The 254,054-nt window shown below is 39.2% G+C and overlaps 21 protein-coding genes, 3 long non-coding RNA genes and 2 pseudogenes across 31 annotated transcripts; 9 read left to right on the top strand and 17 right to left on the bottom strand.

Moving 5' to 3' along the window:
* Positions 1 to 7,495: 7,495 nt before the first annotated feature.
* LOC131323042 (transcription factor MYB101-like) lies at positions 7,496 to 11,563 on the bottom strand. Its single transcript, XM_058354655.1, has 3 exons — positions 10,841 to 11,563; positions 8,946 to 9,621; positions 7,496 to 8,118 (listed from the first exon to the last, which is right to left on the bottom strand). The coding sequence occupies exons 1-3, from the start codon at positions 11,198 to 11,200 to the stop codon at positions 7,826 to 7,828; spliced, it is 1,329 nt and encodes a 442-aa protein (XP_058210638.1). The 5' UTR covers positions 11,201 to 11,563; the 3' UTR covers positions 7,496 to 7,825.
* A 6,836-nt stretch (positions 11,564 to 18,399) lies between these two features.
* Positions 18,400 to 20,384, bottom strand: LOC131323041 (membrane metalloprotease ARASP, chloroplastic-like). The gene has a single exon (XM_058354653.1). It carries the CDS (start codon positions 20,187 to 20,189, stop codon positions 18,861 to 18,863), a length of 1,329 nt encoding a protein of 442 aa, XP_058210636.1. The 5' UTR covers positions 20,190 to 20,384; the 3' UTR covers positions 18,400 to 18,860.
* Positions 20,385 to 31,586: 11,202 nt separating this feature from the next.
* LOC131323040 (uncharacterized) lies at positions 31,587 to 33,844 on the bottom strand. The gene is made up of 3 exons (XR_009199060.1): positions 33,543 to 33,844; positions 33,287 to 33,390; positions 31,587 to 31,960 (listed from the first exon to the last, which is right to left on the bottom strand). It is a non-coding gene; the product is annotated as an uncharacterized LOC131323040 (long non-coding RNA).
* A 53-nt stretch (positions 33,845 to 33,897) lies between these two features.
* LOC131323624 (uncharacterized) lies at positions 33,898 to 36,484 on the top strand. Its single transcript, XM_058355476.1, has 3 exons — positions 33,898 to 33,911; positions 35,136 to 35,231; positions 35,779 to 36,484. Exons 1-3 carry the CDS (start codon positions 33,898 to 33,900, stop codon positions 36,482 to 36,484), a joined length of 816 nt encoding a protein of 271 aa, XP_058211459.1.
* A 944-nt stretch (positions 36,485 to 37,428) lies between these two features.
* On the top strand, positions 37,429 to 39,182 carry LOC131323623 (glycine-rich cell wall structural protein-like). Its single transcript, XM_058355475.1, has one exon. It carries the CDS (start codon positions 37,429 to 37,431, stop codon positions 38,719 to 38,721), a length of 1,293 nt encoding a protein of 430 aa, XP_058211458.1. The 3' UTR covers positions 38,722 to 39,182.
* A 267-nt stretch (positions 39,183 to 39,449) lies between these two features.
* On the bottom strand, positions 39,450 to 44,282 carry LOC131323039 (dihydrolipoyllysine-residue succinyltransferase component of 2-oxoglutarate dehydrogenase complex 1, mitochondrial-like; annotated as a pseudogene).
* A 4,434-nt stretch (positions 44,283 to 48,716) lies between these two features.
* Positions 48,717 to 53,734, top strand: LOC131323036 (uncharacterized). The gene is made up of 2 exons (XM_058354652.1): positions 48,717 to 49,142; positions 52,138 to 53,734. The coding sequence occupies exons 1-2, from the start codon at positions 48,854 to 48,856 to the stop codon at positions 52,719 to 52,721; spliced, it is 873 nt and encodes a 290-aa protein (XP_058210635.1). The 5' UTR covers positions 48,717 to 48,853; the 3' UTR covers positions 52,722 to 53,734.
* Positions 49,149 to 50,342, top strand: LOC131323038 (uncharacterized). The gene is made up of 2 exons (XR_009199059.1): positions 49,149 to 50,099; positions 50,145 to 50,342. It is a non-coding gene; the product is annotated as an uncharacterized LOC131323038 (long non-coding RNA).
* A 6,366-nt stretch (positions 53,735 to 60,100) lies between the features above and the next one.
* On the top strand, positions 60,101 to 66,009 carry LOC131323035 (S-type anion channel SLAH1-like). The gene is made up of 3 exons (XM_058354651.1): positions 60,101 to 60,820; positions 61,086 to 61,410; positions 65,566 to 66,009. The coding sequence occupies exons 1-3, from the start codon at positions 60,129 to 60,131 to the stop codon at positions 65,812 to 65,814; spliced, it is 1,266 nt and encodes a 421-aa protein (XP_058210634.1). The 5' UTR covers positions 60,101 to 60,128; the 3' UTR covers positions 65,815 to 66,009.
* A 2,728-nt stretch (positions 66,010 to 68,737) lies between these two features.
* LOC131323034 (probable WRKY transcription factor 31) lies at positions 68,738 to 75,137 on the bottom strand. Of its 2 annotated transcripts, XM_058354649.1 has the most exons (5): positions 74,536 to 75,137; positions 74,324 to 74,422; positions 72,455 to 72,961; positions 72,250 to 72,363; positions 68,738 to 69,747 (listed from the first exon to the last, which is right to left on the bottom strand). In XM_058354649.1, exons 1-5 carry the CDS (start codon positions 74,929 to 74,931, stop codon positions 69,130 to 69,132), a joined length of 1,734 nt encoding a protein of 577 aa, XP_058210632.1. In that variant the 5' UTR covers positions 74,932 to 75,137; the 3' UTR covers positions 68,738 to 69,129. The 2 variants fall into 2 exon arrangements, with proteins under 2 accessions (XP_058210632.1, XP_058210633.1); XM_058354650.1 differs by lacking the exon at positions 74,324 to 74,422 and having other exon boundaries at positions 74,536 to 75,102.
* A 17,862-nt stretch (positions 75,138 to 92,999) lies between these two features.
* On the bottom strand, positions 93,000 to 99,129 carry LOC131323033 (fatty acid hydroperoxide lyase, chloroplastic). The gene is made up of 3 exons (XM_058354648.1): positions 98,314 to 99,129; positions 94,692 to 95,354; positions 93,000 to 93,565 (listed from the first exon to the last, which is right to left on the bottom strand). Exons 1-3 carry the CDS (start codon positions 98,758 to 98,760, stop codon positions 93,191 to 93,193), a joined length of 1,485 nt encoding a protein of 494 aa, XP_058210631.1. The 5' UTR covers positions 98,761 to 99,129; the 3' UTR covers positions 93,000 to 93,190.
* Positions 99,130 to 104,001: 4,872 nt separating this feature from the next.
* On the bottom strand, positions 104,002 to 110,993 carry LOC131323032 (condensin complex subunit 2). Of its 2 annotated transcripts, none has more exons than XM_058354647.1 (13): positions 110,433 to 110,993; positions 110,217 to 110,318; positions 108,916 to 109,033; positions 108,638 to 108,711; positions 108,507 to 108,567; positions 108,228 to 108,428; positions 107,852 to 108,141; positions 107,159 to 107,306; positions 106,808 to 107,061; positions 106,675 to 106,705; positions 106,043 to 106,179; positions 105,680 to 105,790; positions 104,002 to 104,537 (listed from the first exon to the last, which is right to left on the bottom strand). In XM_058354647.1, the coding sequence occupies exons 1-13, from the start codon at positions 110,697 to 110,699 to the stop codon at positions 104,316 to 104,318; spliced, it is 2,016 nt and encodes a 671-aa protein (XP_058210630.1). In that variant the 5' UTR covers positions 110,700 to 110,993; the 3' UTR covers positions 104,002 to 104,315. The 2 variants fall into 2 exon arrangements, with proteins under 2 accessions (XP_058210630.1, XP_058210629.1); XM_058354646.1 differs by having other exon boundaries at positions 106,043 to 106,182; positions 110,433 to 110,992.
* Positions 110,994 to 112,185: 1,192 nt separating this feature from the next.
* On the bottom strand, positions 112,186 to 116,728 carry LOC131323030 (uncharacterized). The gene is made up of 3 exons (XM_058354645.1): positions 116,316 to 116,728; positions 113,609 to 114,901; positions 112,186 to 112,805 (listed from the first exon to the last, which is right to left on the bottom strand). The coding sequence occupies exons 1-3, from the start codon at positions 116,496 to 116,498 to the stop codon at positions 112,578 to 112,580; spliced, it is 1,704 nt and encodes a 567-aa protein (XP_058210628.1). The 5' UTR covers positions 116,499 to 116,728; the 3' UTR covers positions 112,186 to 112,577.
* A 647-nt stretch (positions 116,729 to 117,375) lies between these two features.
* Positions 117,376 to 126,191, bottom strand: LOC131323023 (lysM domain receptor-like kinase 3). 3 transcript variants are annotated; one of them, XM_058354641.1, is made up of 12 exons: positions 125,454 to 126,191; positions 121,984 to 122,017; positions 121,862 to 121,866; positions 121,563 to 121,727; positions 121,123 to 121,253; positions 119,449 to 119,538; positions 118,898 to 118,991; positions 118,663 to 118,814; positions 118,489 to 118,571; positions 118,177 to 118,318; positions 117,888 to 117,986; positions 117,376 to 117,787 (listed from the first exon to the last, which is right to left on the bottom strand). In XM_058354641.1, the coding sequence occupies exons 1-12, from the start codon at positions 126,103 to 126,105 to the stop codon at positions 117,545 to 117,547; spliced, it is 1,890 nt and encodes a 629-aa protein (XP_058210624.1). In that variant the 5' UTR covers positions 126,106 to 126,191; the 3' UTR covers positions 117,376 to 117,544. The 3 variants fall into 3 exon arrangements, with proteins under 3 accessions (XP_058210624.1, XP_058210623.1, XP_058210622.1); XM_058354640.1 differs by lacking the exons at positions 121,862 to 121,866; positions 121,984 to 122,017 and having other exon boundaries at positions 121,563 to 121,724; XM_058354639.1 differs by lacking the exons at positions 121,862 to 121,866; positions 121,984 to 122,017 and having other exon boundaries at positions 118,489 to 118,575; positions 118,664 to 118,814; positions 121,563 to 121,724.
* An 8,006-nt stretch (positions 126,192 to 134,197) lies between these two features.
* On the bottom strand, positions 134,198 to 156,130 carry LOC131323027 (lysM domain receptor-like kinase 3). The gene is made up of 12 exons (XM_058354644.1): positions 155,258 to 156,130; positions 140,995 to 141,028; positions 140,873 to 140,877; positions 140,590 to 140,745; positions 139,773 to 139,933; positions 138,250 to 138,339; positions 135,611 to 135,704; positions 135,376 to 135,527; positions 135,193 to 135,284; positions 134,922 to 135,060; positions 134,743 to 134,841; positions 134,198 to 134,650 (listed from the first exon to the last, which is right to left on the bottom strand). The coding sequence occupies exons 1-12, from the start codon at positions 155,907 to 155,909 to the stop codon at positions 134,486 to 134,488; spliced, it is 1,839 nt and encodes a 612-aa protein (XP_058210627.1). The 5' UTR covers positions 155,910 to 156,130; the 3' UTR covers positions 134,198 to 134,485.
* On the top strand, positions 135,914 to 137,966 carry LOC131323025 (uncharacterized). Of its 2 annotated transcripts, none has more exons than XR_009199055.1 (2): positions 135,914 to 136,305; positions 137,639 to 137,966. XR_009199055.1 is itself a non-coding variant. In XM_058354642.1 (2 exons), the coding sequence occupies exons 1-2, from the start codon at positions 136,021 to 136,023 to the stop codon at positions 137,426 to 137,428; spliced, it is 630 nt and encodes a 209-aa protein (XP_058210625.1). In that variant the 5' UTR covers positions 136,006 to 136,020. The 2 variants fall into 2 exon arrangements, 1 of the variants encoding a protein (XP_058210625.1); XM_058354642.1 differs by lacking the exon at positions 137,639 to 137,966 and adding an exon at positions 137,084 to 137,428 and having other exon boundaries at positions 136,006 to 136,305.
* A 2,308-nt stretch (positions 156,131 to 158,438) lies between the features above and the next one.
* On the bottom strand, positions 158,439 to 159,189 carry LOC131323622 (chitin elicitor receptor kinase 1-like). The gene has a single exon (XM_058355474.1). The coding sequence runs from the start codon at positions 158,877 to 158,879 to the stop codon at positions 158,439 to 158,441; it is 441 nt and encodes a 146-aa protein (XP_058211457.1). The 5' UTR covers positions 158,880 to 159,189.
* A 1,600-nt stretch (positions 159,190 to 160,789) lies between these two features.
* LOC131323028 (lysM domain receptor-like kinase 3) lies at positions 160,790 to 168,492 on the bottom strand (annotated as a pseudogene).
* Positions 168,493 to 169,002: 510 nt separating this feature from the next.
* On the top strand, positions 169,003 to 170,845 carry LOC131323621 (uncharacterized mitochondrial protein AtMg00810-like). Its single transcript, XM_058355473.1, has 4 exons — positions 169,003 to 169,062; positions 169,682 to 170,234; positions 170,279 to 170,442; positions 170,534 to 170,845. Exons 1-4 carry the CDS (start codon positions 169,003 to 169,005, stop codon positions 170,843 to 170,845), a joined length of 1,089 nt encoding a protein of 362 aa, XP_058211456.1.
* A 34-nt stretch (positions 170,846 to 170,879) lies between these two features.
* On the bottom strand, positions 170,880 to 172,225 carry LOC131323620 (lysM domain receptor-like kinase 3). The gene is made up of 3 exons (XM_058355472.1): positions 171,560 to 172,225; positions 171,312 to 171,412; positions 170,880 to 170,952 (listed from the first exon to the last, which is right to left on the bottom strand). Exons 1-3 carry the CDS (start codon positions 172,223 to 172,225, stop codon positions 170,880 to 170,882), a joined length of 840 nt encoding a protein of 279 aa, XP_058211455.1.
* A 3,810-nt stretch (positions 172,226 to 176,035) lies between these two features.
* Positions 176,036 to 178,668, top strand: LOC131323029 (uncharacterized). Its single transcript, XR_009199057.1, has 2 exons — positions 176,036 to 176,144; positions 178,030 to 178,668. It is a non-coding gene; the product is annotated as an uncharacterized LOC131323029 (long non-coding RNA).
* Positions 178,669 to 179,549: 881 nt separating this feature from the next.
* LOC131323026 (lysM domain receptor-like kinase 3) lies at positions 179,550 to 208,693 on the bottom strand. The gene is made up of 12 exons (XM_058354643.1): positions 207,968 to 208,693; positions 183,389 to 183,422; positions 183,266 to 183,270; positions 182,974 to 183,135; positions 182,149 to 182,348; positions 181,369 to 181,458; positions 180,789 to 180,882; positions 180,554 to 180,705; positions 180,371 to 180,462; positions 180,100 to 180,238; positions 179,921 to 180,019; positions 179,550 to 179,825 (listed from the first exon to the last, which is right to left on the bottom strand). The coding sequence occupies exons 1-12, from the start codon at positions 208,584 to 208,586 to the stop codon at positions 179,661 to 179,663; spliced, it is 1,851 nt and encodes a 616-aa protein (XP_058210626.1). The 5' UTR covers positions 208,587 to 208,693; the 3' UTR covers positions 179,550 to 179,660.
* A 16,778-nt stretch (positions 208,694 to 225,471) lies between these two features.
* Positions 225,472 to 231,282, bottom strand: LOC131323022 (serine/threonine protein phosphatase 2A 59 kDa regulatory subunit B' gamma isoform-like). 2 transcript variants are annotated; one of them, XM_058354638.1, is made up of 3 exons: positions 230,993 to 231,282; positions 229,375 to 230,868; positions 225,472 to 226,290 (listed from the first exon to the last, which is right to left on the bottom strand). In XM_058354638.1, exons 2-3 carry the CDS (start codon positions 230,590 to 230,592, stop codon positions 225,901 to 225,903), a joined length of 1,608 nt encoding a protein of 535 aa, XP_058210621.1. In that variant the 5' UTR covers positions 230,593 to 230,868; positions 230,993 to 231,282; the 3' UTR covers positions 225,472 to 225,900. The 2 variants fall into 2 exon arrangements, with proteins under 2 accessions (XP_058210621.1, XP_058210620.1); XM_058354637.1 differs by having other exon boundaries at positions 229,375 to 230,685.
* Positions 231,283 to 234,133: 2,851 nt separating this feature from the next.
* Positions 234,134 to 240,513, bottom strand: LOC131323021 (chromatin remodeling protein EBS-like). Its single transcript, XM_058354636.1, has 5 exons — positions 240,109 to 240,513; positions 238,954 to 239,296; positions 238,783 to 238,851; positions 235,173 to 235,311; positions 234,134 to 234,546 (listed from the first exon to the last, which is right to left on the bottom strand). Exons 1-5 carry the CDS (start codon positions 240,179 to 240,181, stop codon positions 234,520 to 234,522), a joined length of 651 nt encoding a protein of 216 aa, XP_058210619.1. The 5' UTR covers positions 240,182 to 240,513; the 3' UTR covers positions 234,134 to 234,519.
* Positions 240,514 to 243,285: 2,772 nt separating this feature from the next.
* Positions 243,286 to 245,798, top strand: LOC131323020 (uncharacterized). 2 transcript variants are annotated; one of them, XM_058354634.1, is made up of 3 exons: positions 243,286 to 243,439; positions 245,086 to 245,296; positions 245,395 to 245,798. In XM_058354634.1, exons 2-3 carry the CDS (start codon positions 245,105 to 245,107, stop codon positions 245,527 to 245,529), a joined length of 327 nt encoding a protein of 108 aa, XP_058210617.1. In that variant the 5' UTR covers positions 243,286 to 243,439; positions 245,086 to 245,104; the 3' UTR covers positions 245,530 to 245,798. The 2 variants fall into 2 exon arrangements, with proteins under 2 accessions (XP_058210617.1, XP_058210618.1); XM_058354635.1 differs by having other exon boundaries at positions 243,335 to 243,439; positions 245,098 to 245,296.
* Positions 245,799 to 246,189: 391 nt separating this feature from the next.
* On the bottom strand, positions 246,190 to 250,154 carry LOC131323019 (endoglucanase 11). Its single transcript, XM_058354632.1, has 5 exons — positions 249,743 to 250,154; positions 249,416 to 249,628; positions 249,104 to 249,304; positions 248,493 to 248,753; positions 246,190 to 247,013 (listed from the first exon to the last, which is right to left on the bottom strand). Exons 1-5 carry the CDS (start codon positions 249,983 to 249,985, stop codon positions 246,357 to 246,359), a joined length of 1,575 nt encoding a protein of 524 aa, XP_058210615.1. The 5' UTR covers positions 249,986 to 250,154; the 3' UTR covers positions 246,190 to 246,356.
* Between the last annotated feature and the right edge of the window lie 3,900 nt (positions 250,155 to 254,054).

Here is a 254,054-nt window from a genome sequence, read left to right as displayed (position 1 = left end):
AAACCTGCACCCGAACACAAGAGCAAAACTCACCACCGACACCCACACCTGAAGCCCAAAAGAAACAAGCCAAAAGGGAAAAGACCTAAACCCAGCAAAAAACCAAACACGGAAAACCACGGATAAAAATTCCAAAGAAAGGGAGGTATCGTCCTCATGGTCGACATCATCCTCCAAATCAAACTCATTCTCCAAATCATCAAACCCATCAATTCTTTCTGCTAGATCGGCCTCGTGCATTTCAACAAGAGTCTTTAGCATAAAATTTCTCCCCACTTTAAAATGATTGCCCAACCTAGCACCAACATCCATCATCTCTCGAGCTTCCTTAAAAAGGTGAGAATTTCGGTTCCTGATGTCACCAGAAGATAAAGAGGAAGCTGTAACAACCAGGATTTTTGCCCTATTTTTTTTCGAATAAAGAAATTATTATTTTTAATCAAATAGTCTATAGTAATTGATTAATTATTTAAAAGTGTAATTAGATTAAACTACAACCTAGATTAATTTTTGGTGATTAAAATTAGTTTAGCTTATACATTATTAATTAGCTTGTAACTATATATAAGTGTGTCTATATATCTGTAAAATAGATATTAGTAACCATCTCACAATATATGGGATTTGGATACGCATCCCTCACCTATCTCTCCCTCTATCTCTATCTTTTCACTTATCCACTCCCTTTCAAACTCTTTCTAAACTATCTCTCTCTCTCCTCTCGCATTCCACCACTTTCATATTTATCCTCAAAACCCCACTCCTCTCTCACAATACAACACTCCTAGTCCACTGCAAAAACGGAAACAAGAAAAGAGGGATCACACCATTTCGTTTTTCGTCCATATCACGTACCTCTGTTCATGGCCTTTTTCTTCCTTGTTGATGTCATTTTTAGGCTTGAGTTTCTTCAGGAATGTTGTAGAGCGGGTCGAGAGCTTCGATTTAAACCCAAGAATCGCCCAAAACGGTCAAGAATTGATAGAGTTATCGCCATTCAAAGTTTGGTAAAATTCTCGGATTCTGATTCCAGGCAGATTCAGCGACCCTTCTAAACTTTCATTTTTCTCCTACTTAGATTGGTTTTCGGGCTTAGACTTCTTCAAGAAAGTTTTAGAGCGTTTCAAGATCTTCGCGTTAGACACAAAAATCATCCAAAACGGCAGATCTTTGGTCAAGTTAGTCCAGCCCTAAGTTGCTGCTAGAATACCGATCTTTCGCCGCCAAACGAAACCCACCGTACTCCACCAAATCGTTTTGTCCGGATTAAAGGTAGTATAATCGCTACTCTATTTCCTCCTAAGTATATTAATGTACTAAGATACTAGTTTTTATGGTAAGAATCGCAAAGAATCGAAATTGGAATCGAATGAACGAAACCCAAGTTTTCCGAAAACTAACTGTTCACTGTTCATAGGCGTGGTTACTATTCACAATTTTGATACTGTTCATACGCGTTGGCTTTTTAAAAAATGACACCTAAATTACAGCTTTTCCCTTTGTCTATTTAAGGTACTTCGATAACATATTAAAATTAGCCCCTGAAATTTATTAAGATTATGTTTCAACCCTAATTGTTAATAATATATTTTGGACAGTAATATCCTAGATTAGTCAATGTACTCATTTTTAATCAAATGAGTTATGAAAGCTACTAAATTACTATTTTACCTAGTTTGGAAAACCAAGTAAATAAGATTTGCCAATGTATAAAATTGCACCTTTAGATTTTTATACTGTAAGTTAGATTTTTATACTGTAAGTTACTGTAATGGATTCAAATTATGTGGCTCAATAATTATACTTGAGACCTAAAAGGGTACCCTAGTACATTATCAAAGCTAAGCCTACGAAATTGCTAATGGCACATTTGAAATTAATAAAAACTATAACTAATTTACTTGTTCAACAAACCTTAAGGGCATTGACCCAATCATAAAACTCTATGTGTTTTACTTACTCGCACCATAACAATTGTCATGCTTGGTTTTATATTGAAATGTATTTTGTTTATTGATAATGCTATTATGGATTTCTTATTGTTGTACTTGCTAGATTGGATTTGGATTCCTGGGTGGTTTCGAGTAGTGAACTCATAGACGTGGATAAGTAAATGATAAAATGGTAAAGTTGATTGAGGATGTTGGGTGTCGGTAAAGGATCCTGGTACGGTAAAATACCTTTAGTTGAGTTGGGGAACGGTAAAGGAACCCGAGTACAGTAAAGTACTCAGAGTGTGTGGAGGACGGTAAAGGACTCCGGGTACATGATTTGGGATACGGTAAAGGATCCTAAATACGGTACAGTACCTAATGTGTGTGTGGAAGATGGTAAAAGACTCCGGATACAGTATTTTGGAAAACGGTAAAGGATCCCTGGATACGGTACAATACCCAGTGTATAGATTAAGGGTATGGTAAAGTACCTAGTGTGTAAAGTTGGGAGACGGTAAAGGATTTTGGCAATAAGATATTGCGACCCCTAATGCTGAGTTGTCATGGTGAGCTGTTCTTTTATTATGGTTGTTGGCGAATCCAGACTGAGTACATAATTTGGTAGTATTCGCTTAAAACCCTGGTATAGGAAAAATAAATGGAGAGTTATTCCATGGGACGGTCAAAGTTGGTGGATGTGGGAGGAAAGAATCTCGTGGAGAGAATCCTAATATTTCATGTAAGTTAATGGATAGTAAAGAAAAAGACGATGTGCTATTATTTTATACCATCTGTATATTATCAATTGTTATATTGTTGAATTGCTAATTGTAGAGTAAGGGTTGGTAGGGTTAGAATTATTCTACTGAGTGAATTATCACTCACGGATACGTTTATATCTTGGTAAATCGATTGCTTTGGTGATCAATTTGCCAGAGGATGCAGGATATCAAGAGACCAAAGAACAGGATCCTCTACAAGTTAATCAGTACTAAGGTGAGGACCTCCCAGCTGAAGAAGGGGAGTTTGTCGAGTTTTGGATATGCCCTTAGAAGCTCTGTTAATTTGAAATACTGTTATTTGAATTTTCAAAGATGTTATCACATTAGTTAAATTTTGTTTTATTTTTGGGATTGTAAGACAATTAAGAAATTTTGACGTTAGTATTTGAGATTTTCGCTGCTAAACTCTGTTTAATAAAATTTCATTTCTTAAATCGGTCTTATGAATTATTAAATCCATTAAAACGGATTTAATTAACGTGTCTGAAAATCAAGGCGTTACAGAAGCAAGGATCATCTTATTTCTACGACTAACTTTGTCGGTCTTAATCCCAAACTCCGCAAGAAATTTCTTCTTCTTAATCTTCCTTTTCGATCTTCTCAACCTCCTTTCCAGTTTACTCTTCCCCATAAAAGTTAAACTTTTCCTTGAAAGAGTTTCTTTAAAATCTAGACCGTCCAAATACATCCGGACGGTCAGAATTACGCACACAACCAACACAACAATTGTGCAAGTAGCATTTTTGTTCCAATTTATGAATAGCTTTAGCGGCTGATCTCTCGTCAAAAAAGAGCTACATACTCCCCTGCTCTGCTGATCACCCACACGGCTTCCAGTAAAAGAAAACTTGTGCAATTTTAGGTCATTGCATTAATGGGATATATTTTATTGGGATAAGGATCACTATCTCCCTTCCTACGTATTTTATATGTTCACATTCTCTTATTTTCATGATCAATTATTTATGGGCGTCACCTTTTGTCGATGCTATCAACTTTAGAATTCGTGAATTAATGAACAAGGTGACTGGCAAAAGACATGTGACGTCGTCGTATAGTTGTGTCTTTCAATAGGATTGAAAAATATTAGACATTATTTGTGCAAGTTGATTGTGGATGGATCATACGTACGTACCATATGTTCAATGATTGGAAGTGGCTTATCCGATTTGCTTGACGGATCGGATGGTTCAATTGAGACTCACGGATTTCCAACGACCTACATAATTTGATTATTCCCTAAAAAAACATAATTTGATTATCGCTCGGGTACTCCGCTTCTTCTAATTAAGGATGTTCTTAGAGTTGTAAAATGCGAACTTTTGATCTCAGCCGTTAGATTGTGTTTTCAATGATTCAGATCCGCGAACGATTTCTTTTTTTGATCAGCGAAAAATTTATTAATCACTGAATTCGAAAATTACAAAGATTAAAAGGACAAAGGCACAAGAAAATTAAAATTACTTAATCTCCATAGGTACCCGAGACCCAAGTGCTGGTCAAATACCAACAAAACCCTAAATACCCTCAAATCCGAAATGCCACGGACGATTTCTTACCGGTAAGGAAATCGTCCGCGGATCCGAACCATTGAAAACACAATCCAACAACTGAGATCAAAAGTCTGCAGGTTACATATATGCGTGCACCCTTAGTAGAAAGGGGCTGATCGCTCGGGTATATACTTTGGGCTCATGTATTGGCTAAATATTAACAAAATCCAGATTGATTGAATCCTAGTCCGTAATCTCGTCTATTTGTTTTAGAAAAGTACTATCAACAAGATCATCAATATACTGCATGCATCAAAGATTGAAAGAGAGGTATAGATAGTCCATACGTAAAATCTTGTCATTTTGACTTTCAAAAAAAATCGTATTTTTCATAATTCTTTTTGGAAGTTTTTTTGCACTGTTTTAAAGTACTCATTGAAATCTTTTGAATGATACAAAACAAAGTTAAAAATTAATTCCAAAAGTATTATTTTTGATGTTAAAGATATACGATCTTTCGTACGGAGCATTTAAATTGGGACAGTGGAAGTATCTCTCTTACCTCTTCATTTTCTAATTTCGAAAGACAAGAGATAACACGTATCTTTATTTGAGAGAGAGAGAGAGAGAGAGAGAGAGAGTGCATGATGTGTCTACAGCGGCTTAAAATGGGGAGTATTTCATTACTCATGCATTCTTCGTGATCCCTCAAAAAGCTCTTTACGCAAGTGCAAGGCTTTCTCAATGGGGCTTGAAATTAATTGGAAAATTTCTTTTAATAACCTTTTTTAGTAAGCTAGCAAGCTTATACAAAACTAACGATAGATCCCTCAGGTTTTGTTTCAAACAATCTCAATTTTTTTATTTTATTTTATCGACAACAAGATTTTTATTAAGAAACTCGACAACTTGTCATGTGCCGATCAAGTGTATGCAATACATTGATAACCTCAGTTCTAATGGTAGTCAAATGTTTCCTCTATTAGGACAACATGCTATCAACCATTTGGATTTGAAGCCAATTCTTCCTAATTTTTGTATAGCAGAACGTAGTCAAACGAAGAGATCAAGAGACAGCGAGAATCTGGAGACAATGGAGGACCGTATGTGTAAACAATAAGCACAAAACTATTTACCAAAAAAATAATAATAATAATAAGCACAAAAGACTAGGTTGCGTATTCGCAGACGATCACGAAGCCACAATATACTGATACATGAAAAACTTCTGATTGTGATACGTAGTTTGAGCAATTTTCTAGTTTAAAGGGGTTAGATGTGAGAAATAAATATAAAAACTATTGCACTACAGGGCTCATTTGGCTTTAAAAGTGGAATAGTATTTTTTTTTATCTTTATTCAAAAAAAAATATCATTTGTTAGTTTTGTGTCAAACTTTTGTGACTTATTGATTCTTCTCAGTGAGAAGAATCGGAAAAGTAAAAAATTTTGATCGAAACTCATAATTTTTTTCAAAAAGGCAAGAATAAGTATAAAAAAAAAAAAAACTGACTTATTGACTTATTTTTGTCTTTATTCAAAAAATTATGAGTTTCAATTCTAATTTTTTACTTTTCCGTTTCCTCTCGTCGAGATAAATCAATAAGTTACAAAAGTTTGACGTAAAACAAACAAATGTAAAATAAATTTGAATAAAGACAAAAAAATAAGTTACTGAACTTTTTAATCCAAACTAAGCCGTAAATTTACTTGACTCCTTCATCCACAATCCCCTCCCAGATTGTCCTCGGGATCCTATATTTATTGAGGGCTATGAAGAGAGAGAGAGAGAGAGAGAGATTCTACTTGGACCTATTTATGTTTAAGAGTAACTTGACAAAAAAAATGGATCCATAATCACTTTGAATAAGTAAAATAAATTTTTATTTTTTGAATTAAAGATGATATATTATAAAAAAATAACTTGTATTATAAATTAAAAGAATAATCTGTATTATACAGCGAAAAATATGTATTTAAAAAATAGAAACCTTATCGAAACCCCAACCAATTAAATAAAGAGAAACCAGCGTCTACTTTGTCTTTTTCTTTTCATTGTCTAGTTTTCCCTTCACAAAGGAGACCCAAACAGAAGTAATTTTAGGCTATATATTCAAGGATCTTGAATTTTTTTCGTCATAGGAAAAAGAGAGAGAGAAAATACAGTAAAGACTATAAGTTGGAAGAAAACAAATTTAAAATGTACTACTACTATAAGGAAACGTGAAGCATGTTTGGTTTTCGAAAAACAGCCCAATTTATGACAAAATTCCTCTATCACCCCAAATCACTTTTATAGGGAAAGTATGGAGAAATGTTTTATTTAGGAAAAGAAGGTATGTGTAAGGTAAGGACTTATATCTGCAGATAACAGAAAACGTAAGTTTTCAGAACTGAAAAATAAAGGCAAACCCTAAAATGGACAACAACATTGTCTCATTGTAATCGAAGATGGCTATTTTTAGACGCCCCACAATTTCCTGGAAAGACAACCAACGAAAACCTCAAAATTAAATTCCGCCGCCGCTATTCTTAGCGAGATTCCGGAAAAAAGTAGGGTTCAGGCCAATCGGGTAACTCATGCCAATCTTTTCAAAATAGGTTACTATGTATGTGATGCAATCAAATTCCGACAAGTAATTATTTCTAACGCGGTATGCGCTAAATCGTACACGAGAATTTCGCGTACATGACTTGCCGTGTTAATTTTTCGTCCGACAAATGATTTATAGCCACTGTAGCCGATAAATTGTACACTGTAATTTATCGTACAAAAAATGCAATTGGCTATTTTTAAGAACTGCTACAGTGACCGTGTGAGATTACAAATGTATATTTTAGCCACAAACATGGTTACCCAGGGACTAAACTGACAACATATTATACCTGCTGTAAGTTTGACTTTTCCTTTATGGGTCAACATTGGTCATCCAAATGAAACCAAGTCCAACCATCTAAAATTTATTGAGGAATGTAACCACTATCTTTGAAGACAATTTTTTTTCCAAAAAAAAAAAAAGAGTAACATCTGTTAAGCAAAAAAAAAAAAATTTAAATATATATACAGAAAACTTCAAGTGAGAGATCCCGCACATTTTTGCGTCCGAACTTCTAATCTTAACCGTTGGATCTTGCACCTCAGTGGTCGTCGAACGAGATCCAACGATTGAGATTAGGAGTTTGCACGCAAGAACGTGCAGGATATCTCACTAGAAGCGGACTGTATATTTAAAATAACTTAAGAGAAGCAAAAAAAACCACAAAAGTAATCATGCATACTCTTTACAAAACATTAATATTGAACCCAAACAATTGCGGCAACTGCAAAGAGTTCCATCATCTAAAACACAAGTTTGGCATATCCCTTAGACGAGCAGATCATAGTACAACTTAAGAGAACTACGAAAACCTAATATGATTAACTGGAACCTAGCTATATGACCATAACTATAACTATAGAATCGTGAGCACACGTACGTAAAAGTGCACAACGTGCTTCAAATTCATTTGATTTGTCGCAGACGCTATACGAAACTACACGAATTGAGAGTCACGGAGTGCGCTTTTTGTGTCACAGGTGTTTTTTGCCAATACACTTTCTATTAGACCGAGGTTCTCAACATATGTCGGGCATGTTGTTCCAACAAGACGGCCCTAGAGTACTCCACTTAGGGTTTGATGTTTCCAAGGTGGTCACAAAAGGAGACGGAAAATCGTCCGTTGGCGGCGTATCGAATCCTGAATCTGCGACGTCGTTGGTTTTTGACGATTCCCCATTTGAACTCTTGGCATTTGCTGCTTCGTGATACCAATCCGGGACAGGCACAGTTAAGGGGAAGTTGTTGAGCAGGCTAGACAAATCATCATCCATGGGATTCATATCTTCCAACGGGTCCTTTGCCTTCATCCCTATATGTGAGTAGAAATTAATTGCAGGTATATTATTAATTTGTTACAAATAGCAACATTATATAGAAAATGTACAAAATTAAACAAGTGGGATATTACACAAAATCTCATTTCAATTCATTAATTCAAGCTATGGATACTTTAAATGGCGTTCAAGCGACAGTAAATTCGTAAATCAATTACGCAAAACAAAAAGAGGTACGTGTGACATTAAATTAATATTCGTTGCTGAATCGGATTGAAGTAACCAAGCAATGGGTCCACCTGATGGATTGAGCCAAAGCAATTCCGGGGAAGATTATCTGTATCGTACAACTTGGATCGATCATGTTAAAGCATTTAATCCAAAATTCATTCATGAAAATGAGTAAATAAAGTTTGAAATTGCTTGTTCAATCATTGCTTATTACCCCGATAATAAGCAATAATTACCATATTTACATAATTAAATAAGACATAGGATCTATAGAAACAATGAAATTCATAAACAAAAGAGCAATGCTGCCAACACAATTTTAAAACACGACTCCGAACGCAACTGTGTGCATCTGGAGCCTTTCGATGCACATATGTCTACATGCAATCGAACGGCTCTGAACGCAGTTGTTTTAGTTGTGTTTTAAAGTGTGGTTGTAGACTTTTTGTAAATAGAAATGGGAGTTGCGCTTCATTAATTATAACTATGCAGCAAAATTCAACCAGGCATCGATCAGAAATTTGGAGGATCACAATTAAATACGATTCTAGATTTAATTGCTGTGTAAGAAATTAAGACACCATAAATAAATATAGTTTTTGGAAGTATAGAAAATGAGCAAAAGACTCACCAACGGATGAATGAGCAGAACTTGAATCAGATTCACTTATACCCTTGCATTTCCCACTATTCATTGATATTTCCACCTTCATTTTTTCTGCTTCCACCAAAGCTTTAGACTCCTCTAGTAGAGCATCAAGCAAGCCACTATTTCCCATTTCAGGTGCAATATCACAATATTCATCAACTTCAAATGGTGGTCCATTCATGTAAGAATCACCAACACCACCGTCGCCGCCAGTGGACCCCGAAGAATCCGGTGTAACCGCCCCAAGTGCCGGTGGTTGGATTGAAGGGAGCCCGGTTTTCGCGGTGGGGACTAAACCAAGTGGGCTATATTGAAAGGTGTCAATATAAATTGTTGAGGGTGACGTAGAAAACCGCGAAACATGGGATTTCGATGGGAAATTCTCATGGAAAAAATTGTATTGATCGTTGGGATCGGAGAGAAATGAAGAACTTGATCGGGGTTGGAAAGGGTTTGCCAATTTTGATTGGGGGAATCGATCGAAGAGGGCGAGGGAGGGGTTAAATTTGTAATTTGATGAAGAGTTGGGGTATGTTGGTTGGGGTTGATCAAATTGTATGGGGATGTCGTCGGGGTAAACTGGTAATCCGGCGCGTTGGAGTCTTTTTACTCTGGTGTTCCAATAGTTCTTTATCTCATTGTCTGTTCTACCAGGAAGCTATGAACACAAAAACGTAAAACTTATTCGTGAATGTGACAAAGATAGATCAGAGAAGAAAATAAAGAAGTAAAAAGACAAATGAAGAGGTATATGCCAAAAAAGAAGCAGCAGGAGAAGGAAGTTGAGAACATGAGAGAGAGAGAGAGAGAGAGAGAGAGAGAGAGAGAGAGAGAGAGAGAGAGAGAGAGAGAGAGAATTTGGAAACATCTACAGGTATAAACAAATCCAAATCATGGTTGCAGAGCTCAACCAAAGACTAAGAAGAATTGACCCATTCAACTCAAGAAACCTAGTGGAGAACAAAAATGTTGGCCAAATACTTTGATTGAAAATCATGTTCATAATTCGATTGCAACAAAATCATCATAAGAATGCTTCAAAGGGCGTTAAAACATGATTATTATTATTATTATTTATGTATAAAATAACGTTCATCCTTCACAAATTTATAGAATCTGGTGTCCATCAGATTAACTGCGGGTGATCTCAAAATTACAATAATATTCCTAATGAGCCTTGTTTCTCAAACAAAAATAACCTCATTCAAGAGCCCACCCAAGAATCTGAAATCTTTCATTGACAAGGGAAATAAAAAAGCCTTCAACCAAAAGGAACGGGAAATTAAAAAGAAAAACATTTTACTAATACTTAGATTTTTTCAAAGGAAGAGAGAGAGAGAAGTAGAGGATGCACGGGCCAAGCCATCTGTCTCTATGTCTTGGTGTATTTTCAGCCATTAAATTCACTTCTCAAGAATTGAGATTCATCGTTTCAAAAAAAACAGAAAAGGAATTGAGATTCATGTGTTCTGGAGAATTTCATGAACCTATGACTGAAAATTTACACCAAAATTTTGGTACAGAAGACCTGGCCTTGAAGTGGAAGATCTATGAGGTGATGAAAATATGAGAGAGAGAGAGAGAGAGAGAGAGAGAGAGAGAGAGAGAGAGAATGCATGGTCCAGGTCATCTGTCTCTTTGTCTTGGTGTCTTTTCAGCTATTAAATTCACTTCTCAAGAATTGAGATTCATGTGTCTGGCATGTCACATGAACCTATGGCTGAAAATTTACATCAAGATTTTGGTACAGAAGACCTGGCCTTGAAGTGGAAGATGTATAAGGTGATGAAAATGAGAGAGAGAGAGAGAGAGAGAGAGAGAGAGAGAGAGAGAGAGAGAGGGAGAGAGGGAGAGGGAGGGAGGGAGGGAGAGAGAACCTGGGAGGCCATGCGAGCCCATTTGTTACCAAGCTTAGCATGGAGCTGAATGATGAGCCTTTCCTCCTCAGGAGAAAATGAACCCTTCTTCAGATTAGGCCTCAAATGGTTAGCCCACCTCAGCCTGCAACTTTTTCCACATCTCAACAGCCCAGAATTCCTCTGGACCGAGTTCCAGTTCCCTTCACCGTGCTTCCTCACGTACTCCATCAAGATCGCATCCTCCGCCGCCGTCCACGGCCCCTTCTTCGCCGCCCCCTCCTCCAACCCACTGCGACCACCACCGTTGACCCTCGATCCACTCCCCGCACCCGATACCATTTTCCTTCTGTGTTCTTGATTCAAATGTTGGTTATGCATTAAAAAAAAGAAGAAGAAGATAATTTGTGTGTTTGCGTTGTTTTCTTTTTTGTTTTGTTTGTGTTACTCGTTTTCGAAAGAGAGAAACAATGGTCTGCTAGTTTTTTTAGCGGCTATGAGAATGAGAAAATGAAATCAAGTTTCTCTTCTCTCCTCTAGTGAGAGAGAGGAAGGGGTTGAAGAGAGAGGTGAGTGAGACAAAGGAGGGGTATGGTTTGCAGTCACCTATTTTGTTTTTGCTTGAAAAATGAAGAAAAGTGGGGGAGAAAGTGGAGAGAAGGAGAGGAATTGAAGGGAGAGAGAGAAAGAGACACAGAGAGGAGGAGAGAGAGAGAGATGGAACTGGGGGCCAAAGTAGGGGATGGGGGGCTTGATAAAGTTGAGAGAGGATTGGGAGTATTTATAGGTGTGACCTTGTATTTCGCTCCGAATTGCATGCTTATTATTTCTCTTTTTTTTTTTAGCCTTTTTTTACCATTTAGACGTCGCGGCTAATTTACATGTACATCGACTAATTTTTAAGAAATTAATCTCACCGTCTACTCTCTCTTTTTTTTATCGGCTTCTCACCACCTACGTACAGGAGACTCAATTAAAACCAGAGCAATTGTCAATGGGGTAATTGAATTTAATGATTTTACTTTAGTTTCAAATATAAAAATGTCTAGTTAAGAAATATATACACCCATAGAGTGCTGACAAAAAAGGGTGAAATTAGCATCTGTCGAAACAATGGTTCGAAATGGGGCCCTTTTTACAAATTATGTAAAATTAGTAATTAGGAGATGTACAAATTGAGATTCTATTGTGGAATCCATTTTGTGAGATGAGACGGATATACAATTTTCATTTCACATAATGCCCTTTGTTCACATTACATTATTACAATGTATTAAGTGCAATCTCTCTCTCATGGGAGGACCAATTTCACCGGCTGCTTGTAAAGTCTCAATTAAAATCAGAACAAATTTCTGTATGGACTAGTCAAGTGACAATTGAATTTAATGAATTTTCTTTAGTTTAAAATATAAAAATGTCTAGTAAAAAATATATGCACCTATAGTGCTTACAAAAAGCGATGAAATTAGCATTTGTCGAAATAATGGTTCGAAATGTGCCGTTCAAAAAAAATGGTTCGAAATGTGACCCTTTTTAGATGTACAAAATTGAGATTCCATATTGTGGGATGCACCTGTTGTTGAGATGAGGCGGATATACAATCCCGTTTCTGGCCCCTAATGACCTTTGTGGAAACTTTATATTGATTTCAAAATTAATTGATAATGAGTAAAGAAATTCCAAATATTATTAAGTGATCACACATGTATTAATTTTACTATAAAGTAATGTGAGACTATATTTCCTTAACAACTATTACATTGTATTAAGTGCCATCTCTCTTTTCTTGAGGGAGAAAATGACCAATAAGATATTAATAATAACCAAGGCTAGCCCAAGGCATTTGGGTGCCCAAGGCTTATTCTAAGAATGATGCCCTAAACGCTTGACAATTTTTACAAAAAAAAAAAGTCAGAGAAAGCCAAAACTATAGTATTAAATCCCCTTGACTAATACATATACATATATATATATATACACACACACACACACGGGGCGGTTCAGTGGATAACCAATTAAACACTTAAAAAAATACCTCAAATCTCAATCTTATAATTCCCGATCAAATTTTTATGATCCGAACCGTTCAATATGTGCAAAATGTAATTTTAAGGGTGCCTGTGAGAAATAAGCAAAAAATATGACCAAAAAATGCTTGTTTTGAGCAGTTTTTAATTGAACCATTCATCAAATCTAAGCTAAAAACTGCTCAGATCAAGTCTTTCCCTTCTTTTTTTTTTGCTTATTTTTTGGGATACTCTTAAAATCATGTTTTGATCATATTGAGCAGCTCGGATCATTAAAATTTGATCGGAAACTATGAAGTATTTTTTTAGATGTATAATTAGTTGTCCTCGGAACTGCCCATATATATATATATATATATATATATATATCAAAATTTGAAATTTCCTATCAAAATAATTTTAATTTTAATTCCGATACGTGTTGCCTATGTGTTGCTTTCACATGCAATCACTTTGCGAGCAAATGGAACAGGTGGAGTAGAAGACTTTATAGGTGAGCACTTTGCCAATTGAGCCTTTGCTCTATTGATATGAGACAAACAAGTTACAAAACAAATCCTTCTGCCTATAGTCCCACATCGCTAGTTGAAGGAAACAATGAAGGCAAATAATCTTTTATAAGTAGAAAGTCCTACTACCTCAGTACCAATGCTTAAAAGACTGGGCCTTGCTTCTGAAACTTGGACTAAGCATTTCCTAAATAGAGTCCTACACAAGCCAAATACTAAAAAAATTGGGATGCCCCAAAATATTGGGCATCTCAGAGATGCCCGAGGCCCAAGCCTCGTGGGCCTTGTGCCTTGGCCGGCTCTGATAATAGCATAAATTACAGTACAGTTTAACCCCAAGGGGTTTGGCAAGTGGTCTTGGTTGTCCTGGAACTTAAGTGTTTGCTTCATTCTAAGGTCTCAAGTTCGTTTCTTATTATCAACAATTCTTAGGGCCACCTTACCCCCACTCGTAAGCGTGTGAAATGACTGTGGGAGAAGCACACAAGAACATCATGCATTACCAAACAAAAAATATTACATTACAGAAACATTTTTTATTTTTTTGAAATGGCAAAAAGATAGATTCATTAACTCATAACACGGTGTACAAAGAGCTAATAGGGTTTTAGATACACCGGTTTGACTATCCAAGACTCTCATCTCCTAACCATGTGGAGGAACTGATTTAGGTCTAACAGGCGAAGCCCAAACCAAGAGAAAAAAACACCTAAAAGCCTAATGTTGGTAAGGAACCAACAAAAAACACCAAAATGGGCGAAACCCAGACCAAAACCAAACCCTAACCCTAGCAACCTGACCAAACGCACCTTCGACCACTGCCGCCGCCGCCCATGCCGCACCTGCAAAAAACCAGCAACCACTGACAGCCGCAGATCATCCATGAACACAACTGCCCAAAAATAGCCTCCAACCACCACCATCTGCCGCCACCATCACCGCCTGGAGAAGCCCAGACGATAACACACGCATGCTCCAAACCACCAAAACATAACAAGGCTAGGGTTAGCGAAAACCAGATCTGAAGCAAGAAGAGGACCGCAGTCGAACGCAACGCCGAAAACCCACGCCGTTTGGCAAGGATGGTCAAAACTATTACTCCCTCCGTCATTTTTTAAGTGTCCTGCTTCGTAACTCCAACTTATTAAAAATACATCATCATTATACCTTTCATATCAACTTTTTCCTCCACTTTCTCTACTTACCCATCATCATTACACTTTTACTCGCTAACTTTTCAAAATGGAATCTACTTTTAGGGGCAAAATAGACAATGCACAAACTTTTACCTACTAACTTTACAAAATGGACACTTATTAAGGGACAGTCCAAAATGAAATACTGAACTCTAAATAAGAGACGGAGGGAGTACAATTACGGAAACAATATATATTCACGGTAAGAAACTAGTATTACAATTACAAGGGACTCCGATTGTTTTGTTTGCTACATAATGTGAAAAAATTGAGTGTCCAATTCTCAAAATCTAGGACAAATTGTTGTCTCTATCTCGAATGACATTTTGAATTTGGCATTGTTGGAGACAAATAAACTTAATGCCGTCACCAACCATCGAATCAGAATAAACACAAAAGCAGTGGTACTGCAACAAGTATCTCAAGGTAAAAAAGAATTAATAGGGTGCTAAATGTTGCATTAATCCACCTTCTTAAGTAGAATGCACTTCCTCTTCTTCTTCTTTTTTCCCTTTTACATGGCAAGTTCTGAATTAGAAAACCCTTCTACGTGGACTTTTCAGTTTAATAGCTAGTGAGTTTTGATCAATGTATCACTGCCCGGAAAATATTTTTTCAGTTCTATCAAATAAAAAAATAAATGGAGATTATAAAAAAAAAAAAACAGTAGAGTACTGGAATAAAATCGTAATGGTATGCGGGGGTGCTTCTTTCTTTCTTTTTGTTGTGGTCCCACGAGTCAAAATATTTACTCCGCCTTTGCAGGGGTCGTAAATTTGGTAACAACAGTGTCGCATTAACGCATCGTAAGTACGTATTACTCCCAATTAGTATAAGAATACCGGAGAGTTCCCAACATCGAATGATGCTCTTCGTGATTTTGATTCCATCTCTTAAATTCGTGGAGTTGTTAGGGGATTATGAGGATTTAAATGAGGAATTATAGCATTTGTCTCTAGATTGCGTAATATTATGACACGTGCTTCGTCTTTATTGCTGAAAAATACACATTGAACGGCTCCGATCGTTTGCTAGGACTCTAAAAACAAAAGGTGTCAAAATAGGTGTTAGCATTATTTGATTTAGCTAGACCAGGAAGTCTTAAGCATGTAATCTAAAGTTCTGTCAAAAAGTTGGAACTCCTCAAAATGTTGGACTCCTATTGATTCATTATAGACATTGTGTGTACACAGTACACACTACACAAAAGGGAAATATTTGTACTTGCTAGTTAAATTTTTGACACAAACAATAGATGGCCGTACTCTACTTCAAAATTGCAAAACAAATTGTTTCGTGAATCAAATTGTCCCAGTTTTTTACATCAAACTAACGTAATTCTTTTTTAAGCAAATGCCGCTTTTGGATATTCCCGCCCCTCTGAGAAAGATTCTTTCGGCTTTCTCTCTTCGGCCTGGTATTTCTTCTTGTTGGCCTATGAAGGGAGTCCCGGTTGGCTAGTCTGACCATTCATTACCGTTCGTGGGCCCGTTTCTGTACTTTAAGCGAGATCTCGTACTTGTCAAAATCACTCAAATCACTCCTCCGTTGTTGTTCCCGTCGGCTTTCCTGATTCTGGTCTTCGAAGCCTTGTGTTCGCTCTCATCCCTTCAATCAGGAATTAGCGTTCGACCTTCTCTCCGGTGCCTCTTTGTAGGAGGAATGGCGCTCCAATGAGACTTTAGGTTTTGATATCAGAAGTAAACTAAAAATATGCAGAACAGAGTCTTAGCTGCTGATGATTGCATAACCACTTTGGTCGATCCTATTTCGGTCCTACTAATATATTTGCTTCCACAGAGTCATTTAGAAGTGCATAGAGGGCCAAAATAGACAATGTAGGTCGTGTCTTTTGGGATGTTTTTCCATTTCGGGGACATCAAACAATGTCAAGTGAACAACAAAGTAACCGCATTCGATTTCGAAGTAGGAGGAGTGGTGAGGGCCCTGAGGGCTTGTTTATTTGTCCGGCGAAATAAACGGAATGGAGATAGAGATAATGAGGATACAGAATTTTTGGTATATATAGCCAATCATATGAATGGGTGGAGGAAATGTAATTGCGTTTCGTTGGAAAACGGCCGTTGACATGCGCTATTCGCATGCATTTCCAACTTTGCATCGTGCCAACCAAAAAGCCCGAACCGAACCGATACTAGAAGAGCTTCAACACCAGCATATGATCCTAGTCCCTCTACACAACACACGATCTTCATGCAACAGTGATACCTGACTTGCAGTAATACGTAAACATCGGATGAAAATACAAGAGACAAGCTGAAAACCGAAATACATTTAAGGACTTTTGGACGAAGCTCAAATCAATCACACCGAACCGAGTGACTTCGATACCTTACGGTTTAGTTTGGCTACTTAGAATTGTCAGTTGTTTTTTGGTTCATAGAACTAAGAAACAGATACAAGCAATTGATTCGGTGCGAAATTGTCCTATTAACCGACCAATCGGACCCTTTACATCCCTACTGTCTCAGAACTGTCCATATTTACAGAAACTATAAAATTGACAAATCCATCTGCCAAATACTAAAACGTAAAAATGAAAATCAACGAATTAGGGGGAGGATTATAGAGACAAGTATTAGTAACAGCAGAGCTTCTCTCCGAGAAAGATTATCAGTAATAAACAGAAAAGAAAAGCTACCATTTGAAGACTTCCAACTTCTTGAATTCAACTAATCTGAATATCCTAGAGTAACAGGGGAATGCAATTCAACATATATCCACATGAATTCCCCTAGAATGGAAGCCGTAATCATGGTAACATTAACGAAATCGTAAACAAGGATATTATACGGAAAAAATGAGGATGTCAAGTGTTGGAGGACGGCAATTAAGACTAAGGAGGAGCCAAAGAAAATCTGACACAAGCTTTCTTTCTACATCGAACAAATCACCAGAAGCTATAGTGGCAACAGGACCTGAAACTTTGCTTGCTGATTCAAGAGAAGTCGGTTTCCACCTCGTAAACATTAGATGGCCTACAAATTGTCTAACTTTTGAGAGCTTAAAATTTGGCAATAATAGAACTCAAATTCGGCCTAAACCGTTGAGATTCTCATCCCGGATAATTCCAGTTTCAAAATCCTGCATGCCAGCAATTTTGAACCACACACCTTTCTTTTCAGATTTTTCTTTATGGCATCAACAACCTCAGAAGCATAATTAGGCCCTGTTTGTGGTAATTGAATCCCACTTAAAGATGCAAAATCCTGGTCAAAGACTCGAAATAGCCAGGAGTCTTCCAACAAGAAAAATAGTAACTAATAGAACTGAGTAATTTTGGAGTTTCGTGTAAAAGCCAATGTTCCCTACATTTCCTACAATCCAACATGGAAAACAAAAGAGGCTATCCTGGGAAAGACTTGATTCCAGCTTGGTATATTCGGAGATGCATATGAGGACCACTAAGGACCTAACTTTTTTGTTTCGCATGATTTTCCAAAATCATCTATTAACTTCTGTACAGATTATTGTAATGCCAGAATCTAGCCAACTATTAGAAGAGCTTCAAAATTGGCGACCACCCAAGCAAAGGACCAAACAGTTATGGTTATACCGATGATACATATGCAACAAAGTAGGGGGCATAGACATTAGTTGCAATACCATCAAACAATAAGCTGAAAAATACAATAAACACTGCGGTAAAAATATATATTCAGAAATCATTTACAACTACCACGATGTTGGTGTATAGGTGTCCACAAATAAGAAATCATCTGGGAGAAAGATTTAGTCTTTCAATCATATAATGTCACAATAGTTGCACAATTAATAAAAATGATAATTTCATCGTCAAGTACTGAAGTATTACAAAAACAAAAAGGTTATACCACACAATATGTATTGACGGAGAAAAAGTAACTTCCCAGTGCCTTTCGATGATACAAAACTGAGAAAAGCCATCATCAGAAGACTTGATTTGTTGAATTCAACTATTCTAAATAACCACGTGCAACAAAGGAATTCAACTTATATCAGCATAAATTCCCAGAGGCTGGACAAAAATCCCTAAACATGCAGCCTTAACCAATATCTTAGACATGGAGGTATATATGAAACTGAGGAAGTCAATGTTGGATGAAACAGATTAAGAAAAAGGAGGCAGATATAACATGCCACAAATTTTCTTTGTAGTAGCACCAAATCACTCCAAGCAACCATTACCAAGGTGAACTTGGTTTCGTCTCCTTTATAGAACATGACCACCATCGTCTGAGTCGAATTTCAAATTCATTCCTCACAAAGTTCTTCCAAAACTCAAATTGTGTTCAAACTTACCCACCAATCACAACATATCTTTGATAAAATCAAGGTTAAGTGTGTCGCGGATAATAAGAAACACCCCAATAATTAGAACAAGCGTGATCCCCGATGACATTATTTGCTGCTCTAATTCTAAAGGGAGTTTTCTCCCACCTCTAGCTGCCTCAATGAGGATCAAAGCCAAAGTTCCACCGTCTAAAGCAGGCAAAGGAAGGATGTTTAGTACTGCAAGGTTAATATTGAGCAGAGCTGCAAATTGGTAAAGTCCATCAATGTTCGACTTCGCAACTTCAGCACCAACAGCTATAATGGCAATAGGACCTGAAAATTTGTCTGCTGAATCCCCAAAATTGACAAAAATCTGTTTCAAGCCGTCGACAACCTCAGATGACAAACCCCAAAACTCCCGTCCAGAGTAGTTCACAGCTTCTAAAAGATTGCTTGGTCTAGCCATGGAGAGCTTAACATTTGGTGATAATTGAACTCCAATTTGACCCAAACCCTCCGAATTCTCATCTGGGGTAACTCCAATTTCAAAGTTCTCATCTCCTCTAGCAACTTTGAGCAACACGTTTCTCCTGGGACTTTTCTTAATGACATTAACAACCTCAGAAACCGGATTAGGCCCTTTTTTGGGTAACTGAATCCCATTAACCGCCATAATTACGTCGCCAGGGAGCAACCCATCTCGGGAAGCAGCCGAAAAGGCTCGAACCTCTGGTACAAGAACTCCAGGAAAGGCCTCTTGAATAGGCAATCCAACAGACAACACTTGGGTTAAGATGATCACATAAGCAAACACAAAGTTGGCAATGACACCAGCAGAAACAACAAGAACCCTATCAAAGATTGGTCTATTCTTAAGCAAATTCACATCATCTGCTGGGATATCACTGTCAGGATCATTATCAGGAAAAGCCACAAACCCACCAAGGGGAATTGCCCTAATTGAGTACTCCACATTATTTGAATTGACTTTAGCTAAAACTGGACCAAACCCAATTGCGAATTTACTTACATGTATGCCTTGGAGATAAGCTGCCAAAAAATGACCACTTTCGTGCACAACAATGATGGCCGTCAACACTGCAGCTGCTTCTAAACCACTAAAATCAAATCCAGAGAACGCCCTAGTCCTAAAACCTTGTCTCTTCCCAAGTGAAACCCGAGTCTTTCCATATAAAAACCGATTCTTGAAATGAAAATTGAGGTGTGACGGAGGAGTGGAAAGGGATTTTGAGAAGTGGGTATTGTAATTTGGAGGAAAATGAGAGATGGGTGATCTTGAATTGATCAATCGGGTGAGAGAGAAAGGAGGACGTTGGGAGGAAGAGGAGAGGTTTATAAGCATGGTCGTTTTCTTGGTTTTGATCTCTTGAGATGAGATTAAGAGGAGAGGGTTTGTTGTAATGAGAGAGGGAATAGATGGAGGAGAGAGAAGAGAAGGGAAAGAGGGATTGGATAATTCATATTTTCTGGTATGTGGAGGGGAATTGAGAGTGGAAATACCTACCGGCTATTTCCACGAGTCTTCTGGGTAGTGTCATTTTATACTAGCATCTCCAACCCTCTCTAAAAGTCTAAAATAGATAATAAATATGACAAAAATGCTAGACACACAACTATTTCCACACAACCGCTGATGTCAGCATGACATCATCTCAAAACGACGTTGTTTTGATAATTATAAAAAAAAAAAAGGTCGCTAAATAGATCAGTCACCCTTCCCCTTTTCACGATCAAAATACATACAAGAGGTGTGAAAGGGGGGCTCCCACCACCACCACCAGCAACCAGCCCAACCCGAATCCCATCGCCGCCCCCTCGCCGGGGACCGCCAGCACCACCGGCCTCTGGGTACCTGGCGCTGTTACCTCCACCACGAAGGTGTTCTCTCTCTCGAGGCCGTTGTTACACTTTCTCCAACAAAATCGAATCGAATGAAACTTGAGAGGTAAAAATCTCGAAGTTAGATTGATCTGAAACGTGTAAATCACTCATTTTTTTCCCTACTAATCTTCTCCATTTTGTGTTTCTTCCTTAGACTTCTTTGATTTTAATACAGATCAGTTTGTCCTAATTTTTCAAAAAAATCCTCTGTTCTGAGATTAGGAGATTAGGGTTGCTCGAAAATTAGGGCTTTTCTAAAATTAGGGCTTTGAAAATCTGGAAAGGAAATGGATGAAGGTATTGTTGTATCCTACCTGATTGGCATTGTTATATCCTACTTTCTTTCCTTAAGTTAGGGCTTTTGTGTATCTAGAACTGTTACATAGCTAGATTTATTTCATTTTATAGGAAAAATCAGTGTGCTCTAACTTTTTAGAATTACTTCATATAATTGTTGGCTATCTGAGAATAGAGATTCATTTTATCCTAACATCCCCATTTGATTCAAGTATTTACAAAGAACCAGGCTAATGGATTTTTGAGTATGCCTAATGCTCTCTGCAACTGTAGAGACCCGTAAATTTCCTTATTTTAATTTTAATATTTTATAAAGGGATAAGTGATGGTTTAGTGTGGAATTTGTGGTTGCGGGTTAATGTGCAAGAGTATGAAAAATGTGAGTGTTAGTGTAATATAGTGCATGTGTGTATATGTGTGTGTGCCAGGAGAGAAAATTCATTTCTCTCCTCCCTCTCCATCTCTCGGTTCTCTCGCCTCTCCCGGCTCTCTTCATCTCTCTCACTCTCTCACCCAAAAACTCACCTCCAAACTCAAAACCCAAAACTACCAACCTCAACTCCATTTTCTACTTGTGTAATCGGGCTCGTATCGCGTTGGATAGAGCTCGGTTCGGTGTGTTTAGCTCGGTTGGGATTCCGGAAGCTAGGGCTTGCTTAATCTCTTTGGTTTCGGCTTGGATACTCGAGGTAGGGAATTCTACCTCTCTTTATATGTTATTTGAGTGTTATTGTACCATCGTTGAGCTTGTATTGATTGTTATCGAGATCGGATCGAAATCTGAAAAATCCTGTCAAAATCGCCGGAAAAACACTCTCCCTACCGGTAGGAACTTCTTGCCTACCGGTAGGATAAGTAAAAACTTTTTCCCTCAACCAGCTCAAACGTACTGCAGCAGCTCAAAAGCTGCTCAACGTATCAAGTTTCTACCGGTAGGACCTTCCTACCTACCGGTAGGTCAAGCTGCTCAAGGTGCTCAACGTATTCATCCACCTACCGGTAGAACTTGTTTGCCTACCGGTAGGCCAAGTACAAAGTCGTTTCGTTCAAAATGTTGGCCCTTCTGATTGCAGTTTCTACCGGTAGGATTTCTTTACCTACCGGTAGGTCAAGTGTCGAATCCTTCTCTTCTACCGGTAGGATTCAAGTACCTACCGGTAGGTGGTTGAGCTGCTACAGTGTCTTTCAGCAGCTTCTCATACGTTCTTCCAAACCACTTTTTGGAGCCTTTCATCGACTCTATTGGGTTCGTTTACGCACCATTTCTAGTGTTTGGAGAATAATACATATTTCATACCTAAAAACGTACCCGATGGACTTGAATGAACTTAATGGGTTAATTATCACAGAAACTAGGATCGACGGATTGACGTTAATGGATTACGGATAAAATGTGATATGTTACCGCATAAAATAAACCGAAAATCGCAGTGAGTAGTTGATGCGTGGGTCATGGGTTTAACTTGAAGTAAAAGGTTAGTAGATTGCTTAAAGGGGAATTAATGACGGTTTACGAACATGTGAAGAACACAATGATATAAAAGATAGCTATTCGATGTAACGTGAAGCACGTATTGTGAATGTTGATATCTTTGAAACCTGAAGCTGAGAATAAAACATGAGAATCAGATGTACGGGGTCTTAAGAACCCGGAATGAGAATCGGATGTACGGGGTCCCGAGAACCCGGAATGAGAATTGGATGTACGGGGTCATGATCACCCGGAATGTAAATTGGGTATACGGGGTCCTAATGCCCGGAATGTCTTTTGATTGATATCATGATGTGACGATGTGAAAGATTTCTTGCGTGCCCATCAAGGATCCATAGGGAACTTCTGAGATACTAAGCGGTTGGAACGTAACCATATGAGGTGGATGTGTGAAGATCGAAAGATGAGTAAAAATGAATTCAAAGGACAAAGATAGGTTAATTGACAAGAGTGAAGTGTTCGTTTACGTTCTAAATTTCTAATATAGTACTTGTGTCTTATCCATGCTCCTTTGTTATCCGAAAGTCCATGTTTCATCGGCATCTTTCATCTCATTTGCATATAGAGTTTGCATAGACTTTTCTACTGGGCTAGTGTAGCTCAAGCCTTATATTATTTTCAGGTGCTAACCCGGAACCATAGCTTGCATTGCTTGGCATGCTTGGAGTGTGGACATTATTTTTTGAAAGTTAACCGAAGGAGTTACCTATTCATCTTTGTAAATTTATTTTGAAAGATGTATTTGTAACTAAAATTGTAATTCTTTTGACTCAGAATATTGTAACCACTAATTTTTTTTTTTTTTTTTTTTTTTTGAACTTCGCTACTTATGATAATTTGGGGCCATCGAGCCAATGTTGTAATATTTTGGAACCTTATGGACTTGGAAGTTTAATTGAGGGAATGGGAACACAGTGACCTTTTGGGTACCGTACGGATATTTGTGAGTATTTTTTTATGAAAATCATTTATAATTATGTTAAAAATTCGAGGACGTGACAACTTGGTATCAGAGCGTCTAGGTTTGAATACTTTGAGACCGTGGGGAGACTTTAGTCTCATGGGTTCAAAATCATAGCAAAATTTTTACATGATATGTGTGCTTGCATTAAGGAGTCAGTACATTGGCATCACATTGCATTTACGATAATGTAGATTGTCAAAGCATGGTTGGCTTGTGTTGGGAAAGTCGGACGTTTAGTCACACGGTGGAGTCGTGGTTGTTATTGTTGATAGTTGTTGTCGTTGATTGTGTTATGTTTTCAATCCTTGTAGCGCGATGCCTCCGAGACGTGAGAATAACCTTGCTAGGGAGATTATAGCGGCACTCGCAGAGTCGAATCTTCTGAACCCAGCACTTAGGGCTAACACGAATGAACGTGCCATGGAAGCAATGAGGGCATTCCATCGTATGAAACCACCAGAGTTTGATGGGGAGAGTAGCGATCCTCTTGTGGCTGACCATTGGCTTGCACAAGTTCGTAAAATCTTTAACGCTCTTAGGATTACTGAAGATGACCTACGAGTGAGTATTGTGGCCATTCAACTTACTGGCGAGGCGAATGAGTGGTGGGAATCGGTTTTAGGAGCAAGAAGAGACGCTAGGAGAATGGCAAGGGCGGTTAATCGAATAAATGAACCTGATGTAGAGAACCTGACTTGGGCTGAGTTTGAAGAACTCTTCGAGAATCAACATTTTCCAGAAACGTATCGCGAGCAACTTAGAGAACAATTTGAGAAACTAGAACAAGGTAATATGGCCGTCTCCGAATATGCTACGAAATTTCAGTCTTTGTCCCGATTTGCGCCAGAATTAGTGGCATCAGAGGAAAGGAAATGTAGGCGTTTTGAGAAGGGATTACACCCATCCATTAAGTTGTTGGTGGTGAGCCAGCGCATTAGAAGGTTTTCTGAGATTGTCGAATGTGCAAGGAGTGTTGAGAATCCAGTGGGTGCGCAAGGAGAATTGAAAGTGTGGGAACCTAAGCAACCGACCGCTAGTGCAAGTTTACCTTCGAGAAGTTCTGGGAGCCAAGGGAGGAAGAGACAACGGGAACCACCTCAATCATTTCACGTTCAGCAGGGTTTTGGACCACTTACTTCATTGGGAAGTCATGGAGTTTCTATCAAACCGCAAATAGTGTGCCATCGGTGTGGTCAGTTAGGTCACTTTCGTGCTCAGTGTTCACAACAACAGAAGACATGTTTCATTTGCGGTGCACCTGATCATCTTGCGAGAAGATGCCCTCAAAAAGTAGGAGAGCATAGTGGGCCTAGTTCAGTGAGACCAGGGCAGAGTCTAGTTCGACATCACTCCCAATTCCAGTCTACTTCGGGTCAAGGGTCACGGGTTGAGCGAGGATTAAGTCTTACCATTTCTCAAACTCTAGAGACACCAGATGTGTGGGGTAATTTCCCCTCTCTCGTTTAATCCTTTGCTAGGATTCTTTCAATTTGGGAACATATCATCTTTCCGTGGTTTGCATCTTTTCTTTGACTTGAATTTGAACACCGAGGATTCCAAGACCATTCTCATTTGTTGAGTAACACCTCCAGATAGTATTAGCCGAGACTATGAGTTGGTTGTTTCAGGTTGTCATTTTGTCTGTGATCTCAGTGTCTTACGTGAGGTGAGGTTTGGTCTTGTCTTGAGAAAAGATTGGTTATGCCAGTGTTGTTTGCTATATGTCGAACGTGTCTTCATCCGAGTTTTTCTTTTACCGCTCTTTTCTCTATGGTTTAGTTGAACCTTGGTTGAAATTGTATATGAGCAAGTTATCCATGAAGTCGTTTGTTCATTAGCTTGAATAGATTTTGACATCTGCATCAATTACCACACGATCCTTTCTAGTGCTACTATGTGCTGTACGAACCCTTGTCATGAAATACCATGTGGTGTACCTACTATTGATTTTGAAGTAACTATTGTTGATATCTTTGAGTACTTCTCGTCTATTATTCTCATTCTACTCCTTATGTTACGATTCATGGTATAAAATCTCGTTAGTCGAATTGGAATTATGTTGCCATGGTTACAAGTTTCTTAGTTTGCAGTTGCTATTCACTTGATCTCTGTTGTTACAACCTCTATCTATCAAAGCTAAGTTAGTAGTGATGTCTTCAACGACATCGCATCCTTTTGTGCTGTCAAATTCAAATCTTGTTGTGATTGTGGCCTCTCTCGGGCGTTTAAAAAAAAAAAAAATCTGATATAGTCCTCAGCCTTGGAGGTACATGGTTTGTTCTATACTGTTTCGTTCTGGCTTATCAAGAGTTATGCACCTTTCGGTATTAGTCTAATTATGGTTGCGCATCTTTTGTTAGTTTTGGCCCTATCTTTCATATTGTGCTCATCATTGGTATCAGGATACTCATTTGCCAAGGCATATGTACTCGTTTCCTAGACTCGTGGACTAGTGGGGCAGATGAAGTTACTTTTCCTAGATTCTTGGGTTTGTTATGAGTTGGTGCATTGAGTTTGTGGCCGCTTTAAAGATTTCCCATCTTCCATATAATACAAATTCATTGGTGCCGTTAGATGCGGACTTGCCATTTTTGCCTACTTTAGCATCACAATTTGTTGTGACTCCTCAACGTTGAAGTTACGAGATTTGAACTTACTTTTGCTTCATATCGGCTTGCTCATTTAGACTTTATCGATTGGTCTAAATTCCGTCATTGCAGCCTCTGGTCTATTTATTGAAAACTGCTACTCTATTCAAGTTCTTGTGTCTTAACACTCACTTATTGGAGACAAATTTTTTTTTGGTGACCTATTTATTGGTTAATATTGATTTATAGTTGTTGTTCGATTCAAATTCACTTGTTGTAGTTGGTCTCTGTGATGTTCAAACTTGTAGCCTTCGTGGTAGTCCCTCGACTTTGAAAGTATAAAACTCATTCTATATTGCTCAATTTCACTCTGTTAGAAGTTTTGCTTATCCTTGGTATTGGACACATTGTCGATCTTGCATCAGTTCGTTTACTTAGTGAGCTGTCCTGTTGCTATGTGTTTGTCCTCAGTATTGAAATCTATCATTTGCAAGAGATTGTTCACCAACTCATTTGGCTTGTAGAGTAATGAGAAGGTTACGATCGGTTATTTCTATGTTCCTCGGTACGTTGAGTTGGTTGTTTAGCGAATTTAAAGATTTCATGTGTTCCTTGGATTCCGGATGCCTCGTCCCCATTCTTTAAGTCCTTGATAAGTGTTGTCTGAGTCTTGAAGCTCACTGTTTCGTTTGAGATAACCGAAGGACGATGTTGACCGTCGTTGATACCCCTTTGTCATTCGAAGTGAGAGGACGTATTTCGTAAAGTATCGCCGCATTGAGGTTAGTTTCATTGAGGCAGAAAAAGGAGGAGCTTTTATCGTTTGAAGAATACGTTATGTATCGGATACGGTGCGTGTCTTTCGGATACCCAGGCGACAACCGACGAAATCCAGTTGGAAGAGGCGATTGATCACCGCCCATTCCAGATGGAAGTCTCGGGAAGTCAATTGGACTATCGGGTATTCTTGATGCATTTTAATACATAGGTATTGAAGAAGTATGAAACGAATCCGTTGCATGTGTTAGAGAGGTCCGAAGTTGAGTTAAAAGCCGACGTGTCCTAAGGTGAGAATCCGACACGTATCCTAGATTTGTGTAGCCAAGTTTTGAGAGGCAATACGATACGATTAATATGAGTTTACATGGGGAAAGGGGGACGAAGTTCGAAGGAGATATCCACCTTCGTTTTAGTTGATTGATGTGAGTATGACATAGCACTTTCATGATTATTGAACCATTGTATATGTAAGTTGTTGTGATTTTGCGTATCAATATGATACTTGGTAGCGTTGGACCTGGTTTGGCAAATTTCGGGACGAAATTTCTTTAAGGAGGGTAGAATGTAGAGACCCGTAAATTTCCTTATTTTAATTTTAATATTTTATAAAGGGATAAGTGATGGTTTAGTGTGGAATTTGTGGTTGCGGGTTAATGTGCAAGAGTATGAAAAATGTGAGTGTTAGTGTAATATAGTGCATGTGTGTATATGTGTGTGTGCCAGGAGAGAAAATTCATTTCTCTCCTCCCTCTCCATCTCTCGGTTCTCTCGCCTCTCCCGGCTCTCTTCATCTCTCTCACTCTCTCACCCAAAAACTCACCTCCAAACTCAAAACCCAAAACTACCAACCTCAACTCCATTTTCTACTTGTGTAATCGGGCTCGTATCGCGTTGGATAGAGCTCGGTTCGGTGTGTTTAGCTCGGTTGGGATTCCGGAAGCTAGGGCTTGCTTAATCTCTTTGGTTTCGGCTTGGATACTCGAGGTAGGGAATTCTACCTCTCTTTATATGTTATTTGAGTGTTATTGTACCATCGTTGAGCTTGTATTGATTGTTATCGAGATCGGATCGAAATCTGAAAAATCCTGTCAAAATCGCCGGAAAAACACTCTCCCTACCGGTAGGAACTTCTTGCCTACCGGTAGGATAAGTAAAAACTTTTTCCCTCAACCAGCTCAAACGTACTGCAGCAGCTCAAAAGCTGCTCAACGTATCAAGTTTCTACCGGTAGGACCTTCCTACCTACCGGTAGGTCAAGCTGCTCAAGGTGCTCAACGTATTCATCCACCTACCGGTAGAACTTGTTTGCCTACCGGTAGGCCAAGTACAAAGTCGTTTCGTTCAAAATGTTGGCCCTTCTGATTGCAGTTTCTACCGGTAGGATTTCTTTACCTACCGGTAGGTCAAGTGTCGAATCCTTCTCTTCTACCGGTAGGATTCAAGTACCTACCGGTAGGTGGTTGAGCTGCTACAGTGTCTTTCAGCAGCTTCTCATACGTTCTTCCAAACCACTTTTTGGAGCCTTTCATCGACTCTATTGGGTTCGTTTACGCACCATTTCTAGTGTTTGGAGAATAATACATATTTCATACCTAAAAACGTACCCGATGGACTTGAATGAACTTAATGGGTTAATTATCACAGAAACTAGGATCGACGGATTGACGTTAATGGATTACGGATAAAATGTGATATGTTACCGCATAAAATAAACCGAAAATCGCAGTGAGTAGTTGATGCGTGGGTCATGGGTTTAACTTGAAGTAAAAGGTTAGTAGATTGCTTAAAGGGGAATTAATGACGGTTTACGAACATGTGAAGAACACAATGATATAAAAGATAGCTATTCGATGTAACGTGAAGCACGTATTGTGAATGTTGATATCTTTGAAACCTGAAGCTGAGAATAAAACATGAGAATCAGATGTACGGGGTCTTAAGAACCCGGAATGAGAATCGGATGTACGGGGTCCCGAGAACCCGGAATGAGAATTGGATGTACGGGGTCATGATCACCCGGAATGTAAATTGGGTATACGGGGTCCTAATGCCCGGAATGTCTTTTGATTGATATCATGATGTGACGATGTGAAAGATTTCTTGCGTGCCCATCAAGGATCCATAGGGAACTTCTGAGATACTAAGCGGTTGGAACGTAACCATATGAGGTGGATGTGTGAAGATCGAAAGATGAGTAAAAATGAATTCAAAGGACAAAGATAGGTTAATTGACAAGAGTGAAGTGTTCGTTTACGTTCTAAATTTCTAATATAGTACTTGTGTCTTATCCATGCTCCTTTGTTATCCGAAAGTCCATGTTTCATCGGCATCTTTCATCTCATTTGCATATAGAGTTTGCATAGACTTTTCTACTGGGCTAGTGTAGCTCAAGCCTTATATTATTTTCAGGTGCTAACCCGGAACCATAGCTTGCATTGCTTGGCATGCAAGAGTGTGGACATTATTTTTTGAAAGTTAACCGAAGGAGTTACCTATTCATCTTTGTAAATTTATTTTGAAAGATGTATTTGTAACTAAAATTGTAATTCTTTTGACTCAGAATATTGTAACCACTAATTTTTTTTTTTTTTTTTTTTTTTGAACTTCGCTACTTATGATAATTTGGGGCCATCGAGCCAATGTTGTAATATTTTGGAACCTTATGGACTTGGAAGTTTAATTGAGGGAATGGGAACACAGTGACCTTTTGGGTACCGTACGGATATTTGTGAGTATTTTTTTATGAAAATCATTTATAATTATGTTAAAAATTCGAGGACGTGACAGCAACCAAATTGACTTAGTTGCTTTTATTGCTTGCATCTTTTTTTAGTAGAAAGTCTAGATTCTCATGCTTCTTTGACAAAATAGGGAACCTTTTTTAGGAAGAAAGCCAAGGCTCATGTTCTCATACTTGTTTCATAAAATGAGGAAGGAAGATGTTGTTTGGTGGAATCAATTGTAGTTGCATACGTACAAACCATGTGGTGGAATGAACCTTTGTCATCCTATGTACATTTCTAAAAATAGTCTATTTTGGGTTCAATGTGCCACTGCAGTGCTGCAAATTGTTTCTTATAAGTTGATCATTGGTTTAGAGTTGACAGAAAACAAGTTATTATATTCAGGACTATGCGTGCATATTAGTCCAATTTTTATTAGATAATATACTTAGGCAACTTTTCAAGTGCATAAGGACGTTGATAAAATCTCCTTCTTTTTAGACTCCTCTTGGACACTCATATCCAAAATCTACGTTCCAAACATGTATTGATCGAAGCGATGGGTACAAAAAACCTCGTGCAGGTTGTTGTATGACCTGCTTGTGCAGGTTTGTAAGCAAAATGCATGTGTTAGTAACGATCGTGTGGCCTGTGCCTCGCTTAAGCATTTCTTTGTATTCTTGCAGATACTCTTTTCAGCATAGCAAAACATGTGCCGCTGTGTTGTCAATGGTGACAAAATTAGGCAGTACCACCACTGGCAGCAATGTATACTCTGCTTGCCAAATCAGCTACAGCTCCATCATCAGATTCCATCAACATTATTGACCTTCCCTCAACAGCAGAGAAGGTATTTATACTCCACAACCAAGCTTCCCTCAACAGTAGAGAAGGTATTTATACTCCACAACCAAGCACATTTCTTTTATACATCAAAACATAAACCCAAATTCTGCCATTAATTTACACATTCCTGACTACATTGCAACTCCATCATAGGTACAACTCATAAATGTCAAGGGCATAGCAAGAGTCACTAATTTCAATTAGCGGTTCCACTACTTATCTTGCTCAATCTACAACAAAGCATAAATGCATACAAAAATTTAGAGCTTTGGTGCAATTACTGTGCACGCCGAGTTCCAGCACCAGCAAGGTAAAAAAAAACACGACACATGCCGTTGAACTTTCTACAATGACAAGAAAAAGACGATAGGAAACTTGGACACTGAAAAAGCTCGAGGAGAAAGAACAGCTAGTGCTTATAGCCAACAAAGAAACTTGGCAGTTCAACCAATTCAAGATGCCACATGCCGTTGAAAGAGATCACATGCCGTTGAAAGAGATTGAAGCTATTCAAGTGAATCAAAGGCCAAGAAAATGATAAATTGTTGTAATTTGAAATATGTAAACATGTATTTTGTTGGAATATCAAGTTTTAGTTTTGCAAAATCTTACTTCGATTGTAGCCTATTTTGTGTGACTATGTTGTTTTACGGTTTTTATTGGGAATGAATAATTTGGCAATGAATTTTGGCTATGAATGTGGCTTCAGCTGAATGGTGATTTAGAATAAGAAATGTCTGGGGTGGGCTTGTGCTTAATCTCATGTTGTTTCTATTGTTGTTATTGTTGTATTGATTGAGACGCGAGACGTCCGGTTAGGACCAAACAACAGGGAGGACCATGCCGAAATTTTTCAAGAACCAAATACAGTGGAATGATAATGCTGAATAGAATCTCATGTTCAATAATATCATGATCTCAACATTAAACAAGATAACCCATTGTGAACAACTAAAGTGGCACAATTTTATGAACAAAAGTAGAATGCGTCTCATTAAAAAAGTCAACAAGAAACAAAAATCTCCACACTATCTACCTCATGAAAGGTCATTACAAGGACACAAAAAGGGACACAGGACACAAAAGGGGACACGGGACACAAAATGGGATACAGGGCATAGGACATGATATAAAACAATACAAGCAAGGGAACTACTCTTCTAAATTATCCAGTGCAGTCATCATTTGCGTATAACTTTGTTGTCCTCTGCATCCTTGCCATTGAGTTTCCAGCACACTTGCGTATAACTTCATCATTTGCGTACAAAACTTAGTACATATTGATATTCCAAACTACAACAAATTAATCGTTTTCCTTGGCCTTTGATTCACTTGAATAGCTTCAATCTCTTTACTGCCTTTTCGAGTTTCCACTAGTCTTTGCAAAGCTATTGGTCCCATAGCTAACTTTCGCAGCAGCTAAGCTATCCTTTAAAGTTGCATAATCAGATGATTTCTTTTCCCATCCTCTAGATTTAACAAATGGCTCTCTCCATTGGCCATGCCATATTTTTACTCCGCTCGAACTCCACCAACGAACATCTACAGTAATGAAAAGAATAACATTACAAAGTTAAGCATTATGCGACCAACTTAAATTGGAGACAGAGTAGCAAGCCATTGAAAATAAAAGATGGTCAACAGATTCATCTAAAGATGGTCAAGCCATTAACTAAGTCTCAATTTTGAACAAGGTTATAAGTGTTTATGTTGGATTGTGTTCATATTCAGATTGGTGGACTGTTTTGGTGGTGTGTCCAGTGTGTATCCTACAAGAATCCCCAAGCTTCGTGAATTATCATATGGAACTATGGAATGCTGGGTCCTGGAAGCAATGATCAGTCCGTCCATCCATTTGAGAAGGGAAGAAGGTATCCTATAGTCAAAGCAGCTGCTGCTGCTCATTCTCTGCTGTTGTTCAGTCAGTCCAACTCAGTGTGTTGTTGAGCCATGGCAATCTCGTTAGTCATGTTCGTTGTTGGACCATGTGTGGACTGCTAGGGTAACGACCCTAGCCCGTCCCTAGAGGTTAAGCCATAACAAAACGCCGGTGGAACTCCCACCAAGGCCATATCAAGTAACAATTACCTCATAAGCAACAAAAACATGATTATAAGATGCTAATAAGCCTATCTTTAATGAACATAAGGTCCTAGAGTGAAAGATATGAAGTTAGACAACCAATCTCAAGAAATAATTTCAGAATCTGCAATTTCATCAACTTCAACTTAAAATCTGACTTTGCACAGAAATAACTAGGTACGAACTCCACATACTTTTTAAGGTCTATGAATCTAGTTTCAAAATCAGAAAACGGTTCGTAATTTCATTGTTTGAGCTAAAAATTATGGTCGTTTCCCCAACATGTGTCGGTGCAGACTGCACAGTTTCGAAAATGAGTGATGCTAGGTTAAGAATTTCTATAGAGCTCAATACTTCGAACTTGATCCTGAAAGTTTTACCGTAGATAGAAGACTCATAGAGGAACTCTCAGTAAAATTCTCAGAAATTTAAGAACTTTCGAACTATCTCAATAAAATTTCCCAAATCAAACAAACATGAATTTTCCAATTCTGCAGAATTTTAAACCAAGTAATTTCTGTTCTAAACTACTTAAACTACACAAAATCCAAACATTCAGTAGGGTTTTCATGAGTTCTTCAACTCCCTAACAAAAAGCCAACTAATTCCAATTAAACTTGAAATCAATCTGTTAAAGCAGCAAGGAATATGAATTTCACACTAAGAACTTGGAATTCATACCTACTTGAATTTCGATCAGCAAAGCTAGGCTATTTCCTTCTAGAATTTTGATCAGCAAACCAAGTATTAGTGTAACAAGATGCCAAAACATATACAATTATTTACCTACCGCTGCCGCTGCCGTTGCTTGAGGCACAACTTCTCTGAATTTGCCATGCCAAGCACCTTTGATCGGGTCTGAGCCTTGAATCTGTGGGTGGCAACTTCTCCTGCATAAAGTTACATTGGGAGTCAAATAGAATTTCAAGGATTGACTTTGAACACCCACCGAAATGTTTTTTTTTTTTTTTCAATAAACTCAATTTAGGTTTTTTCCCAGCAACTCAGCAAATAGTTCAAGGAGAGAGAGAGAGAGAGAGACCTTCGTGGTGGGGTAACGTCAGACTGCCCAGAAGCAGATTGTGGTGGTGGTCGCCGGCGGTGGGTAGCGCTGCCCTCGTCTACAGTGACCAGGAGAATCAGCCCGAGATAGGGAGAGGGGATATGAGAACAGAAGACTTGGGGTTGGGTACCGGTGGTGGAGGTGCAAAGCGTGGTCACCGGTGGAGGTGGAAGCGTCGTTGCCGGTGATGGCGGTGGTGGGAGCAACCCTTCGTCGATTCTCTTCTCATCGTGAATGTGGGGATGGAAGGAAAAGGGCGTTCGTTTCAGAAGCTGGGTTTTTTTTTTTTTAAATCAAAACGAGGCCGTTTTGATGACGTCAACACGTTGTGCAAATGGTTGTGTGTCTGTACGTTGTGTGTCTAGCATTTTTTGTAAATATGACATATTTGAGGGATATTTTATAATTTATTTTTACTTTGTGTGCTTTATGAGAGAATGTAGAAAGGATCCACCATATTTTTTAAAGATTTTGTCTCAAAAATAAGAGTAGGGTAAAGAGTGGAGTACGATGGATCCCTCTCATATTCTCTTATAAAGTGCAAAAAGTGAAAATAAATTACAAAATCTCCTTCCAATATGTTACATTCATTTTCTATTTTGGATTTTTTGAGATGGGTTGGAGATGCTGTTCTCTAACCACACTCCAAATCTCTACATTGAAGGGGAGATTTTGTACTTCGGTCTTGCTAACATTTGCCTAGTAGGCGAACGACAATATGCTAATAATTCCAAACAAGTTTGTATATCCATAAATATCTCATGGATTTTAATATATTTTCACAATTATCAATACATTTTTTTTTCGTATATCAATGCTTCTCTTATTGTCCAGCTTTAGGGCCGATGATTAGCATTTTTCTTTGTAATTTATCTTATCTTTTGTTCAACTTCTTGTTCTTTACAAAGAATCTTAAAGGAATTCATCGTCGTTTTCAAATTTACTTTGGGGTCTTCATTGTTTGGGACCCAATCTCCATTTTGGAGCCCAAATTAAAAGTGATATATTATGAGAGAATGACATATCTCGTAAAGTATGAAATAAATACTTAAAAAATAAGAACTTTAACAGAATGGAGCTTAAATCTTAAAAAAAAATTACAACAATTTGTTCCAAAATTCTCCTATAAAATCTAAAAAGTTGAAGAAAATGTGGGAGTAAATTTCAAAATTTCTCCTCAATATAGAGATTTAAAACATGTTTGGAGATGCTATCTAGGGACTTTTTTTTTTCAAAACGACGAAGGCGTTTTTTATTTATAGTTATTTAAATCTTCAACTTTGAAGGTTTGATTTGAAAATAAAAGGCCCATTATTACTTTGAAGTGCTTTCACTTTTCTTGTTTTTTCATTTGGCCCAAAAAAGGGGGAAATATTACCAAGTCTAGATCAGCCCATGAGCCCATGTCACAAACGCCCAACTTCTAAAATGGATTCCGAAGAAGGTCCAAATAAATGCAGCACAGAACCATGAACCAGTGACATATGTCTTGGTTTCTTTGTTTTTGTGATTGTATGTCAATCTGAAGGGTCATAAGGCTCAGTTTAGTTTGATTTAGTTTATGTTCTGAAGGGCCAAATGTAACTTTGCACCCTCCGGTGAACTTCATTTGGAGGTAGGAACACCACCTAGTGTGGTTGGTTCTTTACTCTCCCTCTTTAGGGAGAGGTTCTAAGTTCGAGAATTCTCATGGAGGCGGTGCTCAAGTTCTGTGGTAACCACGAGTAACTAACTCCAAACAGGGGCTGTTGCCTCCCCCCACCCCCCAGCCCCGGCCCCTGCCCCTGCTCTCCGAGCGTCCGAGTTTTAAAATTTTATTTTGTATACACGTGATTTTGAATATTATTGATAATTATGCGTGTATAGTTACTTATAATCTTAATAATTTTGGTTCAAATTGATAATAAACCGGTTATTTTACATTCTCATTTCTCAATTTCTTTCATAAAAAAAAAATAACCACGTGATACTTGAAGTAGCCTAAGAATCATTTTAATATACAAATGTAATTAATTAAAAAGCAAAAACCTTATGATATAATTAAACATACGTTCCGATAAAAAATATATGTCTACTAAACCGGCCCCTCGGGGTTAACCCCTGGCTCCGCTACTGACTCCAAACTTCCTATCGTCTGACAAAAACAAAAAACTTCATTTGGAGCTGGATTCAAATTTAAGCGTAATCAGATTAACAATTGGGATTTGCAATTTAGGGGAAGGTTGCGCTTACGGGCGAGTCAACAACTGGAGGAGATGAAGCAACGACTGCAGGGAGTGACCTTAGATCCATCAAAACCGGATTCCCTTCTGTGGATTTGGTCTGTAGACAAAAAGTTCTCCACCAAATCAGTGTATAGGCAATGGGAACTTCAGACTCAATCAAGTAATAGTGTTTTGGGTTCTCTGTGGAGGAATTTGAGCCCCCCAAAGGTGGAAATCTTCTCTTGGTTGGCCGTTCAAGGAAGAATTGCAACAAGGTCAGTGCTATTTCATAGGAACTTGATTACTGAAATCCAACAGGCATTGTGTCCCCTCTGTTCCGATGTTGTTGAGACCCCCCTTCATTTACTCCTGCATTGTCGAATTTCGTGGGAAGTTTGGTCTAGTATTCTGGAATGGTGGAAAATACAGTGGGTTTGCCCATCCTCTCTAGCTGAACTTGCATCGTGGTGGTTTGAGAACGAGTTTCGAAACTTGGAAAAAAGTATTTGGGAGGTATGTTTTTTTGCAATTCTCTGGTCTATCTGGATTGTGAGGAATAGATATGTTTTCAACAATGTTTCAACTCAAGCATGGGAAGTAGCGGATCTAATCAAAACTAGAGTGGCCATGTGGATAAAGGCCAAGTTTGATATTAAGGTTTATACAGTGGAGGATTTCAAAGAATATCTGGAAGGGATTCGGAAAGTGAAGTTGTAGCGTAATCTTTAGGCGTATTGTCTATCCAACCTTGGTTGGATAGTTTGTTGCACCTTTCATCTAATTTTCTTCCCCTCGATGTATCCTTTTCGAGTTCAATAAAATGATTCGTTTGCCGAGCAAAAAAAAAAAAAAGATTACACTAGAAATTATAGTGTGCAAGGCGCACCGGAACAACAAGCATTTCTATTTTTGTCGTGCCAGTGGATACTTAGGTTAAGTTTTCACTATTTTTTTTTTTAATTTTTTTCACACTAACAGCAATAGTCACTATTTTTTTTTTATTGTTTTCACACTAACGGCAATAGTCAGGTTGTACCGACTAAATAGTTTTAGTTGACAGGTTGTTCCAACTAAATAGTTTTAGTTGATATATATGAGTAAAATGACTTGTCTAGAAATCCGTAAAAACACAAAATTTTTAGTCAATTTAGTACGTCTAATCAAATAGGCGAAACTCACGTTTAATACACGTGTTGACAGAAGGCCATGCATGGGCCCACTAGTTACACTTGTACCTTTACTAGTTCTCTTTGTTTGTCCTCTAAAGTAACACTAAATAAGTCAGACTCAGAAACATTTTCAAACGCAGAATTGTTTGATAGCAAACAGCGATCCCCCATGAAATGAGGAACGTGATAGTCAACATCGATCTTCATATCCATTTTTGATCGGTGGTCGATCCAGTGGTCTGTACACATTGACTTACATCTCACATACAAATGAAAAAAGATCAGCTCTTACTTTGACTCTCACACCAATTTAATTCCCCAGCCATTGCCCCAACGGTTTGAACTCGTCACTTTACCATGTACTTAGCACCCACAGTATTAATGGCTACGTAGTGGATAGTATAATTTAGGTACTGGGTGAAGCCTATAAAAGGAGAGCTCTTTTGGTGGAAAACAGCAAGCTGATTGAACTGGGGAAGGGTTTAATTAGCAATGGGTGTGTCTCAAAAATGGGTGTGTGTTATTCTCCTTTCCTTGAGCACTGTTTTACATTTGAGTACACTCACTCTTGGGAATGATGGTTGTGGATTTGGTCGAAAGGGTTGTGGAGGTGGTCGCGGTGGCTGGGGAAGAAAAAATGGTGGTGAAGGAGCTGGAGGAGGGGGTGGTGGAAGTGGAGCTGGGGGCGTTGTAGGTGCTGGCGGGGGAGGTGTAGGAGCTGGGGGAGGTGTAGGTGCTGGGGGCGCTGGCGGAGGTGTAGGTACTGGCGCTGGAGGTGTAGGTGCCGGGGGAGCTGGAGGAGGTGTAAGTGCTAGTGGGGGAGGTGTAGGTGCTGAGGGAGCTGGAGGAGGTGTAAGTGCTGGGGGCGTTGGGAAAGGTGTAGGCGCTGGAGGAGGTGTAAGTGCAGGCGGGGGAGGTGTAAGTTCTGGAGGTGCTGGGGGAGGTGTAGGAGCTGGGGGCGTTGGGGAAGGTGTAGGTGCTGGCGGGGGAGGAGGTGGTGCAAGTGGTCAAGGAGGTGGCAGCGGCAGCATTGGGGGAGGCGTAGGTGGTGGTGCAGGAGTAGGTGGGGGAGGCGGTGGTGGAGGTGGTCAAGGAGGTGGCATTGCGGGTGGTTCAGGTTATGGTGAAGGATTTGGAGCTGGTGGAGGTGTAGGTGGCAGTGCAGGAGGAGGTGTGGGTGTTGGTGGTGGCGGTGGCGGTGGAGGTGGTCAAGGCGGTGGTTCAGGTCATGGGGGAGGATTTGGAGCTGGGGGAGGTGTAGGTGGCGGTGCAGGAGGCATTGGTGCTGGTTGGGGAGGAGGAGGCGGTCAAGGAGGCAGCGGCGGGGTCGGGGGTGGCTCAGGTCATGGTGCAGGGTTTGGAGCTGGTGGAGGTGTAGGTGGCGGTGCAGGAGGCGTTGGCATTGGTGGTGGAGGTGGAGGAGGTCAAGGAGGTGGCGGCGGGATTGGGGGTGGTTCAGGTCAGGGTGGAGGATTTGGAGCTGGTGGAGGTGTAGGTGGTGGTGCAGGAGGCGTTGGCGCTGGTGGGGGAGGAGGAGGCGGTCAAGGAGGCAGTGGCGGAATTGGGGGTGGTTCAGGTCAAGGTGCAGGATTTGGAGCTGGTGGAGGTTTAGGTAGCGGTGCAGGAGGAGGCGTGGGTGTCGGCGGTCAAGGAGGCGGCGGCAGCATTGGCATTGGTGGAGGAGTTGGAATTGGCATAGGAGTTGGAGTTGGCATTGGAGCTGGTGGTGCTGGTGCAGGGCATGGATCCGGTAGTGGCTCCGGTACTGGTGATGGCGGACATTAAAGTCATACATGCGATTGTTTAATGACTCCTTCACGTAGTTGCAAGTGCTTTTGAATTTGTACAATACCTAAAAGAGTCCTGTAACCTGCGTAGCTTACATTTCGGAAAGTTACTGTAACACACCGTTAGTCCCCAAGGAAAGGGTTTACAGGTTCGTCAGATATCATGCTTAATCATTTTAATGAAAAATCACCTTGCTTAATTTCCCTTCAGTTTCTCGATCAGGTTCTCGAAATCCGATCTTCTAATCGCAGTCCCTTACGTCCTTAATTTTCTGCTGCGGAATTACATCAAATAGCTAGCATCATCTAAATTTGCCTCTAACCTTGGTCTTTCCGAGTGTCCAATGAGAAATGAAATTAGAAATGCACATATTGATCTATGAATAATAAAACACACCACTAAACTTCACATCATATAATCGCCGTCCCTCCTTTTTTATTTTCCTACCCAGCTAAAGAAAAGAATGAAAAATAACTTCATTTTAAGTCATACGATCTTATCCTTTGTATCCTCAAATTCGCTATCCTAGGGTACAAAAATAGGCTAACCGGCATTATCTGTTTCGTCTATATTTTTCGTGTTTATGATATAATTCAACTAGTCCCTTGTTCTTCCCCTCATGAACTAGAAATCTTTAGAATAAGCAAAACAAAGGAAAATCATGTCATAACTGAAGCTCAATCCCATGAAATAGTCAATTTCAATATCCTCGAACGTTATCAGCTACAACTAGAAAAAGAAAACTAAAAAGAGGAGAGGAGGGATAGATACGATTCTACCTACAGATTCAGATGAGGGGTTTCCTTCATGCGTCAATGAGAAGCCTACGAGGGTCCTCCACCACATCCTTGATGCGACGTAAGAAGAAAACTGCTTCCCTTCCGTCAATCAACCTGTGATCTTATGTTAACGCCGTGTACATCATCGGCCTTGGTACAATATTTCCCTCAACAACCATTGGACGGTTTACTATCGAGTGCATGCCCAAAATAGCAGACTGCCAGATAAAATTTTGAAACAATAAATCAAAACATTCAAGGAATTCGATGGTGAGGAAGAGCATACAATTCTAGTCAATTATGTTTGTGAACTAAGGTGCTTCTCACTTGCATATGCTCACAGGCATCACAAACATCTATGCCATAATCTAAAACAATCAGAGAAAAAAAATCTAAAACAATCAGAGAAATATGTAACAGGAAATATTGCCAGAGGAAGATCACGACTAGGTTACCAACATGGTACTATATACCAAACAAGGGGCGAACAGTGTGGTAGTAAGAGCTATACCTGTGGCGGGTTGATGATCGGGGTACTCAAAAGGCTTCCATAGACACCGCCATTAGATATTGTGAATGTACCTCCTTTTCAATCTCAGCGAAGTTCTTTTTATCAGCATCGCGGATAACTGGCACAACAAGGCCCTGATAGAGCAGAAGGAATTAAGAGCCAAAAGTTACTGCTTTGGTGCAAAAAACAGAGTTAGTAATCCTGCCCAATGGGGTTTAGACTTCCTGTGGGCAAGGCATCTGAATTAACCAAGTAACAACACCAAGCGTCAGAACTAACCTCCACCCACTACCAGAGAGAGAGAGAGAGAGAGAGAGAGAGAGATCCTATGAATGACATTAAACCATATATCCCGTAACTCAATCACCAGTCATATGTGCTCAAATATTCTGGTGCATTCCATTCAATTACTCGATAGGGGATCTTACTACTGGAACAATGCCATAAAATTACATATTTCAGCTTATAATCCTCTATCATCATCCACTAAAAAAATTGGCTGACGAAATTCTGGATCCATATATATGAGAGATATGAAGAATCAATCCATGCAGGAATGGAAGCAGGATTTCGTAAACACGAGGGGCTGAACTATGAACAACAAGATTTTAAAATTTCAAAACGCAAATTCTAGGTGTTCTTAAAAAAAAACAACTAATTTTAATATTAAAATTTGAAAAAAAAAATCCCTAAACGACGCGGGGCCATGGTCCCCATACGCCCATATGGGCATCCGTCTTTGAATCCATGGAATGAAACACACCTTCGGAGTGCCAACAGCAATGCTTATATCAATATACTCTCTGTATATAATGTCATCCCCGTCAATTACAGCATTGACAATTGGTTGATTCTGAAGCCCACTGACAGCAGCCTTAAACAACATTGAGAAAAAGAAATGAAATCAACGTTCTGGCAAACACTATACCTGTCAAACAATGTACTAGCAAGCGAATTACATGAAGCATCAAACAGTACATTACTTTCACAAATCCTGACATAAATCCCAACTTAACTCCATGCTTTTCAGCAAAGGCATCTTTATAATCAGACCGGAGTTTCATTAAGTTTGTCCTGCATTAGGCAGCATATCAATAGCTGTAACTGCATAACAGTAGGAAGGTAGGATGCAGGTTACACTTATGCTTACGGCCAGGGGAAAACCAGGAATTTCACCGTGGGAGTATGGTAAAACAAGTCAGATTTGAGGGGCCAAGCCGCTAAGCACAACTCCTAAGCTTTTGAAGGGGTCGAAGGGCCAATATCTTTTATAAGTAGCAGAAAATATATTGCCTATTTAGCAGAAAATATATGGCCTATTTATAGCAAACCTTTGTTCGCCCCCTGCTTATGGCTAGAATTCCTTTACTTACGTAGTCTTTTTTTTTCTTTTGTATAATTTCAGAAATGTCCATTTAAAAGTTACAGTGCAGTTTTAAATCAGTAAGTCAAAACATTCTACCATGTACCAAGTAAAATAACACAAAAGTGATATTGTTGTGGGCCTTGTGGCTAGCATCTCCTCAATTAATGACCAGTAAAATGTTTGACTAGCAAAAAATAAGTAAGAAACAGGTCGAAATTAAGCAGATTGGCTGCCCGGGTGAAAATGATTCATAATACGCATTTAAGCTTACATATTGATCTCATTGAATGTGGCTAACATCACGTATGTATTCTGGGCATCTTTCAAGCGTTGTGCAATCGTTTTCCTCAGTCTCGTCATCGGAACCTACAATTATAACCACATTGCATCAATCTTTAGTTCAGTATTCACTTGTCACTAAGAAGCAAAGTAAACTTACTTTGCATACCAATTACCAAGTGGAAATCCAAGACACTTACTCGTCTCTCCCTGTCCCTGGGAGGAAGCTGCGGTTCTGAAGCAGTGGGTATGGGAGCAGGAGGATTAGGCAGTTTGTCTTCCTGCTTTCTGAGGCTAATTTCCGCCTTAGGGATTTGCTTTGCTCCTTCTCTCGTGGAGGTGGAGGTGGAGGAGGGGACTCTTCTGCCGGAGAAGTATGTTTTGCATCTTCACCACCTTCACCAGATTTTGAAATAAAAGCAATCTTCGTACCTGGTTCAACAGTATCACCCTCCTTGGCTACGAACTAACAGTAAAGAACGGTTAGAGCATAGGGAGTCCCAGTATTATCGATTATCAACACACACACACACACCGAGAGAGAGAGAAAGAGAGAGAGTGGTATCTCAATAGCCACTTGACAAATATTGACATATTGTACCTCTTTTATGATGCCAGCTTCAGGACTAGCCACATCAATCGTCACCTAAATGGTAAAGAGAGGTTAAGAGATCAATTAGGTTCTGTTTGAGAAGAAAATTTGCAACGCTCAAGACACGTACGAGTAAGAGAATCTACTGTGTCAGTTTCAATTTGAGCAATAGGCTCATCGACATGAACTCTGTCACCAGGTTCTGTCCTTGTACAAATGAACAAGGTTCCAGAACTCAAATAACTTGTTTTGCATTTTCATTTGACCACATATAAGTAGAATGAAAATCTATTAACGTATGAGATCAAAAGAAGATGGTCACTAGACAACGTACTCTTCAAGAATTTCACCAAAGTGCCATCAGAAATTGATTGACCCATATAAGGGACAACAGTTTCGACAAGGTCGCCTACAACACGTGAGAAAATAGATGAGAAAACACAATGTCAGGAAATGAGAAACATAAAGTGGTGAATTTTCTAGCATACAAGCATCTAGAAAGAGGAGAGATACGAGGTTTTACGCGTAAATACACCAAAACCATGGTCACTTGGGCAAGCATAGAGGTATAGTACCATGATCAGAAGAAAAGGACCTGCTCCCAATTTTGAAGGAGAACTCAGCTTGAAATGCGATTTCCCTGCAGGAAAAAAGGAAGGCAAGAAGGTTCAAAGATTATTCATATGATAGATTAACCACTGCATATGTCCTAAAAGACTTCATTCATATTTCTTTGTTTGCACAGGCAGTTGTTTCTCCGACACTATGCAAATATACAACTTTGCCTAGTGGGCAAATCTCAAAGCCGAAAATCTACTTAGTTTAAGCTGCAGGTTGCAGAAAAGTTCCTTCAACGATCAGATATATTAGGCAACCTAAGTTGACACAGTATTTAGATGATAAGCTTCCTAAGAAGCAAAAAATAGAGGGCACTGGCCATTATAATCAAGTTTGCAAAATTATCAGCAGAAAGATGCAAACCTTTTTAGCATTGGATAATCTTGACCACCTACAGCAGAAATGAGGGAAAACTAAAATTTTAGAATCAAGAAAAGAAGCAGACCGCACATGTAGAATCTTTTCTGTCAATCATCCATCCCACAAAAAAAAAAACATTCTATAACCTTACCCCTAAATATGTGGTAACTGAAGCACTGGACACATTTGAATGCTTTCCCCTGGAATGAATTCTGTCAACCAACACCAATGTGAAAACATAATTGACATCCATATGCTCTGGCAAGTGTTCCACCCTAAACCGTTCTCAGTACATAGAGAAAGTGCTCCAGCATGAGTGGGCCTTATGAGAACTCGTCACTTTCATTGTTTATTGTCTATGATTAGGCATGATAGCCATATGGTTTTGGATTGCCCAGGTATGAGTGACTTTGACCAAGCCCAAACCGAGTTCCGTTTGGGTTGGCAAAATTACTCTATCCAAGCCCTAAAGGGTAAATTTTGTTGGCCTAGTCAGATTCTCCAATGGCACCACTCAAGTTGCACCCCTACGCTAAAGGAAAATAAGAATACGGTCAATGTTAGGATTGGTGATTTAACACAGCCTATTGATGAGACAACCAAATAGCTAAGACATCCAGAGGCACCAAATAGGAAATGAATAGCTTCCAAACTGTAGAAGTACATAAGCAGGTAGTTTCAGCAATCAGTACCTCTTTTACTGCTGTTGTGTAGCATCTTGCCGCTGACGCTGGACACCGATATCTCTGCACTGGCCGTCCAACTACCTGATACAACCACATCATGGGCTTGGCAGAAAACAATGACTAGATAAACAAAGTATTCTAGACAATGTAACCACCTATGCTTGAATTGAAAACTAAATTATGCTGGCATGAAACTTGGAATCTCTTCCGTTCAAATTTTGCCACCTTATACTCCCTCTCTCTATTTCCAAAGCTAGAATGACCTCCATTGTTGCATTGCTTGGTTCTTAACGAACAAATAAGAATGATTCCTAGTTTAGCTCTTTAATGGACTAAAAAAGGAGCTTAAAAAGGAGCATTTTTGGAAACCAAAGCAGTATAATGTCAACTATGTGAAGCAGACAACTTCAAGAGATAGAACTGTATGGTAACAAATTCATGCAAAATGATAAGAATTAATCCAGGTTTGGGGTTTTGGATCTTACTGAGCAAGAAAAGCCCCTGGAAGCAACTTTACACCGAATAATACCCCACACCATGCCTCCCACAGTGATCAGATCAACTCAACTTCAATACACATATCCAGAGATACCAAATCATTATTGATCTATACTTTCGCAATAGACTTTTATCTCCAAATAACAGCAGCATAATAAATGTTGAACGAAGTCAAATCAATGTCCTCTGTTTGGTTGCTGAGTCAATAATGAAAAATTTAAGGAAGCTCGGGTGCTCGAATGATAACCCAATTTTCGTAGTACCAACACAGGACTATACATGTAGATGCATATACCACACAAGACACATATCAATGGTGTACAGATCCATCATTTATACATTTCGGGAAATAAACAGGTAATCTTTATGCCCATCTCCTATGAAGTACATGTAAGAGCACAGCCACGGGTACCTGTGCTGGGGTAGAGTTTCGGGTACACGTGCGATACAAACGAAAACTAGAACAAAATAGTGTACGGTATGCCTAAAATACATCATTGAACTATGTTTTGAAACTTGGAGAAAAGCATAATATTTGCAACAATTAGAAAACTTAATGTAGGAATTAGCATCATGTGTATCAAGTGGGACTACGGTTTTGAAGTAGCCATGTTTCACAGCCTCTTCCCCCACCGGATGAACACGGCCCCAATCAGCTCTTTAAATTAAAGTAATAATTCCGCTCATAATTTTCCGAATCTTTTCACAAAAACCAGTTAAAAAAATCCCAATCAGCTCCTTAAACTATTGCGAACAAATTCCAGAACTTATACACGAAAACGCTTTATTGCTTCATCTGATACGAGCTTTTTAAAATAACTAAAACGATATTAAGGACCTCACATAAATTTTCTGCTTTAGGCGTCAACGCTAGCACCCTCTCTGGCTGATGAAAAAAATGTATGAACCGTATACTATTCATTCTCTCATAATACATCACCTTCACCTCTAATTCATAAAATAAGTTCTTACTTATTTCCCTTTAACGGAATGGGGCCCAACTCCTTTTCGCGTAACAACCAAAAACAGAAGCTTGATCTTACTGCATCAAACCAAAGTTGATACTCTCTCAGAGAATCTCCAGTCTTGACCCATTTTAAGACTCAAATTTAAAAATGGGGCAAAAATGACAGAAATCTCTCTCCAATCTTTGACCCAAACCTTTCCCCATTTTGGGTTTTACCCATTTTTTTGCCCAAATCTGAGACAACTTTTGTCTTGACCCATTTCTCCAACGACTTGTTAGAAAGAGAGAAAGAGAGAGATGTGTAAAATTTGGATTTGATGGTTGGAGATGTGTCTACCCAAAATGGGTTTTTACCCAAAATTTGACTCAAATTTGAGAAAAAATATGGGGAAGGCTGGAGATGCTCTCATAAGCTCAAAAAATCTCCAATTATCTTTCTTTCTTTGTTTTCCTAGCAAACCAAATGTAGTGCAAATGAAGTTGAACTTAACTGAAGCAGAGAGATCATCCTGCCTACACATGGATAGAGAAAGTATACATGAGAATATATTGCACTATATCGAACGTCGCTGCGTACCTTGAGGTTTAATACAAGGATAAATTACGGGCCAATCTAACTAATTGGTCTATATTCCTAAAAACTTCAGCTCAATTTGAAAATGCACCATCAAGAAGAGAAAAGGTCCATACTTTTCTATCTAGACTTTGCAAGTAAATAAAAATGGGTCATGCTCCTTAATAGAAATTCAGGGACAATTTTTTGGACTGGCCTAGAATTTATCCAAGAATTGATCAAGCTCTTACCGATATCCGACTAAACTAATATTTTATCGGGACCTTTAAAAATATATTTTAAATAAGTTGTGCGGCTCCGATCAATTGTGTAGAATTCTGAGATAAGTTCTTCTTTTTTCTAACAGCACTCCCTTTCTCTCAGGTGAAACAAGAAAAATGACACGGTCCTTAAGACCCGTTTGTTAAATTTTGTGATTCGGATTTTTGTGTCCAAATAGATAAATTCATATAAATTTTTGCGGTTGGTCTTAAAAAATAATCTATAGCGGAATGTAAAATAATATGCACGTCTTCTTTTTTTTTTTCATAATTATATTGGGAGTATCTTGCTACACAAGTTGAGCAATTACGTATTATTTTGGAAAATAGGTAAAGCACACTTTCTTAAGGGCTAAGAGTGACAGGTAATCTTCAAATCTTCTGTTTAGGAAATTTAAAGGAACCAAAATTAATCTTATTAGAGAGTAGATAGAAACACATTTCTCGGTTAACAGGTCAACACAAAAAGTTACAGTAAATTGTTATCCGTGTCCTAGACAAGTTACAAGAGTTTAATCCGTATTTCTTTCGTTTTAATTTTGAGCTGGCTGATCGTGTCACATTCGTTTTCATGTCAAAAATTAATCATTCCAAACTCTCTAACTTTGTGTCACGCTAATGGTGGTGTTCGTAATTCCCAACCTAACCCCAACATAAACGTTAGTGTATTTCTTCTACTATTACGAGTGTAATTCAACGTGCTTCGCACGCTGTTGTGTTCTCATTGGCATAACTACTAATTGTTCATGTATGTAAGATAGTTCAAATTAATATATTGTTATGGAAATAAAGAAGTCGTAAGAGTAAGTAATTGAATGAAAAGTCATTTTTACAACAACAAAAAAGAAGAAGATAGTATTTTATAAGCAATACAAAAGGAGTTCTAGTACAAAAAAAATAACATATAGAACACTATTTTGGAGTACCAAAATATTTTTAATTTTGTAGACTCAAATAATTAATTAAGACTATTGTAATTTCATAGATCATGCAAGTAATTTAATCCAACATATGCATTAAAACTGAAAAAAGTCACAAATAGCTCAACCTTGTTAAAAAAAAGGATTACTATAAGGAACGGTATTTCTGATTTCATCAGAACAAATTAAATATTGCATAAACATAGATCAAAGAAATATCTTTGGATTAAAATATAAATTCCTTCTCAAACAATAGCAACAATAATTAAGATAAAGTCATGAATTAGATTCTAAAACTGTGCAAATAATGAGGCTTTTTCGTCAGTGTGTTTTGAAAAATAACTGTAAAACCTTGCCGCATGAGAGCCTTTCTCCAAAAATATCGAACAAAATTAGAGCTCGATTTGCTAAGAGTACACAACAAACTATCGAGCCTTGATGTTGAAAAAAACAGAACCATAAAAGTAAAACAATTAGAAAACCCTTGAAAGAAGAGACCACTCAAAATACTTATGATTTGAAGAAGTTCTAACAAAATCATAGTCTAGGGTTATGAAATCTAAGAGAATCTGACCACATAGTTGCTTTTTTCTTCGTGTGTAAGAATTTACGATTGAGAAATTAATGTGTATATCTTCATCTGAATTATAGAGGGATCGACGAGAGACAGATCGGGGGAGATCTAGGAGAGAGAGAGAGAGAGAGAGAGAGAGAGAGAGAGAGAGAGAGAGATTTCTTTCTAATGGTTAGATTGAGAAGATGTATAAATCTTTTTCTTCTTGACAAAGCAAAGAGGGACCTAAAATATCTAAAATACCCATGAAATGCATTTTCTTCTTGACTAGGCAAAAGGGGACCTAAAATACCATTGAAAAGTCTTTTCTTTTTTACTAAGCAAAGGATAACCTTAAATACTCTCGAAAAAACCTTTTCTTCTTGACTAAGCAAAGTAGGACTTAAAATATTCCTAAAAAGTCAATTCATCTTGACTAAACAAAGAAGGACCCAAAATATCTAAAATATCCTCAAAAAGCCTTTTTTTCTTGACTAAGCAAAATATGACCTAAAATAATCTCAACTCAGGACATCCAAAAAAATTTTGAAAGACGAAATCTACAAGGGTAATTTTATCTTTTAATATGGTAGCTTGGCTTGCCTTAAATTAGGAAAAAGAAAGATTTTTTTTTTTGTACCTTTAAAAAACAATATCCCTTCAATTAGGGAAAAGAATGATTTTTTTTTTACCTATAAAAAATAATATCCCTTAAATTAGGGGAAATAAAGAACCTCATTTTCTTTTTGTTAAAGCAAAAATCCTAACATTGAAATACCTAAAATATACTCATATTTTAACTCCACCATTGCAAAACTACAAGGACAAATTGGTAATTTCATATTGTGGTTTGGCTAGTCATCCTACATTCTTTTAGATCTTTCAAACAAGACAAAATGACGATCATATTCTTCAATTCAAATTACAAAAGTAATCCTACAATGGGCAATTTCGTATTTTCATGACATACCTTGGCTTACCGTTCCACTTCCTTTATTACAATCCTATATCTTCTATTATTACAATTGTATTAATAACCTCCTCCAGTGAGTTCATGTAATTTACCCAACGAAGGTATTGAAAAAACCATCCTAAAGAGGATTCCTAATTTCTCCACTCTCTTCTGCTGAACAAATTGGCATACGGGTTCTTTGTTTTCCGATTCCATGATTCAAGTTACTATTCAACTGCTGTCTACCCTTGTACTCATCGAGCTACTCATAGAGATAGCACTGGCTCTGAGCCTCGTTTTCGAAACCCCTCTTCAGAAGCTTGCGATTGCGACTCTGGATAGGCTGAATCAAGGGAGCCGCCGCCTTGTTATATTGACAACCGTCGAGGGGATTTTGCTCGCAATACTGATCACGGTCCGTGACTTTTTGATCCGTGGCGATTCGGTTGATCCGCTGGGCCAATTTCTCGTCGCGGATAAGGCGCTACGAGCGTCTCTTTTGGGTAAATTCGACTATTTCAGCACTGAGACTAATGTGTTCTAGACTTAGAGGGTGAGTTTCCCGACGGGGCGAACGGGCTAATGGGGCTTATTTCCCTTTGTATTTTGTGAAAAGCAAAATAAGCCCATTTAGTCCTGTAGGGAAGCTCAGCCTTAGCTGTATTTGTTTCGTTTCGAAATGCTGCTTCTTTTGCTGTGTTAGTTTTGTGATTCAATTCTTGTTCTTTTCTTGTGTAACGAGAAAAGTGATGACATTAGTTTGAAAATTAGGATGTTGTGAACCCCAAGGTTGGCCTGGTGGTGAAGGCCTGAGACTTGGGTTTGTTTTCTCCTAAAATCTCAGGTTCAAAACAGGTGCTATCAACTCATTTGGGGTCAGCCCATATAGAGCTTTGCTCTAGCTTTAATTGGGACCCCCGCAATTGAGTGGTAGGATTGGTCCCCAAGATAAGTCGAGGTGCACGAAAGCTGACCCGGACACCTGAATATCCCTAAAAGGAAGAAGATGAAATCTCTAAAGTGATGCTAGGAGTAATAATTTCGCTTTACTAGATAACTTCAATCCCACAGCAAAACCAACCAAAGAACGAGACACCAAAGTTACGTGGAAAACCCCAAAATCGGTTAAAAACCACGAGAATGAATCATGCACTAAAACAAATGTACGATTACAAATATTCTTACTAAATGAATGCGTATCCTCTCCATGAGTCCTAAGAACTATTTGCCGAATCCACGTTCATCCTACCCTTGATGATCGCCGAATTCCAAATCCTCATGCCTTCCAAAATCCTTTCGAACTCCATGAAAGAATGTCGCACAGATGTTGTTGAAGTAGGAACAAGAAAAGAGCCTCTCGAAGATGAACTTTTAGCACCCAGTATTCATGAATCTTCAAGATAGAATCAACCATTGCCCTCAATGGTATTCTGATATAACAAGAATGGCTCACGACTGCTGTATCAAAAGGTATCTTCTTTGACCTGACAGTTGGGTATATATAGCAGCAGGCTTAAGCTTGTTGTCAAGCCAGCTTCTTAACAGATTCGTTGGCTGGATCCAGGCTTGATTGTGGCTTGAGCCTACATACTGGAAACTCAACTGAATGCCCACATCTTCGGAATACTCTTGACTAACACTAACACTCATACACTCATTGATTCCATTCCACTCCTAAAACAGACACTCTAAAAGAAAGAAAATGAGACGATTGCAACTCGATAAAATGGGGATACATGGAAATGTGTTATTTGGTCATGAACGTGCCAACCAAGAGAGAGCTCGGCCTATGGAGCTTCTAAAGAAAATTAGGATGTTGTGGATGTAGTAATTGGTGATCCGGAGAAGAGTACCGTCTCGGTGAGAGAAGTCTAAGAAGTTAAATATTATAATCAAAAGCAATAAAAAAAAAAAAAAGCAGTTCACTAAGGATGGTAAAAGTACCAAACAACTTATATTTTTTTCTCTCTTTAGTGTAGTCTTATGAATTTTTTTCAATTTTGGTATGTATTCTTATGATTTTCTGATTCCTTTGAGACAAATGATTAATCTCAAAAATTACAACGAACAGATAAACAAATAATAAGAAAAGTGAAAATCTACGGGACCAAAAATTTAAATTTAGGGAGAATGCGGCCTTCATCTCTCGCATTAGAGAAACGGTTGTGTTTGGCTTGTAGTGGGGACTGGGAAAGACTTCACTTTTCATGGGTATCCGTTATGAGAATTGGGGCTTACCCAATCGTCCATGGAATTGGTCTCTAGCTTCTCCCTTTCCATTTGATTTTATTGCTTTATGTTCATTATTGGATAACAATATGGTTAGAAATTCTTTATTTTTTCACCCCAATTGCGATTTTGGAAGCCCCTACCATACTCTACCTTGGTAGTTTCCAGTTCCACTGCCTGTCCAAGGTTGAGCCCTGGACGACAGAGCGCATCGTCAATTGAAAGGTCCTCACATTGGACTTAGTGGGAAAGGTAGGTGAACTCCATCCCTTCCATCAAATTTGTGCCAAAGCACTGGGAATTTCTTCATCGACCCAGGGTTAACCAAATCCTTTATAATGCAAATGCACAATAGTTAATACACCTATTGTTTTTTACTGAAGTTTGATGAACTTTTTGAAAGTGTAAGGATTGAAGTGAGTGTTCTTTCATGAAGAAATGGTTGAAGGAGGATTTGACCATTGGGGGAAAAGTTGGGAAGTTTTTGAAAAGTTTTGATTAGAAAATAAGAGTTTTTTTTTTTTTTTTAATAGGAGTGAGGAATGGAATGCATCATATCAAATCAAGCTTTTATTACCAATATACTATATTCTACTCATTAGAAAAGAACTGTAAGTATTGGAGATGGCCTTAGAAGTTTATGTATCTCGGTTTTCTTGTGATTTTTTGAGAGGTTTCGTAGTTCACACGCTTGTATTTTTCTCTAGTGAAGTGCTTCAGACTTTTGATCCATGCTTATGTCTTCAAATCGAGTTGTTCATGTAATGGACCGTTTCATCACATTTTGTGAATCCTGTAGAAATTAGCTAGCTAGAAGTTAGTGCTAGTCATTGATCAGTGTCCATGGATCATCTAACATGGCGATTATAGCTTCATCCGGTAGGCTTGAAGTCTTTGCTGATTTGTGTAAACTCAGGTAATTGAGGTATGCTGCGTAGTTAGCTGTGGGATGAGAATTGGTGTACTTCCATTTATAGGGCTTCTGCTTCCATTTCCCATCTGCAGACCTTGACACATGTTCTCAAAGAAAGTATCTATTGTTTGTATCCCAGAGTTATTTATCCTTTGTTCGGTTTCCATCTTTGAAAAATATTTTTGATGTAATGAGTGGAGAGATAGATAGAGAAAATTATTGAGAAACGTGCATAGAGAAAAATGAATTTCTCAAAGATGGGAACCAATCAAAACATTTATATTCTTTGCCTGTTATCCAATCACTCCTTAACTGGAACTCTCTGATATTAGTTGGTTATGGTTTTTCACATTCAGGATTCTTGCCATGCCTTTCAATGATGAGAGACAAACTTCACCAGCTTGTAAGGGAGCACAGTTCACTCAATCAGATGATCATATCCGAAAAGAAGCAGCTAGCAGAAAGGAAACATCAAAATGCCGAGAGTCTCAAAGCCTTGGAGAAAGGGATTGCTCCATTAAAGACGATGATAAAAAATTTAGAATTTGAATATGAGAGAAAAGCAAAGCATGCCAATACTGCAAAAGCTAAGGAGATGGCCCTAATAAAGCAAACAGAAGAATTTGAACTGGAATATGACCGTTTGCTTGAGTATAATGAAATCCTCCGAAACCAGTTGCAGTCAATCGATGAGAGTTCGCTGATGGGAAATCCTAAAAGAGGATGGTCTAGCTTGAAGTCCAACTTATTGGGTGAAGGACTCATTCAGCTTCCGTGGGGAACGCAGAACTCCATTAAGAACAGTGGCGAATTGGGCCCGGAGATTGATGTGCAAACAAGTAATCAGAGTGCTCAGTACCTCTGTTCTGGTTGCCATCATGCAGGATCATTGCCTAGACACCGGAGGCCAATTTATCAGCAAATGAGCTTTACACTTTGAGAAGGATTCGTACATAGGATGCATGCGGTTACAGTAACATGTACAGCCCATTAGGAAAAAGAAACAACAGGAGACGGAGATTGATGTGCAAACAAGTAAGCAGAGTGCTCAGTACCTCTGTTCTGGTTGCCATCATGCAGGATCATTGCCTAGACACCGGAGGCAAATTTATCAGCAAATAAGCTTTACACTTTGAGAAGGATTCGTATATAGGATGCATGCGGTTACAGTAACATGTACAGCCCATTAGGAAAAAGAAACAACAGGAGACGGAGATTGATGTGCAAACAAGTAATCAGAGTGCTCAGTACCTCTGTTCTGGTTGCCATCATGCAGGATCATTGCCTAGACACCGGAGGCCAATTTATCAGCAATTGAGCTTTACACTTTGAGAAGGATTCGTATATGGGATGCATGCGGTTACAGTAACATGTACAGCCCATTTGGAAAAAGAAACGACAGGAGAACTAAGTAATTTGTTTGGATAGCTAAAAGAGGTGAGAAATTGTGATGAAGGATGAGAATTGAAGAAAAAAAATGTGGATTTTCATTGGTGAGATTTGTTGAGAAATCACTCCTCTCTCTCTCTCTCTCTCTCTCTCTCTCTCTCTCTCTCTCTCTCTCTCTTCGAAGAGCCTATAAAGGAAAATGGAAGGAAGAGCTCGTGCGAGGGACTTCGGTAGGGCCTTTTGATCGTTACTGTATTACCCCTTCAAGATTTGAAACAACCTAAAACATGATTTTCATTGTTCAGGATTTCTGGAAATATGGGGTGGGATATGTTCACAACCGTGACACCAGAAAAGGACTAGGAGAGTGGATTTCCAGAAGAGGGGTGGCACCACTCTTGCCAACTTTTTCACATTTTCTCCACACACATGGGGAGAGGTCTAAATTTTGACATGGACATTGTTTGGGCGAAGCACACTAATGTTCCCACAACTTTTCGCGGTATTTGCTCATTGCTCCTTAGAGATTCGATATCATCAATTCAAGAGTTGCACTTTCATTTCCTTCTTGACGTGGTCCCCAATGTCAATTGTGGTGAATATCGTACAAAGGAGCTCATTTTCGATCTCGAGAGACCAAAAGTGGAACTTAGATAAAATATAGGGTCTGCTATCGTAATTCATTACTTGTCTTTCTTGGCCCAGAGCTATTGTGACTCATGGTATTGTGGTTCACAATCTTGTCTAGGCCCTTCAATCGACCGGGTTCGATCTAAATCGATAGATATGAATTCGATATAGCTCAAATCCGATCCGAGGTAAATCAAGAAAGCCTAAGAGTCTCGCAAGCACGATTATGTACCATTAATTAGATACGAAAGCTTAAAACACTGTTGTGCGGCGTGAGGATCGCTAAGGATTCTCTGTCTTGATGCATGCAGCATTATGGAGTACCATTTTAATGCATTGCCAACTCGTGATATATATAGTAGGATTCTGAGAAAATAAGTAAAAAAATTCGAACCTGTTTGTACCCAAAAATAACCATTAAATTAAGTGGGACCACTTTTCAAATGCTCGACAAAATGGAGCAATTTTGTTTCATTTCTGAGCCAATAAAATATGTGGGAAGTGCCGAAGTGGATCTTGAGCATTATGTGCATGGGAAATTAAGAATCATGGGGCACATGGCAATTGGTCCTAACTTTTTCTCGATCTCAAGTTAGGCAAATCATACGTGGTAAGGCCTAATGTTACTTCGGCAGTATAATAAGCAAGGAGGAAGACCGAGGAGAGGTCCCCGACCACACAACTCAATCACTAGTTTATTTTTCAATTGGCGTTTGTGTCCGTTCGATGCATGGAATAAAAAAATTCACAGTAATTTATTTATTTTTGATCCCGTGTATTAAACCAGCACAATGCTAGTTCATAAAAAAAAATATTTATTACAGTCACATGTTCAATGCAAAACTAGCATTGATCACATTTTCCGTTGTACCAAAAAAAAAAAATAAACTAGCACTGGTCTCATTCTATCCACTGAAAGACATGTGTGGTGGAAAATGAATTTGAGGTACCACATGACGGTGCTCCAGTGCATCGGGCAGACACAAACGTTAATTGATAAAAAGACAATTTAATATTTTTTTTCGGTCCTATGTTCGACAGTGCTCCAATGCATCGGGCAGACACAAACGTTAATTGATAAAAAGACAGTTTAGTATTTTTTTTCGGTCCTATGTTCGATGCACCCTAGCATTGATCTTATTTTATACATTCACACCCCGCGCAATTTTTTCGATCACAAGTCCAAGGCGTTGTTTCGCTTTTTCAAAGGGAAAACAGAACCATACACATGGGTCCTTGGATTCATCAGAATTGGATTTCCTCGATAAGAATGGATAAGTTCATCAGCATAAAAGAACATATAAGAGTGAAAAAACACAAATTCCAAATCGAAAACGTGCGGTTCCGAATTCATTTGGAAAAAAAATGCACATAAATATTTTCCGATGGAGGATCCAGTTCCATCCCTAATTAGTACTGCATGAAAATTGAAATCTCTCTCCTTTTTTAGTCCGGAATTTTTGCTATATATATGTCTTTAACACACGAGACTGCAATGTGTCCCATCTCTCTCTATGTTGTCTCTCCTGTTTCAAGAGCCGTGAATAAATTATTCATTCAAAAATATTTTGGATGATCCGGATTAAAACAATCTATTACCACTAATAGATAATCTTCCAAAACACTTTTGAATGGTCGAAATTGAGCTCCATAATAATTTATTCACGGATACATGAATAAGTTATTCTCCTGTTTCGAATTCCTCTCTACCTCACGATCAGAGGACGAGAGAGAGGGTATCAAAAAAGGGAAGGATCAGTTCTCATGAGAAATATTGAAGCATGCCCTACTAGGCCCCTGGGGCCAGGGAATCAATCAAGTTTTACAACGTATGGCTACTAGTGCAAACGGATGGTTTACACTTCATTTCACACTCACGTTTTGTGCGGTTGGCTGGCTACTATTTCTTTCCCCCTTTTTACATGTATCAAGTTGTGCTTTTGTTGAATGGTACAGATCGAGAGCACGCCGAATTTACCATTTACTCAGTTCTTATCGGGGACGGGTCTAGAATTTTGACTTTTAGTATTCAAGCTCTTATAAGAGTTTTCGTATTTAGGGTGAAACCCGATATACATAATTTCATAATTATCTTAAAATACCATATGATGAATTATGAATTTTCTATCCTGGCGATTGGTTAACGGATGACCAAAAAGTTCCATGGCCTCAAAGAACGCTACTCCCTCCGTCCCTTTATTATAGTTCAGTATTTTATTTTGGGTTGTCCCTTAATAAGTGTCCATTTGGTAAAGTTAGTGGGTAAAAGTTGGTACATTGTCTATTTTGTCCTTAAAAGTAAATTTCATTTTGAAAAGTTAGGGAGTAAAAAGTGTAATGATGATGGGTAAGTAGGAAAAGTGGAGGAAAAAGTTGATGTGAAAGGTATAATGACGATGTTTTTTTAATAAATTGGAGTTACGAAGTAGGATATTTAAAAAGGGGCGGAGGGAGTATAAAAGAAGAGAGAAGAAGAAAACAGGGCTCAAATCTAGTACAAAATCGATCTCAACGATCAAGAAGTTAGCCGACTGATAAGTTGAGTCGTAATAAGCTCTTCATAAAACGTAGGTCATCTGTATGAATTTTACATATTTAGAGCTTGCTGCCCGTGAAGTAGGGCTGCAAACGAACCGAGCCGCTCGTGACTCGGCTCGCTAACGGCTCGTTCGAGCTCGGTTTATCAAGCAAATGAACGAGCTCGAGCCAACATTTTCAGCTCGTTTCATAAACGAGCCGAGCTCGAGCCACTTGATGCTCGGCTCGTTGAGCTCGCGAGCTGCCATATACAGTACATACATATACCAAACGAGCCATTCGAGCCGAGCTCGAGCTTACATATACCAATACCCATACATGTACCGAACGAACCATTCGATCCGAGCCGAGTTCGAGCCCACATATTTCAGCTCGATTCGAGCTCGAGCCGAGCTCGAGCTGAGGAAAACTAAGGCGAGCCGAGCTCGAGCAAGGCAAAATTCGGCTCGACTCGGCTCGTTTGCAGCCCTACCGTGAAGCTACTCTGAAACTACATCCAAATTACTCAACATGAATGTACAAATACTTGACTACAAAAAATAATGAAGAAAAATAAGATTCATATAGGCTTTTCTTGATAACTTAATAGCCTTGGTGTTCGCCATGTCGTCTTGATCTGAAATTTAGGTGTTTGCTCCATCTTAAAATGTCAGGTTCGATTTTTCTTACCAATAATTCTTGGAGCCACCTCACCCCCACACTTCACATGTGAGCGTGTGATATGGCTCTAGAAAGGGCTGTAAAAATTAGTCCGAGTTATTCGCAAACTGACTCAGAACACCTTTCATTATTTAAAAAAAAAAACTTAAATAGCCTACCAATAACTTTGTACGCATGCTTGTTACAAAAGGTTTATACTATATATGAGGTGACATATTAATGTCAACGAAGTTAATTATATAGTCTTGTTTTGTTCATAAAAGCCAAGAAGAACAGAGCTAATGGATCCCCTGGCCCCCACGTTATGTACAAACTTAGCTGTAAGGAGCAGTAAACAATTGTTGCCGATATGGGGGGAAAAAAACCACGATAAACGAAAAAATTACTCAGTGATCTTGAGGCACTAACACATATCTAATATCTTTATACATCACATATATTTATATGGTACTTGGTAATAAGTGAATAGACCTCTCGAAAATATGAGATGGATGATGATGTTAGACGAGAAATTATTTAGTATTCTTGGAGCACCACGTGGCGATGTCCCAAACCTCTCCCCGGCCACCACACATTATTGTGGAATCCTTACACTTAGTTTTGAGTCTTATAGAAATGTGTGGTTGAGGAAAAGCTTGGGCAACCATGTGGCAGTTTCCTAGAGGCATTGAATTATTTTCGATGTTGGACACGACTCCGTTTGTTTTGGATTTTAAAGGAGGTTTTTGAAAGTAATGAATGGAGAAAAATAGATAACGAAAATTTATTAAAAACTATATCCAGAGTCTCTCAAACGAACAAAGCCGTCCCGGTATTCTCAAACCACTCAATAAATACTCGCAGTAAACAACTAAAAACCCGAAGTCCAAAAAGGCAGACTGGCCGTACCAGCCGCCTTTTTATCCCACGTAAACTTCGAAAAGCTCCTCCGTCCCAAACTTAAAAAAGTGCTTCATGAGATGAGAGAGATTATGCATTGTCTCATAAAAGATTTTTGAAGTTTATTTTTATAAGAAAAGTGGGATGAAAAAAGAAATCCATGGACGTGATAATTAGGAGCAATACTACATACTTTATGTGCAGAAATTCGAATATAAATGCTTTGAAAACTGTCTGAAGCATGTGAATCTTCGTTCTATTGTGAGGTTCACGTGAATCAAGCGGTTAATTTAGTGGTGCACAGCTAGCAATATTTTGGTTGTAAATTTGATTTTCCCTTTTCAACCATCTTAACAGTCAAGCTCATATCCAATAGAAAATAAGTCAAATATTACCACTGGCCATGACAGTGTTGCAGAATAAGATTTTAAGCAATCGACCTATTGGCCATGTGTTTTGAAGTACAACATGACAGAAAGCGAAGCCCTTGTTATTTCTTTAATAAGTCAAATGATTTATTTTTTTTGTTTTTATTTAAATTTTTTTCGTATTTATTAATTTTTTTTTTGTAGATTATTGATTCTTTTTTACGAGAGAAATTTAAAAAATTACAATCGAAACCTAAATTTTTTGAATAAAGACAAAAATAAGTCAATAAGACAATTTTTTCGTCTTTATTCAAAATAATTTGAATTTTGATCATAATTTTATATTTTTTAGATTCCTCTTGCCATGATGAAACAATAATTCACAAAAGTTAACAAAAAAACTAATAAATGCAAAAAAAAATTGAATAAGAACAAGAAAATAAGTCATTTAATTTATTTAGGCGAACAACTAACAATGTCAACATAGTAGATGCTTTGCCGATCAAAAAAAACCCTTGTAGATGCTTTGCTAGCTACATCCTGTTGATATATAGGTAATTGGGAGATGAAAACGAGTATAGGGCGCAGTGATGTTTGCACTTTCGTTTTTATCGTCGGTATTCTCTTTCTCGTCTATATATATATTCATGTAAATTTACAGTAATATTCTTTCATTTGATTCATTGTTTCGCACGCTTAAGGTGTAGTACGTAGTGATCATATTATACATTCACATGATAAAGAACAAATTTAAATAGCTCTGAAGAAAAAAATATGCATGAAAGTTAATATGCGATTTTCGTTGGGAAAAACGATATGTAGTAGTATTATTGGTGTCTTTTAAATTTACTCTGCCCGTCCTTAATTACATATGCTCACTTTTGACTTTGAAATAGTATCTCAAAATATTTGTCCATTCTGACAAGTTTTTTTTTTCTCGGCAATTTTTTTATTTATTAATCTTTGCAAATGATACAAAGACTACCTGAGACTCAAAGAGAAACGTTGGCAAGAAACCAACAAACAAAAAGAAACTCCTTAGACACGGCCACACCAACAAAAAAAAAAAAAAAACAACAGTCATCACACAGATGAGACCAAAAAAACTACGAACGAAACCAACCACCCAGCCGAGTGCCCCGCCCGGTTCACTGGGCTGTTGGCCCGGGATCCACCACAGGTAGGGTTTGAGAGCCGTGTGGAGAGCCTGATGCCCCATTTAGTGAGTTTCGTAAGCGGGATCCATCCTCCCCCTACAGCAAAAAAGGAGACGAAACACCGAAAAACGTACAGCAACAAACAACCACAGTAAAAATAAACTACCTCTGACCACCAAAAACCCAGCAAGGCAAAAGCAGCCTTGTGACAAGTTAACGAACCAAATTTTGTGCGATTCTCATTCTACTCCTCAATTAAAGTGAAAAAACTAAAAGCTGAAATGGACAATTTATTACTCCTACAAATTTAAATCTTTACAAGTGTAGTGATTGTGTCTTTTTAGAAGGTGTAATTAGATTCTTCGACAAACAAATTGGGATGAAAAAGAGCATCAAGTACGACAATGTTAATTTTGAAGAAAATTAGTAAGTGCTTCGAGAGCATCGCCAGGTATGTGATGTTTTAACGTCCTTCTCACCACATATCTGTGTACGTCTCACAATGCAATATGTAACTCACACGTTTAATTAAAAAAAAAGGCTCTAGTGTCACGTGGTGATGCTTACTAAGTAACTACTCATATATAATTTGGATGAAAATGAGAGAAACCGTAATAATATTTAGGTCAAATCTAATAAATTAAACAGAGGGCTTCCTTATATATATACATGCTGTATATCACATAGTATTCACATTTCCTCGCAAACTACTACTGCTGCTACACAATGCCTCACCATTCCAATGCAAACTACCGAGTCACGGACTCCACCGGGTCTATCCACTCTGAAATCGAGCTCGTAATCGACTCACCAACGAACTCACCCACCCGGAACCACTACTACTACAGAATGCATCACAAAAACAATGCAAACCACCGAGTCACGGACTCGGTCGGGTCGAGCCACCCCGAAATCGACCTCGTAATCGACTCACCCAACCCGAACCACACCACTCCAACCAAGGCTCTAATCATCATCCCTTTCATAGCCAGGTTCCACGCCGGTTACTTCCGCATAAGCCTCTCGTTGTGCAGCCAGGCTCTGCTCTGGAAGACCCTCCGCGAACCCCCGGCCGCCTCGCCCGACCCCGCTGCCCTCCACCGCCTCTTCCGCACGCTCCTCCCGGGCCCGGCCTTCACCGTCCTCTGGTCCCTCTCTCTCCTCACCCTCCTCACCCTCTCCTCCCTCTACGCCCTCCGCTGCCTCTCCCACTTCCACCTCGTCCGGAACGAGTTCAAGCACCACGTGGGCGTCAACTACATGTTCGCCCCGTGGATCTCCTGGCTCCTCCTTCTCCAGTCCTCGCCCTTCATCTCCCCAACTTCAACTTACTATCTCACCCTCTGGTGGCTCTTCGTTGTTCCCATAGTGGCCCTCGACGTCAAGATATACGGCGCGTGGTTCACCAAGGGGAAGAGGTTTGGAATGCTTTCTGCTCGTTGTCATGCCGTCTTTGTTCTTTTTTCCCTTTCAATAACACTTCGGTGACCATTTTTTAGTACCATGTTTTGAGTACTATGTGATGTGATGAGTCATTAATATATTGGTGAAATATGTCTCGTTTGCTCTACCAATATTTTGGTTTACATGATACTCAAAATGGTCACTATAGCATTGGTCTTTCCCTTTAGTCTTCGTATATTTCATTCAAAAATTAATAAAATTTCTTTCTTCGTTGTAAAGGTTCTTGTCGGCCGTGGCCAACCCGACAAGTCAGCTGTCAGTGATCGGGAACCTGGTGGGGGCGTGGGCAGGGGCGCGGATGGGGTGGAGGGAAAGCGCGGTGTGCTTGTTCTCGCTGGGGATGGCGCATTACCTGGTGCTGTTCGTCACGCTGTACCAGAGGTTGCCCGGGGGGAACGGGATAACGGGGATGCTGAGGCCGGTTTTTTTCTTGTTTTTCGCGGCGCCGAGCGTGGCTAGCTTGGCTTGCGAAGCAATTTGGGGCTCGTTTGATTATTCTTCCAAGATGTTCTTCTTTCTGTCGCTCTTTCTGTTCTTGTCCCTGGTAAGTACTTTCATCAATAGGGTTTTAGAAATGCTAGTTTTTTTCTTTTTTGCCTTGGAGCTGACAATGCTTCGAACTCAACTTGAAAACATAATTCTGAACACAACTACGTTCAAAGAGGGATTTTTCAATGCTGAGCGGATATATTCCACGTGGTACCCGCTCGGCGCATCTCAGTCGTCCGATACACTTTTAGACGGCTCGGATTGAAACTATCTTTCTCCTCTCACTCCAACACTTTCTCTTTCTAAATCTGAGCCATTCATACACGCAATGGATGGCACGGATGCATGAGCGGGCACCACGTGGTACCCGCTCGGCACTGGAATTTTTTCACCTTCAAAACCGTTCATTCGATGCATGTGGCCCGTATATATCGAATCCACACACAATTGTGTTGTCTGAAAGATGTGTTAGTGGACTTTTTGTTTATGTTTTAGTACATTCATTAGGAAAGGAATAAGAAAAGAGAAGTTGCATGCAGTGAATGAGTGAACCTAAAACATTTTCAACTAGTTGTGGAAGGGAGCTTCCATTTACAGTACCGCAACCTGTAATCTACAAAATTAGTATATGAATTTGAACGGTCATTCCATTGATAGCTAATCGATTTTCACTCACAAATGCTTTAGCATGATATTAAACTGGGTTTTGGAAACTTTTTGACAAGACTATCTTGAGTGATTGTCCCTTTATTTGAGCTTTAAGTCCGTCTTATTTTTTCGTAAAACTTATGTTATGGATCTCCACGTGCAATTCTGCAGCTAGTACACATTGCAAGGAGTGACAGAGTTTGTATCGTTCATTATTACCTTCCGAACTCGAATACGATTTGGATACTCTCTTCACACATTGTCAATCATTCTATTAATCGGCGACACCAGCTTGTAAGACAATGTCGTGTCGAATGATGTCACAGTTACAGTCAAGCGATGTTAATTTGTTTAGTTGTACTAATGGTGAAAGAAAATATGATCTCATTGATGAATGATCTTGCCGGGGGTTTAATAATGCTGTATCTTATAGTATTATACATGGCATGCATTTGTCCTAGGATTACTTGTACAAGGTTTGATTTCTTCTATTCAGGGGGGGAAAAAAAAACCTCTGTACAAGGTCAAGAATCCTGGGTCTAATTATCACGAATCCTGGGTCTATTTTCTTATTAAATCCATCGAAATAGGGAAGATCCGTTATTATAATCGCCGAAATAACCTCTCGATTTTCTTGGTTGTCCTTTAGGAAGACTAAAAAGCTTTTTTATAACTTAGTCGTCCGGATCGGCTTACGCGCACCTCGATCAATCCTGGTAACCCGATTCCTCCGCCCACTTATATGAAGTCCAATTAAAGCCAGAGCAACTATTTTGTACGGACTAACCCCAAAAGAGTTGGTAACAACGGAGAGGTTTGCAACCTGAAACCTTACGAGACGACAAACTCCTAAATTCCAGGCCTGGACCGCCAGGCCCACCTCTCTCGGATTAGGAAGACCGTAAAAGTCGTCGTTTCTTAAGATGGATAGAGAGTGAAATGTGACGGGGTTTTACCTATTTAGTAGAAGTATCCAAATTGTCGACCTCATTCAAGAGGTTTTTGCGACCGTAGAAATCATATATATTCTTGATAGTGAAATATGGAAAGAGTTCAGTACTGGGGATTGCACGGCCGCACAACGGTGGAAGTAGTTCAGTACTGGTCCACTTGAAACCTTCACTGATGTCAACTCATCCACTACGAGAAAGTAGAAACCAAACATTTCTTTTCATCCACTCAACATTCAATGATTTTCCCATTGCTCTCAACTTCACTGTTTCGGATGGTCCAGAAGAGTTTTTTTGAAATACGGATCATCGATTGTCGAGACGGACGGTGAATAGTTTTTCTCCATTTTTTTTAGTGTGGATATCATCAGTGATTCTAAAAGTTTTTGCTAGGGGTGAGATTGAAAATTGAACCTGCGTTTTGGATTAACATATATGCTTTTAACTTTATGATCACCTGCTTTCATTCCATCAAAGTTTTGAGCTAAAACTATCCATCTACTAAATGAATTTGAAAAAAAAAAGTTCACTAAAAGCAGCAAAAAAAAATAAAACAAATTAGGGCAAGTAAATAGAGTGTCAAGGGCGGCCTTATGCGTATATCGATCGATTTAGATTAAGGCTGGGATAAAGTCTTGAGGGCACCGATCCGTAAGAATTAATAGCACAAATGAGGTTTCAAACTTAAAAAAGAAAGCAAATTTCCAAAGTCCCAAGACTTTTTTTTTTTTGAACGGCGAAAAAGAGATAATATATTAAAAAAAGAAGACTTACACCACGGCAATCAAAAGCTAATCAAGCTCTAAGGATTGATAAGAAATCAATCCGAACAATGCCCAAACGAGCCACCCCAAAAGGAACCAAAGAAGCCACACCAAAACCACAGGAATACACCCCCGCTCACCCACAAACAAAGACACCCTCACCCCCCACTCAGGACAAAACACCTCTTTACCCAAAAACCAAAACACACCCCACCAAGGCCCTACCCCAAGAAGCACATAAATCGAAAACTAGGTCTGTCCTGCCACTTTGTCAGCTCTATCCAAGTCTTCAGCTACCGTATCTGCAACTTTGCTTATGACTTCATCCTCCTCACCATCATACCCCAATCCCATAATCTTGTTGCAGGTCCAAATTGCTTGTGCATCGTCCAGAATTATTCTGTTTCTGTTAATAACTCCATCTGAAGAGATAGATGCAGAGAGTGCTAGGGCTGCAACGGCAGACCTATACACCGCACACTTTGGTTTGTTATTTCTACTCTTGTTATTGAAGGAGTTGACCCTTGTAAATCCCAGAATATCATCAATTGTCTTCCTCTTCTTCTTCCCTTTTACCCTATTTATGGCAGCTTTGATTGGTGCAGAAAGAGGTTCATTTTCAGTTCGGCTTGCTTCAATATGATGTTCAGGAATAATTTCATCCTCATCATTTTTCCTTCTTAAATTTCAATAATAACTGGATTTTCCTTAACTGAATCATCCACCCAACTGTCTTGATTATCAACCAAATTACTTAGGCATGCTCTTGGAATCTGAATGCAAATATTCAGCCTTACAAAAGTTCGAGGGTCCAAATTGATATTGAGTGTTGTGTTGTTTGCTGCTAGCTCTCTCATACTATCCATGACCTTTCCACTTCCCCAAGCTGATGCCTCAACCCCCGAAGAAGAATTAGCTGCCTCATCATTACATCCTTGCAAGTTTACATTTATTGGCTGTAATGCTCTCTCTTTTGTCCCAATAGCCTTTTCAGCTTCCACATTAGTTTCTGTCACCTCCTCTGCAATTTTCATCTCATTTTCCACCTCAGCTTTGTCTACATCGAAGTCAAGCGTGACCACCAGATTTTGCACTTGGGGTTGGGAAATTGAATTTTTTATACATAATGTACTAGTCTCCCTTAAAATGTATCGATATATTTGTCTCTTTCTTTATTCCATTCCTGTAGAACTAGCTAGAACATTTTAGAAAAATCACTAAAATTTGGAAGGTTGGACTTTCTAGAAATATATATATTTCATACGTAAGAGATTCAGTTATATTATATGTGTGTATATGCATAGATAAAATTGTGCATGCATCTATTTTGTAGATTTTTTTTTAAGAGAGAGAAAGAGAGAAAGAGACCTAGGGAGGAGGTGTGAATATGGAAAAAAGATTATTCTATGCCCCTGAAGCACTACCACATGTCTCTCACCAATTTATATTCATAATTTAACAAATAACAGTAAGTATTATTGTCAAATGTCTCCCAACAATTTTGTTATCTGATTATAGCACCTAATACTTTGAAGATTCATAATCTACGTTTCATACATTCATCAAATAATTGCAGATTTTTTATTATAATATATTTTTTTAAATTGAGAATCTACAATCAAGAATCTATAATCCAACAAGATAATCATCACCAAACACCCTTTTAACCCCCCAAAACCACAATTCTCAGCACCATGCAACTTGAGGTAGCGCTTCATTCACAAGTAGATATGGAATGCAAAAGGCATGCACTACATTAATTAGTTTTATACAATTAGATATTGATTCTTAATTTGTTCATTCTCTATTTCGTGATTTTCGTAACAATATCACGAAATTAATTGCCAGGTTTCGAGGCCAATGCTATTCAAGAAATCAATGAAGAAGTTCAACGTGGCTTGGTGGGCTTACTCATTCCCTTTGACAGTTCTAGCCATTGCTTCAACAGAGTATGCACAGAAGACGAAAAGCACCATAGCTCACGTGCTCATGCTCGTGTTATCCCTGCTTTCAGTCCTGGTTTCTCTTGTTCTGATGGTTTTCACTGGGCTGAACACTAATATGCTCTTGCCAATTCACGATCCCTATTCTAGTTAGCCCTAGCGGTGCACCTCGCGGTGTGATCAAGTATATCTGCCTCTTGTGCTGGTTGGGTTTGGCTTCTCGCCAGCCTTCATTCCTTAATTTGCGTTTTGGACGGCGCGTGATTGTCCAAGGTTTCCTGCCAACCTGGTTGGGATGTTTGTCCTTGGTTGTGATGCCGTACATTTTATCCTCCACTTAGTTTTTATATCTATATCATTCAAAGATCAATAAAATGATCATCTCTTGTTTTTAAAAAGAAAAAAAAAGAACAAGAAAACAATAGGGGATTATCAATTTCATATTCATATGTGGCACTCTTAGCAAACTCAATGAGTGGAGCAAGATAAACGATTTGAATCACATTATATAGTTGGTTTAGGGTGGATTCCATCAATAAAAGACAACATCCTAGTGTGCCCCCAACTCATAGCAGAACCCTGTGTGTCTCATCAAAAATCGAAGGCATCGATTGTGTTAGAATAATGAAAATATTTTGATTGATTATAGTTGATAGAATCGATTGTAATTGATTATGATTAAGGATTTGATTATCTTTCCATAGTATAGGATTTGATTTTGTTTCTATATTTTATGATTTCACTATTGTATAAATACAAGATCCTATGTACATGTTATTATCGAATTCAAAAAAAAAAAATTTCTTTTCTTATATTTAACAATATATGAATGTGCTCAACACTAGCTCTTCGACACCACACATTCTCGAACACCGTTCGATGGAGCGAATTTGACACTTGTTTACAAGGTTCTAAGCGGTTCTACAAAGCAAGTGGGTTTGGAGAGTTGATTGGATGGGAACGTGGGCGAGTCGCCTGTCCAACTGGCCGGTCCTATCCAAGTTTTAGAGCATCGGTCCAAAGTCTCCCCTTGGATATATTCAACATCAGGGAAAAGAAAAAAATTTCTTTGCGGAGGTGCTGTAAAACAAGTGTTTACGGTACTCAATCGTGGGTCAAGGACTCAAGATGTTAATGAAATTTTTTCGGGAAAGAATTAATTGTGATCAGTCATAATTGAAAATGAATCTCAGCTATTAATTGTGCAAATAGACGATTGAGATTGCGCCACTCTGTGAACTGTTCACAGCGCCTCCGTGAAAGAGACTATCACCAGGGAAAAAGAAACTGGAAATCTAGGTTTGGCATTCGTCTTTCGTTACCAGAACTTTTGGTTATTACTTATACCTTATCCACTTCAAGAAAAAATGCTACCGGCCGCTTTCACCTTTTTTCTGAATGGCGAAACAAGTACTCTCTCTGTCCCTTTTTAGAGTTCAGTATTTTATTTTGAACTGTCCCTTTTATAATTATCCATTTTGTAAAGTTAATAGGTAAAAGTTGATGAATTTTCCATTTTGCCCCTAAAAGTAGATTCCATTTTGAAAAGTTAGTAAGTAAAAATGTAATGATGATATTTCCATAAAGGGTAAGGAGGAAAAGTAGAGGTAAAATTGATATGAAATGTGTAATGATGATGTCTTTTTAATAAGTTGAAATTACGAAGCAGAACACTTAAAAATGGACGAAGAGAGTAATAATTTTTTAATGCGAAAGCAACGACCAAAATTAAGGAGCAAAGACAAGAAGTGCTCATCCGAGACCCAAGCCCTTGATTGACAAGTTGCCAACCAAAGAGACACCCCAAGAGACTAAAGGCTCTGTTCGGCTAAATAAGCCAACTGGCTTTTTTTTTGTCCTTATTTAATTTTTTTTGTATTTTTTAGTTTTTCATAAATTTTTTGGGGATTATTGCATCGTCATGATGAGAGGAATCTAAAAAGTAAAAAATTATGATCGAAATCCAATTTTTTTTAATAAAGATGAAAAAATTGGCTTATTGGCTTATTTTTATCTTTATTCAAAAAAATTAGGTTTCGCTCGTAATTTTTTACTTTTTAGATTCCTCTTGTCATAACTATGCAATAATCTCCAAAAAATTAACAAAAAACTAACAAATATGAAAAAAATTTAAATAATGATAAAAAAAAAAGCAATTAACTTTTTTAGCCGAACGGGGCCTGAGCAGCACCTAAGAGGCCTAAATGCTCATATAAACAATAAAAGCAAATGGGCAAAGCCAAAACACCAAAGAAGGCGGCATCACCTTATAGCTTATTGGAGAATTAAACACGCAAGATAAGTGTCACTTGTTTGAGAGGAGATAAAAAGAAAAACTTCTCGTTTCGGCAGATTGCTGGCATTCTCACACACTATTTCCAAGCACAAAGGATTTACAGAGTGGGCCAAAAGGCAAAGGCGAAAATCAAATAATGAGACAAGCATTATGGCCATTTGTTTCAAGAAGCAAAGGCCCTAAATATCTAACGTTCACTTTGAGAAGGTTTTGTTGACCAGCTCTCTCTTGACTCCCATGCGATGCAAAATCGGAGTTTAAGATCACCATCTACAAGTAACTTCAAGAAAAAGCATATGTTTGAACCCTTCGGCTCGTGTCTATGAAGTTTAAAAAAAAAATAATGCAGTGTCACTAGACTTTCCTGTTTTCCTTCGCCCGTTTTCTAGGTTTGTCCCCGTGCAGAGAAAGATGTTAAGGACAAACATCACAAAACCTGTGATTATATTTGTACAAAAACACAACTTTAATCCCTCCGCCTACAAAGAAATATTGATGATGTTTTAAAAAAAGAAAAATGCTCATTAAAGTTCTGCAACAAAATTGCACAATAACTTTTTCTATTAATCCCTCACTAGATTATCGGGAAAAAAAGGGAATGAGTATTATATTGACTAACAAATTCTATTTCTTTATTGAAAAAGCGAAACACTGTAGGAAAAAAAAAAAAAACAAAGACTTGAAGACTAATCGATTGACCAAAAAATAGAACGAACATGTACATTTCACTTCATTTCCACCCCCAAATAAGGAAGAAGAAAAGAAAGAACGATCGATGAAATGAAAAGAACGAACGTGTTCAATTCGATAATTTGGGTTGTTGACTTTTCAATCATCCACAAAATAAAAATAAAAAAAGAAAGAATGTGATAATCGTAGCCGCATGATTTTATCAAGTTTTTCCTTGAAAAATCGACACTTTTTTCAAATTTATATTTTAATATATGTTGCATTCTTTACAGACAAACCTCTTTCATCATGCGGCTATAGAATCAATTTTGTTTTTTCAAGCTAACTTATTCTACAAAATAAACAATCGATGAAACTATAGAAATCGGACTCTTACTGGGCCCGCCGCGACAAATCTGGTCGGTCCAGTCCACAAATCCTGGACAAAAAAACACAGCCCAAAAATAAAAAACCTCCCAAGAAAAACTTGCAAGTGTTTGCCTTTTATTTGCTGTCATTGCTATTGTTGTTACCACTTGAAAAGCTGCCGCCATTATTGCCGTTACCGTTGTTGCCGTTATTATTCGGTTGCCCGCCCCCAATCAAAGAACCAATCGCCGCCGCCAGCGCCGCCGTGAAGTTCGGATCCGCCGTGAGCGCATTCACCGTCTCAGCCAACGAGTTCTGCTGTTGCACCGCGTCATGCGACATCTGGAGCCCCGAAAACTTGGACTGGTTACTATGAATCGCTTGCCCAAACAATTGCGGCAAAAGGGCCGCCGCGTTCGGGTTTGGAAACGGGAGCTGGAACTGGGCTGGAGGCCTCTGGAATTGTAGTGGGTTGTTCGGGTTTTGGGTGAGGTCTAAGGTGACGGTGGGGAACGGGGCAGAGGCGGAGATGGTGGCCATGGTGGGGGGGCAGGGGAGGAGGGATGGTCTGGGGAGGAAATTGGGGTGGTGGTGGATGAGGCCGTCAGAGCTCGGCATGGAGCCGGAGAGAAGCATTCGGGCGGCGGAGGAGGTGGTGGAGGCCATCGCCATGGCGGCGGGAGGGAGGGGGTGGTTGTGGTTGCCTTCGTAGGTGGTGGTTAGGATGCTTCTGTCTTCGGCACATCTTTGGACCTGGTGAAATTAACAAGTGAGAATATTTGGATTAGAACAAGAAAATTTTAGATCAAATCGAATAATAATAGTCATCTAGCTAGTCTTTCCGTTCAGTTATCAGGTATGTTGTATGGGAAATACATTTTCGGAAAAGTAAAGGTAAAGAAGAAAGAAATTTTTCTTTCCAATGTGTTCTCTAGCAAAGAAATTTTGCAGAAAAATTAAAATTGCTTCTTTTTAGGAGGATTTATTTTGCGACAAAATGGTTTTGAGTGGAGGAGTTGAATTTATAAATTTCATAATTTTCTTGATAATTCAACACACAGAAATTAACTAAAATGTTGATTTTTTTATTTTTTTTATATCGTTTCACATGCATCCTTTCTGTGCAGCTGAATGGAGTATTAAAGGGAATGATTTGGATTAGATCCTTTTTGTCTTCTGCTCGTTGTTTTCACACGTAGGTCAAGGGATTCTTATTAATAAACGGGATGTAAGCAACTTGCTTTTCAAAATTCACCAAAAGAGATGTTAAACTTACGATAACAAAATTAATCAAAAGATGAAATTTACTTATATCGAAGATGAATATATTTGAAGTTTCACCTTCTTTTTTTTTTTTTAAAAATGAACTTTCTTTTTTGGTTGAAAAGCAAATTAGGTTAGTACAAATTAAACAGACGTACACTTGAACTAATTTTGTTCATAGAAAATGGTATTGGAAATGCTCCGGCTAGAATTGGGCATTTCCAAAGCCATTTTTAATTACATCCCCTATACCCAGTTGTGTCACAATAATGGCTTATTCGGGCACCTCTGACCTTTGAAAAAAAACAATTATGATGAAAAAATAACAGAAGGCCACATCAATGTCATAACTAATCACCATAGACTTCACACCTAAGTTTTGAGCCCACTTCAATTTGACTATTGGTTTTCTTCACTTTCTAGTGACTTCCAAAGTTCAATTTATAATCGCACAACTTAAGAGTCATAATCAAGACCAATTAGGCAAGTAATTATGCCATGTAACCGCGCATTCAATTCAATTATTAAGTACTTTAGAAACATGGCTCAATCATGCCACACAAAATGTGCAAGAAGTCGTATGCTCAAGTACCACTGAATAATTTCTAGATTTTAAGGGGCACCCATGAATAGATCTACAAGGGTTCAAAATTGAGAAATTTTATTACTCTTGCTCTTATATATTTTGCTCTAAAAATCTCAAAAGTAATGATTGAATCTTTCATTTTATGTACCTTTCACTCTATGGTTGGAGTGTTTCCCGGACCAAACTCTTGACATTTCGGAGCCCTAACGCAAACTTCGAACTGGTGGCCGTAGCATTTTCCTTTGGTCTTGAATGCCGGGTACTAAAGAACTTTTTCATTTAGGCTTGTCAATCAAGGATTTGAGTTTCGGATTGCGCACAAGATTATTCTTAGCTTAACTTAGGGATATGATATCATTCTTTTTGTTCCTGTTAGTCTCTGTAACAATTTCAAAGATTAATAAAAATAAATTGCCGTTCAAGAAAAAACCAAAATATATAGTTGGGGTCCTAATTTTCACATTTTTTCAAAGATTAATAAAAATAAATCGCCGTTCAAGAAAAAACCAAAATAGTTGGGGTCCTAATTTTCACATTTTTTCAAAGATTAATAAAAATAAATCGCCGTTGAAGAAAAAACCAAAATAGTTGGGGTCCAAATTTTCACATTTTTTAGTCGTCAGGCTGTTTGCCTTTTGAGCATTTTTATAAGAGAAAGTCATTAATAGAACCAACCAGCTCATTCTAAAATCCAGTCAAGGTCAATGGTAGAAGATACTTTAGAAAACTCGTCTAAAATTCGGTGCTTACTTTAATTAATAAACTTTTGTAGAAATCAGAAATTATAAACTTTCTTGGTTAGTAATGCATGTCAAAGCCTAGTATTATTAGCTTGTAATTGTGATTGATTAAAAAAAGAAAGCTACCCAATTGTGATTGATAAGATGCCCTAACTAAGGTTGAGTTCCGCTAAGGATTTTTTGGAATTTCTGGGCTTTTTTCGTTTGTCCTTTAAATTTTTTTCGCGTTTGTTTGTTTTGAGACAAACTTTTGTGGATTATTGATTCGGCTCGACAAGAAGAATCGAAAAAAGTTCTTTTTTATACTTTTACCCTATTATTTTTTGTAGTATCCAAGATAAGACCCAAAAGTCGGTCTTTTAGGTTTTATCCTGAATATTTTTAAAAATATTTGGGTAAAAGATATTATTAATTGTTTACTTTTTCGATTCTTTTCGTCGAGACGAATCAATGATCCAAAAAAATTTGTTGCGAACTATCAAATGCAAAAAAAAAAAAGAATAAGAACAAAACGGAAAAAGCTCAAAAATCCCGAAAAAATCCTTACCAGAACTTAACCTAAGTAAGATTATTTTTGAATCTGTCCCTGCTAGTACCATGTTATTGGCCATTAAACATTCAAAAAGAAAGAAAAAAAAAAACCCACTTAAAATGAAAGACACCTACTTGCTTTCGAACTGGGCAGGCGGCAGCCATGGTGCACCGGTAATAAGCACGAGGACACGGGTTTCCTTTCGCCATTTTTTGCCCGTACTTCCGCCATTGGCATCCATCACTAATCTACCAATCCAAAAAAATTAATCCAATGAATAAAAACAAATATATTTTTACTAAGTACCAAAAAAAATGCTAATTCTATCAAATCATGTACCATGGGAGCCTCGGACCGCGCTCGAACCGAGACCCGGGCTTTCCTCATGGTAGCCTCCGTGGCCTGATCAACATTTTTGGTAGGGTTCAATCTAGCAAACTTGTTCGACCCATCCTCCGGGCTGTCCTCCCTCGCATGATCATCACACAACTCCTTCGCCGCAGCATTATTAACCGGCAGCGGCGATCGCAACCGCTCCTCCTCCGAGGGAGACAACGCCGGCTCGTTCGCGTTGGCGGCGGAGGCGAGCCCGAGGTCCATGAACTGTCTAGGAACCACTTGCCCTCCGCTAAAACCACCGTGTAATATGTTGTTGTTTTCCTCTGAATTTCCATTTGCGGAATTGTTTTCGGGTTTTTGATCGCGGTTTCGGTGATTTTGATGCTGCGTCAGTGTAATCAGGTGCATCTGGAGAGTACTGTAATTGCTGGTGACTTGATTGAGCGCGTCTCTCAGCCGTTGATTCTCCACGTTCATTCTCTCCAGCTCCGCTTGCACCACAGCCAGCTAAAACCAGTAAACATGAGTCAAAACCGCAATAGTATATAGTTGTACGTACACTACCACATATACTGATATATATATACAACAACAAAGTAATCACCAGCCAACATGAGAATGGGCGGAGGAGTACCGGAGACATGTCTAACAGTTAGAATATATGCACACTGTAACTGTCTCGTAAACTTTTACCGCTAATAGTGACCCTCTATGCTACGAATAATGCCATGTACACTTCTAACGATCATTCACCGACTACTCATCTCTTACATATGTGTTGGCCCCACACATATGTAAGACATGAGTAGTTGGTAGATGTGTACGTACATAGACTTATTGGCTATGCTATACCTCCAAAAATCAAATAAATCATGTTATGTCATGGAACCATAGCTCCAAATCAAAGTGGAAATATACACACCGAGGTGTTTCCCAAGTAGTGCTGGTAGATATCCAAACCTTGGGAGTACTGCTCAAGGTCTGAGGTTCGATTCTCTACCGGGTGAATACCTTGAAGTAAGTAGAGGACTGTAACTAGTATTGAGGCGCTAGCTTCTCCAGAGATTTGAGTTGTACAATCGGATTCATTTAGTGACCTGACTGTAAGGCTGGTCCTCCGTTAAAAAAAAAAGAGGTCGAAATATTGAGGACATTCCTAGAGATCCCATGTGTACGTAACTGATTCGGGTTCGATCTCTTACGGATTACACGGACCAAGCACATGTTCTAATCATGTAAAGTAGCACTTCAAAATCATATATTAAAATGGGGTATCCAATTATGGTATCCAAACGCGGCAACTACAGGATGATTACTCCTTACATATATAGGCTTGTTTGTTTGTTGGGATTTAAGCATCGAATTGGATCATATATTTAAGAAAGATCAATGGAATAACATGTATACTTATTGAATTATTTTCCGATCATCATTAAATATATGTCGGATATATATAAATTTAACAAAAGTATTGAACTAATGTACAATAATATATAAATTTGGAAGTATATGTGTATACATACACTATTAATAGAGTGCAAAAATCATACTCCCTCTGTCCCAAAAAGTCAGTCCACTATAAAAAAAATATGTAATTTTTAAATAAAAAATAAATACTTTTGCAAATTTAAAATTTTTTGACACCAAATTAAAAAAAAAGAAACTCGTTTAGCTCTTTAATTTGTTATCAAGGAATTTTAAAAATTATGAATGAAATTAACTACTATATTTTTTTAATTCAAAAATTATACGTCCTTTAGTAATTGATTAACTTTTCGGGACGGAGGTAGTATATATATGTGTGTCCATACGCTTAATACATCTAGTTATAACTGACCAACCCGATATAGAATCACATATTGTAATTACCTCGGCCTTAGCTCGTTTATCATCGGAGTTTCGGGACTTTCCATCATCCGCCGTGGATTGACAAGTACTGGTGTTAGCAGTCAGAAGCCGCAGTCCGGTCTATTCATATAACATTCAACATACATACGTACAAAATTCAATAAATTCAAACCCACAAAAAATCAAATAAAGTGAACTAGCGAGATAGAGAAAAATTCAAGTGGGTGGATTACATTCACGTTGACATCCAAGCCCTTCTTATCCGAACCACCGGCAACGGCGGCAGCCACATCGTTGCGGCCGCCTTGTTTATTGTCGGCGAAGAAATCCATCTCTCCGATGACCCTTCGTTTGTCACCGGAGGGTGGAGGATCAACGTCCTCATCATCTTCATCACCATCGTGGGAGGTGCAGTTTAGGTTGACTGGGAATTGAATAGTATTTGGCACTTGTTGTGTAGTTTCCATGGGTTCAAGCTTCAGCTTCGGGTGGTGGTGGTTGAGGCGGCGGTTGCTGTTGTTGTTGTGGTGGTGGTGGTGGTCGTCGGGAAATGAATTGATCACAGTTGGGTGATGAAGGAAGCATCCGATCCGATCTGTATCAATGGAGAGTCCACTTCCTTTGGCCATAAATCAAGAGATGTTATAGAGAGAGAGAGAGAGAGAGAGAGAGATTGTAGAGAGAGAGAGAGGGGTGCAATGGACTCGGAGATAAAAAAGGGAGACTGAGAATTTGAGAAGGAAGACCAAAAATACAAGTAATGAAAGGGGTGGTTTTAGAGTTGGTTTGAAGAGAAAGTGAAGAGATTTGATTTTTTTTTTTTTGTGAAGAGAGAGAGAGTTGTGGCCAAGTCCCCTTCTAGTTTTATGTCCTTTAATTGTGGTCAAGTAGCTTGCTAGGACTTGGCTTGCCAACTTAATTAAACTATAACTTCTAGCCCTAAAAGTCAAAAAAAACAAACATTAATTACGTGTGAAGAGCCTCTACACGTAATTATGCGAACTGATTTAAACGCAATTGTGTCACGAACCGTTCAATGTGCGATATACGTGAGCCTTACGAAATAGAGAGGAGTTCAAATGTATCGAACGATTCCAGACACATCTTTGTTCATATTTTTGCACGTAAATATTTGATCATTATACGTACCTACAATATATATACAAATCAAATTCCACAGAATATGTGATTTTCCTACATAATTAAGTATTGCAATAAAATTTTATCAGTAAATAGTGTAACAACTTTAATTTCGTTTTCTATATCTTAGGGGAGTAGTTGGGGGTCAGAGATCTAAACTCCTAGACCCAATGAGCCAGTCAACAGACCCCGACTACTGCGACAGGCCATGGAATCTATTTTCTTCTTCGAGTTATAACAATGAATTCAAGAAAATAACATAATTAATATATATATATATATATATATATATATATATATATATATATATAAGTGTGTTAGTCCGGATCTCCTAAGGGATCCCGCACAGCCTTACCGTGCGAGACTCCCCTTTTTCGATCAAATTACGACGATCCGAGCCGCTCAAATTTATCAGAACTTGATTTTAAGGATACCAATTAGAAATCAGCAAAAAAAATGATCGGGAAAGGCTTGATCTGAACAGTTTTTTATTGAATGGTTCAGTAAAAAACTGCTCGGATCAAGCCCTTCCCAATCAATTTTTTTTGCTGATTTCTCGCAAATACTCTTAAAATCACGTTCTGAACACATTGAACGGCTCAAATCGTCAAAATTCGATCGGGAAAGGGAAGTCCCACAAGGTAAGGTCGTGCGGGATCCCTCATTAGATCCTAAGTGTGTGTGTGTGTGTGTGTGTGTGTATATATATAAAATAAGGACCACCTTAACTTAATAAAATAAGGACCTCCCTTTTCCGATAGAATTTCGATAATCCAAGCCGCTCAACATGTTCAGAACATGATTTTAAGGGTACCCGCGAGAAATCAGCAAAAAAAAATGACCGAAAAGGCTTCATCCGAGCAGTTTTTGTTTATATTTTATCAAACGGTTCAAATAAAAACTGCTCAGATGAAGCCCTTCCCGGTCATTTTTTTTGCTAATTTCACACGGGTACTCTTAAAATCACGTTCTAAACACATTGAGCGGCTCGGATCATTGAAATTCGAACTGAAAATGGGAGAAATGGAGAGGTCCTTATTTTAACTAAAATAAGGACCTCCTCATTTGAAAATGACTGTATATATATATATATATATATATATATATATAAACACACACACCATGACCTTCTTACTTCTTCAAATCTCGCTTTGCATACTTGTGTGAACTTATTTTTATGAGAAAGGAGGAGGATGTGTGCATGGATACTACTATATATGGCACTATAAAAAGTTACACCTTCCCTCTTTTTTCAACAAGGAGGAGGATGGGCAAGGCCGGCGTAAACTTTGGGGCCTAAAACGGAATTCGAAGGGTCCCTAATTTTAATTTTGGGAAAATGACGGTCCAAGCTGTGCTTTTATAATTAATACTCGCCAAAAATATTTTCAGCATTAACAAATGTTCTCAGCATGTCCTTGGCAAGTTATAATTATCAGAACACATCTTTGGCCGTCATTTTCCCTTTAATTTTGGGCTTATATGTTGGATACTCCATCCGTCCCTATTTAAATGTCCACTATTTCATTTTGGGCTGTCCAAAAATAAGTGTCCATTTTTGAAAAGTTAATTGGTAAAGTGGAGGATAATTTTGGAAAGTGAATGTAAAGTTGATGTGGAAAGTATAAAGCGGAGGATAATTTTGAAAAGTGGAGGTAAAAAATGATGTAAAAAGTGTATTGGAGAGAAAAGTGTAAAATATAGGTGAAAGTTGACTCTCAAAACTGTGTGTTTATCAAACTAAGATATTTAAAAAGGGACGAATGGAGTACTAAAAAATGGTTAGGACCCTATCGTTTACAATTTCTAAGGAGGCTAAGGCCACCTCTAGCCCAGGACCAACTTTGAAGATGGGGTGAGAAATTACTTGAAAGTTAGAACTCTTAAAACAGCGTTACATGGAGATATCTGAGCCTCGCTAAGACGTAACACAAAGTGGACATAGAAAGGGTATTGACATCTCACCTCAAGTGGAAGGGGTGTCGACCATTACATTTAAAAAAAAAATGAGGTTTGCAAATTAGCCTATGAGTAAAAGTATAGGAGTGCAAATGATAATTAACCCTTGCAAATCAAACTAAGGAGAACCAAGAAGATTTATGCTAGACTTAGGGGAGGAAAAAAAATAATAGAAAGGAAATTGAGTGTTGGTGGACTAAAGCTAGAGCTAACCTAGGGCCTTGACAAAAGTGATGCTAAAGCTAAAAACGGCACCAGCCTAGAGTTGGCCTGGCCAAGTGGCGGAGATCAACTTCCACTAATTACTCCTAAAGATTCAATGCCCGTGGAACGGATGTTATTTGATTTTGATTTGGAATATGATTCCGCAACAAAATAAGTATAGAGGGACCATTGTTTAAGTGGTATTCTAAAAACAACCACTTTGCGTATATTGTCAAAAGTTAAGTCTATCTTCAATTCTTCCCTACTCATACCCCCAATAGTTGCGGACTATATGAATTTTTCTATTGTTGTTGTCGTCGTTGTTGTTGTAATGCTAGTAGAACATACATTATTCGTTGTAACGAAACCAATCACGTATAATTTGATATGTTTTTCGTCATAGACCTCACAAAAATACGCGATTACGGATAGCATTATGAAATAAAGTATCCATGCCCCGTGATTGTCCAGTAATTTTCGAGTAATAATTTTCCGGTCGACCGTGGGGATTTTGGAGTGGGGAAATTTTGGTCATGGAATTGATTGCGTCCAGCTTTTGTCAAAGATTGACAAAGACGCGTTGCAAAAAATTCACCGCCCCAATTGGCCCGGCACTTCCTCCCCGTGACCCACTGACCCTATGTAGCCCCTTTTTGGTAAAATTCCTAGCACAGTCCATCTAGGCCTTTTCGATGCGAACAAATTGGAAAGGTCTTTCTTTAGTCAACGAATTTCATTGGACTTCCCGGCCCACCCGGGTGACGGTTTGCGGGTCCCATAACCAGTACGACCTGGCCATGTCCGACCCCACGCTTCGCATCATTGGTGACCCGAGAAGTTTTTGGGTGTAAATTAGGTAGTACGTGGCAGTGTTCAGCGCGCATTCGAACCGTCTAAACATGTTTTGGATGACTTGCTCTCCTACTCAACCGACTACTCTTTCTCAGCCACTAAATCCTGGCTATCCAAAATACGTTTGGACGACTCGGATGCACGATCGGGTATCATGTGGACTATACCCTATTTGCACCAAAAGCGCTCTAGCTACTAGACCAACTCAGTATTGTTTTTTAAATAAACCTAAATTAGTTAATTGGTTAAGAATCCAATATCGACTGTTAGATTTTTTGAACGATTCCAACCTAAAATCAATTGACATTCAATATGTGGAGTAACATTTAGATTTTATTAACCAAATTTGGGTGGCTTAGATGAGCGAATGCAATATTTCGGGAGTGAAAGGATTGCATTTTGTTCAACTAAAAGAAAAACACTGAGTTGAAAAACAAATGAAACTATTATAAGCGTGTTGACGATTGAGTACTACAGTGAGCTAAAGCAAAAGTAATGTTGGAAACAGAAAAAAAGGTTCCAACAATTAGGGACCCAAGAAAAAAAGTTCCAACAATTAGGGACCCAAAGAAAAAGTATATCGACAATAAGTACGTAGCGCCTACAAATTAAAGATTTGGTGCAAAAGTTTATCAAAAGCTTTATTTAATATCGGTGCCTAGCGTTGCAAGTGCTTTTTAAGCTACTTAACCTAACTTAATTGTAAATATGGACCGTGTCATTAAAAATGAACTTAGACCGTCCACTGTTGTTTAGTGGACAGTTTCGTATTTTCATTTCATGTATTCTATCTTTTCTGTTGTATGAAAGGAATAGAAGAAGAACAAAATCAAAGTAACACATAAACGAGCTTTGAAAATTTTGCTTTCGTTCGCTGACAAAATTTTGACGACTCGGATTAAATGAGAACACAACTCTAATTTATATTCTTGTTGTGAAGTAGTATACAAATAGCTAAACATATAGGTGTGTGAAAAGTTGTATGGTCTCTGTGCTACTCCAATTAAGTTATCCGCCGCAATATAGGACGATAGTTGGCGCGTCTTTCTGAGGCAAAGAATACTCCACAAGATAACCTCGAATAACTACATTTACAGATGTGAATACAATAAACATATGCATATGAATGTATATTTACTTCTGGTTAGTGTTGTGCAGTGACATGCTGCGCACTTTCGAGCAGTCGAATCGTGCATCCGACGGTTCAAGTATCATTTCGACAATGAACGGTTGGACAAACCGATGGCTCGGAGGTGCGCAGCACGGTGCTGCGCACACGACTGCATAGCTCAATCTCCCAATTCGTACTATTCACACCAAATTTAATTGCAAGTAGAAATCTTATACATAATCTAGTTCAAGCTGCGAGTATGCTGACCTTTAGATACCCCTGCATTACCAAAAAAACTCAACGTTATTTACATAGAAAACATATGAAACGTGGACACGTTATTAGATACTCGTGTACATGGCCGTCATTTTTAATTACAATCGATCGCTCGTTCAACGGTGGATAAAAAAAAAAGACAAAATGCGTTGAAATTAGATGACCTCTCCGCATTCAATTACTATCATGTATGCTGTAAGTTTTTTGGCGAACAAGATCAACCCAGTTATGTATGCTGTAAATTGTAATTAACCACGGAAAAGTAAATATTGTTGGACATGATGTCCTTATAAGTTTTCATTCTTTTCTCACTAATTTTAACTAGTTATATATACATAAACCCTTCCAAACAAAAGAAAAACTTCCAACTCTACTCTCACTCCATTTTCTTCTGTTTTTTAATTTCTCCCTTTCTTTCATTTTTTTAATTTCCTTTGACAAATGAAATATACATCCAAACGTTAGCCTTAGAATAAGACAGCTTAGCTGGTTGGTGGAGTTCAGTCCTTCACAAGACTACTTATGTATATTACTGAACACATTCATCCCCGCAATGGAAACGATCATACACGAATTAAATAATAAGTAGAGTATGTAATTGTGTTGAAGAAGACTGGAATACTTATGACGTTAAATTAAATAAAGTAGAGTATTAAAAAATACTATAGTAGAGTATTTAGACTGATCAGAATGGACCGAACGATGAAGCCCATGGACACAAGTGGTGGTGGTCCCGGCCGCCCTTATGTATTTAAAAAAATCTCTTCCCGTGCCAGTAAATTTTTTTTTTTATCAACAAAAATTAATAGCTAGAGTTATAACGCTCGCATGCGTATTACTCAAGAAATTTTGAGTTTGAATAGAAAAGAGATGGCATGCCACATCTCTTGTCACCAACCAATGTACATTACGTCAATCGTCCCAAGTTAAAATCTTGACTCCATGGACCCTTTGAACACTTAATTTATCAATCTATCTCTAGCTCTGCTAAGTGCTCTCATGTTTAAGTGTTGTAACCAATTACTATCGAGGACATATGAGACGAAAATTAGACGTGACAATGCTCTGAACAGTACCCTTCTTAATTGGTCAGCTAAAGAAAAACCAGTTAAGACTTAACAGGAAAGAGTGGAACTGCATGCAGACCCTTCAACTGAGGACTTCTTAGTTTAGTCGTCACGTACTGTTAGGGAACAGCCAACCCCTTGGCCTTGGGATTGGCTCAGGCTCAATGGTCAAAGCCCGCCAGGAATTAAGTCTTTGGTCTCTCTTATGGTCTGAGGTTCAAAACTTTGAATGTGTTATCAATTTTTTTGGGCCCCCAATTTTATTGAACCATCCTTGAGTGGGTGGTGATGTTGGACCTCCAAAATTAGTCGATTTACGCGAAAACTGACCCGGACACCGAGTATTCAGAAACAATAAAAGCCGTCGGAGAAGATGAGGTGCCTACGTGCATGTCTCAAAACTGAAGTATCTGCAGCATTGTTTTCAACACACGCATTAATTTTTTATTTGGTACTGTATATATACTACTATATACAACACAATAGAATAATAGACAATCAATTTTTCTTCCCCCGAAGTTCAAACGGGTTTCTCTATCTCAAGGTTCAAAAGTCACTATGGTGACCATTTATTAAACCAATTACAGCTGCACGAAGGCAAATAAAAAAGGGCAACGAAAGTCGCACCAGTTCCGCCATAGACGTAACATAATATGTAATGCCTTTTGTAGCACTTGAGAGTCACGCGCCGGCAGGAATGGACTCAGAAATGTAGACTAGTAAGGACACCTTGTTAATCATAATGACAAAAATTTAGTTTTTTAGTCAACCACAGTAAAATCATATAAAATTAAGGTATTCATCATTAGTTACAATAATTTATAGCACATACTTTCAGTTATATTAGGTAAAAATGAGCACAAAATTTTTCAAGTTAGTTTTAAATGAACATTGACAAATTTTAGAATGATCGAGCTAGTTCTATTAATGACTTTATTTTAAAAAATTTCTCCCAGGCAATTCAATATAAAAAAAATCAAGAAATAATAACTCCAAATAGACAAACAGCTCGTAAAGAAACAAGTATAAATGCATATGATGAAATTCGAGCATAAAACTAATGATATATGTGTATTTTCAAGATATATGCAAGTGTGTGTATGTTTATATAGTAGCACACTTTTATAATTACGCTAATATATACAAAATTATTTTAGTCTCGAGTGGGGGTACGTGCATGCCCCTGCGTGTCCCCCACCTAAATTCGTCCCTGCACACCGGTTAGGAGAGAGTTTTATATACATGATCTAATGGCTTAATATAATTTGCTAAATGCACCGGCATATTTAATCCTTATACATATAGTCGCATTATATTCAATAACCAGCCACCTAGGTCAGTTTGTACACCATCGAGTCATCGAGGAGCCATATTCCCTTTCAAAGGAAATCAGTCAAACACGCTCATTTATTTTTATAGTTATTGCTGATCACTTGCGGAATTGTTATATAGTTATCAATATATAAAATAAAATACTATAAGTTATATGGCCTTTATTATTATTTATGTTCGAACAATGCAATAGACATTAATTTCTGCTTATCAAATACGGAGTAGTATATGTTGGCCTTGTTGCCGATAGCTAGCTAGTGAGAAAACAGGTTAAACCCATCCTTCATTGTCAACCTAACTGCAAACGTATTCCCAGTTTTCTTCCTGAATCTTTCTTCTTCTTTTTTTTGTTTTTTGTTTTTTTTTTTTTTCTTTTGTAGATCAAAGGGTACTTTAGTCTTGAGTCATCACCAAACATGTGTTGGGAAGTCCATGTCCAATTAATGTTTTCTAGTATCTTCTTCTTCTTCTTCAATTTAGAGAAATAAGCATGATGGATTTTCACATAGCTTCACCGCAAAAAGACCTCTATTTGCAAGCCTGCAAGTTGTACACTCTTACTTTCAAAGTTGAATATGTGTTTGAAGTTTGAAACGAAACTAGATCGGTGTTGGTTTTCTGTACCTAGATATGGGTCTCTCATAATCTCATTTGCAATAGGATTAATCCGGTTGGTTGGTAAGTTTGATCCCCCAAAATTTACCGAAGTTCGAGTATTGAGGTCATGCCGTAAGAAAGTAGTTTTTTGTGAATTCTCTAATTTCGGCAGAAACGACTTGTCTTTAACCGGACTAGAGAGAGAATTAGTACTTGAGATGCGTGTAATTAAGCTGACCCAGACGATACTTGCGATACTAAATAGTAGTAGTAGTTTATGGAGTTTATAAAAGTAACATGGTCCAGGTTTACGTGCACTAAAAAGTCTTATATGTACCAAACACATGAAATTTGTGACACCGTGCTAGCTAGCTAGCTAGTAAGTATAGATAGGTCCCCGATAGTCATCAATTTACGCATTACAACACGGATATGCACGTCTGCCTTTGTTTTTAGGGAATTCAAGGGGTTTTCATTAACAATTTTATGGTTATTTGATTTGATTATTTTGATCAAGCCGAGCACCTTAATTATTTTAAAATTCGCAATAATAATGTACAAATAGGCTTAGCAAAAAAAAAAAATTGTACAAACAGAAAAGCTATACGGAAAAATAATACGAAATATGATGGATTTTTAGTCTCACTATTTCAATCCAAAAAGATGCAAAAAAAGGGGGGCCTAATCTTTCAAAAATATCTCTGGCTCTAGATACCACATCATATGCATAAATATTCAATACTATGAAAATCTGAAACAACAAATTTTCCACGTAATAGTATTTTTTACGATTTTCTTGTGCGATTTTTTTTGTTTTGTTTTGTTTTAATGTAATACCCAATTAATCCAGAATGGAAGCGCACTTTATTGACCTTTAATATGTTCAGTGTTTTTTTTTTTTTTGGGGGGGGGGGGGATAAATCAGGTTATTCAGCGATTTCTAGTAAGGATTAATTTGTAGGACTGATCTTCAATTAAATACGTGAATAAAAATTAGATGTACGTGTACAAGTCTTCTTTTTAGGCGGTTAATTGGCGTGTTGCAAACCCATGAATGAATTTTAAAAGTTGGATATTTCACCAGCTAACTACTTTAACCTTTTGCTTGAGACTTCTCTTTCAGTTCTCTATCTATCTTTCTGCTTTCATACTGTAATCAAGCGCAGCATGCATCCTCCTGAAACATGTGACTCAATATCTCTCTACCTTCATACATTTTCCTTCTACTTTTTGAAATAACAAGGCATATGGGCCCGCTTAGGGTCGTCTCAATTGATTATATATGAATCGCTAAAGTAACAAGCATATAAAAATCTCTAGTGGCTTCGATAGTTTTCGTCGGTAGGAGAAAATGGAACCTGCTTTGCTCGGGGAATGAGCCGCTGATTGTCTTTATGCTTCCACTCAACCGAACCCTTCGAGTTCTCCACACGCGTGAGCGCACGCACGTGTTACTTGCCGTGGTAAACCTCCATAATACTCTAGAGCTACTAGAAAAATTTAACATTAATGGATGTTTGACAAAATTTAAAAATTAAAGGAGCGGGGCATTGGAGATTGATATGAGTTTCAGGAGGCTGGACCGAACTCGAAAAGTTCGTTCGGTGTCTAATTTCTCACATGCTCTTTTCCTACACGTTCTGCGGCCATTTGCCTTCACATTAGCTAGTTCGAGACTTCGAGTTCACCATACAACTTTATAGAGAGAGAGAGAGAGAGTCCACCTTTAGAAAAGGACAAATCTAGAGTGTCTTACTACTATAGAATTATTAACTATCAGACGCGACGTAGAGGTTTTTCGGCTCTCTGATATCGTTACACCTCGGTATACCGCTGCTACCGAAAATTCAAACCCTTATCGGCCGAATCCCGATACGTATCGCGTTGTCTCCGATTTGTTTGCTTGCTTTACAGACGCCGCGGGCCAGTTCACGTGCTCTAAAGCCAAAGTAAATTTAAAAAATTCACGACCGCTACGCCCGATTCCAGCTATGTATCATTCAATACTCCCGATACCATTACGGCTACATACCGAAACCCTTTATAAGAGGTTCAGTAGGATGGCAAGTGATATCCGGCTTTTAGCGCCACGTTTGAAGCCGTACTATATATCTCTAAAACCCGTTTGGAAGCCGGATTATTTTCATATTATGTTCATAGACTTGGCATTTTATTAATTTATTGAGCACGTTACTGATCAAACGAAATAATAATTAGATACTATTAGTTCACGGAAAATACTGAAACATCATGATAAAGACATTAAAGCCATCAAATGGTATGGAAAGGAGACTGGAGTTGACAAGCTAGGCTGGAATAAAAACAAATTAGGGCGTGGAAAAGATGTGCATGGCTAGATAGCTCTGCGGCCAGGTTTTACACTCCACAGCTCAGGATTTGTTTATTTTTTCTGATTCTGCTAAGTATTAGGATAAGGCACGCACGTATGAGAGGATGTGGATCGATCGTGACAGCGCAAGGCGAATTACTAACTTTCAGCCGCCAACAAGTTGTAATTAACTTCCAAACAAAGACTAAATCAATGAAAAATGGACACCAGAGTTTATACTCTCAATAATATGGTTCCCCGCCGGCAGAGTCGCCCTTTGAGCTAAGGCTGAAGAGGCTATGAATTTGGAAATCTGGTAGACAGCCCGCACTATAGGGATTTAGGGCGGTCGATCCGGCCGTCCATTTTGACACCGACAACTTGAATTTAATCCGAACAATGAACAGCTCGGATCTATAAGAACTTAAATTATCTAAGTTCATTTAGATCCGAGTCGTCCTTTGCCAAAATGAACTGCCGGATTGACCGCTCTACAGTATCCCCTTGTCGGCATCTCGCCTTAGGCTCCCCAAAAGAATTGAAGTTAGGGGCTCAAACTAATTTGAGGACGCAAATGTGTAAGCTCAAAAAATAATAATAATAATTCCATATCCAATATATATAAGTCCAAAAAGAAAAATGAGGGTTCTTTTCGAAATTCGTCATTAGGGCTCTCAGATGTCATGACCAGTCCTCGATCTTCACAACTTAAAGGAGATGTTGAATGACTATGTAGAAGGAACTGAACATGTTTATTACAAGCTCTGACATTATGTTAAAAAAGTGAATTGTAAATAACCTTTGGTTTCATTGACGTGTATAAATCATAACCCTCTACCATACCTTTATACTACAAGTTAGAAGATTTGGTGATTAAGAAATCTAAACAAATGAGGAATGCATTCATAAGAAGGAAATCAAAACTATCTAGAAAACCTGAATAATAGCTCATAATAAACTTGAAATATAATAACAAAGCCTGGAAAACATGGTTAAACTAGTCTAAATGAATTATCAAAATCCACTTTTTTGATTTTTTTTGGATACAAACAGTTGTTTTTAGTTTCATCTCACATGAGGTGAGTCCCGAATGAGCGTATGGTCTCATCTCATGCGAGAGAAGCGTTATAAATAACCAAAAATCAGAAAAATATTCCTTCTTCCAACAAAATGTACTTCTCGAAAATTGTCATTTTAAGAATAAGCTTCAAACATAATTCATCTAACCAAGTTCATAAAATAGTCTAACACAACAAATGTTGCCAAATCTGTGTAATTCAAATTAGTTGCATTCGGGGATAGCATTAGAGATATTAAGAATGTATAATCATACAGGATTCTAACTCGAATTCAATTTTCTGAATGTTCACTCACTCAAAAGTGACACCCTAATCGCACTTATTTTCTTAACTAATCTAGAAAAATAGTAAATTAAGCAAAATAGTTCCAAGATTACATATAACCAAGTAAAGAGTAGAATTTGAAACTCTGTCTACTCAAAAGGCTCTAACAAAAAACCTACAATCTTTAATCTTAGACAGATCATGAAACTCCATATCATCTAAACTAACAGCTCAAGTTGTGTATATGTGTGTGTGTGTGTGTATGTATGTATGTATCTATATATATATATATATATATATATATATATATAGGAATTTTCAAGTGAGGGATCCCTCATTTTGTTAAAATGAAGGACTTTCATTTCCCGATCAAATTTTGAAAATCTGAACCATTCAATGTGTGCAGAACGTAATTTTAAGGGTCCTTGCGAGAAATCAGCAAAAAAAATGACCGGGAAGGGCGTCATCCGAGCAGTTTTTTTTTAACCGTTCAATGAAAACTGCTCGGATGAAGCCCTTCCCGGTCATTTGTTTTGCTGATTTCTAACGGGGACCCTTAAAATCTTGTTCTGTTAACTTTGAGCGGCTCGGATCATCGAAATTCAATCGGGAAGGGGAGTCTCGCATTTTAATAAAATGAATATATATATAGAGAGAGAGAGAGAGAGAGTTCGGTTCCCATAAGGGATCCTACACGGGCTTACCGTGCGAGACTCCCTTTTCCCAATCAAATTGGAACGATCCGAGCTGCTCAAAGTGATTAGAACGTGATTTTAAGGGTACTCGTAAGAAATAAGCAAAAAAAATGATCGGGAAGGGTTTGATCCGAATAGTTTTTTATTGAACGGTTCAGTAAAAAATTACTCGGATCTAGCCCTTCCTGATCATTTTTTTTGCTGATTTCTCGAGGATACCCTTAAAATCACGTTCTGAACATATTGAGCGGTTCGGATCGTCGCAATTTAATCGGAAAAGGGGAGTCCCGCACGGTAAGCCCGTGCGGGATCCCTCATTAGATATAAAGTGTGTGTGTGTGTGTGTGTGTGTGTATATATATATATATATATATATATATATATATATATATATATTAACTGTTAAAGGGTGGGAGAGGTAACCAGCATAACAACCCCTCCTGGGCGTGACCATGGAGGCTCCTTACCCGCTGTGGAATGTTTGGTTGAGCCATAGCTACTGCCCGGAAGAGCAGGCCAACACCATAGCACCACCTAAATACATAGTTGGCAAAGGGCCCTATCCACAAAGTCCAGCACTGAGACGAAGTCTTGCAAACTCAAACCAAGGTCGGTGTATGGAAAGGAAGGGCATTAAGCCACTCACCTTTGCCAACTAGGCTACCACCTTCGGTGGTGCAGCTCAAGTTGTATTGACCAACAATTTTATTCTTTTACCTAGTAGCTAAAAAGAATTTGTCGCAAAGAATTACTATTGGTTGTAAAGAATTACTCCTGACTACGATAAATTACTCTTCTTGGCCGCAAAGAATTACTTCTGGACACGATGAATTACTCTTGGCCGCGAAGAATTTCTTTTGACTGCACACAATTACTCTTGGCCGCCAAGAATGATTTATGGTATTGCAATTCTTAATTTACAGCCAAAAGTAATTCTGTGTGGCCAAAAGTAAAGTAATCATGTGCAGCCAAGAGTAATTCTTTGCGACCAAAGTAATTCTTCACGGCCCAGCCATGAGTAATTCTTTGTGAAATTTTAATCGTAGCCATTGGCTTTAATGGTTGAGATATAGTGTCTTTTTTTGTGACCTCGAAACGCTCCCATATATATATATATATATATATATATATATATGTATTCTTCAAATTAGTACATAATCGGAAAAGTTTTGGTATTTTTCTCTCTCTCTTTTTGAAAACTAACAAAGTCATTAATGTACAGTTCTTAGGAGTAAATAAACTCACACGGCAATTATATAATATGTGCAAAAAGTGTGAGTACTTTACTGAAAGGATGAGAATGAACTTAGACCATTAGATCAGAATAATCATCTATTACAACAACTTGTCTTTTGTTAAGTATGGATGGGTCTTACACCCTTGTACTATGTACTATAAAAATTAAGTTGAATAAGAAAATTAACTTCAATGAGGAAACACAGGCGCGTATATATTTTCGTTGGCTTCCAACTTTCAACCCGATAAAGGCGAAGATGAAACTATGATTTAGAATCAAGATGCAACAAAATCAATACACTTACTGCCGGCCCCAACATATTGCAATGAGTCAAATAACCAAATATATAATTAATCAATTTTTTTCCCTCAATCACGCAACCAACTAAACAATTAACAATCTAAACACATTTTAAAAAATGACAAGGCCCACACACACACACACACACACACACACACATATATATATATATATATATATATATGTAGAGAGAGAGAGAGAGAGAGAGAGAGAGAGAGAGAGAGAGAGCGAGCTAAACGTGTGTATGAGAGAGAAGGTAGTTTTGGATTCAAAATTGGAATCCATTTTAGAATTAACATGTGCGGGAGAGAGAAACAGCTCTAGATCATAGTAATTGATTTTAACTGATAACTGTTAGAAAAGTAGGAAAAATTCAAAAATAAGGAATTAGGATAAGATTAGGAAATATCAATTTTAGTTTTTCTTTCACCCTTCTTTCAAATATTCATGCTTTCCAAATATATTTCTAGTCTTACTACACGTAAATCTCAGCCATAGAAAAAATATGTACAAATCTGAGGGTCCAAAATATGAAAAATTCAAAAACTGTTGCTCCATATTATATAGATTATATTTCCGAATATTGTGCTAAGAATGTCAAAACCATAACATTATGCACACACAATTTAGATTATATTTCAGTCCAAAGTATAATCAACAATTCATAGTCAATCTCCAAGCTCGGGTTCATATATAGTCTTCTTCTGATCATCAGAACTCAAAGTATATAATCAACGGTTCATCATCAGTCAATTCCAGCCTTGGCAGGTGGCAATTTAGATTATATTTGTATAAGCAATAAATGACTAGTTTTAAAAAAAAAATTGACAAATTAGTAACAACTAACAACCGATATGACCCGGCAGCCCAGTGGAGTCCAGTCAAATTTATCAAAATCTTCACAATCTTTGACCGACACTATAAGGCCCATGCATTAAACTGAGCCCAATTCTGTGTAATGCTTGACTAGTTGACTGCATCAACGGTGGAATGGGATGACAGAGGGTCGTTATTTTTTTTTTCAAAAGAAACTCGTCTCGTGTCCACCTCAAATAGTGGGATTACGTCATCCGGGGGAATGATATGCGACATCATTCGATCCTCTCGAGCAACTGTTAGAATTTATTTATTTATGTAGCTCACATGCCACATCAATCATATTTATATTTTATAATATTTATGTTCATAAGTAAAATATGAGTATTAAATTTAAATGAAATATTGCTTAAATAGTTGGTGACTATTCATGAAAAGATTTGGTGACTATTCATGAATGGACATGGTGACTATTCATGAATGGGTTTAGTGAACATTCATCTGTAAAGTTGTAACTATTAACGAATGAAAATTCTAAAATCAGTCCAATAAGCTGACAATAATAAATGTGTGAATGTGTATTAAAGGATATAAAAAAATACACAGAAATATACGTTTTTCTTGTCTTATAGTGTACTTATCGTCAGTCCAGTGGGCTGACAATAGCAACACCGATTAATGAATATGTGTCTATTACTTCTTTGATAGAAGGAAGTATGAAGGGTTGTGTCCTTTGAAAAAGGGTCCCGATCTATCTATACAAAGGCCTGTGATTACCATCAAGTTACAAGTGCAAAAACCATTTATATAGATTAGATTGGAAATCCTATCTATTGCTCTCCGAAATCTATTAGTGAGAGTTTGTGTCGGTGAAGTATATTAGTTCAAGATCGAAACGATTACCGGGTTTCTTAAGACTTAAACCCATGGCAAAAAGTAAGTAATTTTTCGGCTACGTATTTATTTTGATTCTCCCACGTAGGTTTATCAGCAACTCCCATATTGACGGAGGGTCTTTATGCGGGACGGAGAGATAGTGATATGGTAATTGTATTTTCATGGGCTGGCCTTGATGAGGAAAGGCTCCCTTGGGTTTGCTAATAGCCCATTTTGTCGATGAACTAAGCCCTAATCCAGGCCATTTAACCGTTGCACCAAACATGGACGTAGCAGGCCTACCATGAATTATGGGACTCTGATAAGATTTTCATGAAGAGATAGATGACTTACCTGGGCAAGAATGAAAAGAAATTCTTTGTTGAACAAGCATTTCTGTCTTCGTTTCAAAAAAAAAAATGAATGAAAAGAAATTATCTGATGGAGATCTTGTGTAGAGTCTGAGTTTTGCCTAGGTTTTTGGTGTTTTATGTGGGGTTTTTTTGATATTCAGTTGGCGTCTTGCCTTCTTTTAGATCTTGGGTGGCTTAGTGTCGGTGTGCCATTAATCCTTTTAATCTTTGTAATCTTTTATAAAGATTAAATTTTTTTTTTTGCGTAGAAAAAAAGAGAGTAATGATTCTTAGTTTTATAGGTAGACAGGGATTAGTCGAGATGCGCATAAACTGATCTAGACATCCTAAGTTACTCCCTCCATCCACCTTTGTTGATCCATTTTGGGGATTCCAACTTATTAAGGGGCAAAATAATATTGCTTTTTTGTAAGATAAATTCTTATTTTGCCCTTCAATAAAAAAATTGGCTCAAAAGTGAAGTTTTAAATATTGATGTGACTACACAAAAAAAGGAAGGATAAGAAAGGAAACTCGCTCTCTTTTAAACATTGATGTGACTAAATGAAAAATCTCTGTGGGACGAAAAACGTGTTTGTGGACTAATAAACGCGGACGGAGGAAGTAATAAATAAATAAACGCCCACAGTGCAAATTGAATTTGTGCAATTTTGTGGTTGTGGAGTTTTTTTTTTCTTTTTTCCCCTTAGGTTTTTAAGTTTTTTGGTCTTAGTTCGATGTATGGCAAAAGTACTGTTATTAATGTACCAAACTAGGACTCACAGGTTCCGAGCAAGATCTCGGCCGTCCAAACATGTTTGGACGGTTCAGATCTGTTTGGATTTGAGAGGATGTTTTGGTAATTTTACACTAAAAAATTACCTAAATAGATCTGGACCGTCCAAAACATGTTTAGACGGCCGAGATCGTGCTTGGCACCACGTCGCCCGTGCCCACCCGGCACCGAAAAACTTCACGTGGCCCGTGATCGTACATGCATGCATGCCCCATGCTCTACTTATGATTGCAACAATCCAAGGGAAATGGCTCCCACTCTCATCTTCCTCCTGATTTGTCATCCAAAATCAAACTTTTCAATCAAGTTCCAGTTGATTTGTCACAAAGAAGGCTTTGTGTCCACACAGCAGCTAATTATTAGTACTATCTACAAAGACATCTCAAGTTATCCACACATCACATGCATACACACAAAATTTAGGCCTTGTCTACTACCATACGCAGCTCAGCGCACAGAATTTGTGCAAGTTATGGTTGTGGTCCTTGTGAATCGACTTTTTATTTTGGTTTTTAGAGAGAGAGAGAGAGAGTACCATGTGATATTTTTCTACCTAGCTATTATGTAGGTGGTCCGTGATAGTACACTCAGAGATTATGTATTTGTCTATTTATTTTGAGCAAACTGGGGTATTAATGTAAGTCCATCAACTTCTGTGGAGAAGGGGAAATCGGCCGCATTAATTTAACTAGCTTATGACGAACTGAAGAAGCCATGACTGGTTTTCTTGATGGAATCACTATTTTGTGTCCATAAGGTTGTGAACGCGCGCGACAATGATCTCTATTCCAATATTCAAGATTAATTCAGATAAGTTGGTTCGGACACCTAAACTATAAAATAAATAAATAAAATCTACTTCAGTTTGTACTAGTAACGGATAATCGTACAATTATATATATATATATATAGATGTAGATGTGGCTTAAGGAGAAAAGTGGTCCATTCCATTATTGTTTTGATCATTCCAGTGGTCCATTCTTTGGCATTGCAAGTAGTAGAATAAAAACAAAACATCATCGTACCACATTTAATCAAACTGCAAATATGGGACCCGGCTTAAGTCCTAAATGATTTCTCCGTGCCTTACAAATCTTGATACAACAATTCAGGGCTAGCTTAGTCGGTCACAGTATTGCGCAATCTCTATTGAGAGATCAAGGAGTCAAACATTGCGGAAGGTAAGAACTAATCATTAGTGGTAAGGATTAATTATTACTCTTAGTTCCCTTGTGTAGGAGACTAGGAGTGTCGCGTCATTAGTTTATTTCTTCCTCGTATGGGGCTATTTCTTGAATTCTTACATACTTGGATTATGCGCAGATTACATAATTGACATAGTGTCTCATTGTTGCAATTCATTGAACTTAATTCTTCCCCTACTGCTTAACATAAAAAACTGAATCTCAAAACATTTCCCAACTGATCCAAATTGTTAATTATGCTTATCTTTAAACGCCGCCTAATAGCATGAGTTTCATGACTTATTTTGATGATTCAAATCGTTTCTCTTACGATATTTAAGCATTTTGGCACAAAAACAATTCTTGTCTATACATGGGATACATATATAGATCATATCTGCCGCATCCAACTCAAACGAACTCATTTAGCCCTCACAACCGCTGTGATCGCCCCGGACGAGTTGCAGGTGATCGAGTCGTACCTCCGGAACAAGTAAGCCACGAAAAGACAACCAGTGAGGGTAACATAGTCTTTCGCGGGACACTGCTTATTTGACTCGCTGGGTGACCCAGTCTGTGGCCCATTCGACCAGTACAAGTAACTCAGTAACTCCCTTCCTTTCTTCTCCTTCGTGAACCGATCCGATACGAACTCCTCCGGGTTGTCGAACACGTTCGGGTCTCTCATGACCAGCGTTTGGTATCCACAGAGAAGCTCGCCTTTCTTGATTTCGTACACTGAGTCGTGTGAACTCAGTAGGAAGTCCTTCCTTGCTCGACCGTATTGAAGTGGAACCTACCATTAGTGAAGAACATAACAGATTAAAGGGATCGAAAGCACGATGCATCATAACAGAGCATGAGGAGCCCTCATCGTATGACTGGCACTGCACCTTGTTTGTTTTAAGGTCTCAAAATTTCTGAGCACGATTTCCAATAAATTTCTTTATCTATTTTTTTCACTCATTATTCTTAAAATTCAAATCGAACAAAGCCACATCGAAATCAATTGTTTTTGCATAAAGGCGTTTGTTTCGGTGATAGTTTTTTGCTATAAAAATAGGACCAACGCAATAAATCACCCAAGAAAATCATCATTTATATCACCCCACAACAGGACAAGCTGTTATAATCATAGAATTTTAACCCCCAAAAAAAGAAAAGAGAAGTAGTACAGTCGATAAAATCCAGTACATGAAATTGTACATAAAAATAAATGAATTTGTTCATAAAAGCAAATGAACATGTCAGATTCATAGTACTATCAATCTAGACTGTTTCATTTGTTTTCAAGGACGGTATCATGTGCATAGCATTTTTCTTGTTTTCAAGGACAGTATCACGTGCTGGATGGGGGGCCGTGTTAAGGAAATGGATCTTATATTATTTGAGAGGAGTGGAATGAGTATTCACTTAATAACGTTTGGGACATCTCTATTCATTATCAATTGATTTTGAGATAGATATAAAAATTTGAGATAGTATCAAAGCGGGACCCGTTTTATCCCACATTTTAAAAATTTACAATATACACCCACGATGACAGACCAACAAAAAAAAGGCTGTACGATGATAGGACCCAAAAGTGGTCACATGTGATAGACCTCAAATGCGGCTGCACGTGAGGGGAGATATGTGTACTGTGTGTCCATGTGTCCATGGGTATTCAGTTAATAACATCTGGAACTTCTCCACTTATTGCCAATTAATTTTGAAATGGATATAAAGATTTCACGGGCCGGTGGGCATCGTGCATGCATAGCATTCCGCAGAAGAAATTACTTCGCAATATTCCTTTTTTTATAAAAACGTTTTAAAAGGTTTTTTTTTTTTCTCTATTATGCTTTGAAAATTATGACAAATTTCAACTTATGAAAGAAAAAGCAGGTGCAAAAATCATGGCAAAATTATTTAAAGCATACCGGTGGGTTAAGGCGGAGCGTCTCATACACGAACGACTGAACCAGCTCCATATCCTTCACCGAGTCGAAACTCAGAGTCGACCCGGCTGTCTTCGCCCGCACTTCTTCCCTGAGCTTCTCCTGAATCCCCGTCTTGTCCGTCCCAATCTTGGCCAGCAGAGTCGGCAAAAAGATCAAAGTCCCGCCGTACGCGTTGAACCCTAGTATGAAAACCAGGTTGTGAATCGTCTCTTCCCGACTCAGTCCGAACTCGGTCACCCCTCTCTCAACCGCGTCCTTCCCTTGCTCCTCAACGAACTTAGCGAGTTTCTTGTACCCTGAGCTCACCAGGGCAAAAGGGTACGCGTAGGAATGGAGAAAGATCTCTTCCAGGGGCTGCAGCACGCCGATTTTGACGGTGGGCAGGAGCTGGAGCGCGAGCCAGAGGTCAGCCATGACGTAGCCTGACTTGGCGATCTCGGGCGAGGCGGACGGGTCGGCCCCGATGAGGCAGCGGGTGAAGAAGCTGAAGATGAGTTTTTGGATTGGGATCAGGTAGGAGGCGGAGTCGGATTCGGAGAGCTTGGACTCGAGGGTGTCCCACATGGTGTCCAGGTTGGAGGTGAGTGTTGAGACCCAGATTGTGGAGCTTCGTTTTAGGATGTCCATGGAGAATTTCTTGACCTGGAAATTTGGACCAATTAACATGTAGTAGTAGAAACTACGGTTATCGGAAAATGTTTAGGACAATAATGGTGTTCAGACACATATGTAAATACAGACATTGTTTAGAATCGTCTGATGTGTGCGTTCCCAGGCACATTAGGCATTTGCATCGAATGATTTTGTAATACACTTTACTCTATAGAAGGAAATTCGTTCTAGTAAGGGTTTTAGAAGATATTGAGCGGAAATGAGAAGATTGGTTGTGAAGAAAACAAAGATTCGTATTCACATACGTGAAAATTATATAGGAACAAGAAGACTTTTTGATTTCTATTTGAAAAAGAGTATATCCGATTTATCTGTGTTTGAACATTTGTTTTCGTAACATTGCTCTTATTCTTATAAGTGTAATGAAATATGTATGAAGGTGGCCTAGTATTTGAAGTATTTGAAAATTTGTGGGAGTATGTAGTGAGGCACAAAGAGGAAAGTTTAAAAGGAAATGTTGTGAATTTTTTTTTGATAAGTGAAATATTGTGAATTTGTTTGAAAGAAATCAATTTTCAAGTCAAACGATCTACTAAAATTCCGTATTGTTTGAAAATTACCATATTTTACTCACTCTATCCCGTAATTTTTGTTGAAAAGTCCTTTTTACCATCATGGTATTTTCCGACTAAAAAGATGCAATACATTCATGCATGCATAATAAAAATAAAAATAATATTTTCACATGAATAATAGATATTTCAAAATTATAAACGAAAGTAATGTGAAGCTAAAGGCTCTTGGCCCCTTGTATTTCGGTTTCTAGCATAAGTATGATGAGTTATGCACCTATTTTGGCCGATTTTTGTTATGAATAATTAAGTCTCACCTGACTTGAACCATATTGTCAGGAACCATCGTAATATGATTCCTAACAAATTTTCCAGAACTCTAAACTTGATGTTAGCAAGTAATATATCTTTCTAATTTGGCGCAAATTTTGAGAATGGATTATAAGTTTCAGAATTCTGTTTATTTATCCAAATGCTGAAGACCGTACATATTATTGTCTAGCTAGAAAAAGAAAAAAAAATATCTTCCATGGACCATGGTCCAGGCCTTTGATAAACTTGTTCTTGTCGTGAAACTTATTTTTGGAAGAACATGATGCATGATAGATTGATAGTGGTCCTTATAAGTAGCAGAATCCAAAATTGGAGAAGCATACTACGGATGAGATCGCTCTCATTGGCTTGTCGCCAAGCTCTCCCAATTTCCTTTTTTATTTTGGTACGTCGGAAATTAAGCTCTCGCCAAGCTGTCCCAATTCTTTTTTCTTTTTTGGTACGCCGGAATTTAAGCTCTCCCAATTCATCCACTCGCTCCAATATCTTCCATTTCATGTCCGCATTCACACGAGACAATCTAGATCGATACCATTTACTAACTATATCTTCCATTTTAGTGATGCGGCATCACAACTTAAAATTAAAATTGCAAATAATATTCAGATCACGTGTAGTTTCATAATGAGATTTTTCTATTTCTTCTCTTTTTTATCAGCAAAATTTTTTTTTATTAAAAACTTGATAGGGTACATTAAGAAAAAGAGAAAGCCTAACGTCATGCTATTGATACATGGGTTGGGAGAAAAAGAAAACTTCCAATAAAACATTGGATTTTTCTATTACTTGAAACTAAATTTTAGGCAATATTACTGTTATACCCCATATTTACTCTATTTAATAGACTATGAAATTTCTGAATTCACATCAGACAATCCACATATCGCTCAATGGCAATATCTTCCATTTTAATGGCATCACAATTTACATTAAATTGAAAATAAGATTCAGATCACGTAGGTTTCATAATTGAAATCTTTCTATGACCTGAAAATAATTTTAGGTAACATTACCGTTATACACCGTGTTTACTCTATTTAATATACAATGAAATTTCCACATTTACATTAGAAAATTCACATATAGTTTAACAAATTGTCGGGTTTTTTTTTTTTTTTTTGATAATAACAAATTGTCGTTTAACTATGCATATAATTAAGCAAAAAGTAGTTAGGGGAGAAAGTGTCAAGAGAAAATCAATAATTATTTCTTCAAATTTCTCCTCTCTTTTTTAGGTTTCAATTAAATAGGAGAAGGAATGAAAATAATTGTTTCCTTTTCTATACCTTTCTTCTCCGGAAACTGTTAGGTACCCATCCACCGACCACAGATCCAACCACACCTCTCTCAAATAGATGTGAGTTCCGCAGATGGAACCCACATGGTGGGATCCAAGTATATATGAGAGGAGTGTGGTTGGATCTGTGGTTAGTGGATATGCACGAATCATTATTGCTTTTTCTCGTGTACTAGACAAAACCTCAAAGTTATCCCGCGGAATTTTCCTTAAATCAAATTAGAGGCTAGGCTCACATGATGTGTGTGCAATGTGCAAATCAAGTTTATAGAGCTTTATCTACATCTACATTCTCAGAGTTTGCAAAGGAAATTTTCCTTCAATCAAATAGTAGCATATTGAGACACTTATATCTCAACAATTTAATTACTTGGTTTAAGGAAAATTTTATTACAAATTTTAAGAGATCCTATCATTTCGTAATTAAAAAAAAAACATCCAAAACAAGATTAATGAAGGTTTGTCCAATCATTAACCTTAAGATTTCAGAATTACTTAACAGATATTGAAATTGACCGACTCTTGATAATAAATACTAGTACAATATACTACCTCTGACGCTTAAATTTTATTTGAGCCGCATAACGAGGACTAAAAATTAACACATTATTTTTTAGAAAAAATTCAAAATTTTCTCATACATTAAAAGAACTCGTTGATATCTCGTAAATTTTTTTAAAAAAAATTAATTTTTTTCTTACTAAATGTGTTATTTTTAAGTTCTCATTGTGCGAATCGGACAAACTTTATGAGAGGGAAAGACTTAAGTAAAAATGTAGTTGCATACCTTGGAGTGTTGAGGCTCAGAGGTATCAAGATAAGCACAAACACGCAAGTCTCCGGTGAATTTAACACTAGGCATGAAGTCTCCAACCAACACATTCTTCTTCTCCACAATTTCCATATCAAAGAGGTGAGAGAAGCTCTTGCAGTCCAGCACCGCCACCACGTTGGGGTTGACCCCGGAGAAGAACGGGAACGTCGGCGGCACGTTCGTCCGGAACACGGTGCTCTTGTGCTTCTCTATTCTCTTGCGGAAGAACGTCTCCGGTCCCTGGAACCAGAAGTAGTCGAGGCGGTCGGATATGGGCCCCAACACAGGCCAACCGTGCCCGCCGGGGATTGTACGGATAGACGCGGTGGAAGGTGGTGGTTTTGTTTGTTGTGGTGCTGGTGCTGGTGTCAGGGATGGTGATGGCGTGCCCGGTGACATGCTCATCTTTATGGCCCTCATATGCGGATAGTGTGTGTGTCTGTGAGAGAGAGAGAGAGATGAGTAGCAGTGAATATGTCACTAAACTGCCTACTATATGGATTCTTTAATTCATTTATAGACGCGTTCCATTTAATTTTTAGGACTTTTAGTATTTTTGGTTGTTATTCAAAAATATTTTGTATTTTTTAGTTTTATGCTAAATTTTTATAAATTATTGATTCTTCTTCACGAGAGGATTAATTGAAAAAGTAAATTTTTTTTACTTTTAACCACCTTTTAGTTTTTAGCAAAAAAAATTAATTTAAATAAGGACAAAATTAACTTAGTTCACTCTAAGTTCAGTGGAACGGGGCAGAGCAGCAATGTTATTTAATGGGGTTTACGTTCGTTTAATGATTCCGAGCACATGTATATATAGCTGAATTTGTGCATTGGAAACGGCTTATCCACGGTCTAGGTAGAAGTGCAATTTATACAAGTTCTGTCTTCTTTCTAATAAGGGTAAATTTCGCTGACCTCCCTGACGTTCCTGACACAGACAAATACCTCCAGGATTGAAAGTATCTGAAATATCACTGAACTCCCTTGCTTTTGCTGACAATATGATTATTCCCCCTTCCATTACTCTTCCGTTAATTTTTTTAACAGAACCTGGAAATTCACAATGACATCAGCACTCTATACAATTGCAGTACCTATTTTGCCCTCCATTAGTCAACCAATTCAACTTCATACAATTCCACTCTCTCCTCCCTCTTTCTCCCTCCTCCCCTTCCCCAATTCTAATTTTTCTCTCTCTCTTTTTTTTTTTGGCTAGTATAAAATAAAAGCTCTATTTTCCGTGTTAAGAAGCCAAAACTCCATTATTCACAAACTTAATTGGAATCCAAACAAAAAAAGAAAAAAGAAAAAGAAACATGAATTAATTCCTTTGATCCACATTTATAGGCCAATTGAAATCAAAGAGCGCAAGCTCATTCCTTAGGAATCTATTTGGGGAAAATTTTGATGTAAAACCATAACCAGAGAAGATAAGAAGATATAAGGACCACGACTTCCCGGCACAAACTCTCAACATTGCACATGGTCGGGCCGTAATCCAATTTCATAAAATTAAACCCAGGAATTTCAAAGCAAGATCGGTGGGTAATGGGTTGCTTCCATGGAGATGGATGCGGCAACGATATTTATAGACTTTGTTTATCCAAAAAAAACAAAAAATTAACTAAAATGATCAATCAAGAATATTAGTGAAGTGGGTTTCAGGTTGGAAAGAGAAATGGAGAGTCGGAGAGAAAAGGTAGATGATGGAGGCAGAGGTGGAAAGATGTGGTGACAATGGTGTACTTTTACTGAGTGATCATTGGGAGTTCCATCAGAGTAGTTAGAAAGAGAAACCGACTTTGCACAATTGATCATGAGTGACCTTCAGGCGATAGCTTCACATTAATGTCCCATTTTGATGGAACAACAAGGCTAAAAAATGTTTAAAGTTATAAGCAAATAGAGGTGTGGTTTGGTCTAATAATTTTTCAGGGTAATTTTTTTGGTCTTATTTTAAAAAAATTTGCCTTTCTTAGTTTTTCTTCAATTTTATTTTGAATTAGTGCTTCATCTCCACAAGAGAAATTAGATAAAAAGATTGAACCAAACTAAAAAGAATCTAGATAATGAAATAAAAATCTAATAAATCTGTTTGCTTTGAATTATTTTTGTATTTATTGAACTATTTTAAAGTTTATTTTTTAAGTTAAAAAATGAACTATTTTAAAGTTTTGATAGGAATCCAAGCAACGAGTTTATCTCTCAACAAGGAAGCATACCCTGAGAGAAATGTTAGATGGTCGGATTATAAAATAACCATAAATTTTTACTTTTTAGATTTCTCTTATTGAGACGAACCAATAACCCCAAAAAATTGACCAAACTAACAAAGCAATTTTTTTTTTTTGAACAATTAGAGCAATGCTATGTAACCTGAAAATGCCCGAAAAGAGAAATCAATGGTTCAGATTCACTAATCTCTCTTTTCGAGATAATTATTTGCAGTGCTTAAAATTCTTGAAATTTTGTAGAAAAAGAGTGCCGTGTAATTAATGCGGATACACAATGGTTAGGATTTACAAAGGTGGTAGTATAAGTCAGTAGAGGTGGTGTATAGAACTATTTGATTCTCTTTTCCATGTTGATTTTTAACCATTAAGAAGTCAATTGAGTAGGAGGGTATTTAAGTCTTTTAAACAGTGGGGTCAACGCCATCCATGGGTAGTTAATGGGACGGAGGAATATTGATATTGTCAGTAAATGTAGGGGAGGTTAGTGATATTTCAAAAACCTCAGAGGAGGTCTTTAAAAATGTCAGGAACCTCAGCGGAGGTCAGTGAAATTTACCCTTCTAATAAAAATTACGTCCCATATCTAATCTAAGGTATATAACACTTCAATCAGTTATAAAAAAAATATGCGGTGCAAACAAATTGAAAGGGGCGGATCACAAACAAAAAAACAAAACAATTTGAAAGCGAGTCTTTCCCCTTTTCATCATCTCACATAAGAAAAGCATGTGGGGAGATTTTGATGGATGGGTCTAAAGTCAAATGTTTTATTGATTGATTGATCAGTACGAGCAATTGCTTTAATTATTTACCCAGGGAATTTTTTTTTGCCTTCTAGTTACCATGGGATCATGGTCCCTACCTGATCACTTTTAGCTCCAAAATGGATCGATCAGTTTGTGTGGATCAAAATAACTACTCACTCCGTTTCGATTTGTTTGTTCAATTGTCGAAATTTGTATTTTTTAAAAATATATTTATATTTTATATTTTATAAAAAAATATTATGATTTTAAAAATTTTGTATAATAAAACTAATTAAGATTTATTAAATAAGATCTATATTACATATTAAAAAAATTACGAATTAAAAATTATAAACAATTCTTTGAGAAATCAAACGTTCTAAAAAAATTAAAAAAGAAACATACAAACCGAAACGGAAGAAGTACCTAATAAGGCAAATCAGCAAATCAAAGATCAGGAAACAAGCCTCTTCGCCTGGGTATGGCTTTGTGCATCTGACGCTTTTAGGTTGCCGTCGTGCACTCTGATTCGCACTCGGCTGCATTTTCTTAGAACAAGTGCACTCGTTAATGTCGAAATGATTTTCATAAAGTTATTTTATAGCTTGAAAACTGTGTCAAATGGTTCATTGCCATTTTGAAACCATTTTTCAAATCAAAAAATCGTTCCACATTGAGAGTCTCACTTTCTCTCTTGTCATTTTTCAAATCAAAAATCAATTACTTTTGTGTATAATTTTTCGAATTTTTTCGCACCATATTAAAGATCTCGATTAGTACTTTAATTTGGTGCGAAAAAATTCAAAAAATTATATACGGAAGTAGTAGATTTTTTTATTTGAAAAATGGCACGACTTTTCGTGATAGACTCTTAATATGGAACGGATGGAATAAAATTTAGACCATGAATTAAACACGTCTCTTTTCTCCACCACTCCCTCTTACATGCATCTAATCGCCTTCTGGACTAATAGGATTCATGAAACATTTTCATAAAAGTGTGCATAAAAATGAATTGGACGATCCAGATTCACACAGCCTGAACTATCCAATTCCTTTTTCAAAGACACTTTCATAGACATGTTTCATGAATCATAACATTTTCAAATCGCTTAGGAGCATTAATTTACTCTATTTCTCAGAATTGTATGGTTTCAAACACGAATTTATGATGACACGGTCTCATCATCAGGATAATAAGGATGTACGTATGGTTGAAATGTAAAGTGCCCAGTACAAAGATTCGGGTGGCATTAGTCGTCCCTTCTACTTGGAGACAACGTTGGAGTACTATTCCACTCCGTGATCTTTTTTTCCCTGTTCACTCTGGATAAAACGTGATTGGATTACTAGTTGGGTGGGAACTCGGCATAAGCAAAGTGACTTATTTATTTGTCTTTATTTAAATTATTTTTGTATTTATTAGTTTAATGTATTTTTTTTTGAATTATTGTGTCATCATGATGAAAAATTTTAAAAATAAAAAATTAACATCCAAACCCAATTTTTTTTGAATAAAATAAAAAGAAAAAAAAATTAACTTATTGGCTTATTTTTATTTTTATTAAAAAAAAGTTGGGTTTCGATCGTTACTCTTTAGATTCCTCTCATCATAACGTAGCAATAATCTAAAAAAAACATTTGACAAAAAACTAACCAATAAGAAAAAATTTGAATAAGAACAAAAAAATACTCCCTCCATCTCTTTTTAAGTGTCCCACTTCGTAACTCCAACTTATTAAGAAGACATCATCATTACACTTTTCACATCAACTTTAACATCTATTTTTCCTATTTACCCTCTATAGAAATATCATCATTATATTTTTACTCGCTAATTTTTCAAAATGAAATCTACTTTTAAGGGCAAAATAGAAAATGTACAAACTTTTACAGACTAACTTTACAAAATGGACACTTATTAAGAGACAGTCCAAAATGAAATACCGTACTCTAAAAAAAAGAACGGCTAGAGTAATCAAAATAGATTATTTAGTCAAAATAGGCCTTTCCTAATATTGAAACCAAATGACCGGGGTTCAATTTTGAGGTCAGGCAAAAAGTAATTTCTTGTAAATTTCTTAATCCCGGAATGGATGATCTACCTTTTACTGGGGACACTCCTGACCGTCTGAAAAAAAAAAAAACCAAAGATGTTAGTCCCTGATCTGCAGGAAATTGAGCCTCGGGTTTACTATATAGGCTTCTCAGTGTACCGTTGTTCCTGTGCATTTTTTTACCATTTAGATCATGTTATAAAATTTTCATCTCAAAAATTTCAACCAAGGATAAAATTTACACGAGAAGACCAATACGCCGAAGCGCAGGCACACAGGACCTCCTCCAAGTGAAAAAAAACACGCAAGTACCAACCTATTCTCTTCATTTCACAACCCCATCCTCCTGGAAATTGCCTTGTGTAAAAAGTGAATCCTCAACCCAATACTCTTTTTATGTTTTATCAAAGTTGCTATTTAGTCTTTTCCCCTTACAGTTTCTGCCATGTTAAAATAGCGACATCTTCCTAAATGTTGTTTAGTTACCATTTTGTTTTTCAGCTGGAAACCCTTTGCTAAGCTAATTGCAATACAGATCTCAGACTCCGGGTCAATGTAGGCAAAGTCCAGAAACAATGTACCAGGCAAAACTGATTTCAAAGGTAGGCCAAGAAAGACTGCTTTGCTGGAAACTGTAAGGCAATTAGATATTAAAGGGATCTTCACAAACTATACATAAGAACGTGAAGTGTTCAAGAAATCATTGGCACAATTCTGCTGTAAAAGGAACACAAATGGACAAAATGGTAGTCGGCAACACATGCACAAGATTTTGGACAATATTGACGGTACAACAGTGACATTCGTGAGATTTCTAAATATCTTTGCACTAACTAGAGGATAACTACAGAGCCTGATTAACACATGGAGCAACAGCCCCAACTAGAACACGTACAAGGTCAAAAGCACAAAAAGAACATGGATAAATGGAGGAATCAAATATCAGCACTCGACGCCGTATCTTTGTGAGGAACGTGTATGCTGAGATCATCCATGTTGGTACAGCCACGGATGCTCAATCCATGCTCATTGGCTAAATGCAATACGCATATGAAGCACAAATGGGGAGAGATATCCTCGAGTGATGCAGCCGCCCTGCAGTCGTTTGGAAAGCAGGCCAACAAATGCTTGAAAGATACTGTTTCTTCTTCCTGCCCCTTTAACAAATGAAGTTGTCCATCATTAGACTTTTGTTATTAGAAACTGTTAACCACTGTCCAACGGGTGGTGTTAAGCTTTGGGCGAGTTTCAATAAGTACATCAAAATGCATGAGAAGTGCAAAGATACATGTGAAAGTGTTTCAGAAATGCCCTATTTGCATTGGCAGACCATACTATTATTTGTACTTCTCAGTGTTCTAAAAATCGAAATTAATCGGCGATTAATCGTTGGCGGGGCCTGTCCGACTAATTACTTTTTTGTGCCGATTAATCGCCAATTACTAGGCCTTGAAGCTCGAAGGTGGCTGACCGTCAGATTAGCGCCTTGCGACTTTTAGAACTTTGGTACTTCGTGCATTAAAACAAGAACAGCAATGAATTCGTTGCATCTCCACAATAAGTGTGTGCACTTGGCTGTAGTCATCTACACCATATTTTGTGAATATGGTAAATAATAGTAGCTGATGTCCTGCAAATTAGTTTAAAAAAGGGATCGGGTTTTGCCTCCAAGCAGGGACACCATGTTTTATTTAACTGTGCAAAAATAAAGGGAAAATCTGGCATGACAACTAACCCTAGCACGACCTCCAGAAATTTAACTAGGGAGTTCACCTATCTGATGCCCTTCACTTTCCCATCAATTTTGAATTACATTTGAAATAGCAAAAGGACTGTTACCATCCTCCAACGAAGTAAACCCCCAACCCCAAAATATCCTAGTAAAAACAGCAAAAATGAGAGATAAAGTAATGAAATCCTTTCAACAACCGTTTCAGGTTCACAGAACAAGCAATTGTAATGGAACAGGCAATTAGAATCATTGCCCTACAAGAATGTTGATTTAGACTATCAACAAGAATGGGCATTTCAAGGACTGAGCAAGGAAAAAACAACCATTCCTAACAACTGCATATCCCTCGTGATTATTTCAATACACCTAGTCTGCCTTATCAATCATGTAAAGGTTTAAAGATTATGCCTTGTATTGTGGTCTTTCAGGGGATTTTTTAGCTAATTTGTATAGTAGTAAAGAAGACAGCAATTTCTTCTCTTCAACCATCTCGAGAATTTGTAATTCTATGAGGTAAATCTGCTTTGAAAAGAAAAAATTATGATGAAGGGCAAGAAACTAGATTACCTGAACAGATGTTTGAGTAAACTCTCGGATATGGTCCCAAAGAGTTTCTTTCAGTGCTTGAACGTCAACTTGTTTAGAAGCTTTATCATACTTTACTTCAATCTTATTCACCTGAACAAAGGAGTATATGATCGAATAAACAAATGTCCAAAGTATACTACCGAAACTCTAGTGGTATTACCATAGCAACACTAAATACAAATCACAATCAATTCCTTTCCCCACCAATTCAAATGTAAAAATTACGAATCATAACTGAGAAGTGACCATAATGTCATTTGATAGGCCTCCATGCCCACACATTTCACACTCAAGCACCCACATAATAGTGCACAAATCACAACTAAATAAGTATAAACCAACCTGACGAGGCTGAGAAACAAGTGTGTTCGAGTCCTCCACATCACTATGAGCATCTCCATCATCAAATTGACCGCCAAATTCATTTTCATCATCCCACGTCGGCAATGGTCCATAATCATCTCTATGTTGACTCCATTCTTCTGACAGAAGAATTAAGAATGGTAGTGCACAGTAAATCATAATCTTACGCTTATTACAAGGCAAGTGGTTGTAAATTTTTCAAACCTTGTTCATGCATCACAATTGTAATACTCCTATTACACTCAGGAAAAGTGGCATCAAAATTTAATTGACAATTAAAAGACTCTGATGCACTATCTTCGTTCTTTTTCTACTTGTCTGTTGTCTGTTTCTTATTCTGTTTCCTTCAAAAACTGCTGTGTTTCATTTATTCACTTTCAAAGTCCATGACATTATCTTGAAAGTGACTTATTCGTATATTAGCACTCTTGTGTTCACAAGCCTAACTACATATTGTTTCTCTTTCATAAATAGCAATGACAAGAAAGTAACTTATCCGAAGAGAGACATGATTTTAAGAGCGCCAACCAAAATATTAGGGGCACTTAGAGAAGAAAAAACAAGAGGATATGCACTTGGTAAGAAACGAGGTGGCAACACAGATTATTTACCAGATGACTTTCTTCCCCTTCTCCCAAGGCACTGTAACCAGAAATTTTAGTCAAAAAGACATCACCAAAAGCAGAAAATAAGTTCCATAACAGCAATCGACATTGTCCATTTGTAATACGTTATGAGTATTACCGTAACATTTGGTAGAAGAAATAACTTGACAAGATCCTCAGGTTGATAATGGCAATCTTCTGGAAGTGTAGTGTTACAAGGTGCTCGATTTACTGGCAGCAGTATTGACTTGGGATTCTTAGGAGGAGCAAAGACATCAGACATCTCATTGTCCAATGCTTTTGTAAAGTCAATGTCAAAATCTGCTAGTTTTTTATTCCTCGGTTTCTTTGTTGTTAACGGTGACCCATTTTCTGTGGGAGGATCCTCTGAACCTACAAAGCAGAACATATATTTCAAAACTGAAGATTCTGAAAGAAGCACATAGTTTGATGCTATGGTTGCCATTGACCACAATACCCAATAACATACCTTTTGCCTTCCGATACTTCCAATGATCAGGACCTGCCCAAGCATTTTGTCTTGAAGTAAAACCCAAACTTAAAAACAAATACCCATCAACTTTCTCAAACCTGCCATCCATGTCAGGCTCATGAAAATCATCAAATTGTTCATTTTCCTGAAACATGGAAACAACATGGTATCAGCAACGAACTATATTATTTTCCCCTTCAAATGACTAAAAGAGGACCAAAACCATGAGATGAACATTTACAAGCAATATCTGCTGCTTAGGGGCTTGCATATAAGCCTTATAAGCGGACTACCCACATTTTACCAGGCCGCCTCTGAGAGTTGCAAGAAGACAACAGAAAAACGTCAATACAAAACGTATGTACTGCATTGAATCAATATGGCAAAAGAAAATTAGGATGGGCGCCTATTTGTATAAATAAGGCGGAAAATTCTTGTCATGAAAATTGCACAAGAAACTTCAGAGTCCAAAGAGGCTTTCAGTTTCAACTATATTTATGTATTCATAACTTGTTCAAAAGTAATCACTTCATAAAGAGATCCAATTGAATGAAAATCAGCACTTAGAATCTTGCCAAGTGTACAACCATTTAGAGACACATCAGGATCTAAATCTATCAGAAAGTGCCGAATGGAAGCCCAAAAGCATGATTTTGCTGAAGACATGTTTCAATAGCATGAATAAAGCACCTGATAATGACTTGGTAAAGTTGGATCTCCACCATAACAATCTTCACCAACCACACTTGCTTGATCATCATGATCGAAGCACGTTCCACAGTTGTCATATGCATCACCATCAAACTCAGCACCATTACTATTACTACCGCCTTCATAAACTTGCTCTGCCGATTTCTGGCCAGAAGAAAATGTATCTGATGGTCTTCTACTATTTTCGTCAAATTGATCAACTATTTCCCTCAGTGTTGGAGAGATTTCATCATTTGGGCGCATGTTCAACACCATGCGTTCTATGTAATCTATAAAGAAAACAAGGAGAACAGATTAACAAGTGTTAGGCAACAGACAAGAGCCAGAATCACTGCATATGACAAAAGCAACACACCTTTAGCAAAAGAAAGATCAATTGTGTCTAATTTGTCATGTGCATTTGCAGATATCATGCACTTCCCTGGGACTTCCAATGAATCAAAAAGCACCCGACAGTTTCCATATACTCCAAGGTTATTCAGTAGGAGACCCTTGGCCCCACCTTCATCAAACTGGGCAGATGTCTGGTGATAGAGAGGATCCACCGCAAATGCAACTGAAAAGAAAAGAGACTACAATCTAACCTTATACAAAAAAGGACAACATTAGTAGATAACTGAGAAGATGCAGTCACCATCAAATTTCTTCACATTAAGAGCCTCGAACGACGATTCCAATGTGGATAACGGGGACACCTGCATATACAATTTTCCTTTAGTTCGAGTATGTTGAATATGTAGTTAATAAAAGCAGAGATCTACCGACCTTCCTCTCTTGCTCTTTCTTAGAATTTCCTCCCTCTTGCCCGTTGTTGGCATTGCCATCCTCCACCACGTTATCTGGAACAGAAGTACGAAAGGAAGATGTAAAACCATCTTTTGATAGAGAGATTAACACGGCGAGAACTTACTGTTTCTAAATACTAAATACAAGCAATACCCAGTAAAATTATGTGGGGAGAAATAAGTAGAATCAATAGTACCAAAGTGTAAAACAACTTATGCAAGATAAGACAATGGGTTGACAAGTAATAGCAATTTAACCTTGTTCATTTTCTTGTCCCACTCGATTAATCCCTCCAAGGACCTTATATGCCTCCGAATGCACCGAATCCACCCTCATCGAGTAAATCTTAACTCCAGCTTCCAGCGTACAACTTGCCTACAAAAATAATACTAAGAAGAGTAATACACCAGCCATGACTTTGCATTAGGTTGCCAGAAAGAAGCAATGCCGCATATCTGAGGCAACACATACTACAAGTCATATCTGACACGCATTCTCTGCATTGAAATCAATTAACAAGAAGATTTGTTCGTAGTGCACACTTGTCCACAAAAATCATCAAAGAATCAATAATGGGGTGTATTTGTTGGCCCACCAAACAATGAAAACTTTCAAAATAGTGTGAACAATAACAAACAAACTATAAGAGTTTGAATAGGACACATCGATTGGATGAAACTGCATTGTAACTTCGAAAGTCCCATATCCAACTCTCCAAAACATAAAGAAGCCAATGAATGGTAGCATCAAGCTTTTACTAAAGTTGGTATGTAGTTTAGGTAAAATCTAAAATGTCAAACAGATTCCAAGATAAAGTAATACAAGACTGTTACCTCATTCATATGTCTTGGACAATACTAAGATAAGCGGCTAAATTGCTCATCCAGGATTGACAAAGACCCTACAATGACCATTTCTTGACGAAAGATGTAACAAAACCTAATACAGGCCCTAAGGGATACGATTGCAAAGCAATCAAAAAACTAAAACACACAAGAACACCAGATGTACTCGGCTCACCTAATGTGGGCTACATTTGCAATTTTTCAATATAATGAAGAGGAATACAAGAGATGCATCAGAGACGCCCCCTCTACAATATACAGCTAGGGTCCACAATCCACAATATTCTCTAAGCATCTCCAATTTGGAGTTGCTATGTGGGTAGCTATTGCTACAATACAGCACCAAATATTGGCAATTTGCTACATTATAGCAATATTGCTCCAATAGTGGACTATCAACTTTATATTGTCACCAACTTTTGATGGCATAGATGAAATGAGCTCTACATTCAGACAAACCACCACGATAGGAAGATTTAATCATTTAACTACCACAAAGCCAAGTGTAAAATTTGGCCCCAAGTTTAGCAATTGCTCAATATAGCCAGCTCATGTAGCACCAATGGAGAACCGCTTTCTCGAAAATGACAGCAATGAAAATCCTGCTAGCTGCCATTGGAGAAGCTCTAAGACCATAACCCAAATCTTTGTTTCCTATATTTCCTCCAATAACCACAATTTCCATAATATTACCATGGAAAGGAAATACCCACCTTTTGAAAATTTGTTTCGGCGTCATCTTCTTGTTCCACCTTAATTATATCACACAGGTGATCTATCAGGCTCAGCTCCCACGTATTCTTTTGGTTTATTTTCTGCATCAAAATCAAAACAAAACAAAAAAACACATTTCCAACTCAACATTTACTACCCAAATCCAAGCATTAAAAAAATGAGAAACAAACACACGAAAAGAGTAAATTACGAACATTTTCACTGGCGAGTTTAATGCAGTTCTGGAACAACTCGAGAATCTGCTGCTTGTCGAGACAATCATCGGGCGGAGGCTGTGGTGGGGCGGCGGCGGCTTTCCGTTTCGCCGCAGCAGCACGGGCGGCGCGCGCCTGCTCTCGTTCGAGCCTGTCGTCATTGGAGCCTAAAAAGAAGGGGCTTTTGATGGGAGAGTGGAGGCGAGAGGTTATGACAGACCTCTGCTTCTGAGCAGTCGTTGGATTGGGGGTTAGGGTTTCGGCCATACTGAGGGTTTGGAAAGCGGAGATTTTTTTTTTTTTTTTTTTTGTTGACCGGAAGTTTGGTCAGATCTAGGGTTTGCGAAACTCGAATTGGTGATTTTGTGAAGAGTTTATTGAGGATGGGTGAGAATTCGAAGAGGTTTTTTGTGAGGTTGGGGGAATGGGGAAGCTCTGCGGGTGAAATTTTGCTTTTCCCGCCTCTTTGTTTTGAATGGGAAGGGGAAGGGTTTTTGTAGCATGTGAGTGCCCCCAGGTGAATTCTTTTTCTTTTCTTTTCGTTTGCTAGTACTCCAATTACATACTTCATCTGTCCTCATTCTTATGTACCCGTCTTGTTTTAATTAGATAAAAAATTAATTTTAATTTTTAATTAGTAATACTATTTATATAGAATATGAATCTTATTTGATATATCTTAATGAGTTCTTTTAAACAATATTTTCAAAATCACATAAAAAAATTATAGATAGCAAGATATAATCAATTTAAAATTGACATAAACTTCCAAAAGAGATTAAAGAATGAAGACAAATGGAGTATTTTTCTAGGTGTCCACACTCCACAGGTAAATTCGATCAACTTGGATGACATGGTTCAACCAAGGGGTGTTTCCCCTAATTTTTTGGATGAAAAATTTGTGGCAAAATGCCATGTCGTTCATACTAATGAAGAAGTTGTGAATGGGGATGCACTCCATTCACAACTTATTCATTAGTGTCAACAATTTGTGATCGCTGATGAAAAAGTTGTGATGCACAACTTATTTAATGGTGTGATCATCCCCTCAATGCTACTTCCCACGAGGATTTGTGTACAGATTACGGTGTGGGGCTCAATACGAGTCTTATACAAATAATCCGAAACGTTTATTAAATGTAAAATTTTGTTGAGGGTCTCTGCGAATGATAAAATACTCCCTCATTGAAAAACATTTTAAATTTAATCAAATTATTTTTCATTTAATTTTTTTATAAAGCTTACAAAAAGAGCAATTTGAATAATAGATCCGGCTAACATCCGCCTTATAGGCGATAGATAATATGCAAAAAAAAATTAAACAAGTTCAAATTTCAATACATACTCTCACAGATATTAATAAATTTTCACAGATATCAAAACACTTCTCTCGTCTATTGATACATCTTTTACCCATTATCCACAGCCATTAGGACTGAAGTTTTTTTGCTGAATTATTATTGTGAAGCTGGTTAGAGCTGAGGATTTGGAGGAGCTTTGAGAGGGAAAGGAACTAAACACTTAACACTACCTCACTCCCCTAGGTGTTTCGGATCAGGTCGTTAGCATTATTTCCGCATGAAGTGTCTCCTCGATAGATCTACAAGAACAATTGTGATTACAGAAGTCAACATGGTTATACCCGGCAAACCCTAACACCAGCATGGCAAAATCTTATGAAAGTTGGAGTTTTTAGTCCACACAATGGTGTAAATAGGTTACAGAAAATTTGCGACAGGTTGCCCAGGAAAAGGAATAAAGAAGACATGTAAGATAACAATTACTCCATGGATACAATGCGGTCTCTAACCCCCATCATCAACCATAAATAACAACCGGTATCCAATACCAGTGCATTCGTTGCTAAACATCTTTATATGATTATGCAATTTGGGATACAAGCGACTGCATTAACAGCAGAAAACTACAAACACTGATTTTCTGATGGACACTGTTCTGCTGCTTTCATAGATGCGGATGTCCTTTAGTAGTTCATACAACAATATACCGGCGCCAGAGCAATCCCGTTGAGCTCTACAGAACATGTAGCAGCGCTACTGATGTTTTCAGCAACAAGCCTTGTGAACAAGCTCAATACAAACTCTCACAAGTCGAGAACACACCAGCAGAAAAGTAAATTCCGGATTAATTCTTTTGATGGACAGCAACTCGGTGAATGTCCATCTCCTTCAGCATGACAGATCGCCCGCAAGAATCACATGGGGCCGTTCTGGACCCACAAACACTCTCGTGCTCCGAAAGCCCTCTGAATCGGTCCCGTACATCTTCAGCAGAAGTCCCAGCTTGAACCATGTCACCACAGAACCGGCATGTAATTAAGCGCAAGGGGCAATCTTTGGTCTGGTGTTGAACCTGCCAAAAGTCGAAAGATTCAGATGATTGCAAGAACAAATATATTCTTCAATATATAGCTTGACTTGAGGTTTTCATACTTAATCCACTCCGAGGTTTTCTATTTCATATCTCAGGCAACTTCTGCTAGAAACTGTGGAAAACTGTGGTATTACAACTTTATAGAGCCAAATATTTCACACTCAAAACTTTTCTAGTGTCCAGCCTATTATTAAGATCGAGGACTAAAAGAGTCATTGACCCATTAGTCATCACAAGTCAAAGGGGCACAGGTTATTAAATTATGCCAAATGACACTGGTAAGCACTGATGTTTACAAAAATCCCTTGAGAGAGCATTAGTACCTATTTCATTCGGATAGAAGGCAGGTTGCACGGTCTTGCACCAATCAAAATTTAGAAAACAGTTCTGCATGGACTATTAAATTCCAACCTCCCACCCAGTGTACACAAGTTCACTAGTTATGACATGGCCACAAGGGTAAGGCTATGGTACACATGTCAGATACTCTTACCTATATCCAGAAATTCGTTCCCTGTATCCTAAGCTTAAGGGTTTACGGATATCTCATGCATAGACACACACCCTCACCCACACCGGATACTCCCACTCAATTCCATGTTAACATAGTTTAAACACAATTGCATTTTCACAATCAATGAGGCAGCTCAGCAATTGCTGGTCAGGTCTTGGCCCATTCTAGAACCATTGGTTAGACAATGTGTACTTACTAAGCCATCTATCAGCAAAGAATCAAACAAATAACAAGTAATTACAACTACGAATGGAAGTATGTCACTTACCATCTGTTCCTTCTCAAGGACAACTCCACAGGGGCAGTGAAGCGGCTCATGGAAAACCTTCATATGTTTCTCAATCTCACCTCGGTGAAAAGCTTGTCCGCACTTGTTACAGTGGATATGGTTTTTGGCCTCCTCAATCCTTAGAACAACCCCACAACCAACATACTGACAGGGGACATTATGTCTGCTACAGTATGCCTCATGCAGTGCTATAGTCCTAGAAGGTATATAATGCTTGCAATTCCTGCACTCTACAGTATCCATGTCCATAGGTGAAGACGATGACACAGCTTGCTGGCCAGCTTTACGGTCTTGGTTCTCTTGAATAGTCACCGATACCTGGTACTTACCTGTTCCCTTGAAGCCATATACACCAATGCTATAAATACCTATTCCCAGTCTCTGGTCCTTAGAGCTAAGGATCAAAGCCTTTGAACCCACATCATGGGAAGACCATTCGTGCTGGTGCCGAGTTGGAAATAAAAGAGGATGCCTTGAAATGTAAAGATCTGTATCCCCATCCTGTGTATCCGACTCTATCTTTATCTCAATTTTTGCATCCGCAGAAGAAATCCTAACCCAAGTTTCTTCATCTATAGAGAACTTATAATATACATAGTGCCCTTCCACCACAATTCCAGATTCTGATTTTCCAAGTATAAGAGGTTTCAGGACATGTTGATTTGTACTCTCTGGAATTGTATCAGGGCCCACAATATCGGCCTCAATATCTGTCTCTAGGACAGATACACTTGAAGATGGCTTCAACTCAAGGACACGTAAATGGTATGTCAGTACACCATGGCTTACCGTAAGCACATCACCTTGAGAAAGAGTTGCATGCTGGCGAAGGCTTGTTTCAAGAACGGCCTTGTGGTTAGGTATGTCTGAAAAACCCAATTCATCTGGCTGGAGTTTGGCATAAGTCCCTTTTGGAAGCCAAACATAACGAACTTCAATAAAAGAAGCCTTTGAAGAACCAGAAGGGAATAAGTTACTCCATACATGAGGAGGTAGGCCAACTGAACCTTCCTCTGCAGTAAATTCCAGGACACCAGCGTGTGTTGTCTGGTTCTTTTGATCATCTTTGATATCCGAATGAGCTTCTTGATCGATTACTAATAACCGGAAATGCAGTGGTCCTTTGTCCAAAGCAACTTGTGACAACTCTGTGACACAGGAAGGTGGTAGTTTGATTTTATCTCCATGGCCCTGGTAAGGCACAGCTTCTAGAATACGACAAAACAAAATGCCTCTTCCAGCAAGTAGATTTTCCTCCATTTCCTGTTCAGCCTGTAAAATTTTAGAGAAGTTAAAAACTATATGACCAAGTCCAACTACTTGCACCTCAAGAAGCCAAGTAACAAAAAGATGACACAAAAAAAGTGCACATTATTCTCACTGAAGTTCAAAACGCCTACAGGAATCTTATGATGACCACAGGAGAGAAAATTGATTCCGTCTTCAAACCCCAGAGGACTTACTAGAGATCATGTAAACCAAATACACTATAAACTCGCACCGACAAGTTTGAAGCAAGAGCAAACGTGATAGACAAAAAGAAACAGGGAAAATCAACACTCACAATAGGCACAAAACCTTAGGAACCCATCATTACAGAGAATTTGAACTATTTTTCAGGTTACTGTCCTGCCTTGAGTTGGAGAAATATATAATCATATACCAAATGAAACAAGTGCATCACAAAAACATATTTAAAAAAAAAAATGCAAAAAAGAAAAAAAAGTTTGCAACCATTGTAGGCAGGTGATTTGCTACATGTTTAAATAACAGCCCACCACCAAAACCCACAAGCGCAAACATGATAGAGGAAAAGAAGTAGGCAAAAACCAACACTCATAGTAGGCATAAGATCATTGGAAACCCAACACTAAAGAGTATTTGAACTTTTTCTTCAAGTTACTGCCCTGCCTTGAAATGGAGAAGCAAACAATCATATATAGGATGGAATAAATTTACGCAATCATAATTTCATATATTAAAAAAAACATGTTTCTACCAATATATTGTAGCCACCTCGGATTAGTTTTGTAACTAGACACGGATATTAAGCAGTAAATGTTGGGCTTGTGAAGACTGATTCGATTTGGTTCGCTCTTCGCTGACTAATTGTGCAGCCAAGACAGAGCTATAACAATAACTGGTTATGTAAACTCTAGGAACAAAACCTAGTTTCCCAAAAAAAAGCCTGGGCTTATTTCTGTTTTGTTTGTATTCAAATTTATTTCGCATTTGTTAGATTTGCGTCAAACTTTTAAAAGTGTTAAATTTTGGATATTAAAAAATTGAGTAAGGACAAACAAACACGAAGGCCCCAAAGGCATTTTTATGGAAAAACAGGCCTAAATACTTTGTTATACACAGCCGATGTAACTTGTACTCCATTCTCCGTTCGCTACATTGGAAATTGGTGCGAGCCGTGGATGTACTCAACTACACACTAGGAGAACCATGTAAAATTTGTGTATTGGCATTATTGTTTCTTTCCTTGATTGTTAATTTGGCCGATTCCTCAACACTAAGTGAAACCAAATTAAGAAATGCAAACAAATCCCTAACTTAGAAATCTAGGTTTTCTCCTTTCCACAACGACTCCTCAAAAACCAATTAACTTAGCTCGAATCCAACCCTAGATCGTCAACAAATCAAATAATAGAAAGGTAGAAGAGAAAAAAGAAAAAAAGACCTTGAGTTGGGCTTCAGCAGCATCGATCCTCCTCGATCGCTGATCGGCTTCAATGGCTTCCCGTTGGCGAGCGGCTTCTTGTCTCGATTTCCTCTCTCGTTCCTGCTTCAACCTCGCCTTCTCTTTCCTCTCCCTCTGCTCTTTCTCTATCTTCTCCCTCGCCCTTCTCAGCTCGAAATCCATCTCTCTTTCTCTCACTAAACTTTCTTGTCCCAATATCGCTCTATATCTGAACGTATATATAGTTTTATGATTGGAAGTTGTGGATCCAAATTTGACCAAGTAGAAGAGAAGATGGAATTTGATGAGGTGATCGATCACCTGGTTGGGTTTGCCTCACGGATGAGGTTTTCATTTCTTGTAGAAGACGATACATATATTTTTACCGTACACGCGCGTGGGGTTTATTAGTTATTGTTATTTCCACTGCTTCTTTGACTGTTTCCAAATTCCAGCATTTTTTTCCTCCTGTTTCGCGAAGGATCTGGGCCTTTCGTCCAAGAGGTGTCTAAGGGGGCCCACTACCTCTTCTTGATTTGATACGGCCCAACCCAAACAACTCTTTTCTTTACTCTGTTTATAATAATTTATATCCTGGGAATCAGAAAGTTCTTTGGGTTAATGAGCGGAGAAAGATAGATAAAAAAAAATAAAAGTAAAATTGGATAGAAAATTTATTACGGATCACGCGGGGAGAGAGGGGTTGGTTTTAGAGACCCGAAGCGATACAATCGCAGTTTTGCCAAGGGATTCAATCCAATGCCACGAAGACAAGCTTAAGTGCTCAAGGGAGACGCCTTAAGTTAGAGTAGATAGAACTACGTTTCACATGTTGACATACTACCCAATACAAGGACCCAGGGATCCTGTAGGGCGATCGATTTGGCAGTCCATTTCAGCAATGGACGGCTCGGATTTTAATCAGAGCAATGGACGGCTCGAATCAATAAGAGCTTGGATTATATCCAAATTGTTCACGTCAAAATGGACGGCCTAATCGGCCACCCTATGGCCCCTGTAGTGCGGGTTGCACTACAAAATTTCCAAATTCGACAAGAGGAAGAACCTATAGTATTTATTCATTACATTTTAAGGGGAAGTTTGGTAATTGTAGAAAAGAAGAAAACAAAAGTAAAAGGATAATAGAATTCCACATGACAAATCGAGGCCTACTCTCTCAATTCCTTTGATTGGCCTCCTGTAAAGCAATTGACGTGTACATACAAAACTTAAACTTGCACATTTACAACTGATTCATGCATCTCTGAAAAATGAAAATCTTCAAGAGTTTGATCTGAGTACTCCAGTGAATCCAATGAACGTAGACTGACTAGAGCTTTGTTTTCACATAAGGAACCAACATCCCAAGGTTCTGTTGAGGATGAAAGAGTCATCAGCGCCACGACAACAGACCTCATGCCAGGCCGTAGTTTTCGATTCACTTGTGTGCATGCTTTAGCAAGCTGAGCCATCTGCAACCATATTGGACACCAAACCTCGTAAGAACTAAATAAACTGCACTAATAAGTCAATAACAAAATACGGTTTTCCAGGAGGAGGGAAAAAAATCACCTTAAGGACTGAATCAAGAGGGTAGTTATCTCCAAGCCTAGGGTCAATCAGCTTGCAAAGGTCTTCACTTGGATCAGGTTTATTAAGAGCTTCCTCAAACTGCACGGCATAACAGACACCATAAGCTTAGCAAAAAAAAAAAAAAAAACCAGACACCACAAAAATTTACTCATAAGAACAAACTAGAGCAAATGGATAAGTACTTTTAAAGAAACTTCATTAGAGCTTAAGCATGTCTAACATGTTAACAGCTCTTACTCTTATTACTCAGAAAAATGGCACAACTTACCAAAGAACCAAGGCCCTTTGCTTCCGCCGTAGAACCATCTGACTTGACTATGGCTTCTTTGGCTGAAATTAGTTCATAGAGGACCACCCCAAATGCATAGACATCTACTTTAGGAGAAATATTACAACAATATTGGGCGTATCTGCATCCAAGGATGGTAACAGAATTGAACCAATCAATTCTTTTTCTTTTTGTCTATGAAAATGGAACAAAACAAGTACACATATTCAAAACCTACACCTTCTAAAACTGAAAGAATCATTAAATGGAGACTTATCTTCTACCAAGTTTTCAATAAACAAGTTATCTTACTCTGGTGGCATGTATCCAAATGTACCCACAAGACGTGTGGAACCCCCGGCTTCAGCCAGCTTTGCTAAACCAAAATCTGCAACCTGCAGAAGAAGCATTTAATACAATGACGATGAATTGCCTTTCACATGGTTGCCAAACGACAACAGCACTGCAAACAGGAATGAGCATCACCTTCGCACGGAAGTTTTTGTCTATCATTATATTTGCTGTTTTGATATCCCGATGAATATAGACAGGCACAGTATGCTCATGAATATATTCAAGCCCTCTAGCTGAATCAAGAGCAATTTGCACCCTGGTCGACCAAGGGAGGGGATCCCATCCTGAAAAAGACAAATGTAACAATCAGTAGCTATGTTTCAAAGCTCTACCACTGGATGAGGTCTTGCCATGAAGATCTTATCACCTGTCCCATGTAAATGCTGGCTTAAATTGCCATTCTCGATGTATTCATAAACTAGAAAAAGAGAGCCCTCCACACAATAGCCTATCAAGCGCACCTGCATTAGATGCCAATATGAGTTACCCTGCCTAAAATAGTAAACAGAATCACATAGGTGTATTCCTGAAAATGATGCATATTTTTAGAAGATTATTCAGTGAAAGACATTAAGTAGTCGGTAGATAATCTCACAACACTAACTAGAAGAAAATTGAAACTTCCATTACTAATAACCTACTGCAATGCCATACCATAGTGGCCGAAGCTATTGAAATTTTCATGCTGTCATGTTAAATTATGGAGCATTATTTTAGTTCAGCATACCAGTTCATTCTACCTTTAAGTACATCTTTTGTGGTCATACAAGCCGAATAAAGCACACTACTTTTTTGGCCATGCTCAGAGATATGAGATTTCATGAAAACATAAACAGTTAGCCAGATAGAATTCCTCTGATATAACTCCCAACAACGTACGCAAAAACACATGATCCCTGGGAAAGATACAAGTATTACCAGGTTCAGGTGATGAACACGTGTTAAAACCTTAAGTTCAGCAAGGAATTCCCTTGTAGCCCGCATATCCATCTTCTTGATTGCAGCTTGCTGCACAGAGTTTTGCCATGAGGAATCAGGAAAGTTGATACACATATTTAGCGTCAGAATAAACACAACACCACTCAAATGGCGCTTAAGCATGCTAAATCATATACAAAACATTCACAAAAACTACTTGTATTGCACCAACCAGAATGCAAAATCCTTAGTAGTTAGTAGATGGTAAAAGCCCTTAGAAAAGAAGGTTATGAGATTGATCACTGAAGACAATGAAAGATTGCCATGAATAGGAATCAACTGGCCGGGTACTAATTGAGCCACCAATCTAGCTTTTTCATCCCATCTATTTTTTTTTAAGGAACATCCCATCTATTTACTGAATTGTAAAGTTGAATACAGTGTTTTACCCCTCATAGGTTTCATGGTTGACCATTTGATAGCCCTATTCCTAGATGGGAAGGGGTTCTTGAATACTTCTAGGCTGTAAGAAGAGGAAGTAACTTGACCCTCCCGAAATGGATGGATCAGGTATTTATTGTTTCTGTCAATAATCACTCCAATGATCGTTCCTACTCATTGTTTCACATTCCCGTGACTACTACTTCCATCTAAGTGGCCTTACAACGACTATTTTCATCCGTTTCATTCCTAAATTTTAAACGATGCCCTTGATTGGTCTGTGATTTATAAGCATCGGCCCCACAATGAGCTCCAAAATATAAGAAGTCGTTATTCAATCAAAAAGGATATAAATGGAGAATCAACTCGAGCCATTAAGAATGCTCAAGCAGCTTGACTTTCAATAGTTTTTAGCATACTGATTCTATTTCCTAGTTGGAGCTTAAAAATTCGAAAGGCTTCTGAAGCATAGCCGAGTTTGGCTTATCCACCCAATGGGAAATCTCAAGTGAGCCTAAGCCAATCCCAAGTAGCTTGGTTCAGCTTGAACCTAATATCTTACTGCATAAACCATCTTCCTGCCAGATTGACACCCAATCTCCACTCCACGAAGCTGCCTTATGCTTATGAAAGGAATATGACAATTTCCACATCCATTTGGAGCCCCCATCAAAATAGACATTCCGTAATTTCCAACTGTGCTACACTGGGTTGGATGCAAACGTAAAAGTCCATGCTGGAAATTATGAGAATTGAGAACCCAATTTAATTGCTTAGGGTCAGAGCCTAAGCACCACTGAGGATTCTAGGCGAGCAATCTGATGTCCTAGAAAAGGGAATATAGATGATGGAATATCTGAAATTGATTCATACATAACAATAAAAACAAGTCTAGCATCATCCTCACGACTCCATGCCAGCTTTCCACAGCAGGTCAGGTTGAAAACGCACTAGGTTAGTTTGTATGACAAATTGATGATTCAGCTTCCCTAACCGGAGTTGGTTACAAATTCATCCTCTTTCAAACATCCTTTCCACTTGAATACAATGCAGAAATAATAACAGGAGATCACTTTGTATGAGCATGCATATGTCTTAAATCATGGGTAAGAAGCCAATCAAGAAACAAAGCTACTATTTGGATAAACAGGAATAGAATGCCGTTTCTAAGTGATCTAAGTTTATTTTTCATCTTCGGTGCTTATCACCATGATGAGATTAATAGCTACAAACCTCGCCTTGTAACACAGCATAGTAAACAGAACCAAAGCCACCTTGACCAATCTTATGACCAATACTGAATTCATCAGTTGCCTTTGCAAGCTCTTCACAAGAGAACTCCACAGATTTGTCCACGCTGATGCCTATGCCACATGAAGAATAGTAATGACTTGCAATGTTTATGGAACTTTAGGGTGCTCCTTAAAAAAACAAGGTAAGCATAAATTGAACATGCTTATGCTTAACGTAAACGTACTTGTAACCAAAAAAAAAAAGTACTTGTAACTGCGGGTGTTAAGAATTCCGAAGGACATTGTGACCAATGTGTGCATAAAGTTTCCCAGTCGTCAGATTGGATCGAGTGAAAAGGGGAATTTCTACCCAGATATATCCATGAAGCACCCTTTCACACATAGATGTTCAGAAAATAGAATAAAACAGTGGAGAAATACCCTTGACAGCTTGAAGAGGTAGATCTTCATATGTTTTTGGAAGCAATATTTTATCCTGCACTTTCTTCTTTTTGTAAAACCCACAATATATGCAAACAGACACTAGTAGGGCTCCCATCGCTACTCCTAAAGATATTCCAGCTATGACTCCACCTGACAATCCTGCTTAAATGAAAGGCAAAAAAAAAAAGTACTTTTAAAGTAGTAGAAAAACTCCAAGTAATCATCCATATTTGTTAGAGTGTCAGAGTAATTAATCAAGTCCACATTGAGCTGGTAGCAAAGTAAGACCAGAAAACCTGTGCTGCAAAAGAGAAACCAATAAGCAGTTGTCAGGTGTTAAAAACTTATTGATAGCATAATGAATGTATCAAGTAACATTGGTCTATTTTATAAGAACATCGAAGTTGAAATTTTTTACCTAGACTTCAGGGGTGGATAATATCCACTTTTATCTGCAAATTAAGAATTAAGAAATTTCTGTGAAGATAACTGGACACTTGAAGCTTCATACAACATCAAGGATATGATGATGATGCATTGTTATTTGGTGAATCTAAAGTAAACAGGCAATTGAATCACACAACGTTAACATGGAACTATGGGATCATGTTGTGGCAGCTAATATTGTGATAACTTTTTGGTTTTAGAGCATCTCTAGTGGTGCCGTTAAAAATTGTGTGTTATATGACATAAAGTGGATCCCTATTTTTGTTTGTTAAGAGTATATAGTGAATGTGTGTTGTAGTTAAGATATATGATAAACAATATTGTGTGTTATATGACAAAGTGTATAAAGTGGGTCCGTATTTTTGTTTATTAAGAGTATATAGTGAATGTGTGGTGTAGTAATGTAATTAAGATGTAGGATGTATGGTAAACAATAACAATAAAGAGTAGGGAAATGCTATGGTGTCCATCCGCCATTTGGGGATACCGTAATTTTTGGTATAACCGACCATTACAAGCATAACCAAGACCAGTGATACGCATAACCAAAGCCTTACAAATGGATAACCTCCAAAATCCCCAGAAATTGTAATGGTCTTGGTTATGTTTGTAATGGTCGGTTATGTTAAAAATTACAGTGTCTCCAAAATGACCGTGGACACCATAGCATCATCCTAAAGAGTAAAGTGGTCTCCACCACTTTCTTTTTAGCCGGCTCTTTTCTTTTCTTTATTTTCTCTCTCCTCACTCTTCCTCTCTCACTTGACTTAGCCTTTAATATTGTTCACTAGAGATACCCTTAAAGAAACCATGCATCTCTGTTTTCATACGCGATAATAGTTTTTCATATATATATATATATATATATATATTTATTTATTTATTTATTTATTTATTTTAAATTTGGATCCTTGAATACCCGAGGGGATCACCGTTCTCCATTTGAGATGGGGATGGAGGGTAAAAGCAAATTGTCATTGGGAATCGGGGAGGGGACGGAGATAGTGATATCCGCCCCCGATTCCCCCCCCCCCCCCCCCCCCCTCTCTCTCTCTCTCTCTCTCTCTCTCTCTCTCTCTCGTGTCTTCACGCATAGTACAATAGAAAGAGTAATTATTCAGTACCACCCCGGACACCACGTGAGATGGGGATGGAGGGTAAAAGCAAATTGTCATTGGGAATCGGGGAGGGGACGGAGATAGTGATATCCGCCCCCGATTTCCCCCCTTTCTCTCTCTCTCTCTCGTGTCTTCACGCATAGTACAATAGAAAGAATAATTATTCAGTACCACCCCGGACACCACGTGGTGGTGCCCCAAACTCTATTCCACCACATGTTTGTATGATGGTAACCATAAAAATATGTGGCGGAGAAAGAGTTTGGGGCACCATGTGCGGTGTCCCAAGTGCAATTAATAATTTTTCCAATCGGAGGTCCTCTCCCAATTCCCTCCGAACAGTTATTCGCTGTCAGAGTTATCTATCGGATTGCTTTGTTTGGATTGGAATTTGAAATTTTTCTTGAAAAATAGTAGTGGTAATAAGTGGAGATAGATAGAGAGAAAAATGTTGAAAGTAGGGAAAATTTAGGAGGAATCTTTTGAAAAATTCTTTTTAAGTTGCAAAGAGAACAAAGCTCTCTCCAATTTCTCCATGTATTCTCTCCCCTCCCCTCCAGATCCGAGCCCTAATTGACACAGAAACATGAATATCTCTTTCAGCGCGCACTTTTATCTCTGTTTCGATGGTCAATCAAAAAATGGGGCTTCTCCGCTTTTGTCCTTCTTGTTGATTTCTCATGTCCTTGAATTTGGCCAGATTCATCACATGGGGTTTGTATGTATATTTATATGGCAAATGCTAACAGTTGCCCTTGGGGCACAAGGAAAAGCAATAAAACATATTAAATGAGCTAAAAATACTGGTAAACACAATTTTAATAAGTTGTAAAGATAATTAATTGCATTGGTAAATGAGGAGTTCTCAAACTACTTGTATTAATTGGAATATCCACTATTGATAGTGTCAAATCTACCCCGTATACAGTTTGGTTTCAAAAAATAAACTTAAGGTTTATGTTCGCTATATATTCACATAATAAATGATTGAAATTTTCTTGGATAAATGAGAACCGGTGGTATTGGTGGGCAGTTATTAATTATTATTTTTTTGGTCAAACGAAAATAAATAATTTGTTCTTTAACGAGTTTTTTTTTTTATTGAGCTCGTTACTTGTTACTCTCTCATCCTAAATAAATGTCTGGACCACAAACTTACCTCAAAAAGATGCATTTTTTTGTTAAAAAAATTAAATTTGTTTCACATCTTTTTAAATACCTAGCTAGTTCTTTCAAGTTGTGAAAATTTTTAAATATTTTAACAGAAAAACACATCATTTAAAAAACTTCTATTTAGGTTTATGGATCAAACATTTATTTAGGGAGGGAAAGAATAGTAAAGTTGAGGAAGATGACAAGGGGTAGTGCTCATCCCTTCTCTCTCTCTTTTGGGAAAAATCTCATTCTCAGAATTGTTTTTGTATTTGTCTATTTCTTTTATAGTTTATCTTCTTGTAAAAAACTACTGGAACGGAATACATTCAAGTGTAGAGGTACTACTAGAAACTACTCCTTAGGATTTCAAACATTTATGACTAGTTTAGAAAATACTTTGTATTACAGACATTTATGACTAGTTTAGAAATGACTAGTTTAGAAAGTAGTGGTGAAAAATGATGCTAAGAGCATCTTCAATCCATCCAAAATAGAGGATGGATGTAACACATTGAGGGGAGATTTTGTAATTTATTCCATTTTTTTTAACTTTTTGTACTTTTTGGGAGAATCTTTGAGGGACCCATTGTCCTTTTTAGAGTTTTGGAAGAATTTTGTACTCCAAATTTACTTTTGATCCTCCATTTGTAGAGGACCAAATTTACTTTTAGAGGACCAAACTCTAAAAAGGACGGTAGGTCCTTCAAAAATTCTCCCAAAAATTACAAAAAGTAAAGAAAAAAGAGAATAAATTATAAAATCTCCCCTCAATGTGTCACATCCATCCTCTATTTTGGAGAAATAGAGGTGGATTGGAGATGCTCTAAGGGGGTGTTTTACTTTTTTCAAAAAGTAACTTTTTGAAAAAGAAGGTAATTTGAAGCTTAAAAATCATGTGTTTCTGTAAATAATTTTCCTACCAATATGGATCTTGTTTGATAAATCTCAGTAAAATTTTTTAAACGGTGTAAAAAATTGAAAAAATATTTTTCATTTTCATTATATTTGAGTTTAAAATTACTTTCTTTTTTCAAAAAGTATTTTTTTTCAAAAGTGAAACACCACCTAATTCATACATTTAGGTATATTAATTGCACCTAAACTATTACCCTAGGGGCTAGGGCTGGGGCTAGGGCTGGGGCTAGGGGCACCCATTAGCACCCATTACCTCTGCCGGGTATGTACACTAGACCACTCCCCGCATTGAAATTCGCGCCCGGGTTGTACCTCTGCAGCAAATCCGTACTAAAGTTCGTAGTATTCGCAATCGACTCCAAGCTATCCTCGGCCCGAAGCGGGTACGTGACGAACAACCCGTAACCCTCCGACACCGACGCGTTCCCGCACGAACAATTCACCGTCACGTTCACCGTCGCGTTAACCGGAATCGAGGAATTAGCCGAGTAGCTGTTGGACCGCTCCAGCGTCGCGGCCGTAGTCAGGTTCGAGTAGTACGTCTCGGCGATCTTATCGTACGTGTCGCCGGACCGGACCGCGTAAGTAAACACGTGGGCCAAGAACTCGCCGTCGATGCAGTCGCACGGGAAGGGGACGAAGATTCTCTCGTACGACAAGATGAAGTACTCGGTGGTCCCTGGGTTGTAGCTGATGAGTTCGTTGACGGAATTGCCTGATACTTCGGCAACCAATCTGGTGTACGCGTCGGTCCAAACGTAGTACGAGCCTAAGGCCAAGTCACAGCCCTTGGAGCAGGTGGGCTCGACTGTTGTTAAACAGAGGGAGATGATCGAGAGGGAAAAGGATAACCCCAGCTTGGATCGAAACATGTTAGTAATTAGGATCAAAACTCCAGGGATCATATGGGTTTGTTGGTAGGAGTATTATTTTGGATCGTTGTTTTAGTACTCGATTGGGAGAAGATGATGATTAATTGGTTGTTGTTCGTCAGTGGACCAATAACTTTTGTGATAGCGAAGTGTTGTGGAAATGTTTTGCTTCCTTCCAGGAACATCGTAGTACACCTCAAAATGTACCGTTTCTTTCAACTTTCTTTTCCTTTTAATTGTCCAAGCGAACGTCTATGACGGGACATCAAAGAATTATGGAAAAATGAGGGTTAGAGGCGTTGACCCAGTTTATTTCCAAAATCATGGTCTTGAAATCACCACTCCCACGACAAGAGGTAAAATATTTACAAAGATATGGAGTGTCAAGTTGAAATGTCAATTATAGCATCCTTTATATATTACTTCCAAGCCCTAAACCAAATTTTCATTCACAATAAGCGTTTTCTCCCCCTCTCACCAACTACACCTCTCTCTCTCTCCCCAATTTTCAGTTCTGATGGAAATCCATCTATTTTCCAATGGGAAAATGACCGGTAGGTGGTGTATGGAAGGGTTAATTGCTACTTTGATGGGGTGTAGTTTTGAAATCCCCAATAAATGACATTAACAACAATATTGACCAAGACATGGTAACATAACTTCTTCAGACCATTCTACCCTTATACCCACCATCTCCTACTATGCTCTCTCTCTCTCTCTCTCTCTCTCTCTCTCTCCGTTCCCAATCATTCCAGCTCCTGAAAACCAATAGAGTCATGGCTATAATACCTAAGACAAACCCATCACCAGCCTACCTACAAGCAGTAGAAGAAATCACTCGAGCCTACAATTCCCTTCCTCCAAGACCCACAATCGAAGAGGTGTTCAAAATTTGAGGGCTTCAGAGCTGGTTTTTGGGGTGACCCAGGTGGAGAAAAGAATTGGTTTGGGGATCCAGTTCGGGAAATAATTGCAAGTGAAATTGGAATAGAAAAAATAAAATAAAATTGATGGGGATTGGGGTGTTCTTTGCATAAGGGGAAGGTCCGTGGTGGTGATTTGAAGGGTTTTGTGGGGAGTTCTTCCACAAATAAGCCAACTAGTAATTAGGAACACTTGAGATTTGTATCTAATATTGAATTTAATTCGAAAGGGTGTGCAAAATTGCAAATGAATTTGAAAAATCGCTACTGCTACTACTACTAGGAAGAATGATCCAATATATGGAGTGAACTGATCTTCGTGCTCGTGGTTGAGATTAAAGGAAAGCGGTTTAGGACCATTAATTTCATGGACAAGTCATTAGCTATAAAAGATTACATTTTTTATTAACATGGACCAAGTCATATTTTTCTGAGAGAACCTTTTTTCATATGATTGACCATTATCTGAAATATAAAAGAGCAAGTCATTAATTATACAGGACTACGTCGTGTAGTAGTAAAGACTAATTATTCTGTTAACATGAACTAAGTCATATATTTTTTAGAGAAACTTGTTCCATATGTTTGGCTATTGTCTGAGGCATAAACGAGCAAGTCATTAATTACAAATGACTACGTCGGGTATTAGTCAAGATCAATCATTTTATTAATATGGACCGAGTCATATTTTATGAGAGAACCTTCCCCCTATTATCTGAGGTATAAAAGAATAAGTTTTTAATTATAAATGACCACGTTGATTAGTAGTAAAGACCAATCTTTCTGTTGATATGGATCAAGTCATATTTTATGAGAGAATCTTGTTCTAAATAATTAACCAATGTCTGAAGTTTAAAAGAACAAGTCATTAATTATAAAAGATTAAGTTGGTACGGAAAACTTAGTGAGCATAATTATCAATACAAAAATTACAAACCGAAGCATAAACTACTTCCAAGTCATATTTGTTGACTACCATGAAGTGTGAAAAGGTAGGTGAGTCATCCCGCATGCCACATCAACCAACCTTCTCCCAGGTACAAAGACCAAGCCAATAATTGAAAAAGACCACGTCATTAATAAACTAAGACCATATGGAAGTAATATATTGTGACTATTTCGGGTACATTTGTCTGATAAATAAAGTCGAAATAAATAGAGGTTCTGTATATTACTCTCAGTAGGGACATAATATTTCATAATGGCATACAGAGGAGCAAGTTCCAGGGCGTGGATACTCTCCAAGTTCAAAGATCCATACCGGAAAGAAACAAAGGAGTGCAAACAAAACATAACAAATCCATCTTCGACTTGGAATGTGTAAAGAGTGCCACAAAAAGGGTTTGGATTGTCTATGGAATGTGTAAAAATTCATTGTATTAGTGTGTGTGTGTGTGAGAGCGAGAGAGATAGAGAGAGATGGGGGGTTGCAGTCACAGAGAGAGAAAGAGATAGAAGAAAGAGAGGGGACTCGATCGCCTGCCTGGTTCTAGTTGAGAACGATGGGAGATTTGGGGGGAAATGAAGATTAGGACATTTAAGATATATATATATATATATACGGGGCGGTTCAGGAGACACCCAAAAAAACACCTCATAGTTTCCGATCAAATTTTGATGATCCGAGCCGCTCAATGTGATCAGAATGTGATTTTAAGGGTACCCGTGAGAAATCAGCAAAAAAAATGACCGGGAAGGGCTTGATCCGAACAGTTTCGAACAATTTTTTATTGAACGGTTCAAATAAAAACTGCTCAAATCAAGCCTTTTCCGGTCATTTTTTTTGTTAATTACTCGCGGACACCCTTAAAATCACATTCTGCACACATTGAATGGTTCGGATCATAAAAATTTAATCGGAAACTATGAGATTTAGATTTGGGGTGTTTTAGATTTGGGGTGTTTTTTTAGGTGTCCCCAGAACCGCCGCGATATATATATATATAGTATAATTGACATTTCAAGTTGGCACACCATGTATTAGTCAATATTTGATAGTTTCAAGAGTGCAGACCATGATTTTGGGAATAAACCGAGTCAACGCCTCTAACCCGTAATTTTCCCTATTCCAATCATATATCTCCAAAAGGTGCTCATAAAGCTCTCCAAATATCAATTTCCTAAACTCCACCTCTCTCTTTTCTCTCTTTCTCTGAGGAGAGAGAGTGGTGGCATAAAGCAAAAGAGATGAAAATCCATCCAATTCACTCTCTTCCTTTCTAAATCAGATCGAGGAAACAAACGAGAACCCATCTCTGTGTTCTTGAATTAGCCCAGCTTTATGTGTTCTAATGGAAATAGTCGAGAACACATTTCCAAGAATTGATATTCGAAAATCGTGGGTATCGATTGTGGGTTTGATTTATGTGAACTGAATAGTAGGTCTTGTAATTTCAAATAAGATACTCCCTTCGTCCCAAAATGATTGTTCGGTTCGCAAAACGAGAACTTAAAAATATTGCATTTCTTTCGAGAGAAAATTCAAATTTTTTTCATAAATTAAAATAACTCATCGATATCTAGTGAATTGTTAAAAAAAATTTAAATTTTTTTAGCAAAAAATATGTTATTTTTACGTCATCGTTTTCCGGACCGGACAAATATTATGAGACGGAGGGAGTATGTGAATTTGTTCTCTTCTTGTTTTTGATTTGAACAACTCTGTATCTTTTACACCGATATTGTCCTTTATAATAATAAAAAAAATAGAAAGATTAGTCTATACTAAAATCTAATGTACTGTAGTACTTTATAATTAATGACTTGTTCTTTTATACCTCAGGTAATGGTCAATTATTTGGGACAAAGTTTTCTAAAAAAAATAATAATTTGACTTGGTCCATATTAACGGAAAGATTGGTCTTTAATAATATCCAACACAGTTTTTATAATTAATAACTTGCTTTTTTATACCTCAGACAATCATGACAAAATTCTATTAGAAAATATAACTTGGTCGATGTTAACCGAAAAATTGGTCTTTAATAATATCCGACGCAGTTTTTTATAATTAATGACTTGCTCTTTATACCTCAGATAATAAAGACAAAATTCTATTAGAAAATATGACTTGATCGATATTAACAGAAAGATTGGTCTTTAATATTACCCAACGCAATTTTTTATAATTAATGACTTACTCTTTTATACCTCAAATAATGACAATATTTTATTAGAAAATATGACTTGATTGATGTTAACAGAAAGATTGATCTTTACTAATACCCAACGAAATCTTTATAGTTAATGACTTTTTTTTTTTTGGTAAGTATAACTTGCTCCTTTATATCTCAGACAATGATCAATTATTTGGGACGATATTTTTTCAGAAAATATGACTTGATCCATATTAATAGAAAGATCGATCTTTACTAATACCCGATGTAGTCATTTATAATTTATGACTTGTTCTTTTATACCTCAAACAATAAGGACAAGATTCTCTCAAAAAATACCATCAGTGAAAAATGTTTGATTCCGAACTATTTTCAATCTCATTGCAAACCATTAGAACTCATAAAGCTTACAGTCCAATTCCACTCAAACTGTGTTCTTGAATTTCACTGTGTTTGATCTCAATTGAACCGAGTCTCCCCTATTTGGGGGAGATTTGGAGGAGGGTGGATGTGACAGATTACAATCCATACCCCTTTTTTGGGTTTTTTTTCTTCTGTTTGTTAAGATTAAATAGGCTCGTGGATCGGCTCTTGAATTCTGTGGTAACCCGTTTGTTGAAATAAGATAAAATGGTGGGTTTGAAAGAGAAAGTTAGGTTTGGTAGAGAGAGAGAAAGGTGGGTTTGGGAGAGAGAAATTGATGATGTCTTTTTCTTTCTCTGATGTTGTCTTGAGGAGAGAGAACGAGAGATGTGAGAGAGAGAATCAGTAGGAGATGGTGGGTATAAGGGTAGAATGGTACGAAGAAATTATGTTACCATGTCTTGGTTAATATTAGTCATGTACTGGGCATTTCAAAACTGCACCCCAATCAAAGTGGGAATTAAGCCCACCGACCTCCGCTGTCCCGTAATTCTCCCAAGAATGGCGTTATTGTCGGATCAGAGGAGTGTAAGAGTAGAGCAACTGTACATCGCCGCCAGTGGAGTTTTACTGTTAAAGAGGTGTGGCGGCAGAGATATGCTAACAGGAAGTGGTTGTGGACCAAAATAGTACAGTAACAACCTGAAAGGGTGTTGAGTTTTCTAATTGGCGGGGAATCTATGGAGAGTATGCTTGTAACGAGCTCAATAAAAAAAAAAAACCTCGTTAAAGAAAAAATTATTTATTTTCGTTTGATAAAAAGAAAAGAACAAATAATTGCCCACCAATACCGCCAGTTCTCATTCATCCAAGAAAATTTCAATCATTTATTATGTGAATATATAGCAAACATAAACCTTAAGTTTATTTTTTGAAACGAAACTGTATACGGGGTAGATTTGACACTATCAATAAATTTTTTTTTTTGATCCGCATTATCAATAGTGGATACTCCAATTAATACAAGTAGTTTGAGAACTCCTCATTTATCAATGCAATTAATTATCTTTACAACTTAAAATTGTGTCGGCAAATGCTAACGGTTGCCCTGGGGGCACAAGAAAAAGCATATTAAATGAGCTAAAAATACTGGTAAACACAATTTTAAGTTGTAAAGATAATTAATTGCATTGGTAAATGAGGAGTTCTCAACCTACTTGTATTAATTGGAGCGGTCCTGCTAATGAGTACCCCTGGGGCAATAGTTTAGGTACAATTAATATACCTAAATGTATGAAATTAGGAGTTCACAAAGTATCATTTTTCACCACTACTTTCTAAACTAGCCATAAATGTTTGAAATTCTAAGGAGTAGTTTCTAATAGTACCCCTATACTTGAATATATTCCGTTCCAGTAGTTTTTTATAGGAAGATAAACTATAAAAGAAATAGACAAATACAAAAACAATCTTGAGAACGAGATTTTTCCCGGAAGAGAGAGAGAAGGGATGAGCACTACCCCTTGTCATCTTCCTCAACTTTACTATTCCCTCCCTCCCTAAATAAATGTTCAGTCCGCAAACCTAAATAGAAGTTTTTTAAAAGATGAGTTTTTCTGTTAAAATATTTAAAAAAATTTACAACTTGAAAGAACTAGGTATTTAAAAAGATGTGAAACAAATTAAATTTTTTAACGAAAAAATGCATCTTTTTAGATGTCTAAGTTTGCGGTTCGGACATTTATTTAGGGAGTGAGGGAGTAACAAGTAACGAGCTCAATTAAAAAAAAAAACTCGTTAAAGAACAAATTATTTATTTCCGTTTGACCGGAAAAAAAAAAAAGAACAAATAATTGCCCACCAATACCACCAGTTCTCATTTATCCAAGAAAATTTCAATCATTTATTATGTGAATATATAGCAAACATAAATCTTATATTTATTTTTTAAAACTAAACTGTATACGGAGGTAGATTTGACACTATCAATACTTCTTTTTTTTTTTTTATCCGCACTATCAATAGTGGATACTCCAAACTGTATTGATCTCATAAGTACAGGGTATATGATATTTGAGTTGGGAAGAAGTTATTACGTTACAAATGGTTGATCATATTGTAGTATATATGTTTTATTTTAAAGAGAGATATTTTCTTTCATTGCTCACGGAATTTTATTAAGTAACAACAAATGAAAGGATAGTAAACTCAAATTAATGATATTTGTATACACAATCAAACTATATTCTTTAGACAGTATACGATTACACGGATTACGATAATTATTACACTTTGTTTTTAAATCAATGAGTGTGGGTTAATAATACTAGTACTTTCTTCTTGTTTTTTCTGAAATGGTAATAATAGAAGTAGCTTGTTTGAAAATTGAAAGCAAAACGTTATGTGTGTGTGTATATATATATATATGGATCATCGTTATGGAAATTTCTTACCGGAAGCAAAACGTTATAGAACAACTGCAAATCGCCTCCATTGCAGTCTTAACAGTTACACTGTTCAACTGAGGGGTTCATAGACTTTTATTCAAATCTCACCATAATATCTAGGAAATTTATTTCTTAAACTTTCCTAATTGATGCAAACACTTTTTTTTTTTGGTTTTTTAGTGGTTAAATTTACGAAACAATCATTGAAATTTGTGAAAAGTGTATGTATGCAAGAATTGTTTCGAAAATTCATTCGCTAAAAGATAAAAAATGAGTGTTTGCATGAATTAGAGAAGTGTATAAATAAATTTCCTAATATCAAGCTCTTTTCACGGGTCCTCTGTTTCAATTTTACACACCTCTTTCCCAAGAGTTTGAGTTCTTCACGTCTCTTCGGGGATTTGGAGCTCTTTTTTTTTTTAAAGGAGAGAAAATTTGAGCTCTTCTGGAGTTTGCTAAAAAAAATTCCCAAAACCAAAAAAAAAAAAAAAGTAAAATTTCTAAAATGGTCCCTTTAGTTTTTATTTTGTCTAAATTCTGTCCCTCTGTGAGGGAAGTGTCATTCCCCCCCTCCCTTAATTCCGTTAGTTCTAATAATATTGTCAATGAGAGGGACCAAATTGAGACAAAATATAAATTGTAGAGTGAAAAATGACGCAATGACGAAAATGAGACTGCACGCAAATGAGAGGTTCTATTTCTAAAATTAACCCTAGAATTTATGGGGGAAGTTTGGTAATCGTAACATGTTCTTTTATGGCGGGTGAAACTATCTTTCTATTTTGAGACGGATCTTCGGATATCTCTATTATAAAACAGAAAAGTGTGGGGACAAGTTGTTGGAACGGCTTAGATTCATTTGATCCAAAGACTGTAGTGCATCTTCCCACTTTCTGGTTAAGTGTCCACGGTTTTCACCTAAATCACACAACTGTCATCCCCTTTCAACCGGGATGCGTAGTGCCGTAGACACGGGCTAGCACTAGTCCATGAATAAGTTATTACGGAGCTCAATCTCGGCCGTTCAAAAGTGTTTTGAACGATTTAGATTAAAAATAATCTATTAACGGTAATAGATGAATAAGTTATTACGGAGCTCAATCTCAACCTTTTGGATGATTCGGATTAAAAACAATCTGCTAACAGTAATAACTATACAGATTATTTTTAATCCGAACTGTCCAAAACACTTTTCGACAGCCGAGATTGAGCTCTGTAATAACTTATTCACGGAGCTCCGGGAATATGTTATTCTCTTCTATTTTATGGCCGTTGATGATACTACTTGTGATATATTCCTTTACAAAACTATTACTATAATAGTCTCTTTAGGTTTTATCAATACCCTGTTTTCGTGATGGTTTATCCAGACTGGCTAATTTTACAATTTTAACATGACAAATCGAGACCTACTCTCTCAATCCCATAATTGACCTCTTGTACAACAATTGACATATACATACAAAACCTTCACATTTACGACTGATTTTTGCATCTCCGAAAATCTTCAACAGTTTTGATCTGAGTATTACAGCCAATCCGATGGACTCTCTCTTGGCAGCCACTACCTCCCAGACATTAGACTGACTAGAGCTTGGTTTTCATAAAAGGGACCAACATCCCAGTCTTCCGTCGAGGACGAAAGAGTCATGAGCGCCACGACAGCAGACCGCATGCTAGGCCGTAGTAGCGGATGCTCTTGTGTGCACGCTTTCGCAAGCTGAGCCAGCTGCAACCAAATAGGACACCGAAGCTTTGTAAGAACTAACCTCACTGCAACGACAACTGAATATGGTTATGGGAAAGGGAAAAAAAAATCACCTTGCGAACTGAATCGATGGGGTAGCTATCTCCAAGCCTAGGGTCAACCAGCTTGCAAAGCTTTTCTCTTGAATCAGGCTGATTAAGAACTTCCTCAAACTACAAAGCATTAGATACAACGGTAATTAGCTCATGAAAACAAATTAGAGCGTATGGCTAGGTACTTGTCCTCAACTTACCACAGCAACGAGGCTCTTCGATTCAAGCATAGAACCACCGACCTTGACTATGGCTTCTTTGGCTGAAATAAGTTCGTAGAGGACAACCCCGAATGCATATACATCTATTTTAGGAGAAACATCACCATATTGAGCGTATCTGCATCCAAGGATGATAACCATATTGAACAAAGCAAATAAATGTCAAAAACCTACCCCTTCCAAAATTTTAAGGAATTAGAACATGGAGACTTGCATTGCACCTAGTTTTCAAGAAACAAGTTAATCTTACTCTGGTGGCACGTATCCAACTGTACCCACAAGACGCGTGAGCTGTGACGAACCCCCAACTTCAGCCAGCTTTGTTAAACCAAAATCTGCAACCTGCAGAAGAAGCGTTTAATACAATGACGATGAATTCCCTTTCACATGGTTGCCAAATGACAACAGCACTGCAAACAGGAATGAGCATCACCTTCGCACGGAAGTTTTTGTCGATCAATATATTTGCTGTTTTGATATCCCGATGAATATAGACAGGCACAGTATGCTCATGAATATATTCAAGCCCTCTAGCTGAATCAAGAGCAATTTGCACCCTGGTAGACCAAGGGAGGGGATCCCATCCTGAAAAAGACAAATGTAACAATTAGTAGCTATGTTTCAAAGCTCTACCGCTGGATGAGGTCTTGCCATGGGGATCTTATCACCTGTCCCATGTAAATGTTGGCTTAAATTGCCATTCTTGAGGTATTCATAAACTAGAAAAAGAGAGCCCTCCACACAATAGCCTATCAAGCGCACCTGCATTAGATGCCAATATAAGTTACCCTGCCTAAAATAGTAAACAGAATCACATACGTATATTCCTGAAAATGATGCATATCTTTAGAAGATTATTCAGTGAAAGATAATACGTAGTCGGTAGATAATCTCACAATACTGCCTAGAAGAAAATTGAAACTTTCATTACTAATAACCTACTGCAATGCCATACCATAGTGGCCGATGTAGCGACCCGGATAATTATTTCATGGAAAATACGTCAATATTACGTGTGGCATTGGGGGTAATGTGTAATTAGTTTGGGGTTGGGGCCAATGTGTAAGAGAGGGAAAATATGTATATATGTATAGGGGTGGGGTGGAAATCAAAAAAAAAACAAAAAAAATCAAAACATCTCTCCCCCTCTCTCTCTCACGTCTCCCTCTCTCTCTTTACCCCTCTTCTCCAAACTTCATCTCTCACAATTCCTCCACAAAACCCACATCAAAAACCTTCAATCCTTGCTCCTCCAAGCTTTAATTTCGTGGGTCTAGCTCGGTGGGAGTTAGTTCGCCTCGGTTTCGGAGTATTTCAAGATCTAGGGCTCGATTGGCTCGGGGGAAGTTCATACGACCTTGAGGTAGGGATTTCTTACGCTTGTTATGTGTTTATATGTTGATTATGTTGACAAATCGTGCTTAAAATCGTTGTTTGAAGCTATCCCTGTCATTTCCGAAAATCTGCAGAACAGGGTCTTCGGTTTTTGGGGTTTTACGCCTTCTTAAGCTCAGAATTGAATTTTGGCTCCTTCATATGAAATAGAGTAGACTTAAAGCCCGTTCTAATGCTGCTAGAATCACTCAAAACCGTTGAGAATTGAATTAATGGTGGATTTTAGAAATCAGGTCACAAATCTGTCACGTTTTTACTCGACAGATTCGTGTTGCTTCAGTAAATGCTTGTTTAGCCAGATTTTGAGTGCGAATCTGACTAGGTTTCATTTGTATCTTTTGTACTTCGTTCAATTGCGCAACTATCGGGACTGGAATCACTCAAAAGTATTAAGAATTTGATTTATAGTGATTTTTAGAAGATTGTCCTGCAAATATGAAAATCTGGGCAGCTTATAGAGCTGCGTTCTTTTCATCGCTGGTCATGGTTAAACGACGCTATTGGTTATGGATCCTTGTGGGTTTTAAAGATTGGTAAGTTGGTGATATTTTGGCGTTGGAATCATTGAAAGATATTGAGTATGCAATTCTTTATGATGTTGTATAATCGTTTTGACTCGATAATGGGTGTGAGATTGATTATGGATGGATTGTGCATAATGAAGGATGTTTATGGAACTATGATTCGAGTGTTATGGCTACGTGTGATATCGAATTTTGTATGCATCATGGTGTGGCATGTCATAGCATATGGACAATAGATGGAGTCGTATCCAACTTCGGATGTCGACGAAGGTTACGGGGCCTAACACTGCCCGGAATGTGGAGTCGCATCCATTTCGTGGGATGTCGATGAGGGTTACGGGGCCCAACACCGCCCGGAATTCACGTCAATATGGACGGAGCCCGGTTCAACTTCTTGGTGGGACCTTGGCGAGGGTTACGGGACCCAACACTGCCCGGAATTCACGTCAATATGGACGGAGTCCGGTTCACCTTCTTGGTGGGACCTTGGCGAGGGTTACGGGGCCCAACATTGCCCGGTGCATTGCTTTGCATCACATATCACGCATTGTTGATTGGTTGGGCTAGACGTATGACCTGTGTTGCTTGAGAAATGAAAAGAGAGATAAAGTTGTTAATTTAATGTTTGGCTTGTCATTCGACTTTGAATTGTATCTTGGATTACTATCCTTCCTCATTGAGCCTCTTGTTCGGTAATTGAATATAACATGTTTTCATGTTTTTCATTTCAAGATTTCTCTACGAGCTAGTGAGCTCACCCTTCCTTAACATTTTCAGGTACAAATCAAGGAAACTAGTTCTTGTTGCATGGAGTGTATGCCTACAAAGAAAAGGCATCTTTTGTGAACTTATTGGACGGTTATTTATACATCTACACTTATAGTCTTTTGGAAATTGGGTAGATGGCTCTGTAACCGTATTTTGACGTTTACTTTTGACATTGGAAGAATGTAATTAACTTTGTTATTTCCACCCGTTAACCTTGATACTTGAACTTTCTCCAACTTATGCTAAACTCAAAGGATCTTTTTGGTAATATTATTATTATTATTTTTACTTGTTAATTAGTATCTTTTTTTTTAAGATATGTTTAAAAAGCAGGGCGTGACAGTCGAAGCTATTGAAATTTTCATGCTGTAATGTAAAATTATGGAGCATTAAGGGTGTCATTATTTTAGTTCAGCATACCAGTTTATTCTACTTTTAAGTACATTATTTTCGATCATACAAGCTGAAAGAAGCACATAGCTTTTAGGCCATGCTCAGAGATAACGGATTTCATGAGAACATGAACAACTAGCCTGATAGAATTGCCCAGATATGACTGCCAAAATTATAGAGACATAGGGTACGCAAAACATATCATCCAAGGGAAATTCGAGTATTACCAGGTTCAGGTGATGAACATGTGTTAAAACCTTCAATTCAGCAAGGAATTCCCTTGTAGCCATCATATACATCTTCTTGATTGCAGCTTTCTGCATGGAGATTCACCATGGAGGATTAGGAAGTTGATACACATATTTAGCATCAGTATATACACAACACCAATTAAAAAGCGCTTAGCACCAATCAGGACTCAAACAGCATTCACAAAAACTAATTGTATAGCACCAACCAGAGTGCAAATCCATAGTAGACAGGAAAATATTTTAGTAAAGAAGGTTATGAGATTGATCACTGAAGACAATGAGAGATCGACGTGAATATGTATCAAATGGCAGGCACTGATCCGGCTTTTTCTTTGATGTCTTAAAAAAGTGTCTGTAGATCATGGACTATCAGAAATTCATTCAAACATAGCATACTAAACAAGTTGCTCATCCTCCTCCAAAGCGAGACTCCAAACCTGCTTTCCTAAGCAGGCCAGGTTGAAACGTCACTATAATTGTTTGTATGCAAATTGATATTCTAGCTTCCCTAATCAGAGTTGGTCACAAATGCATCCTCTTTTAAATATCCATTCCACTTGCATACATGGAATACAATGCAGAAATAAGAACAACAGATCACTTTGTATGAGCATGTATATATCTTAATCATGGGTAATAAGCCAATCAAGAAACAAAGCTACTTATTCCAGACACGGGAATAGAATGCAGTTTTTAATGTGATATAAGTTTTTTTCCCTCTTCTCTGTTTATCACCATGATTAGATAGGTACCGTTCTAGAAACACAATAAGAACGTATTTTTTGTGTAATAAGAAGGCTTGTTCCTAAAAATAAGAAGGCTGGTACTTATTCTGGAAGAATTTATATAGGTACCGACCGGCCGGGGAGGGAAATTGTAACGGCGGCCGCACCGGGCCGTCTCCGGCCACCGGACGGCCGATCCGAGTCGTCCAAAAATTCTAAAAAAAAAAAACGAGGGGGCTCTCGCGGGAATCAACGGCATCTGAGGTGTGTAGGGTGCTTGATCCGAGCACTCCTTTTCCGTGTAGAGTGCTTGATCATATATACACAGAAAAGGGGTGCTCGGATCAAGCACCCTACACACCTCGGATCCCATTGATTCCCGCATAAGCCCCCTCGGTTTTTTGTTTTTAGAATTTTTGGACGGCTCAGATCGGCCGTTCGGTGGCCGGAGCCTGCCCGGCGCGGCCGCCATACGATTTCCCTCCGCCGGCGCCCATTATCATATCAACAGTCTTATTTTTTGAATAAGGCAATTTCAAGCTCAAAAATCATGTGTTTACGCAAATAATTTTCCTATCACTATAGATCTTGTTTACGGTGCAAAAAAAAATTGAATTTTTTTTTTCATTTACATTATTTTTGAGTTTGAAAATGTGAAAAGAACTTTTTATTTGGGTTTTGTGGAATGACCCTTCTTATTTTTGAATGAGAAGTGGCAAAATAAGTACTTATTTTTTAAGAAGGTTTCCGGAACGGAGGGGAATAGCTACAAACCTCGCCTCGCAACTCAGCATAGTAAACAGTTCCAAAGCCACCTTGAGCAATCTTATGACCAATACTGAAGTCATTAGTTGCATTTGCAATCTCTTCATAGGAGAACTCCATAGATTTGTCCAAACTGATGGCTAAGCCACGTGAAGAAGCACTTCCCGGATCTAGAAACACAAGCATGGGGAAAACACATCAGTGTCAGGTACTTGACTAGTTCATTTTTTGCAACATGAGAGGCTGAGGAACCGTAAAAACTCAATATGAATATGCTTCAGCACATGAGAGAACATAGGATAAGATAACTTTTTTTGAGATGAGGATAAGATAACTTTAGTCCAGGAAAATGGCTTAAAAATTTCCTCTCAACCACATGTTTTCACGGCCCTACAAATACGGAGTAAAATGTAGCACAATTTGAAAACAAAGGGTACAAGCAACAGTAATGGCTTGCAATGTTTATGAAACTTTAGGGTACTCATTAAAAAATTAGGGTTTGCACCAAATCAAATCATCATAATTTTTTTGACAGATTTGAAAAGTAACCTTTTGTTTTCGCATGAATTGAACACCGAATGTGCCAAGGGTAAATGTAAATGTACTTGTAACCATGGGTGTTGCGAATTTCTGAGCACATTGTGACCATTTAGTACACAAAGTTTCCCAGCTAGTCAGATTCAATTCAATCTTCAGCCAAAGCATAAAACAAGTGAAAGGGGAATTTCTACCCAGATATATCCATGAAGCACCCTTTCAAACATGAATGTTTAGTATAATGGAATAAAAGGAACACAGAAAATAAATAGGGGAGAAATACCCCTACCAGCTTGAAGATGTCGATCTTCAAAACTTTTTGAACTCAATAATTTGTCCAGCACTTTCTTCTTTCTGCAGAACCCATAATATATGCAGACAGACACTAGTAGTGCTCCCATCACTACTCCTATACATATTCCAGCTATGACTCCACCTGACAATCCTGCTTAAATGAAAGGCAAAAGTACTTAAAGTAGCAGAAAAGCTCCAAGTAATCATCCATATATGTTGTAGTGTCAGAGTAATTAAGCAAGTCAACATTGAACCGGTAGCAAAGTCGGGTAGAAAACCTGTGCTGCAAAAGGGAAAACAATAAGCAGCTGTCAGAAGTTAACAATTTATTGAAAGTGTAAGTAATGCCACAAAAGACATTAATCCAGTTTTTAAAAACATCAAAGTTGCAAAAAATTACCTGGATTTCAGGGGTGGATAATTTCCACTTTTATCTGCAAAAAATTAAGAGAACTATACTTAGATAACTGGACACTTGAAGCTTCATACAAAATCGAAGATATGGTGATGATGCATTGTTGTATGGTGCATCTGAAGTAAACAGATGATTGAATCACATAATGGTCTACATAATATATCAACTCTGGTTTACCATGCTGCACCAACTGATATAAAACACCAAAATGATAAGAATCAAAGCAATAGCATTGCCGTTGCTATTATGTCATTACTACTTCCCAGTTTTGAGGCAATTTTTAGGTATCTTGGAACATCTGACGTATAGAATTCCCTACGGAACAAAATGGACCTCATTGAAAGAACCTATTCCACTATACACAAGCCCATTTCATTTGCTGCCAAATGGCTTATAGACCATAATATCACGAATACAGTGAAACATCCCTTCCTCTTTCCTTACCTAGACTTCCCCCAAAAAACACACCACAAACTCCTTCAAGGAAAGCAGCAGATCAGCATAAAAACTACAATGGTTAAATTAAAATAACGATTTATACTTGTAGTTGTTCTAATTACTACATGGGACGATGATCAACTACTTCTCCAAAATAATTGCCAGTAAAATTGCTTGTGATGGGATTTATGCTAAATTCTAAGGTCACGTCTCATTGACCAGACTAATAGTGAAGGAAACATATACCTTGATTCCTTCGTTTAAATTCACTATTCTAAAACGATTGTGTAGCATGTTTTCGTCCGGAAAATTATTAGTGTTCCTTAATAACACACCTAGGATTATATATCCTCGATTCCCATGAGGGATTTGTTGGTCAGCTAATACTCATCCCTTATTAATTGCTGATCCAAGTCCACAAACAACAATAATACTCCCCAACACCAAGGGATTGGCCCGTTGGTCAAGACCTGAAGACAAATGATTTACTCCCTTTAGATCTGTGGTTCAAAAACTCAAAACCAACTAGCTGCCATCAACTCTTATGTGACCTGGCTTTAATTGTTCCACATAAATTTGTCGAGGAACACAACACTGATTCTCTGTACCAAAATTTCTCCGTATCTTTGTAGTGAGAAATTTCCGATCTTAGATCGCACAGAAATAAAAAGTTCTCACACAATCTAACGACCCAGAACAAATGGGTACAGAGGTTTCTCAGTATGTAGGATTTCTTGTGGGTATGCATTCGCTGGCCAGGACTTCCAGACAACTCCAAAAAAGGAAAAAACAACAAAACCTCACCTCTACCCGGAATGTACACCAGACCACTCCCCTCACTAAAATTCGCGCCCGGGTTGGCGGGTGGTACCTCCGCAATATATCCTCACTAACCCTCGCAGCAGCCGCAGTCGACTCCAAACTATTCTCGTCCTTAAGAGGGTACGTCACAAACAACCCGTTCGCCTCCGACACCGCCGCTTCCCCGCACGAGCAATTCACAGTCACGTTCAGCATCGCATTGTCCGGAATCCAAGACGATTCGTAGCCATTGAACCGCGCCAGCCACTGATAGAGATCGTCTTGCGAAAATGTTATAAAAGAAATGGGTTCTCTTCTTATTGAACTGAAATTGGTTACAATTGAATGGAAAGAGAAGAATTACAATAGAGAGGAGGACAGAGAGAGAAAAGAAGGAGAAGAGAGGGAACAACAAACTCTGCACACCCATCTCCTCTACGTAACTGCCCTTATAACCGACACACCGACCTAACAAACACCACTTCCGAATTACACACAAAACCCTGAATACAAACTACAACTGCAATTAAACCCCTATGCTTATCATTACGTCCCCCTTAAAAACAACCTTGTCCTCAAGGTTGAAAAAGAGGAAAACGCTGCTGGAAGTCATGCCAAGTCTCCCATGTGGCATCTTCTGGAATGGAATTAGACCAGTGAACCAAAACCTTGGTGATAGGTCTGTTGTGCTGCTTGACTAGCTTCCTATCCAAGATGGCTACTGGCTCAAGCTACATTTGGCCATCCTCGCCACTAGAGGCAGCTCAGTTTGGACCACAGCATCCTGCCCCAGCTTTTTCTTGAGAAGAGATACATGAAAAACAGGATGGATTTTAGAATGAGGTGGAAGTTCAAGTTCATACGCAACAGGTCCAACCCTTTTAATCACTTTATAAGGACCAAAATACTTGGGAGCTAGCTTAGCATTCCTTCGGAAAGCTACTGACACTTGCCTGAAAGGTTGGATCTTCAAATAAACCCAATCTCCTACTTCAAACACCCTTTCTGATCTGTGTTGATCTACTATTTGTTTCATTCTGTGCTGGGAGCTAGCCAAATGTTCTTTAAGTAGTTTGAGGATAGTGGACCGGTCTTGTAACAAATGAACTGGCAGGATACAATTGAACTGGGCATACCATGGAGTTTAAAGATGTTATCTAGGAACACTTGGGCCACTGTAGTTGCAGTATAGGGATGAGAAAGTGATAGGAAATGGGCATACTTGCTTAATCTGTCTACAACCACATAGATGACCGTTTTGCTACTGAGTTTGGTAATCCCTCAATGAAGTCCATGGATATATCACTCCATAATCTGTCAGGAACAGGCAGTGGTTGGAGTAGACCTGGGGAAGCCACTGTCTCATTTTTATGTCTTTGGCAAATTTCACATCTTGCCACAAATTGAAGCACAGATTGCTTCATACCTTTCCAAAAGAATACTTGTTTCAGCCTTTGGTAGGTTCTTTCCCCACCAGAATGACCCCCCAATGGACTGGCATGATGTTCTTGTAATAGTGTCAGACGAAATTGAGGATCATTACCCACCACCAATCTAGAGTTGTAGTAGAGCATTTGATGTTGCCAAGAGTAAGAAGGATGACTGGCAGGATCTTGTTGTAAGTCTGTGATGATCTTTTGAACTTCCTGATCTTGTAACCAACTATTTTGCAGATCTTTAACCCATTGACATAGGACCACAGTCATAGCTGAAAAGGTCCCCTGTGTTGCTGCTTCCAACTCATTGCCCTCCCCCATTCTGGACAAGGCATCAGCTACAACATTGGTTTTGCCAGTCTTGTAAACTATTTCATAATCAAACCCCATTAATTTGGATAACCATTTTTGTTGCATAGGAGTGGTCACCCTTTGTTCCAATAGAAATTTGAGACTTTGGTGATCTGTTCTAATGATAAATTGCCTACCCAATAGGTAGTGTCTCCATTTGGTAACTGCCATTACCACTGCCAAAAGCTCCTTTTCATAAGTAGAGAGACCCAGCCTGGTAGGGGACAAAGCCTTGCTATAAAAAGTGAGAGGCCTACCTTCCTGCATCAGCACTGCCCCAACCCCTTTGCCAGAAGCATCACACTCTAAGACAAAGGGCTTGGTGTAGTCTGGTAAAGACAAAACAGGTGTTGTGGACGGGGCAGCCTTGAGCTGATGAAAGGCAAGTTCAACTTCTTCAGTCCAACCCAAAGCATCTTTTCTAAGCAGCAAATTCAATGGTTGACAGATTTTTCCATAGTTCCTGATAAATCTTCTGTAATAGCCAGTAAGACCAAGGAAACCCCTTAAAGTTTTTATGGACTGAGGTCTAGGCCAATTGAGCATGCTCTCAATCTTTGAGGGATCAGCTGCTACCCCATGGTTAGTAATCACATGACCCAAATATTCAACTTGAGATTGACCAAAACCACATTTTGACATCTTAGCAAAAAGTTGGTGTTCCCTCAGTTTGGCTAAAGTAAGGGAGATATGGTGCAAGTGTTCAGTCCAAGTCTTACTAAAGATGAGAATATCATCAAAGAAAACTAGCACAAACTTTCGGAGAAATGCCCTGAATACTTCATTCATGAGACTTTGGAAGGTTAAGGGAGCATTGGTCAAACCAAATGGCATGACCAGAAACTCATACTGGCCTTCATGGGTGCGGAAAGCAGTCTTGTCAACATCCTTTGGGTGCATCCTGATTTGATGGTAGCCAGACCTCAAATCTAGTTTGGAAAAATATCTTGCCCCATGCAGTTCATCCAGCAATTCATCAATGATGGGAATAGGGAATTTATCCTTAATGGTATATCCTTATTAAGGGCTCTATTATCAATACACATTCGCCAAGAATTGTCTTTCTTTTTAACCAACAGAATTGGGGAGGAGAAAGGAGAGACACTATGTCTAATAACCCCAGCTGCCATCATTTCTTTGACTAATTTCTCAATTTCATTTTTTTGGATGTATGGATATCTATAGGGCCTGATATTGGGTGGTTGAACCCCAGGTTTCAGTGGGATTTGGTGGTCATGAGTTCTAGGGGGTGGTAATTGGGTTGGTTCCATGAAAACATCAGTAAAATTATGCAGAAGTTGAAGGAATTCTGGCTGTAACTCATTGGGAGTCTCAGCCTGAATAGAACACACGTGAGCCAACATTCCTGATGATTGTTTATTCAGTAAGTGCTGCATCTTCTTGGCATCTATAATTTGGCAAGTTGTAGTTGTATCCCCAGTAAGTAAAAGTTGTTTCCCCGCAACTGTGAACTGCATCTTCAGATTCTGAAAATCCCATAGTACTGGCCTTAGTGTGGACAACCATTGGACTCCAAGCACCATGTCACATCCCCCTAAGGGTAGTAGACGTACTTCAGAGCTAAAAAAGAAACCCTGCATAGTCCAGTGCAAGTCCTTGACCAAAGCTTTGCTGTAGATTTTAGTACCATCCACCACCACAATGGTTAAGGGATTAGTTTGCTGAGAATGAACCCCTGCTCTCTTAGCTATTCCAGGATCTAGGAAATTGTGAGTGCTTCCAGAATCTATAAGGATGTTGACAGCAACCTTCTTAATGACCCCTTTAACCCTCATGGTCTTATAAGATTGGACTCCGGAGATGGCATGTACAAAAATGTGAAACTCCTCTGAACTATCAACTGGTAGCAGTTCTTGAGAGGCCTCCAAAAATTCATCTTCTTCATCCCCAACTTCAATCATAAACAATTGCTTCTTTTTGCAGACATGGCCTCAGAAATATTTTTCATCACAACCAAAACATAATCCCTTGGCCCTTCTTTCATCAAAATCCTTGGGGGTTATACGTTTCACCATGCCACCAAAATCTGTAACTTTAGAACTAATTTCTTGAGGTTTTGATGATGCCACAGATGGGGAGGAAAGAGGTTTCAGTGGTCCCTTATTCCTCCTATGAAGGGCCTCAATCGTTTCCTCCTGTAATCGGGCCAAACTCATAGCTTGAGAAATAGAGCGAGGTTGGAACATCTGAACTCCCCCTTTAATCTCCTCCTTTAAACCACTGATAAAACAACTAATGAAAAATTCTTCATTGAGGCCCGTGGTTTTATTAGCTAACTCCTCAAACTTTTCTTGATATATTTTGACAGAACTCCATTGGCGAAGCTTTGTCAAGTGATCCACGGCATCCTCAAAGGCATTTTCCCCAAACCTAAGGAGGAGAACCCTAGAAAATTCCCTCCAAGAATGCAAGGTATGTGATTTCTCAAACCAACGGAACCAGTGCATAGCCTTATCTTCCATGTGTAAAGAAGCCAATCGTAGTTTTTGAGTTTCGTCGATTGCATTCAACTCGAAAAATTTGTCACATTTATAGATCCAAGCCTCTGGATCCTCCCCAAAAAATCGAGGAAAATCTAATTTGGGTTGAAAAATTCTCATAGAATTTGGATGTGGAGACGAATTAGGGTTTGGTAGCAATGGAGATGGGGAATTTACCTTTTCCTGAAGTTGCTCCAACTTGGAATTCAGAGTCGTAATCAGATTCGTGATCCCTGTCATCGTATCCTTGATCCCATCCATAGCCGTTGCTTGTTTATCCGTAACGTCTGTCAAGCGGTGGAGGGAGTCGTTGGTTGCATCTACCAACTTGCGAATGGACTCATCCAAACGTTTAATTTCCGTAGCACGAGTATTGTCCGCCATGTTTCGTTCGCCCACAGTCGGAGGAGGATGGCTCTGATACCACTGATAGAGATCGTGTTGCGAAAATGTGATAAAAGAAATGGGTTCTCTTCTTATTGAACTGAAATTGGTTACAATTGAATGGAAAGAGAAGAATTACAGTAGAGAGGAGGACAGAGAGAGAAAAGAAGAAGAGAGGGAACAACAAACTCTGCACACCCATCTCCTCTACGTAACTGCCCTTATAACCGACACACCGACCTAACAAACACCACTTCCGAATTACACACAAAACCCTGAATACAAACTACAATTGCAATTAAACCCCTATGCTTATCAGCCACGTGACCGTGGTCAGGTTCGCGTAGTACGTCTCGACGATCATATCGTACGTGTCTCCAGACCGGACCGCGTAATGGAACACGTGGCCTAAAAACTCGTCGTCGATGCAGTCGCAGGTGAAGGGGACGTTGATTCTGCCCCTGATGAAGTCGTTGTTGGGGATGTTGTCTTTGTTACAGCTGAGGATTTCGTCGATTGAATTGGTGGATACCTCGGCGATGAACGTGAGGTTGGCGTCGGGCCATACGTTGTACGAGCCCAGAGCCAATTCGCGGGTCTTAGGACACTTGGGTTCGACCGTCGTTAGGAAGATGATTAGGAGGGAAAAGGGTAGCGCTGGTTTGGATCGAGACATGCTGGGATCAAATCAAATCCTAGGAATCATCTGGGTCCTTGTTTTATTTGATGTTGGTAGAAGATGGTGAATGGTTGGTTGAGTGGAGAGAGAGAGAGAGAAAGAGAGAGAGAGAGAGAGAGAGAGAGTATGGTTGGACTAATGGCTGCTTTTTTGGTTGCGGAACGTTTGTTGAATTTTTGTACAGTGAAGGGATGAGTTATTAGTGTGCGTTTACTGTGGGATCGAAAAGAACTGAAAATTGTCGCCATTGGAGTCTCACTGTACAACAGCAGTTGGTCGTTCTCTTTTGATTGTATTTTTTATTTTTTAATCGCAATTTTCTTTGACTTTACTCGTTCCAAATTTGGAATTGGAGCTGGAGCAATGTTACATAGAAAATATACTTCAAAATTATCTTGAAAAGTTAAATTAATGGTACAGATTTACTTCAAAGTTAATTTATACCGTTAATTTATCTTTTCGGTGTAATTTTGGAGTATATTTTTTGAGTTCTCAGAATTATTGTTGGAGCCGAGGCAGACTGATTATTCAGTACAACAAGCAATTAATAATACTAATTTTTGGGGTTGAGGTAAGAATAAAGTAATTTCCATAAGATAACATGGCGGCATTGTGTTCCACAATCAGTGCGGCTAAACGAACTAAGCTGCTGGAGTTAAAGGTTGCATTTGTTCAATAAAAGCTCATTTAAGATTGGTTTGTTGCATAAACGAACCAAGTTTAGATATTTTTTGAAACTCGCCAAGTTTTCGAATCGAACCAAGTTCTAACAACCAACTACTCGGCTCGTTCAAATCATGATGCATATGAAATTCAAGCTATTGGAAATTAGCTCGACTAAAGCTCTTGCGAGATCAGTATAACTCATAAATAAGCTAATCTTGAGCAAGTTTTGAAGCTCATTTAATTTTCACACCAAGCTTAACAACTAATTGCTCAACTAGTTCTGCTCGTTCATCACTCCTACCCACAATTACAATGTGATAGGGAAGTCATAGTTTTCGAATTGACTAGAAATCTACCAGAGTTTACGATATTCGTTCATACAATAAATTAGAGTAAAGATAACTACACTTTTAGTGTAAAGATATAATTATTGAAGTGGTATTTTAAGGTATGAGAGTCCATAAAAGGGTACACATGTTCCTCCTATTAAGGTGCTATGCATACTACACACACATCTAGGATTGGATATCCCAATTTGAGGGATCTGTTGTCCAGGTAACACATAATCCACAATAAAGGGACCCTTGATCCAAATGCTCTAAAATCTATAGAAAAGTGTCCGTTCAATACTCCATCCATCTACCAATGCAAGCGAATGATCAACAAACATGTCCTCAACCATATCTTAGTCACATATACTTTCACGATTGTTCTTGCGCTCTCGTTCTCGATCACGCACGAACACGCAAATTATATGACACAGATCCATAGCATTGAACAATTGCACAAACAACAACTATAACTCTCTGACCCCAATGGATTGGGTTAGTGATCAAGACAAGACTTAGGTTCATTCCTAGGTCTCGATTTCTAATGCCTTGCTTGGATCAAGATTTAGAAAAAAAAATTCAACTTAAAAAACACTTATTACACTTACTTTCAATCATTACTCTCCACTCATTACTCATATATTCAATTATTATTATTTTTCTCTCCACTCATTACTTCTACTTTTAATCATTACTCATATAAAAAATTTCTCAAAAATCCATCCAAACACAGCATAAAACTTCTTACTATTATCCAATCTTACGGACCAGGGCTTTGATCCGTCTCTAGAAATTATTAATTAAGGCGCAAACATTAATGATACGGTTCCCGACCCAAAATCCCGATCGGGATCCCGATGCCCTATCGGACACATTCCGGCCACTAGATGGCCGATCCGAGCCGTCCAAAAATTTTAAAAACAAAAATCGAGTGGGCCTTAGTGGGAATCAACGGCATCCGATGTGTGTAGGTGCACGATCCAAACACTCAATGAGTGTATATAAAAATAAAAATATGGAATGTTTGGATCGTGCACCTACACACATCGGATGCCGTTGATTCCCGCGCAAGTCCACTCGGTTTTCGTTTTTAAAATTTTTGGACAACTCGGATCGGCCGTCCGGTGGCCGAAATGCGCTCGGCGGGGAGTTGGGATCCCGATCGGGAACCCTTAAGGTCGGGAACTGTAGCACCACTCAGGCTCAAATACCAGTCCGGACACTGAATTGTGGAAAGTAAAACAAAATAAAAACGTACCTCTGCCGGGTATGTACACTAGGAGGGCTGCTTGTCCCCCCCCCCCCCCCCTGACACCCCACCCCCCCGGCCCCACACCCCATTTCCCATATTACCCCCTCCCCTCCCCCCATTTTACTTCTCCTGCCCCTCCCTCCTCCCATTTACTTTTTTTTTTCTCTCTTCTTCTCCTGCTTCCCCCCTCCGTCCATTTACTTTTCTTTTCTTTTTTTTTTCCCTCTTTATTTTCTTTTTGTTTCTTTTCGGCTGGATTTTTTTTTTCGTTTTTTTTCTCTTTATTTCCTTTTATTCCTTCCACTTTGAATCTTTTTTTTTTCAATTATTTTCTTTATTTGTTTCTTTTCCCATTTACCTCCCTTCTTTTTTTTTTTTGGTTAACTCAAATTCTATTTTCAATTAAGATTACAATTAGTGTTCGGGAACTAATTACGAAATGTATTTTGCAAACGACATACTAATCCAAAATACAAATGTTATATTTAGGATTACTTTTTTTTAACTATAGTACAATTTAATAAATTTGTTAACTATTATTTAGCATAAATCCTCTTAATTGATTCAGTAGTATGTTGCTTCAAATCACGTCTCTACTCCATAGGATTGCAAATGGCTGGTTTCTATTTTTTTTATAACTAAAACGGAAACGTTTTAGGGGCTTCGTAGGGACTACTGTGCCAATGAGGGCAGTTGAGCCCCCCGGGTCCCACCTATTTTTTCATTTATTTTTTTATTTAATTACTTATACCTTATTTATTTAATTTCTATAAATACACCATTTGTATATTTAAAAATATAATTCAAGAATTAAGTGTTTTAATTTTCAATTCAGTTAAATCAGAGCAAAAATCGTTTTTATTATTATTTTATTTTAAATGGTCATAATGAATTTTTTGGTTTAAGGCCTTTCAACAAATACCCTAAGACTCATTATTTAGTTTCAAAACTCTCTTAGGGTGTCCATTGAAAGGCCTTGGAGCCAAAAATTTACTAGATCCATTTAGGATGAAATGATCAGAAAAATAACAACTTTGCACCGGTTCAAACGGATTGAAAATTGAAACACTTATTTTAGTAACTATATTTTTTAATCTATAAAGGTCAAAAAAATAAAAATAAAACAGTCGGATAAACATGATCAATTAAAACACTTTTTTTTCTCTCAATTACTTTACAAAGTCTAGAATTAGACTTGAACCTATTATTAAAGAGAGAAAAAAATTCAAACTGGAAAGAACGAAAAGGAAATAAAATGAAAAAAAAAACGAAACTGAAAATAAAATGAAAAAAAAAAAACGAAACTGAAACTGAAAAGAAAAAGAAAAAAAAAAAGCAAAACGGTAAAGAAAAAAAGAAAGAAAGAAAGAAAAGAGAGAGAGAGAGAGCAGAGAGGGGGGTAGAATGGGAAAAGGGAGGTGGGGCCGGGGGGTGTCAGAGGGGGGGAATAGCAATTTTCGTACACTAGACCACTCCCCGCACTGAAATTCGCGCCCGGGTTGTACCTCTGCAGCAAATCCGTACTCAAGTTCGCAGCAGTGGCAATCGACTCCAAGCTATCCTCGGCCCGAAGCGGGTACGTGACGAACAACCCGTAACCCTCCGACACCGACGCATTCCCGCACGAACAATTCACCGTCACGTTCACCACCGCGTTATCCGGAATCGAGGAAGCCGGGTAGCTGTTGGACCGCTCCAGCGTCGCGGCCGTAGTCAGGTTCGAGTAGTACGTCTCGGCGATCTTATCGTACGTGTCGCCGGACCGGGCCGCGTAAGTAAACACGTGGGCCAAGAACTCGCCGTCGATGCAATCGCACGGGAAGGGGACGACGATTCTAGAGCCCGACAGGATGAAGAACTCGGTGGTCCCTGGGTTGTAGCTGATGAGTTCGTTGACGGAATTGCCTGATGCTTCGGCAATCAATCTGGTGTACGAGTCGGTCCAAACGTAGTACGAGCCTAAGGCCAAGTCACATCCCTTGGAGCAGGTGGGCTCGACTGTTGTTAAACAGAGGGAGATGATCGAGAGGGAAAAGGATAACCCCAGCTTGGATCGAAAGATTCGAAACATGTTTAATTAGGATCAAAACTCCAGGGATCATATGGGTTTGTTGGTATTATTTTGGATCGTTGTTTTAGTACTTGATTGGGAGTAGATGATGAATTATTGGTTGGTTGTTCGCCGATGAGAAATTGATTGGATTAGTGGACAAATCACTTTTGTGATAGCGAAGTGTTGTGGAAATGTTTTGCTTCCTTCGAGAAGAGAAATTTTTCAGTGCCGGGTGGGCACGGGCCACTTGGTGCCGAGCACGAATCTCGGCCGTCCAAAAGTATTTTGAACGGTTCAAATTTGTTTGGATTTGAGGGGATATTTTGATAATTTTACACTAAAAATTATTTATACAGATCTGAATCATTCAAAACACGTTTAAACTGCCAAAATCATGCTCGGCACCACATGGCTCGTGCCCATCCGACACTGAGAAACTTCTTGTGAAGCATCTTAGCATACCTCAAAATGTACCATCCTTTTCAACTTTTTTGTACCATCCTTTTCAACTTTTTTTTCTTTGAATTGTCCAAGCGAATGTCTATGACACGACATCGAAAAATGGAAAGGCGGGCTAAAATTATGGAATGGGAGAAGTATCACAAAAGAAGGCGTCGCCGTGGGATCAGAGGAGTGTAAGAGTAGAGCAATTGTACAACTGCGCCAGTGGAGTTTTACTGTTAAAGAGATGTGCCGGCTGAGATTTGTCAACGGGAAGTGGTTGTGGACCAAAATAGTAACAAATCTGAAAGGCAGTTGACTTTTTTAATTGGCGGGGGAATCTACGAGAGCATGCTTTGGTTGAATTAGGCTCCGTTTCAGAACACCTTCTTAACAAATAAGTACTTATTTCACATTTTCAAACTCATAAATAATGTAAATGAAAAATAATTTTTAAATTTTTTTTGCACCATATTAAAGATCTCAATGAGATCTATCAAACAAGATCCATAGTGATAGAAAAATTACTTGCGTAAACACATAATTTTTAAGCTTGAAATTCTCTTCTTAAAAAATAAGTTCTTATTTGGGTTTCTGGAACCCACCCTTATTTTGAGTTAAAAGCTTTGACTTTTCTAATTGGCGGGAAACTACGGAGCGTATGCTTTGGTTGAATTATTGCGTTAAAAGCTTTGACTTTTGTTAAGCTTTTTGATATTAACTATTGTAATAAACATCCTTTCTAGAAGAATGATAATTTACTACTTCCATAGCTAACTTTTTTTTATCCCTAGAACTCCTTTTTGACTGCAAGTGGCTGAAACATAGACATGTATATATATAGCCTTTACCTAAATTTTTTTAATTTCTTTTGACACCAAATAAAAGTATCTCAATTAATTCTTTAAGTTGGTGTCAAAAAATTTTAAAAATTACATATGAAAGTTGTTTATCTTTTAATTAAAAAATTACACGTCTTCCCATAATTATGAATATATTTTCAGGACGGGGAGAATTTTAAAGGTAAAAACTAATTATTGATCTAATCTTTAGAAGGACAGGGAGAGACGAGAGTCATAAAAGGGTGCTGCTTCCCTTACGGCAGGAGACACACATTTTCTCCATTATTAATTGTATGAAGAAGTTAATTGTGAGGTGCAGTGATTCTCAATTCCGATTCAAGGTGTTTTTTTTTTTTTCCCCTCAAAGAAGTGGATTAAAAATTTGATTTTAAACATAGGAATATGAATAGATTTAATTATTCAAGTTTGAGCTCATGTCTGATCCGTTAAAAAAAGAGTACTGCTATGAGTACCGGCCGGTCGGGAGGGAAATCGTATCGACCGGCCGCGCCGAGCCGTCTCCGGCCATCGGATGACCGATCCGAGCATGGTACATAGAAAATATACTTCGAAATTATCCTGAAAATACTTCGAAATTATTCTGAAAAGTCAAATTAATGGTACAGATTCACTTCAAAGTTAATTTATACCGTTAATTTATCTTTTCGGTGTAATTTCGGAGTATATTTTTTGAGTACTTGGAATTATTGTTGGAGCTGAGGCAGAGTGATTATTCAATACAGCAAGCAATTAATAATACTAATTTTTGGGGTTGAGGTAAGAATAAAGTAATTACCATAAGAAAACATGGCGGCATTGTGTCCAACAATCAGCGCGGCTAAACGAACTAAGCTGCTGGAGTTTGAGGTCGCATTTGTTCAATAAAAGCTCATTTAAGATTGGTTTGCTACATAAACGAACCAAGCTTAGATATTTTTTGAAACTCGCCAAGTTTTCGAGCCAAGTTCTAACAACCAACTACTCGGCTTGTTCAAATCATGATGTATAGGAATTTCAAGCTATTGGAAATCGGCTTGACTAAAGCTCTTGCGAGACCAGTATACCTCATAAATAAGTTAATCTTGAGCAGGTTTTGAAGCTCCTTTAATTGTCACACCAAGCTTAACAACTAATTGCTCGGCTAGTTCTACTCGTTTATCACTCCTACCCACAATTTCAATGTGATAGGGAAGTTATAGTTTTCGAATTGGCCAAAAATCTACCAGAGTTTACGATATTCGTTCATACAATAAATTAGAGTAAAGATAACTACACTTTGTGTAAAGATATAATTATTGAAGTGGTATTTTAAGGTATGAGAGAGTCCATAAAAGGGTACACATGTTCCTCCTATTAAGGGGCTATGCATACTACACACACATCTAGGATTGGATATCCCAATTTGAGGGATCTGTTGTCCAGGTAACACATAATCCCTAATAAACCCTTGATCCAAATGCTCTAAAATCTATAGAAAAGTGTCCGTTCAATACTCCATCCATCTACCAATGCAAGCGAATGATCAACAAACATGTCCTCAACCATGTCTTAGTCACATACACTTTCACGCTTGCTCTTGTGCTATCGTTCTCGATCACGCACGAACACGCGAATTATGTGACACAGATCCACATCATTGAACAATTGCACAAACAACAACTATAACTCTCTGACCCCAATAGATTGGGTTAGTGATCAAGACATAACACTAAGGTTCACTCCTAGGTCTCGGTCTCAAATGCCTTGTTTGGATCAAGATTTGGAAAAAAAAATTTAACTCAAAAACACTCATTACTCATACTTTCAATTATTACTTTCCACTCATTACCCTTATCTCTAATTATTATTCAAATTTTTTTCTCTATTACTTTTCACTCATTACCCCTACTTTCAATCATTACGTATTACTTTCATAAAAAATTTCTCAAAAATCCATCTAAACACAGCATAAAACTCCTTACTACTATTGAATCTTACTGGCCAGGGCTTTGATCCGTCCCAAGAAATTATTAGTTAAGGTGCAAATACTAGTCCGGACACTGAATTGTGGAAAGCAAAACAAAATAAAACCGTACCTCTGCCGGGTATGTACACTAGACCACTCCCCGCACTGAAATTAGCGTCCGGGTTGTACCTCTGCAGCAAATCCGTACTCAAGTTCGCAGCAGTCGCAATCGACTCCAAGCTATCCTCATCCCGAAGCGGGTACGTGAGGAACAACCCGTAAGCCTCCGACACCGACGCGTTCCCGCACGAACAATTCACCGTCACGTTCACCACTGCGTTATCCGGAATCGAGGAATTAGCCGGGTAGCTGTTGGACCGCTCCAGCGTCGCGGCCGTAGTCAGGTTCGAGTAGTACGTCTCGGCGATCTTATCGTACGTGTCGCCGGACCGGACCGCGTAAGTAAACACGTGGGCCAAGAACTCGCCGTCGATGCAGTCGCACGGGAAGGGGACGACGATTCTAGCGCCCGACAGAACGAAGAACTTGGTGGTCCCTGGGTTGTAGCTGATGAGTTCGTTGACGGAATTGCCTGATACTTCGGCAATCAAGCTGGTGTACGCGTCGGTCCAAACGTAGTACGAGCCTAAGGCCAAGTCACAGCCCTTGGAGCAGGTGGGCTCGACTGTTGTTAAACAGAGGGAGATGATCGAGAGGGAAAAGGATAACCCCAGCTTGGATCGAAACATGTTAGTAATTAGGATCAAAACTCCAGGGATCATATGGGTTTGTTGGAAGGAGTATTATTTTGGATCGCTGTTTTAGTACTCGATTGGGAGAAAGAAGATGATGATTAATTGGTTGTTGTTCGCCGATGAGAAATTGATTGGATTGGTGGTCCAATAACTTTAGTGATAGCGAAGTGTTGTGGAAATGTTTTGCTTCCTTCTAGAGACAGCGTTAGTACACCTCAAAATGCACCATCTTTTTCAATTCTCTCTTTGAATTGTCCAAACGAATGGCTACGACGGGACATCAAAGAATGGAAAGGCGGACTAAAATTATGGAACGGGAGGAGTATATCACAAAGTAAGACGTTGCCATGGTATCAGAGGAGTGTAAGAGTAGAACAATTGTACATCGCCGCTAGTGGAGTTTTACTGTGAAAGAGATGTGGCGGCGGAGATATGTCAACGGGAAGTGGTTGTGGAATCTAAGAAGAGTATGCTTTGGTTGAACTATTGAGTAAAAAGCTTTGACTTTTGTTAATCTTTTTGATATTTAACAACTACGTAATAAACATCCTTTCTAGAAGAATGATAATTTACTATTTTCCATACCTAACTTTTTTTTTAATCCCTAGAACTACTTTTTGACTGCAAGTGGGTGAAACATACACATGTGTATATATAGCCTTTACCTAATCAGAGTAAAGATTACATAATCTCTCCGACCCCCAAAGATGGTTGACCATGAAAATACGTGAATATTCGAATTCAAAAAATAAAGTATTTTTGTGAGAAATTTTTTAATTTTTTTACATCAAATAAAAATATCTCAATTAATTCTTTAAGTTGGTGTCAAATTTTTTAAAAAATTACATATGAAAGTAGTTTATCTCTTAATTCAAAAATTACATATCTTTGTGTAATTTGATGACCATACTTTCAGGACGGGAGAGAATTTTAAAGATAAAAAATAATTATTGATCTAATCTTTTGAAGGACAGGAAGAGACAAGAGTCATAAAAGGGTACTGCTTCCCCTATGGCAGGAGACACACATTTTCTCCATTAATTGTTTGAAGAAGTTAATTGTGAAGTGCAGTGATTCTCAATTCTGATTCAAGGTGTTTTTTTTTTTTTTTTTTAATTTCTCAAAGAAGTGGATTAAAAATTTGATTTTTTAAAGATAGGAGTATAAATAGATCTAATTATTCAAGTTAGAGCTCATGTCTGACCTGTTAAAAAAATAAATTGCCCACCGGCTAGTGGTTCGGTCCAGCTCACCGGGGCTAGTGGGGAATTAGACCTTGGCAGACCTATTTGGTAAAACACATGCCTATTACTTCTTGTCTATGAAAGTAATTTGGTCACACACCAATCCCTTGTTCAGTTGTGGATTTAGAAAAAAAATTTCAAATCCAAATTCACTCATTACCCATATGTCCAATCATTAATCTCATTTATCTCTCTATCTTTCTCCAATCATTACCTTCATTCCTAATTATTATCCTATTTTCTCTCCTCACTTATTATCCAAAAATCAAACCCAAAAATTTTCCAATTCACAACCGAACAAGATAAGTAGTTGGCCTAATAATCCAAAAGGATACAATTTTGTCTTTATTCAATTTTTTTTTTCTGCTTTTGTTTAGTTTTTTTCATAAGTTTTTTGACTTATTAGTTTGTTTCGAAAATCTTGAAGAGATAAATCTAAAAATAAAGCATTAAATTGGTTGATACTACTTCGGGAATGAAAGTGAGGTTCGCGTTGGGTCAGCCATTGCACCAGCCTAGAGCTAAATCACAGCCCTTGGAACACTTTGGATTCGACTTTTGCTAAATAGAGTGAGATGATTAAGAGGGAAAACACTAACGCTAGTTTGAATCGAAACATGTTAGGATCATACGGTAGGAATCATATTTGGATTGTATGATCTTCTTCCTTTTTTTTGGGCAAGTAGGGAAAAAAAAAAGATTAGATCTTTGTTTTATTTACTCCGTAATAGGTTGGTTGGTTTACTGAATAGAAAATGAGATCGGAAGAAGGCCAGAACTGAGAATTGCTGCCATTGCTGCTGTACTGTTAACAGTTAATTGGTGGTCTCTTTGACTTTGACTCGATCCAACTGCAGAGAGGGGTTGGGGCCGACTAATTAATTATTGAGGGCTCAAGAAAAAGATACTACCGTAGTATTTATTGAAGGAGAAGGAAGGACTCGAATAAGTCAAAGAAGTAGGCAAGGCCTTATTTTTAAAAAAAAATTATTTACTAGAAATTATTTATTTTTAGTTTAGTGATGAAAAATTACTACTAAATCTTTATAGTCAAGTTTTGCTAACGAATTCTCTATTGATAGTAAAACTAATCAATTTTTCTAGTGATATTGTGATTTTAAATAGAATTTCAACATTATTAAATTGATGAACGGAGCCTTCTTGGGAAAGTGCTTGAAAATAAGAAAGAGGAACGTCATGAAAATAACACGACTAAGGTTTGATCCAATTATTATTACTTTGAATTTTTTTCCCCTATTTTAGGCCTAGTTTCTTGAATTGAGTCCTTTTCCAACGAAAATTGTTATTTTTTTCATATAAAAAAAGGTGATGAAAAATGATTCCCCGCGCTAAAATCCACAACCGGGTTGTAGCTCTGCAGCAAATCCGTACTCAAGTTCGCAGCGGCCGCAATCGACTCCAAGCTATCCTCAACCCGAAGCGGGTACGTGATGAACAACCCGTACTCCTTTGACACCGACGCGTCTCCACAGGAACAATTCACCGTCACATTGAACCACGCATAAGTGGAAGTGCAGTAATGAAAGTACTGGATCAACATCGCGGCCGTAGTCAGGTTTGCGTAGTCCCATTTGGCAACCTCATCAAACGTGTTGCGAGACTCTGGAACATAAGTGAAAACGTGGCCCAAGAACTCTGTCATGGATGCAGTCGCAGCTGAAGGGGAAGTCGATTCTAGTTCCGATGATGTTCTCATAGATGATAGTATCTGTGTTGTAGCTAAGGATTTCATCCATTGAATTGCCTGATATTAGGTGTATTAACCAGATGGACGCATTGGGCCAGACGTAGTACGAGCCTAATGCTAAGTCGCAGGTCTTGGGACACTTTGGATTCGACCGTTGTTAAGATCATGATTAAGAGGGAAAAGGATAACACTAGTTTGGATCGAAACATGTTAGTAATTAGGATCAACCCCTAAAAATCAGGTTGGAGATTTTGGGGGTTGAGGAGGAGATTGTGGTTTTGTTATGAGGAAGAAGAAGATTGTGGTTGTGTGTATTTTGGAACGTCATGAGGAGGAGATTGTGGTTGTGTGTGTTTTGGAACGTTGTTTTGTCTGATTGGGAAGAAGATGGTGATTGTTTTTTTTTTTGTTTTTTTCCTTTCTTTTTTAATATTGTATACATTAGCAGGGTTAGCATGAGTAGGTTAGTTCACAAAGAATTCGAAAGCTGTTCACAACCCTAAATCCGAACCTATCGCTCCTCATGGGGCTTGAACCCAGGTCTCCACTAAGAAAATGAGTGTGGTTTAATAATGCTAGTAGCTTCTTCTTGTTGTTTCTGAACTGGTAATAATAGGAGTAGCTTGTTTGAATGCAAGACGTTCTGGAAATTTCTTAACAGTTATACTGTTCAACTGAGGGGTTCATAGACTTTTATTCAAATCGCACCATAATATCTAGGAAATTTATTTCTAAACTTTCCTAATTGATGCAAACACTTTTTTTGTTTTTATTTTTTAGTGATTAAATTTACAAAACAATTCCTGAAATTTGTAAAAAGTGTATGCATGCAGGAACTGTTTCATAAATTCATCCGCTAAAAGACAAAAATTAAGCGTTTGCATCAATTAAAAGGGTGTATAAATCAATTTCCCAATATCTAACCTATAGAGAAGAGGAAATTGGAGCTCTTTTTTTAGGCTAAGCAAAAAGATTTTATTAATCTTCATAAACGATTACAAAGATTAAACAGAACAAAGACACACCGGAAAGAAGCCACCCAAGACCACCGAAAAGGCCGGCAAAGTGCCAGCCAAAGAAGTCAAAACCTAAGAAACTCTAAACTAAAACACCCAAAAAATCAACCCCCAAACCCAAAACTCCACAAAAGATGAAAACCAATAGAAACTCCAAAACCTAAAAGAAAAATTCCAAACCAAACCCCAACAATCATAACTCCACAAAAGCACATACACACTGGAGCGAGATTCCGAAATTGGAGCTCTTTTCATGGGTGGTTTTTTTTTCTCTTCCGTTTATGTCCTTCTTTTGGTCAGTTTTTACAAATACACGGATCCTCTGTTTCAATTTTACACGCCTCCTTCCCAAGAGTTTGAATTCTTCACGTCTATTCAGGAAATTGGAGCTTTTTTGAAGTTTGCTTTTTTTTTTCAACATAAAAAATAAAATGTACAATTTTTTAAATGGTCCCTCCAGTTTGCATTTTGTCTCAATTCCGTCCCTCTAGGAAGGAAGTGTCATTTTTGCCCCCGAATTCCGTTAATTCTAATAATATCGTCAATCAAAGGGACCAAATTGAGACAAAATATAAACTATAGGGTTAAAAATGACACAGTTAATACTAGAGGGACGAAATTGAGATTGCACGCAAACTAGAGGTACTATTTCTAAAATTAACCCTAGAAGTTATGGGGGAGGTTTGGTAATTGTAACATGTTCTTTGGATAATCTATTACCGTCAATTGATTATTTTTAATCCGAATCATTCAAAATATTTTTGGATGGTCGAAATTAAGCGCTTTTATTCACAACTCCTTCGTGAACAAGTTATTCTCTTCTATTTTATCGCCATTGATGAAACTACTTGTGATATATTTCTTTACAAAACTTCTATATAATAGTCTTTCTTCTTTTTATTCAAAAAATACCCTAATTTGGTTATGATTTATCCAGACTTTCAAGTCTCAACTCCTCTACATCTATTTTCAGAAAAATAAAATTGCCCAAATGAGAACATCAAGTATCAAAACAAGGAAACAAAACTACAAGGCTAATTTTACAATTTTAACATGACAAATCAAGACCTACTCTCTCAATCCCATAATTGGCCTCTTGTACAACAATTGACAACAGATTTTTGCACCTCCGAAAATCTTCGACAGTTTTGATCTGAGTATTACAGCCAATCCAATGGACTCGCTGTTGGCAGCCATTACCTCCCAGACATTAGACTGACTAGAGCTTGGTTTTCATAAAAGGAACCAACATCCCAGTCATCCGTCGAGGACGAAAGAGTCATGAGCGCCACAACAGCAGACCGCATGCTAGGCCGTAGTAGCGGATCCTCTTGTGTGCACGCTTTCGCAAGCTGAGCCAGCTGCAACCAAATAGGACACCAAAGCTTTGTAAGAACTAACCTCACTGCAACGACAACTGAATATGGTTTTCGGGAAAGGGAAAAAAAATCACCTTGCGAACTGAATCAACGGGGTAGCTATCTCCAAGCCTAGGGTCAACCAGCTTGCAAAGCTCTTCTCTTGGATCAGGCTGATTAAGAACGTCCTCAAACTACAAAGCATTTCAAACGATGGTAATTAGCTCATGAAAACAAATTAGAGCGTATTGCTTGGTTCTTTTAGAGAAGTTTAATTAGAGCTTAAGCATGCCTGTTGTTAAGAGCGATTAATTGTTAAGCAGGAAAATGAGGACACAACTTACCAAACCAACGAGGCCCTTCGATTCAAGCATAGAACCACCTGCCTTGACTATGGCTTCTTTGGCTGAAATTAGTTCATAGAGGACAACCCCAAATGCATATACATCTATTTTAGGAGAAACATCACCATATTGAGCATATCTGCATCCAAGGATGGTAACCATATTGAACAAAGCAAATAAATGTCGAAAATCGACTCCTTCCAAAACTTTAAGGAATTAGAAAATGGAAACTTGCATTGCACCAAGTTTTCAAGAAACAAGTTAATCTTACTCTGGTGGCATGTATCCAAATGTACCCACAAGACGTGTGGGCTGTGACGAACCCCCAACTTCAGTCAGCTTTGTTAAACCAAAATCTGCAACCTACAGAAGAAGCATTTAATACAATGAAGATGAATTCCCTTTCTTATGGTTGCCAAACGACAACAGCACTACAAACAGGAATGAGCATCACCTTCGCATGGAAGTTTTTGTCTATCAGTATATTTGCTGTTTTGATATCCCGATGAATATAGACAGGCACAGTATGCTCATGAATATATTCAAGCCCTCTGGCTGAATCAAGAGCAATTTGCACCCTGGTAGACCAAGGGAGGGGATCCCATCCTAAAAAAGACAAATATAACAATCAGTAGCATTGTTTCAAAGCACTACCACTGGATGAGGTCTTGCCATGGAGATCTTTTCACCTGTCCCATGTAAATGTTGGCTTAAATTGCCATTCTCGATGTATTCATAAACTAGAAAAAGAGAGCCCTCCACACAATAGCCAATCAAGCGCACCTGCATTAGATGCCAATATAAGTTACCATGCCTAAAATAGTAAACAGAATTACAAAGGTGTATTCCTGAAAATGGTGCATATCCTCAGAAGATTATTCAGTGAAAGACTATAAGTAGTCGCTAGATAATCTCACAACAATACCTAGAAGAAAATTGAAACTTCCATTACACTAATAACCTACTGCAATGCCATATGGTTCCACCATAGTGGCCAAAGCTATTGAAATTTCCATGTTGTAATGTCAAATTATAGAGCATTAAAGGTCATTATTTCAGTTCAGCATACCAATTTATTCTACTTTTAAGTACATTATTTCTCATCATAAAAGCTGAAAGAAGCACATTGCTTTTAGGCCATGCTTAGAGATAACGCATTTCATGAAAACATGAACAGCTAGCCAGATAGAATTCCCCAGATATGACTGCCAAAATTATGGAGACATAGCGTACGCAAAACACATCATCCAAGGGAAATTCGAGTATTACCAGGTTCAGGTGATGAACATGTGTTAAAACCTTTAGTTCAGCAAGGAATTCCCTTGTAGCCATCATATCCATCTTCTTGATTGCAGCTTTCTGCATGGAGTTTCGCCATGAGGGATTAGGAACGTTGATGCACATATTTAGCATCAATATAAACACAGCACCAATTAAAAAGCGCTTAGCACCAATCACTATACAAACAACATTCACAAAAACTACTTGTATAGCACCGACCAGAGTGCAAAATCCATAGTAGACAGGAATATATTTTAGTAAAGCAGGTTATGAGATTGATCACTGAAGACAATGAGAGATTGACGTGAATATGTATCAAATGGCAGGGACCGATCTGGCTTTTTCTCTGATGTCCTAAAAAAGCGATTGTAGATCATGAACTATCAGAAATTCATTCAAACATAGCATACAAAACAAGTTGCTCATCCTCCTCCAAAGTGACTCCAAACCAGCTTTCCTCAGCAGGTCAGGTTGAAACGTCACTATAATTGTTTGTATGCAAAATTGATATTCCAGCTTCCCAAACCAGAGTTGGTCACAAATGCATCCTCTTTTAAATATCCATTCCACTTGCATACACGGAATACAATGCAAAAATAAGAACAGATCACTTTTTACGAGCATGTTATCTTAATCATGGGTAATAAGCCAATCAAGAAACAAAGCTACTTATTTGAGATACGGGAATAGAATGTAGTTTTGAATGTGATATCAGTTTTTTTTTCCTCTTCTTTGTTAATCACCATGATTAAATTAATAGCTACAAACCTCGCCTCGCAACTCAGCATAGTACACAGCTCCAAAGCCACCTTGTCCAATCTTATGACCAATATTGAAGTCATTAGTTGCCTTTGCAAGCTCTTCATAGGAGAACTCCACAGATTTGTCTACACGGATGGTACTACCATGAGCGTCAATGGAATCTGATTTCTCCAAAGTACTTCCCGAAGCTAAAAACACAAGCATGGGGAAAACACATCATTGTCAGGTTCTTGACTAATTCATTTTTTGCAACACAAGAAGCTGAGGAACTGTAGAAACTCAATATGAATATTCTTCAGCTGTTCAGCACATGAAAGAACATAAGATAAAATAACTTTAGTTCAGGAAAATGTCGTAAAAATTTCCTATCAACCAAATGTTTTCATGGCCCTACAAATACAGAGTAAAATGTAGCACACTTTGAAAACAAAGGGCACAAGCAACAATAGTGACTTGCAATGATTATGAACTTAAGGGTCCTCCTTAAAAAATCAGGGTTTGCACCAAATCAAATCATCACAATTTTTTGACAGATTTGGAAAGTAACCTTCTGTTTTCCCATGAATTGAACACCGAATGTGCCAAGGGTAAATGTAAATGTACTTGTAACCATGGGCGTAACGAATTCCAGAGCACATTGTGACCATTTAGTACATAAAGTTTCCCAGTTAGTTAGATTGGATTTAATCGTCAGCAAAAACATAAAGCAAGTGAAAGGGAAATTTCTACCCAGATATATCCATAAAGCACCCTTTCAAACATAAATGTTTAGTATGATGGAATAAAAGGAACACAGAAAAGAAATAGGGGAGAAATAGCCCCACCTTGAAGATGTTGATCTTCATATCTTTTTGAACTTATTAACTTGTCCGGCACTTTCTTCTTTCCGTAGAACCCACAATATATGCAAACAGACACTAGTAGTGCTCCCATCACTACTCCTATAGATATTCCAACTATGACTCCACCTGACAATCCTGCTTAAATGAAAGGCAAAATAAGTACTTTAGGTAGCAGAAAAAGCTCCAAGTAATCATCCATATATGGTGTAGTGTCGCAGTAATTAAGCTAGTCAACATTGAACCGGTAGCAAAGTTAGCCAGAAAACCTGTGCTGCAAAAGGCAAAACAATAAGTGGCTGTCAGATGTTAACAATTTATTGAAAGCGTAAGTAATGCAACAAAAAACATTGATCCAGTTTATGAGAACATCAAAGTTGCAAAAAATTACCTGGATTTCAGGGGCGGATATTTTCCACTTTTATCTGCAAAAAATTGAGAGATCTATACTTAAATAACTGGACACTTGAAGCTTCATACAAAATCGAAGATATGGTGATGATGCATTGTTGTATGGTGCATCTCAAGTAAACAGATGATTGAATCACACAATGGTCTACATATCATATCAACTTTGGTTTACCATGCTGCACAAACTGATATAAATCACCAAAATGATAAGAATCAAAGCAATAGCATTGCAGTAGTTATAATGTCATTACTACTTCGCAGTTTTGAGGCAATTTTTAGGTATCTTGGAACATCTAAACCAAATCGAGTCTTACGTTCCAATCACTTGGGGTCAGCTTCATAAATTTTTGTCCTCCATTGAGCTCTGTCAAGGGCTACTTGCTCACACAAACCTATTATACTCATATCCTATGATGCACCGACACGGACATGGACACCAACACGGACACTGAAACTGACACCGGGACACGGGAATTCTAAAAAAATGGGGACACGGACACGGCGAGGGACACGCCACGTGTATATAAATATATATATAAATAAATAAATAAATATAGTTTGGCACCCAAAAATTTTAAAAATATTATAATTTGGCCCCAATTTTTTTTTTAAATTACAGTTTGACCCCCAATTTTTCAAAAATTACAATTTGGCCCCAAATTTTTTTAAAAAATTACAGTTTGGCCCCTGCTGTGTCCCCGCAGTGTCTCCAGCCGTGTCCCTGCCGTGTCCCCCTGAAAAATTCAAATTAAAGTATGGGACACGCCACACGTGGCGTGTCCCGTACGTGTCCCCGCGTCCCCGTGTCTGACACTGCGATACCTCGACCTCTAGAGGTGTCGGTGCTTCATAGCTCATATCTTTGCACACAACAGCATCTAATGTCAATTTAGGTCTACCCCCCCGTAGCATTGCTACCTAAAGCTATCATATCCATTCTCTTTAATTACTGCATCTCCTAGTTTAAAATAGACATGCCCAAACTACCTTATTCTATTTTCCCTCAACTTCTCTTCTATAGGTGTTACACCTATTATCTCACAAACCGTTTCATTTCTAATCCTATCTCGTCTAGTCCACACATCCACCTCAACATTTTCATTTCCGCTACCCTCATCTTGTTCACATGTTGTTTCTTAATAGGCCAATATTCTGTCCCGTAAAGCATCGCTGGTCTTATAGCAGTTCCATAGAATTTTTCCTTCAATTTTGTGGGTACCCTCTTGTCACATAGTACACCAGTAGCACTCCTCCACTTAAGCCACCCCACTTGGATCATATGGGTCACATCATCGGCAATCTCTCCATCTCTACTAATAATTGAACCTAAATATCTAAAATGATCACTCTTTGGTATCTCCTAGTCTTAGATCATCACTCTTTCTTCATGCGCACTGCTGGTACCACTAAACTTGCACGCCATATACTCAGTTTTACTCCTACTTATCCCAAAACCCTTTGACTCTCATGCTTCCCTCCAAATTTCTAGTTTCGTATTAACACACCTCTAACGGTTCCATCTACGAGGACAATGATATCTACAAACATCATATACCATGGGATATCCTCCTGAAATTATCTAGTCAATTCATTCATAATTATGGCAAAGAAGTACGGGCTCAAGGCTGACCCTTAATGCAATCCTACAGTGATTGGAAATTCATTCGTTTCCCCTACTGGTGATCTAATGGTAGTGACGGCACCTTCATACATGTCTTTAATCACCTCGATATACCATTTGGTCACTCCCTTTCTCTCCAGAACCAACCATATGATGTCTCTAGGCACCCTATCATAAGCCTTTTCTAAGTCTATGAAAATCATATGGAGATCCTTCTTCTTTGCTCTATGTTTTTCTACCAATCTCCTTAATAGGTATCTAGCTTCCATGGTTGATCTTCCAGGCATGAACCCAAACTATTTCTCTGACACCGTAGTCACCATCTTCAAGCGATGTTCAATAACTCTTTCCCACAACTTCATCATATGGCTCATCAATTTAATACCTCTACAGTTGTTGCAGCTTTGAATATCCCTTTTATTCTTATAGATAGGTACTAAGATGCTCCTTCTCCGTTCGTCGGATATCTTCCTAGTCATAATAATCTTGGAACATCTGACGTAGAATTCCCTACGGAACAAAATGGACCTCATTAAAAGAACCATTCCACTATACACAAGCCAATTTCATTTGCTGCCAAATGGCTTATAGACCATAATATCACGAATACAGTGAAACTACATTAAAATTGTCAGTAAAATTGCTAAATGGGATGATGATCAACTACATCTCCAAAATAATTGTCAGTAAAATTGCTTGTGATGGGATTTATGCTAAATGCTAAGGTCACGTCACATTGGCCAGACTAATAGTGAAGGAAACATATACCTTAATTCCTTCGTTTAAATTCACTATTCTAAAACGATTCTGTAGCATGTTTTCGTCCGGTAAATTATTAGTGTTCCTTAATAACACACCTTAACAACACACCTAGGATTAGATAACCCCGATTCCCCATGAGGGATTTGTTGGTCAGCTAATATTAATCCCTTATAAATTGCTGATCCAAGTGCACAAACAACAATAATACTCCTCAACACCAAGGGATTGGCCTGTTGGTCAAGACCTAAAGACAAATGATTTACTCCCTTTCGATCTGCGATTCAAAAACTCAAAACCAACTAGCTGCCATCATCTCTTATGTGGCCTGGCTTTAATTGCTCCACATAAATTTGTCGAGGTACACATAACACTGATGCTCTGTATCTTTGTACTAAGAAATTTTCGACCGTCAGATCGCACAGAAATAAAAAGTTCTCACACAATCTAACGACCCAGAATACATGGGTATAAAGGTTTCTCAGTACATAGGATTTCGTGCAGGTACACATAGGCTGGCCAAGACATCCAGACTTATCCAAGGAAGAAAAAAAACAACAAAACCTTACCTCTGCCTGGAATGTGCAACAGACCACTCCCCGCGCTAAAATTCGCGCCTGGGTTGTACCTCAGCAATATATCCTCGTTAACCCTCGCAGCAGCCGCAGCCACAATCGAATCCAAGCTATCCCCGTCCCCAAGGGGGTACGTCACAAACAACCCATACTCCTCCGACACCGCCGCGTCCCCGCACGAGCAATTCACAGTCAAGTTCAGCACCGCATTGTCCGGAATCCGAGACGGTTCGTAGCCATTAAACCGCACCAGCCACGTGGCCATGGTCAGGTTCGTGTAGTACGTCTCAGCGATCCTATCGTACGTGTTGCCGAACCGGACCGCCTAAGGGAACACGAGGCCTAAAAACACGTCACCGATGCAGTCGCAGGTGAAGGGGACGTTGATTCTGCCGCCGATGAAGTCCTTGTTGGGGATGTTGTCTTTGTTGTAGCTGAGGATTTCGTCGATTGAATTGGTGGATACCTCAGCGATGAACGTGAGGTTGGCGTCAGGCCATATGTTGTACGAGCCCAGAGCCAAGTCGCAGGTCTTAAGACACTTGGGTTCGACCGTCATTAGGAAGATGCTTAGGAGGGAAAAAGGTAGCATTGGTTTGGATCGAGACATGCTGGGATCAAATCAAATCCTAGGAATCATCCGGGTTTATTTTATTTGATGTTGGGAGAAGATAGTGAGTGGTTGGTTGGGTGGAGAGAGAGAGAAAGAGTGTGTGAGAGTATGGTTGGACTAATGGCTGCTTGTTTGGTTGCGGAACGTTGTTGAATTTTTGTACAGTGAAGGGATGTGTTATTAGTGGGTGTGTGTTTACTGTGGGATCGGAAAGAACAACTGAAAATTGTCGCCATTGGAGTCTCACTATACAACAGCAGTTGGTCGTTCTCTTTTGACTGTATTTTTTATTTTTTAATCGCAATTTTCTTTGACTTTACTCGTTCCAAATATGGAATTGGAGCTGGAACAATGGTACATAGAAAATATACATCAAAATTATCCTGAAAAGTTAAATTAATGGTACAGATTCACTTCAAAGTTAATTTGTACTGTTGATTTATCTTTTCATTGTAATTTCGGAGTATATTTTTTGAGTACTTAGAATTATTGTTGGAGCCGAGGCAGAGTGATTATTCAGTGTAGCAAGCAGTTAATAATACTAATTTTTGGGGCTGAGGTAAGTATAAAGTAATTACCATAAGATAACATGGCGGCGTTGTGTCCCACAATCAGCGCGACTAAACGAACTAAGCTGTTGGAGTTTGAGGTCACATTTGTTCAATAAAAGCTCATTTAAGATTGATTTGTTGCATAAACAAACCAAGCTTAGATATTTTTTAAAACTCACTAAGTTTTCAAAACAAGTTCTAACAACCAACTACTCGGCTCGTTCAAATCATGATGTATAGGAAATTCAAGTTACTGGAAATCGGCTTGACTAAAGCTCATACGAGATCAGTATAACTCATAAATAAGCTAATCTTGAGCAAGTTTTGAAGCTCATTAAATTTTCACACCAAGCTTTACAACTAATTGCTCGCCTAGTTCCATTCGTTTATCACTCCTACCCACAATTACAATGTGATAGGGAAGTTATAGTTTTCGAATTGGCCAGAAATCTACCAGAGTTTACGATATTCGTTCAACAAGCAGAGGGATTGGATTTTTTTGGAAACCTTTAGCCCAGTGGTGAAACAACCTATTGTTAGAATTATTTTGAGCCTAGCAGTGCACTATAAATGGCCTTTAAAGCAGTTAGATGTCTCAAATGCTTTCTTGCATGGAGTTATTCACGAAGATGTTTATGTGAAGCAGCCCTTGGGATATAAAGATCCCACTCATCCACATTTTGTTTGCAAACTCAATAAAGCTTTATATGGTCGTAGACAGGCACCAAGGGCATGGTTCTCTGTGTTTTCTTCTTACCTTTTGGAGCTTGGATTTCAAGCAAGGCAGATACATCCTTGTTTCTTCTTCACAAGGGGTCCTCTCTTACTTTGATATCGGTCTATGTGGATGATATCATACTCACAGGCAGTGATTCTTCATATCTCACTCATCTAGTTCACTTGCTTAGCTCCCGATTTGTCATGAAAGATCTAGGATCTTTACATTACTTTCTTGGGATTGAGGTCAATTCTACGCCGAATGGGTTGTTTTTATCTCAAGCCAAATATGCTCAGGAAATTTTGACTAAGGCTATTATGCAGGAATGCAAATCGAGTGCATCACCAACATCTTCCAAAGGTCCTTATGATCCTTCTGATCCTTTGTTTGATGATGTTACCTTGGTGGGCTCATTACAATACCTTACTCTCATTAGACCTGAGAGTCCATTCTTCGTTAATACTGTATGCCAACATATGCATCAGCCTAAAGTCAGTCATTTTGCTGCTGTTAAACGTCTTCTTCAATATGTGAAAGGAACTCTCAATCATGGTCTGCATATTACTTCGGGATCTCTTCCTTAACTGCATTTGCAGAGGCTGACTGGACTGGAGATCTAGTGGACCGACGTTCCACCTCTGGTTTTGTTGTTTTTCTGGGATCAACACCTATCTCTTGGTGTGCCAAAAAGCAGCCCACCGTTGCTCGATCTTCAGCGGAGGCTAAGTATAGGGCAATGGCTCAAACAGCAACTGATCTGGTATGGATACAGCAGCTTTTATCTGAGCTGCACATTCCCATTTCTCCACCCCATATTCTTTGGTGTGACAATCGCTCTGCTATGGCCTTAGCATCCAACCCAGTATTCCATGCTTTTAACTAAGCATATAGAAATTGATTATCACTTCATCAGAGAGCAGGTTTTGGCTAAAAAATTGGTTCTTTGTTTTATTGGTTCTACTGCTGAAGTTGCTTATATTTTTACCAAAGGGTTGGGTGTATCTCGTTTTCTCTTCTTGAAGACCCACCTCACCCCCCATGAGTTTGCAGGGGAGTATAAAGGAAAGCACAGCAGTGCACAACAGTTAGAAGTTAGTTTGGTAGTTTGTTCAAATTCATTTGAAATTCAGTTTGATTGTATTTCATTTGTGCATTCTCTGTGAGTTAGTTGAGATATAAGTTTGGATTGCCGGCTCATCAATCCGAGCAGTGTACTTGTGGTCCAATAGGAGCTGTTTCATCACGAGAGATAAATAGGCGTTTCTCTTTTCTGTAAAGACAGGAAAAACAGTTGAGGAAATAATAGAACAAGACTCTCTCTCTCTCTCTCTCTCTCTCTCTCTCTCTCTCACTTCTATTTCGATTTACTGATTTTGTCAGAGAGAGACCATAAAATGGTACACATGTTCCTCCTATTAAGGTGCTAATAAGATTGCATACTACACACAGATCTAGGATTGGATATCCCAATTTGTGGGATCTGTTGTCCAGGTAACACATAATCCCTAATAAACCCTTGATCCAAATGCTCTAAAATCTATAGAAAAGTGTCCGTTCAATACTCCATCCTTCTACCAATGCAAGCAAATGATCAACAAACATGTTCTCAACCATATCTTAGTCGCATACACTTTAAAGCTCGTTCTTGCGCTCTCATTCTCAATCACACGCGAATTATGTGACACAGATCCATAACATTGAACAATTGCACAAACAACAACTATAACTCTCTGACCCCAATGGATTGGATTAGTGATCAAGACATAACACTTGGGTTCACTCCTAGGTCTCGGTTTCTAAAACTCCTTACTACTGTCGACTCTTATTGGCCCGGGCTTTGATCCGTCCCTAGAAATTATTAGTCAAGGCGCACATACTAGTCCCAACACTGAATTATGGAAAGCAAAACAAAATAAAATCGTACCTTTGCCGGGTATGTACACTAGACCACTCCCAGCATTGAAATTCGCGCCCGGGTTGTACCTCTGCAGCAAATCCGTACTCAAGTTCGTGGCATTCGCAATCGACTCCAAGCTATCCTCGGCCCGAAGCGGGTACGTGACGAACAACCTGTAAGCCTCCGACACCGACGCGTTCCCGCACGAACAATTCACCGTCACGTTCACCGTCGCGTTAACCGGAATCGAGGAATTAGCCGGGTAGCTGTTGGACCGCTCCAGCGTCGCGGCCGTAGTCAGGTTCGCGTAGTACGTCTTGGCGATTTTATCGTACGTGTCGCCGGACCGGGCCGTGTAAGTAAACACGTGGGCCAAGAACTCGCCGTCGATGCAATCGCACGCGAAGGGGACGACGATTCTAGAGCCCGACAGGATGAAGCGCTCGGTGGTCCCTGGGTTGTAGCTGATGAGTTCGTTGACGGAATTGCCTGATACTTCGGCAACCAATCTGGTGTACGCGTCGGTCCAAACGTAGTACGAGCCTAAGGCCAAGTCACAGCCCTTGGAGCAGGTGGGCTCGACTGTTGTTAAACAGAGGGAGATGATCGAAAGGGAAAAGGATAAACCCAGCTTGGATCGAAACATGTTAATTAGGATCAAAACTCCAGGGATCATATGGATTTGTTGGTATTATTTTGGATCGTTGTTTTAGCACTCGATTGGGAGAAGATGATGAGAAATTGGTTGTTCGCTGATGAGAAATAGATTGGATTAGTGGACCAATAACTGTTGTGATAGCGAAGTGTTGGGGAAATGTTTTGCTTCCTTCGAAAAGAGAAATTTTTCACTGACTGGTGCGTACAGGCCACGTGGTGTTAAGCAAGCATCTCGACCGTCCAAACGTGTTTTAAACGGTCCAAATTTGTTTGAACTCGAGGAGGTGTTTTAGTAATTTTACACTAAAAAATTATCCAAATAAATTCGAACCATTTAAAACACATTTGGACGGTCGAGATCATGTTCGGCACCATGTAGTCCGTGCCCATCAGGCACTGAAAAACTTCTCGTGAAACATGTAGTACACCTCAAAATGTACCATCTTTTTCAACTCTTTTTCCTTTGAATTGTCCAAGCGAACGTCTATGACGGGAAGTGCTTGTGGACCAAATTAATAGGCCGTTCCGGTTTCTAGAAAACAGAAGTTTTAGAAAATGAAAGTAATTTCAAGCTCAAAAATTATGTATTTACGTAAATAATTTTTTTATTAATATGTATCTTGTTTGATAGATCTCATTGAAATTTTTTAAACAGTGCAAAATAAATTAAAAAATTATTTTTTATTTTTATTATATTTGAGTTTGAAATTATTTTTTTTTTGAAAAAAAATGTTTAAAAAGAAAACGGAACGGTACCTAAATACTAGTATAGTAACAAATCTGAAAGGGAGTTGAGTTTTCTAATTGGCGGGGAACCTACGGTACCGTAATAAACATCCTTTCTAGAAGAATGATAATTTACTATTTGCTAGTGGTGGCTGAAACATACACATGTGTATATATAGCCTTCACCTAATCAGAGTAAAGATTAAATAATCTCCCCGATCCCCGAAGAGGCGAAGATGGTTCACCATGAAAATACGTGAATATTTGAATTCAAAAAAATAAAGTATTTCTGTGAGAAATTTTTTAATTTTTTTTGACACCAAATAAAAATATCTCAATTAATTTTTTAAGTTGGTGTCAAAAAATTTTAAAAATTACTTATGAAGGTAGTTTATCTCTTAATTCAAAAATTACACGTCTTCCTGTAATTTGATGATCATATTTTCAAGACGGGGGAGAATTTTAAAGATAAAAAATATTTATTGATCTAATCTTTTGAAGGATAGGAAGAGACGAGAGTCATAGAAGGGTACTGCTTTCCTTATGGCAGGAAACACACATATTCTCCATTAATTGTTTGAAGAAGTTAATTGTGAGGTGCAACGATTCTCAATTCCGATTCAAGGTGCTTTTTTGTTTTTTTTTAATTTCTCAAAGAAGCGGATAAAATTTTTGATTTTAAACATAAGAATATAAATAAACCTAATTATTCAAGTTAGGAATAAGGTTACTGAGTGGAGAGAGATAAAGAGATAAATGATATTAATGATTAGATATATGGGTAATAAATAGAGAGAGAAATAATAATAATAATTAAAAATATAGGTAATGAGTGGATTTGGGTTTGAATTTTTTTTCCAAACCCACAATCGAACAAGGGCTTAAAGGGTGGTTGGCCTAATGATCCAAAAGGATACAATTTTGTCTTTATTCAATTTTTTTTCTGCTTTGGTTTGGTTTCTTTTATCTAATTTTTTTTTGACTTATTTGTTTGTCTCGAAGATCTCAAAGAGATAAATCTAAAAAGTAAAGCATTAAATTGGTTGATACTACTTCGGGAATGAAAGTAAGGTTCGCCTTGGGTCAGCCGTTGCACTAGCCTAGAGCTAAATCACAGCCCCTGGAACACTTTGGATTCGACTTTGGCTAAACAGAGTGAGATGATTAAGAGGGAAAACGCTAACGCTAGTTTGAATCGAAACATGTTAGGATCATACGGTAGGAATCATATTTGGATTGTATGATCTTCATCCTTTTTTTGGGTAAGTAGTGGAAAAAAAAAAAAACAAGAAGAAGATTGGACCTTTGTTTCATTTAATAGGTTGGTTGATTTACTGATCCAGAACCAAAAAAAAACCATTATCTTTTAAGAAGACAATTTCAAATTCAAATATTATGAGCTTATTGAAATCTAAAAATATGCAATATGGATCTTTTTTTGGAAGATCTCGATGAGATCTTTTATATTATGCAAAAAAAAATTGAAAAAATATTATTTATTTACTTTATTTTTGAGTTTGAAAATGTGAAATAAGCTACTTATTTTTTAAGAAGATTTTAGGAACGGGCCTTAAATAGAAAATGAGATCGGAGGAAGGCCAGAACTGAGAATTGCCGCCATTGCTGCCGTACCGTTAACAATTAATTGGTGGTCTCTTTGACTTTGACTCGATCCAACTAGAGAGAGGGGTTGTGGCTGACTAATTAATTATTGAGTGCTCAAGAAAAAGATACTAGTATTTATTGAAGGAGAATGAAGGATTCGCGTTAGTCGAAGAAGTAGTTAAGGCCTTATTAAAATAATTATTTACTAGAAATTATTTATTTTTAGTTCAGTGATGAAAAATTACTAGTAAATCTTTATAGTCAAGTTTCGCTAACGAATTCTCTATTGATAGTAAAACTAATCAATTTTTCTAGTGACATTGTTGATTTTAAGAAGAATTTTAACATTATTTAATTGAAAATCTTCTTTTTGCATAAATAACGGTTACAAAAATGGATGAACGGAGCTTTCTTGGGGCCTTGCTTGAGAATAAGAAAGAGGAAAGTCATGAAAATAACAGGTTTGATCCAAGTATTATTGCTTTGAAATTTTTTCCCTATTTTAGGCCTAGTTTCTTGAATTGAGTCCTTTCCAACGAAAATTGTTATTTTCATATAAAAAAGGTGATCAAAAACAAAAAATATACTCCATGCCTTGCTTGCCTAAAGGCAAAGCCGGGCTTGGGAATAGGAAGCGCCAAGGATGATTGCTTGCTACGCAGCCGCAAGTGAACCTTGGGACGAGGTTATATATCTCAAGAAGAAAAGAAAGCATTGTTATAACGATCGGAAGAAATTAGGGAGAGGCAAAGACCAAAGAAAGAGCAAAGGAATTTAAACTCACCTAGCAAGTATGTAGATTTTTTTGTCTAATCATTTTTTAAGACGTCCTAAGGAGAAGTTTATGCCACCTGAGTTCATGGACATCCCATTGAAACCCAGGTCAAGTGACACTCGAAGGCCTATAAACATCACACAATTATGTGAGATTCATACATTTACTTTTGCATCCTGTTGTTGGGTTTGTGAAGCCTGATTCGGTTTGGGTTGAGCTTTGCTAAGTGTTAGGGGTTTGTACACTTGCGGTGGTCCGTGGAGAGTATTACGTAATTGGTGATGTGAATTCTGAGTTATAAATACCTACTATACGCAGCAGCCGATGTAACTTTTTTTTTTTTTGTCTAATACAAAGTGAAAATTTGTGTGAGCCGTGGATGTACTTCATATATAATCAATTTGAGGAACCAGAAAAACTTCTCTGTGTCTTGCTTTCTTGATTATCTTTGCAAGTTTTCTGTTTTTTGGTTTGGCCGAAATCCCAACAGGTAAGGTGTGAGACCCACTCTTTTTTCTAAAAAAAGAAAAGAAAATAAGTGGTCTTATTAAAGGTGAGTTTTATCTAGTTATTGTTTTATGAGGGCCTTTAATGTGATTTCCTAGTACTATTGGGTTCAAGTTGTAAAAAAAAAGGCATGTACACGTGGAAAGCTATTGTTCTGCATGTGTGTGATACATATCTAATGGAAAAAAAAAAAAAACGTTCGAGAGAGAAAAAAAAAGAAAGAGGCGGGGAGAGAAAGAGAACGGGGAAGAGAGGAAGAGCGAATTAGCGGTAACAGAAGTTCTAGTCTCAATAGGTAACTTTTAGCTTCTTTTGCATATTGATTATTTAACATATTTTGTAATTGAATTGAGTTATTTTGAGATTTTGAGAATCAATTGGGTTCTAGGTATCCCTAACTTGGGCTATTCTTAGGCCATCCACAGTGGCATAATCAAAAGCAAATTATTTTTAAAGTTAACAATATTGGGGTAAAATATGGCTCACAATGGTATAATCAAACTTAACAACATTCTTAGAAATAATCAAATTTTGGGCTTTGGATAACCAAAACTAGCAACCTTTTTCAATAATCAAAATTTGTGAATCTCACACCACATAAGTTAACTGGTTCTAAAATTTATATACACACGTGTTTCAAATGGTATTTTCTTCACCTGCTCTGTATCTCATTTTCTTCAGCCACAAACTCTTTCTTTTTCTTTCCCTCCAAAAGTGAAGCTCATATCTTTCAATCATTTACAATTCAACTCATTGTCGCCGATTAAGGTATTTCACTTTTTTTTTCCGTTTTTATTTTATTCTTTTTCGTTCCTCTCCTTGTGGTTGAGTATATGAAGAACCTTGCATTCATTTACAAATTCAAGAACACATCTGTTTTTTTTTTTTTTTTGAGTACATGATTTTTTTTCCAAATTCATAATATGAGGGAAGGAAGTCACCAATTTTTTCTCCAAAATTAAGGGAGAAAATCGATATATTTTTGCTAAAAAAAAAACGTAATGAAGGAAAGTGATCAATGGTGGAAAACATTTGTCGCCGCATTAAGGTATTTCACTTTTTTTTTTTCCGTTTTTATTTTATTCTTTTTTCGTTCTTCTTCCTGTGGTTGAGTGCATAAATAACCTTACATTTTTTTACAAATTCAAGAACACTTTTTTTTTTTTTGAGTACATGATTTTTTTTCCAAATTCATAATATTAGGGAAAGAAGTCACCAATTTTTTTCCCAAATTAAAGGAGAAAATCGATATATTTTTGCCAAAAAAAAGTGTAATGGAGGGAAGTGATCAATGGTGGAAAACACAAGGGGAGAGAGAGTGAAATTGTAGTGTATCCCTTATTTTAGTTATGGACTAGAAGTGACCATTGTGGACCTCAACATTGTTAAGCTTAGCAACCTCTTAAATGGATAATCAAAAACTGATGTGTCAACTTTTGGTTATCCATTTTTGATTATGCCACTGTGGATGGCCTTAGTTTTCTTTCTCTGCTCGAATTGGCAGATGTGATTGCAAGTTTTCTTAGTCTCACTTTTTATTGACTATGAATGATTTGATTTTGGGGTTATGAAAGGATGAATTTTGATTAATTTGGTTAACGAGGAGAATTAGGGGAAAAGAGACAGAAACGAATTGGACAGTGTTATTGTCGTGGTTTGCTGTTGCTGCTAGTGGATGTCAATGGCTACTTTGGAAAAATTATCCTATGTGAAAGGGTTGTTAATTTATCCTGCACATAATTTGTTAGCATCTCTAATGGGAACTAGTAATGCAATTACCTTTACTTATGTTTCTAGACATGTCAAAACCTGATCTTGAGGTTAGTCTGAACTGATTTTTATTGCAAGAAACTGGTCGTTGTTGTTGGATATGAGCTGTGTAACTGCTGAATTTTCCTTGTAATATGCTAGGCTTTGAACCGGAATGCTAAAAATAAATGCTCAAGTGCTAAAATAGCTTATAAGAGTTGGAATATGATGCTAACTGTTGAATATTTGTATCTGTAACTTATAATAGGTTAAATTTTCTTAATATTTGGAGTTGGGAACTGCAGTATACCTTATTGGGAGTTTCCCAATTGTGACTGAGGAAAGGAGTGTTCCATTTGAGTAATTGATTGTGTTTTCCTTATGGTTTCAACTCCATATTCACATGTGTGGATTTATGTGCTGTATGTCAGGTTCGGAAGCGGCAACGAGCAACGTTACTCCACGTAGGGAGTGAGCTCGTGTTAGTACTTTTGGCTAGACCTCAAGGTGGGTGTTCTTATTTTTAATAGCGGAAGATGAGACACAGTGTAGAGTTATTTTTCGTATTGAAATGGTTAATATTTGGCTTGAGCTCCTAAGCGAGAATATGGTCGAAGCCTTAGTGGCGTTATAATATGGCCTTAGTGGCGTTATTGAATATTGCCTTAGTGGCGTGGATAAATATTGCCTTAGTGGCGTGACGACTCTTGCCTTAGTGGCGTAAAGAGTATTGCCTTAGTGGCGTAAATATGGAAATTGCCTTAGTGGCGTCATGAGTATTAAGTAATGGAATGTTATTGTGAGGCTGAATATTCTTGTTTTAAAATTGTTTGGATAAGTACATTCACTGAGCAAGTTGATAGTTCACACCCCTACAGTGTTTTCTTTTCAGAGGTGTGACGGCACGCGGGTCCACTGCAGAGTCTAGATAGGAGTTGTGTATATAATAGTCTAGCTTTTTGACTCTTTTGATTATGTGCCCATTTTTGGAGCTTGTATATGTTGTAAGTACATGTGGCACGTCTTGTATGACAGTTATTTCCGTATATATGCAAGTTAAGTTTTTTTTTTTATGAGTTGGACACTTGGCTGGTGTTTTTATTTACTGTTTGAGCAGGGCTAAGGTGTGGGTCCATCCCATTTAGAAAATAATTTAGAGTGGTGTTTTCCGGGATGGGGTGTGACATAAGGTATTATTGTTCCTTAATAACGCAAGCTAACATTACTATACTACGCACACCTAGAATTAGATATCCCAATCTGAGCCTTTCCATATCCAATCCATCATTTTTTTTTCCATTAGTACCCCTACCAATAGAAGCAAATGATCCAAGGAGAGGAACCGAAAGGTTTGCTTTCCTTTGTCGTAGGTGTTAGGTTCGAAGCATTTTAGGCGACACCAATTCTTACGGGACATGGACTTTGTTATGGCTTTAATCGAGTCACTTCTAAATTTTTAATGGACAGTGGGATTAGTCCTAGGAATTAATGAATCGACGTGTGCGAAGCTAGCTGGGACGTCTAGTTATTCAAGAAACAATAAGTAAATGCTCACCTTTGCCAGGAATGTAAACCATACCACTCCCCGCGCTAAAATCCACACCCGGGTTGTAGCTCTGCAGAAAATCCGTACTAGAGTTCACAGCGGCCGCAATTGACTCCAAGCTATCCCCAACCCAAAGCGGGTAAGTGATGAACAACCCGTACGCCTTCGACACCGACGCATCCCCGCACGAACAATTCACCGTCACGTTCAACACCGCGCTAATCATTACACTTTGTTTTTAAATCAATGAGTGTGGGTTAATAATACTAATAGTTTCTTCTTGAATTTTTTTTTTTTCCTGAAATGGTAATAATAGGTGTAGCTTGTTTGAAAGCAAAACGTTATGGAAATTTTTTTTTTTTTGGGATCATCTTTATGGAAATTTCTTATTGGAAGCAAAACATATACTACATACAAAACTTTTCACATTTACAACTAATTTATGCATCTTTGAAAATTTTCAACAGTTTGATCTGAGTATTACAGCCAATCCAATGGACTTTCTCTTGACAGCCACTACCTCCCTGACATTAGACTGACTAGAGCTTGGTTTTCATAAAAGGAACCAACATCCCAGTCTTCCGTTGAGGACGAAAGAGTCATGAGCGCAACGACAGCAGACCGCATGCTAGGCCGTAGTAGTGGATTCTCGTGTGTGCACGCTTTCGCAAGCTGAGCCAGCTGCAACCAAATAGGACACCGAAGCTTCGTAAGAACTAACCTTACTGCAACGACAACTGAATATGGGTATCAGGAAATGGAAAAAAAAAAATCACCTTGCGAACTGAATCGATGGGGTAGCTATCTCCAAGCCTAGGGTCAACCAGCTTGCTAAGGTCTTCTCTTGGATCAGGCTGATTAAGAACTTCCTCAAACTACGAAGCATTAGAGACAACGGTAATTAGCTCATGAAAACAAATTAGAGAGTATAGCTTGGTACTTCTCCTCAACTTACCAAAGCAACGAGGCCCTTCGATTCAAGCATAGAACCACCTGCCTTGACTATGGCTTCTTTGGCTGAAATTAGTTCATAGAGGACAACCCCAAATGCATATACATCTATTTTAGGAGAAACATCACCATATTGAGCATATCTGCATCGAAGGATGGTAACCATATTGAACAAATCAAATAAATGTCGAAAACCTACTCCTTCCAAAACTTGAAGGAATTAGAAAATGGAGACTTGCATTGCACCAAGTTTTCAAGAAACAAGTTAATCTTACTCTGGTGGCATGTATCCAAATGTACCCACAAGACGTGTGGGCAGTGACGAACCCCCAACTTCAGTCAGCTTTGTTAAACCAAAATCTGCAACCTGCAGAAGAAGCATTTAATACAATGACGATGAATTCCCTTTCACATGGTTGCCAAACGACAACAGCACTGCAAACAAGAATGAGCATCACCTTCGCACGGAAGTTTTTGTCTATCAGTATATTTGCTGTTTTGATGTCCCGATGAATATAGACAGGCACAGTATGCTCATGAATATATTCAAGCCCTCTAGCTGAATCAAGAGCAATTTGCACCCTGGTAGACCAAGGGATGGGATCCCATCCTGAAAAAGACAAACGTAACAATCAGTAGCATTGTTTCAAAGCACTGCCACTGGATGAGGTCTTGCCATGGAGATCTTATCACCTGTCCCATGTAAATGTTGGCTTAAATTGCCATTCTCGATGTATTCATATACTAGAAAAAGAGAGCCCTCCACACAATAGCCAATCAAGCGCACCTGCATTAGATGCCAATATAAGTTACCATGCCTAAAATAGTAAACAGAATCACGTAGGTGTATTCCTGAAAATGATGCATTTCTTTAGAAGATTATTCAGTGAAAGAGAATAAGTAGTCGCTAGATAATCTCACAACAATACCTAGAAGAAAATGAAAACTTCCATTACACTAATGACCTACTGCAATGCCATATGGTTCCATCATAGTGGCCGAAGCTATTGAAATTTCCATGCTGTAATGTCAAATTATAGAGCATTAAAGGTCATTTTTTCAGTTCAGCATACCAGTTTATTGTACTTTTAAGTACATTATTTCCGATCATACAAGCTGAAAGAAGCACATTGCTTTTATGCCATGCTCAGAGATAACGCATTTCATGAAAACATGAACAACTAGCCAGATCGAATTCCCCAGATATGACTGCCAAAATTACGGAGACATAGCATATGCAAAACACATCATCCAAGGGAAATTTGAGCATTACCAGGTTCAGGTGATGAACATGTGTTAAAACCTTCAGTTCAGCAAGGAATTCCCTTGTAGCCATCATATCCATCTTCTTGATTGCAGCTTTCTGCATGGAGTTTTGCCATGAGGGATTAGGAACGATACACATATTTAGCGTCAATATAACCACAACACCAATTAAAAAGCGCTTAGCACCAATTAGTACACAAACATCATTCACTAAAACTACTTGTATAGCACCAACCAGAGTGCAAAATCCATAGTAGACGGGAAAATATTTTAGTAAAGCAGGTTATGAGATTGATCGCTGAAGACAATGAGAGATTGACGTGAATATGTATCAAATGGCAGGCACCGATCCGGCTTTTTCTCTGATGTCTTAAAAAAATGGTTGTAGATGATGGACTATCACAAATTCATTCAAACATAGCACCCTAAACAAATTACTCATCCTCCTCCAAAGCGACTCCAAACCAGATTTCCTAAGCAGGCCAGGTTGAAACATCACTATAATTGTTTGTATGCAAATTGATATTCCAGCTTCCCTAACCAGAGTTGGTCACAAATGCATCCTGTTTTAAATATCCATTCCACTTGCATACATGGAATACAATACAGAAATAAGAACAACATATCACTTTTTACGAGCATATTATCTTAATCATGGGTAATAAGCCAATCAAGAAACAAAGCTACTTATTTGAGTCACGGAAATAGAATGCAGTTTGGAATGTGATATCAGTTTTTTTTTCCCTCTTCTCTGTTTATCACCATGATTAGATTAATAGCTACAAACCTCGCCTCGCAACTCAGCAAAGTAGACAGCTCCAAAGCCACCTTGACCAATCTTATGACCAATACTGAAGTCATTAGTTGCCTTTGCAAGCTCTTCATAGGAGAACTCCACAGATTTGTCCACACTGATGGCTAAGCCACGGGAAGAAGTACTACCAGGAGCCCCAATGGAGTCTGATTTCTCTGAAGTACTTCCCGGAGCTAAAAACACAAGCATGGGGAAAACACATCAGTGTCAGGTTCTTGAGTAATTCATTTTTTGCAACATGAGAAGCTGAGGAACTGTAGAAACTCAATATGAATATGCTTCCGCACATAAAAGAACATTGGATAAGATAACTTTAGTTCAGGAAAATGCCGTAAGAATTTCCTATCAACCAAATATTTTCATGGCCCTACAAATACAGAGTAAAATGTAGCACACTTTGAAAACAAAGGGCACAAGCAACAATAGTGACTTGCAATGTTTATGAAACTTAAGGGTACTCCTTAAAAAATCAGGGTTTGCACCAAATCAAATCATCACAATTTTTTGACAGATTTGAAAAGTAACCTTTTGTTTTCCCTTGTATTGAACACCGAATGTGCCAGGGGTAAATGTAAATGTACTTGTAACCATGGGTGTTACGAATTCTAGAGCACATTGTGACCATTCAGTACATAAAGTTTCCCAGTTAGTCAGATTGGATTCAATCTTCAGCCAAAGCGTAAAACAAGTGAAAGGAGAATTTCTAACCAGATATATTCATGAAGCACCCTTTCCAAACATAAAATGTTTAGTATACTGGAATAAAAGGAACACAGAAAAGAAATAGGGGAGAAATACCCCTACCAGCTTGAAGATGTCGATCTTCATATCTTTTTGAACTCAATAACTTGTCCAGCATTTTCTTCTTTCTGCAGAACCCACAATATATGCAAACAAACACTAGTAGTGCTCCCATCACTACTCCTAAAGATATTCCAGCTATGACTCCACCTGACAATCCTGCTTAAATGAAAGGCAAAACAAGTACTTAAAGTAGCAGAAAAGCTCCAAGTAATCATCCATATATGGTGTAATGTCAGAGTAATTAAGCAAGTCAACATTGAACCGGTAGCAAAGTTGACGGGAAAACCTGTGCTGCAAAAGGGAAAACAATAAGCGGCTGTCAGATGTTAATAATTTATTGAAAGTGTAAGTAATGCAACAAAAAACATGGTTCCAGTTTATAAGAACATCAAAGTTGCAAAAAAATTACCTGGATTTCAGGGGTGGATAATTTCCACTTTTATCTGCAAAAGATTAAGATATCTATACTTAGATAAATGGACACTTGAAGCTTCATACAAAATCGAAGATATGGTGGTGATGCATTGTTGTGAGGTGAAGTAAATAGATGATTGAATCACACAAGGGTCTACATATGATATCATATCAACTCTGGTTTACTATGCTGCACCAACTGGTATAAGTAGAGAGAGATAGAATGAGAAATGAGAGTAATGATTAAAAAGTTAAAAAGAGATCTGAGAATAATAATTGAGTTGAGAAATATTTTTCAAGTAGAAGAGTGAAGTGAACAATGCATTAATAGCGCTGATCAAAAAAAAAAACAAGGCATTAATGGCTGCTTGTTTTGTTGCGGAACATTGTTGAGTTTTTGGACAGTGAAGGGACGTGATAGTGTGTGTTTACTGTAGGAACAAATGAAAATTGTCGCCATTGGAGTCTCAGTGTGTGAAAGAGTTGGTCGTTCTTTTTGACTTCTTATTTTTTACGGAGTATTTTTAATCGGAATTTTCTTTGACTTGACTAAGGGGTGTTTTCACCAAAAATAAAATAAAAAATCATAAAAAAATTTAAAACATTTTACCATTTCATTTCCACTAACAAAAAAATTTCAGAATTTAATCATTTCGTTTCCACTAACAAAAAAATTGTAAACAGAAACTTTTTTTTGCTACTGTAACTCTACTCGCAAATTCATCAATTACTTATTCACCATCTAAAACACCTAATAACTTCTCAACCACAAATAAAAATCTATAAATTTTTCAATACCGAAAACACTACTTCGGTCCAAATATGAAATTAGTAAATCAACAATACAGATTCATTTCAAAGTCATTTTGTACTGTTGATTTATCTTTTTGGGATAATTTTGGAGTATATTTTTTTGGATACTTAGAATTATTGTTAGAGCCAAGGCAAAGTGATTATTCAGTGCACCGAGCAGTTGGTAGTACTAATTTCGAAGGCTGAGGTAAGAATAAAATATTTTTTTTCTTACAATAAGATAACATGGCGGCGTTGTATTCCACAATCGTTAAATGAACTAAACTACTGGAGTTTGAGATCACATTCGTTCAATAAAAGCTCATTCAAGATTGGTTAATTGGTTGCATAAATGAACCAAGCTAAGATATTTTTTGAAGCTTGTTAAGCTTTTGAACCAAGTTCTAAAGGTGATCAAAAAACAGTACCGGTCCCAACATTTGGGTTGCCCTAGCTCAACCTTATATTATGTTGCTGTGGGCACGCGCCCCCCGGAAATTTTATTCGTAAAATTGGGCGCGGCCCTTTTTGCTTGGAAAAAGCGCGGCGAAACGCTTCGATTCAGAGTCGCCACTCGGGTTTTAGCGGTGAAAGCACCCAAGGAACCGAACTCGAAAACGTTTGCCACGTTTGTTTGATTTTTGAAAAAGGCTTGTAGACTGGTCCGTCGTCACCTTCGATATCTGAGGTTCGGGAGCCAGGTTACGAGAGGGGAAGGGTTTTATGGCACCCCTCTCGTCCAATCCGGAGATCGGTCTCTACTCGGGCATTTTGTAAAACATTTGCACTTTTCTCTCATTTGATCATCTTTTTTAGCCAGTTAGGGCGGGGGAGCAGTTAATGGGGATTAAAACGGTAACAAGTTGCAGTTTATGTGACAAAATGCTTATGAATGATTTGATTGCGATGCTAGGTATAGATTGAGAACAAGCACTGAGCATCCCGAGCAAACTGCAGTACGCTGTCACAAGGTGACGTGAGCAGATTCTGCCAGCATGCACTGGTCGAGCCACTGCATGGTGATACAACCTGCGCACGCCACATATAAACTGGCGTACTCCACTTGTTGGATCTCTCAGTCTTTGTTTGCAACCCTCTGGGCTCTGGAAAAGGACCAGCGCACACCCAGGGCAAACCACGCAGTTTAATATAGCAGAATATACACAGTCACAGGCAAAACGAATGGCTTTAGGCCATGAAAGAAAGCAGAACACCCCAAAACAGTGTGGGACAAAAGATAGGCCTAGCTTTCGCTTCAGATGCAAGGGCCAGTCACTGGACCCAGAAGCCTACTGCCGTACGCCAGTATATGACTGCCGTACGCCACTTTGCCTTTGATTCCAGTGTTTGGCTTTGCATCATCTGGGCTCTGGAACATGACCAGAAGGATCCCAGAGGCCTTTACATGACAGAGATGAAAAAGATAGGATATTACCACTAAACTGTTCTAAATATGAAAAGCAGTAAACCGGTTATTAGCATGCTAAGGTGATCGACAGAAAGATAAAACAAAAGGAATGACGATCCATGATCCCCACGCCAGTTGTGCCCATACTTCCATTACTGGCGTACGGCATAGACATACTGGCGTGCGCCATGTTTTATCTGATACGATTGTCACATTTTTGCCATTTCAAGGCCAGGACTAGTATTGTTTACTAGCCTGGGCCCTGCTGGCTCCCCTCAGGGATCGAAAACAGAAAAGAACGTAAAGGTGGTATACCTTTTCGTATGGAGGTTTGGAGGAGATATTGAGCTTATGGGTTGAAGATGGAGGCTGAGAAGATGGCTGTATGTCAGCAGGGTGTATGGAGATGGGTTGTTCTACTTTCTCTTTTAATGGAGGAAGAGAAATAAAGAGCAAGAAGAGAGGTGAAGAAAGCTTTGTGCTTCTTAATGAGGCCAACCCCTTGCAAATGAATGCAAGGGGGGTATTTATAGAGGGGGGAGTGACTGAGATCAGTCTGGTCTAAGGCCCTGTTTGGCTGTTTAAGGTAAGGTTGGAGCCTCCCATGCATTAAATGCATGGGACTTGCCTTGATGGGGGGTGTAGGAGAGAGGGGGAGCGGGCCTGGCCGAAAGCGGTCATCAGGGACACTGTGGCCGACGTCAGGGTGGCACAAAAGTCCCGCCCAAGTGGCTGGATAAAGTTGATTTGACTGGGTTTGACTGGCGTGCGCCACTAGTAACTGGCGTGCGCCAGTACAAGATGGGCCACTGGTCGATGACTGACACGTGGCAGGTGACTGGCGTACGCCTCCAGGACACTGGCGTATGCCAATTAGGTTTTGCTGGGGCTGTTTGGCTCTGGTTTGAAGGGTTTTGAAAGGTGTTTGAGAGAGATTCGGGACGCTCAAAGCTCGACCACACCTTTGTCCTTAAACTGTTTTCGACTAAAATCATCATTGGGGAAATATAAGATCGACAAATAACGTTATCTGGACAGTCCAGAATGGGGTGTCTACAGAAGCCCCCCTTTGACGGCACTTGACGCACCATTGACTGAAGACAAGTAACGTCAAAGGTTTTCTAGACACCCTCTTCAAGGCTATCCGGAACGCAAGAAATTTGAAGAACCTGTTTGACTTGTCGCTGGGGCGGATAGACCGACAGATCATAGAAATGTGGACTCCTCTGGGGAATGACCTTTTTGCAGAAGCATTGATTCCGTTGGGGAAAGCAGATTGTGGGACGGATGGATCGTCGTTGATTTGAAATTGGACGAGGGGATCGTCGTTGATTTGAAATTGGACGGATAGATTGTCGTTGATTTGAAATTGGACGGATAGATCGTCGTTGATTTGAAATTGGACGGATAGATCGTCGTTGATTTGAAATTGGACGAGAGGATCGTCGTTGATTTGAAGTTGGACGGATAGATCGTCGTTGATTTGAAATTGGACGGATAGATCGTCGTTGATTTGAAATTGGACGGATAGATCGTCGTTGATTTGAAATTGGACGAATAGATCGTCGTTGATTTGAAATTGGACGAGAGGATCGTCGTTGATTTGAAATTGGACGGATAGATCGTCGTTGATTTGAAATTGGACGGATAGATCGTCGTTGATTTGAAATTGGACGGATAGATCGTCGTTGATTTGAAATTGGACGGATAGATCGTCGTTGATTTGAAATTGGACGGATAGATCGTCGTTGATTTGAAATTGGACGAGAGGATCGTCGTTGATTTGAAATTGGACGAGAGGATCGTCGTTGATTTGAAATTGGACGGATAGATCGTCGTTGATTTGAAATTGGACGAATAGATCGTCGTTGATTTGAAATTGGACGAGAGGATCGTCGTTGATTTGAAATTGGACGGATAGATCGTCGTTGATTTGAAATTGGACGAGAGGATCGTCGTTGATTTGAAATTGGACGAGTCTCTGCTTGGGGATGGGTCCACGTGAGCCGATATGAAGCTGGGCCTTCCTTTTAGGACGAATCTCAGCATTGGACATGGATTGGGCCTGAGGCCCACAAAGTACTGGCGTATGGTACAAACAACTGGCGTACGCCATAAAGCTCAGAGATCCGAGCCCAGATCCGAGTCCAGACCCGGCCCAACCGTCCCATACGTCGTATGAGATGCCGAACCAGTGCAGAAAACCGCCATTCGTTCCGTTTTGAACTCCGAACTCTCAAAACTCTCTCAAAACCCATCATACCCTCACTCAATCTCTCATCTCATCCATTATTCATTCAGCCCACCTCATCTATGGCAGAATCCGGTGAAGGTGGCGGCAATGGCAGTGCCGGAGAAGGAAGAACCCAAACAAGGGGTGAAATCGAGGCCCCAAGGCCACGAATCGACGATCAAACGACGGTAGGGGCTTCGTCGAGCATTGGTGCAGACGGTACAGGCGGCGAAGACGGCGGTGGTGGCCATGCAGAAGAGGTGGTTGGTGGCGAGGAGGGGCGTACGCCAGGAGGGATGAGGCGTACGCCAGGTTCTGTTGTGATAGTGGGTCCACAGGTCCGGCGATTGGATCCAAGCAGCGGGGTAGAGGGCTTAGTGATCACGGGTCTGGGCTCGGCTGGAGCCGGCGGCAACGGTAGCGGCAGTGGTGATGATGGTGATCGGCCGGAGACGCCGTTGAGAGATCCGGCAAGGGGCAAGGGCCCGGCGGTTGAAGAGGGAGCATCCGGAGAGCTACCCGTGGGAGAGGTGGAGTTCAGGCCTGCAGCAGGGTCCTCGGCGCACGTACCCATCACACGGGGTGACTTCGCCGAGTTTGCGTCCGAGGAAGAACTCGGCCGGTTGCTCCGTGAGAACCCGGGGGTAGTGGCTGCAGTGCTGGCAGCACGAGAGGATAGGGCCCGGCAAGTGGAGAGAGCGCAGGAGGATGAGCGCTTGAGGGAGGAGGCCGAGAGGGCCAGGGCCGATGAGGAAGCCTTTGTGAGCGAGACTGAGATAGCTGAGGAGGCTCAGGGGGAGGTGTGGTCCCTTGAGCGGGCAGTGACGCTCGCAGAGTCCGCCCGGCTGGCACCCCGCCGTCAGTTTGACGCGGCTACATACGCTCCGCCCGAGCCACACCTGTTTATACCGTCCGGGGTCGAGAGCCTCGCGCCTTTGAGGGGGAGTTATGACGCTGAGCTGATACTGAGGGACCCGCAGAGGCACTTGTCAGTGGACTGGGCACAGGTATTCCTTTGAACTTTTTCCTTTGATATGCATGTCTTATCGTTTGAATCCAAAGGTAGTTTTGAACTGTCGTAGCGTAGCTCGTAATGCATGTAGATTGGAACCTCGATTGTAACCCGACTGAGAAAATGGAACCTTGAATAATATGCCTTGACGCAGAAACTCGACTTGAATGGTAGAACAATCGAAGTAGTTGAATCGACTTGCAGGATGTTTCATAACTTTGAGGGAATGGTTAGCGCCAAACTAGAATCGGCCATAAGCGACTTTGATCAATAAGACTATCCTTTGAACTTGAACTCGACTAAGTTGAATGACATGACGGACGCTCGGATGGCGTGCCCAATAGCTTGAATCGACCATATTGATAAACTGAATACTTGTAAAATCGACCGAGAGGTGTGCCTTAAGAGAAATAAAGCCTTTGGAGCCCGAAACTCGACTGAAAGATACCTTTGAATTGATTCGACTGATAGCAGAACTGGATAGGAGAATACAAGTGCCTAGTAGCTTTTGTTCGACCTTTATGATACCTGTTTTCGACTTGTAGAGTTACTCTTTGATATTCTGAATTCGACTAACTGTTTGGAGTGTAATTTATTGATGAAGTTCTTTCTGCTGTCTGTCTGTCTTTGTTGTGCAGAGGGGGGCGGCCAGCACCCGGGGCCACGGAGGTCCGGCGAGTTCGCTTGAGCTGTACAGGAGCTTGCCCGAGCGTGTCAGGGCCTTGGTTGACGCTGCAGGGTTCCGGCCGTTTATCCTCACGTTGACGGCCGTGAAAAGCGATCACGCTCTGCTGACAGCGCTGGCCGAGAGGTGGTGGGAATCCTCAAATACCTTCCACTTACCGATTGGGGAAATGACAGTGACCCCGTCCGACTTCGCAGCGCTCACAGGCTTGAGGGTAGGTGGAGAGCCTATCCCGTTTGACTCAGAGATTTACAGGGATCCGGCGGCTCTGACGTGGTTTCTAGGGCAGGCGCCGGCGGGTGAGGCGGAGACCGTCCATTATGACCAGTTCAAACGGTATTTGCACGGGAGGGAGCCGGAGTCAGAGTTGGAGGCGGAGCAGATGGCGAGGGCCTACCTGTTGTACTTGTTCGGGGCTACCCTGTACCCGAACAAGCGATCCATAGTGCACCTGTCCTACTTACCGGCCCTCCATGACTTAGGCGCAGCTTCGAGGTTTGACTGGGGAGGAGCTGCCCTGGGCACCTGCTATGGCTTTATGGGGGCGTTCTCTCGCGGGAAGAAGGCGACTGCCGGCTACTGGAGGGTGTGGGAGGTAAGAAACAAAGACTACCATTTACTTACCGCTTTTCCCTTTATTGCATTTGTACTTTGATTTGCATATGAACTGACGCCTTGGTTGTCTTTACCATTTGCAGCTATGGGCTTATGAGGTGCTGAAGATGTACCCCCCGGAGAACAAGTGCCCGAACCTGAGGATGCTCCCCCGTGCCATGATTTGGGGTCCTATGTACAGCGGGAAAAAGAAGTCCAGAGGGAGCCTCCTAGCTTTCCGGACCTACCTCGACGAGCTGTCTGGCACTCAGGTATGCAATTATGTCGAATTTGATCATTATGCCTGTAGAATTGCTTTAATGCTGTCGCTGATACCTTACAAACTGTGCCATTGCCTTGCAGGTGGATTGGAACCCTTGGAGCGGCGCTGAGCCTGAGCCTGCGTACTTGGCGGAGAGCAGGGTGGTGACTGCGAGCCGGGTGCTTTTGGAGTCGGCCTTCGGGTGGCGGTGGTACCTGGGTGACCGGGTGACACGGCAGTCACTAGGCGCTCTTGACTTTCAGGTGCCGGGGCCACTTCCTCCTCACGCTTCCCACACGGACAAGTATACCCTGGCTGAGCTGAGGCGCTTCACTGTTCCGACCGGGCTGGCTGCTTTTCTGAGGCCTGAGCGTGACTACGCCGTATACCGGAGGCAGCACCTGGCGAGGCCGCTCGGCGTGCTGGAGCATGTCGCCGTGCAGAGTGAGGCGCTTGAGGCTGGTGAGGAGAGGCGGAGCCGGGAGAGCAGGGCATCCCGCCCGAGAGAGAGGAGCGACTATGCCACAGCGACTGGGCTGCCTCGGCTTTCTTGGACCCTAGCTGTGCGGGACACAGCAGAAGAGGAGGCTATAGTTCGGTTCGAGCCCGCCAGGACAGACCCAGCAGAGATCACAGGGCCGGTAAGACATTCCTTTACCCTTTTGTAGTTCCCGTATTTGTTTTCAGTGTGTACACTTGGCTTGCATTCTGATTCTGTCCCGAAATATGTCACAGGCCCCGATAGAATGGGTACGGGAGGCAGCTCGCCTGATGAAGGCCATGGAGAAGGAGTTCCACAGGATAGCCGGCGGCGCCTCTTTGCAATTGGAGTACCCACCACCAGTTCCAGCTCCCGTTGAGCAGCCTCAGGTATAACTGTTCCTTTTACTTTTGATCGGGATTGCTTTTGACATTTCCTGCATTCAGCATTTCAATATATACAATATGCACAATGTATGTTAACTGAATTGAATGACTATGCAGGGACACGCTAGGGCGGCTCCTAGGAGAAAGAGCGTGCGGCCTCCCCCAGCAAAGAAGGCAGCTTCGAGCTCCTCCCAGCCAGCGGCAAGGGTGGAACAGGGAGTGCAAATCACTCCGGCCAGCGAGGAGCTCCAGTTCCGCTGGGAGCTGAGGAAGAGGCCTGCAGAGAAGAAGCCTGCCGAGGGACCCTCGCAGAAGAAAAGGAGAGAAGAAGAAGAGGCAGAGGAAGAAGAGGAAGAGGGGACGTCCCTCAGCAGCGGCTCTGACTCAGCGAGCGATCCGAGGTTCCGGATAGACCCTAGGGAGGTGGAGGACAGCGAGGATGAGGACGACGAGGAAGACCTTTTTGATGACTGAGGGCTATCACCGAGCCTCAGTCTATTTTGCCGGTACTTGCCACTTTTGGATAGATACTTTGATACTCGATGTTTTGGACGGGGCCTGCGTGCCTCTTGATTTTGCGGGCGAGTGTGCCCTGATACATTTAGCTCTGCCCGGGCCGTTGTGTCGTTTGATACTCGGTACATTTCCACCAGTAGCTTTGACACAGTAGTATATAATAGATGCATTTTCTGTTTTACTGCTTTCCCATTACTTTGGTGAGACTTGGTAAAGGAAAAGAACAAAACATCCGCTAATATCTAACATGCATTGATGAATACTTTGAGTCGACCACAGACACTTGACTACGCACATAATTGACTTAGCTCGAAGAAAAGATGGACAGAAACGTCCTAGGATACCATACGTATCCCAGACACGCGGGGGATACGGGAGTTTTCGGCGCCGGTAGGCCAAACTCTAAGATTCTCCCCGGGGAAGGGAACTGACCCTTTTGAAAGGTGACATAGATGCACGATGACCTGTACGAGCCATCAAAACCGAATAGAAAAGTCCCGGTGCAAGGGGAAATACCAAAAAAAATGCTAAAAATGCCATAAAAACGGGCATAAGACGCCAAAGATGACTCGATATAGTCCCGGACTGAAACCGACACCCCCACACAGTCACATAAGTCCTACGCAACTTGTATGGTATGACAAAACTTGGCAAGAGCCCTGGAAACGAGTTTTGACCATCCGTATCCTTGATTTTGTCTCGACACGGGCCACCGAGGGTCCAAAATCTTCATCGGGCGTGGCTTTTGGAATCCGATGCTTGGCCATAGTCTTAAATGTCATTCGTGACTTGTAGGACCCAACAAATAGCCAAAGCCAGCCCCGGAATTGAAAACGACCACACGGAGGCAGTAGCTGCTCAAGACTGGTTTCTGGTGAAGCCGACTGGCGTACGCCAGAAGTTGAGGGCAGTACGCCAGTAATATGGGGACACGGACACGCCAGTAAATAACTGGCGTACGCTAGGGTCCTGAGTGCCAGATCCACTTGACTGACCAACTGTCCTTTTTTTTTTGGGGGGGGGGCCACTTTGTCTTCACCCCTACACGGTTTGCACACGGTTTCTGGGTGTCTCAGGGGGGCAGTGTCCTTTGCAGGAACATGATTTGGAGTGTAGCATGAGGCTTTGGATGCCCCATTAGTGGAAAGAAATTCAAAGGGCAAAGGCCTATAAAGCAGAGGCCCTGCAAAGGTTTCCCAAGGCGCACTGCTTCCCCTTTCCTCCAATATACTTCAATATTTGCCATGGACAACCCCCTCCCGACTTTACTTAGGCCCTGGTTGGCGCAATTTCTAAGCGTTGACTGGCTCAACTTTCAATACCACGGTCTCGCCTCGTTCCGCTTTCTTCGACATGTGCCACTCCGCCCAGCGATCCTGCAGGCAGCTCTCAGATTCTGGGATCCGGACGTCCATGTCTTTCGCTTTGGCGACGACGAGATGTGCCCGACTGTCGAAGAATTCCAGGCGTACCTTCGGACCTTCTCGTCCCCTACGCTTGTAGTTCCACCCTACCAGGCGAGCATGCCCAAATTGCTGGCCAGTTCACTCAATATTTCCCGGGGCTTGGCAAATACCATCCTGGAGGGCGGCCAATTGAAAATCATGCGGTTGATCGAAATGTACAGCCCGGACGGCGATTTGGCTAGTGATGATGCTCAGGCGCGACGCCGCTTTGCCTTGGTGATCTGCTTGCTGGCCGCCTACTTGCTTGTGCCGGCCGACGGGCGGGTCAGCCCTTCACTGGTGAGCGTTGCTGCACAGATGGGGGCGCGAAGGAACGTGGTCCCTCTGGTCCTGGCCGAAACTCTTTTGGGTTTGGATTTGGTGTATACGGGCCAGTCTGCCGTTTTCAGCGGCAGCCCGCTTTTGCTTCAGGTAATCTCACTCAGCTCACCTTTTTCCGGCTTTTCACACGTTCTCATTTTACCTCAACGCTCGGCTTAGGTTGCTTCCTAGCTCCTTACTTGTCTTTTCGCTCAGGTTTTATCTAGCCTCTTACTTGTCTTTTCCTCTCATTCAGTTGTGGCTGTCAGACAAGTTGAATCTCTTGCATCCTCCGGTAGCGGGCTGGAATCTCTTTCCGAAGAGGATCCATCAAAGGGAGATGCGGTATCCGGACATGGACATAGAAGGCTGGTATGAGTTCATGCAGCAAATGCAGCCTGATGAGACTGCTTGGAGGTGCCCCTGGCTGGACCTTCCGGATATGGCTATTTCCTCCGACGGATTCGACCGGATGGTGATTGCTGGGCTATCGAGTTTCACTTTCTACATTCCCGGCCGTGTTCTTCGACAGTTGGGCGCCTCTCAAGAGAACCACCGCACCAGCATTGGGGATTTCCGTGTCCCGAATTTCAACGCTCAAACACTCGGCGGTTACCAACGGCGCTGGGGCCTTAGAGCCCTTCAGGCTGAGATGCCAGATTTTTCAACAGGGCTGAGGAGGCGCTACAGACAGTGGCTGAGAGCAGATGTGAATGAAAGAGAAAACATTGACTGACTCCGGGCCACTCTGCTATGCTTAGAATAAACTGCGAGCCGTTAGGCTTCATAAGCATTTTGTTCTGTTTTTCATGCTTCAACTGTTTTTTTTTTTAAGGCTTTTGTGCTCAGTTTATATATTAGAAATAGTAATTTGCAATAAAGTTGAAAGACAACAGGTTTCCCCCTTTCTGACTCGCTTCGGTGCTGCCTTTGACTTGTGCTCGACCCCCTCGAACTGCGCTATTGACCCAAAAGTGTCGAACCTGGATCGAAATTTTGATAGAATGTGACCGAATCTCAAGGTGAGATTGCCTACGTATCCCTTTTCAGGGAATCAGGTCAGAACGTAGTTCAGGCAAAGGTTCGCTCGTGTATTTTACCTCTCCTTTTACGCTCTAACTTTTGCCTAGTACCACCTTTGCAGGTTTTCGGTCTAGCGAGCTTTCGACTTTTGCCTATTTATTTTTGCCTAGAACCGCCTCCTTAGGTTTTCGGTCTAGCAGGCTGCTCTAACTTTTGCTTGGAATCGCCCACCCTTGTGGTTTTTCGACCCAACGAGCATCTCTCAGGGAAAATAACGCTTGAGCTGATCCAGGTTGACCAGGGTGTTGAATTCATTGCCGTCGAGGTCGATGAGCTTAGCAGCACCCCCGGATAGGATGGCCTTGATGATGTATGGCCCGGATCGCTTCGGCCTGAATTTCCCACGAGGATCAAACACTGGAGCCCGGATCTCCTTCGTGACCATGTCTCCTTCGACCAAGCCCCTGGACTTCACCTTTTTGTTGAATGCACGGGCAATTCGACGCTGATACCCCTGAACATGATACAAGGCCCGGAGTCTTCTCTCATCAAACAACATCAACTCGATAAACCTTCCGCTTAACCAGTCAGTTTCCTCAAGACCGCTTTCGACCATGATTCTCAGCGATGGTACCTCGAGCTCGATGGGAAGTACCGCCTCCATCCCATAGACTAAAGAGAAAGGAGTTGCACCCGTTGAAGTGCGAATAGATGTCCGGTACCCCCAGAGGGCGAGAGGCAGCTGCTCGTGCCAATCCCTTGCAGACTCGGTCGTCTTCTTGATGATCATCTCGACATTCTTGTTTGCAGCTTCGACAGCCCCATTTGTTTGCGGGCGATAGGTCGTTGAATGATGGATCTCGACACCAAATTCCTCGAAGAGCTCCAGAACCCTCCCCTTGAAATGGCTCCCGTTATCGGATACAAATGCCTGAGGAACTCCGTACCGGTAAATGATGTTCTTTCGAATGAACTGAGCAACTTGACCCGTTGTCAGCGTCTTGTAGGATTCGGCCTCGACCCATTTGGTGAAATAGTCTATCGCTACTAGTATAAACTTATGGCCGTTTGAAGCAGACGGTCTAATCATCCCGATAACATCGATGCCCCAAACAGAGAACGGCCACGGCGAAGTCATGCCATACAGCTTAGACGGAGGGACATGCTGCAAGTTTGCGTGGATTTGACACTTGTAGCAGCGCCGGACATAGTCGATGCACTGCGTCTCCATTGTAGACCAGTAATAACCCTGCCTGAGGATTTTCCTAGCGAGCATGATGCCGCTCATGTGAGGCCCGCAGACTCCTTCGTGAACCGCCTCCATTATCCTTGTTGCCTCGACGCCGTTGACGCAGAGCTTGTGCATCCCGCAGTGCGACCTTCGATACAGCTTCCCCCCACAGATGATGTACTGAGAAGCCAGCCTCTGTAAGGCAATCCGGTCCTTCTTCGTGGCCTCAATAGGGAACTCCCCGCGCTCCACAAAGTTCCAAATGTCATGGTACCAGGGTAGGCCATCATCGACATCATCAATGGCGTTGATATACTCGTAAACGGGCAAGTCCCTCTGTTCAATCACAATTGGCCGCAGCTTAACTCCTATTGGAAGTTCGATCATTGAAGCCAAAGTCGCCAAGGCATCGGCGAACTGATTCCTCAAGCGTGGGACATGGGTGAAAGTCACCTTATTGAAGCGAGGAATCAGTTCTTCCAAATCTTGGTGATAAGGCTTCAGCTTTTCCTCACGAACCTTCCAATCTCCATTGGCTTGGGAAACCACCAAGTTCGAATCGCCAATTACTTCCAACTTCTCGACCCCTAAAGCGATAGCAGCTTCCATTCCGACGATGCAGGCCTCATACTCGGCTTGATTGTTGGTGACATCGAAATTCAGTTTGAAGGCGAGAGGAATGTGTGCACCGGCGGGCGTGATCAACAATACTCCGATCCCGAATCCCCTTTGGTTAGCAGCCCCATCAAAATAGAGCGTCCATACTTCTTCGACCACTGTTAGAACCTCTTCGTCGGGGAATGTGAAATCCACGTCTTCCGGGCCGTCGATAGGGTGATCAGCTAAAAATTCGGCCACAGCGCGCCCCTTTACAGACTTCCTCGTGACATGTTGGAGTTCGAACTCAGCCAACAGAAGCAACCAACGTGCTAGCTTATGGGTGAGCGCCGGCTTCTCGAACAGATACTTGATAGGATCCATCCGAGAAATCAGTCTCACCGAATAGGCTAGCATGTAGTGTCTAAGCTTTCTTGTAGCCCAAACTAGCGCCCAACACGTCTTTTCCAGAGGGGTATAACGCTCCTCAGATCCGACCATCTTCTTGCTCAGGTAGTACACAGCCTTCTCGACCCCATTGCTTCCTTCCTGTGCTAGCAGACACCCCATGGCTGTTGAAGAAACGGACAGATAGAGAATCAAAGGCCGACCCGGCGTTGGCGGCATCAGCACCGGTGGGTTCTGCAAATACCTCTGAATAGACTCGAAAGCGGTCTGGCATTTCTCCGTCCATTCGAATGGGACCCCCTTTTTGAGCAAATGGAACAACGGCCCGCAGGTTAGAGTTAGCTTGGAGATAAAACGGCTGATGAACTGGACTTTCCCTAGAAAACTTCGCACACCCTTTTCAGACTTGGGTGGTTCCATCTCAAGGATTGCTTTGATTTTGGAAGGATCCACTTCGATTCCCCTTGCGGTGATCAGAAACCCCAACATTTTGCCTGACGTGACCCCAAACGTGCACTTTTGCGGGTTCAGGCGCACATTGTATTTGCGGAGCCTTTCGAGAAATTGCCTGAGTGTCGGGAGATAGTCTTTTTCCTCCTTTGCCTTCACAATCATGTCATCGACGTAGATCTCGACGGTCTTATGGATAAAATCGTGAAACAAGGTCGTTTGAGCCCGTTGGAAAGTGCACCCGGCGTTCTTCAGCCCAAACGGCATCTTTACATAGCAGTAAGTCCCCCATTCCGTGACAAATGTCGTTTTCTCTTGGTCCTCGGGTGCCACAGAGATCTGGTTGTATCCGGAGAATCCGTCGACAAAAGAGAGCAAGGCATGCCCCGCCGTGTTGTCCACAAGCACGTCAATGTGTGGCAAGGGAAAACTGTCTTTGGGGCTTGCCTTGTTTAAGTCCCGAAAGTCGACGCAGACTCGGATCTTTCCATCCTTCTTAGGAACGGGCACAATGTTGGCCACCCATTTGGGGTATTCTGCAACCCTTATGAACCCTGCATCAATCTGTTTAGTAACCTCTTCCTTGATCTTCTGAACCCAATCCGGCCTCATTCTGCGGAGCTTCTGTTTGACGGGGACAGCCCCAGGCTCTAACGGGATGCGATGCTGCACTATCTCGGGATCGATGCCGGGCATATCCTTATGAGACCACGCGAAAACCTCGGGAAATTCCTTGAGAAGCTCGATAGTTCCGGCATGATTTTTCAGGGATAGATTTGCACCGATTTGCATCATGCGGGGGTCATCCTCGTCTTTCAAATTTACAAAAATTACTTCTTCTTTTAGAGGCTGAGCACGCCTTTCGTCTTCCTTTTCGATGAGGGAACGCAACTCAGCCGGGATATCCCCGTCGAAGTCTGTTCCTTCATCGTCAGGGTCGACACAGTTTATATAGAAGCTAGCAAAGTAGTCAGAAGTAGGATCATGCATTTCATAAAACCCCACGGGGTTGCCAAGTACAACAGACTCGAACTCGAAGTAAAAGCTACGACGTGGAGGGCCAAGAGGCACAAGCTCCGACTCTGAGCTAGACTTAGACTTGACAGACTCTGTGTCAGACTCAGACTCATCGTCAATGCATGTTAGACGCGGAGTGAAAATGCAATTATTGAGACTTCCCTGTGCCTTCACAATGAGAGAGGTAGGATCCTCGAGAGTATCTGGGGAGTCGGGCCCGAGCATCAGCACTTCAGCTTCTTCGCCCTTGCCAACCAAACCTACTTGGGAGAACAGCATCTCCAGATCCCCTTGATCAAAAGCCTTCAGCCAGTCAAACTCTCCCTTGGTCTGACCCAGCTGCTTCTCGAACTCCTTTTTGGCCAGTTTTTCTTCGGCCGTCTCTTCATCGGACCAGGTGTCCGCAGCAAATATTTCAAATCCCGGCAGCCAAGTGGAAGCCTCTGGATCCCAAAACGGCTCTATCTGTCCCGAATAAGCAGAACCTCCTCCCTCTCGCACAAAGTAGCTGTCGGGGTTACCAAAAAGGGTTCGAGGTTTTCCCGTGTCTTTCCTCTTTTCGGCGCCTTTGGCCGGTGGAGTGTAACCAAGACCAAAGCGGCCGTTGTTGGAAGGAAAGACAGGGAACTCGGCGATCCCTTGTTGGTTGGCCCCGAGTCCTAGGCCCGGCATGAATGACATCTTCCTCATCATTTCGAGGACAGTTGAGCTTATGGTGAAGTCATCATCCATGGCAATGGCGAGGACTGAGCCAGATGTGTCGAAAGAGAAACCCCCGAAGTCCGAGTCTTCTTCCCCGTGCATAATGCCCAAGACAGGCGTGCCGTCATCCGTGAGCGGGCGGATCCCAGAGTCCGCGCAGATTGTTAAGGTTCCGGTAGGCAGCCCCAGCATGACTTTCTGGTGTAGGGTTGAAGGTACAGCCATAATGTCGGCCCTATGAAGCCAAGGTCTGCCCAGCAGCAGGTTAAAGGTGGCGGGGACGTCAACCACGTGGAACTCTACATCCATTTCGAAACCCTCAGCATCCAGTTTCAGCATCAGAGTTCCTTCCACCATGCGGCGAGTGCTGTCATATGCCTTGACGGCCAGATTGGAGGGCGTTAGGTCGCTCTTTGAGAATCCCAAACGGTAGGCAACCCTCATCGGGCAAACGTTGATAGCTGAGCCGTTGTCAATTAGCACGGTTGGCACCCAATGTCCCCGGCACTTGATGGTGATGTGCAGCGGGCGGTTGTGAGCAGTTCCTTCAACGGGCAGATCCCTCTCAGTGAAAGTGACGGAGTGTTTAGAGAGAAGTGGTAGCACGAGAGCAATCATGGCCTCGGGGGTAATGTCGATCGGTACAGTGAGCCGGGCCAATGCGGAAGACAGCTTCTCACGATGCTCCTTTGATGACGATATCAGACCCCAGATAGAGACGGCGGCAGGAATCCGTTCGAGCTGTTTCAAAATGGCGTCTTCTTCTGGAGCCCCATTCGGAAAGAGCGGATCAGTTCGCTGAGCAGCGGGAACAGTGGCTTTCTGACCGGGCGGATTGGACGAGCTTCCCGCCTGGAGGTTGGAGGGCTGAAACACTCGGCCGCTCCTAGTGACATTGGCCACGTCCCACCAAGATGATGAGTCAATAGAATCCCACAGATCGGCCGGTACTTCTTCCAGCTTGCGCTTCCCTTTGTCCGTTGATGCCACCGCTGCAGTCGAATCTGTCCCCAGAGCGGTATCCCATTCCAAATCCTCCATCACTAGACCCTCCCAAAAGGCGGGATCCTGTGCAGCCTCTTCTTCAAATGGTGCTCCTGGGTTAGTGACGAATGGAACGTCCCAAAATCCTCCATCGACGAGAGCAGTATTGACGGTCCATACTTCGTTCCCCATGTTGAGGTCGACAATGTTGTCGACGTCCCAAATATCAGCGGGCGGTGAGGTCTTAATAGCTTCTTCCGCATCCCAGAGGTCGGCCGGAAGCGCATCTAGAACCATGATTGAGCAGTCATCCCCGGGGGCTGTAATGACAGGACGCGGCCGTTCCACAGAAACAACGTCGAGGGTAATATCACACTCATGGATGCGACGGTCGAGCGTGTCAGCAATAGCATTTACCAAGGGTAACATGGCGCCTAGCGGGCGACGAACTTCGGGCACAACCTCTCCCTCTTGGAACTGGTCCCAGTACTTCTCATCAAAGTCGTTTTGGTCCACATCCGCCTCGAGGCCTTGACCCAATTGCCATCCACCAGGCTGTGGATCCCACACGTACTCCTCGGCTTCCACTTCGACGGGGTTTAATTCGGGCTGGTAAAAGAGCGTGAACAGAGAGAGACCATCCAGAGGGTCAACCTGCGCCGCGTTCCATTCTTCCTGCCACTGATCTAGCCACATTTGATTGACCTGAGGGTGCGCAGGGAATCCCATATTATACTGTTCAGTCCAATCACTGCAAAGTTCTTCCCACTCCTTGGCTCTGTCCTCCATGGCCCAACCGGCCGCCATCATGTTAATGCTTGGTTCGGAGGGGAAGGGTACAATTGGTCTTTGGTTGAAGGTTGAGGTAATATGGTCGGTAGGGTTGAATATGGTGGAGCTAAGGTTTATCTGGTTCACTCGAGGGTTAGGGTCATGCTTGGGTAAGGAGTTGGAAATGACATTGGGCTTTGCGGGTGGAGTTGGAAGGGTGCCATTGTCCACCAAATCCTGTATCGCATGACGGAGGCGGTAGCAGGAATCGGTGTAATGGCCGGGCATTTGATGGTACGCACAGAAAGCGTTGGGGTTATGGCTAGGGGGTGGATTTTGAGGAAGTGGAGTTGGGGCTAGAGGCCTGAGGTGCCCGGTTTTGATTAGCTTCTCCAACACCGAGGAGAGAGGTGCCTCGAAGTTGGCGAAGTTACGAGGTTGGTTGCGGTTTCGGGGTCTTTGAGGGGTTTGAACTTGGTTAATGTCGGCAATGTGGTTAGAGTTTTGGGTAGAGGGGTTGTTGGCAGAGTTCGCGTTGGCGTAGCTGTTGCCACCGAACAAAGCAGTGCTGTTCCCGGTGTATGCACGAGGCTTTGATTTTGAGGCTGAAGTGGAGGAGGAATTGTCACTCCTAGGCAGAACGCCGGTTTGAAGGGCTTCTTCGATGGCCAGCCCGGAGTCATAGAAGGTTTCAAAGTTTGCGCCCTGAACCAACACAAGGTTTTTGGCGAAGTCGGGCTGCAGATTACGGGAGATGATGCGGATCTGATCCTTCTCGCTTGGGCGGTCGGGCATGAGAGCGGCCTTGGCTCTCCATCTTTGGATAAAGTCTGCAAAGGACTCCTTTGCAGTCATCTTGGTGGATTCCAACTCCCGAGTGGTCATTTTGAGCTGGGCGTTGTAGCTATACTGGGCATTGAAGGCCGTGCCGATGTCCTCCCAGGTCCGCCTCTTGGCGATGTCGAGGGACAGAAACCATTGGAAGGCGGGACCGGCCAGAGTTTGCGGAAATAGCTGAGCCATGGCATCTTCCTCGACGCCATGCAGCTTCATGGCTCCATGATAGGCCAACAAGTGAGTTTTCGGGTCTCCGCTGCCGTCGAATTTTGCAAAGTCGGGCATTTTAAACCGATCGGGCAGCCGAGCATTCGGAAACGGGCAGAGGCGGTCCATGTCTAGCGCTCCCGACCCTTTTCTTTCAGATTTGGCGACGGCTTCTTCCAACTTGGCCATCTTGGCGACCAAAGCTGCCATTTCTGGGCTTGGAGCGGGGTTCTCAACCAATGGTTCCTCTTGGCCGGCGGCTCCCTGTTCACGCCTTTCACCGCCTTCCCCTCCTGCTACCAGGGGAAGTCGCTCCTCGATTAGGGTTTGGAGATTGGCCATAGAGGCGTCGGCCTGGTCGGCTCTCTGTTGCATGATGGCCAGGTTGCGCTGTAGATCGGCTAGGACGATTGCAAGATTCGGAGGTGGGACATCCGCCATGGCTAGTACTTCTATTTTAACAGGTTTGGGAGATGCTGGCGGAGATGGAGTAGACGGAGGGGACTCGTGCGGAGTAGTCGGTGGCGAATCCTCTCGTGACACAGTGCAGGCCAGAACTTCCGTTGCGGTTGACTGAAAAACGAACCCCAAATCAGATCCTCAAACAGACTCGACGGACGGTCCCAAGTAGGTTTGGCTCTTGATCTCGGAATTCTGCTTTGACATCAGCATGACTAGACGGCAAAGTACAAGAGCTCAGTGACAGCCTGCAGTCATTTTATTTGAAAGAATAGACGGGAATTGAAAAATGATCATGCCAACGTCGTCGGTGTCCTCCTAGACTCTAGAACTAGGGGGAGTCTGCTTTACACCATTCGGACGGTTGCGATGGAATCCTCGGATTTCTTTTCGACGGTGTATCCTTGATTGAATCGAATGTTACTAAGGGATGCCAAAACAGCCTAAGCCTTTGACTTTCTCCCTTCTCGAAGTTTCAAAGTTTGATTTTGGAACAGCTCGGTGTAGATGTCATGATACCGTAACCGAAGTGGCGTAGGCAGCACTGTGCCGGAGCCTGGTGTAAGTGATTAGCACTTTTAACCTGAGTGGTGTAAGCATCATGCCATATTCTCCGTTGTTCCTAGTTTTCGGTTCGAAACCTCGATGGGGTATTGGTCAAAGACTTAGAAAGTGTCGATTTCCCGAAGTCTCATTGATTAAGGACTTTGAAAATTTTTGTAACGTGCAACATCGAGATGCACGACTCGTCATCGGTCCAAGGCAAATGCCGAGTGGGCGCAAGACAGACTCGACAAAAGACACCCTAAAAGCCGCCCTAGCATGCTCCTACGCAAAACGATCATGAATGTATGTACAGGCATGCGATATGGAAAGCGGTAACACATAGACAGGATATGGGGTTAGAAGCAAGTAATCCTACCCTGCGGGTTCCTGTCTTATGTTGAAAGGTTCTAGTGCTTTGTAAACGCTGTAGAGGCCGGTTTTGGCTTAAAGGGGTTCCTCTGACTAGAGCCGCGATATACCTCCCATTGCAACGCGTAGAGCAAAGCAAATGGTCGAACGGTAGTACGACTCATCATCGTCCAAGGTTGTTGGGCGTTCGAGGACCCCGGGCTCCAGTAAACTGTGCCGGTTACCCAAAACACCTCAACGGGGCTGACCAACCATCGATACGAACGGAGAATGCCAAAGAATGATTCAATGAGAGAGAAATGCAACGCTTTTGAAAACAAATGCCTTTTGAAGCTTTGGCTCACTTTTGTTAATTGATATTTGGAGAAAACTACACAAGAGAACAATAGTAAAAGCCCCAGTTCGGATTGGTCGGATGCTGAGATCCTGTTACGTTACCATTCCGTTCTTCAGCAGCGCGAAGCGTGCTGTTTTGACAAGCTTTTGAGAATTGTTCAATTATGTATTAATCGCCAAATATCAATCAACGCAATGGTCCCCAGCAGAGTCGCCACTGTGGGCACGCGCCCCCCGGAAATTTTATTCGTAAAATTGGGCGTGGCCCTTTTTGCTTGGAAAAAGTGCGGCGAAACGCTTCGATTCAGAGTCGCCACTCGGGTTTTAGCGGTGAAAGCACCCAAGGAACCGAACTCGAAAACGTTTGCCACGTTTGTTTGATTTTTGAAAAAGGCTTGTAGACTGGTCCGTCGTCACCTTCGATATCTGAGGTTCGGGAGCCAGGTTACGAGAGGGGAAGGGTTTTATGGCACCCCTCTCGCCCAATCCGGAGATCGGTCTCTACTCGGGCATTTTGTAAAACATTTGCACTTTTCTCTCATTTGATCATCTTTTTTAGCCAGTTAGGGCGGGGGAGCAGTTAATGGGGATTAAAACGGTAACAAGTTGCAGTTTATGTGACAAAATGCTTATGAATGATTTGATTGCGATGCTAGGTATAGATTGAGAACAAGCACTGAGCATCCCGAGCAAACTGCAGTACGCTGTCACAAGGTGACGTGAGCAGATTCTGCCAGCATGCACTGGTCGAGCCACTGCATGGTGATACAACCTGCGCACGCCACATATAAACTGGCGTACTCCACTTGTTGGATCTCTCAGTCTTTGTTTGCAACCCTCTGGGCTCTGGAAAAGGACCAGCGCACACCCAGGGCAAACCACGCAGTTTAATATAGCAGAATATACACAGTCACAGGCAAAACGAATGGCTTTAGGCCATGAAAGAAAGCAGAACACCCCAAAACAGTGTGGGACAAAAGATAGGCCTAGCTTTCGCTTCAGATGCAAGGGCCAGTCACTGGACCCAGAAGCCTACTGCCGTACGCCAGTATATGACTGCCGTACGCCACTTTGCCTTTGATTCCAGTGTTTGGCTTTGCATCATCTGGGCTCTGGAACATGACCAGAAGGATCCCAGAGGCCTTTACATGACAGAGATGAAAAAGATAGGATATTACCACTAAACTGTTCTAAATATGGAAAGCAGTAAACCGGTTATTAGCATGCTAAGGTGATCGACAGAAAGATAAAACAAAAGGAATGACGATCCATGATCCCCACGCCAGTTGTGCCCATACTTCCATTACTGGCGTACGGCATAGACATACTGGCGTGCGCCATGTTTTATCTGATACGATTGTCACATTTTTGCCATTTCAAGGCCAGGACTAGTATTGTTTACTAGCCTGGGCCCTGCTGGCTCCCCTCAGGGATCGAAAACAGAAAAGAACGTAAAGGTGGTATACCTTTTCGTATGGAGGTTTGGAGGAGATATTGAGCTTATGGGTTGAAGATGGAGGCTGAGAAGATGGCTGTATGTCAGCAGGGTGTATGGAGATGGGTTGTTCTACTTTCTCTTTTAATGGAGGAAGAGAAATAAAGAGCAAGAAGAGAGGTGAAGAAAGCTTTGTGCTTCTTAATGAGGCCAACCCCTTGCAAATGAATGCAAGGGGGGTATTTATAGAGGGGGGAGTGACTGAGATCAGTCTGGTCTAAGGCCCTGTTTGGCTGTTTAAGGTAAGGTTGGAGCCTCCCATGCATTAAATGCATGGGACTTGCCTTGATGGGGGGTGTAGGAGAGAGAGGGAGCGGGCCTGGCCGAAAGCGGTCATCAGGGACACTGTGGCCGACGTCAGGGTGGCACAAAAGTCCCGCCCAAGTGGCTGGATAAAGTTGATTTGACTGGGTTTGACTGGCGTGCGCCACTAGTAACTGGCGTGCGCCAGTACAAGATGGGCCACTGGTCGATGACTGACACGTGGCAGGTGACTGGCGTACGCCTCCAGGACACTGGCGTATGCCAATTAGGTTTTGCTGGGGCTGTTTGGCTCTGGTTTGAAGGGTTTTGAAAGGTGTTTGAGAGAGATTCGGGACGCTCAAAGCTCGACCACACCTTTGTCCTTAAACTGTTTTCGACTAAAATCATCATTGGGGAAATATAAGATCGACAAATAACGTTATCTGGACAGTCCAGAATGGGGTGTCTACAGTTGCCCACATACTTTTAAGTCATACAAAAAAAAAACACATACTACTAAGTAAAAAAAAAAAAAAAATTACATTGTTCTTTTAGCTTGAATAACATAAAAAAAAAAAAATCACTATCAAAATGTAAACCCCCAATTATAGTGTTTTATGAGTAGCACGATCTGATTTAAGGAAAACAACTTCTTCTTGCATTTTTTGAAGCAAAATCCAATTGAGTCATCGTACTTTACTTATCCAAAAACTCGAGTCCATTCCGCTAACTTTTGGTTTTTTAGCTTTTTGGATTTTTTAGTTGATATATGTGAGAAGAATGACCTATCTCAAAAAGCGTAAAAAGTTAAAAAGTCCCAAATGCCTAAAAATGCACTTTGCGGAACGGCGCCTCATTTTTAATTGAAATCATAACCAATCTCTTTAATCTCTCTTGCGAAACGGTAGTTCGAAAGTAAAAATAAAAACCGTGTTAACTCGCTCGATTTATTATTTTAACTATGACTTTTTTTAATCAAATGTAAGAACATATCACCTGTACATTACTGTTGTGTTTGTTAAATCAAAAAAATTCAACAAAGAAATTTGATTTTCGTATTATTGTGAATTGGGTGGAAAACAAAAACAGGTAAAATAAAAGTGAAAAAATAAAGGGAAAAGGGCGGTGGTGGACTGGGAATCGAACACGACTCCTCTACTACTTAAAAATCTAGCATTGAGCTAGCCAATGAACACAACACCAAATTAAAGAAGCAGTTTATGCTACCATGGGAAACTTTTTTAAATTTATATTTAACATATATATATATATATATATATATATATATATTTTTGGTTGCCCCAGCCCGAGGGTTGCCCAAGTCCGAAGACTTGCGGGGCTTACCCGGGCCGGCCCTATCAAAAAAATATACTCCATGCTTTGCTTGCCTAAAGGCAAAGCCGGGCTTGGGAGTAGGAAGCGCCAAGGATGATTGCTTGCTACGCAGGGGCAAAGACCAACGAAAGAGCAAAGGAATTTAAACTCCCTTAGCAAGTATGTAGATTTTTTTGTCTAATTATTTTTTAAGAACTCCTAAGGAGAAGTTTATGCCACCTGAGTTAATGCACATCCCAAGCAGACCACTAGCTCAATACCTTGATTTTGATCCACAAGCCACACCACATGGCCCAAAAGCTTAAGCATAAGGTACTAGTAATAGCTTACAAAGTTTGTTATATGTCCAAGATCATCCATGTAGACTTCCAATGTGGGATAGGGTGTTACAATCTCCCAAACTTTATAGCATCGTGCCTTCGCGAGAGATTGAGCACTATAATCACCAATACAAATCAAACCAACAACCAAATCAAACCAAACTCCAAGGCCCACATGGTCGTGCACATGGATGGCTCTGATACCACCTGTAACACCCCAAGTAGACCACTGGCCCAATACCTTGATTTTGATCCACAAGCCACACCACATGGCTCAAAAGCTTAAGCACAAGGTACTAGTAGTAGCCCACAAGGTTTGTTATATGTCTAAGATCATCTATGTAGACTTCCAATGTGGGATGGGGTGTTACAATTGAAGCCCCGGTCAAGTGGCACTCTAAGGCCTATAAACTTATGGATCTTGTTGTTGGGTTTGTGAAGCCTGATTCGGTTTGGGTTGAGCTTTGCTAAGTGTTAAAGGTTTGTACACTTGTGGTAGAGGGTATTACGTAATTGGTGATGTGAATTCTGAGTTATAAATACCTACTATATGTCCGATGTAACTTTTTTTTTTCGTCCGATACAAAGTGAAAATCGGTGTCAGCCGTGGATGTACTTCATAATCTATTTGAGGAACCACAAAAGATCCTCTGTGTCTTGCTTCCTTGTTTTTGTTTCTTGATTATCTTTGCAAGTTTTCTGTTTTTTGGTTTGGCCGAAATCCCAACAGGCAAGGTATTATTGTTCCTTAATAACGCAAGCTAACATTAATACTATACTACACAGACCTAGAATTCGATATCCCAGTCTGAGCCTTTCCATATCCAATCCATCATTTTTGTTTTTTCCATTGGTACCCCTACCAATAGAGGCAAATGATCCAAGGAGAGGAAACCAAAAGGTTTGCTTTCCTTTGTCGTAGGTGTTAGGTTCGAAACATTTAGGTGACATCAATTTTTACGGAACACGGACTTTGTCATGGCTTTAATCGAGTCGCTTCTAAATTTTTAATGGACAGTAGGATTAGTTCTAGGAATTAATGAATTGACGTATGCGTGATGCTAGCTGGGACATTTGAGTTATCCAAGAAACAATAAGTAAATGCTCACCTTTGCCAGGAATGTAAACCAGACCACTCCCCGCGCTAAAATCTACACCCGTGTTGTAGCTCTGCAGCAAATCCGTACTCAAGTTCGCAGCAGCCGCAATCGACTCCAAGCTATCCCCAACCCGAAGCGGGTAAGTGATGAACAACCCGTACGCCTTCGACACCGCCGCGTCCCCGCACGAACAATTCACCGTCACGTTCAACACCGCTTTAACCGGGACATTGGACTCCGGGTAGCTGTTGAACTGCTCCAGCATCGCGGGCGTAGTTAGATTCGCGTAGTACGTCTGCGCGATCTCATAGTACGTGTCCCCGGACAGAACCGAGTATGGGAACACGTGGCCCAGGAACTCGTCGTCGATGCAGTCGCAGGTGAAGGGGAGGTTGACTCTGGTTCCCGCTTCGATGCTGTCCGCATTGGTGATGTATGTGTTGTAGCCGAGGATATCGGTGATGGAGTCGGCTGATGCTGTGGAAATGAAAGTGAGGTTGGTTCCGGGCCAGACGTAGTACGAGCCCAGAGCCAAGTCGCAGGTCTTGGGACACTTGGATTGGACTGTGGTTAAGAGGAGGAAGATGATTGAGAGGGAAAAGGATAGCACTAGTTTTGATCGAAACATGTTAGGATCGAAACATAGGTATGCGTAGGCTGGTCCGGAACGTCTGAGAATTAAGTTATCGAGAAAAGAAGACGATGGGAATCATATGGGATGGAGATTTGGGGTTGATGTTGTTTGCGTATTTTGGATTTGTTGTTTTATTTGATTGGGGAAGATGGTGATTGGACGGTTGACCGAATAAAAAATGATTGGATTTAATTACGAAATTGTTTGATTGGGAAATCGTGGTGGGAATTTTTTTATTTTGAAGGAAGTCTGACTTTGGGATAGAGGAGAACAATAGCGGTGCTACAGTTCCCGACGACCAAGGGATCCCGTTTGGATTCTAACGTCTTGTCGGGTCCACTCCGGCCACCAAACGGTCGATCCGAACCGTCCAAAAATTCAAAAAAAAGAAACGAGCGGGCCCGCCTAAGAATCAACGGCATTCGATATATGTAAATGCACGATCCAAACACTCCATGGTTTTGTATATATATATGTTTTAACATATATATACAAAACCATGGAGTGTTTGGATCGTGCATCTACACAAATCGGACGCTGTTGATTCTCGCGTGGGCTCACTCATTTTTTTATAAAAATTTTGGATGGCTAAGAACGGCCTTTCGGTGGCCGAAGTGAGCCCGGCGAGGCGTCGGGATCCGATCAGATCCCTTGGTCGGAAACCGTAGACTTTCTGGGAGAAGAACTAGAAATTGCCGCCATTTGGAGCGTCCCTTTAATACAGTTGGCGGTCTCTTTGACTTGACCCGGTCCAACTATAGTGTATTTTACTATTGTTTTGGGTACAATGGAAGGGAAAAAAACTAAAGGTTACTCTTCTTATATCCGCCTCTAGGAGGGTAGCAACGTGTCAGGACGTTTTCAACATCAAGTTGTTTATTGTTCTTAACCTGCCGAGCCGGTAATGAGCTCATCAGGAGGAATGGTATGAGAAACCATATTGTGAGCTGAGTTATAGTATATGTTAACGTGAAGGGGTTGTGGCCCGCAATTACAAACCTCGTGGGGAGTTAAAGGAAAAAAAAATTCAATCCAACGGTTACTTGTAATGTTTTCTTACATGATGCGGGCTCCATGTATGTGTGAATTCCACTTTTTGTAAGAATGGCATTACAAATAACCATTGTTTTGAATAATTTCTCAGAAGTTTAGAGTCTCTAGACTATGTTTGGAACTTGATGAAAGAAACAAAAAGGAAGGAAAGATAATTAAGAAAAAATTAGAGAGAAATTAAGGAATAGGTGTGTGTGTCTCTATGTATATATATATGAGTCCCCTTCTTATAAGGACCTCCACATTTTAATAAAATGTGGATCTCTCTTTTCCGATCGAATTTCGATGATCCGAGCCGCTCAATGTGTTCAGAACGTGATATTAAGAGTACCCGCAAGGAATCAGCAAAAACAAAGACCGGGAAGGGCTTCATCCGAGCAGTTTTTGTTTATTTTTTATCGAACGGTTCAAATAAAAACTGCTCAAATCAAGCCCTTTCCGGTCATTTTTTTGCCGATTTCTCACGAGTACCCTTAAAATCACGTTCTAAACACATTGAACGGTTCAGATCACCGAAATCCGATCGGAAAAGGAAAGAAATGAGGAGATCCGCATATAAGGTCCTCATTTTAAGGTCCTTACTTGAAGATTTATATATATAGAGTTCTTTTCAGGTCCGGACGCCTTACGGTCCGGACCATCCAGACCTCGCATTTCCCGATCGAATTTCGATGATCTGAGCCGCTCAAAGTAATCAGAACGTGATTTTAAGGGTACCCGCATGAAATCAGCAAAAAAAATGATCGGGAAGAGCTTGATCCAAACAGTTTTTTATTGAATGGTTCAGTAAAAAACTGCTCGGATCAAGCCCTTCCCGATCATTTTTTTTTTGCTGATTTCTAAAAGGTACCCTTAAAATCACGTTTTGAACACATTAAGCAGCTCGGATCATCGCAAATCGATCGGGAAAGGGAAAATCCGAACCATAAGAAAATCTGGGCGAGTGGACATGAAAATTCCTGTCTATATATATATATATATTGAAGGTTTCCCTTTTCCTTTTTTTTTTTTTAAAAATAAAAAAAAAAAAGGAAAAAGAAACTTTTTAAAATTTGCGTTTCCTTTTCACAAGTTCCAAACATAGCCTTAGTTTTCTAATTGGCAAGGAAACTACAGAGTTGTAAATAAGCTAATTAATTTTAGGAGATTAGATTCTACACGTCCCTTGTGCGGCATACCAATGGCTAACAGACAGGTCACCTAATGGCCCATTTGAAACTTAAAACCGCATTTGTTCTGCATAGTATCAAATAAAAAACAGATACTTAATTACGAGAGTATTAGAAACAAAAATTAATTATGACATTTAAGAATAATATGATAAAAAAATAAGATCTTAATACTGGTTCAAGCGGATTGAAAATTGGAGCACTTATTTTCTTAACCATGTTTGTTAACATATAAACTATCTAAAAAATTAAGTGCTCCAATTCTTAACCCGTTTGAACCAGTGCAAAAATCTTATTATTTTTTAAATCATTTTATCCTAAAGGATCATAATTAATTTTTGTTTCTGGAGCTTTCACAATCAAGTATTTGCTTTACAGTGTCCCAAATAAAAAGCAAATATTTAATTATGAGAGCTTTAGAGACAAAAAAGCATAACAGCAAGCACGAAGACTTCCACCATCATCGGGGAAATTTTTTTTAGGATCACTAAAGATTTACCTGATTGCCAACTTCGAGATCTTAAGATTAATTGATGTATGCAAAATCTGATCTCGGAGACCAATTATCGAAAAATGAAAAAACTAAAGCCCATGAGTTTAAATTTTTTTAGTGATCTATGGGGGCCGTTGCCTTCTCATATACACACCCAAACTATTACTACCTCTCCTAACCGAAGAACGACGTATCTTGTTCCACTTCAATGCACAAAAGAAAACTCACAATAATCGAACACACACTAGTTCAATTTCCCCGTCCAGTCAGCTATTCAATACAGTTTGTTAATTGCCCCGCCCTACCTTTTGCATGTTGAACAAAATCAATAACCTGATAATTCGATATTTGCACTCAGAGAGTAAAATTTTATATGAATTCGCTCTTAATAGTATTATCAGAGTTAATATAACCCATGCATTATAGTTATAAAAATAAAATTTTATGTATTATTTATTTCATACTTAAAATATTACTCTGCCTGTCCCACTTAAAACTTCTCATACGTAGAAATTCGTGCATTTTCAAACTCCCTAAAATTTTTTTTTTTTTTACACCAAATTAAAATACTCATTGAATACTTTAATTTGGTGTAAAAAAAAAACTAAAGAACAAATAGAAATATATTTTCTTCGTGTTTGAAAATGCAGGAATCCCCATAAGAAATATTTATGCGTAATGAATGGGATGGGTTATGGCCCTGCCCGGCCAATTGGGATATGGTGTTGTACAGTAGTGTGCGCAATAACGTGCTACGCACTTTCGAGCCGTCAAATCGTGTATCCAACGGCTCGGATCTCATCTCGGCAAGAAACGACTCTCAATTGTTGATTGCCGAGATAAGATCCGAGCCGTCGAATGCACGATTCAACAGCAAGAATGTGGTGCTGTGTATCTCACTGCACAATACCAATCCGAAGTCCCAGGCCGGCATAGGCGTAGCCGCATAAGCCTTCGTCTTCCCCTGATTGTGCTGACCAATGGAGCATAACTTGAATTTGGTCCACATCAATTGGTTAAAAAAAGATTAGTTCAGAGAATTGACGGGCCACTCAACTTTATAACGCAAATCTTGGTTGCTGTTGCAGTGCGATTGTAGTATACTGTATACGTAGTATTGATTATGGGCCAACCAGATTAGTTTTGAGTGAATATAGATATATATATATATATATATATATATATATATATATATATATATATATAACCCTTTTATTTTCATAGCCGTTGGATGTCTTCCATTCAATCCAACGGCTAAGACAGAAATTCGGACATAAGAAAATTTGGGCGACTGAACCTGAAAAAAACACCTAAAAAAACACCCCAAATCTTAATCTTATAGTTTCCGATCAAATTTTTATGATCCGAACCGTTCAATGTGTGCAGAATGTGATTTTAAGGGTACCTGCAATAAATTAACAAAAAAATGACCAGGAAAGGCTTAATTTGAGCAGTTTTTATTTGAACTGTTCAATAAAAAACTGTTCGAAACTGTTGGGATCAAGCCCTTTCCAGTCATTTTTTTTGTTGATTTCTCGCGAGTACCCTTAAAATCACGTTCTGATCACATTGAGCGGCTCGGATCATCAAAATTTGATCAGGAACTATGAGGTGTTTTTTTAGGTATCCTCGGAACCGCCCCAATATACATATATATATATATATCAGTCCGGCTCTTATGAGGACCACCTCATTTTAATAAAATGTAGACCTTCCTTTTCCGATCGAATTTCGATGATCCGAGCCGCTCAATGTGTTCAGAACGTGATTTTAAGTGTACTCGCGAGAAATCAACAAAAAAAAAATTCGAAAAGGGCTTCATCAGAGAAGTTTTTGTTTTTGTTTTTATCGAACGGTTCAAACAAAAACTACTTGGATGAAGCTCTTTCCGATCTTTTTTTTTTTCCGATTTCTCATACGGACCCTTAAAATCACGCTTAACAGTTTTTTGTTAAGCGTCTTTCTTTCTCTCTTTTATATGTCACAAATCTAAAATTTTCTATTTGCAATTTTGGCCCTTCTTTTTATTCGCAAATAAAATTTTTTAAGCTATAATATCTCCCGGACTGCATATCCACCTATGGCCGAATATAATAACACAGCCTCCCTCTTAATTTTTTTTATCCGCCTTTATACCAACTTTTTAATTACAAAAATGCTCATTTCCTTTTAATTATATATCTACCAAAAACAAACCAAGCATATACATGTCTCATTTTTTATAAAATCTCCAAACAAACAAGGTAGGAGTAGGGCTGTATACGAGCGAGCCGAGCTTTGTCAAGCTCGAGCTCAGCTCATTCACTAAACGAGCCAAAAATTCAAGCTCGAGCTCGGCTCAAGCCTTAATGAGCCAAGGTCTTATCGAGCCAAGCTGAATCGTTTATTAAATGAGCTTCATTAATTGAGCCGAGCCACCCTTAATGAGCAAAGCTTTTATAGAACGAGCCGAGCCGAACTCGCGAGCTGCTCGGTTCGTTTACAGCCCTGCAGGAGGAAGAAGAAAGGAATGTGATGAGATTGATGTAGTTCGTGATGTTAAAATTAGATGTAGAAAGATGGTACGTTTTTTCAAATCAAAAAATTACTTGATAGCTTTCAGATTTTGAGAATCTGGTTAACAAATACTACATTTAACTGGTTCAAGTAAATGTCACTGTTTTTTTTTTTTTTTTTCTGATCAACGGTAAATGTCAATGTCTTAGATTATTTTTTATAATTATTTCTCGGATTAATCAGCATAGCGAGAACTTGTACCTGAAATATCTCAAAGCTTCTCCAATAATAAGTTATATCCATTGCGATAGGGATTTTTTTTTTTTTAATGGAGGAACAGCCACACAGCCAGACCACTAAATGGATTGTGCAACTCAAACCTCCAGGAAGCTAGTACAGCCATACCAATCACGGCTCTCCACTTACTTCAGGGTACTCATCCTGTGGAGAATCGAACCCCAAATCTTAAAGAGTACTCCCAAAGTCTAGACATCTGCTTGAATTACTGGGCAATCCCTGAGTGTGTCGCTATAGCGATATTTAACGTGAATATTAAAACTAATTCTCTTGTCATGCATGGAGCTATCCATTGACAAGTGGGATTATTTTACCCCACTGAGTTGAAAATTATTGCTAGAGTAGCTATAATTTTGGTGTTACTTTCATAGTTGAACCCATAACTATTGCCAAATTATTCCAAAGATTTTTTGAAATTTTAAAATTTTCCACCTATATCATTAAAAAATTGGAAATGGCTCTAAGTTCTGCAGAATAAATCCTAACTCCATCTTTGCTGATGAAGTGACATTTGACATTTTTGTTTATTAAACATCTTTGTGTGGATATGGGGACGGCATTACGAAAATATAAAGAACGCAGGCCTAATTGCATAGGGGAAAAGCAATGAACTTTTCTAACTTTTCTTGTTGTTCTGAATTCTATGACTAATTCAAGAAATTAATCTCCACATCCAGGTTATGTCCGACCCACCATATAGACTAGGCAAAATCAAGACCCATGAAAATTTGGACTTGACACTACTAATATCTCAAATCCTGAGAATTGTAATTATCTTTTGTGGGTGACGAAAAGGAGTGGAAGTTGACCATTGTCACATAATTTGTATGCGCGTGCAGAAGCGAGAGTGCGTGCTAGTGTAAAAACGTCTTTGAAACACATACCAAGCTACTAAACTTCACGAAAGCGAAAACTGAAAGCGCGAGCACTGTTTGAGAATTGAGAGCACAAACATTTTGAATGATTAGTTATGTGAGTATTGTAGTCTTTCCCAGTGAGTAATGTTGAACACACAACATCTGCTTCCTGAGAAACCCTCACCCCAGCTCATCCCCATTCCCACACACACACCACCCCCTTCCCTTTCTTTCTCCTTTCTTTTTTCCCCTTTTTTCTCTTCGTTCCTCCTCCCCCTCAACCCTCATCGGAATCGGATCCCCTCTCCCCTCCCCTTTCCTCTGCTCTCCTATCCTACTTCCATATATGGGTGTAAGACGGTCAAAACTCTCTCTCTCTCTCTCTTTAGGGTCTCCTTAGGGAGAGAAGATCTCTCGATCTCCTCATCATTTTTGGACCCAAGGAGCAAGATTTGGTTCCGCCTCTTGCAACTGATTGGCCTTAGCCTAACAAGATATATTTTGTTGTTTTGTTGTATTTTATTTATTTTTTGTTCTATTTTGCTTTTTAGATTTTAGGTCTTTAGGTTGCGCAATTTGTATATGATTTTATCAATACTAGTGAGGAGCACGTGCGTTGCACGTGGCACGTAGACTATTTATAAATCTTGTGTTATTTACACAAAACAAACCTGTAATGAATTAAAATTCAAAAATTTCCAAATAACAACATTAATGGAAGTGCACTCGAAGGATTCATTTTGCTCTGGATCACTCATCATGAGTAGAAGAACAAAAAGAACACACCAATGCCTAAATAGTTGCAATGCTTTGTTTCCTGTCAGCTAAGTATGGATCAGCCTTCTAATACTTTATATTGAGAATCTCTCAAACTTTTTGTTTCCTGACATAGTTGTTGGAGCGATGGATCTAGTATTCTCGGGTAGTAATAGATTGAAAGAGTATTCCTTCTAAACACAACATCTAATTTTCCTTGAGATAATCTCATCATCAAAAAATTGCAACCTGTATTAATCTTCAAGCGAAATTTGTCATTATTTATTCTACACAATGTAGCTTTTTTTTTAAGAACATCCAACATCAAGCTATTAATACAAACACTAAATGGGTGTTGGTTTTCAAAGCTATCTTATCTTTGACTAACTGGGTGCTGGTTTGACAATCTTGTTGGAACAAGAAGGTGGGCATAATGAAATGCTTGTGATATGATCCTGCAAAAGCAACAAATGGGATCGTTGACAAGGATAATTTTGACAAGGAATCTAAGGAAGAACTATATAGTGGATAAAAGAATTGTAGTAACAATATTGCAAATATAGTAGAATCCTTATTACAACTGCAAATATATTACTCCACAAGCATATCTCTGATGTGAATCAATGGGAATAAGTCAAGCATTCAAGAACGCATGAACTAACAAAAAAAAGAGACAATTATTCGTGGTTTCAAACCAATTCTAATGCACCGTGTGCAATACAAATGGGGTAACAAACAGAATTTTAGAATACTTATGACATGCAAAAGTTCATCAAACTTAAGTAATGGATAAATTGAAGCACACCTAGTCATTAGTCAAAGGGTGTTTTTTGCAAAGGAGAGTTTCATAGATTCATGGTAGTAACAAGGATCATCGGAAAATGAACTCTAAGGATCTTTTATTTGCCAAGAGATTTTCAATAACATTAATAAATATACCTTGATGTCCTTGGCCACCAAACACTCATTGATGCAATAATTGAGGTGGTCGAGATCTGATTGGACCTTACACCACTTTCCCAACTCAGTTTCACTGATCAAAAGATGTGAGACTCTGGAAGCACTTGAGGTTTAGTATTGTACCTAAATGGAGTGAATAAAAACAAAAGAGATAAAAAGCTGCATAAGTGATATCGAATAGGTGCTACAACATATAGCTCGCCTTCAAGGTGCTTCATCTCCTAGATTTACACTCCTTCTACTTACTTGATTGATCATGTTGACATAATAGGCAGCAACCAGTGATGAAAGCAAGGCTTGAGGTGGGGTGCCATGACCCCACCTTTATGCCAATTACACCTTAGTATATTGCATTATAGAATATAGCATATAATGGGACAATTTGACATCATGACACCCTATTTGGCTGACTAATACGGAGATGGGTATAGGGGATTTGTCTCATATCAATCAACCTTTTTATGTTTCGACCACCTTTGTAGTTTGGGCCTCTAATATGTTCACTACCTATTGTCATGGTCTTCACCCAACCAATTATAAGTAAATGGGAAGCTCTTTACAATAAATAAAATTACAGGGCCAATTACTTCAGAGAGGGAGAGAGTGAGTTATTTCGGAAGAAAGCACTCAATTGTGAAGAAGGCATAAGCAAAACTAAAGAGGGAAATCACAGAGCAAAAGATAGTTTCTGTACAAGTTCCAAGCGATGGTTCTGAGCCCCTCCTCTTCTTTCTCTTTACCTCTCTCCATTTCTTTCAAGATAAGATTCCCATTTCTTATTCTATTGCCGTGAAGCGGCGAAAAGTTAAAATCCCATTGTCATCGGGGATGACACAAGGTTTAAATTCTATTACCGTGAGGCGGCGCTCGTCAGGGACAGCGCAAGGTTTAAATTCCATTGCGGTGAGGGATTTCACGTGAGCTTTCTCTTTTATTAATTCCTTAATTTTCTTTCATCAGAGAGAAAGACTTCAGAATTCTATCAACCTGAAATGATGAGCAATTGTACCAATTTTTCATTCCAGGAGAGAGAGAGAGAGAGAGAGAGAGAGAGAGAGAGAGAGTTCTTGTATGTCCGGGGTGATTATTTCAGTGTGGGTTGATCGATCTTCAATTAAGACCATCCTAGGGTGTACATTGGCCGGATAAATTGCGCTTCCATTCCCATCGATGTTTTCCCACCAAATACTAGTAGTTATTGCTTTAAGTAGGAGAATTCTGAAGAATAGCGTGCCAATTTGTATTTGTACAGGTGAAGTGACATTGGGCTACGGCGTGAAATGAAAACCTCATTTATCAAAAAAAAACATTTTTGTCAAACAGTTTGTGTGCAAAAGGCACAGTGAATATGGTGGACGATAATGCCTGACTATGTCTTTGAAAGGGGGCCAGGGGACAATGGTTCAATTAGAGGCAGGAAGGAAAACTGAATAATTATCTTACTTTCGTTTGGATTTCTGTTTGGCAGTGACATTTGATGGCGGTAAGAGTCGGTATGATTTTGGCAGTTGGATACTTGGATCTCTCTGCACAAAAGTACTTCGTCGGCATGTGGAGTAGGTGGATGGGCTCGCGCTTTCGAACTTTCTCGTTGGCAACAGGAATTCCATGGAGTAGATGAATGGTATGGTGAAGCATTTCCGGAAGTAATTTATTCTTCGGCAGCAAGTGGCCTCAGTTGACAAGGGGTGTCATTTACCAAGGGGCGTAACTTTCTCGTTGGCTGTAGTAATTTTTCTTTTCCGGAAGTTCGTTCGACATTGTGTCGTTTACCAAGGGCACTTGGCAGATAAAAGGAACCCGTTGTAGAATATAGAACAGGAATTCACAAAAATTCTTGGGGGCATTTGTGAAAATTAAAAAGTACTCGTAGAAAATTCCTTGTTTTTAAAAGAAGTAGTATAGATAAATTGTGTTTACATTTTTCAAAAAAAAAAATCTGCTTCGTTAGTTAAGTGTGGGACCGGATAAAAAAAGAAGTTTATGTAGTGGAGCTGTCCGCTTCAAATCAAAAGTTTCTCGAGTTGGAAAAAAGTGAAAGGGAAAGACTATAATACACACTTTTTATTTAGGTGTATATCATATACACCCTTTAAAATATTATGAATTATAGAAAAAATGTTACGAATTGTATTGCTAAAAAGTTACAAATCGTATAAAGGTTACAAGATACACCAAAATGTTATGAATCATAATGAAATGTTACGAATCGTAATACTGAAAAGTTATGAATTCTAGGACAAAAGTTACGAAACATGCTAAAATGTTACGAATGAACCATAAAATAGGTCCACATGGTACATCCTTTTAAAAAGTGTGTATTGTAGACTTTTCAAAAGTAAAAATATGGATATCAGAAGTTTCTCACTCCTTGTTAAAAAAAAAAAGAAGTTTCTTACTCCTGGCATTGCTTGATGCAATGTATAAAGAATTAAAATTCTCTCATATGGTGACGCAAAATAGGAGTCGTATTTTTGCCAACCCTATCTCTCTCTCCCCTTCTCTCTCAATCCTAGCCACCACAACTCCTCTTCTCCCTTTCCTTTCCCCCGTGGGTTTCATATTTGTGTGCGGCGACGAGAGGGGAAGACCATGATACTATTTCAATTCATTTTCTTTGCTTTTTTTCTTTTTCTCTTCCGTCTCTTTAGATCAACGACTTGTCGTTTGATCTGTGAGAGTTTTGTCTCTCGTTTTACGAGAGTTCATTTTACGAGATTTGTTAATTTTGTCTTTGGACAAATTTTTTCTACAGATCGAATTCTCTCAATCAAAGTTGCTTCACAACGATATTTGTGCTTCAGCATGTTCTATCACTACACGATCTTTGGAGGGGCAACTCGTGGCGACTTGACTGATCTGTAATTCTTGAAAGTTCATTGATGTGTTCATCCTTGGTTGGAGTGGTATTTGGTGTCTTTTATCCTTAATTTTGTACTACTTTTTCTCATTTGAGACTCCTAATTAGATGTTAGACAGTTTAAAAGTGTTGCTGTTGCGTCAGATCATGCCTGGGTTAGGATAAAAGATATCGATTGCCTTGTGATTTATTCGTTTACTCGTTTTTATTTGTCAGAAGATTAGTTTAGTTTTGACCAAATTCTTTGTAATGATCTCCGTTTTGTAAGTGCCACTGGGCGTTTATCATAATACAATCTTCTCACTTTTGACCAAAAAAGAAAAAGAAAAAGAAGGAAGAAATAAAGTAGAAAAAGACTATTTACTCCCTTGTGTTCTTTGACAAATATATCTTGTTAAGCTAAATATAAATATCTGAAAAACTTAAAAATTTTATGAATTTTAATTACACCGAGTGCTTTAAAATGAATGCTCAATTGTCAAAATGAAATCGCAATGGGTCCTATTTTTCGAGTCTTATAAGAGATCACATTAGGGATTGTGGGAATCCTTACTCGTCATTATTTAGGCTTTGTCCACTTATCAAAAAATTGATGCAATTTTTGGAAAAAATAATTAGTTTAGTGAAGTAAAGAAAAGGGAGTTAAATGTACTTTTCTTTGTGCATTTATTGAATAAAAGAAACCTTAAAGAATGTTCCAAAACGCTGAATAGTTTAATTGCGTACAAAACTTGTGCGAGAATAAGATTACTACAAAATCTTGTATTTAGGCTTATTTTTCTGTTGATTGAGTTGTTGAGTTTGATTATTTTGTGGTTTGTACTTTGTAATTCATAGATAATGTAAATGATCTCTTTTATCAACTGCTAAAAAAAAGTCTTGAGAATAAGAAATCCTATTGAGAAAATCAAAGACACAAGCCTCACAACTCGAATTTTGGTCCGGACGGGATTCAGGGCCATCCGAATGGGATTTCTAGATTGCTATGTTTCTCGTTCGTAGTTTTTTCCGTCCGGACTAGAGTCGCATCTGTCTGAACATTTAGACACGGAATGTACGCGTTTGAAGTCGGTTTAGACTTATTCAAGGCTTACGTATAAACAAGGACCTTGTGGGTTTCTAGGGTTTAGTCTTTTGTCATTCGGACTTGATATTAGAATTTTTGGAGCATCTCTTTGGGTTCCACTAAGGTTTGTGTCTCCCTTTCAGGTTTCTGTTCAGAGATTTGTCTGCGAATATCGTTTGGTGTTTCGTTAAGAGTTGCGGGTATACCTGGCTCTTTGTGTTATATCTTCTCGTTCATAGTGAATCCATATCCTCTTGTTTGATTGCTTGATAATTTGTTTATTCTCTACTTTGTCATTGTCATAACCGAACACAAAGAAACATGCATATGTAAATGTCACTAAAACATACAGAGTTTTATTCCGACTTTTATTGAACTCTCTGCTAGGGCAAGGTAGAATAAAATTTCTCGAAATCAATCAAGGTACAAGTAAACCGGCCCAAACATTAGTGTGAACCATGAGAAAAAAAAAATGTCTCTAGAACACTAGTGTGAATCAGACTATAAGTAATTAATTCCTACTCTTAAATCCTTAATTAATTGGACCATGAGACGTTGAATTCTACTCCACGAGTTTGTCGGCATATGACTTTGACATTTTTAATGACAAGAATGCCCCAGATGAGTTAGATGGCACCGCCAAGTTTGGCCACTTTAAATTTACAGTACAACTTATTCCTATATTGGTAATTTAGTGGAAAATAAAAGGGCACTTTTGTCCTTAGAGTAGTTAAGAGTCACATTAGGCATAACTTTTCATCCAAGTTTCCACATAACCTAACCCCTCTCTACCACAAGGGTTAGTGCAGTTGGTGATTAGTCTGGATGAAGGGGCTTATCATTTCGAGATTTCAAGTTCGATTTTCCTGTACTACGAAAAAAATTCTTGAGGCCATCCATGCGTAAAAACTTTTGGGTTAGCAAAGGTTGGTGGAAGCTGTAGAGATTTAGTCTCGTGGTGCGCGCAAGCTGAACCGGGAACACTTTGCGTTTAAAAAAAAAAAAAAAACCTTTCTCATTCCTTAGATCACCGTCCCAATACTTGAATCCACCACCGCCACCACCAAACCGTCATTTTTGTCCATGACCATATATCTGATCAAGTGGCGCAGAAACTTACACGTCACAATTCCCATTGCCCTCGGATCAAAATCAACGGTGTCAAAAAATTAGTGGCAGTTTTCATCCATAACACGATTTGTGGATCTAACGGCTTTCAAAAAACCACGAGGAACAAACCTTTTTTTTTTCATAATCGGATGTTCGGGTCAACTTAATTACACGCACCTCAACTTATTTTGTGGCCTTGAAATTAACGACTGAGCAAATTCTTCGATGGCTCCAAGATTGGTCTATGTGGGATTCAACACCTGAGACTTAATAAACCACGAGCACTGATTTGCTTTTTCATGTTCACTTAGCCAAATCTATTGGAGTTTACGGGGAACGAACTTTAGGTCTGCTTCCATGGATCATTATAAGTAATTTGTTTTTAGTAAGTTCAAAAACTTTTCCGTTCGTTTTTCTTATATTTTTCTCGGCATTTTCCGTTAGCTTATGCTTATCCAAGATCAAATTGTCGTACGCATAATCTGGCCCAGACAACCCAACTAATACAAGAGACGTGGATATATAATCAGCAGCTAATACCACCAACTTGCCCCTCTCTCTCTCTCTCTCTCTTCAAACATAATGAATCGCTTTCACCTCTGCCTGCTTGTGATCATCTCTCTCCTCTTCTTTTCTCTCACTGTTTCAGCTATCCGCGGTGACATCTCCCGTTCCTCTGCAGAAAAAAAACAAGCTTTCCACCCTCCGTTCAGTTCTCCGGCGAGCAGCGAATTCGAGTCCGAGATGCGAAAGGTCCCTACAGGACCGAATCCATTGCACAACAAGCGATGAGAGAGAGAGTTCATTTCAAGACAACGGTATACGATTAGAGTTCCGATAGCCTACGTTATAATTATACCTTTTTGCGATTATTTGCGTGTATATCTTCATATCTTACATGTTGTATTGCTTCTGTTACATTTCATGTTTAGAGTTCCGATAGCCTAAGTTATACACTATTTAGTTGTCTTTCAGTAATATTTTTGTACAGAAGGAACAGAGGATTGAAGTAGATATGGATATTTATTTGAGTTAGATTACATTTCCCCTTGTATGATCGTTACATCCCCGTTTTTTTAAGGTTCTTATTTTGTAAATAGTTATATTCCGCTTTACGATACATATCATTCTCTCGCAATACATTATCTTTAATTCAAAAATTAAGTACTTATTTTTTAAATAAGTACTTATTTTAGTTAGTGGAACAAATTTTATCTTCTTCTTTTTTTTTATCTTTGGTTAAGGTGTAGTTTGTAGAAACAGAGAGCCAATGTTAGGCTGGAAGGAAAGTTTGACAAAGTCATTGGAAAGGAATGTGACTATTTTGGTTGCATGACAGATTCATTTTCAACGAATTTCCGTTTGACCGGAAAAAAAAAAAATTCATTTTCATCTATTTTGGAACTCGAGGAAAGTGGGAGAAAGGAAGGGAAAATTTTAAAAATAAAATAAAATTCTCTTCCATTGTTTGGTTTGGAGAGAAAATAGAAAAATATAAGAGTGCGAATACTTCAACATCCCTCTTAGTGACAAACAATATCAGACAATCTCCCTCCAAGTTTGGGTGGTTGTGATCAATATCAGACAAACTCCCTCTAAGTTTGGGTGGTTGTGACGGATCTACATGTATGGGTGAGGTCTGAGCCACCCCAATCTTGCTAGAATCACCATACATATAGCATAAAATACACGTTAAATATTAGTGACAAACAATATCAGACCCTCTAAACTTCAAAAAAATTAAATAAAAAGTGGTCATATAGTGAAAAACAATTATTCCCTTTATGGTATACGTATGTTTTGGCACATTATGGATAGAAGTGACTACGTTTTTCTTGTACTCCGTATAATATTATTCTTTAGATTTTAATGCTTGGATTTTAAATCATGCTTAAAGAAAAACTTAAAAATTCAACAAGTGTGAATACGTGGAATAATTCCAGGTTTCAAGTTTTGGCTCCCTCTAACATAAATCCTAGCTCCATCCTTCGTGGTGAACAGTTTCACAATCACAGTTTGGATGTTACAATCATACATTGGATAGAAAATCAAGAATGTGATTGCAAACCCTGTGACTCGTTGCCAGCTGAGAGACGTCGAGTTAGCAAGTCCACTCACGGATCTAGGGATCCTGTAGAGTGGGCTATCCTACAGGATTGTAGTACATCACGCCATACGTCAATCTCAGCAATCAAACTTCCGAAGAAGAGTGAATACGATCTGAATTTAAAACAAATTGCTCCATCGAAGAGTGAATGAAAGAGAAGAATAGAGTGAATACTCTTCCATGGAAGATTTTGTTTTAAATCCGGACCGTTATTCACTCTTCCCTGAAAAAGTTTATTTTAAATTTGAACCATTAAAAACATTTTTAGACACTTTAATGATGGACACTTTAATGACGCTCTACAGAGCCCCTGTAGTCCAAGGGTACTACAGGGTGCACTACAGGATTTCCGCCCGAATTTAAATTGGTGCAGTAAATACCCATTACATGCTGCAACAAACACGCACCTAACAAGGCCTGTACCCCATGCAGAAAACTGTAGACAAAGATTCTCAACAAAGCTCATTCTCTCTCCTCAAAAGAGTGCAGAAAATGCATAGCAGTTTTCATGTTTTCACAGTATCTCGGCCTTTTCATCCAAGTATCGTAGGGCTTTTGTTTGCGCTTTTTAAGGTACAAGAAATACAAGTTTTTGCTCTTTCCACACGGAGCAATAGTAACTCAATCGGGTTAAGCGTCCGACCGACGTTTGACACTGCTTCCCGTCCAAAAACAACGGAGCTACATCGGCGTTCAGTTTGTGAGATTCGAGTCTTCTTTCATTTCTCAACCCCACCGAGCCACCTGAAAATTGTTTCTCTTCACCAAAACAACAGATGCTTCCCGGAGGTGCATTTGGTGAGTATCGGACTTCAGAGATAGTCGTGATGCGATTCTCATGTCAACAAAAGATTCGTGCCAAAACAACACATGCCTTCCGGAGGTGCATATGTGAGTATCGAACCTTCAGAAATAGTTGTGATGCAATTCTCAAATCTACAACTTAAATTTTCTCACATGCAAATTGAGAAGACAGAAATAATGATACCATGCCGAATGAGAGGTCTTATCTGTCATTCGCGAGGTCGAACAGTGGTGTGAGTGCAGATACTACTGGTTATGGCACCACTTGTATGTGTTGTGGGCTAGCAATAATAATTGTAACACTCACCTAAGTGCGTAAATGAATTACTGCATAGTTGAAGAAAATGCCTCCATTGCTTTAAAAGTCAAACGAGAAAATGGGAGCCCCCACATAGCATTAACAGCAGGTGGAAAAATCTGCCATGCTAGATCAAATTCCCAAGTACCAGGATACTTTCCTTTTCTTCCTGAAAATGTGAATTCATTCGGACTCGGTCTGCCGAAGGTACTAAATAAACAACCTTACCGCGCTTTCCATTGAAGAGTCTGATAGTACCAATAATCTTCATAGAACACTTGATATAGCGCCAAGTCACAGGCCCTCTTCTTCTCTGTTCACCTAATCTTCGTAAACACTTGATATGGTGCCAAATCATGGCCTCCTCTTCTTCTCCGTTCACCGAGTTTAATTTTCCTTTCATCCTGTCTCCGCTGCACCATCATAAACAGTGAATTACTGACACCACAACCATAGCATTATGGTCCCTACTATCATGTTTAATTTTGCTGCTTAGCAAGTGTCCCAAAGATAGAACTCCATCCAAAAGAAAATACAAATATTACGCTTGTGATTTATACAATTTGATTGGCATAATAACGACCAAAAGCCGAGAATTAAGCAAACATGGAAGCAGTCTCTTTGCTTTACCACCAGGAAAAAGAAAGAAGAGGAAGAAGAAGTTATTGGGTAGGATGTTCGAAAAAATGCTACCTCCATAATAAACCAGATTACTTATGATACACACACTTACACTTGCATGGCTAACAAGGAAAAATAAGAAATAAGCCGACCCCGAGGTAAAAAAAGGGATAAAAGGAGCCAGCCTCGATATGCACACAGCCCATCTTCACAAAAAGCTTGCAAATTTGCCCTGAAGAACACTACACACCAAACCCCTGAGCTTCATCGCTCTTCATTGCACAAAAAAGAACCTTTGGGGTTCATACTTCATAGATACTTCATACAGGGTCATTTCCACAATTTTGGATGCCCTGCTGCTCTAAATGCCCTTAGATTTTCGTGGGCTAGTGGTGGTAGCGATGGAAACAGAGGAGACAAACTTAGCAACAAGCACTGCCTCGTTGCTTACAGCATTGGAGGCTGCCACATCTTCCAGTCGCTTCCAGATTGATTCTCGCTTCTCCCGAGCCTCTTTCTCCTTGGTTTCATCTTCTCGGAATCTAACTAGGCACTCGTCAAAAAGTGATTGGTCGGCATCTGAAAATATCTTCCTGATGTTAAGCGTCAGGCTCTGGACAGCTTGGTTCCAGTGGCTTTGCATATTTCTCTCTAAGGCCGGGAAAATTATGGGCAGTATCACGTTGCGGTTGTCTGTGATCAGATTCCTAATGTGATCGTTGTTCCAGAGGAACAACGCACGTTCAGCCACCTGCCAAAATGAAAACAGCTACCTTATGAGGTGCAAGAAATGCATAAATCATATTCGAGATACACATAGGAGAGAACAAAATCCACAAGGATTTGAGTTGGATATACATGATGCACTATTCAAAGTAATCTTGATTTGTTTGCAGGAAAAGGGAGTAACAACCAATTTGAGTCAGATAACAAAAATCCATCAGTAACAATCCCTTCCATTTGGCTGTTATATTACAACATTTGACATGCCATTATATCAATATGGCAACTGTTACCTATACAATTGTTTCTACTTTCTAGTCTTCCTAATGCTTGCAAATGGCAAAACATCCACCATGAGCAGAATTACTTGGGGCAGAATTAGGTTGACTTTTGAAACTTACTGATTATTGGCAACATGGGTCCACAGCAAAAACTTCATAAAACACACATAATAAAAAGTCATGACAAAAAAAAAATTAATCGAGTCATGAGTCATGACAAGGACAGCTATCAAGCAGCTTTGGTTACTTTCCGCATGACAATATCATAAATCCTAGAGGCGACCAAAACCCAACTAATTCAAAAACAAAGAATACACAATCACAACATCTGTTGGGGGGGGTAAAGCCTCACACCAAAACCATTCGAGTAACTCACCTTTCCCAGCTTCCATGTTTGTCCTGTGGTCTCAGACTATAAGTAGTTCAACCTCCAGCCAAAGGAAGATGAAAATAAGCACTACATACCAAAGTGAATATAAATATATATATACAGTCCGTCTCCCGTAAGGACCACCTCATTTTAATAAAATGCGGACCTCCCTTTCCCGATTGAATTTCGATGATCCGAGCCACTCAATGTGTTCAGGACGTGATTTTAAGGGTACCTGCGAGAAATCAGCAAAAAAAATGACCGGGAAGGGCTTCATCCGAGCAGTTTTTGTTTGTTTTTTATCGAACGGTTCAAACAAAAACTGCTCGGATGAAGCCCTTTCTGGTCTTTTTTTTTGCCGATTTCTCACGGGTACCTTTAAAATCACGTTCTGAACACATTGAGCGGCTCGGATCATCGAAATTCGATCGGAAAATGGGAGAAATGAGGAGGTCCGCATTTTAACTAAAATAAGGACTCCCTCATTTGAGATAGCCACTGCACGCTATTGACATGCACCAGACAATACTTAAAACATAACCCAAATAAAATTCCAATATCTATAGGTAAATTGAATTGGTAGGAGAGAAGTGAGAAGTCCCATCTCCAAAGAGAGATGGCTACCAAATCCAAGGAAACATATTCCAGAAAGTGCAGGTCCCAAAGGAACAGTAAGCATGGACATTTACACAGAAACACAGCAACTAAACCTCAAAGGAAACTGGCATCAACAGAGTCCACTAAATATGTGGGGTGTGTGACTTGGGAAAATTTGAAAATTTGTACCAAAGGAAGAACCGACTAAATGTGCAGATATGGTGCTGGATTTACTTTTTTTATTATTATTACAAGCGGTAGGCAAATACAACTATCAGAATTACATCAAACTGGAAATAAGTCCACAATCACTATAAGCCCAACCCAACTAATAGCCCCATTGAGGGGAGAAATAATCCCAACAAATACAAGGAGAATAACACTCACACGTAGGTGGGGAGATTCGAACTCCTGACCTCATAGTGAGATGCAGGAGTCCTGACGAACGGGCCTAACCAGTCGTAGAACTATTGCTTTTATTTTGTGAACATAGTATTGTCTTCAGCATTTGATGAAGCAACTTTTGCAGCAGGATGTGAACTTGTGGGTAGTTGCTGAATAAACGAAACCGACACAATTCATGGAAACGAAAGGGTTAAAATGCGAATAAAATTCGGGTGGAAGGCGAGATAAAGCCGATCAATAGCTTCTCAATACCCAAAATAAAAGCAAACAAAGATTGGGTAAAACTCATCCTACCCCATAAGGTAACAAAAAAAAGCTTCAAATTTATTCTAACACCACTGAGGCACCTAATAATACTGACAAGGTGCGTCCACATGATCATCTTATCCTGATTTCCTTATCGCGGTGGTGCATTAACCTCCTCTTTTTCTGTTCAGAAAAAAAAAAAACCACCTCTTGTCGGAGAAAATTTAGCTTACAACTTAGTGACCCTTCAATACTGAAAAGCCGTAATATTCATTGATCTCTTTGCTGGATATTCAACTCAAAACTTATATGCCAACGGAATGTATCTCTGGGAAGAATTTCAGCAGCCACTTGGATAGGAAAGGATATGCTGATTCTTTGCCACATGTGCGAGAGACATCGTGGAGGAAGAGAGAGAAGAAAATATAAGAGAGCAAGGCCAAGGACGGATGCCGAATTCAACCCTCTCTATATAACTAGAGAAATAGATATCCAATCAGAAAATAAAATAAAAACGATAAGGAGACTGAGAGAGGCAGGTCAAAGCTCTTCCACGTTACCTTTTTCAATCTTTACCCCATCTTCTAGGGCTGATACTGTTTATGTAACATTGAGGGCTTCACGAGAGTGAAAGCATATAAAAATTGCCTAAAAAACATCCTCACATCACTAGAAACATATTCATGGGATGCAGGTATCATGTCATGTTGCTCCTATAGTCATATATCTTTGTCCAGAATACCCCACCCACATTAAATATGCATTCACTGTACATATAAGGAAGTATGCCAACTTGTCATCAATATGAATTGGGCTAGAAGCTTAGAAGCTAAATTGTTTACAGGAAGTAGAACCATATCAGCAAACCCTTAGCTCAAATTATTATATGAGCATTAGCATCTTTTCCCAAGTTCGAAAGTGGAGTTGGATACTACGCATCTCTTGCATTAAATAGCACAATCACCATAATCATGCCACAGGATATGTTGCAAAAAGCAACAGGCATGGGCCTTTTCAAGTAAAAGAGTGAAAAACAACGCAGCTTATTAGAGGAATTCCTAGCTATGAAGATTCCAAAACTCCATGAATCCAAAAAAATAAAAATAAATAAAGGGTCAATCAAGAGGAATATAGCACCTACAGGCTACAACTAGAAAAGAAAAATGAAAAATAGCAAGCATCAATTTTGCTACATAAAAGTCAAAATCAGTACCTGAAAATGTGAGCTGCTGAGGCAGCGTCCAATCTGACTGAAAAGAGGAACCATGCAGCGCTGAAATTCCGCAGCCTGGGTGGCTTCTAGAACTTCTTCCAACTCACCGAGGAACATCACCTCTTTTGAACTGCTAGTTATGGGCCAATACTTCAAAAGACCGCGTATTACAATGTCCACTAGCTTCAAGTCCTTCTCCACGAACTGAGTGATACAATATGAAAGCTGCTGATGATACATGGCCACACACTTAGGCTTGTGAAGTGGAATCAAAGCCCGGACAAGGAAAAGCTTGTGCTCTTCCTTTAAAGGCAATGCAAACCCATTAATTATGCTGCCCAAGATCTCAAGCAATTCTGCTATCCCATTGTGCTTTTCCGTCTCAAAAATAAAACGGTAGAAGATATTGTTGATGGCTTTCCTAATAAATGGACGATGCACCATAAACTTCCCATAAATGCGGTGAAGGATTGTCTTCAAGTACTCCCTCTCTCTTTGATCCTCAGATTCAAATAGGTCAAGGAATCGCAACACAAATGAGTGATCCATGTATCTTTTGGCAAGCTTGGCATCTGTCTCAGACGAAGCCACAAATCTGAGTAGAAATTCATACACTATCTGAACATGAGGCCACGATGGTTCCATATTGGGTTCGTCCTCCTCCACATCATACATATCCAGCTTGCTTTCATGATTAGAAGATGGCAAAGTTCTGAATAAATTGGCAGCTACCATTTTTGTAATTTCCTGCATTGTAACCTCATTGAATTTTGAAGTTACAGAGGAGATATAATCGACAAGCTCAAGCAATGTCTGTCGCTTTACATCCTTCTCTTTGAGATTCTTTGATGGGTCACTAAAATCAAACACAAGACAGCACATTCTCAACTTCTTAATGAAAAGATTGGGCTTTTCCGAGCTAGGCACATCACGGAAACTAGGCAATGCCTCGTACGTGGCCGGATTCAACGCCGGACCCACTTGGGAATCAAGGGAACTGGATTTCTTTGCCTGATTCGGTTTAGTTGTCCCATTTTGACCAAAATTTGAAGCTTTCCCAGAAGCCGGAGCGCCTTTCGAGCTACCGTTAACACCAATTCCAACAGAATTCAAATTTGATGACTTAAGAATCGAATCCCCACCGTTATTGCTTATACCATTTTGGGATGATTTTGATGACTGCTTTCGAGGAAGCTTACCAAGTATCTGCTTAATCATATCCACAAAACCCCAACCAAACGCCCAATACAATCCCTTTTTTGGACAACAATACCCAGAATCTCCACTTAAACCAACTCAAAACACAAACATCTCCATGGTTAAAAAACACCGGCCATAATCAGTATCTGCTTGATAATATCGTCAAAACCCTAACCTAGACCCATATTCAATACCTTTTGAACAACCCCAATCCAAAAATTCTATCTTTTTTTTAGCAGAACAGAAAAACGTTTCCTTTTCACTTAAATTTTGAATAGAACAGAAAAATTCCACCTTGAAAATAACTCAAAACAAGTACATTTATCAAGATTGACAAACGCAAGAAAGGGGGGGGGGGGTGTTTGTAATTAAGATAATATAACAGAAAATAAGAAAAACCCTGATCAGAAACTCGTACCTTCGACCAATATCAGAACGAATGACGGCGAATTTGAATTGATGGCGGAGAGGGAGACGCGGAGAGAAGGAAGAGAGAGAAAAGGAGTCGCATTGATGGTTCGATTGAAGATCTTGCTGGATAATATTACAGCGGGATTCTAGTAATGAAGCTCGGGATTGGAGTAGGAATAATTACATATTGAAACCCTAAAATTAATTACTCTCTGCAATCTTTTCGGAAAGAAATCAATTTGTTAGATATTTCATGGATATTGTGTCATGATACGTAGATATCGTTCGAATTTGACCGGTATTAAGAAAAAAAATTATATATAATCTGGTATTGTCCGATATCGACCGGTGTTTACGTCAAAACGAAATTAAAAATATAAGGTACCGAAGTTAATCGAATTGTCAATACCGATATAGTACGGGATACAGAACCTTGGACTCAAGGAGGAATAACATGAGTAGGAGTATTAATCTGAGTTAATGATGAAATTATTAATTGAAGCACCTTCTTTATTTCGTTGCGAAATAAATGTAGGCTCTGTTTGTTTGGGTGTAAAATATTTTTCGGTAAAATATTTTACCTAATTTTCGGTGTTTGGTTGTGGAAAAAATTAGGAAAATATTTTCCATCAATTGAATGAAAATGACTTACCCTTAAATCTTCCGTAAGTTATTTTCCAAAATGAACCCGCTGCCTTCTACTGCAATTCTCACTGCTCGGTTTTCTCGATCGTCAATCCTAACCTACGTTCGATTCTAATATTCTCAGATCTCTCCACCCTTTAAGCCCCTCCTCCCTCTCGCTCTATACTATTTTTTTATTTCTAAAAATATTTTCAAACGTCAACCAAACACTGAAAAATAAAAATTTGAAATTTATTTTCTGAAAAAACATTTTACGTCAAAACAAACAGAGCCGTAGTGATTTTCCTTTAGTAACAAATAAAGCGAGTACTCTATTTTCAGCGAATGAATGAAAATCTCTCGATTGATAGTCCCTCGTGTATTTTCTCATATGATGCAAAATGGGACCGATCATGAGTCCATTTGATAATTCGAACAGTTCATTTTGTAAGTCTTGACATGCCTAATGTCCCTTCAAAAAATAAAGTACACTCAACATTGGTATTCAAATGAATCATATTTGTCACGAGAGAAATAGGCAATCAAACTCTGACCATTTATTTCACTTCTGACAAATATGATTAAACCAGCTTTTCTCGATCTCCAATAAACTCGATGTTTGGCATTGGGGTTAAACACGTCGAGACTTACTACATTAACGTTTTGGATCGCAAAATAGGATCGCAATTCGTGTGTGGGTAGACAAGTACTTTATTTTTGTTTGTATATTCCTTACCTCATTGTCATTCCTTCCATTAACCTTCAAATATCGTAATCTTCTGTTTGATCCGCTAAATAGAAATTTATTGGGTGTCCTGGAGCATGGCTTCGTAGTGAAATGACGAAAATTTATTGGCTATTCTGGCCATGTAAATAAATCTTTTAGGGTCATGAACTTTTTCTTTTTATCAGCATTAAGGGTCGTGAACTTAGATCACATATAAACTTTTAAAATGTCATGCGCTCTCCCTCTTAGTCCCCGCAATATGTTTGCACTCTCAATCCTCAGCTCTCGCGTATATCAGTAGTTTCAGAAGTGTTTCAAATACACTTTTACAGTCGTGATTGCGCTCACGTGAATTATGTGACTTAGGTCATGAGTCATCACCACGTCTTGCTATAGGACCAAATACGATTAAAAAATCTACACCCACCCCTCTCTTTTACTGGCCTCCATCACACTCAATCTCACTGTCCAAAAGTGTTTCGAACGGTTCGAATTTTAAAAAACTCTTCCGGGATAGAGTTAAACTCTTCTCCGGAAAAGTTTGTTGAAATTCGAACCATTAATTGCCGAGACAAACGGTGAAATTAAAAGAATGATAAAAGAGAGCGGTAAAATCATGCGGTGGTCGTAGCACCTAAATATGATGGTGTGGTGATTAAGCGACATGTTTGATGACCTCAGAATCCATGACCCACCTGAGTCGACAGTGAGTCATTATTAACACAATCAAGTCAAAATTCCAAGTCATAGGAACACACCTGTCAAATCTTCATGAGTCAGCCATTGGTTCTTTCCAGCCCTGACATGCCTTGCCGTGTCAACTAGTGCATTTGGTCCAAATGGCTTCGTAGACAAGCAGTTGGATCCGATTGAGAATGCAGTGCAGGCATATTCTACCATGCCCAAAATTCAATCACAAATTCACATTGGCATTCCGCTCTACCTCCTCCTTTCGCGGCCGAACCGAAAGAGAATTCAATATTTCTGGTCGTGAATATCTGACCGAGTTGGTCAGATTACAGCGACTGGAAGTGCATGCTGTGACTGTGAGGTGTGGCACTCAATTTGGCTCGTGCGTGGTTCCCAAAAATGGTGAAATTATTATGTTGACAAAAAGCATCACCTTGATAAACAAAAAATGGATGCATATCACAATGCAGTGAAATTGCACTACCTATGTGTTCCTATAAAATACTATGTCGCATCCGTATCGTATTGAAACAGCTTAGATAGGGAAAGGCAGTTTGTCTCCAATAAACACAAATCTACTAGGGGTGAAAAAGCCGGCCCCAAGGCATCGGTTGATGGATCACTTGCCAACGTAGAGAAAATAGAAACAGCTAAGATAGGGAAAGGCAGATTGTCTCCAATAAACACAAAACTACTAGGGGTGAAAAAGCCGGCCCCAAGGCATCGGTTGATGGATCACTTGCCAACGCAGAGAAAATAGACCACGAGCATAACGAAATAAAACTCCGGCGCCCCAGACACAAAAGCCAAACAACATGAAAAGAAACCAGACTTGATCATCTGAAAGCCAAACAACATGAAAAGAAACCAGACTTGATCATCTGAATCCACCACCAACTAGTAAAATCTTGCTAGAGAGTATGCAGCCTTCAATCTTTATCATATCCCCATGCTACTACATACATTAGTCAGTGGTGCACATCAAAGTTTTGAAATCCACCTCACCCTTCTTTTATCTTTTTCTTTTCACATCCACTAAAGAGCAAAAGCAAACGAAATGTGAAAGAAAGGGGAGGGGGAGTGGAAACAGATACTATACCGCATACGTACAAATAAAACCCGCAATAAGCTCATCATAGTAGATTCAAGTTTGATTCTTAATAATTTAGTTTCAGGACTTCACATTCACTGAGATATGCCCAAGTTTCTCTCTTTTTTTGCCTTTTAAATGCACAAACTGTAGTCACATGAAGACGCGAGAAAGGTCATGAAGTCTTCTCGTAATCCTACTACACATAACAAACATTTATAGACAAATGAGGAGGTTCAACAGGGTAAATTAAGAAGCCTCAACCCAGTAAATAAAGAAGCCTCTGGTTCCCGCAAGCACAGGATCTTCTCTGCACTGTACATACAATTCCATGTCACAACAACAATACTGCCAGCTAATACACAAAGAAAATGGGTGCCTCCACATCATGAAACATGATGAGTCATCTCTTCCTCCGCTTTGGCTCGACCTAGAATTGAGATCAGATACGAGTATTAAAAGAAAAAGGATAAAGCATTTTTACACATCAGTTGACTAGTTGAGCAACAGTTGATCACATTCACAAGCTGGGAAAATCATATATGATTCCAGAAAATCGTATTTGCGATATGCATAATTACCTTATTCTTTATTAGGGATCCAAGAAGAAACATGTGTTTGGCAAAGTTCATATTGCTAACACAAGTTATATCAACTTCCAAAGTGTCCTCGTATGGAAGTTGGCAGTCATTTTTTGGACGAACCCAAGCAACCCATGCCAAGTACATTAACAACTTAATTTTTCAGCATCATCAAATAACCTTTTATTGGACCATCCATCACCAACTCTAAATTGGCTCTTAGTCACCAATAAAATAATGTGAGACATAGATTCCATCTATGTAACTCCAAGAATACAAGTGGAACAAGGGATAAGATGATACACCGGAAAAATGATTTTGTTAACTGGTATATAGCAAATTATTCTGATCACAATATTGCTGCACTGTCATCATTTAAATGATATATGAACTTGGCAGAATCAATACATAGAGTCAATCGAACGGAGCATATCCAGAGATCCAGTTATGTTAAACAGGGAAACAGGTCTCTCACCTTAGCCTCAGCAGGTGGTGATACAGGGAATGAGTTTAAGGATCTTTTTGCATCATCATCAGAATTACAGTCAGAACACATAAACTGTTCCAATTTCTTTGCTTCTTCAATAGTCATACCCATACAAGAAGGATGAAACCTGCAAACCATTGGTATGTGTGTTGATCAAGGATACAATGTCACCATTAATTGTTGTCAATTACTATCATACACACAAGACACATGGATATAAGTTAAGCGACAGAATGCAAAGAGAGATTACAGAGGCAGGATGCCTAAATAATGGGCAATAAACGAGTACCGTACGAGACTCCATCTAGGTTGATGGGTTTAAATCTGTATAGTCTCATAAATGAACTCATTAGTCATTACGCCTAATGTCCATCTATGATATCCTAATTCATCATTCCAATAAATATTTAGCGGCACATTTCAGTTCAGAATATCCCAATATTCCTTCTCACGGCTTGCTCATTTCCCTCTTCTACAGCGGAACTCATACCAAATCAAAGACTTCTTAGCACCATCCCTCAACAGACACAACCCTAATTAATACCTTTAATGCTCTCGGGAATTCTGAATAGCGCACCTCCTTCAATTAAAGTTTACGGGCACTTATCGTTACATTTCAATCAGCATCTTCAATAAGTGGGTTGAATTCCTAACTTTCTTCCCAGACAATTCAATCATGCACATTGAGCTACAAAACACTAAAATACAGTCACCTTATTCCAATTGTCATGCAAGGAAATTCTTCTCATAAGTTTCTACTCAGATAGCCAGACCTTTTTTGGAAGCCATATTTGGAACTTGGAAGTCATTCCCATATGCCTTGAAATCCTAGGGGCCAATAGCCCCTTTTCCCCATCATAGTTGTCGCACTTTCTTTCAGTTCAATTCAGTCTGGGCATTAGGAAGTGTCCCACAACAAAACATATCAAAACAATATACCTTCAGATTAAATATTGGCAATGAAGTTTCTTCAAGACATTCAAAGTAAAGGCCCTAGGAAATGATTCCTCGTGATCGAAGAGATTTTCACTTTCCTAATCAGCTTTTGTCTAAGCAGCTCGTTGTGTATAACGATCTCCTATTAGAAGGAAATAAAGATTCTTTACTTTTCTAAGCAGCTCCTGTCTACCGTTATCTTGACCTCTTCTGGCAAAATAATTTCCACCCTGAAATCACTGGTCTGTATACTTATCCTGATCACCCTTGGATTACCAAGGGAAATGCTTTGTTCCCACGTCTCACTTTCTCTTAATTACCTTGGCAATCAGGCAAGACATAATGAAGGTTGAAAAATTATGCGCAGAAGTATTGTCATTGTCACGTATTGCTATGCAGGAAATGAAATAAAAATACGTCAAACGAACCTGAGAAACATGTAAATCTACCAGTTTGGATATCACTCAAGAAGTCTCATTGCATAGTAATTGACAAATAGGTTATTTGCCTCATCCTACACTGTTATCTAACAAAGAAAACAAAATATTTCCAGCTACCAACCTTTCTAGAAAACCTATTTGACCATCAGTGCAAAAGGCAAACCTCTCATCAAAATCCCTTCCATTGGTTAATTCCAAAATCGTATCATAGTAAACTTAGAATGAAAGTCTCCTAAAGCAAAAATGCCATTTATTGGGAAAAATCAATTAATAGGTGTGGATTAATACTAAGGGGAAAAAAGCAAGGTGAAGATAAAGCTTACAGTGCCCAACTTAAGAAACTATCTCAGAAGAGAAATTAGTAAAATAAACGGACATGAAAGCAGACAACCCACAGTGAAATGTCACTTCTTTACCAAAAAAAAAAAAAAGGGAAAAGAAAGATAAAAATATGTACTCCAAATATTGTAAGCTAAGGCAGCTAAGCCATAGAAATATGACATTATGATTGCTCCATGCCTTGAACAAGGCTATGACGACCAGCAATTATTTTGTAAGATTCTTTAGCTCCTGTAAAACTTATCATGCTAGTAACCGCCCAGGTGGATAAAACAACAAATAAAAAAGTGACCCAAAGATATAACAAAAGAGATCGAGCATATATTAACCAACTTATAAGACAGAATGATACAATGCTGGTTGTCACAAATAAGGAGTGTACTAAAACAAATAAACTTATTAAGGTAGATCTCGACAGTACCACACTCTAGCCAACACTTGACTTGCATGCTCCACTGACCACTTATTGTAGTATTACGACAATGATAATGCCGGAATCAATGTTAAATGGACTCACTCTTCTAAAATTTGTGTAGCACCAATGTGGAATCCTTAACACTGAAGTAAGGACATGGTATATGGGTTTGGTATGCTCAATTTGGCGTGCGGCCATCATCTATGCCGACATAGTCGAGTTTACAATAAAAGCAAAAATCAAGTTCCTATTTTGGTCTGTGAATCTTATTTTACGAGGAAATAAAGAGGTATTTAAGAAGATAAATGCTCCAATGTCATGGGAATATATGAATTAGACATTTAAAAATAGGCAAACATGAGCCCATAAAACTCATACCTAGAGGCTCCACAATAACTTAAAAGTACAACGATATTCATTTGTATAGACTCTAATACTCTATAGACCATCTCCATCCAAGGATGCCAAATTTGACACGGCATGCCAAGTGGCTGAATTGGCATCTGAGCCAACTCCAATCAAGATGTCAATTGCCTAGAAGTCATTTGACATCTCCTCTCTTGTCAAATTTGACATGCGATGTCAAATCTTTTCTTTAATTACTTTACTCTAAATAACTTAACAGAATAAAAGATAAAAACAAGACTAAATTGAAAACATACCAAAACAGTTAAGTTGACATATTGATTGAAGTGGGCATTTTTAGATATGTCAAATTCAACATGTCGAATTGCCAAGCCTTCGGGAAAAAAAAATTTGACCCCAAATTTGAAGCCAAGGTTTGAGATGATCTAATGCCATTAAAACCAGCTTATCTCCACAGAAACCTACACCACTAAAATTCATTAACGCCTCTAGAAGCCCAGACAATTATAAATATTGCATGGTTAGATCACATTCACCTTGTTTGGTTCAAATTTTTGAAAGTTATTTTTGATGTAATGAGTGGAGAGAGATAGAGAGAAAAATGTATTAAGAAACGTGTAGAGAGAAAAATGAGATGAGATGAGAATTGAACCAAACAAGGTGATTATCTCCAAGCACATTCCATATTGGCAAGGTTGTGTGGAAACGGCTTTACATATTGTACATTTTTCTCTTACTACACTAAAATCTAGGTTTCGAATTTGTTGAACAGGATAAGATTAAGTAAATGAGACTCCTTAGGCCACCAAGAAAAGAACAGTTCCTAAAGCTACAAAACTGATTGATTCTTACTTTCCCAACACCGTCAAACAAGAGTAGATTCTCTCATTTTAAGTTTCTTTTCTGTTCCATAACAAATCCAAGAATTAAAACGTAGAGTTCAATGCTTATAGTGACAAACTAAAGCATTCAATCATAGCATGTAGGAATCCCCTTAAATTAGCTTATTGAAAGAGAGCCAAACAGCATAACAAATACCAATTCTACTTGGGTTCGATGCTTTATTAATTGATCATGCCAAAAATGGAATAAAAGAACGTACCAGTCCTTGCACCCCTCACATTGCACCATGAGGTCATCTGGGTTATAAGGCATCTCGCACTTGCAGTAACTTCAAAAGGAACCAAATCAAAATCACCAAACAGGGTCACATTATTCCCAGTTAAACCAATCCTAAAAATCAATCAAAAACAACATTAGAAATTGAACTTACACAGCCACGCGGTCCGGAGTAAACCCTCCAGTGGCAGCCTTGTACTCGAACCGACAAAAGTAATCCTCAGCCCCAACATTCTCAAGCTTTGTGTAGTTCTTGAAGGAGTGGACAATGCACTTCCCTTCTATGGTGTGAGCACTCTGCACATCAAAATGGTCCGACAAGAACAACTCCTTGGCACCGTGAAACTGCCTCCGCCCTCCAATCGATTCCTCCGGACGGTAGTACCACCGGACGTGAACCTTCATGTTGTTCCGGTGATCGGCCTCAATCTTCTCCACTCGTGCCACGTAAGGCGGCTTATCGGTGTCCGATGGTCGCATCAACACACAATCCCCGGCTGCCAAGCACAGCAACCCAAAAAATCTTTTTCTTTTCAGCTCAAGAAAATTCCATGAACTATAACTAATATAAAATTTGAACAACACACACACACAGAATTCTCCAACAGACATCCGTGTTTGGTGCTTGTTTTCCAAATCAATGTTTCAAGACACTTTCCAGAAATAGATTTTCAAGATAAAACACTTATGCATCTCTTATTCAATCTTGGCGAGGAAATGCTTTTGGAAACATGTATTCTAATTCTCTGTTTGGAGCTCGTGAAAAGAGAGGGAAGAGAAACTTTTACTGTGCGTAATAGTTAATACTCCCTCCGTTTCAAAAGAGAGGGAAGAGTTCTTTTCAATTTAATTTTTGAGAAAAAACATTGAATTTTTTCTTGAAGAAAATGTATGAATTTAAGTTCTTATTTTGCGGACCGGACAAATATTTTGGAACGGAGATCATTTGACTATTTTCTCTGCTCTTCTCTCTCTAACCAAACAAAAGAATGAAATGTTTTTGAACTTTCCTCTCTCTTTTCTCTATGTTCCAAACAAAGCCGGGCTACTTTACACAGAAAAATACTATATCTGAACCCAAGTTCTGAAAATCACCAATCAAATAAGTTTCTCTATTTTTTTTTCTTTCAGAAAATGAGAACTGAAAGTAAAAACCAAAAACAAACAAACGGGGATTAAGAATAAAGATTCTGAAAACCTAATTCTACAAATAACTACCAAACTGGCCATTGAGTAGGAGTGCCTCATAAGTCTATAACTATAGTGGCTAGATGCAGGGAGATATATAGAAGTAGGGTGGGGAAGTTACGTCTGACGATTTTGTTGGTGCCTTTGATGGTGTAAGAGTCCACGTCTTTCTTGCCAGGTTTGGTCTTCGCCATGGACGATCGAACTTGGATACTGTGGTTGCAGATACGTATGTGAGTTATATAAATAGAGAGAGAAAAGTTGGAATTTAGAGAATCTGAGCTTAGATTGGGGTGAAGGATTGGGAAAATGAGAGCAAGGGGTTGGATTGGAGAGTGAGGATTGAGCTAATTGAAGGGTTTTCAGAGTAGAGAGAAATGGAGGTTGGGAGAGCAGAGGTGCAAAAACCCTAGTTGCTGGGGGGGAGTGTGGGGGAGCGTGAGTTGTGTAGAGAGAGAAAACAGGAGAGAGAGAGAGAGAGAGAGAGAGAGAGAGAGGAGATGATCGGAAAAGAGGGGTTTGGTTGTATGCGGGCGTGAATAATGATACGTGCGCGTATGTGCATGCGCATCGATAATGGAGTAAATTAAAATACCGACCTGTAAGGTACCGATGGGGTACAAACCATTTGTGGGCTCCATTTTGGGGTCTCTCTTAAATGATCCAAACCGTTGATAATGTTTAAAATAATTTTTCACTTAACCAGTAACACTTCAGCTAAATCAAATAAATGTAGGTGCTCAATTTTAATTGTCCAATGTTTCATTCAGAATCTAGGATGCTGAATTCTAAAAGAAAAATTAAATAGTGTATCAAGCACTTATGTCTGTCCAATTGAGCTGAAATTTTCAAGTGAAATTAAAATGTCATTTTAAAAATAATTAATTGTTTGAATTATTTGTGTGAAACTCCAAAATGGAACTAACACATCGTCGGTACCCATCGGTACCTTACATGTCAGTACCCGTAGTCTGTAAGTTAAAGTAACGGTAACATAGAGGAAAGGGTTAAAAATAATCAGCACACATAAATTTGGTTTTCTTATGTTTTCTCCCATCTCAGCAGTTTTGCTAATCTCTGTCCACTAAATGAAGAATAATAAGCACGTAATTTTAAATAAATTTGAATATCAATGCATATTTCACATATATTAATACATTTTTATAAATATCAATACATTTTTTTCGAATATCGATGTATTTTTTACCTATTATTCTACACTCTTTAAACGAAGGTCAGAATAATCCAAGTAACAATATAGGAAAAAAGTTCATTGTAGAGAAAGAACATTTGGGAAAACGTTCAATTCAATAATAAACAAAAAGACATTTGGGAGAAAGTGATGCATATGCTTTGAATTTTACTGGGGGAGTAATTTCCTTACCCTTTTTTTTTTTTTTTTTGATATCTACACTTTTTTTTTTATATTTTTAGTATAGAAATGTATGTATTTTTTTATTAAAAGACAAAAGTAGAGTGTGAGTATAAAAAAGAGAGTATGAAGATCATTTTTCTTTTTCAAATTATCAGGATTATCCTTCACTTTTAGACTTCGTATTATTTGTGTTGGGGAGTCTAATCCGTCTGAGATTTTTCTGTCCACGTGTAGGCCCAATCCGTTGGGAAGTATCCATAGAGTCCACACCACATCACTTAGACCCAATATAGATTGAATGACTCATATTTACTTATTATAAGTGGTGAGCCACTCAATTATATACTAATATCGATCATTTTTCTATTTATCCGATGTAAGACATCTTTTACACATGTGATTTAGATGATAATACTGTATTTGAATCGTTGGTGGAATTTACTTGGAGAGTTCAACTTCATGCTTTCTTTGTGGCATTATCATTTTCTTAAAAAAAATAACGTACAGACTATGCTATGCTGGTTATTTAGAATTGGGGGATTGTGGTATACGCAGTACTGTGCTGCGTACTTCTGAGCCGTTCAGATCTCATCTCGATAACAAAACGGCACTCGATCGTTGATTGTCAAGATGAGATTCAAGTCGTCATATGCACGATCCGATAACTCAGAGGTGCTCAATACGATATTATACACCTCACTGCACAGTACCGATCCGAAGTCCGGTTATTTGGCGCAGAGCCCGTCATGTAAATGGGGATAGGGACCAACTGATGTGTTGTGAAAGTCATGCACAAAAAGTCAAACCCGTTAATAGCAAATGTCATTTTCCTTGGCCTTTTCCACAGTAGTAGTAGTAGTAGTAGGTTAGGTGAGTTTTGATTGTCATTTGTCACTGCCAAAGATAGGCCATGCCTTTCCTTTCCTGTGAAGCCTTTGAATCAGCCCGACCAAACCTTTTGCGTGTGTTTCATGAAAATCAAGTCAAGTCTTAACCTAACCCATCATCAAGTGTAGGCTTTAGAAAAGACTACTAGCTCACATTCTTGGGCGGGCTTTTTCGACAATGTAACCATGCAACAGACCCGAGAAGAGATTGGGGGACTTCGCCGTGACGCCGAAAGAAAAGGCGTCGCTCCCTTCACCTCTTTGTTCTTGTTTAGTTCCCGTTTGGCATAGCAAATCACATTAATAATTTGTTGATTTTTTGGGGCCCATTTCAGGTATACAAAGATGATTTAAACCCCACATTAATCTTAAAATGTTTTTTTGAGTTTTTCCATAAAAAATTAGTTCTATCCGATATTGTTGAGGATTAATTCAAAATTCGTAAAACGCTCACCCTAATCTAAAATTAAGTGTTTCGCTCACCTTACGATTTAAAAAAATAAAAAATCCTTACCAATCTTAGATTAAGCTAATTATTTTTTATTTTTTTGCAGAAACTCATAAAAGAATATATTAAAAATAATGAACGATTTGAATCATCTTTGTGAACCTGAAATGAGCCTACAAAAATCAACAAACCATTAACGTGATTTGCTACGCCAAATGGGGATTAGGCAAGAACAAAGAGGGCCCTCCCAAAGCAAAGAAAGCGACGCTGTTTTTTTAGGCGACACCTTCTGTCGTTCCTTTGAGACAGAAGAGTCCCCCAGTCCCACATGAGCAAATTCAGACATAAATATATTCGAAAACTGTCTAATGCACGTGAATCTTACATGTATTGTAGGGAAGTCCGAGTACATCGGGTTATTTGAATACATCTGTGTCCGACTTCTTTCGGGCATTTCTTTGGGCATTTGGCCCAAACCCACCCATTTAACACCCCTGAGCACAAGTAATGTTAGTGAGTGCTATGGGGCATGACCCAGCACAAGAAGGCCCAGAACAATTTTCCCGTTCTGAGGCTTCCATTGGGCTCAATAGACGGGTCCGGGCCCAAAAGTCTCGATACAAATGGGCCCAAATTGAGAACATGTTTCAGGATAACAGATTTCCTGGGTGATTGCCAAAACAAAAACCCTCGCTGCCATTGTTATAGGCCCCAAGCTCTGTAGCTCCGCAGTGAGTCGAAGGTCAGCTCTCTCTCTCTCTCTCTCTCTGAATCCCTTAAACCGCAATTGCTCCATTCCTCTTCCCATTTTTCGATTGTTGTGATGTATTTGGTTCCTGTCTCGTAACATATATGTATTTAGCTGGTGTCTGATTTCGCCCTACGCAATATAATTGTGATTTCAAGTGCGTATTTTTCGTTTCTATAGATTGATTTGTTTGCACTAGGTTTCTTCTGTTGTTCACAGATTTCTCGAAATGTTTTCTTTTCTTTTAATTGTCTGTGTGTTTTGGTGAGCCTGTTTCCAAAGTAGTGTAAATCCCATCACTCAGCTCATTTGGATTGTGGGAAATGATGAGATAAGAAAGGGGAGCCCTTTCCCATCAAATCTCACCATTGCAAACAAGCCGAGCTTTGTTCCGTTCAAGCTCTGCTCGTGTAGTAAACGAGCCAAAAATTCGAAATCATGCTCGGCTTGGCTGTACAAGCCTAGCCTAACCAACTGACCAAGCCAAGCCTCAAGTTGCTCGTGAGCAGCTCGGTTTTTTTGCAGCCCTACCAAAATATTTGGTGAGAAAGGGGAAGGGGCCAGGGGCTGAGGGATTAAGAGTCAAGGGGGGGCAGCTGACCCCGCTGCCTCCCAAATTTTTTTAGAGATTGGTATAATTTTCATCCAATTTTTACTCATTTGACCCCCTTTAAAATTCATTTTTGCCCCAACCCATATATAAGGGTTTTGTACTTAGGAAAAAGAGGAGTCAAAATAGAACTTCCACCCACAAAAATCCCCAAAACGTGAATAGCGTTTCACTGTTCTTGTTATTAATATATATCTACTTTTTGATTAACTTGTTAATTTGATTGTTCCTTTCAAATAGCAACTAGAAAAAGTGAATCATACATAGTTCAAATTTTCGACCCCACTTATCGAAAATCCTAGCTCATTCAAAATATTTCATTTTGGTACTTTCCTTTCCATTTCTCACCAAATTGTTCAATCCAAATTAATGATTCGGAGAAAGTCTAATCTTTTTCTTTTCTTTTCTCACCAAATCAATCAATCCAAAGGAGCTGTTAGCCAAAAGGAGGCCTTGCTTCAGTTGAACAATCCCTATGTCATCTGCGATAGTCCTGCCTTTGGCCATAACTTTCACATGTTGCTTGGTTTTTATCTCATTTGTTTGGGGGTTGTTTTGTTTAATTTGGTGGATTTCCCTTTAGTGGGTTTTGTCTGAGTCGTAGGAATTTTGGTGGTTTGTCTACATTGTTGTCTTGTTATGCCATTTCCTGCTTGAATTTAATGCTTGGGTATTTTCCATATCCAATTGTCTTCTAAGTGTTTGATGAAACGCCTCGGTACCATCTCAGAAATACTTGCATTTTCTGTTCGCTTTAAGGAGAATCTCAATGGTTAGCAATGCGATGTATGGTATTCTTTATAGAAAGACTGCTTTTTTCATTATAGATGTCTGTACCATATCATTTGCATATGTTTTCTTGCTTTTTGAGTTTTTTTTGGGATCTACATTAAGTTTCCTTCTGTTCTTAATAGATAGTCAGATGTTTTTTGGGTTTGTGTTGTGGGATGGGGCGGGTTTAACAATACTAATGTTTCTCTTATAGTCTTATAAATGAGAGAAAATTGAGCGTGAAAGTTCACTTGTGTAGGTGGAAATACAGAGCAGAAATGAATGCATTCAAGGCTTACAAAGCATGTGTTCCAATTGCATGGAGCCCCAACTTGTACATAACCTTGGTGAGGGGAATACCAGGAACCAGGAGACTTCACAGGCGTACATTGGAGGCATTGCGCCTTCGCAAGTGTAATCGGACTGTTATGAGATGGAACACTCCAACTGTCAGAGGAATGCTTCAACAGGTTTCACAAAACCTTTGCCATGATGCATCTTCCTGTATTGCATGAGATATCTTTTCTATTTTTGGATACTAAATGTTAATTTTCTGATATCCACTTAGGTTAAGAGATTGGTGGTGGTTGAGACCGAGGAGATGTATAAAGCGCGTAAACAGAAGGTTGCAGACCACTGCGCTTTACGTCCCCCATTGGTTGTAAGCCACCTCCCTGCTCCAAGAAGCGATTCTTCTCAGTGATCTATTTCGCTTAGGTTAGTTCCCATGTCTTCCATATGGACTGTTACAATAGTATGCTGAGTTGGTATTGCATACTGTGGCCAATTGTACGTGGTGTTAATTAACCCAACTGTTTATGGTTGTGGGATAGCCTATGGTCAGCTATTAGCCGTGGAAAACTCTCATGTCTCATGTGATGGTGATGTGGCTGAGAATTAGTGAGGGTAGTACAAGAAATACAATATTTATCCATCTTTTAATGCAACCAGGGAGATCTACGGTTCTTATTATTTCCTTGCTCAACTTGCTTCTTTGTTTAATAAATTGAAATACTGAGTTGATTCCTTTTCTGGGTCCTCTTGGATGAATGCATTTGTAGTGTTGATTTTGGTTCACTTCCGCTGTACGGTTTTGTGAAAGGGATATGGCAGATTCTTAACGTCACTCTTTCACATCATTTCCTTTACCTCTTTTTTCCACAAATCATTATCCGAGGCCTTTAAATACAATCAAGCATCATGAAGCTAGTAGACACCAATCTGTTCGAAGGATATGTTGGTACCAATGTGACAATGTCCATGAATCCTGAAACACTTTGAGAAACCAAGAGCTGAGTCAGCATTTTATGTGGAACAGGACATGCTTTTAATGTGACGACGATTGAGATTACCGTTACAAAGATTGCTATAATTCATAGTTTCGTATTATAAACATATAAATGAAGATACAATTTTTCCAGCAAAAGAAAGAAAGAAATGAAGATACATTTTGGGCTACAATTGAAAACTCAGCCACTGAAACACACATACTAGTAACATTCTATTTTTCCATCCAAGTTGAATAAACATCTAGTAAGAAGCAACCAAAGGCAAATTTTGATTCTGTTGCTCATTTAACTGACTCAACCTAGCCAAAACTCCAACCAATGGCGCAGTATTATAGGTACAAGCCTCGGTTTGCATATAGTTCCCTCTTTCATCCCTGAAATTATCTTGACAATCCGGTCCTCCTACCAATGCCCCAACCACAACATTGGGGTTTGGTCCTTTGCGGCTGTACCAATTGTCATACCCTTGGGTGCACCCTATGTACCCCTTGTTCTCTCTGTAACACGCAATCGATGCCCCTCTATGGTGCACCCTTGTAGGGTAGTTTGGGCCATACCCAACCAAATAGCTCATGTTCATGGGGTTGGAGCCCAGAATATAATCCACTTGGGCTTGGGCTAGGCTGACGAGCTCTTGAGGCCCAACCATTCCTCCATGGCACATGATATTTTGATTCGAGTTCCGGAGGAAATCCGAGTATGTGGTTAGAAGAAAAGATGCAGATGATACATATTGCATGTTGTTCCACTGCCTGATGTATAAAAGGCCTCCAGGAGTGCGATCAACATTGTTGGTGACATTGTTTTTGTTTAGGCACGAGCAGATGTAGTGTTCTGCTTTTGATTTGTATTGGTTTAATATGTGTCTGTGCTCCTTGTGTTTTTCTTCCTTCAGCAGCTGCAAATTAACGAGCGGAAGATTAGAAGAAAGTTTACCAGATGTCCTTTCTGAACATAGGATGTCAGGCTCGTTTAATCTATAATAGAAAATGATCTGAACTAGAAATGTTATAGCTAATTAGCGTTCGACACATTAGTCGGTCACGATGTGCATGCATGGAGTATTGTCTTCCACTCCGCATTGCTGCTGTTTAGAGTCAGAAAATTATCATTGTCACGCCATTCCGTACGAGTTTGGTGAATACTTATTTGGTAAATCCTTAGCCCCTCATCATGAACACTTGTTTTCACTTGTTTACAGATGTGGCCATGTCGGTCTAAAAGCTTGTGTCCCATCTATTTAATTGTCCAAACAACACCCACAGACTCGATCAATCATGTAGGGCACAAAATCTGTAAATAGCAGGGCAACCCATATGAGAGCTGGAAAAATTATTAATGTGGTGTCCAAAATGAATTGTGATTGATCAATGCTGAGAACTCATGCTACTTCTTTTTGAGAAAATCTTCAAATACAAATATGGCATGTTGCCCATTGTGAATAGTGAGGAGCTGCCCAATGGCTAATACCACCAAATGACAGAGTAAATTTTCGTTCTTTTTTTTTTTTCCTTGGTACGACGGCTAGGGGTGTTCGGGCCAGTTTACGCACTCCTCTAATCCTCAACTATTTAACTCTTCGATCCAGTCAAATACAGACCATCCACCCGGAAATTTTGTTAGTCAGTGGCAGGGTTAATTTTGTTTCTCACTACACTGCAAGAGCAACCCCATTAAAAGTACTTGATACAGAGAGCATCAGAAGCACATGGGCATGTGACCCGGCATAGTCTATTCCTTTACCCTGTTGACACCAACAATATGCCTTCATAGCCCTCACTTCATCTTTCCGTGATCTTTTGTAAAAAGTTAAAGTGTAAATCTAGTAAAGCAAGTATATTATTTCATCTTTGAATCCATGGAAAAAAGCATAATTAATGGTTCAAATGAGATTTGACAGGCAAGAGAAAGGAAAAAGCTCCAAGCAAATTTCAAGTTTGAAAATCGAAATCAGGGCACTGCTTGTGAGAGAGAAGCCCTAAGAGTTAGTCAGGTTAGTTGGTAGGTTATATTTTTTTTCCCACACAATTGATAGGGATTCGATTCTTGGGATCATGTCGCAAGAAAGTCATTTCTTGTGAATCCCAACGTGGATCGGGGGTGCTTGTTGGACAGCATGCGTGTTGGGTCAATCCGGGCCATCCATACTTGGCAATGGACAGCTCAAATTGCATCTCGACTGAACAGATCTCGACCTTCCATTGTTATTTGGCTGAGATGCAATATGAGCCGTCTATTGCCAAGCATGGACGGTCCGGATTGGCCCAACACCTATGCTATCCCTATGGGACAACACGCACCCCGGAGCCACTGGACTGAGTGATTAATTGAGATGCACGTAAGCAGACTCGGACACCAGAGAGAGAGAGAGATTTACCTGAGCAGCCAGGATTTGGACCCCAGCGAACTTGACGTCCCAGCTGAACTCGGTGATAGCCCAATCAAGGCCACCAAAACAATGAGCCTTGTTAATTAGGTAGTTGAGATAATACTTCTCCACATTGTCGGTGGCCTTGTATAGCCACAAAGCTGCCCACAACATCTCGTCCTTATACCCACTCACTGATGCATAGTAGTCCTTCACAACTCCCACGCTTGAGTCGTACTTTCCTCTATACTTGTCCCCAAACTCAAACAGCTACACCACCACCACCACCACCACCAACAAAAACACAGCCAAAATTTGAACAAACAAACCGTAGCTATAAAATGATACTAATGCAAATACCAATTAGAGAAAATCTTTTTATCGGCGAATGGCGGAAAAGTTCCATTAAAATTGGGACCGTTCAAAAGTGAACTCTTCCCCGGAAATTTTTTTTTTTAAAAACCCAGACCGTCTAAAACACTTTTATACAATCATGATTGGTTGCTGCTTTAAAGAACTTGTTCACAGCTGAGCGATGAATAAGTTTCTCTCTAACAATTATTGTTAATGCAACTGCCACAGTAGATTGTAGGAAATGCTTGTTTTATTAAGGACCACACCTGTTGAGCATGGTGCAACAGTAGGTGAGAATAATGCGGGTTGGTTCTCCTGAACACGATCGACGCGGCAGCCATTGCTGCCGCCGTCTCTCCGGCGAGATCCGACCCGGGATTGTTCTCGTCAATCTTGTAAGCCCGCCGCGACGTCGCCATGTCCTCCGGCCGTTGCCAACAGTAGTGATCGGTATCTCCATCACCCACCTGTACCAATTCGATTACTAAAATACTCCAAAATCATACTACTAACTAGCAGAGCTTAAGTTCGTTTAGCACTTGAGATTAATGGTGATTAAACTAGGACAAAATTAGTACCTCAGCCCATAACACATTTGGGCTGGTGTGAGCCTTGATGAAATAATCAGTCCCCCACTTGATCGCCTCCAGAGCATGCTCCAGCTCGCCCGCTGCGGCGAGCTGGCCGCGGTACTCGACCACACTCCACGAAAGCATTGTCACCGTGAATGCCATTGGTAACCCGAACTTGACATGGTCGCCGGCATCGTAGTACCCTCCGACCAAGTCCACCTACACAAATCAATGCACCATATATATAAGTGATCACAAAATTTGACGCATACATAATTCGTTGTCGAAAATTCGAGGGACGAAATGGGAATGTTGGGAAAATGGAGTACTCACTCCTTGTTCCAAGCCGTCGGTGAGGCCGGAGTGGTGGCGCCACCTGACGCGCTGGTTGTAGGGGAGGCGGCCGGAGCGCTGTGCTTCGAAGTAGAGGAGGCTCTTGGATAGGGCTTCGGTGTAACTGAAAGATTGGGATGGGGGCAAAACGGCGAAGATGGAGAGGAGGAGAGTACAGTGATGTAGAATTCTATGGGGGTTTGAGGCAACAAATTTTGGGTCGTTCTTCTTCTTCAACTCCATTGCCCCTGTTCTCTGCTAAAGAGGTTTAGGAGTGAAGTAGTAGAAAATCTCCACTGTTTCTTCAAACCGGCCTCTCGTAGGTCAGCTACGCACGTGCCCATTTATAAGCTTTCCATGAGGCAGTGAGGCGAATTCTCTCTCTCTCTCTCTCTCTCTCTCTCTCTCTCTCTCTCTCTCTCTCTCTCTCTCTCTCTCTCTCTCTCTCTCTGGCTAAGCAGTTAACTACATCTTTACAGATGAAGCTATTTTTTTTGTAACAAGTTGACAATTGGAGTGGTGAGTCTGGTGATCACTGGTGTACAGAATTGGCAATGGGGTGTGCTGTGAGTTATTTTTTTTCTTTTCCCCTCCGTGCCTCACAGAAATATTTTACTAGTATTTGATAAGTAGAAACTGACCACTGACCAGAATCTTACCCAGCTCGGACCACGCTTGACCGAACATAGGGAACCACTATGGTGATCGAAGCGACCATCCCCAAAGGGATTCTAAGCGCGTAGGGACTCTCCTAGACCGCCCCTATCCCTACAGGGATAACTATGAAAAGTCCAAGTCCTACGGTTACTTGTATTCCTAAGGCGATTAGGAATGCTAATTCCATTGGACCCAACACGTGCCATCCCCTCAACACCCCTAGGTCCAAGGATTCACTCCTAATACGGTTCGACCTCTAAGGCCTCTATATAATCACCCTTGAACGAAGGGGAAGGGGACAGGTTGACGACTCTTGCACCTAATTACTTGAGTTTTAGGAGTACTTCACATTTCTCTACAAATCGACTACCTTGGACATTGGAAGAGGGTTGACACCACACCGGTATTTTTTTTTTCTCTTGCAAATCGTTGACCGTGTACGTTGAAAACTTCAATTATTTGACTTCTTGGAAGCCCATACGGTGATTGAATGATCAAAAGAATACCAGCTGCAACCTGTTTTATACTCCTACTTTAATAACTAGCAATAACCCGTGCTAGAGTGGTATAGTGGTTATTAAATGTCCAAAAGCATATGTTATTCGTAGTATCAATCAATTCGATAGGCAATTAAACTTAACGAAATAGATCAAAAAGTTAATACAACACGTACATTGACGGTTAGAAGAAATGATGGATGAGCATTGGGGACGGGTCCCCAATGCTCATCTGCCATTTCTGCTTACTCCTACATCCACACGGTGACAAATTGTTGAGCCCTATATAAGAAGTTGTGAAACTTTTGAATAAGAAAAAAAAAACTCATGCATGACTTTTTTTATTTTCTTCGCACCAAAGTAAAGTTTGATTTTTGGATACACATGACAAAAAAAGGTACTCCTATTTGCTTCATATGTGTCTCCTTTGAAATCCACTTTTGCTCTCTTTTTCTCTATGTAATAATTTTATGGTTCTATACTTGCTGCTGTCGTCCCTCTCTCACCTCCCCAGCCACGTGCCGCATCCATTTTGGGATTAAAAGATAGCCAAGCTCCTACAATAATGCACACACCAACGGGCCACGAGTTACTGTGTGTTGTTGGTGAAGCAACGGTGGCTTACGTCATGCGACATGGAAAGCGAAAGGGACGTTTAAGGTTTGTGTATGGTGTTATTTTGTTTTTACCCACCTAAACTATAATTAAAAATTACTCAAATTTACTTGGTCGGTCTTGGGTTTTTACTTGGACGATATTAAACAAAATTTACTGTTACTGTTTGATCGAATAACACGTGTGTTTAGAATTTTGGTCCTTCATAATTACCGCCGCTGACTATGGCTTATACCTTGGATCTCACGTGGTATGTAGTAGTATATATTTTAATTAAGACAGAAAAGCTGAGAGTTTAGAGATAGTAATTTAATTAGCTTACAGCGACAATTGCACTAATACTACGTAATGACTGATTAACGCAGATATGTCAGCGTTAATTAACCAGTTGTGCAAGGAATCGTAAACTTGTCGATGGTATATGAAAACTTCCACGGTGAATAGATACTATGTGGTAGTATATGTTAAACGATGGTTGGATTAATTAACGCAATTAATTAGCACAATAAATTTCTCACTGATAGTTCCTTCTCTCACACGTTACACATGACAACCACACGTGATATGTTTAAAAGATGGCGATTCACATTTGATCCCGTAAATTCGTTGGGTCTATCTACGTTTAAGATAAATTCAGTAATTTTCTAACAAAGTATCAGAGCTTACACAGTATTAGAACGGAGTCCATTCCATTTTACATTTAAAAAAAAATTCACAATTTGCACTCTACAATGATAGATTCTTGTACAAAGACCCAAAACCTAAAAAACAGTCTGCACATGAGGGGAGATCGATGTTAAGGGAATGTACATTCACGTTGTTTGGTTATAGAATGAGTGATCTCTTAATATAATGTTGACACCTCTCTACCTTTTTTTTTTTTTCCACGTTGACACCTCTCTACCTAATAGATTAACTTTTAGATGAGTTGGTGGTTAACAATATTCTAACATGGTATATATCAGAAGTCTTGGGTGGCTTTACCTCATGACGTGGTCGAGTCATCGCCCAATCTATTCCCTCACCTTATCAATCCATACCTCCATGTGCTACCAGGGTACTTGAAGGGAGCGTTGGGAAATACTAGCACAAAATAATATAGTTGTCTCCCTCTCTAACTGCTTAAACTTTAGGGTTGGATCATATAAAGTTTTCATATGATATTAGAGTGGACAATAGATCTTGTGATCGAACTACACCGCCTACTTGAAAATCAAATACTTGCTTGTATTTAGCTCGCTTATGGTAAAGAGTCAGGTTACACATGAGGAGTGTGTTGAGAGTATGAAAAATAAAGATGTTCATCTCTCTAACAACTTAATCTTTTGGATTGGATATAAAAATTTCACAGATCCAACGACCTAAAATTCATTGGGGAAGAGATACAAGAGGATTTGAATATATTCAAAATTTCCAAGGTTTGTTACTTTGAGTTTTCGATTCATTAATTTGTTTCGGAAACATTAGCCATGCCATGTCCAAACTCACAAGGGGACCGGGGATGTTTTCGCTAAACTAAATAGATTAAAGCCCTTATTGATATAAATTTTTAAGTACGTCAATATTCTACTCACATAGGAGTACATCAACTAAGATATTATTTAACGAAAATAATTTGACAAATATCAGTAGCCTATAATCCATTAATACAGCGGTAACGTAACCAAATACTCCGATATGGAACGTTAAAAATAAGTGGATTTCCACATCAAAGTTATATTGGCTAAATCATAATAGGCCCCACCTCATTTGATGGGGAAATAACAGCCTCGGGATTGCGGCGATCAATCAATTCGAGATCATATCGGACAATTAGTAGATATCATACTACTAATCTTCTTCTTTTTTTAAATCTTTATGCTCTCATTTTCGGACATCATAATTTTCTCATATCTCGTGCTACTAAAAAGTGACCAAAATCATAGGATAATCTAATTTTCAAAAAGTGACCAAAATCATGCACCTAAAAAGTAGAGACAAGTCATTTTGGCGTCCGTATCATTCATTTTTTGAGGCATCCCATTTGTATACCTTTTACTGAGAGTATTTTGAATCTCAACTTTCAATTTTACTTGCAGTAGAGTTAGGGGGACTCGAGGTGTCCCCTCATTTTATACACATTTCGACTAATTTTGATATTTTGATATGTCTATTCCATTGTTCAACAATAGAAGCTTATTTGAACGGTCTTGCTATTATCAATTCACTGGGCTGACGATAAGTACACTAAAAGACAAGGAAAACACATATTTCTATATATTTTTTACACCCTTTAATACACATTCACACACTTATTATTGTCAGCCCATTGGACTGATTTTAGAATTTTTCTTTTAAAATTGGGGCAACATTATGGTAAATATTTTTTATATGCAAATGCACATGATCTACAAGAAATTAGGTTTTTCGAGACGAATTGAAATCATCACAAAATGCATGTTTTTTTGTTGCCAATAGTATAGGTGACGAAAATTAGTTTTGACACTTATAAGTTGTTTCTGAAAGTCACATAATGACAAAAATCTTGTTTCGTCACCTATTGT

The sequence above is a fragment of the Rhododendron vialii genome, chromosome 4a, assembly GCF_030253575.1.
Source record: "Rhododendron vialii isolate Sample 1 chromosome 4a, ASM3025357v1".
Lineage (NCBI taxonomy): Eukaryota > Viridiplantae > Streptophyta > Magnoliopsida > Ericales > Ericaceae > Rhododendron > Rhododendron vialii.
The sequence above is the reverse complement of the archived record's forward strand: the minus strand, read 5'-3'. Positions and strand labels throughout refer to the sequence as shown.

What these genes read in the sequence shown, in the direction of transcription:
- LOC131323042 (XM_058354655.1), bottom strand. Translation starts at nt 11,200, where the DNA reads ATGCATAACCAACATTTGAATCAAGAACACAGAAGGAAAATGGTATCG. An exon ending in GGGCTCGCATGGCCTCCCAG is followed by an intron (nt 9,622 to 10,840) that starts GTTCTCTCTCCC and finishes TTGTGTTCATAG; the next exon opens with CTTCCTGGTAGAACAGACAA. An exon ending in TTCTGCTCATTCATCCGTTG is followed by an intron (nt 8,119 to 8,945) that starts GTGAGTCTTTTG and finishes ACTCACATATAG; the next exon opens with GGATGAAGGCAAAGGACCCG.
- LOC131323041 (XM_058354653.1), bottom strand. Translation starts at nt 20,189, where the DNA reads ATGCTTATAAACCTCTCCTCTTCCTCCCAACGTCCTCCTTTCTCTCTC.
- LOC131323624 (XM_058355476.1), top strand. An exon ending in CTCTCCCTCTTTAGGGAGAG is followed by an intron (nt 35,232 to 35,778) that starts GTTCTAAGTTCG and finishes TTTGCAATTTAG; the next exon opens with GGGAAGGTTGCGCTTACGGG.
- LOC131323623 (XM_058355475.1), top strand. Translation starts at nt 37,429, where the DNA reads ATGGGTGTGTCTCAAAAATGGGTGTGTGTTATTCTCCTTTCCTTGAGC.
- LOC131323036 (XM_058354652.1), top strand. Translation starts at nt 48,854, where the DNA reads ATGATTCAAGTTACTATTCAACTGCTGTCTACCCTTGTACTCATCGAG. An exon ending in GCTACGAGCGTCTCTTTTGG is followed by an intron (nt 49,143 to 52,137) that starts GTAAATTCGACT and finishes TTTCACATTCAG; the next exon opens with GATTCTTGCCATGCCTTTCA.
- LOC131323035 (XM_058354651.1), top strand. Translation starts at nt 60,129, where the DNA reads ATGCCTCACCATTCCAATGCAAACTACCGAGTCACGGACTCCACCGGG. An exon ending in TGGTTCACCAAGGGGAAGAG is followed by an intron (nt 60,821 to 61,085) that starts GTTTGGAATGCT and finishes TTCGTTGTAAAG; the next exon opens with GTTCTTGTCGGCCGTGGCCA. An exon ending in TCTTTCTGTTCTTGTCCCTG is followed by an intron (nt 61,411 to 65,565) that starts GTAAGTACTTTC and finishes ATTAATTGCCAG; the next exon opens with GTTTCGAGGCCAATGCTATT.
- LOC131323034 (XM_058354649.1), bottom strand. Translation starts at nt 74,931, where the DNA reads ATGGCCAAAGGAAGTGGACTCTCCATTGATACAGATCGGATCGGATGC. An exon ending in ATAAACGAGCTAAGGCCGAG is followed by an intron (nt 72,962 to 74,323) that starts GTAATTACAATA and finishes TACTGGTTTTAG; the next exon opens with CTGGCTGTGGTGCAAGCGGA. An exon ending in CGCGGTCCGAGGCTCCCATG is followed by an intron (nt 72,364 to 72,454) that starts GTACATGATTTG and finishes TTGGATTGGTAG; the next exon opens with ATTAGTGATGGATGCCAATG.
- LOC131323033 (XM_058354648.1), bottom strand. Translation starts at nt 98,760, where the DNA reads ATGAGGGCCATAAAGATGAGCATGTCACCGGGCACGCCATCACCATCC. An exon ending in CTGAGCCTCAACACTCCAAG is followed by an intron (nt 95,355 to 98,313) that starts GTATGCAACTAC and finishes CCAAATTTCCAG; the next exon opens with GTCAAGAAATTCTCCATGGA. An exon ending in CGCTCCGCCTTAACCCACCG is followed by an intron (nt 93,566 to 94,691) that starts GTATGCTTTAAA and finishes CACTAATGGTAG; the next exon opens with GTTCCACTTCAATACGGTCG.
- LOC131323032 (XM_058354646.1), bottom strand. Translation starts at nt 110,699, where the DNA reads ATGGCCGAAACCCTAACCCCCAATCCAACGACTGCTCAGAAGCAGAGG. An exon ending in AGAAAGAGCAAGAGAGGAAG is followed by an intron (nt 108,568 to 108,637) that starts GTCGGTAGATCT and finishes TTGTATATGCAG; the next exon opens with GTGTCCCCGTTATCCACATT. An exon ending in TTGTTTCTCAGCCTCGTCAG is followed by an intron (nt 105,791 to 106,042) that starts GTTGGTTTATAC and finishes TCCTTTGTTCAG; the next exon opens with GTGAATAAGATTGAAGTAAA.
- LOC131323030 (XM_058354645.1), bottom strand. Translation starts at nt 116,498, where the DNA reads ATGGATTTCGAGCTGAGAAGGGCGAGGGAGAAGATAGAGAAAGAGCAG. An exon ending in CTGCTGAAGCCCAACTCAAG is followed by an intron (nt 114,902 to 116,315) that starts GTCTTTTTTTCT and finishes AAAATTTTACAG; the next exon opens with GCTGAACAGGAAATGGAGGA. An exon ending in TCCTTGAGAAGGAACAGATG is followed by an intron (nt 112,806 to 113,608) that starts GTAAGTGACATA and finishes GACTTTTGGCAG; the next exon opens with GTTCAACACCAGACCAAAGA.
- LOC131323023 (XM_058354641.1), bottom strand. Translation starts at nt 126,105, where the DNA reads ATGATCCCTGGAGTTTTGATCCTAATTACTAACATGTTTCGATCCAAG. An exon ending in CCAGCATTTACATGGGACAG is followed by an intron (nt 118,815 to 118,897) that starts GTGATAAGATCT and finishes TGTCTTTTTCAG; the next exon opens with GATGGGATCCCCTCCCTTGG. An exon ending in CAAAGGGCCTTGGTTCTTTG is followed by an intron (nt 117,987 to 118,176) that starts GTAAGTTGTGCC and finishes TATGCCGTGCAG; the next exon opens with TTTGAGGAAGCTCTTAATAA.
- LOC131323025 (XM_058354642.1), top strand. Translation starts at nt 136,021, where the DNA reads ATGTATATATGTATAGGGGTGGGGTGGAAATCAAAAAAAAAACAAAAA. An exon ending in GAAGTTCATACGACCTTGAG is followed by an intron (nt 136,306 to 137,083) that starts GTAGGGATTTCT and finishes GGCATGTCATAG; the next exon opens with CATATGGACAATAGATGGAG.
- LOC131323027 (XM_058354644.1), bottom strand. Translation starts at nt 155,909, where the DNA reads ATGATCCCTGGAGTTTTGATCCTAATTACTAACATGTTTCGATCCAAG. An exon ending in ATGCTGAGTTGCGAGGCGAG is followed by an intron (nt 138,340 to 139,772) that starts GTTTGTAGCTAT and finishes ATCTCCATGCAG; the next exon opens with AAAGCTGCAATCAAGAAGAT. An exon ending in ACAAAAACTTCCGTGCGAAG is followed by an intron (nt 135,285 to 135,375) that starts GTGATGCTCATT and finishes CTTCTTCTGCAG; the next exon opens with GTTGCAGATTTTGGTTTAAC.
- LOC131323622 (XM_058355474.1), bottom strand. Translation starts at nt 158,879, where the DNA reads ATGAAATCCTTAGCTACAACACAGATACTATCATCTATGAGAACATCA.
- LOC131323621 (XM_058355473.1), top strand. Translation starts at nt 169,003, where the DNA reads ATGGCGGCGTTGTGTCCCACAATCAGCGCGACTAAACGAACTAAGCTG. An exon ending in CTAAGCTGTTGGAGTTTGAG is followed by an intron (nt 169,063 to 169,681) that starts GTCACATTTGTT and finishes ATATGGTCGTAG; the next exon opens with ACAGGCACCAAGGGCATGGT. An exon ending in CTCAAACAGCAACTGATCTG is followed by an intron (nt 170,443 to 170,533) that starts GTATGGATACAG and finishes CTATGGCCTTAG; the next exon opens with CATCCAACCCAGTATTCCAT.
- LOC131323620 (XM_058355472.1), bottom strand. Translation starts at nt 172,225, where the DNA reads ATGTTTCGATCCAAGCTGGGTTTATCCTTTTCCCTTTCGATCATCTCC. An exon ending in ATAATTCAGTGTTGGGACTA is followed by an intron (nt 171,413 to 171,559) that starts GTATGTGCGCCT and finishes CATTGGGGTCAG; the next exon opens with AGAGTTATAGTTGTTGTTTG. An exon ending in GCAAGAACGAGCTTTAAAGT is followed by an intron (nt 170,953 to 171,311) that starts GTATGCGACTAA and finishes CTGTCTTTACAG; the next exon opens with AAAAGAGAAACGCCTATTTA.
- LOC131323026 (XM_058354643.1), bottom strand. Translation starts at nt 208,586, where the DNA reads ATGTTTCGATCAAAACTAGTGCTATCCTTTTCCCTCTCAATCATCTTC. An exon ending in GGTTTACATTCCTGGCAAAG is followed by an intron (nt 183,423 to 207,967) that starts GTGAGCATTTAC and finishes AATCTTTTGCAG; the next exon opens with ATAAAAGTGGAAATTATCCA. An exon ending in CCATCGATTCAGTTCGCAAG is followed by an intron (nt 179,826 to 179,920) that starts GTGATTTTTTTT and finishes ATTTGGTTGCAG; the next exon opens with CTGGCTCAGCTTGCGAAAGC.
- LOC131323022 (XM_058354638.1), bottom strand. Translation starts at nt 230,592, where the DNA reads ATGATTAAGCAGATACTTGGTAAGCTTCCTCGAAAGCAGTCATCAAAA. An exon ending in TCAGCAGCTCACATTTTCAG is followed by an intron (nt 226,291 to 229,374) that starts GTACTGATTTTG and finishes TCATTTTGGCAG; the next exon opens with GTGGCTGAACGTGCGTTGTT.
- LOC131323021 (XM_058354636.1), bottom strand. Translation starts at nt 240,181, where the DNA reads ATGGCGAAGACCAAACCTGGCAAGAAAGACGTGGACTCTTACACCATC. An exon ending in CACCAACAAAATCGTCAGAC is followed by an intron (nt 239,297 to 240,108) that starts GTAACTTCCCCA and finishes TGTGCTTGGCAG; the next exon opens with CCGGGGATTGTGTGTTGATG. An exon ending in TGTGAGGGGTGCAAGGACTG is followed by an intron (nt 235,312 to 238,782) that starts GTACGTTCTTTT and finishes AATGGTTTGCAG; the next exon opens with GTTTCATCCTTCTTGTATGG.
- LOC131323020 (XM_058354634.1), top strand. Translation starts at nt 245,105, where the DNA reads ATGAATGCATTCAAGGCTTACAAAGCATGTGTTCCAATTGCATGGAGC. An exon ending in TCAGAGGAATGCTTCAACAG is followed by an intron (nt 245,297 to 245,394) that starts GTTTCACAAAAC and finishes ATATCCACTTAG; the next exon opens with GTTAAGAGATTGGTGGTGGT.
- LOC131323019 (XM_058354632.1), bottom strand. Translation starts at nt 249,985, where the DNA reads ATGGAGTTGAAGAAGAAGAACGACCCAAAATTTGTTGCCTCAAACCCC. An exon ending in CAAATGTGTTATGGGCTGAG is followed by an intron (nt 249,305 to 249,415) that starts GTACTAATTTTG and finishes GAATTGGTACAG; the next exon opens with GTGGGTGATGGAGATACCGA. An exon ending in TCCAAATCCTGGCTGCTCAG is followed by an intron (nt 247,014 to 248,492) that starts GTAAATCTCTCT and finishes GTTAATTTGCAG; the next exon opens with CTGCTGAAGGAAGAAAAACA.